The following is a 288,358-nucleotide window of genomic DNA, read 5'->3' as shown; positions in this document are numbered from 1 at the left end:
ATCAAGTTCTTGGGTCAACTTACCTGTTAAGTGATTAGAACATAGATGCCAAAATCTGGTAGATCGCTCACTCTGGTGCGAACACTTTAGCATGCACTATGTTGAGTGATAGTAGGTGACTAGCATTATCCAAAGTAATAAAACTGACCTTTTAGTAATAAGCTGTTAGTAGTTTTTTGGGCAACCCTTCAATTTACAGGTCCAAAACAACGTATGAACTATTTAAGACATGAACACCAAAGATATTACACAGTAATTGCAGCAATAGTTATACAATAACATTTTTGCGTTCATATGTAGTTACATGTACCGGACCTGTAAAATGAAGTGATCTCTATTCAAATGTAGTTGATATGTATTTACATGGTAACCTGTAATGAAGTGAGTATATTCAACTGTAGTTCATATGCATTTACATTCTACCGGACCTGACGAAGCCGCGGCCTGGGACAGAGATTGCTAAAACCCAGAGGTGGAATTGAACCACAAAACCTCTGATTGTGAAGCACACAGCTTTAACCACTCTGCCTCCAGGGCTGACTGAGTTTCATAGTTGGGTTTGATGTAGTTGTTGTCACTTCGTAGCTATAAAGCTTTGTTATTACACACAGAGACTTGGGAAACATATTGATACTTGTTGTAGCTTGAAAGACAGGCAATATTGATTCATGTGAAGGCATTTCTGCAGTGTGACGGTGCCACAGTGGAACGTTGCGTTCAAAACCACTGGAGGTACTGTTGTTATGTTCAAGACCGATGGAGGTACTGTCGTTATGTTCAAGACCGCTGGAGGTACTGTCATTACGTTCAAGACCGCTGGAGGTAATGTCATTACGTTCAAGACTACTGGAGGTACTGTTGTTATGTTCAAGACTACTGGAGGTACTGTCATTACGTTCAAGACCGCTGGAGGTAATGTCATTTCAAACTTTTTTTTCCCCAGATGTTCAGGTGAACCTGCTCTACAAGGTTGCCATAAGGACCCTCAATGTCCATCTGGATTTTTTTTTAGATATTTGGAAAAGTTTGGAAAACACATTTTTGACATCTCCTCCTAGACCGTTGAACCGATTTGCACCAAAATCTACTTTCGTTTCGGAGATATTGATCGTTGAAGTTGTAAGAGGGCGTGGCCTATCAGCTAAATTGTCATAACTTCCTTACCGATGAAGGAATCTTCACAAAACTTGCAGGAGGTCTTCGGAGACCATTTTGTGCAATTCGACCAAAAGGGGGCGCTATAGCAGCATTCAGTACCTGTACCTTCTAAATTGTTTGATTTTGAAGGGCGGCAGGAAGTGCTGATTCATTGGAATTATGGCCAGCCTGACGTCTTGTATTGACACTTGACACTTCGCACGCTATTATGTAGGCATCAGACACACATCAGACACACCATCAAAGAAAGACATGTATGTTAGGGTTAATACTCCTGTCAGTGCCCCTGACCAAGGTACTGGCAAAATAACTGGAGTTGGTCCCCGGGCGCTGCACAGTGGCTGCCCACTGCTCCTAGTTCTAGGAAGGTTCCTAGTAGAGGATGGGTCAAATGCAGAGGATGAATTTCCCCAAGGGGATAAATAAAGGATAACTTAACTTAACTTAACTTAACACCTATACTTGTATCACAGTGGGTATATCACTCATGGTCTCGCTCTAATTTGCATACCGTATGTTTTGAGCAGCTCCAGCTCTTCTCTGTTAAAAACCAAATGCTAAAAGTGTACTGGAAACAGGAATCCGGTGAGATTTGACCAGATAAATAGAGCTTAAGAGCAACTCTGAGCAGGAGTGTTGCATGTTGCGTAGAGAGAATGATGTAGACAAAAAAAGTATGAAATCACTTACTACAGTCATTCCTCCATCTGTAAAAGTATGAAATCACTTACTACAGTCATTCCTCTCCCTCCCTGCCACAAGTGGGAGCCCCAGGAGAGGGCAAATCAGAGTGAATCAGAGTTCGTTGGATTTTCTACGTCACTTGTCGCCAACCAATAAAAAAATTCACAGGGCCACCCAGAGCCCGCCCCCTCACAGCCCTGACAGCTGCCCGCAGGAAACCTGTTGTGTTCATGTACAATGGCGGTCAGCATGGGAGGCCTGTCTGTTCTGTTAGCTGCTGTGTTACTGTAGCATGGAAACATGTCCAGAAAACAATGAACTGAACCCATGGGTAAGTGTCACCACTTTGTGGTTGTTCAGTTATATACAGCCAGCTGGGTTTGAAAACATAATGGAAGAGATAGCCTAGTGTGAATAGCCTAGTGTGAATGGAGGCTGTTAGCCACAACAACTGTGACTTATAGGCTAACCTCAGCCAGCCAAAACAAACACCTTGTCCCGGTGGCGTTAGGAGACACGTAACGTTCATCAATGTTAGGGACTAGTTGCAACAAGCTAATTGAGCTAATGCTAGCGTTAGGCGTTAGTTAGCATGCTACCCAAGCAGCTTCTCTGGCTGACTGGACACATGACAACCGATCAGCAACTCTGTAACAAAACTAAAAGGGTAACATTACTTTGGTGACCAGGGACTATTATCAGTACATTTGACTTCTAACACTAACATAATGGAAGATAGCCTACATTAGTTACTGGCTGATTAGATGCAGCCATTGATAGCTTTTCACTTGTGTGTTTGCAGCTCTGGTAAGCCTGCTAGTTTTGTAAACAGTTGTTGTCGCAACCATAAACATGAAGGACACTACAAGGAATACTACTTTGTACGTTTGTAACTCCCAGGCTGTTTCTCCAATTTTCAAGCAACTTTTTTCCACATGTTCACCTGAACGTGCTCCTCAAATTTGCCTCAATGACTATTAGGTGTTCAATTTGTGCAAGGCTTGAACCCCTGCCATTGCCGCTTGTGGCTATATTTTATATATATATATTTTTTATTAAGTTTCCAAAGATTCAAGCATTTTTACAATGTGAAAAAAGGTGGAGCTACTTGGAGTTTTAAGGCAATATTTAATACTGTAGCGATGTGGGTTTTGTAAGTAAACATGGGTTTGTCTAGTTGTCACGTTAGTCTGGGGTTGACATGTCTGTGGGGATTTACGGGGTTACGTAAAGGCAGCATACCAGCCAGTGGGTGTGGTGGGAGAGAGGGGTTCTCCTGTGATTGGCTGGGGGAAGGGGGGATGTGAACGGGAGAGCGACACAGCTCGGGGTTGTTGATGTGGGAAGCCTGAGTGAGAAGGCTGTGTGTGTTGGGAGCTGCGAAGCTAGAGGAAGCTAGCGGGGTTTGGGAGTGTGTTTGTGGGGTGTTGGTGGCGTGGACTACGGCTGACAGTAGTCCCCGGAATAGCGTTCCACAATAAAGTGCGGTAACAAGATCCTGACTCTTCGACTGCTTTGTGGGAACGTTACAATACGAAGTAATATATCTGTGTACAAGCAGTTACAAAACAGAAGATATCTTCAATATACTACGGGCAGAGAAAACGCAACGCATTTCAACCACGCAGGTCTTCCTCAGGCAGTGTTAGCTGGGCGTCGGCCGCCGCACCTGTGTATATAAGGCAAATGCGTGGCACAAGTCAGTTGGGATGACGTATGGTGGGCAGTGCTATGACATCACAATATAGGATGGGCCTTATTAAAGCAACGGGGATAGCAACATCATACACAAGTAATAATAAATAGACAATAATGGTTGCAGCAGATAGATGTAGAAACAGTCTATAGGCTATAGGCTATAAGTTATAGGCTAGGGAGGAAAACAGAGGGGGGACACAGCAGAACACAACATACGGACCCGGGCAACAATATCATAATTAAATACAACACAATTAAATAAAGCACGCCAGGTCAAGGTCCTCGTTAAGTCCATGCGGGCTGACTGTGTTGATGGTATGAATCCAGCGCGCTTCACGCTGTAATAGATTTCTGTCCAGATCCCCGCCCCTTGGGTGCGGTTTGACCAAGTCCAGTGCCCAGAAACGGAGATCAGAATCAGCGTGATTATGCTGTACAAAGTGTTCCACCAACGGGGCTTTAGTGTCTCGGCGACGAATTGCGCTCTTGTGTTCCGTTACGCGTGTGTACTGTCATTACGTTCAAGACCGCTGGAGGTACTGTTGTTATGTTCAAGACCGCTGGAGGTACTGTCATTACGTTCAAGACCGCTGGAGGTACTGTCATTACGTTCAAGGCTACTGGAGGTACTGTTGTTACGTTCAAGACCGCTGGAGGTACTGTCATTACGTTCAAGACCGCTGGAGGTACTGTCATTACGTTCAAGACCGCTGGAGGTACTGTCATTACGTTCAAGGCTACTGGAGGTACTGTCATTACGTTCAAGACCGCTGGAGGTACTGTTGTTATGTTCAAGACTACTGGAGGTACTGTCATTACGTTCAAGACCGCTGGAGGTACTGTCATTACGTTCAAGACCGCTGGAGGTACTGTCGTTACGTTCAAGACCGCTGGAGGTACTGTCATTACGTTCAAGACCGCTGGAGGTACTGTTGTTATGTTCAAGACCGCTGGGGGTACTGTTATGTTCAAGACCGCAGGAGGTACTGTTGTTATGTTCAAGACCGCTGGAGGTACTGTCATTACGTTCAAGACCGCTGGAGGTACTGTCGTTACGTTCAAGACTACTGGAGGTACTGTCGTTACGTTCAAGACTACTGGAGGTACTGTCATTACGTTCAAGACCGCTGGAGGTACTGTTGTTATGTTCAAGACCGCTGGGGGTACTGTTATGTTCAAGACCGCAGGAGGTCGCCTTCCGGTTGCCTTGCCCGCCATGTCGATGTCTAGTGAGTCGTCAAGTGACTAGCGGTCACGTGACTCGTGACTAGCGGTCGCCTTGCTCACACCGTAGATTTCTGGATAAGGCTACCTTTCTTGTCGGCAAGGCAAGGGTTCCTTTTTTATATATATATATATATTTATTACGTTTCCAAAGATTCAAGCATTTTTAAAATACAATTGAACACATTTGTTTCATTCCAAGGGTCCATATTGATTGTGCCTAAAAGACACAAGCAAGACGATTTTGCAATGTGAATATTTAAACATAGTGCTATCGTGTCAATTACAGAGTCCCAAAATGTTAACAACAAATTACATGACCAAAACATATGGTAAAACTCCCCTTTCTGTTTTTTGCAGCGCCAGCACAAAAAGGACATTTAATTATTCATTTTATAAAGTTTTACCGGTGTATAAGTTCTATGCAAAATTTTAAAAAGAAGGAGTTTGTGCCTCATATTGTAAGAACACTTATGAACTTTAAAACAAGAGAAAGACCAGTCCTCTTTACTTATATCCATGTCTAAATCCTTTTCCCATTTACACCTTGTTTGATCAAACAAAAAGGTGAAATGTTGAGATTGTGGAACCGTCTATCTAATATGCCAGAGAGTAGAGTTGCAAAACAAGTGTTTAACTGGGATAAAGCACATAAGTATCCATGGTGTAATGATATCAATGATGTGTTCAGGGAAGCTGATCAGCAATTTATTTTCAGAAACAGTTTACGTTGTAGTGTTCGCTATATTAAACATAGGCTATTTCTTGATTATAAAGAAAAATGGGCCAATGACATCTGGCTCAAACCAAAACTTAGAACATATGTTCAAATTAAAAATATGTTCACTCCAGAACCCTATGTTACTTTACCCCTGGATAGATCCAGAAGATCTTTATGTGCCCAGTTGAGAACGGGTACCCTCCCTTTGGCTATTGAGGTTGGCAGGTTCAATTCTATTGCTGAGGAGGAGAGACTTTGTACTGTATGTGAATTAGGTGTTGTGGAAGATGAATTTCATTTTTTGTTTCATTGTACGCTATATGAGGAACCAAGATTATCTCTATTTCAGTTAATGCAAAATAAGAAACCGGAACTATTTTGGTCAGGAGATGATGCGAAGTTGGAATGGTTGTTCAGAGATGAAGTCTTCAGTTTGGCCAGGTTTATTGGAAGGGCTTGGAAACTCAGAATGGAGAAGCTGTTCATCTGAATATATAACTCTGTCTTGTTTATGTTTGAGCGTTTTGTAGATTGTTTGTTGATTTGTTTGTATTGTTGAACTTGAATGATTTGTGTCTTGTAAGCCCAGACGGGCTGGGCACCTTGAATATGGTGCATGACACAGAAATAAAAATGTATCTATCTATCTATCTATCTACACCTTGATAGAGAATGAAATTCCACAGCCAAAAGGTAAACAGTGAACCACTTGAAGGAAACCAGTTGAAATGAAATGATGGAGCCAGGAGAAGTCGTTTGATATGATGTATTGAACATAGATCTTGGCCAAGAGATGCACTCTTGTATATTCACGGATGGATACACAGGCTTACATACATTGAACAGAAACTCAAAGATACTTATAGGACACACATCAGATTACATGTCTTGACGCACACTGGAAGGCCATTCTGTAGACTCAACCTATCTGTTATTCTGACCCTGTAGAGAGCACCGTGGCATGGTGACAGGGCACAGTGTGCGATAGAGAGGAGCTGCAAATGTATGGTACAAGTTATCTAAATACGTCTGTCTGTGTATGTACACAGGTTATCCAAATATGATGTCTATCTGTGTATGTACACAGGTCATCTGAAGTATGTCTGTGTCATAACTATATGTAACTAAAATGGAAATGTATATGAATATATTAATAACTAGTGATTGTCCAAGTAAAGGCTAATGTGATGTAAATTTTCTCTATCAGTCCCTCCTATTGTTACTGTTTCAATTGTAACAACAACATTGAAAATTTAAATACAATTATAGTTATCTAAAATCATGGCCTTCCATAGCAATGTGACTGATTTCTATATAAAAATTCTGTGGATAAAACACATTAAAAATGGGGGGGTTTGGGAGAGACAGAAAGGGGAACATATCAAAATCAAATGCACAATTTCAAAATCACACAAATCACACAAATCAACGGTAGTAGTCTATATTAAGAGAACAAATCAACTGTAATATTCTATATTAAGAGAACAAATCAACTGTAATATTTGCTGAATGGAAACATCCTGGAGCCCCAGAATGCACGTGGCTGTGCACGCAATCAGATGTCGGTGCTTTGAAGATCCTCCTCGGAGTCGGTGTCTTCCATGAAGAATGGGGACCAGGCCAGGTCATAGGGCGTGGCTGAGGCTGAGTCGGATAGGGGCTGTACATATTGAACCGTGCATTGGCGTACCGGTTTTCGCATTAAATACAGAATAAGAGAGATGGCACAGCGAACGACAACGATCATACTGACGAGAACGACAAAAGTAACCAATACTGGTTGTAAAATAGCCCACAGCTTGGCACCTAACGTGCGTTTGAGCCAATCAAATATGTCCCACCCCTTGGAGGCGGCCGAATCATGTGACCGCATGTCTTTGAGTAGGTTGTTCAAGTGCTGCCCCACGTGCGTAACATTATCGGATGCGTCCGGAATGTAGGTGCAACATTCCTGACCAATAAGATGGCACACGCCACCTGTCGAGGCCAGGACATAATCTAGTCAGGGTGCCCACACTTTTTCAGCTTGGGAGCTACTTTTAAAATGACCAAGTCAAAGTGATCTACCAAACATATTTATTTATATATATATACACTGAGTATACAGTGGAAAACAGTGGAACAGTGGAAAAACAGTGGAAAAACAGTGGAAAAACAGTGGAAACAGTGGAAAAACAGTGGAAAAACAGTGGAAACAGTGGAAAAACAGTAAAAAAAGATTTTTTTTTTTTTTTTTTTCTTCCCCAATGCCACGCGATCGACCACACTACTTTCGCGATCGACCGGTCGATCGCGATCGACGTATTGGGCACCCCTTTCTAGTGCCACTCTATTCTGCATGGTTACCAAACGGTTTGCTTTCTGTTCCTCATTGAGGGCCGCAAATCCGGCCTCTGCCAATGCGGTCAGATTATCGAGGTCCGCGGCCAGGCGATCAATTTCATGCGCATTTTGTACAGTCCCATACCAAGGCAGAAGGCCTGAAATGAATTTGGTGCTCGCGCTTATTCTTTTGTTGCGTTTCACTCGGTGGGGATAGTAAGCATGCTTGTGGATTAGTGTATCGTTAATGTACATGTGGGGGATGGGCGCACAAACATAACAATCAGAGCGGTTCAGGGAAGCTGCAAAATCGTGTATTAACCTCATGTAGAGGTTGTCATGGGGAACTCCGTTGGCATCTAGTTGTGAAGGGTTAATATCTAGAGCAGAGCGGCAAAACCTATCTTGTTTCTCCGCCTCTTGGGCAGAGCGTGGGGCCGTGGTGGGTTTAGTGGAGTTGGTAGGTGATGGTTTGGGAGTGGTTAGTTGATGCAGGTCCTCTAGGAAGATAGGGAGGACCAGCCCTGCACATATGAGGGCAGTGATAATGCCATAAGTGCAGGTACTGCATTCCCTGCACCTGGGAGGTGCCCTGAGAGCACCGTGGCACGGTGACAGGGCACAGTGTGCGATAGAGAGGAGCTGCAAATGTATGGTACAAGTTATCTAAATACGTCTGTCTGTGTATGTACACAGGTTATCCAAATATGATGTCTATCTGTGTATGTACACAGGTCATCTGAAGTATGTCTGTGTCATAACTATATGTAACTAAAATGGAAATGTATATGAATATATTAATAACTAGTGATTGTCCAAGTAAAGGCTAATGTGATGTAAATTTTCTCTATCACACCTCGTAGCATCTGTACATGTAGACAAACATTCAAGCAGAGATAAATAAACTTGAGAAATACATTTAGAAATTTGAACCTCCTTATTGATAAGGCATTCTATTTTGGAGGGCTTGGGTTCCTCAAGAGTGCCTTGAGTTGTCTGTATCATATGGCGGATTTGAAAAAATTGAAATAAATGTGTGGAAGGTAAATTATATTTTGACTTTAACTGAAGAAAGGAAACAAATGTACCACTGTCGTAAAGATGTGTTATTTCCCTTATACCCTTGTCGTACCAAGACTTGAAGGTGTCATCATTAAAACAAGATGTAAAATTGGGGTTTCTCCAGATAGCAGTATAGGGCGAAAGGTGTTCCTTGTGACCCATAAGTTTATGGGAGTTCTTCCATATCAGTAAACTGTTAATAATAATAGGATTATTTGTGATTTGTTTAACCTGTTGTAAACCAATATAAGGCAGGTATCTCAGTTTATATGGAAGAATGTCATAGGATTCCAGTCTTGACCATGCGCTAGATGAGCTAGAGAACCACTGCCTAATCTGGGTAAATTGGGCAGCCAGAAAGTAAATGTTAAGGTTTGGTAGGTTTAAGCTGCCAGCATTATATGGAAGTTGTAAGACCTGTTGGATAATCCTTGGTGACTTACTCTCCCAAATGAAAGAGGAGAAGATGCTCTGCATCTTTTTGAAAAAAGTAGCGGAGGGGAAAATGGGAGGTTTTGAAACAAAAAAGAAACTTGGGTAAAATAGACATCTTAATAATGTTGGTTCTGCCCATAAGAGATATAGGAAGTAGATTCATTATTTTCAGATAATTTGTAACTTTCTCAATTAATGGAGAATAATTAAGGCGATAAGTGTCATCTATTTTGCTAGGAATGTATATGCCCAAATACTTCATATAATCTGGAGACCATTTCAAATTAAATTTGTCTTTTAAAGAATCAAAATTAAATTTGGAAATTGGCATGATTTCGGTTTTGGGCTGGTTGAATTTGTAGCCCGATAGATCGCCGAACTTATCCAGTATTGTAAACAGTATTGGAATTGAGTACAAAGGGTCACGTAAATAAAGTAAAATATCATCTGCATATAATGAAATAACATGATTTTCGCTTCCAATTTTAATGCGCTGTAGGTGATTATGTGATCTTATTATTGCAGCCAGAGCTTCAATAGTAAGAGCAAATAATGATGGAGACATCGGACAGCCTTGTCTTGTCCCTCGTGATAGCTTAAAGGGGGATGAGTGCTGAATGTTTGTCTTAATGATTGCCATAGGGAGACTATAAATAATGCGAATCCAAGAAATAAAAATGGGTCCAAAATTAAATCTCGATAAAATGGCTATTAAGTATTCCCATTCTAGTCTATCAAATGCTTTTTCAGCATCGATAGAAAGGCCGGGTTGGAACAGGTAAGTTGACCCAAAAACCTGGGGTTTTGCCTGTCCTTCACGAAGGTGCAGAGTGTTCTCTCATTGAAGTGTGTGTGTGTGTGTGTGTGTGTGTGTGTGTGTGTGTGTGTGTGTGTGTGTGTGTGTGTGTGTGTGTGTGTGTGTTAAACTGCATCCACACTGCTGATCTAAGCTCCTTTTCATGCCCCTCTCTGTTATTCTTTCTCTCCAACGCTCCCTGTCCAAACACACTTTTCACTAATAAGCCTGACACAGCCCCTTTAATTGGTCTTCATTTCCTACCGAGGGTATCCACGGACACACACACGCACGCATGGACACACGCGCACACACACACACACACACACACACACACACACACACACACATGCATGCACGCACACACAGACACAAATATACACACACACACACATACACAGTTACACACAGGTTCAGGGGTTATGTATTTGGCCCAGTTTGTAATGCGTGCAGCAGACTTTGGTGTTTAAAGGGCCCTGCGGTTGCACATGGTGAAGGAGTTACAGCAGCCTCTGCTTTCCCCCTGGCCTGCTCCCAGGGAAGCTAACACACACATGCACGCACACACACGCACCCATGCACGCGCACGCATGCACGCACAGACACACACACACACATTCGCGCACACACACCCTCACACCAGAGATGGGGACTTGGACTTGAGTCGCACTTAAGTCACTCACACAGTGATTTGAGATTTGACTTGAGACTTGTCCTCAAAGACTTGAGACTTGACTTGGACTTGAGATTTGTGAACAATCTTTATTTTTATTTTATTTTTTGTGTGCATTAACATTAAGGAAATGTCTACTAATGTCAACTCATCATTACTGATACTGTGTGCTAATAAAGGAGTGAGGACATGCTGTGAAGTCCTTAGTTTTAGGTATGCAGTGTTCTAAGCAGACTGGATGGCATGCAGCAGATGATAGAACGCTCATCCATAAGAGACTTGAGACTTGACTTGGACTTGCAAAAAATGACTTGTGAGCATCTATGACCCATGCACACACACACAAAATGAACCGCTATCTTACTGAATTAATTAACTCAATTCATTAGCCCCTAACCCTAACCCTCACAATGAATGCCTAACTATAACCCTTAGCCAACTGTAACATAACCTTGAAAACCAAGTCCTAACCTTCAAACAGCCCTTTCAGAATCAGAATCAGAATCAGAATCTGCGGCGAAGTATACACATACAAGGAAACTGGCTCCGGTTCGCTTAACTCTCAGTGTACTCTCACACAAAAGAAAAGAAAAAGTAGGCTCAGGCTAAAACAAAGACATAACATAGGATAATTAAACATTAGCATTAACTGCTATATACAATGCAATAATAATAATAATAATAATAAGTGTATGAAAGAGCGTCTATATTGAAAGTGTGTGTATGAAGGGAATATATGTACAGTATATATGGATATACAGTTATAAGCAGTTATTGATATAGGCAGTATTAATATAGTTATTTACTTGTTTAAATAAGCTACATATATAACAAATCGGTCAGGTATTGCACAGTTATTTACGTCCCCCCCCCCCCCCCCCCTAAAATGTCCTCACGTTTTCCCCCCTAAAATGTCCTCACTTCCCAGGTATAAAACTCAAATTGGTCCTCATTCCAGATTCCCTGGTAGGCAGATTCCAGTTGGTAGGCAGATTCCCTGCCTACCAACATGAGGGTCACAGGTTTGTATCCACGTGTTACCTCCAGCTTGGTCGAGCGTCCATACAGGCACGATTGGCTGTGCCTGAGGGAAGCCGGATTGGGGGTATGGTCGGTCGGGGCGCCTGGTCGGGGTGGAAGGGAACTGGTGGGAATAGCATGATCCTCCCATGTGCTACGTCCTACCGGTGAAGCGGAAAATAAGCGGCTGGCAACTGCCCATGTGTCAGAGGAAGCATGGTGCTAGTCTCGGCTCTCCCCATATCTGCAGAGGGTGGAGCAGCTACCAGGGCAGCCAATAGGGCAGCATGGGGATAAATTGGCCGAGTATAATTGGGGTGAAAATGGGAGGAAATAGGGAAAAAAAAAACACACGTACGTACACACACGCATGCACGCACACACACACACACACACACACACACACACACACACACACACACACACACACACACACACCAACAGCCAACACCACAATGACTTTCTCCTTTTTTCAACTCCCAATTCTTTTTTCCATCCATTTCTTCCAGTTCAATCTGCTGGTATGTGTTCTCCACTCACCCCCCCCCCCCCCCCCCCCCCCCCCCATGTCTCTGTTCTTTCCCAGAAGCATTTGGGATGGGGGAGGGGAAGGGGCTCTCACAGATGTTCCAGCACCCCTGGGTGTCACGTGCCCCAGTGAGCGGGTGGGTGTGTCCACTCCAAATAAAACCAGACCACAGACCCTGCAAGCTTTTCGCTTTCTACCAGTGGCCAAGTAATGAAAACAGTGTTAAACAATTCGGCCAGATAAAGTAAATATGTACTATTATTTATGCAGCTGTTCAATTCAACCGCTTCTAAAAGTGAATGTTTCTCTTAAAAAAAAAGACCAATCCAGTTGTTTTGGGCAAACAGTACTATACAGTAGGTCCAAGTTACTGTGAAGCAAAAATAGTATCTTATTTTGGGGAAAGAACTCATATAAACCCAGTTACACTGACTTATATTATATTATATTACATTTTGATTTGTCTACTTTAAAAAATATATATGTTTAATTCTGTGACAAACAGGGTCTGTTGGGCCCTTGTGATATTAATTTAAGGCATTTTATTCTATTTCTTCGGTTTTTATTAAGCAATTTGCAAACTCTATGGATAGATGATGTTTGTTACATCATCATGCTTGAGTTGCAGCTAATCTCCATTGTCTCAAAGCTGAAAAAAACCTTTGAAGTTAAATGGGAAATCAATAAGAGATAATGCTGGATTCACCTCATCACCGGACTTCATGAGAAGAAAGTGTTATTATTATTATAAACTGAGAAACACCTTTTTTGGGAGTTTCTAGTTTTCTCTTTCGAAATAGTTTTCTCTGACCGACATCCTGAGCTGGGGTTGGTTTACTGCAGTGTGTGTGTGTGTGTGTGTGTGTGTGTGTGTGTGTGTGTGCGTGCGTGCGTGCGTGCGTGCGTGCGTGCGTGCGTGCGTGCGTGCGTGCGTGCGTACGTGTGTGTCTGCTTGCGGGCGTGTGTGTGTTTTGGGGTCAGGAGTGCAGCAGACAGAGCTCCTGAGAGCTCAAGGTGAAGGTGGAGTTGTGTTTTATGAGCCCACTTCAGGGGAAACCTCACGGCTGCACTTCAGGGGAAACCTCGCGGCTGCAGAGACACAAGAGCCAGAGAGAAAAATCTGAAATATATAAATACACAGAACGGCTCACACTCACATTCCATGTCTGTATCTGCTGCCACACACATAAACACGCACAATATATATTATAGTTGTGAGGACCTTAATTCCCAAAACCCTGAACCGAACCTAAACAACTCGAGCCTGGTAAAAACCATCCTGATCACGTGACCTCACATTTGGTTTTGCTCCACGGAACAGTCTGGACTTCCAGCCGCCCACAGCGATTTCCTGAAATTACAACGTAACCGGCCAATCAGGGACCTCGTCATAGCTGATGACCAGGTGTAGGTGATGTAGGTGATGTAGATGTAGGTGATGCAGATGTAGGTGATAGTGAAAAGCCTCCTTTGTCTGGGAGCTGCAGACCTCGTCCAGCTTAATGTTTCTAATGGCTCCTACTGGAAGTCAGTGTGAGGCTGATGTAACAGATGAAATCAAATGTCTCGCCAAAGCAGATGTTAGACAGAGGCTGGCCGAGGGGAAGAGTGTGTGTGTGTGTGTGTGTGTGTGTGTGTGTGTGTGTGTGTGTGTGTGTGTGTGTGTGTGTGCGTGCGTGCGTGTGCGTGCGTGCGTGCTTGTGTGTAGGGGGGGGGGGGGGGGGGGGGGTTTGTGAAAACTTCAAATGGAGAAAAGGACAGAAAAGTAAGTGTCAGACAATGTGTTTGCACATTGCACAGTTCTCACTAATTGAGAGCCGTTAGCCGTGATTGCCCAAATGACGTTCTGGTGTCAGGTAGGGTCTAACCTCGCGTCACCAGGCTCTTCTCGGCGAGAAAGAGCCTGGCCTCCGTTTACAAGGGATTTTGTCACTCGGCCTGTTTCCGGCCTAGAGCCCACCCTAGACAGGAAACAAGCTGCGGAAACAGCTCGTTCACTTGAGAATCAGACACAACGAATAAGAAAATAAAACGGCAAATAAGAAAATAATAAGTAATAAGAAAAGATGGACGTACCGAACAACGTTTTTTAAGAAGTTTTAAGAACATCGCGGATTCACAATATCACATATTTTAAGCCAATACAGAAGCTTTACTTTTCAGTTGATGGAATAGTTATAGTTGTCTGTCCGCTGTTATCGAAAATGGAGGATCAAGTACAACAGTTGAAGCATCTCTGGTGCCAGCTGTGCTGGGAAAGACATGGACATTGATCATAAGATTTCACATGGCGAGTACTCCATTGTCGTTGTTCTTTTTATCAGGCTCTAGCTAACGTAACGTCGCCGCGTCAAGCTAGCGGCAACAAAGAAGTTTTTTGGCGCACTTGTTTCCGGTATTGTTTCCTGTTTCCTTGGTTTATGCGCCCATGGCCAAAAGTGGAGTAAAGCGTGCCCAGACTAGGTAGGGTCACTTCTCCCACTCCTTTTCATCTCTTTGGTTTAAATGACGTTCTGGTGTCAGGTAGGGTCACTTTCCCCACTCCTTTTCGTCTCTTTGGTTTCCTTTGGCATAAAGCAGTGGTTCTCAACATGGGGTCCGGGGACCACTGGGGGTCCTGTTTTGATCACAGTTTCACTCTTATCTCTCTTCGTACATTAAAGTCATCGAATTCTGAACAAAATCATATCTGAGAATAAAAAACATACTCACATTGAGGTCCCTTCTTTCCCCCGTCCCACTCTGTCCATAGGTTCAGATGGAAAATAGCTGCCCGCCTGCCCGCTTCGCCTCAGGGTTTCCCGCCCGCTCTGCCTCTGGGTTTCCTGGCAGCCCGTTGGTTTTGGAAGACTCCCCGGGTCTGAGCCGCAACTCAACTCAAACCCCCCACGCCTAAACCTAACCTCCCCCAGACCCTAACCCTAAACCTAACCTCTCCCACCCCCCACGCCTAAACCTAACCTCCCCCAGAGCCTAACCATAAACCTAACCTCTCCCACCCCCCACGCCTAAACCTAAGGTCGGCATTGCAGGTGGTCGGCATAGGGGGTGGACACCCCTGCATCAGCGACATTTAACATTGACAGATGGCTGAAAAGTTAAGCCAATGTGGAAAGCCTTAAACCTGCATTCATTCTAGTGGCCACCAGGTGGTGACTCCACTGACTGCAAAAAGAAGTCAATGAGAAAATGACCCTACTTCTCACTTGATTTATGACCTCAGTAAACACTTTCCTAATGAGTTTATGGTCTCAAACACTTGTTTCAAGTCTTCTTCAATACAGTATGATGTTCATTTTGTAAATTATGGTCCAATTTACAGTTTTGAAGAATTTTCTGAAAATCGCGATTTAAAAAAATCAGCTTGAGGCTTTGAAAATCATCAACATTATCCTCATTTGTGAAGATTATCCTGCTGGTTGAAAAGAGTGGATATCCACACACTGGAGCAGCTCCCAATATTTATTGATGACTTCAAGATGCCACGTTTCAACTCAAACAGTGGGTTTCATCCTGGCAACAAAAAAAAGAAATCCCAATGAGTTGAAACGTTGCATCTGTCTGCATCCCTTTAAAAAATATTATTATTATTATTATTATTATTATTATTATTATTATTATTATTACCTGTATAGGTTTTTGGGTCACGAAGCCCATAGGCCTTTGTCCGGTGAACACGCAAATTTCCGGGCCCTACTGTGCGGCACGTGGGGGCGTGAAAAATCAGGGGGTGGACTTTACATGTCTTCTGGGCCCCCCTCTGCGAGTGGACACCACTTGTTTGCCCATCAGTCCTACAGATAACCCACAATGATTTTTTGTCATTTTCATGCCATTTTCTTGCAGTTCAAGCATGTTCCACAGTGTGGCACAGTCCCACATTACCCAATGGAAAATATGGTCCGTGCACACCGTGTGCACGTGTAGCACTTATGCTGGAATAAGTGTAAATAGGAGACATATATAATCAAGTATACAGTAGAGTATGGACTAGTTCCAGGTTTGACTATGGAGCTGGTGGAAGAGTAATGAACACACCGACACAGAACTGCAAGAACCGGTTTGTATTAGATCAACAAAATGAAAATGCATATGTAACCATGCAAAGAAGCCAGTTACATAAATTGACAACGCCACCTTGGGAATTTCACCCAAAGAGTTAAACCAAAGTTCAGTTTTACCCTTAAATGAAAAGCAGAGGCAAGATGTTCCAAGTATAACAAGGGTACATGTTTATTTAATGCACAAAGTCCAAGTTAAAAGGTTAACATGCTAAAAGGCTGGTTGTTTATAAATTAAAAACACATTTAGATAGTTCTAAATGGGAGCTGCTCAACGACCAGGAGGAGGGGTTAAGAGTCCCCAGAGAGGGAGCTAAAAGCTAAAATGCGATCCCAAATTAAGACTAGGTGGGGATACACTACAAACAGCACGGCAAACCAAAAACACAAACCCACAGATAACTAGGAACACGGGGATTCACACACTCAGCCCCTCTCAATGGGACAATTTCTCCACTCCTGGCCGGGACAACCTGCAGTCAGAACGTAACAATTAAAAACAGGCAGTGGTATAACAGAAAGTGAAATAGTACAACAAAATAAATAAAACAATAAAGAAAGGGCAAAACAGCAGCTGGCCGCTACTGTAAAGAGACAGGCGAAACACAAGTATTAATACATATATCTATATGTTCTGTGACAAATACCTCTATGAACATTTTACCTTCACAGAGAATAAAGCTCTTGGGATTCTCAAGCTGTGATGAATGTTCTAGGCCGCATGTTCACTTCTGCCTACAAACAGTCATGGTTAGACAGTAACAGTGGAAATAACCAGGAAGTACCTGCATACAAGTCACCCAACATACAACCTTACTCACATAGTGTCAGCAACCAAGCTCCAAGCAACCATTTCCAGGGAAAACCAAAGAGTGTGGGATAAGGACAGCTCAGCCCCACAAGACACAGTATTTATTGAGGTGCACCTAATTATCTAAGCAGCAGCACCTGGGCCTGGATGGGTGTAAATCACTAGGGAGGGAACCTGACTACAACATGGGCCAGCCCTCTAAGTTAGCCTGGCTACACATAACAAAAAACACTTGAAAATAAATCAAGAAAAACAACAAATAAAGTAAATATAAAGAGGCCTTTTAGATAAAAAGAGTGGGTTTACACCTTCTGTAAAGTAGCACTACTAGTGGTGATTTCCGTTCAGTCCATTAATGTTCAAATCAATTCATTGAGTCAAATAATCACATTTCTATTCATTTCATTCCCATCTTCTTCCCCGTCATAAATACTATGCAATTGCACAATCCCATAAAGCCTTCAATTCAGTTCACACTATAAAGTGAAGTGACTATTGTGACTAAAGTGCTTCAAGTTTGACAATTGTTATGACAATAATTGCACAACCCATATGACCTGTGTGCAATGAGGGAGAAGGGGAGAGAAAAAATGAGTAAAGACTAGTGTGTAAAGTTCTACCACCCAAGGGGAATGGGGCCTATGGTAGGAGTGAGTTAGGCTTGAGGCCTGCCCAGAGTTCAAGGTTCTTCTGGTTTAGCTCGCCATCCATTTAGCTCCAGCTATGAAGCCCATCCAGTATTCGCATGCACGGTTTCCTCCACAACAGCAGCAGTTCCTCAGATCAGACACTGTTGAGTGATGGCTTGATTACAATTTGCATATATAGTGAAGGCTGTAGTTGGCATGGTAGCTTAGCATTTATCTTGGCATGTAGCTTAGCATTTATCATTGCTGGTTTTAGCAATGATGGCAGAAGATTTCCATGCTTTCTGTAATGAGGATGCACTCACCCATGTGGTGTAAAAAGCAGTGTTGCATCCAGTTTCCAATATTCAGGTTCCAAATGTCCAATGTCAGTCAACGTGAACATGAGTCAAGGTTTGTGGCCTGCTTGCATCAAGGTGTGGGGTCTGCTCTCAGCAGGTGTGAGTGAGAGAGTGAGGCAGTGATTTCCTCTTCCCAGACCAAGAAAAGGGGGCGGGTGCAGGACTGAAGAGCCTGCAGCCGATTGGCTCAGGTGTTTGAGTTGACAGTTTTGCTTGTCCAATCATTATACAGGACTGTGGATAGGTGAGTGTGTATATGGCAGAATGTTCAATTCACCTGTGTTACACACGTCCCACATTACCCAATGGAAAATATGGTCCCTGCACACCGGAAGGAAACCATGTGATTGATGTGGCTGAAGATTACCCTCAATAGACTAGATGCACAAAATGAGTTCAGCTGCAGTACTTAATTGAAGCTGCACGTGGGGTTCCGTCTCGCTACTTGGGGGCGGGGCAGTGTAGGCTACTCAGAACAATCAAGGTGTAACTAGAGAACCCATAGTACATTGTCAAAGAGTTGTTTTCGTGCTATTTTCAATTACTGATTTTTACAGAATTGTGGTAAATGACACAAAGGTGACTTTGACAGAAGCGGACACAGCTTTAAGGCCATAACATTGCAGTGGATGCATAGAATGACTAAAGTTTTTGCACGTGTGTTCAGCCGGAGGTCCTGAACTAGTGTAGCGAATATCGCCTCATTCCGTTAAGCCATGCCAAAATGAGAGCCAATCAGGGTCGCTCAGAAGGCCGGGGTACAGCTAATTTGTCATAACATTGCAGCGGATGGATAGAATGACAAAAAAATTTGCACGTGTGTTCAGCCGGAGGTCCTGAACTAGTGTAGCGAATATCGCCTCATTCTGTTAAGCCATGCCAAGATGAGAGCCAATCAGGGTCGCTCAGAAGGCCGGGGAACAGCTAATTTGCCATAACATTGATGCGGATGGAGAGAATGACTAAATTCTTTGCACGTGTGTTCAGCCGGAGGTCCTGAACTACAATGATAACCTTAAATGGAAGTGGGCGAGGCCAAGGGGCGTCACCCCCCACCCTTCTGAGATCAATTTAGATAGTAAGTAGCCCTGGTGGCATGTGGGGACCTCAGGACGACATCCTGAGGGACTGTTTTGACCAAGTAGCATGGGAGGAGTTCAGAGCGGCAGGAGACCTGGGCGCGTACGCAGAGACGGTGTCATGCTTCATTAAGAAGTGTACCAACGACATAGTCCCCACAAAGAAAGTAAAAATAATGCCAAACCAAAAGCCCTGGATCAACAGCGAGGTCAGGGCTGCCCTACACGCCAGGACCACCACCTTCAGTTCAGGCACACCAGAACAATACAAGCAGGCACAATATGCCCTCCGGACCGCTATTAAAAAAGCACAGAGAGACTATGGAAGGCAGCTGGAGTCAAAACTGGACACCAACAACCCCAGACACCTGTGGAAAGGCCTCCATGCTGCTACAGACTTCAAAGAGGTGAAACGACAGAACCCCAGCACATCACCCACCCTACCGGACGAACTCAACGCGTTCTACGCTAGGTTCGACCCCTCTGGCAGAGCGCCTCCCATCCCCCCTCTCCCAGCCCTCTCCCACTCCCTCCCCCCCATCACCTCCCACCCTCTCCTCCCCCCCACCCTCCCCTCCCCCCCACCAACACCCCCCCTCTCCGCCCCCCCCTGCCACCTCCCTCCCCCCATCACCCCCCCCTCCTCCCCTGCCACCCCTCCCCCCTCATCACGAGTTTGGTGTCATTTGGAATAACTTTGGTTTTTTGGAAAAAAAAAAAAAAAGACGGATGTCGGATGCAACAATTCAGTAAAAATCAGTAATTGAAGCTAGCCCTTTCAAAGTTGCTGGACACGTAGGAGACAGTCTAAAGCCTACTCTCAGCAAAGGGTAGGCTAATCGGAGCTACGCTGAGCGAGCTGTGGTCCCGCAGAGTTGAAAAAAATAAGAAAACGCACGAAATTACGAAATCCTGCAAAATTTACATCTCTTTTTGGGCCAGGGACACAGTTCCACTCAACCTTGAGCCGAAATTTTGGCTACAGTGTATGTTGACAACCCCTAGTACATGCTCAAACCGTCATTTTGGTTGTAGCTTCAATTACTGAATTTTAGTGAATATAAAGATACGACATTTTTTTTGTAAAGAAAAAAAGTTCCGTTTTGACCTCCCATTTTTTGTGGGCTGAAAGAGGAGTGTGAGAGGAGTTCCCACAAAAAAAATTACACCTTGAAGTTACTTCCCCTAGGAGTTATTCAGGTTTGATTTTTTTTTTTTTTTTTTTTTTTTTTTTCAAAATTTTTTTTTTTTTTTTTTATAGCCATGTAGGTACTCTAAGGACTCCATTTTTGGCGAGGAGCCCGAAAACCGACTTCATTTTGGCCAAAAAGCAAGGGAAATGGCCGAAACGCGACTTCCGATTTTTAGGGGGCGTTTTGACCTCCCATTTTTTGTCGGCGGGAAGAGGGGTGTGAGAGGAGTTCCCCCAAGAAAGGACAGCCTTCTAGTCCTTTTACTTTAGGAGTTATTAGCACCCCTATTTTCAACATTTTTAAACGATTGGACCGCCCCCCTGCCTAGGGGGAGGGGACTTTGGCTAATCTTTTCTCAGGATCTACTCTCCTATAGGAGGGCTACATGCTCCAATTGAAATTATAGCTCCAGGTGGTCCAGGGGAGTTAATTGACAACCCTAGCTGAAATTTGCACTAGGTTGTTAGGGTTGTAGACCGTTCACCCATGTTGAAGGGCTAAGTTGGAACTAGGGTTAGGAAGTTAGACATGTAGTCTTATGTAGTTTTATGCGCTGGTCCCGAATATGGGCGGGGCTTCCGCCGGAAGTGACCGGAAGTGGGTGTAAATAGGCTTTGAACATGGCATTTTGGCCAACCCTAGGCTGTTTTGCATATGGGTTGTTGGGGGGGTGTCATATGAGCATGAATTGGGTTGATTGGAGTCGTTTGGTGAAACGGCTAAGAGACTTTTTTTTTTTTTTTGTATGGGAAAAGTACTTGGTGTTTTTTTTTTTTTTTTTTTTTTTTTTTTTGCTAATGCTAAGCTAACTTTTTTTATCTTTTTTTTTATGCTAAGGTAATGCTAAGCTAACATGCTAGCAACTTCCCGCACACTCCCGCCGGACCACGACCCGCTACAATTTGCATACCGCCCCAACAGGAGCACAGCGGATGCAGTAGCACACGTGCTCCACACCATTCTTACACCTATGTAAGAATGCTGTTCGTGGACTACAGCTCAGCATTCAACACCATAGTACCCTCCAGGCTGGTAAGCAAACTCAGGGATCTGGGACTAAACACGGCAATGTGCGACTGGATCCTGGATTTCCTAACAGACCGCCGCCAGGTGGTGAGGGTGGGCAACCTCACCTCCTCCCCACTGACCATCAGCATAGGAGCGCCCCAGGGGTGCGTCTCCAGCCCCTTCTGGTACGACCTCTACACCCACGACTGCGTGGCGACTCAAACTTCAAACTCCATTGTGAAGTTTGCAGACGACACAGCAGTCGTGGGGCTGATCTCAGGGGACGACGAGACGGCCTACAGAGAGGAGGTGAGGGTCCTGGAACAATGGTGCCAGGACAACCACCTCTCTCTGAACGTCTCCAAGACCAAGGAGATAATTGTGGACTACAGGAGAGGGGGGGGCGCACACCCCCCAATCACCATCAACGGCGCAGTGGTGGAAAGGGTGGACAGCTTCAAGTACCTGGGAGTCAACATCCACCAGGACCTGACCTGGGCCGGCCACACCGCCACTGTTGTCAAAAAGGCCCAACAGCGAATACACGGACTCAGGCGCCTGAAGAAATTTGGGCTAAGGAAAGAAATCCTCAGGGACTTCTACAGAGGCACCATTGCAAGCCTGCTGACTGGCTGCTTCACCGCCTGGTACGGGAACTGTACCGCCATGGACCGCAGGGCGCTACGGAGGGTGAGGCACGCGGCCCAGCACGTAACAGGAGATGAGTTGCCAGATCTGCATGAACTGTATAACCAGCGGTGCCTCAGGAGGTCCCTGAAGATCATCAAAGACACAAACCATCCCCACAACAGCCTGTTCTCCCTGCTACCCTCAGGGAGGAGATACAGGGTTCCAAAAGCACGCACAAATCGCTTGAGGAACAGTTTCTTCCCGCAGGCCACGAGACTCCTTAACATACACAAATAGTGTAGTAGTCGTACCGTACCGTACTGCAGCTGCTACCATTATGTATGCCTAATGTTTAATTGTATGTTTAATAAGGTACATGCTATTTGCACCTGTATGTCAAATACGTCGAATTTAAAATGTCTGAACACGTCCAACGTATGCACAATGCCTAATGTTAATTGTATGTTTAAACATGCTATTTGCACCTGCATGTCAAATACGTCGAATTTAAAATGTCTGAACACGTCTAACGTATGCACATGACATGTGCACCTATGTGCAATGAATAAGCCACTGACTTGTCTTATCGCTATTCTGCCTTATTGCCTATTGCTGCTTAGTATTGCTTATTGATGCCTATTTCTTATTGCCTATTGCTCATTGCTTGTTGCCTATTTGTACTATGTCATAAACGGAGTCCACAGCACAAGAATTTCACACGTGATACTTGTACCATGGAGTGACAATAAAAATCTAGAATCTTGAATGTGGGCGGGGCCAAGGGCCACATGTGTGGGCTAGAAGGCTGACACTTGGTGGTCGTAGAGTAGCAGGGGGTGCCACAAACATACCAAAAGATCAGCCTTCTAGCCCTCACCTCTCTTGAGAAACAGACGTGTTCACCCTGCATATGTTGGTGTACACCGCGCATGCTTTATCATGTAATATGTAAAAGCTTATATCTCAAAAACGACTCAGGCTAGGAGGCTGAGATTTCAACTGCAGCCTCTCCTTATTATACAGGACCAGCCCTGTGAGTAGCAGGAGGATTGGAAGAAGTTGGATTTTTTGCCTTCGGCAGCTGAGAGCTGGTTTCTAGATTTTGGTCCAAAATTCAAATTGCTCCTATTGACTGGAAACTCAGCACACTAATAGAGCACCGTGGTGGTATTAACATACTTTGGTATCAGCCTCCTAACCTGAGTCGTTTTTGAGATATAAGCTTTTACATATTACATGATAAAGCATGCGCGGTGTACACCAACATAGGCCGGGTGCACACGGCTGTTTCTCAAGAAATGTGTGGGCTAGAAGGCTGACACTTGGTGGTCATAGAGTAGCAGGGGGTGCCACAAACATACCAAAAGATCAGCCTTCTAGCCCTCACCTCTCTTGAGAAACAGCCGTGTTCACCCTGCATATGTTGGTGTACACCGCGCATGCTTTACCATGTAATATGTAAAAGCTTATATCTCAAAAACGACTCAGGCTAGGAGGCTGAGATTTCAACTGCAGTCTCTCCTTATTATACAGGACCAGCCCTGTGAGTAGCAGGACGATTGGAAGAAGTTGGATTTTTTGCCTTCGGCAGCTGAGAGCTGGTTTCCAGATTTTGGTCCAAAATTCAAATTGCTCCTATTGACTGGAAACTCAGCACACTAATAGAGCACCGTGGTGGTATTAACATACTTTGGTATCAGCCTCCTAACCTGAGTCGTTTTTGAGATATAAGCTTTTACATATTACATGATAAAGCATGCGCGGTGTACACCAACATAGGCCGGGTGCACACGGCTGTTTCTCAAGAAATGTGTGGGCTAGAAGGCTGACACTTGGTGGTCATAGAGTAGCAGGGGGTGCCACAAACATACCAAAAGATCAGCCTTCTAGCCCTCACCTCTCTTGAGAAACAGCCGTGTTCACCCTGCATATGTTGGTGTACACCGCGCATGCTTTACCATGTAATATGTAAAAGCTTATATCTCAAAAACGACTCAGGCTAGGAGGCTGAGATTTCAACTGCAGCCTCTCCTTATTATACAGGACCAGCCCTGTGAGTAGCAGGAGGATTGGAAGAAGTTGGATTTTTTGCCTTCGGCAGCTGAGAGCTGGTTTCCAGATTTTGGTCCAAAATTCAAATTGCCCCTATTGACTGGAAACTCAGCACACTAATAGAGCACCGTGGTGGTATTAACATACTTTGGTATCAGCCTCCTAACCTGAGTCGTTTTTGAGATATAAGCTTTTACATATTACATGATAAAGCATGCGCGGTGTACACCAACATAGGCCGGGTGCACACGGCTGTTTCTCAAGAAATGTGTGGGCTAGAAGGCTGACACTTGGTGGTCATAGAGTAGCAGGGGGTGCCACAAACATACCAAAAGATCAGCCTTCTAGCCCTCACCTCTCTTGAGAAACAGCCGTGTTCACCCTGCATATGTTGGTGTACACCGCGCATGCTTTACCATGTAATATGTAAAAGCTTATATCTAAAAAACGACTCAGGCTAGGAGGCTGAGATTTCAACTGCAGCCTCTCCTTATTATACAGGACCAGCCCTGTGAGTAGCAGGACGATTGGAAGAAGTTGGATTTTTTGCCTTCGGCAGCTGAGAGCTGGTTTCCAGATTTTGGTCCAAAATTCAAATTGCTCCTATTGACTGGAAACTCAGCACACTAATAGAGCACCGTGGTGGTATTAACATACTTTGGTATCAGCCTCCTAACCTGAGTCGTTTTTGAGATATAAGCTTTTACATATTACATGATAAAGCATGCGCGGTGTACACCAACATAGGCCGGGTGCACACGGCTGTTTCTCAAGAAATGTGTGGGCTAGAAGGCTGACACTTGGTGGTCATAGAGTAGCAGGGGGTGCCACAAACATACCAAAAGATCAGCCTTCTAGCCCTCACCTCTCTTGAGAAACAGCCGTGTTCACCCTGCATATGTTGGTGTACACCGCGCATGCTTTACCATGTAATATGTAAAAGCTTATATCTCAAAAACGACTCAGGCTAGGAGGCTGAGATTTCAACTGCAGCCTCTCCTTATTATACAGGACCAGCCCTGTGAGTAGCAGGAGGATTGGAAGAAGTTGGATTTTTTGCCTTCGGCAGCTGAGAGCTGGTTTCCAGATTTTGGTCCAAAATTCAAATTGCTCCTATTGACTGGAAACTCAGCACACTAATAGAGCACCGTGGTGGTATTAACATACTTTGGTATCAGCCTCCTAACCTGAGTCGTTTTTGAGATATAAGCTTTTACATATTACATGATAAAGCATGCGCGGTGTACACCAACATAGGCCGGGTGCACACGGCTGTTTCTCAAGAAATGTGTGGGCTAGAAGGCTGACACTTGGTGGTCATAGAGTAGCAGGGGGTGCCACAAACATACCAAAAGATCAGCCTTCTAGCCCTCACCTCTCTTGAGAAACAGCCGTGTTCACCCTGCATATGTTGGTGTACACCGCGCATGCTTTACCATGTAATATGTAAAAGCTTATATCTAAAAAACGACTCAGGCTAGGAGGCTGAGATTTCAACTGCAGCCTCTCCTTATTATACAGGACCAGCCCTGTGAGTAGCAGGACGATTGGAAGAAGTTGGATTTTTTGCCTTCGGCAGCTGAGAGCTGGTTTCCAGATTTTGGTCCAAAATTCAAATTGCTCCTATTGACTGGAAACTCAGCACACTAATAGAGCACCGTGGTGGTATTAACATACTTTGGTATCAGCCTCCTAACCTGAGTCGTTTTTGAGATATAAGCTTTTACATATTACATGATAAAGCATGCGCGGTGTACACCAACATAGGCCGGGTGCACACGGCTGTTTCTCAAGAAATGTGTGGGCTAGAAGGCTGACACTTGGTGGTCATAGAGTAGCAGGGGGTGCCACAAACATACCAAAAGATCAGCCTTCTAGCCCTCACCTCTCTTGAGAAACAGCCGTGTTCACCCTGCATATGTTGGTGTACACCGCGCATGCTTTACCATGTAATATGTAAAAGCTTATATCTCAAAAACGACTCAGGCTAGGAGGCTGAGATTTCAACTGCAGCCTCTCCTTATTATACAGGACCAGCCCTGTGAGTAGCAGGAGGATTGGAAGAAGTTGGATTTTTTGCCTTCGGCAGCTGAGAGCTGGTTTCCAGATTTTGGTCCAAAATTCAAATTGCTCCTATTGACTGGAAACTCAGCACACTAATAGAGCACCGTGGTGGTATTAACATACTTTGGTATCAGCCTCCTAACCTGAGTCGTTTTTGAGATATAAGCTTTTACATATTACATGATAAAGCATGCGCGGTGTACACCAACATAGGCCGGGTGCACACGGCTGTTTCTCAAGAAATGTGTGGGCTAGAAGGCTGACACTTGGTGGTCATAGAGTAGCAGGGGGTGCCACAAACATACCAAAAGATCAGCCTTCTAGCCCTCACCTCTCTTGAGAAACAGCCGTGTTCACCCTGCATATGTTGGTGTACACCGCGCATGCTTTACCATGTAATATGTAAAAGCTTATATCTAAAAAACGACTCAGGCTAGGAGGCTGATATTTCAACTGCAGCCACCCCTTTTATAGAGGACCAGCCCTGTGAGTAGCAGGAGGATTGGAAGAAGTTGGATTTTTTGCCTTCGGCAGCTGAGAGCTGGTTTCCAGATTTTGGTCCAAAATTCAAATTGCTCCTATTGACTGGAAACTCAGCACACTAATAGAGCACCGTGGTGGTATTAACATACTTTGGTATCAGCCTCCTAACCTGAGTCGTTTTTGAGTTATAAGCTTTTACATATTACATGATAAAGCATGCGCGGTGTACACCAACATATGCCGGGTGCACACGGCTGTTTCTCAAGAAATGTGTGGGCTAGAAGGCTGACACTTGGTGGTCGTAGAGTAGCAGGGGGTGCCACAAACATACCAAAAGATCAGCCTTCTAGCCCTCACCTCTCTTGAGAAACAGCCGTGTTCACCCTGCATATGTTGGTGTACACCGCGCATGCTTGGCTAGGCTTGGCTAATGTGTACTAGGCTCTATTAGGCTGTGCTAGGCTGGACTAGGCTGGGGTGTACTAGGATATATTCAGCGGTACTATGCTATACTAGAATGTATTAGGCTGTGCTAAGCTACACTGTAATGTACTTGGCTTTACTGAACTATACTATAATGTACAAGGCTCTATTTGGGTGTACTGGGCTGGACTAGGCTGTACTAGCCTGGGCTAGGCTAGACTAGGGTGAACTAGGATATACTCAACTGTACTAGGCTATACTATAAATTACTAGGCTCTATTAGGATGTAGTAGGTTGTAATGGGATGTACTATGCTGGGCTAGGCTGGAGTAGGCTGTACTATGCTGTAGTACAATGTACTAGGCTATACTACAATGTAATAGGCTCTATTAAGGTGTACTAGCTTGTACTAGGATGAGCTAGGCTGTACTAGGCTCCATTAGGCTGTGCTAGGCTGGACTAGACTGGGCTAGGCTAGACTAGGGTGTACTAGGCTATATTCAGCTGTACTAGGCTATACTAGAATGTACTAGACTGTACTAGAATGTACTAGGCTGTGCTAAGCTACACTATAATGCACTTGGCTTTACTGAACTATACTATGATGTACAAGGCTCTATTTGGGTGTACTGGGCTGGACTAGGCTGTACTAGCCTGGGCTAGGCTAGACTAGGGTGAACTAGGATATACTCAACTGTACTAGGCTATACTATAAATTACTAGGCTCTATTAGGATGTAGTAGGTTGTAATAGGATGTACTATGCTGGGCTAGGCTGGAGTAGGCTGTACTAGGCTGTACTATGCTGTAGTACGATGTACTAAGCTATACTACAATGGGCTATACAGGGCTGGTCCTCTATAATAAGGAGAAGCTGCAGTTGAAATATCAGCCTCCTAGCCTGAGTCGTTTTTGAGATACAAGCTTTTACATATTACATCCCCTGTATAAATAAAGGTAAAAAAAAAAAAAAAAAGATAAAGCATGCACGGTGTACACCAACATATGCAGGGTGAACACGGCTCAAAATGGCTCAAATGGCTCTCTGCTCCCCTCTATTGACAAAATATAGTCAGTACAGACATGTTCACGAAAGAAAGTAGCAAGTGTTCAGTAACCTAAGTTACTGAGGTTCGTGAACACGAAATGTCTTCCGGCACGAGTTGTTCATTTGCCTTAGTTTTTTGTATTGAGCACTGCCTGCTGTGCACACACTTTTATTATTATTATTATTATTATTATTATTATTATTATTATTATATATTATTATTAATATATTATATATTATTATTATTATGAGGACCAAACAGAGAGCAAAGGTCTCTCTGCAACCACGATACACCTCACCTCAGTTATTTAAGGTCAACTGCAAGCCCAACAAAACGTTGAAGTTAAAAGCTACACATATATTATGGCAGTCGTATTACCAGGAGTTATCATAGCAGGAGTTTTGACAACCTCCAGAGAACAAAGCCTGGCTTTGGTGCATTTAGGTCTGGATTTTATGTATGAGATCTGGAAACATCTCAACATGTCCACGGCAGGCATAAGACAAAGAAAAAGTCTATTCAAGTGTTTTAGGGTGGATTTTTCCATCAACATTCATGTGATATCCTCTATCCAGTGATTCCCAACCAGGGGTACGTGTACCCCTAGGGGTACTTGAGCAGCTTGCAGGGGGTACTTAGAAAGATTGGGGATTACAATTTACTTCCAAAATGCACCACAACTAGTTCCCCCCAGCAAGTATCAACTGTTACACTGTTATGTTACTGAAATGGCTCAAAAACGTCCAGTTGCTATCGCTCCAGATTCAGGTTTAGGCCAGCCTGGTGGCAAAAGGAAAAAAGAGGCCAAGCCCATTTTGTATGGATTGACTTGTATGTAATCATCAACACGTATAAGTGAGGGGGTACTATTGGCATGGAAAAACAGCTCAAGGGGTACATAAGACAAAAAAGGTTGGGAACCACTGCTCTAATCCATTGGTTCCCTAGTCTTGCTTGCTCTCCTGCGCTGTACCAAAGGGGTAAAGGGGGGTACTCAGAAATCAGGGAAAGGGGGTACTGAAGCCAAATCAGTTGGAAACCTCTGCATAATCCAATTAAGCAAGCAGCGGATGGCAGCAGCGCTAAGTTTGCCACTTTCTGACAGCAGTCAAACCCCCACCACTGACCTGCCATTTGACTTTTGCCCTTCTTGTTGCAGGGTCCAAGAAGCCTGAAGCCAGAGGACAGCACACCTGCCGCCTGCCCCCAACACACACACACACACACACACACACACACACACACACACACACACACACACACACACACACACCTCCATTCAGGAGACATACACACACACACACACACATACACACACACACCTCCATTTAGGACACACACACACACACACACACACACACACACACACACACACACACACACACACCTGCAAATTCATTTAGGACACACACACCTCCATTGAGGAGACACACACACACACACACACACACACACACAGTCTCCAAAAGATCTCTGTCAACGGGTTGTTCACCGCTGATCTGGTCAAAGGATCTTTCTTTCTTTCTTTCTTTCTTTCTTTCTTTCTTTCTTTCTTTCTTTCTTTCTTTCTTTCTTTCTTTCTTTCTCACTCTGTCTCTAGCGCTTTCTCACTGTCTCTCACTTTCAGACCAATGACCAGGGTCAGGCCAGGGTTACTTGACCCATGTTCAACCCATAGACAATATGGACAATATGGACAACCAGTGACATCACTGGTTTTGGACTCCCATTTAGTGTGGCCGTCGCCATCTTGGGGTTCTTGTGCAGCTCTGTGCAAGACGGCACGAAACCAGGGGTTTCGCAGAGCTGCAGCTCCGCCTGCTAGTGGTCCGTGATGGGCAAGCTGCGTGATCTCTAGACAGGCAACCTGTCAATCACTCTGAAAACATAGTATTTTCTATCATTTATTTTACTCTAAATAGGTGAGTTATATAGAAATTCACCTGCCGTATAGTTGTTATGAAAGGTGAAATTAGCTGTAGGGCCTATAGATCAAAACTGTGTTTTGAACCAGGCTGTAAACATGCTTAATCCTGTTGTAAAGACAGGCATGTTAACATGGTGTAAACGGGGAATGCAGCCAGCCTCAAGTGGCCATTCGAGGAACTACAGCTTTCAGTTTCACTTCCGCTGCTTCCTCTGTAAAAGCGTGAGCTTTTCGCCTGGTTCAACCCTTCTTTTGTCAAGTCAAACCAAGTCAGTCAACACTGTTCATCCCTGGTCATGACAATTCAGATAGGCCCTGGGTCACAACGCAGGAGAGATGCAGTAGCAATCAACTCAGGCTAATGGGCGGGGCGCACAACACGTCACGTTCCACATTCCACATTGTAGTTGAACTGCCAACAACAAACTACCGTGAAGCCACTGATCCATGGTCCATGGCACAGACTAGCCATTGTTTGTGGTGGTTTGCAGCAACCGGGGAGTACAGCAGCATTGCCTGTTTGTTTGGGGATTGGTGTGTCGACTGTATGTGTGTTGGTGCCATAAGTGGCAAAGGGTGCTAGTTGAAACGCTAAACCAGCGGTTCATTTCACTTCCAACCGGATAGCGCCTTGATGACACAATTAGAGGCCTTTTGAACCATGGCTCCCCTCAGTGCACTGGAGCCATAGATGGCACACATCGACCCATAACCCGACAGACTATTGAAGTCTTGAGCCCATTCCACACCAATCAAACAGTCTCCAATAAACATGGAGAAACAGACAAACACAGATGTTTGTTTGGTGTGCCATGGCTGTCTGTCCTTGTTTGGAGATGTTTAGTCAGATTCGACATGTTGTCCGTGTTTGCCAATGGCACACGAATCATCAACATCATCAAACTGCCAACAAGAATGTTGGCAGTTGTAGGATAATTTTGATCGGTGTGCCATGGGCTTAAGGGTGTCCATGTGGCATCTTTTCCTGGCAGTTAAACGCTGGAAGTACGATGGGGAGCGGTGATCCCAGCACACAATATGCAAGGAAGCAGATTGAAAATAACATTAGCTCAGCAGTGGCTAGCTTGATAGCTGACAGCTAACAACAACAAGCTAGCTAGTTTCTCCATATGATTAGTTGCCTGAAAAGGAGTGCTTGACACCAGCGCATTTCTGAAAAGTTCAGATATTTTCAGCTGGAAGTGCTGGGAGCCGGCGCTCAAAAATGGCAGAGCGCTCTGAAAAAAGACATTGGGCGCAACGCACTTTCACTAAACGGCCACATACGCTCTCTCCTCATTGGAAACCACTGAAACTAGAACGACTGCACCGCGGATATATGCCTCCGTCAACAAGTGAGCAGTCGACATGCATGTCTGTCCAGACTTTGACGTTTGAGCCAAATGAGAAGAAATTTCGTCAAGGTGTTACTGAGATATGGCGTTACCGAGCTGAAAATGGTGTTTGTGAGGTCACAATGACCTTGACCTTTGACCACCAAAATGTAATCAGTTTATCCTTTTTTTATATATATATAATATTTTTTCCCCGATTTTTTATCCCATTTTTATCCCCCATTAGTGCCAATTAGTGCTCCACCCTCTGCCGATCTGGGGAGAGCTGAAACTGGCTCCATGCTTCCTCCGAGACATGACCAGTAGCCAGCTGCTTCTTTTCACCTGACAGGGGAAGCTTCACCGGTAGGACATAGCACGTGGAAGGATCATGCTATTCCAACGAGTTCCCCTCCCTCCGAACAGGCGTCCCGAATGACCAGAGGAGGCACCACTTCAGCGACCATGATATTGCATGTTTAGGTGAGGGGTTCCTATAAGAAGGAGACTCCCAGGGGGAACATGCAAACTCCACACAGAAAGGCCCTTTTGACGACCCCACCCGGGTGGTGGGCACTCGAGGACATGCGGACGGGCACACACTCCTTCAGCGCTCACAGCGTCCCAGGTGGGAATCAAACCCAGGACCTTCTAGCTGTGAGGCGACAGCGCTTACCACTGCGCCACCGTGCCCCCTATCAGTTCATCCCTGAGTCCAAGTGGACGTTTGAGGCAAATTAGATGACATTCCGTCAAGGCGTTCCTGAGATATCACGTTAATGAGCATGAAACGAGCAATCATGATGTCACAGCAACCTTTAACTTCTAATCAGTTCATCCTTGAGTCCAAGTGGACGTTTGAAGCAAATTGGAAGAAATTCCGTCAAGGCGTTCTTGAGATATCGCGTTAACAAGCTTGAAAATTGCATTAGTGAGGTCACAGTGACCTTAACCTTTGACCACCAAAATCTAATTAGTTCATTCTTGAGTTCAAGTCGAAGTTTGAGCCAAATTGGTAGAAATTCCGTCAAGGCGTTCCTGAGATATCACGTTAAAGAGCTTGGAAATGGGGTTTGTGAGGTCACCGTGACCTTGAACTTTGACCTTTAACCACCAAAATCTAATCACTTGAGTCCAAGTGGACGTTTGAGGAAAATTGGATGAAATTCTGTCAAGGCGTTCCTGAGATATCGTGTTGACAAGCATGAAACCAGCAGTCACAGTGACCTTGAACTTTGACCTTTGACCACAAAAATCTTATCAGTTCATCCTTGAGTCCAAGTGGACGTTTGAGGCAGATTCGAATAAATTCCATCAAGGCATTCCTGAGATATCGTGTTGATGAGCTTGAAAATGGCATTCGTGAGGTCACAGTGACCTTGAACTTTGACCTATGACCACCAAAGTCTAATCAGTTCATCCTTGAGTCCAAGTCGACATTTGAGGCAAATTTCATGAAATTGCTTCAAGGCGTTCCTCAGATATCGCATTAACTAACATCGGATGGATGTACAGACATACGGACAACCGGAATCCATAATGCCTCTGGCCTGGCTATTGCCAGCGGAGGCATGAAAAGACGCTGGAGCTTAGCAAAAGAAGCTACAGACACAGACCCTAAGACAAAGAGGAAGACTACTTAAGCCCACGGCCTGTCCATTTACATTTCTCCCTATTCATTCAGTTATCCACACCCAGTTTCATTCATACTCCTTCCTATCCAATCACAGTTATCCACACTCTCCCACTCTATCAATAGCCAATCAGTCCAAGCCATCTCCTTCCCTCGCATTGCCACTGAACCAATAATCTAAAGCGGTTGAGAGTATTTCAAGTTCTCGTCTCTTACTATGTGGTTGGCTACTCACTGACATGTCACTCAGTGCTGCAGTGCTGCAGTTGCTGTCATTCCTGTGTAGAGGTCGTTTTCTCCTTGCCTGCCACCACCAACGTCATGGCTCCAGAGGGATTCCGAATGGGGGGGGGATTTCTATTCTACGCATTCCTGACGCCCTCCCCTCATCATCGCAGGAGGAGCGTAATCATGGAGCCATATACCAAACCTTGTTTTATTGTATCATTAAAGTTGATTTTGAACCAAATACTAGTCTCTCATGATTGAACTATAACAGGAAAGGATGTCATTCAGTTATCCCAATTCGTAGCCAATGAGATTTGTTTGTCCCGCCTGGTTGTTGGCAACCCGGATGGTGCATTCACACTGAAATCAACCCTTGTCTGAGGTGGGTCGCCAAGCCGAGTCAGGCAACGCGGACTGACACTTCCAAACACAGAATCGACCTGGGAATAACCTGGGTTGGACCTCGGGGTATATCTGTCTCTATCACTCTTTCTCTGTCTCCTTCTGTCTTTCTCTCTCTCTTCCTCTATCTCTCTTTCTCTCTTCCCCTAATTGTGTCTTTCTCTCTCTGACTCTTGCTGTCTCTCATTGACACACACAGAGACACACACACACACACACACACACACACACACACACACACACACACTCCATCTCTCATTTCACTCGTCTGGCTTCAAACTCTCTCTGCAGACATCGGCATGTTACCTCCGATGGAAAACTCCGCTCCGTCCACATTATGGCGCGGCGGTCCCGATGTCTTTCACCGCCGCGACAATGGCCTTTCCAGGCGGCCCGGGCCCGAGCTGCTGCTCCTGTATGTTTGTTTTTTCAATTCCCGCAATGTAAGGAATCCAGACATTACCCAATATCCTGAGAGTCCAGGGGAATACACACTGCCAATATTGTGAAGACGAACACGAGTGAAACGTCCCAAAGATCTGAGTCAAACTGCAGGGAAGACTTGAAGGAAAAATCCACCCGTAAATATGGAGGCCTACATGGTTTTTACATCATCAATCTGTGATTAAGATGTAGAAGCACGTCTAAAGTATGCACATGACATGTGCACCTATGTGCACCTAAGCGCACTGTCTCTGACCTGTCTTATGTTGTAAACGGAGTCCACAGCACAAGAATTTCACACGTGATACTTGTACCATGGAGTGACAATAAAAATCTTGAATCTTGAATCTTGAATGTTCAATACATTCCAGGCAACGTTAGGGTTGTGCTACAACCCAGGTTTTACGAGTGAGAATGAGAGCTCTCACTCTAGTGTCATTTCAGGTGGCATGGTGAGCTTGGGAAATGAGACGGCCACCCACATACCTTCCCCCGTGACACGTCACGTCCGCTCAGTTTCCCAAGACGTCACTCCATCTTCCAGCCCACCTGCGCAACGACGCATCGACACACCAAGGCTGGGTAGTGAGAGCACTCGTTCTCACTCCTAAAACCTGGGTTGTAGCACAACCCTAATGTTTTACTTCGTTTCGAACTCAAGCTCTCACTCTAGTGCCAATTTCAACCGCCCTTGCTGCCGGGAGCACTCTTCAGAGCGACCTGAGAGGCATCGGTGAACAACAGACGCATGGCGAATTGCTCATGCCTTACCGTGTGTCATCGGAGAGACAACGACACTACTTTCTTGCCATTGACAGTACCGCATGTGCGAAGAGCAAGCCGGACACGTCAAGACTGTAGTACCAACAAACGTGTGATGAGAGGACCATGAGGCCGCAGCGCACATGTCCTCCACCGATACACCGCGCAATAATGCGCAAGATGTCGCGACACCTCCCGTAGAATGTGCCTTGATACCCTCCGGGGGTACCTTACCCGTGGCAGAGTATGCCAAAGCAATCGCCTCCACTATCCAGTGCGATAAGCGATCCTTGGAAAGAGGTCTGCCCTGGGCTCTCTGCCCGAAACAGACCAACTGGTTCGAAGTGCGTAACGAGCGCATTCTCGCCACACTAATAATTGCATACGCATAATTGATGCTATGAGTTAGCATAATTGATGCTATGACATGACATTTCACACATATAGATTCACCCATGGCAGAGGACTTCTCCTTTTGCTGAGACCTTGGTCAGTGCGTCGTGACTCAACGCTGACGAAGGCTAACGCTGAAACGCGTACGTTGTGGTGCAACAGGAATAAAAAACCCTCAAAAGGACTTTTTGAGTGCTGGCTCCTTCTCTACTCCTCAGTGCGTCGTGACTCGTGTACCATAACAATTGATAACAGTCTCTCAGTCAGACTGGAGCAGCGCACACACATTTATGGTGTCAGAAGTGGGATAAACATATTGAGCTTTACCAGATACAATCGGCTAACTTGGTTCTGCTCCAATTTGGTCTGTTACAATGTGCCTAACATGGACCTTACTTTTGAACATAATGAGCTTTACCAGTTACAATCGGCTAACTTGGTCCTGCTGCAAAAGTGGTATAGCTTTACCAGTTACAATCGGCTAAACTTGGTTCTGGCTACAATTTTACCACTGATTATCCACAATGTCATTTTTGACACACCCAAAACATGCAAACATTTCAGATTCTTTTAAATATCAGCCCGTGAAAAGTCGCAATGAAACGCTATTATGTGCAGTACTGAGTGCGCTTTCACTCTCAAACGACCGTACATCAGCACATGAATGAATCACCAAACTTGCTTTTACTGAAAGCTGTTTCACTTATCAGCCCTGATAGCCTACTCTGTGCTGCTTTTAATCTCTCTCAATCATGCTGTGAGAGAGCTGAGCAGGTGGTGACATGAAAGTTATTGAGGAAAGGAGAAGATACTGAATAATGACATCACAACAGTATAATCCTAATGTTGATTTAAAATGAGATATTCCTCTAAATATGGCTGAAAAAGGTTAAAAGAAACCCTCAAAACACCGCCTCCCCTCATGCCGTCCTCGACCCTATCAACTTTGAGACCAAAACGACGTCCTTGACCGTGACCAAGTCCCATTTGGGAAAGACGCACCGCGATGGCGGGCGCAACCTATGCGCTCCCTTCATGAAGCGCGAGATTAGAGGGAGCCCCCCCACGGGCCTACCCTCAATTCCCATGTGGCAAGCGGAAATCGCGGCTACGTACACTTTAAGAGATTGCGGGGACTGGCCCGCGTCAAGAAGGCTCTGAAGGAAACAGAGAACGGGCCGCACACCACAGTTCACTGGATCCACACCTTTGTCCCCGCACCAACGTGAAAAGACCCGCCACTTGTGCGTGTACTGAGAGCGGGTCGAAGTAGCCCTAGCACTCTGAATAGTGCACACTTTCGTGCAAGCCCTGCGCTAGCAAATGGTCCCGTTCAGAAACCAGGCTGCTAGTTTCTACCCGCTGGGGGAGGGGTGGAGTACCTCCCACTCCGCCTGGGATAGGAGATCGGCCCGTAACGGCAATGCCCAGGGCGGTCCCTGTGCCAAGGGGATCAGATCCGCAAACTATATCTGCTTGGGCCAAAAGGAAGCCACCAAAATGAGCCGCAGGCGCTGTTCCCTCACCCTGTCCAACACCTGTCGAATCAGGGGGATCGGGGGGAACGCATAGAGCCCGTCCCGGGGCCACGCGTGCGCCAGCGCTTCGTGGCCTACAGGTGGAAACCCGTAGTTACACATCTGGAATAACAGCACTGCAATTGCCTGTGTGTATGTACTCATACTTGTACACGTGCATGCACGCTAAAATTCTGATCGGGCGACAAAAATTGGCGGCGACCTAAGGTCTGGATATCTGCAATGATTCAATCAATCTGCCCAGATAAAGTGTGCTGAATCCACTCATGATTGATTGATTTATCTATCAATCGGTCCTTTTTAGCCATTTCTAAAATGTTGGCCATTTGAAGCCAGCTTTAGAGGAATATCTCATTTTAAATTAACATTAGACTGTTGTGATGTCATTATTCAGTTTTAACCATCAATATTGTTTGGTCAATTATTTGTGCTTTTATGGTTATTAGCTTAGTCACTCACTTATTAGCAGTGTTGGGCAAGTTACTTTAAAAATGTAATATACTACATATTACTAGTTACTTTCATTTGAAAGTAATAAGTTACTTTACAACATTACTTTCTGTGTAAAGTAACTTGTTACTTATTACACTACTTTTGCATTACTTTTACCAAAACAACAGCAGCAGCAGAATGACATCGCTGCCCCAGAACCATCCCGAAAAAATTATTTCAACCGCCTTGAAGTCAGTGTAAACAATCCAAAATTCTACATTTTGTTCTTTTCCTTTGTTATTGTCATCTGTAGTGGTTATTTGCATAAAAACACACAATTTGATTAGGAAATTATTGTATCTTTTTTTAAATATGTGCTTTGATTTAATCAAATGTAACTCAATTTGTAACTTGAGTTACTTGACAAAGTAACTGGTATAATATTACTGAAATCCTATAAATAATAAGTTATATTACTGAGTTACTGCTAAAAGTAATATATTACATGTAATATGTTACTTTTGTAATGAGTTACCCCCAACACTGCTTATTAGCTTCTACACTGCTGCCACTTTTCTTGAAATATAGCTAAATCTTGCTTCACCCAAAATGTTATTCACATTAAGACTATATCCACACAATGCTAATTATTTTAAAGAGCTGCATCTTGACCTGGAGACATCAAATGGAATTCAGTGTTTTGCTAACTACAGTATAACATGTGATAGTGGTGGTAAAAACTAACAGCTCACTGCGATAACAGCTCTGGCTAACATTACAATGCTAACTTTAGCTACATGGTACAAGTAGCCAACTAACTTGCTATGCAAACTATGCCTATAATAACTAACAGCATTTCATTTTAACATGTTTGAAAACGGGATTGATGCTCTACTACTAATGACTGCCATGAATTTTGCATGTTTTTCTTCATGGGCATGACGCTTCTGCGTGCATGCATGTGTGTGTGTGTGTGTGTGTGTGTGTGTGTGTGTGTGTGTGTGTGTGTGTGTGTGTGTGTGTGTGTGTGGGTGTCAGTGGAGGCTGGTGAGCTTGGTCGCCAGCGGATTTTTTTTTCTTCCCTTTTGCAGTTTGAAGACGGATTTAGAGGAATATCTCATTGGAATTTAGCATTAGGATTAGACTGTTGTGATGTCATTATTCAGTTTTAACCATCAATAATTGTTCCTTTTCTCATTATTTCATTTCTCAGAGTAAATACTGTATATTTATTTCAAGATTTTTGTCAATTATTTGTGCTGTTATGGTTATTATTAACCTAGTTACTCACTTCTACACTAGCTTAGATTGTGTTACTTATGGATGGCATGGAATTATAGTGAAAATAGATTATCCCCCCTTTTTGATGAAAACCACTGTTGCGAGAACATTTCAGGATTTATCTCTATGCATTAGGCTGTGATTACTATTTATATAAATCTATTTATTCACATAGATTCATGATATATTATGGTATACAGCAGCCTACCTGTGACATCAATGTTTTGATTAATCTACTGTCTAAATGTAGCCTATTACTGCATGACTGATCCTATGATGTCAATGTAATCACACTCAGGTGTGCTTTCACAGGACAGGTCAATCAGCCCACTTGTCTTTATAATGGCTGTCTTGCACTGTGTTTGTATGAGACTTTACAAAGGCTACGGCCAAAACTGTGGTCAAATAAATTACACTTTCTTGCATCTGGAACCAGAGTGTGCATACTAATACTCGTTTAGTTACATTCCAATTCATCAACTTTGGAGCGTTATTTACCCCCCCCCCCCCCCCCTTCCCGACATGCTAGGTTGACATGCTTGGTCCCAATCAATTCCTTATTTCTTCTACTTTCATATGGTATAAAAATCACCACTCAAGGCCACAACAGACTCGTCCGTCCGCCTCGAATTGGAGCCGTCTCGCCGTCTGCCGGTGCCAGCGAGCCCTACATGCTAGGACGTCAGTCAGCACGTTGGTTGCAGTAAACCTCCGACACACTAGGTGGCTTCGGGTGCACTAGGCGGGTTGTGGCGCACTACTATGACGTAATCTCGCTGTTTACCCAGAACTTTCAATCATGGCGGCGGCGTTGGATGCTCTTGGTTTATTGGCAGCGCTGGACATGATCTTACAATATAATGAGGAAATTGACGTGGAGCACGCAATGTTGCTGAGACGGGAGAGGAGGAGAAGAAGGTCTCGCAGTATGCACGTCACCGGATATACGTATGCGGCCCAAGGCAATGGCCAATCACAACTCTTGTGCAGCTGACGTCACGCACGTATCGTCGCCGCTGAGTTACATTTTGGAGGAGCCCCCGTCAGCCGACGGCATCCCCTCCCCGCATGACGGCGTCCACCCGCCGTCATACGGGGAGGGCGGGGCGAGGCTCTGACGGACGAGTCTGTAAACGCCTTCACGCTTTAAAAATGAGCTCGTTGTCAGCCATGGATTTACGGGCCAAATTCAGTAAAATAATGTAGGAGTTTAAGGTTGCGGTTTTTATTATGCTGCTATGCAGCATGAAACATTTTTTTTTATTTTTTTATTCCCCCCCCCCATTTTTTTATCCCATTTTTATCCCCCTTAGTGCTAATTTACTTTTATTTATCCTGGTTACTACTCTACCCTCTGCCGATCTGGGGAGAGCCGAAACTGGCTCCATGCTTCCTCCGAGACATGGGCAGTTAGCCAGCCGCTTCTTTCACCTGACAGGGGAAGCTTCACTGGTAGGACATAGCACGTGGGAGGTTCACGCTATTCCAACCGGTTCCCCTCCCTCCGAACAGGCGCCCTTAACGACCAGAGGAGGAACCACATTAGCAACCAGGATATTGCATGTTTTGGTGAAGGATGTTTTGGTGAAGGGGGTTCCTATATGAAGGAAACCCCCGGGAGGCACGGGGAGAACATGCAAACTCCACACAGAAAGGCCCTTTTGATGACCCCACCCAGGCAGCGGGCACTCGAGGACATGCGGACGGGCACGCATTCCTTCAGCGTTCACAGCGTCCCAGGTGAGAATCGAACCCAGGACCTTCGAGCTGTGAGGCGACAGCGCTTACCACTGCACCACCATACCCCCCAGCATGAAACATATTAATACGAAAAAAATAGCACTGCTTGGTGGACCATTTTCATGCCGAATTTACTAGAAGGCCCGGATAACTTGAAATTAATTGACTTACTTGCACATCCTGTAGTCCTGTAATCCTGTAGTCTGTAGTGTAACCGCATGCAGCCGAGACGTTGCAAATATCTCAGTTTTCTCGGTCTCCACTCCGTACCGCGGCCCGCCCGCTGTAAACTGGCTCGTTGGCTCGTAATGCAATGCAACAACTGTCTGGCTTATGAAATAACTTACTGCTTGATAAAAAGTAAATAAAAATAAGGGGGAAATATAATATGCTGCTACTGTCGTCAGTGTCGTGTAAATCATTCCTGTCAGGTCATCACAGCAAAGTGGATTTCACTTCCTAGTAGTGAACTTGATTCAGCGTTGAGAGACTCATTCATCAGTGGACAATACAATGTCAATCTTACCGATCTATCCAATCAACAACCAATTAGGTTGAATAAATTAATTGATTGGTATTGATTGGTAAGGGCGGTTTAGGCTTCAGCTAAATATGATTGGTTGAAAAACACATCATTTCACTGTTCCCTGTGAATTGCAAGTGTTTTTCAACCAATAATATATTTGCATTAGATAAATTACCAAAGAAATAAACGCCCTCAGGGGTAATGTTTTTGTACCGTACCCCTCGAGGGCCGGGCCAGACTGCATGGAGTCTGCATGTAGTGCAGTTTGCATGGAGCGCTCCTTTCCATCAGTGCCCTACAGGTGTCACTGTTGTTGAAGCATTTTAAGAATATAATGAATGAAAAAAAAGGAGCACCCACACATCAGAAAAAACACATTTGATTGATATTTTATTAAAAAAATATTATTATATAAATTATTGAGGAGGACCAGCCTCCTCTGCCTCACTAGAAAAACCTAATCTGGGTGTGTGCAGGAATGAAAGACACACAGCAGATGTCCCTCAGGAGTGTCCTGAACTCTGCTGATGTCTGGGGCACCTGGCCGACCCACTCACTCCTTCCACCTCACACCCCTAACCTGTCACCTCACACACACACACACACACACACACACACACACACACACACACACACACACACACACACACACACACACACACACACACACACACACACACACACACACACACACACACACATGTTTGCACACACACACACACACACACACACACACACACAGGTGCTTGCCTTGCACACACACACGCACACACACACACGTGCATGCACACACATACACACGCACGTGCACACAAACACACGTGCATGCACACACGCGTGCAAGCACACACATGTGCGCTTGTACTGTACACACACACGTGCATGCATACGCGCACGTGTGTGTGTGTGTGTGTGTCACACAAATCAAGGTTTGTGTAGTTAAGTAAGGGTACATTAATTAATGGTAATAGTTCATGCATAATAATGCTTAAATCTTGCCCCTGACAAATACCGCCTATAATAAAAAGAAAAGAAAAGAAAAAACTCAACTAATAAGAAAAAACGAAACTAAAACTAAACATTTTTAAGCAATAAAAACAAAACTGAAACGAGCAAACCGACCTTGGAAACTAACAGAAAGCAAACTGAATTGAAAGCAAAAAATAAAAAAATAAAAACTAGTGCAAAATAGAAAACTGTAATAACTGATTCACACCTCCTCTGGGGAGTCCCATAGCAGCAGAAGTGGGTTAGAGCTCGTGTGGCGGCGGTGTGGACCGTTTCCAGGAATAACGCTCTTTTTCCCTCTCATCCTTCACTGATTTTCCCGTTTTTCCAGTTGGAAAGCATGAGTAAGCTTTTCCTACAGAAAATACAATTTTCAACAGAGTCAATAGTTTTGGCTGGGCAGCAGCGTTCCTGTTAACAGACAGATGGGACGCAGTGGGACAGTGGAGATGTGAAGGGGAAACAAATGTGTCTGTAAAGTCTGTCAGCCGGAGACACATCTGACTTACTTCATAGAAAGTGTTCATAGAGAGAGACAGAGATAGATAGATGGGGAGGGGGGCAGTGGGAGGGTAGAGGGCTTGCTCCAGCTAGGGTCAAAGGTCGGAGCTCTGAGGATGCAGCACAAGGCCCACGCTAAAATAAAAGAGATATTTATGGAGCCATTAGCCCAAAGGAGGTATTAGTTTACAACAGATAGACACTTAAACTTAGGACACAACATGTATCTGCACTCAGATATAGACACTTAAACTTAGGACACAACATGTATCTGCACTCAGAGATGGGCAGTATTTTAAATACATGTATTTAAAATACGTATTTCAAATACATTTGTGAATTTTGTAATTTGTATTTGGCTGGACCGAGAAAAATAAGATGTAATTTGTATCAAGATACTTTCAGACCTTGTATTTTGTGTATTTTAAATACATAAAATACTTTTTTCTTTAATTTTATCTTATTTTATTCTCAAAATGACATTCTTACCATTGACACAGGTTTAAACTGTGGAGAAAAAAAGTGACATGTTACTTCTACTCTACCTCTGATTGGCTTACCCTCAGAACAAACACAACCACAAATCAGAGGCAGAGTAGGGTGGGTCTTGAGTCAGACTTCACATCACTTCTTCATCTAGTATGAAGCCTTGTATTGGTGGAAATTCCCCCAGAGATAAATTAGTAAAATTACTAATATAAATTGATCATTAGATATTGCATGCACTGGCCTATCTGCAAATGAAACGGTTTACAGCATATTCAAACCAGTGTATCATATTAGAGAGACACAAGTAATTATATTGGCAAAGTGGGTGGCAGTGTGTGTGGCGGCAGTGTGGGTCATGATTGTGATGTCATCAGTGATGTCATCAGTGATGTCACTCGATCAATTGTGATGTCATCAGTGATGTCACTCGAGCCACTGATTGCCCAACTGTGATGTCACTCAGGCAGTTGTGATGTCATCAGTGATGTCACTCGAGCAACTCTGATGTAGTATGAGCTGATGGCGCACATTTGCACGATGGCACCAAGGTGGGTGGGCGGTGTCTGTCTGTCTGTCTGTCAGTCATGATTTTTTTTGGGAGCCCGTAGAGCCGGCGATTTCCATAACTGCAGCCATGGCACATCATCTCCAGGGATACTGTTATGATGTCAGATATCTAGGGCTAACATGGTCAAAGTTCCAAAACTTGAGGTTAACATGTAGAAGTGCTGCCTGTAGGAGGAGGGGCGTGACCTACAGACGCAATGGTCGGAGATCTCTGAAGCTCTCACAAACTGTCCCTCATTTTTGCAAATTAGTCAGGTTATCCACACAGCATTTTATACTCGCAAAGCAAAAAAGGAGCAACAGCCATGGGAGACACTAAAAATCAACAGAACTCGCCAATGCCACCGTCCAAACGCAAAGACATGGAGTTTTCTGAGGACGACGAGGAAGCTAATGCTAGCAACATCAACGTGGTCATTGAACTAGCACTAGCAAAACAACAGGCTAGCCTCGAGATGGCAGTCACACGGGCAGTTCACGCAGCTATCGACGGGATGAAGCTCTCTGTTGACAAGTTACAGAATAATATGGACACCCACATGGAAACAGTCAAGGGTCTGGTCGACAAAGTAGACCGCATACAGGGCGATACTAGGGCCTTGAAACGTGATGTGACTAACAACGCCTCCGAATTGGATAAGATGCGAGTGAAGGTGGCCTCACTGGAAGACCAAGACCGGAGAAACAACGTGAGGATTACAGGAATTGGTGCGGGCAGAGAGGGCAGCGATGCAATCGCTTTTTTGCAAAGCATGCTACCCAAATGGATCCCATCACTTGGGAAGGAAAAGGTCCAGATGGAACGGGCTCACAGGATTTACAGCCCTAAGAACGATGGTCAGACCACCATGATCTTCAAAGTACTCCGGTACCAAGACCGCAACGCTATCTTGCAGGGGGCCCGCGAGGCAAGGAAGAATACACCCATACAGGACGCGGGGAGGACCATCCGATTCTACGCAGATTACAGCGCCTTCACAAACGAAAGGAGAAAAGCCTATGCAGATGTGATGAAGGAGCTGTATGAGAGAGGCATCCCAGGTTTCCTGATCTACCCGGCCACTTTGAAGATGACGTTTAAAGGTGAGCAGCGTACCTTCACTTCGGCACGAGAGGCAGCGCAGTTCCTGAACAACGAGACCGGAGGCGGGGGGATCCCAGCGGGAGCAGCGCGCAGAAACCGGTTCCAAATTCCAGAGGAGAGGAATCAACAGGGTGAAAAGGACATGGATCAGACCACGGGCCCAGACAAGAATTAAGGAGCATTAAGACTTGACGAGTTTGCGTTTATTCGGCCATCTTGAAGGAGGACATTATTCTCTATTTTCTTTTCTTTTCGTTATTGCTGTCACGGACTGGAGATAATCGCACTGAGAACTAAAAGTTTAAGTTATGATGGCAATCTGGTCAAGCAGCGTTACACACGGAGTTTTGATAGTGCATTGCTATACTTAACAATTTATATGTCACTTGACATTGGAATGTACGGCATATTAGGATAATGTTTCGTTATTATTATCAGAGTAATAAGTAGAATGCTTATAGGGTTGCGAAATACCTATCACTGGAACATTTCACTTTTATTTTTATTTTGGGATAACCTGAAGGGAAACTGACTTATATACGGGAGGGATAGATGTGAGCTTGGGAGATCTTGCAGAACTGCGTTTATGTGGATGTCACGTGTCATAGAAACACTGTCCGGGGGGGAGGGGGGGGGGCGGCGGGGGGAGAGGGGAGGGCTACGATCTCGGTGGTGCACACGTCAGGGACAGATCTTTTTCACTTACAGTTAGGAGGGTCAGGACCAGTTTTGATAATGGTTAAACTGTCAATTTTGAGTTATAATGTCCGGGGTCTGAATGCTAAAGTCAAAAGAGTGAAATGCCTAGATTTATTACGTCGTAAAAAGGTGGATATAGCGTTCATTCAGGAGTCTCATTTAAAAATAGAGGATGTCCCCCGCTTTCAAGATAGGCTGTACAAAGTTGCTGTGTCAACTAGTGGGAGCTCAAATTCTAGAGGAGTGGTTATTCTGATTAGAAGGAACTCGCCTTTAACGGTGGTGAAGACGAGCAATAACACCTGTGGTCGCATAGCATATATATGTACATCTTTATATGGTAAGAAAGTAGCTTTTGTGACAATATATGCACCAGCAGTCTTTGATCCTAACTTTTTTCCGGAGCTCACCAAGGAATTGTTATCAATATCTGAATATGAGCTGGTCATAGGAGGTGACATGAACGCAGTCTGCGATATCACACTAGATAGATCCACCCAATCAATCTCACATGCTCAGCAGTTAGCATCAACGGCTTTAAACACCATGATAGAAAATCTAAATTTAATTGACATATGGCGAATTCAGAACCCGGGCATTAAAGATTATACATGTTTTTCTGCCTACCATAAATCTTATTCCAGAATCGACTATCTTTTGATCTCTCGTAGCTTGAAGGGGTGTACAGAACCTATTCAGACACTAACAGCAACATTGTCAGATCATAATCCACTGACAATGACGATAGACTTGAGCCACAAGCTCAACAAAACCCCTAGATGGCGCTTTAACACAACACTTCTACAAGACCAGATATTTGTAGCACAGTTTAGAGAAAAGCTTGTGGAATTCATAGCCAACAATACAGGCTCAGTGGAAGATGCCATGTTTACATGGAGAGCCACCAAGGGATTTATCAGAGACTTTACATCCTCTTATGCATCTCACCTTAAGAAGTCGAGGGATCAAAGGATTGTTGAACTGGAAGGAGAATGTTACTCGCTTGAGAAACTACTAAAAAATAAATATTTAGAATCAGTGAGCAGGGAGTTAAGAGAGGCTAAGAGGGAGCTCAATGATCTGTTAAGGAGGCGGGCGGAATTCATCATGCATAGAGTTAGACAGAATTACTATTTTAATGGGAGCAAACCAAGCAGGTTATTAGCTCTGAAACTAAAACAGAGTGAAGCCAGAGCCTCAATAGATACAATACGATCACCCACTAAAGGACTTATATCTGACCCAAAGGAGATAAATGCCACGTTTCACTCTTTTTACAGCGATCTGTACAAATCAACACTTAACTATGATCCGGATAAATGCAATAATTTCTTACATAAACTGGACTTACCCATTCTAGAAGAACAGGAGGCAGAAGAGTTAGGCCGACCCATATCCTTAGGGGAGCTGGAAGAGGCATTGAAACTAACTAATAAGGGTAAATCGCCGGGCCCAGATGGTATACCTCCAGAGTTCCTGCTACATTTCTGGGACCTTCTGGGACCTGTTTTACTCGCTTCAACCTTGTCTGCTATTGAGAGGGGCTCTTTTCATGAACACACCAACGCCGCGTTAATATCACTGATCCCCAAAAAAGGGAAAGATCATAACGACTGTGCCAATTATAGACCGGTGTCCTTGATTGACGCAGATAAAAAGCTGTATTCTAAAGTGTTAGCGCTACGCTTGGAAAGACACATGGGGAAATTAATACATAAAGATCAGACGGGCTTCATGAAGGGACGTCTTGCTGCAGACAACATTCGGCGATTATTACATGTGATAAATGAAGTACAACAATCGGACACCCCATGCGCTATACTGTCACTCGATGCCGAGAAGGCTTTCGACAGGCTCGAATGGCAGTATCTGTGGGCAGTATTAGAGAGATTTGGACTGGGGAAAGGATATATTGATATGATACAGGTTCTATACGCAAACCCCACAGCCATGGTCTCTACTAATGGTCTACACTCCAGTCCGTTCCCCATCTTCAGAGGTTCTCGGCAGGGGTGCGGCCTCTCGCCGAGCCTCTTCATTCTCTCGCTGGAGCCCCTAGCACAGCATCTAAGGCAAAATCAGATTATTGCTCCCATCCAGATTAACTCTTCGTCGCATACTATATCGGCCTTTGCGGATGATGTGCTGATTTATCTAACAGATATCAATAGATCAATGACATCCTTGCTGTCTACCTTTGAGGAATTTAAATTGTTATCCGGCTACAAGATAAATTGGACAAAGTCAGCACTGATGCTATTGAACGGAGCTGCGAAAAAGGTGGCATTATCTCATGACATCCCTATCAAGAATGAGATCACATATTTGGGTATCCGGATCCAACCCTCTTTATACAACATAGTAAAGTCTAATTACGAAAATATTTTCAAAGAGGTGGAACGTGACATAGCCATATGGACAAAATTACCGGCTTCTTTGCAGACTAGGATTGCTTCCATTAAAATGAACGTACTGCCACGTATAAACTTTGTGAGCATGATGATTCCGCTGCCTCCTCCAGAGGGATATTGGAAAAAGGTGGACACATTACTGCGAAAATATATATGGGGCGGCAAACACCCAAAAATTAAATTCTCTACGCTACAGAGATCAAAAAGGGAGGGGGGCTTAGCCTTACCAAATTTTTTGTTATATCATCAGTCTTTCCAGTTACGTCCACTCAGGACATGGTTTGAGGACTCTCCCCAAGTTGCTTGGAGAGACACTGAGGACACATTAGTATCACCATTCAAACTTGAAGATGTTTTATTTTCTGGTATAACAGCTAATCAATGTATGCTACGTTTTGGTCCTATTATCTCGAACACAATAAGAAACTTCAGGATGGTTGAAAAGTACCTGGGAGGTAACTGGAAATGGCACATGAATACCCCCTTGTGGCGGAATAGAAATATCAGGTCAGGGAATAAGCCTTTTGAGTCAATGGCATGGTCGTCAAAAGGGGTGGCTCATTTGGGAGATATATGTAATTCAAGTGGCCTTATTAGTTTTGAAGAATTGTGCACCATGTTTGATCTACCAAGGACATCCTTTTTCCTGTATCTTCAATTACGGAGCGCACTCCGTGCTTGTAGAATCCCATGGAGTACAGGACTACAAATCCACCCAATTGAGAGTTGGGTGACCACACTGCCCACCAGAGGACTTGTGTCGGCCATATACTCACAACTTCAACATCGAACACAGAAGGATCTGTCATTGACTAAAACTTGGACCAGGGACTTGGCTGTGGAGGAAGGGGACATAAGTTGGGAAAACATCTGGGAGAACATTTTTCATTCATCAAAGAACCCCAACCATCAATTAATCCACTTTAAAATCTGTCAGAGAGCCTACTATACACCACTCACAAGATTTCATATGAAAATGACAGCCAGCCCTAACTGCGATTTGTGTTCTCTCAATACACCTGGTACGTTTAAACACATGGTATGGGATTGCCCAGAGGTCTATGACTTTTGGAAGAAAGTGACATCAATTCTATCTGATATGATTGACACGCCTATACCGCTCGAACCAATCCTTCTTTTACTCAATGATGATTCACACATGGTATTGAGTGAGAGACAACGCAAGTTATGGCTCGCGGGGTTAACTGCTGCTAAGAAGTTGATAGTACAGCGTTGGTTACCGCCACATAAACTGTACATTAAGAAATGGTTGGGTTACTTTCAGGATGTGGTTATGCTGGAGCTGTCCACGGCCCGGGTGAACAGGGCCAAGGACACCACCTTGCAAATGTGGAAGGGAGCCGCCTCTTTAATAACGGATCTATTGAGGAAATAGAATATATCTGTACTGCTGATGTGAATACCTGCCGAGATCGGGGGGGGGGGAGCCGCCGGGGAGGGGGGGGGGGGGGGGGAGCCGCCGGGGAGGGGGGGGGGGGGGTGATAAGAATGTATATGTAAACTGTATGATGGAAGTTGTTGAACTGCAATAAAAAATAATTGATCACAAAAAAGAAGTGCTGCCTGTAATGCTGCCTACACACTAGAGGATTTTCAAATCTTAACCGATTTTAAAAACATGAGAGACCACAGACATAAGGACAATTTCATCAGATTTTAACATTAAAATCGCCTGAACGCACACACTAGACGATTCGGCCAGACTGCGAGACCACACACCAGCCGTTTGAAGTACCGACTCACAGCGATTCCAGCAACTAGACTGTAGGCTGTTTATATCCCACAAAACCGCAATTTTTTCACACAGACAACAGCAGATGGCTCTCCAAACATGCACCGAGCGGCGGGTCCACTTCAAGCAGCGCGGACACGCTTGCAAAATGAGCTAAAACAACGTCCTGTCTGAGAGCTCATATTACAGCATATCCACTCCCTTGAAGCAAACAAACCGCTCCGCTCGGCACATGTTTGGAGAGCCATCCGCCGCTGTCCACCCTGTTTTAAGCTGTGAGGATGCTGGGGAGAGAGGATAAGCCAAAAGCCCTCACAGAAGGTGATTAACAGCTGAAGTGAGGGAAAAATTAGCTGTGCTGAAAAACAGCTAAAACTGAAATGAAAGAACTGTAATGTGTTGGAGGGTACACAAAGGAGAATACTGTCACAGAGGACTAAGAGATGATTTACCATCTAAGGAAACCAGAAAATGTCACATTTGAGAAGCTGGAATCAGAGAATTAGGACATTTTCCTTATAGAAATGGCTCAAAATGATGAATAGATTATCAAAATAGGCAATGAATGTAATATTTGGCAATGAATTGATGGATTGACTAATTGTTGCAGCTCTTTATCTGTTTTTATCAAATGTATTTTCATGTATTTTCAAAATACAAAATACGTATTTGTATCTCAAATACATTTTTCAGACCAGTATTTTGTATTTGTATTGTGATACATTTTTTGAGCAAGTATTTGTAATTTGTCTCAAAATACTTTATGATGTATTTTCGCCCATCTCTGTCTGCACTCAGATATAGACACTTAAACTTAGTTAAAACACAACATGTAGCCTACAGTATCTGCACTCAGATATAGACACTTAAACTTAGTTAGGACACAACATGTAGCATATCTGCACTCAGATATAGACACTTAAACTTAGTTAGGACACAACATGTGTCTGCACTCAGATATAGACACTTAAACTTAGTTAGGACACAACATGTATCTGCACTCAGATATAGACACTTAAACTTAGTTAGGACACAGCATGTGTCTGCACTCAGATATAGACACGTAAACTTAGTTAGGACACAACATGTGTCTGCACTCAGATATAGACACTTAAACTTAGTTAGGACACAACATGTGTCTGCACTCAGATATAGACACTTATAGGACACAACATGTGTCTGCACTTAGATACAGTATAGACACTTAGGGCCCTATCTTCGCAACGGCGGTGATTTTGCGTTAGCGCCCGTTTTGCGCTGGAATAGCGCCACGCAAAGCCCTAACTGTGGACGTGTCGGCCCGCTGTGCTTGACGTCATCTCGGCGCAAACCTCCATAGGCGGTTTGCGCCTCTCTCTCTCTCTCTCTCTCTCTCTCTCTCTCTCTCGTTAACAAGAGAGGGAAGAGAGAGGGAGAGAATTGGAGGATGAACCAGTTCGGATTCGTAACGAAAATTGATGCTGACGGAGCGATCCATTTGAAACCATTGAGATATAATATGAATGGAGAGAGCGTGCCTATCTCCTCCCTGTATGGTCTATTGAAGCCAAAATCTTCTCAGATCAGAGAACCAGAGTCTGCGCAGTAGCTCTTTTGGGTTGAAACCTCAGTCTGAGCCCCCCCCCCCTCTAAACTTTCTTATGTAGAGCTGCTCTTTCTAGATTTGCGCGTGTTGTGTAGTCAATCCTCTCTAGCTCTGTAAATATGGCACTCATTGAGTGCCATTGACGTCTAAAGACGTCAATTCAAATAGTAACGTAGAGTGCCATTGACATCTAAAGACGTCAATGGATTTTGAAGGTGTATAAGCTATTTTACGGACCCATTAGGTGGCGACAGTGCTCTCCAGATTAGAGAAAGGTGAGGAAAAAACAGTGAAGAAGCCGTGGGGAAACCGAAACCGATGCATGCTGGAGCTAACGTTAGCTGTGCCTGTGAACAGCAGCCAATCTGCTCCCACAATTGAGCCTTTCTGTCTCTGTTGCGATAGTTTCTCCATATGATTAGGTGCCAGAAAAGGAGCACCCGACACCAGTGTCTTTCTGAAAAGTTAAATTATTCTCAGCTGGGAGCGCTGGGAGCCGGCGTACAAAAACGGCGGAGCGCTGTGAAAATAGACGCTGGGTGCAGCGCACTTTGAAACGTGCAGCAGAAAATTCAGAGCAAACGTGCAGCAGAGAGCCACCAGAGACACTCCCACGGAGGAGGAGTTTGCAGTTGAGGGAGGTGGGGCACACAGGGCACCATACAACACCGACCCAGACAGCAGGCTCGATGGACAGATTGGCAAACACAAGCTGGAATACCTGATGCCCACCAGCAGTAAATCAAGACCAGCAAGAAGGTGTAGGGCAGGGGTGCCCACACTTTTTCAGCTTGGGAGCTACTTTTAAAATGACCAAGTCAAAGTGATCTACCAAACATATTTATTTATATATATATACACTGAGTATACAGTGGAAAACAGTGGAAACAGTGGAAAAACAGTGGAAAAACAGTGGAAACAGTGGAAAAACAGTAAAAAAATAATAAAAAAAATAAAAAAATAAAAATTTCTTCCCTCAATGCCATGCGATCGACCACACTACCTTCGCGATCGACCGGTCGATCGCGATCGACGTATTGGGCACCCCTGGTGTAGGGTCTGCGCACGCAGGGGCCAGCGCTGCTGGTTGCAGCTAAAAAATATTATTTTGCCATCAAAATTCCTTTGTTTTTGCTGTTTTATTGAAGGAAATTACTGTTCACATATTTGAGGTGTCACTACATCAGAAAATATTAGCTTCAGAGTCAGTGATGTGCTTGAAATGCTTCATTTCACAAAAGGCTCATTATCTCAGGTTCTAGTTTGAAACATCTGTTTTTGGTGAAACCAACCTATCTTCTACTGCTGATAACTAAAGAACGGAAAATGATATAAATAAACTTTTTTTTGCTGATGATACAAGAGAGTCTCATCGTTCTTTGGGCGTGTTTGGTGTTTACATAGTAATATCACACAATATTCTGTGGGTCTTGAGAAATCACTGAAAACGCTCTGAAAGGGCTGGCACTGGGAGCGTCCGTTTTCCAGAAATGGCTGGCAGCCAATGAGTTAAGTTCTAATAATTTTTGTCTCGCCAAAATTAACCATGTAGATTCCCACTACAAGGTCAGTTTATCAAAATGACGCCTGTACGGAAATCTGAATTTCGTTGTCGGAGATTGCTCCTAGCAGCCAGGTGCTCTGGGTAACAAACCGTCATACAGGGCGAAATTATTATCCGATGAACTGATCTTTGCAGCTCTGTTGATTAGCTAATGTTTCCGTAGCATTTGATTAACGTTATGATTTAATTCATTTTGTAACAAATGTTGGTTTAACAGGTGAAATCGAACTGAACCTTTGGCTACGTTGTAACTTACTGGGCAGCCCAGTGCTGCTGTCTCTCAGTCGGGTCGTTTTTCTAACTAACGTTGTCCAACTGCCTGTCTCTTCTGTATCCTTATACAACAGCTACGAGGAGAGGAGCTTGCGAACATCCCCATAGTAAAAGCACTTCCCAGAGATATCCATATAGGCTAAATACTCTCCTCGTGCTTCACCCCAAATAAAACCTCTAGTGTTAGTTTGCGACAGGCTAACCCGTTAGCTATTAGCTAATGGCTGGTATTGTGTAGGCCTCATTTTATACTCGGGAGTTGTGACATTAAAACACATTTCCTGGCATACGCAGGCAGTTGTAACCTGACGCTGCCAGATGGACGGTTTAGCTTCACATTACGTTTCACTAAACCAGTCCATCTGGGAATGTAGTAATCCAACCCGCTGATGGAGGCGGGCACTTTTTCCAAGCTACTTGGCAGGTGATTGGATGACCCATCTGTCTATCACCGCTGGTGCGTGTTAACTTCAACCAATCAGATCGCCATGCCTCTGACGTAACGTTTGCGACCGGAGGACCTGTTGAAATGTTTGTTGTTAATTAGCGGCTAACAGCAGCCAGGAGTGTTTGGCTACGCGCAGCGAATTGACGAGTGGCCGTCCCTTGCGCTATTAATAGTTCATTGATGAAAATGGAGTGCAGTACCACGTGTGTTTATTTACTATGCTGCCTCGCTATCTTGGTATAAGAATGTAAAGCGCTTTTGCGCATCTTTATGTGTGTGTTTTGTGGAAGCTAATGTAGGCTAACATGTGCTCCGGCTAGAGTGATGTGGGCTGGGGCAAGAGTTATGATTATTGCACGGGAATTTCCACAAACTAACGCATGAGCGATTAATAATTGGATTGGATTAATAAACATTTTGATATTTTGGAAATGCTGTCCAGTTGAGAAATAACTGAAGTTATTGCTGCATCTACGATAGCCTCGCTAGCTTTCACTTCCGTGGCGGCAGCCATGTTGACGAGTGAAAATAACTACAAAGACCATGTACCCACTACTTGCCCAGACGCTTCTCAGTAGCGTCACACAGAAAGCCCGCCTAAGGCTGCCGCTGATTCGACGAGCCGGCCATGGTTCGGGTTTCTAAGCTAATCATGTTAACTGCCTGTGCATATCAAGATGGATTATGTCGAGAGAATCTCTTTTGATCTCGCGAGGTTATCCATCTTGCAAGCAAGGTTAAGGCAGTTGGACAACCTGGTAAGTTCTGAAAATATGTGTCTGTTATTCCAGCTGTCTTTATCGGTTGTTAGATTGTTGGTAATGTTATGCCGACATTAAAGTCCCTGGAAACCAAAATCCACAAAAACCTTCTAACTATTAAATTTAGGGTCTTATGTGAGTAATTGTGTGCCTCAGAAAGTAGTTGACATTACTTTCAACCCTAACCCCAAAAATCGACACTTTTCTACAAGGTCTGGATTTCCATTATAGTAACATTATTACTAGTTTGAAAAGTAATAAAGGCACACTTCAATATTATTATATATACATACATATACATTTGTTGCAATATGTACAGATTCCAAAAGACCATCTACTCCCTTCTGCCAGGTCGCAGCGTGCGCTGCGCCCCGTTGCAAACTAGCTCATCAACAAAACGCAAGAGGTTTGCTGTAAACATACAGCGCCAGTTGGATCTATCAGAGGAAAAGAGGGGTGGGGTGGAGGGAGGGAGGATGCAAGAGCTATATGTGAAGGCGGGGGGTGAGGTTTTAGGGAGGGAGGGAGTTTTTTTTGGGGGGGAGTGCGTGCGTGACCATGTGTGAAGGCCTGTTGGTCCTTTAGGTTCCATGTGTGTATGTGTGTTTGTAAGTCTGAGCTCCCTCCTGGTTGATTACACAGCGGTTGCTATGGAGATAGCCTCGATCATTCCCAGACCAAAAGTCAAGCATCAGATGTGAGGGCGGGGAGGGGGGGGGGGGGGTGGATGTTGAAAGCACAAGTTGCATTCGACGCTTCTGGAGAGTTTGCTGCAGTGGCCTTGACGGCCTGATAGCAGGTGGGGGGAGTCCAGATTAAATCAGATGTTTGGGTTTCAAGTCTCTGGATTCTCAACTTAGTCCATTTCTGTTTTGCAGAGCAGTGAAAATTTCCATGATATAATCCAAGATATAATCCATTTTGCACAGTTCAAACTCACTGACCGCCCATCTCAATTTTCATGACGTCACAGCCTAGGGTCAATCGCTGTTGTCTTCCCGTACCCCGCGGGCCACGGCGAAAGTTCCGTCTGGGCAGAGAAGGGGGGGGGGGGGGGGTGTGTTCCCCAGACCCCGCATTCCTCATGGAAAAAGTTTAGTTGATTTGCGTTGAGAGACCAGCTTAGTAAATCCATATAATCCATATTTGTAGTTTCGAAGAGACGAGTGCAAGATTTGCTCCGGGTAGCAAGCAGAGGTATGGAGAGATAGGGAGGGAGAGGGAGAGAGAGAAAAAGCGTCCGCCTTTCTTGAGAGCTGAAGCAAGAGATGCTATTTCTCCATCTCACTGTTTTACTTTGTATGCATTGTCCTATTTTTGTGTTTATTTTGTGTGTTTCTTAACCTGTGAAGCACTTTCAGTGGAACCCAGGGGGTTCCTCCGTACATAACCCCCCACTAAAAACATGCAGAAGATCGTCATCCGACCAGTGACGACAACATCTGAAGTTGGTCCAATGATGGTCCCCGGGCGCTGGAAAGAAATAGCGACCACTGCTCCTGGCCTGCCCCCCGGAGGAAAGGACAAGCCTGGATGGGTCAAATGCAGAGGACATATTTCACCGGCCATCGTCAGCATGAGTGTGTGTAGTGGCCGCATTGATGTGTTGTAGTGTGTTCGTGTGACAATAAAGACGGGCTGCCGTCTGAAATCGTGTTTTTACTTTGTGAGTCCTCTCTGTGATAAGTGCTATATAAATAATATTTACTTACTTACTTACTCTTTTATCCAAAGCGATTAGTGGATGACCCGCTCTACCTCCTGAGCTACAGCCGCCCCCGTAGGCTACTACAATATGACAGATTTGATCCCCATTTCTCCTGTTTCCGGTTTGTAGTTTTGACTGAATTGAGGTGTCTCTCTCTCCAAATCAAGTCCGCTATTTGAAGCAGTGGGAGGTGTATTGTGTGTCCAGGTAACCACAGCCTCCTAGGTTCAAATCCAGGCTAGGACATGTTCAGCTACAGTGTGAACGCAGCCTAATTGGTTGTTACACAACCCATGTGTCTCTCCTTTAACTATTGCATGAATAATTTGGGTTTGATCCACCGCAGAAGCTGCACACTGGAACATTGGGTATAAGCAGACAGATTATGCAGTTTATTCAGATGCCATCTAATTCATATTGTGTGTGTGTGTGTGTGCGTGTGTGTGTGTGTGTGTGTGTGTGTGCGCGTGTGTGTGTGTGTGTGTGTGTGTGTGTGTGTGTGTGTGCGTGCGCGTGTTGGTTGACTGTGTGTGCATAAATTGAGAGCCTGGGGTATCAAATCCTCACATGGCTGACAGAAGGAACAGCCAGCAAAAAGTCTAAATAAAAGAGCATGTTCCCAACTGCAGCTTCCTCATAACTTGACGCTGCATCTACCCAGGATAATGAGCCAGTTGACGTTTTGACCTTTGGCTTTATTCATCCAGGGACGGCTTTTGCTGTTTCTCCATGCAGCACATCACATCCATATATATGCACACATTCCCACGTGGAAGCTGTCCAGTACAACCACAGTTACAGCTTGGGAGTTAAAGGAGAACACCAACCTATCATTAGAGTTATAGTTCTAGTTTAGATTCCCCCCAATCCTTTTGCAATGCATGTGATTCTAGGGTCTATTGGGGCTCCAAGCAAGAATCCCCAGGGGGCCCCTCCAACACCGGGGGGGACGTTTGACCCCTTTTTTTGTGTGTGTGCCAATTTTGGCGAAAACATTGGCCACTTGAAGCCAGATTAGAGGAATATAACAGTATTTAACAGTATTAACATTTTATCAGGCTTAAATATTGGGGGGGATTTGCCCTTCTCAATGTATATTGCCGTTACGGCCTTGGGCCCCTCCAACCATCACCAATATGTTGTAAATAATCTGACACCAACAAAAATATATAATTGTCATAATTGTGGGAAGCCGAAATTGAGATTAAAATTCGATTAATTGCAAAGACCTACATAAGGAGAAATCATAAAGTTTGACCAATACAATTGAATGTTCTATGATGCATGTGGACGCTGTTTTTCATGCTGGACAAGAATGAATGAGCAGATGTCTTAATTCTTCTGAAGGAAGAACACAAGCACTGCTGATTTCTCCAACTATGCTGACTATATGCAGACAAACGACGAAGAATGGAAAAGAGTGGCGACATAAGACAAAAACACCATTTATAAGTGCCTTGCTCAATGGCACATAGACCAGCAGGAGAGACAGTTCATTCAGTTTCCGGTCATTCAGTTTCCACAGACATTTTCCCAGCAGTTCCAGGCTTTCCCTCTGGTTAAGAGTGTAGATTGATGGGAAATTCATTACTCTTTCATTACAACTTAAAAGCTATCAAAAAACAATTAGAAAGAACTTAACGAGAGAGAGAGAGAGAGAGAGAGAGAGAGAGACAGAGAGAGGGGGACAGAGAGAGAGAACTCCTCTGATGTCGTGAGAGCCTTTATGCTGATGGTATGTCTTTCAAAATAAAAGCCAGACGGGCCTCAGTTTTTTTTTATTCCCCCGGGCTACAAAAGAGAGACGGCTGGCCAGTCCGGGCCAGCCAAGTACTGCTGAGCGGGCGGGTGAGACAGACAGAGTGTGTGTGTGTGTGTGTGGGGGTGGGGGGTGGTGGGAAAGTGTCCCAGGGAAAGTGTCTGGGAAGGAAATTCTGCTGACTTCATTCACACTGGAGCGCTATGTTTGAGATTAGGAAACTCTGGGACGAGGGACTCCCCTCACAAAGTACAACCAGATGGCTTGGTCATCTGCTTTTGAGATGTCCGTCTGCGTGTGTGTGTGTGTGTGTGTGTGTGTGTGTGTGTGTGTGTGTGTGTGTGTGTGTGTGTGTGTGTGTGTGTGTGTGTGTGTGTGTGTGTGTGTGTGTGTGTGTGTGTGTGTGTGTGTGTGTGTGTGTGTGTGTGTGTGTGTAATCCTGGGCGGTGTCATCCAGACACACAGGGATATTATTTTCTCAGACCAGACCAAAGCAGTCTGTTTTACTGTAAGTCTGGACTGCCTTTGTCTGACTGAGAAACCCTTGACTTCTGCTGAGGACTGTTAATGCCCAGTCCAGAGACACCACAACCAACGTCAAACAACTAGTGGTCGGCAACAAAGGCTGAATGATGCGTCCGCGCTCGTCACCACGCAGACGGTCAACTAGCATGCGTTCAATTAGATATTGTTCATATCTAAGTTTATATGAAGATATGTGCCTGCGTGAGACCTAGGACTGTGGATACATGAAAAGTTGTAAATGGCGTTGTCAGCCCTTGCTTTGTGTTTTGCTTGTGGAAGAAGAAAGGAAGAGGTGGAGGTGCACTAAATGGGTGATATCATACAGCAACATGCTCAAGGGGCTTTGTGGAAATATTCCTATATTGGATGATCAGATGAGATGGACGTTTTGTGCGTGCCCTCTCTTCTCGTGCACTGATTCGCTTAAACACCTGACCAGCCAATCAGAGTGATTTCTCTCACTGACTGCCCGACGCCGATTCAACGTGTTGAATCGTCCAGAAGGGCCGCCAACAAGCTGGACTAATCCAAAAAGGTTCATAGTGTCTATACTTTACTTAGATTGTTAGGTTTTCTTTTATATCAGACACAGGTTTTTGTTCCTACCTGACATGTTTCGACGGTAATACTTCCGTCTTCTCACGCCTCTGTAAACAACATCAGCTGTTAAAGACACGTCACACACCATCTAGTGACACCTCTGAAGAAGACAGAAGTATTACCGTCGAAACATGTCAGGTAGGAACAAAAACCTGTGTCTGATATAAAAGAAAACCTAACAAATCTAAACAAGGTGGACTAGTTAAGTTAAGTTAAGTTTGTCTGGGCCTGGCAATGACTGACAGCTGTCCATCTGCCCGGTTTGTCTGGGCCTTTAAGGAATAAACTTTGAGTTAGTCTTTTCTTTTTAAATCGTTAAATAGTGATAAAGGGGTCATGCTCAATATATATATTTTGCCCACGTTTGGCTCATTGCTATGGTGTTTCTGCACTGAATCACCTGTCAATCAAACTGTTAGGAGCATGGATTCATGAACTGAATCACCAGAGTAGCAAAATTAACAGTTATTTAGGCTATATGAAGATATCGTGGATTATTGCCCTAAGTGTTATTCAAAGCAATGTAACAATATAGGCTACTGCTGTGAGCGATGATTTATTGGTTCGTTTTTGGTCGCAGGTGTGTGTTTATTGGCTACGTTACAACAGCTTTGAACACGACTCAGCCAATCAGAAACAGAGAACCCCAAAATGTGTGTTTTATAAAATAGGTGGGCAATATATTTAACACTTTTATAGCATCTCAGATGGACTAAAACATCTGTTTTAACACTGAAGTGAATTAGAGGAGTGCTTCTACAAAAAAACGAAGTAATGCACACATGGTGAGCTTTGACACCAAATGAAGATTTTATTTCCCCTTTGGAGCGTTTTTACTTTAGTATAAGAAGCCCAGAGGCTGCAGAAATCCCCCCCGACCCCAGGTTGTGAAGCACTGAGCTAGTGAAACTGTTTTCTCTCCATATGGTTTGAGTTGTGTCAGGACTTTGACAGACGGACAGCAGCTGTTCCGTCAGATACTTCCGCTCAGAGGCCAAGCAGCACTTCTTCAAAGTGATCTTCCATTCAGAGGGGTTTCATCTAATCCCACCAGTCGGATGTTGCACAATCTGCTCAAAATAATGGACGACACGACATCCCCCCCTACACAACACTGGCTGGACAACAGAGTGTTTTCAGTCAGAGGCCCCGTCAGCTCCCCTGCAGTAAGGACCATTACAGGAGGTCTTTTGTGCCCACCACAATAACCATAATAACTCTCCTACATGCAGAGAGAGGAGACTCCTCTTCTCCCTCTCTCCTCCCCTCCCCTTCTATAAAGTCACTATTAAACTCACATTGCTAATGCACTCTGTACACTTTTGTCCACATAGCACATTTTGGGCCGTATCGTCGCAAAAGCGGTAATTAAGCATCTGCGTTGGGTTTGCGCTCACATGCCTGTTATAATTGTACTGGACATACTTTAGGGTAGGCGTGCCACATGCCAAACCAGGCGTTTTGGCCGGTTTTCGTCACTGATGATGTCATCAACGACATCATCAGTAATGTCACCCCTTGCATGATGTCATCAGTGATGTCATCAGCGACGATGTCATCAGTGATGTCATAGAGCAGGCAAGGCTGCCTATGCGTACAGTGGGCGAGCTGCAGCGCAAGAGCGCTGTAGTAAAATATATATATATATATTGTGTAGAAGTATGTATATTGTTTTTTTCTAAGTTATCTCCGACACCTACCCCTTTGTGTGTTTTTGATATAAGTTATGTTGTGTTACTGCCACTGATGTTACTGCTGCTGTTAATGCCAGAATGTCCTTCTGGGGGATAAAGTACTCTCTTTCTTTCTCTCTCTCTATCCATCTATCTATCTATCTACTATCTATCTATCTATCTATCTATCTATCTATCTATCTATCTATCCATCCATCCATCTATCTATCTATCTATCTATCTATCTAAATCCACTGGACTTAAAATAAAGAGTTGAAGACATTCACCACTCATCTGAAAGGCTTCATGAGTGGTGCAAACACTTTCCTAGTTACTGTTGGCTTTCACGGTGTGTGTTCTCTCAGTCTCCATGTTCGTTTATAAAGTGTTATGTATACAGATATAATAATGACCCCTATAGCTTTACTGTAACAGCAACAAAAAGGACACAGAACATCTTGTGTCGTGTTGCACTGGCTGATGGTAAACGTTGGCTCACTCAGGCCTCCTACAGGTTCAATTCCAAAATCCCCAAATCTTCCCAAGACTTTTAATATTTTTCATCTTTTTTCATCATACTTTTCATATATTTCCAAGCTTTCTAGTCTAGCTTTCTAAGCTAGACTAGAGAGAGAGGAAGACGGATGCTTTTGAATCTGTCTCTAAACCAGTTGCTCTTGTGGACTGGGCACCAGCAGCCAGTGTCTCACATCTGCAGCTCATTTCAGGGTGAGGGTGGTGATTTTCAGGCTGCAGTGTGGGCAGCAGGTTCAGGGTGGTGATTTTCAGGCTGCGGTGTGGGCAGCAGGTTCAGGGTGGTGATTTTCAGGCTGCGGTGTGAGCAGCAGGTTCAGGGTGGTGATTTTCAGGCTGCGGTGTGGGCAGCAGGTTCAGGGTGGTGATTTTCAGACTGCAGTGTGGGCAGGAGGTTCAGGGTGGTGATTTTCAGACTGCAGTGTGGGCAGGAGGTTCAGGGTGGTGATTTTCAGGCTGCAGTGCGGGCAGCAGGTTCAGATGTGAGCTAGAGACCATCTTGCAATGGGATCACACCAGCAGCTGCGACACCCGTGACTTAACAAATGTGGGCCAGGGGTGTAAAGTGGGGCGAGGGGGGGTCCCCCTTACTCAGATCACACCCATTTTAGAAGTCAACATTAATTTATATGTCAACTACACACCTGTAAAGTTTCATGATTGCATCTTGTAAGGTTTTGATGCTATCACGCTGACAAAATCTGTCCACACACACACACACAGGAGGTGAAAACAATACCAGCCGATACTGTTGTGGCTGGTAATTAATTCACAGTGGCTGATCAATTAGCCACGAGCTGAAGAATGACCAGTCACAGAAGCTTGCTGTTTTTCCTTCATGGTCAAGCCTGACCGCATACTGACAGGGAAACACATGTTGTGCTGCTGGCTCACCCACACTGAAAGCATTTGGTTGGGATTGGGAAATGATTTCCTTATCTATGACGCAGCCTAGTGGACAGAGAGTGCAACTGAACTGACACAACATTCCTCCAGTGACAGGGGCTGGTGTTTTGGTAACAAGTAGGCAACTAGGTCATTTTTCAGATTATGTAGACTTTCATGTGTCATACATTGAAATCTGAAAATAGTTGAAGAAGATATGCTTATTTGAATGTTCATACTGAAAGTTGGTGAATAAGCTTTGTTTGCTAACAAATTACGAGTATTTAGTGGCCCTAAAACGTCTGTTTGTTATATTGAGTGCATTCTTCAACATCTACTGTAAACTTGCATAATATGGGGGAAACCTCAAAAAACAAACTTTTATCTTGATTTGTGCGTTTTGGGCTATTTCAAAATTAAATTCCCCTGACGGAATAAGCACTCGATCTGAGGCTGAGCATTCGATTTTGGCAAACCTCAACGTGACCTAATAGAGCACTGCAGGAATGAGTCCAGAAGGCAGAAGTCGCGGACTTCCTGGATCTTACAGGGGAAAGTCAATGGGGTTTTAGAATGAGGATTTTAATGCATAAAATAAGGTCTGTGGTTAACAAAAGTTTATGAAACTGCGGTCTTTGTGTCCACACGAACGTGAATCATTTTTATGCCTTTTGAAGCGTTTTTTCTAAAAACAGCGTTAAAAGAAACCGCATTTACATTTAAAAAGTCATAAAAGTGATCCTTATTTGTGAAGATTATCATGCTGACACAAATGCCGCAGTTTTATAGTTTTGTTATTATTTTATGCATTTAAGTGAAACCCCCATTCTAAAACCCCATTGACTTTCCCCCGTAAGATCCAGGAAGTCCGGGACGTCCGTCTTACGACTACAAAAATACGTCATCCCTGCGGTACTCTATAAACCAAGATCAAGTCTTTCCCACTGGAATTCTTCAAGGTAAAAACACAAAGCAGGTGCCTAATTTTAAGAGGTGGCACTTCAGCTGCCAAACGCCCTGCCATAATCAGGATATTAAACATATACCGGTACAGTACGATAGGGTGAACCTGTGGTGTAAGTATGTTTATATGATGTATTGTTCACAAAAATGGGTCTGGAGACAGACTTAAACATGTCTTAATCATCCTTTATGAAGCTGTTAAATCCTTTCCATTATGATCCAGTCTTATACAAACACAAACAAAGTCAGTACAATACAATTTATTCAAAGAAATCAACGTATTGGTCATATTCAGAGCGACATTTCCTTACCATTTAAATACAACTATTCACATTGAAACATGGTTTTGTGGGATCAATTCATCAGCTCGTCAATGTATAGCACCTGACAGAGGTAAATAAACCGGACTTTGTTCATTACAATAAGACGTTACTTTCATGAGAGAACTGCCGGTGTGGCTTTACTGTATCTGCCCAGCTGAGCCGGAACTTTGAAAACAAGCCCATCACTTTGTCTGTCGGGCAGAACGTCCACGGTTCCTATTTTGGATCCAGCATATTTTTTTTCTTTGATAACTGGACATTCCCCGCATGCCTGTCCTCCTCTCCTCTGATTTTTCCACTCTCCTCCGCCGACTAACAGTGCTTTCAATCCAACCCTCTCGGTTATTTAGTGGCTATTTTAAGCCTTAAGTAGAAGGCCCATCTGAACTGGGGTCAGATATTTTAACAAGCCTTTTTAAGGAAGATGGGCCGTCCTCCCCTCTTCATGTCGCAGTCCAGAAATCTGCTTCAGCGTTATATTTATAGGCAGCTCCCAGTGTCCAAGACTGTACCGGATAAAACTGCATCTTCCACCGTGAGCGCCAGTCCAGAAAGCTTGTAATGATGGGAGATTATTTTCACTGAAATTATATACTGATTTAACAAACTGCAATAGCTTGACATATTCATGGAGTGGAAGAAGAGAAACACTCCACAGGCAGGCCAGCATCGTGCAGACGAGGCACGTTCTGAGAAGAGAGGGCCACAATGATGAAGGGAGGGAGGAAACAGATTTGCTTTGGATGAGGGAACACAAGTATGACATAAAGTTGGCAAAAGTATCAATAGTATCGATAAGTATCAATACTAAATATTTTAAAGCGATAGCTCATTTGCAACAGCTATGTTACTGTTACGGCCTTAGGCAATACATGCTCAGCTGTTGCATTTTTACCTGTTCTCAATGTCACTTTTTATGTTGCGGCCTGACCCTACTGGTTTGGTAACAAAAACTGGGTGCTTGTCCGTTCTTTTCTTCCAGCACGCACCTGCGCTGGGAGGATTGGCTGGGTGCTATTGTTAGTTAGCAGTTTTCTTTGTGTTGTGTGGACATTTAACATTGAGATGTGGTTAACAATGGTTAACATTAGGAGAGGTGGCTCGACAGTGGTTGACATTTAGGAAAGATGGTTAACAGTGGTTAAACATTAGGATGGGTTAAAATGGACAAGTTTGCACACTACCTGTTTGTTGTTAGTTGTGCTAATTTCTGTGATATGTCAGTCTGGTGGAAGCAGTGCTTTCTCTTAATGAAAAATCAAACATACAGTACTACTTGATTTTTCCCTCCCTATCATTGGTGGGTATCTGTTGCTTCAACAAGCTAAAAGTGTTCTGATAGGCTGATGACTAGAGCAGTGATAATCTGCTGTGTACGGGCAAAATATTTAATGAGTTTTATCAGGCCTAGATTATGGAGAAGCGTGCATCTGTCCATCCATCTGCCTTAGCTTATTTTATGCATCTTAATGTGTTGTCTCCCAACCCCCCCACCCCCCACCCCCCAACACACACACACACACACACACACACAAATGTGACGTTCGTGGATTCGTTCGTGGAACTGTGGATTCGTCATGGAGAAGCATTCAAACCCGTTGTCATAATGTAATTTGGGCAAATGGATTGCCTACTCAGAGTAGGGAGTGAATCCTTACCCCAAGTGAGGGAGTTCAAGTATGTCAGGGTCCTATCCTTGAGTGAGGGGACGATGGAGAGGGAGGGGCCGGACAGTTGGCGCTGCGAGAGCGGGAACATATTGTGTTCGCTTTACCACACTGTTGTGACGAAAAGAGAGCTGAGCCAGAAGGCAAAGCTCTCGGTCTACCGGTCGATCTTCATCCTAACCCTCACCTATGGTCATGAAGGTTGGGTTATGACCAAAAGGATGACATCACGGATACAAGCGGCCGAAATGGGTTTCCTCAGCAGGGTGGCTGGTATCTCCGTAAGGGATAAGGTGAGAAGCTCAGTCACCTGTGAGAAGCTCAGAGTAGAGCCACTACTCCTTCACATAATGGCTTATTTCCACCACATATAACAGCACAGCACAGTACGGCTCTACTTTTACTTGGCCTTACTCGTCTCAACCTGATAGACTTTTGTCGTCATGGCGACCGCATATCTGCCCTCCATCGGCTAGGAGAATGGATATCAATTTGTTGTTATGCATGCATGCGCTCTGCGGGGGATGGTGGTTACGCTACGGGGAGAAGGGAAGCCACCAGCCCGGTGGCCACTCACCAGGAAAAGCCACGGCTAAACCCTCGCCTCCAGCCTAGCAGAGCCGACATAACACACAACTACAAGGGCTTCCCGAGCAGTGGATTTTTCTCTCTCAAAACAATTGAAAACCACCGTCATGTTAAGGCTGAGCAAGGAGATCGATTTTATTTCACCAGAGCAGAAGGCAGCAACACAAAAGACTGATGGAAATAACAGAAGAGAATGTAAGTCCCACTAAACTGGTATCCAGCATTGATAGACAATATCCAGACACAGTAAACACGATTCTGCCTGACCAATCAGTCGTCTGCAGTGTTTTCACGTCACCGTATGGTATCAGGTCCACAGCCCTGGAACCTCAACAAAGCAGGGACTAAAACTAGCATTACTCAACCCCGACTCAAACTCGGCTGTCCAGGTTTTTGACGGGTGGAATGAGACAAAAAAGCGAGTCGAGCTGGGCGGGGCCACGCTAATGCCAGCGGTGGAAATGGGCCAATAGAAAGGAGCCAGTTGAGGTGGTTTGGGCATCTAGTAAGGATGCCTCCTGGTCGCCTCTTCAGGTGGCTCACAATTCAACTGTGCAAGCTCAGAACTGTGCGCTGTGCGCAGCGCCACAACAGCGCGTGCGATGCTAGATATGACCGTGTGACACGCGCAATATTTCTAGTTATAAATATGTGGCCCCAATATCGCCAAACTTATCCTTTAAAGACGGAATGTGCAATAGTGTAAAGAGACATCCTCCATCTACACTGGCAACAGCGGTGGCTAAAGATCAAGTTTGAATCCCTGGAGAATATGGAGAGTAGAGTCGACGTGCCCTTCAGCAAGGCACTTAACCCCTAACTGCTGCAGTGGAGCTGCTCATTGGCCACAAAGACTGTGGTTTTCCTGGGAAGCTCCCAGGTGGGAATGTGTGTAAGAGGATGTTCAATCAAACTCCCTGGATAAATAAAGGTTTAAAACGCACACATAACTCCCAACGCACTTACACAACCGGAGACGGCTCATGCCAAGCTAGAACAGAGCCAGCGCAGAGATCACAAGCACTTGGAGGAATTCACAAACAAACTTCTTGCACCTGTTAAAAACACTGAGACCACAGTGAACACCGGGTGGCGTCTGTAAGCAGATTCACCGGAGCATCAGACGCCGGCTACTAATAGACAGGCAGGGATCTCAGCCTCCTTGAAGCTTCGATGTGTCTCGATCAATCAAAGCTGTCGCCAGGTGATGGTTGGAACCAGAGGAACCTCAGTGGCATCTGGAGAGTGTCGCTCTGCCACAGCAACACGGCCTGGTATTTTGGAGGATGTTGATGAGGATATGTTTTTAACCTTTATCCGGGGAAGGTTGACTGAGCAACGGCACACTTCACACTCACACTTAGGCCTGACTGAGTATGTAATAGGCCCAGAGCACACTCACACATATGAGCTGCTCACTTTGTTTTTGACTGTTGGCCACTTGGGGAGTTGAGCGCCTTGCTCAGGGGCAACTCCACAGTAGTTGCTGAGGAAGTGGAGAGCATTGATCATTCACTTTCCCCGTGCATTATCACATTTTCCTGGCCAGTCCAAGATTCAAACCAGCAACTTTCAAGTCACACACTGACCTTTCACAAGCTCAAAAACACTGCCGTCACAATATCACAAACACAATGTGGCTTGTGTTTGTGCGCCAACGTGTACCATGTAGCTCAGTGGTTCTCAAAGTGGGGTCCAGGGGCCCTTGAGGGAGTTCCAGCAAAAAGGGGGACACTTTATTTTCACTAGAATACCATCCATAGTAACACAATGACAGAATGTAATAAAACATCTAAAAGCCAAAATCGGATCAGATGGGGGACCCTGGGACAAAATCGTATCAAATGGGGGTCCGTGAGTCTAATTTGCATCAGTTTAGGGGTCCTTGACCTGAAGAAGTTTGAGAACCACTGGTGTAGCTCAACTGCTGCTGGGAGCTCAGCTGCCAAATTCTCTCTCTCTCCCAAGCCGTCTCTCATCTCCATTTTCCTCTCCCTGAGCTCATGTGTTCTAGTTACGTCTGTTTACAAGACACTGAAGCTGTTCAAATAAACACCCACTTGAAATGATCCAGAATCATTTGCTTTCTCCTTCATATCTTTTTCAATTAATATTTACTACTGTACTTTTTAATCCAGCACCCAGTTGTTACAATATATTGGGAGTGGAGCACATTGTATCAGATTTTCATACTGTATTTACATTTAAAAACAATTGTGGCAAATGTTGCTTTAAAGACAAATGTAATGCATTTGGCCAACTGAAGATGTGCATGTTTCTATACTGTGAGTCTAGTACTATGGTGTGTAATGCTGTAGCACCTTTGCTGTGTTTCTCTGGTAATTGTGCAGTAGGTCTGTGAGCTTCCAGTCTCTCGTCCTCTCTTCCCATCAGAGAGGCCACATCACTCATAGCAGAGGTAGCTGATGATGAGCTTGGGTATGTCCAGCTGACCTATGACCTCCACAGCTCTGGTGCCCAGCTTCTTCCTCATAGCCACTCTGCTGAGCTGCTGCAGACTCAAGGGATTGCCTGAAACCCCACAAGGTTCTCTCTCTCACACACACACACACACACACACACACACACACACACACACACACACACACACACACACACACACACACACACACACACACACACACACAAAACAACATAAACAAACAAACGTATAAGTATTCCTCCTTTAACTCTGTGCTCCACATTCCACAGAGAACTCTGTCAGTGGAGTTAAGCTTTGGAAAATCATCACCTCCTCATATTCACAGCAACACCATGGGAAACAAGCAGCTTCATGTTTCTTGTGTCTTCCTGGAACTGAAAACCAATCCTTTCTCGCCATCTACTGGCAGCTATATCAACACTGCACCTATGCTGCCCTGCAAAGCTAAAAGGGGGTAACTCAATTTTTGTCAAAAATGAGTTTTTGTCATTTTTGGAACATTGAAGATCTGCTTTATCATGTGGAAAAATATTTTGAGTCAATTGTGTTGTTTTTTGGAGAAAATAGGCGGTCATATTTACAGTAACTTCCAAAAGCCCTAGAAAAGCCAAGCAAGACTAAGGTAACATCAGTTACGGTTGTTTGGTTTGGTTTGACTGCACTCTGAATCCTTTGCCCTGCAACGCAAAAAGGGGGTAACTCACCAGAATGCACAGGTTGAGTTGAGGTATGAGTTACATTACTGGGCAGGCCTAATGTCATGATTGTGACATTGGACCAATACCACCCCCACCCACACAGACACCCACATTAACTCCCAAGGTTGCCAGCTCATACGGCATTAACCCCCTAACCCTTATAGACGCTTTTAATTTGACAACATAAACATTAAAAATTGCCCCTAGCTTACTTCCTGTTGCAATGTTTGCTAATGCAATAGGTGACTGGAAATAAGATAGGGTTCAAACTGTTTCCATAGCAACCCAATTCCGTGAAAACCGTCTATAGACGGTTTTCACGGAATTCGGTTGCTACCCTATCTTATTTCCAGTCACCTATTGCATTAGCAAACATTGCAACAGGAAGTAAGCTAGAGGCAATTTTGAATGTTTATGTTGTAAAATTAAAAGCGTCTATACATTAACCCGTGAGGCACCTCATATGACATTAACCCCCGAGGCACCAGCTCATACCACATTTACCCCCGAGGCTCCAGCTCGTACAACATTAACCCCCGACGCGCCAGCTCATACCACGTTTCTGAGGCACCGCGCATATGAAATTAACCCCGGAGGTGCCAGCTTATACCACATTAACCTCAGAGGCACCACTCATATGAAATTAACCCCGGAGGTGCCAGCTCATACAACATTAACCACCGAGGCGCCAGCTCATATGACATTAACCCCTGAGGTACCAATTCATACAACATTAACCCCCAAGGTGCCGCTGATATAAAATTAACCCCAGAGGTGCCAGCTCATACGGCATTATCCCCAGAGGTGCCAGCTCATACAACATTAACCCTCCAGGTACCAGCTCATACAACATTAACCTCAGAGGCACCACTCATATGAAATTAACCCCGGAGGTGCCAGCTCATACAACATTAACCACCGAGGCGCCAGCTCATATGACATTAACCCCTGAGGTACCAATTCATACAACATTAACCCCCGAGGTGCCGCTCATATAAAATTAACCCCAGAGGTGCCAGCTCACACAACATTAACCCTCCAGGTACCAGCTCATACAACATTAACCCCAGAGGCGCCGCACATATGAAATTAACCCCAGAGGTGCCAGCTCATACAACATTAACCCCAGAGGCGCCGCACATATGAAATTAACCCCCAAGGTGCCAGCTCATATGACATTAACCCCTGAGGTACCAGTTCATACAACATTAACCCCTGAGGTGCCGCTCATATAAAATTAACCCCAGAGGTGCCAGCTCACACAACATTAACCCCAGAGGCGCCGCACATATGAAATTAACCCCAGAGGTGCCAGCTCATATGACATTAACCCCCGAGGCGCCAGCTCATATGACATTAACCACTGAGCTACCAGGTCATACAACATTAACCCCCGAGGCGCCAGCTCATATGACATTAACCCCTGAGGTACCAGCTCATACAACATTAACCCCGAGGTGCCGCTCATATAAAATTAACCCCAGATGTGCCAGCTCATACGACATCAACCCCCAAGGAGCGAGCTCATATGACATTAACCCCACAGCGAGCCACTTGCGTTGTTTGAGGAGCTAATGCAACGGTGGCGCTGCGCACGTGGCGACCCGGCTGAGGGCAGTAGATGGTCCTTTGGAATCTGTACATAATGCAACAAATGTTTATGTATTGTATAATATTGAAGTGCGCCTTTATTACTTTAAAACTAGTAATAATGTATCTCAATTCTGAAGTGTGCCTTTATTACTAATCTCAAACTAGTAATGATGTTGTAATTATCCACTACTGTCTGATGTGAACCAAAGTGCCCTTCTGGGACATGAATTAAACTCTGATTCTGATTCTGATTCTGATTCTGAGGCGCCAACACACAGACACACAACGGGCCAACAAGAGTCCCACCAAACTAGGCTTGAAGGATGTGTAGCGGCCTGATAATCTAGTTATATTATATGTATACGTATATTATATTAAGCGTAATTGTGCCATGAAAATGAGACTTCATGTCTATGTTATCATTATTATCATATATAGTGGTTTTATATAGTGATAAGCAACCAAGTGAAGGATCAAATTGAAGTTACTGTCTTTTTGCTTGGTATCACCCCTTATTATTTTGCAGACAATGCAAAGCCAGAGTAAGGTAACTTCCAAATAAGGGTCAAAGGTCAAGTTTGAGCTAAAAAAATTATGTAGATAAATAACAACATTAAATAAACAAATAATTAACACATTTCCAGTTTTCTTCCTACAATACATTTGGCTGGACAACAACAAAACTTTAAAGTCATTTTTCTCAGTTCTACACTCTGGCGAGTTACCCCCTTTTAGCTTTGCAGGGCAGTATGGTGTTCAAGCTGCAGAGGGCAAGAGATAACTACCGTAAATTTCGGACTATAAGCCGCGGCTTTTCCCCCGTTTTTTGGCCCTGCGGCTTATATAACGGTGCGGCTTATCTATGGATTTTTTCGAAGAAAAAAAAACTGAATTCTCTCTTCTTTAGCACTCTTTCTAACTATAAATCCACTTCTGTTTTAATTTCCTCTCTTGCCCTCTTTTCACCACACCGCGGACACTGTGTGCACTGTAAAAAAAAACACAGGTGGTGTTGTGTTATGTTGTTTTGTTGAAATGTTAATAAATGGGAGCTTCCTCAAACAGCCATCTCTTTCCCGACAATCCCCTCTGTGCACGAACCCTTACATATGGTAATTAAACATTAAAACACAATAAAAAAAAAAAAAAAAAAAAAAAAAAAAACATTAAAACACCTGCGGCTTATAGTCCGGTGCGGCTTATATATGTAACAAACAGGCAATTTTGCTGCTGCGGCTTATACTCCGGTGCGGCTTATAGTGCGGAAATTATGGTATTTGAAAAATTCAGCACCCAGAAATCCTGTGCAGTGAGGTCAGTAAACATCACACAGTTCACTGAGGTTTAGCAACCCGGCTGGTCTGCGGTAACCTGACGCTGCCAGATGGTTTCTTTTCACAGTGTTTTCACATTTGTTGCGTGATCATGATCTCATGATCTTGCACCAATCCAGCTGCCTCGCAAGGTCAGGTCTGCGCTGCTTTAGAGCCCGACCGATATATCGGTCGACCAAGAGACTATTTTTTTTTTAATATATTCCCCCCCCCCCCCCCCCCCCCCCCCGATTTTTTATCCCATTTTATCCCCCATTAGTGCTCATTTGATTTCTCAATCCTGGTTGCTACTCCATCCTCTGCCGATCTGGGGAGAGCCGAGACTGGCTCCATGCTTCCTCCGAGACATGGGCAGTCAGTCAGCCGCTTCTTTTCACCTGACAGAGGAAGCTTCACCGGTAGGACATAGCACGTGGGAGGTTCACGCTATTCCAACCAGTTCCCCTCCCTCTGAACAGGCGCCCTTAACGACCAGAGGAGGAACCACACTAGCAACCAGGATATTGCATGTTTTTGTGAAGGGGGTTCCTATATGAAGGAAACCCCCGGGAGGCACGGGGAGAACATGCAAACTCCACACAGAAAGGCCCTTTTTGCCGACCCCACCCGGGCGGTGGGCACTCGAGGACATGCGGACGGGCACGCATTCCTTTTAGCGTTCACCTCGTCCCCAGGTGGGAATCGAACCCACGACCTTCGAGCTCTGAGGCGATAGTGCTTACCACTGCACCACCGTACCTCCCCAAGAGACTCATTCTAAAGGAGTGGAAGTCTCCCTCTCCTCCTTCCTTTCAGTTGTGGCTGATGGGCATGGTCTCAGTTGTGCGCATGGAGAGACTCAGGTTCCTGAGGACCAACTCACTTGGGAAGTTTTCCACTATTTGGGACCCGTTTCTGGCCTACTTTGACGTAGTCAGGGGTGACGAGTGACTCGCCCAGCTGACCTCTCATGGACCCCTTACATGTGATCCTATGCAAAACATCTCTCATAAGCACATGAGCACACTACGCTGCTGGTAGCCGAGTCGTTACTTTGACAATGTATGTTTTTCCTTTTTCCTGTGTATGAGCCTGTTTTTGTTTTTATGTTTATGTTCAGTTTTCATGTTCTGAAAACTGTCAAATTAAATATATAAAAAAAAATCCTGAAAAAAAAAGATCCCATTGAGACTGGAGTCTCTTTTACAAGAGAGAACTGGCCAAGAAGGCGGAGAGTTATACCTCAGGAGTACATAGTTGCATGTAAAAAACAAAAGAGATCACAAAAGAGATACAGATTTAACAGGGACACAGACTACCAACTACTCACAATAGGAGAGAATACAAAACGTGTGCAGCAGCACACCATATGAAATAAAATAAAAAGTTTACAGATCAAAATAGAAGGTCCTCAGGATACAGAGAACATGCTATCCACCTTATTTTTGAATGCCCCACTGTAAAAAAATAATTGTGGGTACAAGGTCCGGTTTAACGTGACATTATTGTTGCAGCTTGCCATTTCCTTTGTTATAATCGGCTGCAGACCCGAATTATAAACCGGAAACTGGAGTACGTTATAAAAGTTATAAATATAGTCACGGTATAAACAACTAACCAACGCTGGGGGTCCGTATGGAAACAGTGTTACTCTAAATGGTTAAAAGTTAAATCAATGTGGTCATTCAGTGGCGTTTTAGAATTATTTCTAGAAATAAGGTGGATAGAACATGACTAAAACAGCAAAATCAAAACAATATGTAATCAGAAAAGGAAAATAATACTAACATTTAATTATTAAGCATCAAAGCAGGAGCAGATAGTTGTAGGCCTTACAACTACCTAATTTTTTGCAATTCTCTGGCGGACCACCAGGCGGAGCCCCGGACCACAGTTTGGGAACCATTGTTGTAAGGAATTCGGCTAGTTTTTGTTTGAAAACCGGAACAGAAATGAAAGAGGTCAGTTTAAGACTGGACTGAAGGTCGTTCCAAGACCAAGGACCAAAGTAAGATAGACTTATTTTACCTGCCTCAGTCCGCACTGGAGGTACTCTGAGACGCAACCAGGTGTTGGATCTGAGATTGACAGTATTTACAATCAATTCCAACTCAGAACAAATGTACAAGGGAAGCTTGCCAAGCATAGCCTTGTAAATTAAGACATACCAAATGCCGCAACCTGCGTGTAGCAAGTGAGGACCAACCGACTAATGTGTAGAGTGTGCAGTGATGGGTCCTAAAGACTGAGTTAGTGATCTCAGGGCAGCATGATAAAGCAGGTCAAGTCTAGCCAGGGCTGTGGTGGGACAAGCAAATCTATATACAGTATCACCGTAATTGAGCTGTGACAAGAAAAGTCTTGCCACCAGCCGTTTGCGAGAAGAAGGAGAGAAACAAGCTTTTAGTCTATAAAAGAAACTCACCGTATACTTGAGTGTCTTGGTAAGCAGTTCAATATGATGCTTAAAATTAAGATTCTTGTCCAGTGAGATGCCAAGGTATTTATAAGTATCAACAAATTCAATTACAGTACCATCAAGGGTGCTGATAGCCGGGGAAGAGACCACAGACTTGTTTGGGGCAAACAGCATTGCTTGAGTCTTTTTAGCATTAAGAAGCAATTTTGAGTCAATAAGAGCATGCTGCAGAGAGATAAAATCGGACTGTAGATTTGTAGCTGCAGCCTCAACAGAAGGAGCACAGGAATACAAAAAAGTATCGTCCGCATACATGTGATACATAGAATGCTTCGACTGATCACAAATATTATTTACATAAATTAAAAAGAGCAAAGGCCCCAAAATGGAACCATGCAGGACCCCTTTTCTATAGTAATAGGATCAGACACAATACCAAACCTGACACACTGTGTACGATCAGAGAGATAGCTTCGAAACCAGGCAACTACATTATGGCAGAGACCAGCTTTTAACAGAATGTTGATTAAGATGTGGTGATCCACTGTATCGAAAGCCTTAGTTAGATCAATGAAGAGAGAAAGACAAAATAATTTCCTATCGATAGCCTTTTTTATGTCATCTAAGATCAGTATCTAATATCAGTATCGGTGTGTTGTCCGATATGCGCAGATACTTTATAGTTAGCTGTAATCTTTAAATTAGGTTTCACCACTGCCGTATCATTGCTAAACTAAATATTTTCAGTTTTGATTATTTTATTAGATTCACTAATATAAAACTCATCTATAAACGTATCCATAATCAGGCTCCTTGTGTTCTCTATGATATGGTGAAACGTCTGGGGGCTTCGGGCACAACCACCAGAGGGGCTGTTGCAGGGAGCGGCAAAGTGCTGTTAGGACAAACAGCCTTCTCTGTACATGGAGTTAAAATGTGGAAATCACTGCCCACACATCTTAAACAGGATCGTAGTTGGGATAATTTTAAATACAAACTAAAGCAGTTCCTGAAGACTAATCACCAATACTCACAAGTGGCTGTCCGTGGGTGTGTGTGTTAACTTGATGACCTATGCTGAAAATATACTTGGTGTGTGATGTTTTACGATTGATTGTTTTATGATTTTTTGTTTGTTTGATTGATTTTATGCTATCCTTGTTTATGTTTATTGTATATTTTACTGTGTTTTGCTTTTTGATATGTGCTTTTAATAACATCTAGGGACGGGCATTGCAAATTAGCTTCGGCTATAAATGTGATGCATGACATCAGACGTTTCTTGCTAAATGTTCTATGTATGTGTATCTGTCCCGACACAAATAAATGTGTAAAAAAATATATAAATAAATTCCCAGTGAGGTTTACTGTTTCTGTGCACTGATGTCATTTTAAGTTTATTGTTAAACTGTACAAATATCCTGCTTTCATTACATATCTTTGTCACAACTGTTTGGTATTTGAGGGATCATTCCCAAAAAATGTGGGGCATATGTAACCTGACTCCGCCAGATGTTCCACAAATTCACAGTCAGGTTGTGAAACAAATGTGAACCAACCTACATCCATCTGGCAGCGTCAGGTTAGGGCATATCGGCATTGTTCCCAAAAATCCAGTATCGGTCAGGCCCTACTTCTTATATAAAATTGAGTGAGTGGGTTCTTTCTATCGGTCTGTTTCTCTGCAATTTTTGTTCCACATTGTGATGTCACTGATGATGTCACAATGTCTATGACATGCGAAGTTGAGCAATTGTGTGCCGAGTGATGTCACTCGAGCAATTGTGATGTCACTGATGATGTTTTCCCCCCAATATTTTATTTTCAACTTTTTTGAACAACACACGAACAAGTCAAACAAACAGGCTCAGACACAGGAAAACAAAAGAAAAGAAAAGAAAGAAAGAAAAAAACATACATATATTATTGACATTCAGTATTATGTTGTGCTACCAGTCGCATAAAGTGCTTATGCTTGTAAGAGATATTGTGCCCGGGATCCCACGCAGTGGGTCCATGAGAAACCATGAAAAAGGAGGGAGACACGCACATCCAAAACCCAAAGTTTGGGCAGGTGCTGAGCTGAACTAGAACAGTGAGACAAAAAGGATAAAAACTACCGGTACTCGCACACCGCAGAGCTCCTTTTCTCCAGATTTATTTGTAACGCGTTTCGAGCTACAGTACAGTACAGGACGCCATCATAGATATAGTGGTCAAGTGTCACATGATACAGTCACATGATGAAATCAGGTTGGATGACAGACACCTGTGTAATTGGCGGTGTGAGAGAAGGAAAATACATATGCACACCAGGTGTCGAGAAAACGGCAAAAAATCCCATCTGCCATTAACAATGGAAATATAGAAAAGTTCATAATTTGTCTGTATCATGTGACACTTGACCACTATATCTATGATGGCGTCCTGTACTGTCTTGTCTGATGAAGAGCATGTACAGTAGCTCGAAACGCATTACAAATAAATCTGGAGAAGAGGAGCTCTGCGGTGTGCGAGTAGTTTTTATTCTTTTTGTCCATGAGAAACCAGCCAGGCGAGTCACCCGGCACCCCCAACCTCAATGAGGTAGGCTAGAAACGGGTCCCAAATGGCCGAAGATTTCTTAACACGTTCACTGCCACTGACGTATTAATACGTTAAAAAAAATCCAGCGATTCACTGCCATTGACGTATTAATACGTCAAAAAAAAAATCGATTTTTTTTTTTTGACGGTGGGATGTGCATCTAACCCTTTTACATCTCTTATATAAGTATTGGACGTGTACAACCCATTCCACCGACCCACTAAGTGGCGACAAGGAAGGAGGAAGGCAAGCAAAAAGCAGTGTGACGAAGCCATTCTCATGAAAATGGATTGGCGAAAACGCTTTCGTTTTCGCGCTGATTGCTGGCAGTGCGGGATTGCAAATTTGCATAATAGATCACGGATGGAACACACTTTGAAACACGCAGCATAAATATGACCAGAATCGCAAAAGCTTCTCTCAACCAAAACTCCAAGAAGCGAGCGAGTCCATCCAGACTTCCTCAAACAGCGGCCGCGCAGACAGGCACAGGACAGCAGCAAAGCAGTGAGACTGGTGACAAGCTTGTGACGGCCGCTGCAGCCAAGAAGAACGCCCACGGAGGGAGGAGTTGGAAGCAACTCTCCCTCTCGCTCTCTCCCTCTCTCTCTCTCGCTCTCTCTCTCTCTCCCTCCCTCCCTCCCTCTCTCTCTCTCTCTCTCTCTCTCTCCCTCTCCCCCTCTCACTAGGATTAAACCTAGTGCGTCTCCGGGAGAGAGAGAGAGAGGGAGGGAGAGCGAGAGGGAGGGAGAGAGAGAGAGAGAGAGAGAGAGAGAGAGAGAGAGGGAGGGAGAGCGAGAGGGAGGGAGAGAGAGAGAGAGAGCGAGAGGGGGAGGGAGAGAGAGAGAGAGAGAGCCAAAAATGAATGGTTAAAGTGACTGTTCTATCGAATTTCACAAAAAGCCGTTTATCTCTGAATCATTTTTCTGACGCTGAAACCATGCTGTATTCAACTGCTAATGCTTACATAACTACTAACTCTACAAACTAACTCTTTTAGACAGAGAAAGCACACATTCTATTAGTTCTTTTGAGATATTGTGTGTTCACAAAATCTTAGCAGAAAAGAATCCTCGGGTCTTGAAAGATGAGCCAGAATCCTCAAAAAACCCCTCTGGCAGAAGCTAACTACAGTAAAAAAAAAACGTCTGGCAGTGAATGTGTTAAGTGAGTTGGTCCTCAGGAATCTAAGTCTCTCCATCCGTATAACAGAGGTAATATCAGTCAGCCACAATTGAAAAGAGGGTGAAGACGGGGACTTCCATTCCTTCAGGATGAGTTCCTTGGCAACAGTTGTCCCCTGTGTCAGAGACTGTTGTCGAACAATTGTGCGCTGAGTGATGTCCTCGAGCACTCCATGATGTGATCAGTGATGATCACTCGAGCAATTGTGATGTCATCAGTGAGTGATGTCATCAGTGATGCGAAGTTGCGAAATTTAGTGCTGCGCATGCCAATTAGGCGAGGCCACGCAGCAGTTGAGCTGCGGGTGAGGCCGTATAGTGGCCGAGCTGCGTATGCGAGCCAGCTCGGCGAGTTGCAGGGCAGGCGAGCCTAGTAATCGAGCGCGCGGAGCGCACGAGATGCCTAGTTATATAGTATAAAGCCATAAAGTTGAAAGGAAACCAAAGACATGCAAGAGGAGAAGATCTAACATCGGTAAGTCCAGCTTTCTCTTGACAGAGTGCTGCTCACTGGCTGATAAGTCAAGTGTGTTTTTATATAAAATCATTCCTAGTGCAGCTTTGAGAGCCTGGTAAAAGCCATCCTGATCACGTGACCTCACATCCTGTTGTGCTCTACATATCAGTCTGGACTTCCAGCCGCCCACATCGATTTCAGTGGACGGGAGTACTTGCCTTGACAGACAACTCCTTCATCCAATCAGCATCGCCCAATCCAATCCAAATCCATCTGGAAGAACGGCGAAAACCTCTTTTCCGCCGAGAAACTCTGCTGGTGCATACTCTTGTTCTTTAATTGTTAGTCGTTATTGACTCTATTTCTTCAAAAACTGCACTTCGGCTGTGTTTACTAACGTTAACGTTAGCGTTCGTTGCTCCGGGAGATGCCATCACTGTTTTGCCAGCGGCAGCTCTGATTAGCCCGCTTACATCATCAACTACGACGCAGTCTCTGATTGGCCCGGTTACATTGTAATTCCAGGAAATCGCTGTGGGCGGCTGGAAGTACTGGCTTACAGGGCACTCCACCGGTCAGCCCCTATATATCTACAGTCCATGGTTAAGCTCCAACCATTGCATAGCTCTCTCCGTACCTCCACCCGTCCTGTCCGTCTAGCCCCTCCATCAATCTGCGGACCTGGGGGTCGCTCATCTAGATCACGACTCTTTTCATCTTTGGCGCCACAATGGTGGAATGAGCTCCCCCTTTCGGTCAGTGCAGCTGAAACACTGCCTATTTTCCGTCGGAGACTAAAGACTCACCTATTTGGATTATATTTTGGCCCTTCCGGATCAGACCTTTCTTAATTGTTCATCGTGCTTATTGTTTGCTATGTCTTTATAAGTGATACTTTTTATAAGTGTTTGTTGTTTTTTACCTTGTTCATTGCTTGATATATTTTTCTGTATTGTTGCTGATAATGTGTATTCTTTGATTTTATATTGTACTGCACTGTATTGTATTGCATTGTAAGTGTCGCTTTGGACAAAAGCGTCTGCTAAATGACATAAAGTAAATAAAGTAAAGTAAAGTCGAGACTGATCCGTAGAGCGAAAAACAATGTGAGGTCACATGATCAGGATGTTGTTGTTTTTTTTTACCAGGCTACAGCTTTGACTCTCTGACGAATACTCACTCTCATAAAAGTGCAGGCACACTGCAGAGGGAGAGCCCGCTGCCGTGTAGTCGAAGGGCTTCTTTTCACGCTGATCTCTGGCGTACACGTTGGCGCCGAACTCCACCAGCATCTCGATCATGTCCGCTTGCATGTTTTTCGCAGCGTGGTGCAGTGGTGTCTCGTGCAGCCGGGTGGCGTTCACTTTAGCCCCTGAAAGGAAAAGACTATATCCAGCACCACCAGGGCAGCTGAGGTAGACTATATCCAGCACCACCAGGGCAGCTGAGTGAGCAGTAGTTAATGTTACAGCCCAGTCTATCTGTCCTTAATGGACTTTAAGCTTCAATCACCAAATGTATAATGAGCCAACTCCTGTAATATTCCCTGTATTAGCTATTTTAATTATTTATATTTATATATAGATATTTATTATATATATATATTTATTTTAATTATTATTTTAATAGCTATTTTCACTTGTTTATTCTTCTCTCATGCACACTTTTTTGGATGATAAACCACCTGGGGCCAATTGCACAACTGGCCTTTTGACTGGTCTTAAGCTAAGCCGGTCGTAACTTTACGACCTAACAGCTACGCCGGTTGCACCAAGGGCATAAGCCTTTTTCTCACTAAGACCGGTCATAAATATTACGCCTGGTCAGGAGGAGGCGCAGTGCCTGTGCCTGTAAGAGATCTCCGTGGTAGTCTATCAGCGGAGACCTGCTGTGATTGAGTCCTCACCGTCCTCATCGTCGTAAAGTCGCCTTCGAAGCATGACGTTCAATTATAACGAACTAGTTGTGTGGCTTAGCCTTCCCAAATGTTGAGGGTCGTTTTTTAGAATTTAATACATAGAATTGGGAACGTTACATTAAATTTCATTCAGACTGCCTGGCTGTCACTCAATCGCCGCCATTTTCCCCCGGAGCTTCCACAGGAGGTGGGAGGAGGGAGGGTGTAGTGACGCACATACAGTAGTGGCCATAGACTGTATATTAGAGCGTAGTGGCACAGTGACGGCGCGAGGCACATTTTTGGGCCAATAAGGGGGCATTCCCCGGCAATTCACATGGACGCGCATTGCTACGACCGGCGTAGTTAAGACCAGACGTAAGCCCTGTTGGTGCAACAGGCGTAAATCCACTCTAAAGACTGGTCTTAACTAAGACCGACGTAGGAGTTACGACCAGGCATAGTTAAGACCAGTTGGTGCAACTGGCCCCTGAACTGCTGACTGGACACTGATGTGCGACTCTTGTGTATCGTAGGACCCCTCGAACATTAGATGCAACATAATTCATGACATGCAACATCTTATTCTATTTTAATACCTTATTACTTCTTTATTACTGTTCTTATTTTACTGTTTGCCCCAACTGCCTTACATACACTGTTTATATTGTTTGCCCTATTTAACTATATTGCCCTATTGTTGTTGTGATTGTGTGCTTTATTTGCCGTTTGCTGTGATTTTGTACTTATTTACTGTACCTACTCCACCTCGTCTGTAAAGGAGCCCACCACAGCATAAGAATTTCACACGTGCGTACTTGTACTACGGAGTGACAATAACAATCTTGAACCTTGAAATCTTGAACATACTAATAAATACTACTAAATGCATACAAAATAATAATAATAATAATAATAATAATAATAATAATAATAATAATAATAATAATAATAATAATAATAATAATAATAATAATAATAGATTGGATTTATATAGCGCCTTTCTAGACACTCAAAACGCTTCACATATCAGGGGAGGGAGGGGGAGGGAACTCAATTCATCCACCATCGACTCAATAAATAAATGTATACATACTGGACTAGTCAAATAGATTCAGAATATGGCATGGCTGACACAAGGGACAAACCTAAGCCAAAGCTAAAATTGTTGGTGGTAATTTCCGCCTCTGCTTTACAGCGCTGCTCACACTCACCTGCATTAAGCAGTGGTTTAACACAGTCTAAGTATTCATTGGTGCAGGCTGCATGCAGCGGAGTCCCGCAGTAAAGGTCATACGCCTCCAGAGAAGCACCTGTGGCAATAAGGAGCTTCACACAGTCCGGGTTCCCTGGAATTTAACAACAGTATTGTTCTTCTGGTTATTCTTATTGGCTGAGAGCTGCACAATAAACCGTTAAAAAAATAGACTACTGTGCTTCACAGATCACAAAATGCTGCCATTATGTCTGAAAGGAAATAATATTTAACATAGTCTAGCATTTATTATTAATAATATATTATTAGTTAATATTTAACATAGTGGAACATAAGATATTCAGGTACTGTGCAGAAACCCGGGATGATAAACCAAGCTCTCTTTCATTTTAGTACTGAGCAAATCGTTCCCTCACACCATCTACAATTGCAAGATTCAGCAAAAATATCAATATTTTGTCATTACATTGGCGACAATTACATCAGTTTGATACTATTAGAGATGGAATGATCTACTTATCTGATGATAAGATTCGATAAACAATATGGGGTTCACAATTCAATGCAACCACGATACAATGTCATGAATTAAAGTTCAATGACAAACTCTAACTGTGCAGAATTATGTTTATGTTTGAGCCACAGATGTATCTAGTGTTGGCATTGTCTTGCTCGAATGTAAAAAACTTTTTAAAATTTAGCAGTCTAAATAAAAGACTGTAAACTCTATTACCAACATTTAAAAAAGCGTGTGAGCTGAGTTGCAGTCTGACCTCCCATGCAGGCCTCATGGAGGGGCGACGCTGTGTGCGAGGTGAGAGCCGGGTTGGCCTTGGCTCCGTAATCCAGCAGGAGGCGCACACACTCAAAACTCCCGGCTGAACAGGCGTCACACAGCGGCGTGCTGCCATCCACATTCCTCGCATCCACCTGAAACGCATTATCAGACAGCGCTACTAACACGCTCATTGACATCCATTTGAGATTTGTAGGGCTGTGTCGATATGTAAATTTCACAGTACAATTATCTTGACCAAATTGATCTCGATATGCAATATCTCAACAATGACTAAAACAGTGAAGATGAAAGATGAAAACTATTACTGTGGTCACGGTATGTATTAGCACAGTATTAGTAGTGACGCGTGCTTTTACCGCAATAAATACTATAAAACCAGTTATTGCTACATCCCTATTTGTGTGACACCTCTCAAACCAGCCAGGCAGCCACCCATACCCATTCTACACAGGTGTAGTGGTACAGAGGTGGGTAAACTATCCAAGGTGAGTAGTTTACCTACCTTGGATAGTTTACCCACCTTATGTTTCCCCTCATTCCCCAGAACTCTAATTGCAAAGAGGTGGGTAAACTGTTTTCACTTGTGTTTGCCCCTCCACTACGCCCGATTGACTTGTACAGCAACTCTCTCTCTCTGATTAACCTGGGCTCCAGCATCCAGGAGCAGTCGAACACACTGGACCTGTCCGCGGATGCAGGCCTCATGCAACGGGGTGATGGAGTCCACAGCCACCATGTTGACCGAAGCTCCGCTCTGGATGAGCTGCTGCAGCTGGGACGCCTGGCCCAGAGACGCCGCCTTGTGCACCTCCGTCCGCTCTGACCAGCAACCTGAGGGAAACCGGATGGGACAACAGATAGTATACTTGGCTAACGTATCGAAAAAAGAAATATGCTTCAGATATACCTATAGGCCCCTATTCTCCCACAGGCCTTCGGCACTAAAACGGGCCTTACACGCAAAAAAACGTGCCTTGCGCCTGCCTCAGGAAGATATCAACATGGCTTAACGCTGCCAAATGCGCTTTAGGCGGAATGGGCGTGGCGCACTCCCTGAATGGGCGAGAATGGGCGTTTCGGCGTTAAATACCGGCCTAATGATATCTTCCCACCTGGCGTAAATTTAGCGCTTTGCGCTTTTGAAAACCAGGCCTATTCAGTGCGCTGGTTGCGCGGAGTGCTCCTCTGGCTCTCCTCTGTCACCCTTCTCTGTGTCACTCCCTCTCTCTTGCTCATATCAGACTGACAGGCACAATACGACTCTCTCTCTCTGACTCCCGACTCTCTCTCTCTGACTCCCTCGCTCAGACAGACACAACACACGTCCCATAGGAAAAATAAGTTGTAAGTTCACTGCCTGTGAAATGTCCCAGCATGCAATGGGCTACTCCATTTCGCTACTAAATAGCAACCAAATGAGCCAAAATATATATAAAGGTAGATCTAAATAATGTGTAATGGTAACACAACCTGCAATTGTAGAACATTTCAATATTGGACCAAATAAAACATCGGAATGAAAACACCACCCTATGTGAAACATATATGTCATCCTGGGCCTATATATATCCCTCGTCGATTTAACGTGATTTAGATAAGTGACAGCTTAACGCGCTTCTACTAGGGCTGTGAATCTTCACTGGCCTCACGATTCGATTCGATTACGATTCATCTGTCAACGATTCGATTCGATTAAACGATGCATCACGATGCATCGCGATGCATCTTAAATCGATGCATCACTTTTTCCGCAATACATGATTTATTTTTTCTCACTTTCTTTTTTCTCACTGTGTGGCTACTTTTAAAATGAAAGTGCATTTGGAATTGCATTGTATTATGATCCATAATTAAAATAAACAACTGCATGTACTTAGATTCTATTTTATTTGATAAAAAAAAAATATATATATATATATTTATTAACACATTGACTGCCAGCCGTTTTTTTCTTGCTGTAGGTAGCTTCTGCCAAGCCGTTTTTTGAGGATTGTGGCTCATTTTACAAGAGCCGAGGATTATTTTCTGCTTGGAGTTTGTGAACATACAATATCTCAAAAGTACTAATAGAATGTGTACTTTCTCTGTCTAAAAGAGTTAGTTTGTAGAGTTAGTAGTTATGTAAGCATTAGCAGTTGAATACAGCATGGTTTTAGCGTCAGAAAAAATATTCAGAGATAAACGGCTTTTTGTGAAATTCGATAGAACTGTCACTTTAACCATTCATTTTTGGCATCAGTAAGACCTAAACAATAGTTTTGAACAGTAATTTCCTCCATAACAGCAGTAAACTTCCCTCTGCTCAACTCCTCCCTCCTGTGGGCGTTCTTTTTGGCTGCAGCGCCATGTCACAAGCACTTTCCTACCTTTGCAAATGCACTTTCTCATACTCTCGACCTCTCAAATAAATTTCTGAATAGAAATTAAATTACTCTAAATTATAGCGAAAAAGAAACAAAAAAGAATGGGTTGAAAATCCCATTCTAAAAGCCTTTTAGAATGGGATTTGTTTCCAATTTGGTGTCGGACTAGGGGGCAGTCCCCGCTTGTCACCAGTTTGCTTTGCTGCTGCTGTGCGGGTGTGAGCCTGTCTGTGCGGCCGCTCTTTGAGGAAGTCTGGTTAGACTCGCTCGCTTCTTGGAGTTTTGGTTGAGGGCTTTGATGAAGCTTTTGCGATTCTGGTCATATTTATGCTGCGTGTTTCAAAGTGTGTCCCACCCGCAATCCACTATGCAAATCTGCAATCCCGCACCGCCAGCAATCAGCGCGAAATGAAAGCGCCTTCGCCAATCCACCTTCATGAGAATGGCTTCAGTCACACTGCTTTTTGCTTGCCTTCCTCTAGTCAGGAAAGCACTGTCACCACTTAGTGGGTCGGTGGAATGGGTTGTACACGTTGTACACGTCCAATACTTATATAAGATATGTAAAAGGGTTAGATGCACAACCCCCCGTTAAAAAAAAAAATCGATGCCAAGAACGTGTTTACACGTTGTTGGCAGTCAACAGCTGGATTCTGAAAACGTGTTTACACGTTGTTGGCAGTGAATGTGTTAATAATCAATTTTTGACATTTGTTAATCGATGCAGAATCGTGCACGTCCGCATCGCGATGCATCTTATAATCGATTATTTTTGACACCCCTAGCTTCTACTGTCATGTGCTATACTGTGATGTCTGCTCCAATAACTTGGCCCTACTTCACATTTAGTTTTACAATAAAAACAAATTTCTGCAATGACTTTACATAATGTAGGCTATATTTATGTGCATCATCCTACCTGCAGCAGGGGAGAGAAAACGATATATTTCTGGACAAACTTTCACCAATCTAATTAATCTCATCATATAGGGATAGGCTATATCTTTGTAGCTGATGCGTTTAGAACATTCTTTTCACTTTGATCTTGCTATAGTGTAGCGTATTTACATGCTTGCAGTATTTAAACTGCAGTTAGATTGGTTTGAGAAGCATAATAATATGGAATAATAGCCTAAATATGGAGACAGACAAACGGGATGAAGGGAGGGGGGGGAGGAGAGCGCTTGGCTTTGTCTGGTTTTACTGGATTTCTCCTGGAATTGGAGCTTAAAAGGCAAGCGTGTGACTCTTTACTGCACTTATCCAATGAGCAGATGGTGCATAATTTTACGCTTAAAAGGCGTGGTTATAATGGTTGAGGCTACGTGTAGCGCTGACACCAAGATATCGAGTGCGCTGGTCCACACCCACTAATCTGGGCTGCGCCAGGCCTTAAACGCAGTTTCTACGCCGATTGCAACGATAGGGCCTATACTGTATATGTTAAGAGATAGGTTTCAAAATAGGCCTGGGTAATATTTCAAATTTACCATCTTTCAATAGAATAGTATGAAATAATGAAAGTATGAATTAACGAAATAAACTAGCTTATTCATATAGCACAGTCAAGTCTCAAAGGGCTTTACATACAGTACCATTGTATACCATACTACATCATAAAATACTGTAGTGTAGATACTACATATAGGCTAGCCTCGGAATTCCACTCCTCATTCCATATTGTCGTCTCACACCCGGCCCATGGTATTTCACTGTGGGCTCCATACGCAAAGGCCCTACTTTTTCATACATGGAGCAATTACAATAAAACAGTACTTGCCTTACACCTAAGGTTGTTGTCCGCCGAACCGGGCTATTAGTTTTCTTAAATATTGCGTAGTCTCCAATACAGAGGGTTTTTTGTCATGCCATTGAAAATGGCCGTTGTTCCTCCGCTTCCCAGTGGGGAAACAGCGCCCTCTCTGCCATGGCTACGGGTGCAAACCTGTAATTACACTCCCCGAAACTACGCAATATTTAAGAACATGAATCTCCAGATTTGCCGGACAACAACCTTGGGTTTAAGGAAAGTAGAAGTACTGATTTATTGATTGCTACATCCATAGGAGAAGTATGGCATGAGACCCTCCTCACAGCACACATTATGCAGAATTAAGGCCAGAATAATAACTAAGACATACATTCACCTGACTCTCCACAGGATTTACAGCACAGCCACCTGTAGCCTGTACTACGAAGCTAGTTTAATGCCTTATCCGAGTAAGTTTGAGTTTAAACCTGGTTTAGCCGTACTACAAAGCAAGTTAACTTTCAATCACCATGGCAACTGACGCTGCAAAGCTAACCTGGTCGCGACCAGGTTAGCTTCAGAGGATAAGATCAAAATCCATGAGAGACCCATATAATCGGCTCTCTGGAGTCACTCACCATTCATAAGATCGCCATATGAAAAATAGATTGCAGTCAACTGAGAATAGAACAAGCAAAACATTCGTGGCTCTGTAGGCTACATAATTAAATTAAGCCTACTTACCACTTTATGTCTTAACAGCTCAACGATGCGTGGAGAAATATTATCACTATTAATCACCGCGCGCATATCATGAACCAAATGGGGTGAGGGTGATATTCTCCTACATGCCAGAAAAGCCTATACATATAAATAGATATGGGATAAATATGGGATAGCCCCAATACTAAATATGCAGGCTATTCTTGCATCTTTCAGCTGGAACTGTGTCCTGTAGGCTGTATGCCAATATATGAGCAAAAATAGGCTAGTTTTTATCAATGATAACTATGCCCGCATCGTCTCAATTCAGTTCAGCAGTTTTCTCTTTTATAGTAGGCTATTAGGCTGTATACTAGGCTATTTTATATATGAATTATTCGATCAGTGCAACCACACACATGAGTGATAGAGATCATTATTCATTGAGCATGCGTTTCTAAATCTATGGTCTAAATAGGCTTACAGATTGTGGAAATGTATATAGACTGAGATTACACTTTTACATTTGTTGCTGCTGCCTGTATCAATGCAGCTGTATCAGACAGAAATCGCTGATCAAAGTAAATCAAATGACTTATGTGAATACAAGCTGCTGCTTTAGACAGCCCTTCAGCAGACTATCCAACGCGGATTTTCATTCTGACATTAAATCGCGGATACATTAAATATCCGCAAAAATCTCTGGTCACACTGTGGCTGCGCTGAATGAGGAAATGGGTGTGGAAATGGGTGTGGGCGTGGATCAACTCAGCTGTTCATAATGTGATTGGCTAGCGCACCTCTTTCGCGTGGACGCGCGCCTGTGCACGAGCGAAAAACGTGCGCGTGCACAGGCAGATCCCAGCTTCAGTTATCGACTAGAAAACCACCGTCGTAGTATCCTTAAACTAGATAGCTTTGATCCTGTTCAGTCAAACCAGATCAAAGGGACTTATCGCGGATCTGTTAAACTAGCTTCGTAGTACAGGGCTCTGAACACTCAAAGCCAACAGCACAATATCAAGAAATAAATTCACCTGTATTTCCATTCAGGCTCCAAAATTAACTTTTTTGTCCACCAGTCAAATGGCTAGTGAATGTTCACATTTTTCCAGCCACTCAATAGATTACCATTGTTTTTGTTTTTTGTTTGGAGGGGGGGGCTGGTGACAGTGAAGCAAATTTACCAGCCACTTGCATATTTTACCAGCATTTGGCTGGCAGCTGGTGCAAATTTTTTATCGAGCTTTCGACCAGAGTTGCGCTATTGAGTGCTGTGACGGCTGGGAGCTCTAACCCGGAAAAAATAATATCACCAGCACAGACTTTCGGATGAAGAGAGGCATTTATGAGCAGCATCGAGCTTTCTAACCCCGCCGTTGAGAAGCAATAAACCCTTCTTCTCAAGTAGGTGGCTTTGAAATGTTTCTGTGACACTTGTAAATACGTGCATATGGCTGATTTAGACAGCTTGGAAGCGAGAGTCACAGGCAAGTCTAAGGATACGGGACTCTTGTAAGGTAGAGGATGATGTCATACCCGGAAGAGTCATAGCGGGGCTACAGCACAGGTACACTCAATTAAAGCCAAAAGCACAATAACCCTCTAATTGTTCATAAATATAACTTATTGAACATTTTGTCAAAATAAAGGGTTGGGGCCCTAAAGGATCATTTTGTCCCGGGGTGGCCCTGCGAAGGAAAATGCCCCTACCTAAGGGCAGGCTATTCGATAAGCTGATTCTGTATCATCTTTTAAATCAATTTTAAAAACACACCTGTTCAGAAAAGCGTTTCCGTATTGTACATAGGCTAAATAAAAAGAAGAAGAAGAAGAAGAAGAAGAAGAAGAAGAAGAAGAAGAAGAAGAATAAGAAGAAGCAGCAGCAGCAACAGCAGCAACAGCAGCAGCTCTGGGTCCGTGGCCCCTGAGCCCTGTACTACGAAACTAGTTTAACAGATCCGCGATAAGTCCCTTTGATCTGGTTTGACTGAACAGGATCAAAGCTATCTAGTTAACTGATACTACGACGCTGGTTTTCTACTGTGTAAGTGGACCTGGGATCTGCCTGTGCACGCGCACGTTTTTCGCTCGTGCACAGGCGCGCGTCCACGCGAAAGAGGTGCGTTAGCCAATCACATTATGAACAGCTGAGTTGATCCACGCCCACACCCATTTCCACACCCATTTCCTCATTGAATGAAAAAGCGCAGCCACAGTGGGATCAGAGATTTTAGCGGATATTTAATGTAACCTATGGCAGAATGAAAATCCGCGTTGGATATAGTTGGGGGAAGGACTGTCTAAAGCTGCCGCTTGTATTCACATCAGTCATTTGATTTACTTTGATCAGCGATTTCTGTCTCCTACAGCTTTGTGCGAGTGTAAATGTACATTAAATGTGTAATCTCAGTCTATAAATTTCCACAATCTGTAAGCCTATTTAGACCATATTTAGAAAGCATGCTCAATGAATAATGATCTCTATCACTCATTATGTGTGTGTGGTTGCACTGATCGAATAATTCATATATAGGCTATAATAATGATATCCTAATATAAAAGAGAAAACTGCTGGACTGAATTGAGACGATGCGGGCATACTTTTCATTGATAAAAACTAGCCTATTTTTGCTCATATATTGGCATACAGCCTACAGGACACAGTTCCAGCTGAAACATGCAAGAAGCCTGCATATTTAGTATTGGGGCTATCCCATATTTATCCCATCTATATTATATGTATAGGCTTTTCTGGCATGTAGGAGAATATCACCCTCACTCCATTTGAGGCTCCGTTTAGCCTATGATATGCGCTGCGGTGATTAATAGTGATCATATTTCTCCACGCATAGTTGAGCTGTTAAGACATAAAGTGGTAAGTAGGCTTAATTTAATTATGTAGCCTACAGAGCCACAAATGTTTTTCTTGTTATATTCTCAGTTGACTGCAATCTATTTTTCATATGGCGATCTTATATGAACGGTGAGTGACTCCAGAGAGCCGATTATATGGGTCTGTCATGGATTTTGATCTTATCCTCTGAAGCTAACCTGGTCGCGACCAGGTTAGCTTTGCAGCGTCAGTTGCCATGGTGATTGAAAGTTAACTTGCTTTGTAGTACGGCTAAACCAGGTTTAAACTCAAACTTACTCGGATAAGGCATTAAACTAGCTTCGTAGTACAGGCTACTGAACTCTTGGGGCCCGCGCGTTCGGCAATAGCCTACATCCCTGACGGGTCTTTGAGAATGGAGCATACAGTGAAATAAGCGTACCGAGGGCCTGTGTGTGCAACCCGTGTTGGTGTGTGACGGCGATATGGAATGAGGGCCACAGGCCCATAGACATCATATAGGCCACTTCATATAGGCTATTTGTTTATTAGTACAACATAATACACAAACTAAATTAATAATGCAAAGTAAACTACTGATTAAAATATCTCAGAAACAAACTGGAGTAGGCTAGGCTATTATTTGAAAACTAGTGTTTTTACCACATTACCAGTTCAATGGTGAACATCAGTTTGATTATTTAACATGTAATTCTGCATAATTTAGCATTTATGTCTTTTATCAATATCACAAAATGTAGGCTATTTGTGATAAGCTATTAATATTGTGACTGGCCAAAACATAGATAAGCTTCCAGATGTTGTCAAAACTGCATGAAGATACCAGTTCGACTATCTTCTAACGTTAAACCTACATAATAACGTTACGTTAACTTACAGGTGACATTTTTTTCAAACTGGTCTTTTTAATCTCTATATACACCTCACTCAGTATGCAATTTTACGTTTTTGTATAACGTTAGGGCATGTCGTGGCATTGACAGCTTAACGTTAGCAATCTATACAGTAAAAATGCTGACAAATAGCCATTTATAAGCGTTTTAAGCCTGTCAGCTATGTTTAGTTTGCACTCACCGATGTCACCGAAGAAATACGGCCGAGCGGTTTCAACCTCCATGGTTTCCTTCGCTACAGGAGCCGAAACGTTACAGCCTGTGCTAACAGAAAAACACGAGATGTTTGTAAACAAACTCTTCCACAACGTGTTTACGTGCGGAAAGAACCACGTGTCCTATCCGACTTCCACGCTCGAATCGAATGCTGGGAGTTGTAGTCTTATACCGATTAATAAGTGACAGAAGCAGTTAGTGACGCAGCAGCGTCCCCCTTCCCTACAATACAAGTTGGGTCTCAAATTCCTTGTGTGCTCCTGTGTTGAGTTTAAAAAAACCACTCAGGTGTCAGTCTCATTAATGTGGGAGCGTAGCCTACTACTACTACTACCACCACTAGCAGTGAATTGTGGGAGTAGGGGCGGCTGTAGCTCAGGAGGTAGAGTGGGTCGTCCACCAATCGCTTTGGAAAAAAGAGGTCGGTGGTTCGATTCCCGGCTGCTCCCCATCTGCATGTCGAAGTGTCCTTGGGCAAGCCACTGAACCCCAAATTGCTCCCGTTGGTGTGCCAGCACCCTGCGTGGTAGCCTGCCATCGGTGTGAATGGGTCAATGTCAAACTGACTGTAAAGCACCATTTAGTAGTTCTTATTGCAGTAGGTCAAATTAATGTAGGCCTACTTGTATTTCTTTGGTGCTTGGTTTAGGCGTCACAAAATAAGCCAATTCTGTGTGGTAGTATATTGCAGATATTACCAAATAGAAAGCATCAAGTAATATACAGTACTACATACCCAAATGTTTTGTTAACATACCATTTCTGGGACAAATATATCACCTATTTCTCAGCAGTGCTACAGCTATGGGCCCTAATGGAAATGTCAGAAAAGTACATTGTAAACCAAATTGTGGTGTTAGAAGATAATGTGAAAACTGCAAACTTAAATCCTCAAAAATGATTTGAATTTGTGAGTCTCTATTCATTGTATGGTTGGTTGTCAGCTGATACTTTAAATCATGTCAATAAATAACCAGCAACATTGTCCAACACAGGCCAAAGTTCACAGATGCTTCAGTTAAGTTTTACCTGACGACTGACGAGCACTAATAAAAGTTGCTTTGAACAACAGGGTTACTTCTTCCCTGTTGAAGGCATTCATTTACTAAGTGCAGTACTTTTATTCTCTCCACAGGCTTTCATGAGATAATCTTTAAACTGTCTGGAATGCAAAAAGGATCACTAAAAGAAAAAAGCACACATTTTTCTTTTTCACAAGGTCATTATTTTTTTACTTTGCAGTACAGAAATCATTTGAGCCCAACATGTTTCAGAGTTGTTGAAAACAGGTGATACCACAGGGCCCGTATCAAATCAATACTGCTGCAGTAGACATTTGGTCCTTCTATATAGCAATTACAGTCAACTTTACCAAACCCCACCCCTCCACCCCAACCTGTTGCTTGAATGCTCTGGTCTTCCGTCGCTTTGCATAATACAGGAACTAATGTTTCCTCCAATATATTTATAGTTGCTCAAGCTGTTGACAACAGGTTCAGGTGGGTTTGCCTTTATGCTCGACTATACTCGCCCTACTGTAGTGGCTTGGCTGAAGTACAGTATAGTGCCATAAGTGCTGGAGATGAGACAATATATGGGATAAAAACAACAAAAAATGTCAAGTCTCACTAAGCGGGCAGCTGAGGTATTGCCTCACATGACACGTCAGGTTTGCGCTGCCTGAAAACGCTCTCGCCGTCAGGAATATACTCCGCTAAGCTCACGCTCGAATACAAACGGACGAAGCCAAGCCACTCTTCTCTCAGCCGCCCCCCCACCCCCACCCCCACCCCCACACACACACACAATATCTGTAGAGACAAAATAACTCATCTGTAGATATTACATTTCTCCCAATTTTTTTTTTTTTTACAATTTAATCCGTTGAAAAAGAATTGACTGACCCTCCCACACACTGAAAGATATTACTGATTTTATTGATCATTTGATTTGGCATTTTTGGACTATGCATTCCTCAGAGTAACATGAAGTAGAAGAAGAATGTCGGGTGTTAGGCGCAACCAGTTCTCAGTGCAACATCTGTGATTAGAAAAAGCATACAGTAGGTCCCACCCCTTCCCCTATCCAGCAACACTATATCATATCTCTCTATATCATCAAGTTCCTGAATGGGCAAACCATATATACTTGGATCATCAGCCAGCCCATCGGTGTGTGTACATTTTTTGTGTTAAATTTCAATTTTTTTCATAAGATTTGGGGTTTGTCGGCAGCGTTGTCTGATATTCAGGAGTGTGGCGTCGCGCTCTCTCTCTTGTGCGCTCGCTCTACTCGGCCGCGTCACCGAAGATGTCATTCTTCTTGCGCTCCATCTCAGCAAAGTCAAACTCGGCGCCAGTCATCCTCCTGTAGATGTCCTTGATGTCGTCGCAGGTGGTCTCAAAGTGAGTCGTGGCATCGTAGGAGCGGGAGATGAAAATCTGTAGGAGAGCGAGGGAGGAATTGACAAACATTAGTGTCCTGCTCCCATTTGGCCATCAGGTGGTGGGGTGGGGGTTTATGAATGAATGTAAATAGGATGCAAATTATACAAAATAAAAGTTAGTACTTTGGACTACTCTGGTCCTCCACCATGCCTGGACTACTCTGGTCCTCCACCATGCCTGCACAATCTGTCTGGTCCTCCAACATGCCTGGCACAATCTGATTTGCACTTCTGCACGTGACCTGAACATATTTCTGTTCATAAGTTGGTACACGTCTTTAAATATGTTACTTTAATTTACAAATATGATCATGTGAATAGGGATCAGCATTTTAAATTTTTGTAAAAAGAAAAAAGGAGAAAAAAAGTATTGTGATTGATAAAATAAATTGGTTTTTAAGTACCTAGTAATTGAAGCATATTACAATCTTCATCTTTTTAGTAATCATCAAGATAATATTGAGGCCTACCTAGGTAAAGGCCTACTGGCAAATAGCCAATGATGCACATTATCGTGCATATACTCTTGCACTGGACTGTACATTTGTAGATTGTAAAAGTATCTATAGTGAACAGAGAGATAATTAATTCAAGGCAGATGGGGGCTGTGATATTATATGTTCTATTTTTTCAAATTCATATCTACTATGTCCTGTTCTTTGCTGCCATGATCCTTAACATCTCATCTGAGCCTATAATAATAATAATCCTACCTGGCTGTCGTTGCCCATGTCAGTGGGATCGTTCAGGTCGCTGATGCTGACGAACTTCTGCTCGACGGGCTCCAGCAGGTCGAGGGCGGGCTTGATCTCTTTCTCGGGGTCGCTCGTCTCCACTGTGGTGCTGATGATGGCTACGTATTTCCCCTGGGCCGCCACGTTGTGTGCGTAGGAGATCATGCACACGTAGATGTCTGGAAGACAGAAAAACAAGATTAATATTCGTCCTCCCTTCATTCTTGTAGTCCGCTGCCTGTCCCATCTGAAGACAGCTTTCGAAATGGTTCAAGCTCTCGCAGAGCTAAAGGTGTGTAGAGCTTTTTCCAAAGTTCATTTGTGTGTGTAGTATATATGGTGTGGTATAGTATATGAAGTCTGTGTTGTGCTGGTATGAGAAAAAAAACTAAAAACTAAACATCCTTGTGCTAAAGGGCGATATACGGTAAATAAACAAAGACTAAACTACAACACAGGAACATTTGAGAGGAAAGTATATATAGCATCTTTGAAACAAAACCTTTCACATATGGCCCATTTCCACCGCAGGTAGTAGCGCGATCCCGCTCCGCTCGACTCGATAAATGGTCTCATTCCACCACTAAAAACTATCCCAGCCCGGGTTGTATTGGGTTCGAGTCGTGCTACTTTTAGTACCTGCCTCGTCGTGGTTCTATTCTGTGAACCCGGGTTCATATGGTGACGTGAAAACATTGTTGACGACTGATTGGTCAGGCAGAATCGTGTTTACTCTGTCTACTGACTGTCATATGCAATGCTGGCGGCTGCATACCAGTTTAGTGGGCTTACCTTCTCTTCTGTTATGTATATTTCCATCAGTCTTTTGTGTTGCTGCCTTCGCCTCCGGTGAAATAAAATCGTGGCGGGTGTTCAATTGTCTGAGAAAAAAGTCTGCTGCTCGCTCAGGGAGCTCTGTAGCTGAGTGGAGGCTGCAGCGCTCTGCTAGGCCGCAGCGGGTGTTTGGTGAAGCCGCGGTCTTGCCTGGTGAGAGGCCGCGGGGTAGAGGCTTCACTCTGTTGCGCCTCTCCCGTCCCCGCACAGCGCAGTGCATGCCTGTGAGTTTGACTAACTACAAAGTGATATCCATTCTCCTGGTCGATTGTCACATTCGCCCATGTACACTGTAGGTCATTTAGAGGCACCAGTATTTCATAAACAGTTTAAAAGTTCTGTGGATGGATTTAATTGTAATGTTATGTTATAGCCTACTTCGGCTATAAGCGAAGGACAGATATGCGGTCGCTATGACGACCAGCTGTGGGCGGGGGTGGGTGGGGGCAGATGATCCGCGGTGGAAGCAAAACGTCCATCGAGCCGAAACGATTAGAGCCGAGTGGTGACGAGCTGTGCAGGGCAGTAAAATGTGGTGGAAGTGAGCCAATAATGAATTATAGGCTTCCAGTTCATGAGCAGTCTTCTGTCTATGGGGGGGGGGCTCATGGGTCGGCCACAGTGCAGTGTACTGGGCGCACTATACCTGATAGCCTAAATGAATTGTAAATAAACATAAAAAGCTATTTGCAGCATATTACATTTTTAACATAATTGTACTAAAATGATAACAGACACAGAAGGTAAAAACGCCTAGCTTCCTGTATTCGGTCTATTTCTAGCGGGATTGATTTAGCTTTATAGGACTAAACTTTAAATGAATCCACATCATAGAGTGACACAGAAGTCAGTAATGGTGATAAAGTTAAACTGCTGCAGATTGGTTGCATTGCAGAATAAAAACCCAGTAAAGCCCTATAAAACAACCTGTTTTCTTTGCAGCACTTCACATGGCCCTTGAGGAAATCAATGCGCCTGGCCGTGAGGTGAGTGTTAGCAGGCGTTTATCGCAGATTATGTATTTTTAACAACTCATTATCAGACTATGATGTCATGATTGTTTGTTGAGTGCTATATTGATAGGCTAGTTTTCACAAGAATTGTCTTTTGCCACTTTACACAGTGACGGTAAAAGCGGTGTTATCAGATTTCCACTCTGGACCCTGGTTTCACTTCTTTTTTTTCAGGCTCCAATAACGCCGGTGTTATTGTCATGTAAATGGGAGGCCCAAACACAACAAAAGTTTGCCGGTTTATGCAGGGAGCGTTGTCGTGTAAACTACAGGTAGGCCTGTCATGTATAGGCCTAAGGCCCAGTTTCCCTGCATCAAACTTCTGTTGCATTTTGGCCTTCCGTTTACATGACAACGTCGTTAGTGTGGTCTGAAAACAGAAAAAAGTTAAACCAGGCTAATTTCACTATTATCCAGATTTTCTTTGACCATGCCAACAGATTTTCATGCAAATTGAAAATGTGCCTCGAGAGATTACCAGTAAATCTAGAAATATTGCACGCTCATTTCTAGCTCCACGTGCTCATTTGTAGCACGCTCCGTGCGCTCAACTGCACGCCGCCGCAGAACACAGGCCGCCTTATTATAGTAGTGAGATTACTATAAACGAATGTTTAATTAACTATCAATTTACCATTTATTCATAACGGTTATTCACGGGCTTCACCCTTTTAATGTTAGAATAAAACATGATCTTCCTGATTTGCATGAAGTAACTATTTTGTTTTGAGATATTCACACATCCAACTATCAGATGCAGGTGCGTTGGAAAGCATCGCATTTCTTGTAATAAGGAAATTAAAAGTTAAAAGCTTCTCTCATCACTTCCTGAATGCGCTCACCATGCTTCCTGTTGACCTGATTCTGGGGGATGATGATCTGGCAGGAGTTGGCGTCACCGGTGCTCTTGATGGGGTGACTCATGATGCAGATGACCCGGATCACCTGGCCCACCTTGGTGGCCCTATCCATAATGTAGCTGGGGTCACAGATCAGCTGCTTGCAGCGGGCAATCTGTGTGAGAGAGAGAGAGAGAGAGAGAGGGAGAGGGAGAAAGCAAGAGAGGTTAGATGGATCAGATACATTCAATCCAATACTGTGTTGGCCCTAGGGATGTTAACAATTAACCATCGTTAAGAATGTAACCGATTAAAATCAATTAACTGTTGTGACCGACAACATGTTTTGTTACTTTGTATCACTTCAATCTCCAGAGCTCAGTGTGCGTTAACTTTTATACCAGTCCAGCAGAGGGCGTACCTCACCCAGCTGATGCATGCAACAGAAGGAGTGGTCACATGAGAAGGTCCTCACATGAGGAAGTAGGAAACAAACAGATGGCAAAATGAGCGCTAGCAAGAGCAAAACACAGCCCAGTGTGGGAGCATTACACACTAAAAGATGAAAATGCTAAATGTAAATATTGCAACGCCATTCTCAAATACAACTTCAGTACCCCATTAATGATGTACCACCTTAAAACTCAGCACCCGATGGCTGCAGTGCAAGGCGAAAGTGGAACATCGTCCTCCCAGCAAACTATCGCATCTGCTTTAGCCAAGAGAAGCTGTAGTGATGTGCGTGCAGTCGCAGAGACAATAACACAGAAGCTTTGCTTTATCGTGGAAAAGGAGATGTGGTAAAGCTGGCTCAGTGATTGGCCTTCCCCCTGATTCCTTGGAGATCACTATAACCAAGAGAACAAGGACGAAGTTGAACTCTATTCCTCCTCCTTTTGAAGGCCATCCTTTGTATAATGTATTTGATGCTCTGCGACGCTCGTTTAGTGATCGGCTTTTGATGCCTCGGTGCTCTACTGAGCGATTGAGAAGGTCCTTTGTTCCTGCTGCTGTAAAATTATTTAATGAACACTGCTAGCTCTGCATTGTGAGGCTCTCTTTTTTTTGTACTGTGTTATGTAACTCGTATTGTGCTGTATGTTACTTTTCCTGTTTGTGTATCTGTACTCGCTCTGGTGGCAAACCATGTTTCCCCTCGGGATTAAGAATAAACACCATACCATACTATACCATACCATACCATCAAGGACAGGCGAACAAGAGCGGCTGTTCAAAGGAGGTGAGCCTTATTTTTTTAGGCTAATTATTGTTTTATTATTATTTTCATTTATGATTCATGCCACGAATGTCACATAAATAACATGCAGCTACTGTGGTGACTGTGAGGTTAAATAAAACTTGAACTGAGAAAAAGACGAGACATGTTTTTCGGGGTGGGGGAAACAACGTTAACTCATTGAGTGCCAGCCACTTTTGGAGAACGGACGCTCCCAGTGCCAGAGTTTCAGAGCGTTTTCAGTGATTTCTCGAGGCCCACAGAATATTGTGTGATATTACTATGTAAACACCAAACACGCACAAAGAACGAGGAGACTATTGTATCATCAGCAAAAAAAAGTTTATTGATACCATTTTCCGTTCTTTAGTTATGAGCCGGAGAATATAGGTTGTTTTAAGCAAAAACAGGCGTTTCAAATTAGAAGCTGAGATATTCAGCCTTTTGTGAAATGAAGCATTTCAAGCACATTCACTGACTGTGAAGCTAATATTTTCTGATGTAGTGATGTGGTGTAGTTGTGTGGTGCCCTGCGTGCCCCACCCCCCTCTCCCCCTCTCAGCTGCAAACTCCTCCCCACACTAACACACAGCCTCACGCACCCAGCGTCTATTTTCGGAGTGCTCCGTTTTTGTGCGCCGGCTCCCAGCGCGACACGGAAAAGCCAAACCGGACTGCTGAGAATGGTTTGGCCCTTCGGCGTCGGGTGCTGTTTTTCTGGCGGCTAATCGTGTGGAGAAACTATACAGCAGAGACAGAGGGACTCAGTTGTGGGCGCGGATTGACTGCTGTTCGCAGCCAACGTCAGCTCCAGCCAGAGCAATCTATATGGCTCTGGCTGCAGCATGAGCGGTTTCTCTTTCATCACGGGGCTTTTTCCTCCTGTTTTCCTGACCTTTCTCTAATCTGGAGAGCACTGTCGCCACCTAATGAGTCCGTAAAATAGATTATACACCTTCAATAGCTACAATATTTGTACAGGAGATGGCTGAGTCTTTGATCCACGTCCCACCGTCAAAAAACGCATTTGACGCCGATCGACGTCTTTGGCACTCAACGTTACTATTTACTTTGACGCCGATCGACGTCATTGGCACTCAATGAGTTAATGATTAATTGATCGTTAAGGAAAATGCATGAAATTCCAGTCCCTAGTAGTAAATTTGGATTGCTAGAGCACAAAATAGTGAAAGCACCAAACTGTTGCAAAAATAATAATTGTGTTCCTAAATAAATGTTATGGATGCTTTTATTCCTCTAGTAGTCTATTCTTTATAGCCTCTACAGTCGATCTTTATTCCAGTGTTAAGGGGGCTGACTTTGCAGCAGGAATATTTAATTGGTGGGTATTCAACAGGCACACCATTCTCGTGCAAGATTCGTTACTGAAGCACAAACAATGCACGCTCTTCTCTGTATTTGCTGACACTTGGCTTACTTTGAGCCAATATCTCCTCGATATTGCCTTGATGAAGAAACAACACAGCTAAAACATGGGCAATAGAGTACAGCAGGAATGAGTCCGGAAGACCTGGATGTTAGCACTTCTGGTTCCCTCGTCTAAAAGTCAATGGGATTTTCTTTTATGTGACCTCTTTTTCCTAGCCCCGCCCCCGGACGTCTCATGCTACAAACGGACCGACGGACACACATATCACATATAGAAGCAGCTGCACTGCTTAAAAAACAAGTGACCCGATCCTCCAAAACGGATATTTTTCCTGAAGCACTTCCATGCTGGCAATGGTTCTTCTTTGAGTAAGCATTGACTTGTGATGGATGATTGGTTTTGGGACTAAATGCTTCGAATACAACATGCTCACCTCTCCCTCAGACTTGACTCCCACCACCTTTCCCTTCTCGATGACGATCTCGTCGATGGGCTTGTTCAACATGTAGGTTCCTCCATAGATGGCGCTCAGCCTGAAACAGGAACACAAGAGGAAGTTCATTCAAACAGAAGATCAACTACACCCCATATTATTGATACTTTGGGCCAGTGGTGTAGCCAGAAATAAAATTGCAGGTATGCCTGAATAAAAGTGGGTGGGCCACACAATTCATTCCATATGTGATATAATTTACATTACTAAAGTCAAATACATGTGTTCAAATGATGACATTTTACATCCCTCCCTACCAGACACTTTTGTTTATTAGGGGGACGGGGCAGGGTATATTAGGGTGAGATACAGGGGCCCTTTTTGGGTGGGCTTCAGCCACCCGGAGATAGTCTCAGCCCACCCTGGTAGAGGGTCTTTTTTTATTTACAAAAATAAGAATAGCTGGCCCTCCTCTATTCATCTCTCATTCATGCTTTAAAGCCCTAAAAAAAAAAAAAAATGCTATTGGTGATCAGAAATGCATGCAACATACGGCCTTTATTTTGAAAATATGGCTAGGTCTAGAGGAAGTTACTCATCTACACTCCCGGAAAATTGATCACCCAGAAAATAACAAGGAAGTGTTGTATTTCTCCCTGGGAGCGTCAGACTGACAACAGCCAAGGTAGATGAAGTCTCTTTTCTATAGTGAGTAAGGTGTTAAACACCATGATCATTGAGTTGGTTGAAAAATGAAGTCTTTATTTTGTTATATTTTGTAAATGAACTTCTTCATTAGTCAACCAGAGTTTACTATGAAGTGAATGGGGGCAACATGCCCTGCATCTAATGTATTGGGTACCTGTGATCATCATTGTAGGGTGCTACTGAGCTGAGGTGTAAACTACTCCTGCTAAGCTGTTTGTTAATGTGTCTGTTGATATGCAAATGCCCACTAGCATAATGCTAAGTGGCCAGCCATTTTGGTCATGTGTTAAATCGTAGCCTATGTTTAGAATAACACTGATATGCCTGTTGCAGGGTTACTTGCTATGTGTGAAGGTTAGCTTTATTCATGGTTGCCATACAGTTTATAGAGTTAATTCCTTTAACTTCTTTGGTACCTCATTAACCTCAAGTCACTCTTAGATTATTGTTTTATTGATTTTGTGTGGAGGTGGAGAACAGAGGAACTGTGAGAAGAAGCTGTATCTGCTAAAAAGTACACACACAGAAGAAGAAGAAGAAGAAGAAGAAGAAGAAGAAGAAGAAGAAGAAGAAGAAGAAGAAGAAGAAGAAGAAGAAGAAGAAGAAGAAATCTGATAAATTGATTAAGCTTTAATCAGTTCAACCCTCAGTATTTAATTATAATTTAGATGAGTTTGTGTGTAGTGTATAGTCCGGGTTGTGTTTGTAAGCATCATTTTGGCCTGAATTTTTGGTCTGAAAATCGCTTCGTGCCGCGGCATGTCTGGGCCTGACTGAATTAGTCGCTGAGACAAATATTTCAATACATAGCAAAGCTTACAGATAATGTTAATTTTATTGAGTGCATGTCTGCCCTTTTATTTTTTTATCTGAAGAGTCTTTACAAAAGCGGTAAACAAAACCTGCTCTTCCGTAAAACAACAAGAGTTACAATGTCAGGATTTACAGTAAATTATGAAACAGGGGAAAAAAATGCAATGCAGCGGTGAATTTATTTCTTCCACCCAACCCCACCACTGTGTGACTAGAATCACCCATTGATATCTGAGCTTATGATGCACTGCCGTTTTTCCTACCTGGCGAAGCCTTGAGGCAGCTCTCCCAGGCCGTACAGGGGGTAGAGGTACGGACTCTTGCCGTATCTGGCCAGAGACTCACTGTAAAGCTTTATCCTGTTTATTGCGTCTATGCAAGGGTGATCCAGGTATCTGGGCGGAGGGGGATGGAAAGCATTTAAAAATCCAATGCAACTGCAACTTAGTACAATTTACAACACAGCTGGAGGAACGATATGTATTGTAGTATTATAAAGACATTTTTGAAACAAGCAGAAAGACGACTCACTCGTCTGTGCGGTAGAGTGCGAGGGAGTGCCCGGTGAAGTCTATGACGTCCTGGCCCAGGTCAAACTTTTTGAAGACGTCCCTCATCGGCGTCTTTTTGGGGTCGACATCCTCCATGGTTTTGGGGTCGTTCTCATCGAAGTTGGCGATAAACAGCAGGAACTTTCTGAAGCGCCGTTTCTCAAACACCCCCATCAACCCTTTGGAGGGAGGGAGGCAGTTTGCTTGTTAAAATAATGGTATTATTGACTTAGCTTGATTGATTGATTGACCTTCAGCGGGCTCCTTTCCAGACCTTTCCAGAGAGGCAAGCAATGAGTTCCAGCAGCGGAATAAGCTTCACTCACTTCCTAGAACAACATTATCCACCTTATTTCTAGTAGCGTAGTAGTGTTTTTATCATTTTTAAAATTTATTTTAGATTTAGAAAGTAAATTGTCTGTAAAATAGATTACTAATACATTATAATGTAATATCATTTCACGTAAGATTTTTCGGCCCACGGCCCTCCATCGAGTTTAAAGGAGAACTTACCTCCAAAACACTTTTTTTCAGCTTTTAACCAATATACTGTATATGACTTTGGGGGTGTTGTGTGAAGAATTCTGGTCAAAATTTCCACATTTGACACCAAACTGTTGCCATTTGACCATTTGTATCATTTTTCAGCAGCATATCTGGCATAAGCGCCCTCTAAGGGTCGAACACTGCTTTTTTTTTTTTCTCAAATGAATGGGAGATTTGGTACAACCTGACGTCAGGTTGTCCCCAAAGACTATGGGATTTCAAGATAGTTACTCCACTACTCCCCCTGTACCCTTTCGGCTCCTCAGAACTCCAAGCCTATTCCTATTGAAGTTTGCTCTTAAAATACTGAACCAAACGTCGTCAAAGTTGGCACATGTCTTAATTATAGTTAGTTTCCCGCTGAATGTGTCACTACTTTATTAATATCTTACCTGGATAAGCTCGAATGATGATGTTTATATTATCAGTCCGAGTTGGAAGCACTGTCTCCAGCCTAGGCAGGCGGGAGCGGGCGGGAGAGTCGTACTGTAACCTCATGCACTAGCCCCAAGCTCCGGGGGCGCGCGCAGCAGCAGCTGGGCTCTCTCGGACTCGGCCAGAGCAGAGAGAGCACAGTCTGACATTTCCGCGGCTATCAGTCCGACTTGGAAGCACTTTCTCTCGGCCAGTCAAACGGGAAAGTCTGCTCTCTCATGCACCCGCGGGGGCGCGCGCAGCAGCAGCACACAGCAGCAGTGAGAGGCGGGGGCTTTCAACAGTCTGACATTTCAGCAAACAAATCTCATCGCAGTTTAGCGGACATGTAAAATATAACGCTATACTACGACGTGACAACGTGACAAAGCTTCTCTAAACATATCGGCTAATATAATATCATCACTGTGTACAAGCAACGCCAACTTTTCACAAAATCAAGTCAGCAGAGCAGAGCGACTGGCTCTGTCTGTGTGTGTGTGCTCCTCGGGGGGATTTGAGGAGGAGAAGAGCTCTGTGCTGCCTCCTGCGCCCTGAGAGGAAAAATCAGAGGTGCTGTAACTTTCAACAAGAATCACGAAAAGCCCCAAAACGCAAATTAAAAACGGATTTCATTGCGCGGTTTATCTCTAGTTAGACGAGGGAATTACGTGGAGAAATCTCGCATTGTGTTACCCCAGAGCGAGAGGTTTGTCCTCACTGTGCTGTGTGCTGCGAGCAGCGAGGCTCTTTTAACGTAAGTTTAGACAAGCCACGCACACACACATGGGACAAAATGGGACAAAAATAATTAAATTTCTAGTTCGCCACTGAATGGCCAAATTGATATCACTTTCAACCATTTTGAGCAACACTCTTTCCATACAGACCACCAGCGTTGGCTAGTTGTTGATATTTATAAAAGATATTGCCCCTCTCAAATAAATTATTTTTGAGGCGGTAGGCAAACTGTAATGGCGTCGATTTCAGAAAAAAAATCTTGACTTGAACACAGCCAAAGAGTTTAGTATAGACAAGAGTATATATGTCATTTCTTGGTTTTTTCCATAGGTATTTTCAAATCACTGTTCTGATACATATCTAGGGGGTAAGTCCTCCTTTAATGTTTGGCCCTTCATAGGAAAGACTTTGGGCACCTCTGCCCTAGAGCGACGATGTAAGACAAAATCACACTCAGGTGTTGAAGTAAGCGGTGCAGGTTTGCAGGTCTGACCCTTGTCCACCACGCCCCTCTCTCTGACACTGTGTCCGCGTGTTTCGAGCTGCTCTCTCCATAGACCTTATTCACAGCGCGGCCATCTTGGATTACGTCATCGCACAGGGTGGCAACGCGTCTGAGCCTGCGTTACAACCCATGTAAACAATGGAGCGGTGGTCCCAAAACCTGAGTTGTGTTCCACCAATTTCTTTTGACAAAATTGATAAATGGGCAGATGACCACGTCAACATCCCCAAAAGGATTCAAAAGAAGGACTACAGTAACTGGATTGAAGGGTACATCCACGATATTCAATGTAAATTAGGGTGCAACGTTACTGTGTACAAAGACTTGCTATCTGTGCAGTGCTTGCTCCGCCGTCATATTAACTTCACTTATCGTGATTTTTGCATGTTAATCATGAATCAATCTAACACGATTAATTTGTAATCTGACAACTTTAGTAGCGCTAACATTGCTGACATCGTCAGTTAGCTGTAAGTAGATATTTTACATAGTAGATAAATTACATAGCCTGGAAGCAAGCTTCCAGGCTATGTAATTTGAAGCAAGCTATATGTAATTTGAAGCAAGCTTCCAGGCTATGTAATTTGATATGAACGTATCCTTCAACGTTAAACCTATCTGAAAAGTAGGATACTAATGATAGAATAACGCTCATTCATCCATTTAATAAAACAATGTTAGCATGGAAACGTCAAGTGGCCAATATCTACTTACAGCTAACTGACGATGTCAGCAATGTTAGCGCTACTAAAGTTGTCAGATTACAAATTAATCGTGTTAGATTGATTCATGATTAACATGCAAAAATCACGATAAGTGAAGTTAATATGACGGCGGAGCAAGCACTGCACAGATAGCAAGTCTTTGTACACAGTAACGTTGCACCCTAATTTACATTGAATATCGTGGATGTACCCTTCAATCCAGTTACTGTAGCCCTTCTTTTTAATCCTTTTGGGGATGTTGACGTTGTCATCTGCCCATTTATCAATTTTGTCAAAAGAAATTGGTGGAACAGAACTCAGGTTTTGGGACCACCGCTCCATTGTTTACATGGGTTGTAACGCAGGCTCAGACGCGTTGCCACCCTGTGCGATGACGTAATCCAAGATGGCCGCACTGTGAATAAGGTCTATAGCGTGCCAATGAGGAAATTAATTCTCCATTCATTTCCAGATGTGTGAGAGAGTGTGTGGTTTGAAAAGCTATAGTCCTCAAGACGAGACGCTCTTCTCTCTCTCTCTACATGTGTCTCTGTCTGTGCCAACCGGCGAGCTGGGGGAGTGGCCTAGGCTAAATCTCATTCCCACATCTCTCCCATGCACATCTCACCCACAAACACACATTGTCACTTATAGAAGCGGCGTCACCGCTTAAAAATCAACAAATATAAGAGCTAAGGAGAGAAGTACTACATCCGTATTTGGTTACTTTTTACAGGATCCCCACTGTGGGGACAGAAATCCACCGACTGCAACACGATTCACAAATGTCAATAACGCTAGAAACGATTTTCTTTTCCCTTGTCGAGAAGTCTAGGCAGAGCAAAATTTGACGGAGGCGATCACCTCGTAATTCTCTATGCAGGCAAAACCCTAAATCCCAGCACTTTCAATGACCCATGTCTATTTTCAAACACTTTTGATGTCTTGACGCCCCCCCCCCCCTCCAATTCACAAACTTTCAAGGATTTCAAGAACCCTGCCCACATGACTTACCAGATCTCAGGGCCTCAGTTTCAGTGGAGGGGACTTTGTGGATGGTGCCCTTCTTGTACACAAAGCTGCCCTCAATCACTTTGAAATCCAGGTAGCGAGTCACCTGTGTGATCAGCAGCATGCGGACCAGCTGACCTGAGCAGGGAAGACAGAAAGGTCAGCTTCATCCTCAAACCCCCAAACCAGCAGTTGTGCTCGCTCTTGTGCCAAAAGGTGAATTAACTTGTGACAGTAAAAAGCATGTTAAGCGCTAGGGGTCGACCGATATGGCTTTTTCATGGCCGATACCGATACCGATTATCGCGAGTCAAGCAGACCGATAACCGATATTTTGGAACCGATATATATTTGCAGTAAAATAGAAAATCTTGGTGTCAAAATTTTGAATAACACGACCGATTGTTAAAATGCATTTTCTTCAGTTTATCCAACTGCAATATTAATTGAAAATAGTCACACTATTAACATTAAGCAAAGTGGTGTGTGTGTGTGTGTGTGTGTGTGTGTGTGTGTGTGTGTGTGTGTGCGTGTGTGCTCAATCTAGTGGAGACTTGGGCATATTATCAAGATAAATCTGTGGACTTATACTTTTAACAAACTAACACCGACTCACTACAGTAACAAGATAATAGAGGGTTTCCCTCCGCTTACACCTGATAACCTCACCCCCAGGCTCTCAAAGGAGAATACTGAAACAAACATGTTCATCCGTGCATCCTCCAAACAAACAGAGTCTGCTGACGAAATGTCTCATCCTCGTTTATTCGGTTCCTTGTTTCATTCCAAACAAACAGAGTCCGCTCCGCTGACGAAATGTCTCATCCTCGTTTATTCGGTTCCTTGTTTCATTCCAAACAGAGTCCGCTCCGCTGACGAAATGTCTCATCCTAGTTTATTCGGTTCCTTGTTCCAGGCAGAGAAGAGAAAAAAAGTCTGCTCTGCAGCTTGCCCAGACATGCCTGGCTGCCAATGTATTTTTCGGACACGCAGCGCGACAGCACTGCAGGCACCAAAGTTACTCAAAGATATATTATGCTATCAGTACACAAATAATCTCTGTTATCTTGTTATCGTTATCACTGCAACAAAGTGCATGCGCGCATTTTCAATTAAACTGCTTCATCTCTCTCAATGATAGACAGACCTCTCCACACTCCACACTTTGCACTGTGCGAGGCAGCGCTTCATACGAATCGCTCATAAGATCGTGGTGTTTTTGCAATGTCAGCGTAGGTAATTATTATGTATATTAACTTTATTACAACTTTGGCATGGCAATATCTGCTGCTTTTCCTTAACACAGTGTGACTGTTACAGTCACAACAGCCAACTAGTCCGCTGCTCTCGCTTCAGGCAGCCTCGCACTGTCCCCCTGTCTAGTGCAGGCTGCGCTGAACAGAGAGCACTGAGGTGAGGTGTCAAGATTTCATCTCTGAGCCCTCTGATAGGCTATTGCTTGATGTGTAACCAATCAGATAGCGCTGTGGGCGGGACATTGCTCCAGATCACACACAGAGGGAATTACTGTAGGAGAGGATTCTTCCAGGTGCAGCAGCCGCAAATTAGCGCACTTTTTTATTAAATTATGATATCGGCAAACAGCCAATGAAAATGCCGATACAGATAATCGGCAAAATGATGAATATCGGCCATTATAATCGGCCAAACCGATAATCGGTCGACCCCTATTAAGCGCTCAGCTATGCCAGTATTGTAAACATGCAAGAGTACAACATTTGCATTTAAAATACAGTGCACTCCTCTTATAGTGATCACCTTGGGACGGATCAAATTGATCACTATAAGCGGATGATCATTATAACAGATTTTTTTCTTTTTATTTATTTCTCATGCAAATTACCATCTGTATTACATGAATACATTGCTTTTTGGACTTTTGTAAGAACCACCCTCTAAAAAACATGGGGGGGAGGGGGGGGCATTTTTTTAGTGGGTACTGGAGGGAACCCCAGGGGAGCACGGGGAGAACATGCAAATTACACTCAAGCTGCATTCCGTTCAGCAAGTTGTTCCCACCGAAGTGGACTGCACAGGGTATTCTGCCATGTCAACCAAGATTCCAAACTGCAGGGAGCCAAAATGGTCGGTTCAAAGGGAACTGTGCACGGTGTAGGGAAGAAGTGAACAACGCTACTTCACTTGGGCTGAAGTTGACACGCAAGATTTCCCATCAGTCATTGCACCTCACTGCCGAGCAGCTCGTTTCCCGCGGTGACAACAGGTGCGTGAGACCCATCGGGCACCATTCATAATTAAGAATTAATCTCATCTAAGTTCACGATATTAATATTACATAATATTATTCGGTAAATAATCAACATAATATTACATAGCAATCTGCATAAAACAAAAATAAACACAATCTGCAAACAATCTCTTTTAGGAATGACACCATGCATCTTGTAAATAATCAAATCACTTTTATTCACAGGTGCCATACAGTTCAATAGAACAACATGGGTTTTTGTTTTATATTAATATTACATACATGATCGGCTATCAATGTAGCAGCAGTCACCACAGGGCGACGCACAGTTGACAGGGTGTTCAGAATAGAGGAATTTTGTCGAGGGAAGTTCCCTTAACCGACATTCCCTGAGCACAGAGCCGGGAGTAGGGAATACAGTGTGAAGTCCCCTGTGGAACGGAATGCAGCCACAGAAAGGCTCTTTTGACGAGCCCACCTGGACCGTAGGCACTGAGGACATGGGAATGGGGACACACCCTCAGCGTCCCAGGGGGAAATCGAACCCAGGACCTTTCTTGCTGTGAGGCGACAGCGCTACCACTGCGCCACCGTGGACTTCTGTTTTGAAGTCCAGAGTATGGGCATGTGGCCATCATCACCATCTTGGGGTTCTGCATAGCTCGTGCGAGACCAGGGGTTTCCCACAGAGCCACAGCTCCGCCTGCTATTGGTCCGTGATCAGCAAGCTGCGCAATCACTGGACAGGCGATCTGTCAATCACGCCCAAAACAGTCTTTTCTATCGTCTATTTTACTCTAAATGGCTGAATTATATTTAAAAAAGTCACCCCCCCGTTGGGCTGTACAGTTGTCATGAAAGGTGAAATTAGCTATAGACACGAAAACCATTTTTTGAACCAGGCTGTAAACATGTTTAATCCTGTTCTAAAGTCTGGCATTTTAACATGGGGTGAACTGACTTGGGGACTGACTTGCTTTTGGAGACAACGTTAAGTGGAGGAACTACAGATTTTATCACTTCCCCATAGGCTTCATCTGTCCAACCCTGAGCTTGCCGCCTGGGAGAAACATGACAGAAACTGATTTTGGGTTTGCAGCCACAAGATGCACATAAAGCAAGGAGTTGGGTGATTGTTGTTTACCATTGGCCATGAGGAACTTGGGGACGAGGTCCACGTTCCAATCCCGGCCCTTCCCCATGGTCTCAGGAGGGCTGCCGGGGAGGTTGAAGCGCTTGTACAGCTGTAGGGAGAGACAGAACGTTAGACACGACTCACAGGCTACAGCCAAGATGCTAACTTACACCAGGCAGCCATCAGCTCAACGCTGCTGCTACGTTTAGGGTGGGGACTGAAATGTTTGTTCACTCTGCCGGCCATTTTGTCAGGAAATTAATGAGAATTTCTATCCCTGAAGGAGTGAACGTGTCCAACCACTGTGGCTGGTCAACACAAGTCAGGTTCATTTATTATTTATGGAGCACTTTAACAACGTGTCACGAAGTGCTTTACAGAAAACAGGATGCATAAACAACCCTATGTGGACAGTGTGGTTGCGTGGGTATGACAGCATGGGGCCAGGGTGATACCTGTGATCCACACTGTGTGTGTGTGTGTGTGTGTGTGTGGTTGGGTGTGTATGACAGCATGGGGCCGGGGTGTTACCTGTGGTCCACTAGGGCTGCCCCCTCCAGGTCGATTGGCCGATTGTTTGGTCGACGTGCTCTTGGTCGACGAGATTCACGTTGGTCGAGCAATCGCTGTTGTTAATAATTTCATAGGACAAATTCAATTTCATAAAAATAAAAGCGATCCGGAACGAAGTAGCGTGCCGCGGAATAGGGGTGGGAATCACCAGATGCCCACGATACGATACTGAAACGATACTTGAGTCACGATACGATAGTATTGCGATACTGCGATATTTTCGATATTGCGATATATCGATATTGCGATATATTGAATATTGCGATATTTCGATATATTTCGATTTCTTACTTTTTCAACTGCAAATGATGTCCCCAAAGGAAAACTTTGTCAACATCTGGTTTATATAAGAACCATTTTTCAGTCTGTACATCTGACTTCAACCATTTTATTGCAGCAACATTGTCAAGTAGACAGACCAACAACTTTCATAAAGTCATGTCATAGTTGCATGCACCTGACAAACTGAACTGTTTGTTACAGTCTACTTACAGTCCACCTTAACTGGATGTGTGTGTGGACTACTGTACTTATGTAGTTTTTGCAACTTCACTTCACTTACACAAAACATCTTGTGCAGCCCATTCAGTAACTGGGGAATTTGTAAATTACTGTTATGACAAAACTGTTACTGTTAAAACAAAATGAAAATATGCTACCGTTTGTTTACTGCTGGCCTTGGAACTAAAGTTTATAGTAGCCCGGTGGCCTGGCATGCAATATCGATACTTGGCGTCCAAATATCGATACAATATCGTCAGGCAAAATATCGCGATACTGTGGTGTATCGATTTTTCCCCCCACCCCTACCACGGAAGCAAGTTGCAACACGGACCTTTTCTAGAAGCACACAGGGAGTGATCCAGGCTAGAGACGGTCAACGACAGTTTTAGCAGAAAGGTGAGGAACCAGCAGAGTGATGGAATTAACAATTAAATGGCTCAGCTATCAGCGCAAACAATGGACACGTTTCAGCCATCAGCTCTTAACAAGCTGCCTGTTAACGAGCGCAGTACGCACCTTATGAGATGAGACTGAGTCATCAGTGAGACTGGACATCCAGCCGCTTTCACTCACAGTTCACAGTTGATACATACACTCCAACTCAGGTAATGTTAGACAGACTGTTGTAAGCTGTTACTGGAATAAATCGCAAAAGCTATCTAGCTATTCTTTCTACCAACTAATTAACCATGCCCCGTGTACTAAGTGCTAACGTTACATAACCATCGCGCAGGCTTTCTCTGAACTGAGCAGGTGGCCAGGTGTTGCATGTCACGCTCAGTCTGTCCATTCCGGTAATGTTACAACACTGCAAATAGCTTTTATTTATAATGATCAGCTATCGGGTATAGTGCGGGTTTTTTTTAGACCCCTTTTCGACCAATCGATTGGTTGGAGCTGTGGTCGATTTCTGGTCGACCAGGATAATCTTTGGTCGAGGGCAGCCCTATGGTCCACACAGCATGTGTGTGGTTGGATGGGTATGCCAGCATGGGGCTGGGGTGATACCTGTGGTCCACACAGCATGTGTGTGGTTGGATGGGTATGACAGCATGGGGTTGGGGTGATACCAGTGGTCCACACAGCAACAACAGTGTTCTGGAGTTTCATTGATCATGTGGTTTTATTTTAGGAAGAGCTTCCTAATGGCTACAGCATATTATTATTTATTACGCTACCGATAATCGATAATTGATCGTTAATTTTCCAGAATTTCGATTATGGATTGATTCAAAATGCCCATCCCTAATGTGGATGGATTATTAATTTCCCTTATGTCCAAGTCCGCATGCTCTGTTAATGAAGTAAAAAATATATAATATAAAAAACATATAGGGAAATACATCATCTGAAGGTCCTTGCACATAGAGTCCGTTTTTTCGTCCGAAATTGACGCACGAAAAAAATAAAAATACGACCTCATTTGTGTCAATCATCATTGACACACCGAGTCCGACAATTACGTCCGTCATTTAAGTTTTCGGACGAGGTTCGATTTTCTGCGTTTTTCCGCATCCATGAAATCGTTTTGACAGGTGTTTGACCACCCAGAGCTGCCGTAGTGTTGCTATTCACAATGAAAAATGGCATCTGAGAAGTTAATTCAGTTCGTCTCCCAGCACAAAGCATTTTATGGCAAAGCAGGAATACAGAGATTCGGAATTAAAAGACAGAATGTGCCGGGTGATTGCAGACCAGCTTGGAATGCGGGACGCGGTGTGTGTGTGTGTGTGTGTGTGTGTGTGTATGGGGAAGGGGGGGGGAGGGAGGAGAGAGACAGAGAGCCACACAGACACACTGCCAGTTGTGGATCAATAGGATCGCGGTAGTTTTCTTTTCGTTGCGAATCTTCGCAACGAATATTGGATAATTAACGCATCGGACTCAGTGTGCAAGGTATCTGTGCGTGACGTGTTTTTTTCGGATGACGGATTAAAAAAACGCAGCGAACAATTCGGACTCTGTGTGCAAGAACCTTTAGTCTCGTGTGTTAATCATAGTTGTGATTAAAGGGTTGGGTGGGTCCCAGAAGATTTTCAGATTTCAAAGTGGGCCATGGCATTCTTAAAGGGGAACTGACCCCCCCCAGATTTCTTGCAAAACGGTATTCTACTTGATTTGAAAACTCTGCAGGCAAGATGGCCGCCTATACTCCCTTCTTTAGCTGGCAGAATTCCTAGCCCATAAACTAACATATCTTGGCCAATAAGTATGTAACATACAAAATAAAACAACCCGTAATGTCTTCATTTGATGTAGAATGCAGAGGACATGTAACTGTTTAGTTAAACTTGCATTCCAGGAATATTGCTCTAAAGATAACGTAAATGGCTCGAGACTGTTTCGTCCTGAAACCCACTCGCTTTGCGCCAGAACACAATCGATTTGGGGGTGGAACACGCCAGGATTGGCCAACGCCAATGCCAGTGCCCAGAACTGTCAAATCAAATCGACAGACATGCTATGGCCCGCCTCCCAGTATTCTCAGTGTATCCGAGATAGACATCATAGAAAACGTTATGAATATAGCCACGTTATAAACGAAAAAAAGGGCTCGCAACACAATTTTTTAGATAGCTCCCGTGGCGGACATTTATTAAGACAAACAGTTTCGGCCTGGTTCGGGCCTTCGTCAGTGTCAAGTGAAAAATACATTTACAAGGAAGTGCTTAAATAGCATTTTCATGGGTCTTTGTCTCCACCTAGTGGTGTGGAGGCAGACCCAGGTACAATCTTCAGAGCAGTTTCACAAAGCATAAACATTCTAAGGAAAAGGAAAATGGTGGCAGAACCTATTCAGCTCTCCAAATGAACATACAATAGCTCTACACAGCAATCACTGCACAGTATATTTGCACAACATATTTTAGAACATTTTTTTTTAACATTTCTTTTTAGAAATGGACGCCGTCAATCAGCTCGGCCCTCTAAGTATCTCACAGAGAACATTCATCCATATAGTCTTGTATCAAAAGGAAATAAAAGGCAAAAAACAACTGGAATATGAGTACAGCACAGAGGTCTCACAAGTAAGGCCTGACATCAAAGTCCTCATTGAGTCCAATAGGTGTCATGGTGCCCAAAAAGTCAATCCACCATAATTATCTCTTTAGAAGGAGATTGTCCATGTTTCCCCCGCGTCTAGGGGCAGATATAGCCACGTTATAAACAACAAACTAACGCTGGTGATCCGTATGGAAACAGTGTTACTCGAAATGGTTAAAAGTTCTATCAATTTGGTCATCCAGTGGCGTTTTACTGCCATGTAACATAACTAACTAGCGGCTAATGTTAGCCACAGTAGGCGATTACCCATGGATGCATTGCTCTTAACACGTTGAGTGCCAAGGACGAGATATCTCGTCTTACATAATCCAACCGTTGAGTGCCAAAGACGAGATATCTCGTCTTACAGCTTTTTCAGTGGTTTCCACTAGCTGGCGCCCTTGGGCAATATGTGAATGTGGATCCGACCTCTCCCGCTGCCCCGGAAGTACTCTAACAAAGATTTCTATATAAGGAAGGCGGGCTCCTTTGATCAGCGTGGGTAGTAGGTAAGTTTGAGATACAGAGCGAGACAGCATTACATAGCGATTTATACATAGAGAATTTCAGCAATTTAGCGTCAGATTTAGAGCGAGTTGGTTAGCGTAGTTGATTTAGTTTGTTAGTTGTTAGTACAGTAGTAGTGTTTAGTATAGTCTTTATAGTAGACTTAGTTTAGATACTTAGTTAGCGGGTAGTTACAGTTAGTGTTCATTGTAGTTAGCTTAGCACATTTAGCGTTAGCGTCAGTTCATTTTAGTATTTAGCCTTTATTCTAGTTCAGTTTATTCTAGTTCAGTTTGATCGAGTTGGTAGCCGGTAGATTAGCCTTATTTCAGTTCAGTTTGATCTAGTCGTAGCAGTAGTTGTTTTATTTCAGTTTAGTTGGGAGCGGGTGGCGTGTTTGTGCCATGCCGGCCAAACGCAAGCGGTCTTCGGCGGCCACACGCAAGCGATCGGCCGATCAGAGATCACTGCTGGATTTCTTTTCCGTCCGAAACGAGCTTGTGCCGGAGACCGATTCCGAGGTCTCGGATGATGAACGGGGTGAGCCTCTGCATGTCGCGGCTGCGGCTGCAGGGCTGACTGAGTCCGAGTCGAGTGACCTCACGTCTTCTCCAGACGCGGAGGATTCTGAGGAGGAGTGGGCCCCGTCGAGGAGCGAAGCTCCAGAGAGCAGTGGTAAGACGATGTTTGAGATGACTTGTGTAACTTGTGGAAATGTAATTACTATGACTATACAAAAGCCAGCAGTCAGTCAATTCATTTTACTTTATTTCAGACTCTGAACAGTCTGAAGATGAGCCTGTAGCAGCCAGCTGTAGCGGTACTGGTGCCACAGCCTCTGGTGCCAGGAAAATGGGTAAGAGCACACTTCAGAATCAGGTTTATTTTCACATCACAGGTTCCAGCCAGCATTCAGTACCACACATATAAAAAACACTATTTTATGGTAATTATGTATTTCTATAATTTGCAGATTGTGGCAGTGGAGCTGGAAGTGGGAAACGGCCTGCAGGTCCAGGCTGGAGTGACGTTGACTGGGAGCCAACCCACATCCCCTTCACAGCAGAACCGGGTCCTCATAGTGGTGGTGCTGCTGCTAAACCAGTTGACTTCTTTCAGCTCTTCCTGGACGATGAGCTGCTCCAGGCCATTGTAGTCCAAACTAACTTGTATGCACACCAGTGCATCAGTCAGGTCAGTGAGGCTCTGCCACATTCAAGGCTTGGGAGGTGGAAGGACACTACAGTGGCAGAACTCAAGAGCTTCTTGGGACTATACTTCCTCACTGGGATCGTCCAGAAGCCTAAACTGGCCATGTACTGGTCCACAAATGAACTGACTGCTACCCCCCACTTCAACAAAACCATGTCTCGCAACCGCTTTCAACTGCTAACACGATTCCTCCATTTCAGTAACAATTTTGATGTTGATGGTGCAGACAAGTTGTTCAAGGTCCGGCCAGTTTTGAACGACCTGTTAGAAAAGTTCAGAGCCATGTTCACACCGAGTCAAAACATCAGTATTGATGAGGGGATGCTCCTGTGGCGTGGGCGGTTGGCCTTCAAAGTGTACAACCCACAGAAACCCATAAAGTATGGGATAAAGTCCTACATCCTCTGTGACTCCCAGACAGGTTACTGCTACAGCATGAAGCCGTACTGTGGTGAGCGGTCCACCCTAGGCGAGACGGTGGAGTTCCTCCTCGGGGACTTGGCAGGGCAGGGTTACCACCTATACATGGACAACTACTACAACTCTGTTTCAATGTGTGCACAGCTGCTGGAGTGTCAGACACATGTCTGTGGCACTCTGAGGAGGAACAGGGGCGAGCCACCTGCTACCATGGTCACCAACCACACCGTGAAGCTGGGGGAAACGGTCATGCGCCACAATGGTGGCACCATGGTTCTGGCCTGGCGAGATAAAAGAATCGTGAAAATGGTTTCCACTCTGCACGACGACACGATGGAGACGGTGCAGGTCAGGCAGAAAGGCAGCAGAGAGGGTCCCACACACAAAACCCAAGTGTGTTGTAGACTACAACAAGTACATGAATGGGGTCGACAGATTGGACCAGAACATCGCGTACTATCCGTTTGCCAGGAAGACATCCAGGTGGCCCTTCAAATTTGTCATGTACATGTTTCAGATCTCTTTTTATAACGCCTTTGTTCTGTACAAAGCTAAACACCCAGCTAAACGCCAGAGAAAGTGTGAAACATTGCTGGATTTCATCCTGAGTGTTGTCGGTGCATGGACCAGACCTGTGGTGGGGGGTGGCGGGGAGGAGGTGGGGGCTGGCGGGGAGGAGGTGGGGGCTGGCGGGGAGGAGGTGGGGGGTGGCGGGGAGGAGGTGGGGGCGGGGGGCAGTGACCAACCTGCAACCATGCCCCGGCGACCATACCTGGACCCTCAATGCAGGCTGGAGGTCAATCTAGCGGGCCATGTAATGGTCCTCATACCAGCCACACCCAAAAAAGATGCCCCAACGAGGAGGTGTAGCATTTGTGCAAAGAAAGATCTTAGAAGAGAGACACGCTACATGTGTGTCAAATGTAGGGTCTCATTACACAGGGGTAGCTGCTATGAGGAGTACCACTCAGACAAGAACCTTGCTCAGCGGCGCTGAGTAGGCATGGGTCGTAAAAAAAAAAAACCTGCCAGGGATTGTTTTTGCTCTTTGTTTGATTGTTTGCTAGCTAGCAGGAATACATAAAAAGTACCTGCCGATTTTCATGTACCGTAAATTCCGGACTATAAGCCGCACCTTTTTTCCCGTTTTTTGGGCTTTTTTGGCCCCTGCGGCTTATATAACGGTGCGGCTTATCTATGGATTTTTTCAAAAAAATAAAAAAAAATAAAAAAAAAATCTCTTTTTTAGCACTCTTTCTAACTATAAATCATATATAACTATAATAAGTTTTAATTTCCTCTCTTGCCCTCTTTTCACCACACTGTATGACACTGTATGACACTGTGTGCACTGTAAAAAACAACACAGGTGGTGTTGTGTTATGTTGTTTTGTTGAAATGTTAATAAATGGGAGCTTCCTCAAACAGCCATCTCTTTCCTGACAATCCCCTCTGTGCATGAACCCTAATTAAACATTAAAACACAATAAAAAAAAATAAAAAAATACCATTAAAACACCCGCGGCTTATAGTCCGGTGCGGCTTATATAAGAAAAAAATAGTCAACTTTGCAGGTGCGGCTTATACACCGGTGCGGCTTATAGTCCGGAATTTACGGTAACTTTGTGGATGGGTGTAACATGGGCCAAGGAAGTACCCATTACATTTTGGAGCAGTTCTGGATTCGGTGTACGAGCCCAAACCGGTTTGATCACTAACCGAAAAAACCTATAAAAAAAAAAAAACTATAAAAAAAAAAAAAAGCTGAGTGACCTGTGGTCTGCTCTTGTTTTGTATTTATTTTGACATTTATTTATTTTATTATTGTATTATTCCTCCATTATTGAAAACAACTATTGTTCAGATGTCTGATGTCTCACTGGTGCCAAAAATAAATGGTTAAAGTGACTGTTCTGCCTGTTTGATTGAATTTCACAAAACTGCATTTTTCTCAGCTTTCCTTCTCAGACGCTGAAACCATGCTGTATTCAACGGCTAATATCTACATAACTACTAACTCTACAAACTAACTCTTTTAGACAGAGAAAGCACACATTCTATTAGTTCTTTTTAGATGATTGGTGTTCACGAAGTCTTAACAGAAAAGAATCCTCGGCTCTTGTAAAATGAGCCAGAATCCTCAAAAACCCCCCTGGCACAACTTACCTACAGCATTGAAAAAACGGCTGGCACTCAATGTGTTAAAGGGCTCGCGCCGCGTGAACTACTAATCACATGGGGGAAAAAAACAATTTTTCACGTGAGTGGGGCATGCGCAAATACCACCGTGACGTCACGATGGACCAAGTCTCCCATTCATTTGAGGGCACAAAAAAAAGCAGGTTTTAACCCATAGAGGGAACTTATGCTGCTGAAAATGATACAAATGGTACAATGGTAACAGTTTGGTCTCAAATGTGGAAATTCTGAAGACCCCGTGGATATTCTGCATACTGGGCAGTTTTGGTAACCTGTCATCCTGCTAGGTTGGAGATTTATTTTGGAGTCAGAACTAGGGCTGCACGATATTGGAAAAAACTGACATTGCGATATTCCCCGCCCCTGCGATATATATTGCGATATGAAAAAATAGAGATTTTCACCAGATTACCAGAATAGCTCTATTTTAAAGAAAATAATACTTCTAGATTGATTTGGGTGATTTTGTAGAGGAGTCCATCTGATATTGGAGGGGAAATTATGTATTTTAATGTTTCTCAACCACTGGGCTGTGGCCTACTGGTAGGCCTCAGAGCACCATCTATCAGGGTTCATACACATTTTGACCAATGGATTTCCATGACTTACATACATGAAAAAGTGAGTGAGTTATGACATTCTACTTTAAAAATGTCACTAGCCTACATTTCACTTAGTGTACTGCAGCTTTTAAAGCCAGGGAAAGACAACATGTATGCCGTATCATCACCATATTTTACCATATCCAACATCTAAGACCATATAGTCTCATATCACAATATTGATATACAATTGATATATTGCCCACCCCTAATATTGAGTGCCAGAATCTACCGTTTCAATAAATCAACAATGAAACACCCCTGCCACTTTACACACTTGGTCTGACCCCCCGGAAACCCCCTCCAGAAACTACCAAGTGGTACACTCCGCATCTCTGGAGTTCCGGTTTTGGAGCGCACCGCAGTACAGACAGAGACGACGATTCACATGTAGCAGCACTGGTGACAAACAATTCATTCGTGAAAAGTAATAAATATACATTTAATTGCCAAGATATGTCTCTTGTCTTTTTATTTTCACTGAAATGTTTTGTGTAAATGAGTCGCTATGTATGATTAACTCAACCCAGGTCCTTACACATCAAGAGCGAATATACGGCACGAAATTGCGATGCGAGTTTTGACCCACCTGTCAATCACAGCCACAGATGTGTACACGTCGGAAGCGAACTACTGAAAAATCGACCGTGGTTCGAAAAAATAAACACCGCAAAAACGCTCGGCGAAACTTCGCCGTTGGTATGCACGGTTGCATTGACTGATATAGGTTCGGAAAATATTATTGACGTGCGAATTAATCGCACGAAAAAAACGCTCCAGTGTAGGACCTGGCATCATCAGAGCCTGAGGGGGAGAGAGAGCTGCGGTGATACACGGACAACTTCTCAGTAATAATCACTTTAGCCTTCTTGTCATTATATTATGTTGCTGTCTTGCTTGTTGGTGTTTCAAGAGTAAATATCTCCACTCCACAGACATGTAGAGTTACAGCAGCCAGCCTGCTAGTGCGCTGCAACCTGTGGACACATCCGCCTACGCAATCACATCGTTTACATCCGACGGGCTACTGTCAGCAACGCAACATAAGCAAAAATAATTCAATTTAGCTCTCTGTCCATTTTGTTGTGTTGAAGCTAAGCACTAAATGAGTGAGTACAGTAGTAGGGCATCTCTCACCTTTGAGAGAGACTGCATTTCACTCAGTAGGCTACCCCTAAAGTGAGAGTTTATCAAGCAAAATGACGAGTTCATTTACTTTTAACATCGCACGCCCTGCGATGTGACTATTGCGCATGCGCACATCGCGATGACGATGTGTAAACGATATATCGTGCAGCCCTAGTCAGAACAAATCTCATTCCACTTCCTGATGCATGATGAGAGGTAGAATGCACACGTTGTACCAGCACATTCACTTCCCCACGCGAGGCAGTAACACACTGGACAAAATGTTACTCAAATATCCGCCATGGCTACAAAGCCGTCCCTCGCCCCCCTTTCGGCAAATCGGACCACGCCTCCATTCTACTAGTACCCAGGTACCAACAAAAACTAAAAAAACAACCCCCAGCATTCCGAACCGCCCACTGCTGGTCAGACCAATCAGACGACATCCTGAGGGACTGCTTTGACCAAGTGGTGTGGGAGGAGTTCAAAGCTGCAGGAGACCTGGGCGAGTATGCAGATACGGTGTCATGCTTCATAAAGAAGTGTACCGACGACATAGTCCCCACAAAAAGAGTCAAAATAATGCCGAACCAAAAGCCCTGGGTCAACAGCGACGTCAGGGCTGCCCTTCACGCCAGGACCACCGCCTTCAGCTCTGGCACAACAGACCAATACAAGCAGGCACAATATGCCCTCCGGACCGCTATAAAAATAGCACGGAGAGATTATGGAAGGCAGCTGGAGTCAAAATTGGACACTAACAACCCCAGACACCTGTGGAGAGGGCTCCATGCTGCCACAGACTTCAAAGAGGTGAAACGACAGAACCCCAGCACATCACCCACCCTACCGGACGAACTCAACGCGTTCTACGCTAGGTTCGACCCCTCTGCCAGAGCGCCTCCCCTCCCCCCCACCACCCCTCCTCCTCTCCCGCCCCCGACCACCTCCCCTCCCCCCTTCCTCCCCCCCACCCCCCCCCCCCCATTCCCACCTAACCACCCACCCTCCACAGACCGCCCCCTCACCATCACTGAGGATGAAGTGTGCCGGTCGTTCCTGCGTATCAACCATAGACTGTAAAAATATGGACGTCGTTACCCCATTGAATTTCTTCTTCTGAATTGAGTTCAAGTCATAAACGAACTGGACGTTGCCATTTTGGTTTTAGTGCGAAGGTGGGGGTTGAGAGGGTGGAGCGTGAGATGAGCACCGATTAGCATAACCTATGGGGGTGATCTTACGCGGTGACAAACACGCCCACGCCAGTGCAAACACGCCCACGCCGTGGGCGTGTTTGTCACACGCCAGTTCTCTTCAAGCTAACTGAAGCTAGGTCAGACTGCTAGCAAGCTAGCTAACAGGCTACATCCACTTCTGTTCTCCTTGCTCCGGTCGGGCCCGTGAGGAGGTGAAGAGTCGTCGTTCCACATTCACGTTACGTTGAGGTAGGCTAAATTAACACTAAACTACAATAAAAGTTTAACCAAAGATTGATCTGATATTATCGCTATTATAATGTACTAAGCATATAGTGGGCAATTGCAGAATTATGGCCAGATATTAGCTAGTGAAACAATATTAACGTGATTGTGAATCAATGTATAACCACCCCATTATGTCACTTTTTCACATCATTCCCTGAAGCATACATCTTTTTTTTTTTTTTACCCCTACAGCAGCGTTTATCTTGGGTGAGTGTGGCATTGTGGCGTGCTGCAAGGTCTTGTGGATCTCCTTCAAGTGGACTGGTTTTCTGTCTCTCGTCCAGCAACTGCAGATGTCATCATTATCCACGTTATTGATGATTATTTATAAAAAATCTCATTGTGTAAATATTTTGTGAACACACCAATAGTTAGAGAAGGAAACCTCTCTTTGCATTTTATTTAGTTTTGTGTTTTAATAAAAGTACTTGTGATATCTCACGTGGCTTTGATAAATCATTGCAAATTTAGCCCAATTTGTAGAAAATGCAGATGTGAACAGCTAGGTTTAATGACAAATATGGAATATCACCCAAGGAAATACCACGGTTTAATGCCAACAGATAAACCATACAGATTTGTTGTAATTGTGAACACAAATAAGGGAGCAGAGACATGGTTTTCAAGTATAACACAATATACAACTTTTATTCAAAGACAGGATTTAAAAATATAGGTCACTTGTATTCACTTCAGACAAGACAGGACACTACGTTAAAGTCTGAAATTTACCTAGATTTGCTATAAGAATTGACATTTCAGCTTGTCACCTGATGTCACTATTAATGGACAGTACAGTAGTAAAGATTTTGAAAATTTTGATTAATCAATCCAAGTCAGAAACAACATGTGCTGTGAGCCTTTTATAATTCAAAAACCTTACTTCCAACAATTAACTAGCCTGCACTAACTACTGCACAGTAACGTGTACAAATATTGAATGCAACAGTCTCGTTCTGGAGCGAACCCCTCAGCTGAATTCACGTTGGAATATGATATCAAGGCTTGATACTCATACAGCAGTGTGGATCTTAACATCTAGCTAGGTTGCATCTGGAATATGATCTGGATTATGTATAATATACAGTATAACACTACGCTCACTAGGTCATGACATTCACGTTAACGCTATAGCCTCCAAAAATCTACTGTAGCTAGCTAGGGTCAGCTACATCTGTAACCACGCTGAAATGCGAGTGCATTAACGTTAATATTTCTAGCTAGGTCAAACACACCTTAACGTTATGAGTGTGGCCGTTTTTGATTAACATTAAGTCCACGATCAAGTCTAGCATTTCGGTATATTCCTACCTCTTAACATCTAGGTAGCTAGGTTGGATCTGGAATATGATATCAAGGCTTGATACATTTGATTGTGCAGTGTGGAGCTTATCTAGCTAGGTTGCATCTGGAATATGATATCAAGCCAGTAATGTCAGTTCTCAGTCGCATTCACGCTAACCTCTTAACGTCTAGCTATAGCTAGGTTACATCTGGATTATGTATAATATACAGTATAATACTACGCTCACTAGGTCATGACATTCACATGTAGCTAGCTAGCGTTAAATAGGTTTATCTGTAACCACGCTGAAATGTGAGGGCATTAACGTTAATATTTCAATTAGGTCAAACACACCTTACCGTTATGAGTGCGGCCGTTTTTGATTAACATTAGCGTTAAGTCCATGATCAAATCTAGCATTTCGGTATATTCAGTGTGTGTGTGAAAAGGATGTTAGCATGCTAGCATTATTAGCACAGAATGTATACAGTCCATGGTACAACGTTAGCAGTGACCACCGACTTCATTCACTCACCGAAAAAAGTGGAAACCACCTTTCTTTGAGGTACGGTTAATACAACCAACTGCATCGCAAGAAAACATATTTACTGTATAATATTGACAAAAAGACAGCAACACCACAAAATTAGCCTTTAGCCACAGTAGCCTACCCTTCCTTAAAAACCTCCAAATAGACATCGGCCATCTGGTACAGATTGATGTCACGACCAGTTGTGCCCAGAACGCTTTGTTTCAAATCCCTCGGACCCGTACTGTAATTATCAACGGTTGGTGGTTCGGGTCAGCAGTCCACATAACTTGCGGTGCAGCTCTGTGGTGCCCGTGGACCGTGATGGCCGTGTAGCAAACAGGCTGGGCTGTGCTGTGGCAGCAGAGCTAACCTCGCGTCACCAGGCTCTTCTCCAGCAGAGCAGCGCTCACTCACTCGGCACGCCTTCAATTATGCATAACTTTAAACCCTTATCAAATGTAAACGGGCAAGTTCCCAAATATATCACCCCCCCACACATGTTATGAAAAGGTGAAATCAGCTATATAGACCAAAACCGTGTTGAGGACCGGGCTGTAATATGTTTAATTACAGTTAGAAGTGGGGCATTTAAACAGGAACAACGGGACTACTGAGCCCTGCCTCAAGTGGCCATTTGAGGAATTACACCTTAAATAAAGACTTCCGCGTCTTCAGGAGAAAGGGGGCGGGTTTGCCCCTTGGTATCAACCCACGCAAGGCGGCCGGCCCGGACGGCATCCCCGGGCGGGTCCTCAAGGCCTGCGCCCACTAGGGCTGTGAATCTTCACTGGCCTCCCGATTCGATTCGATTACGATTCATCTGTCAACGATTCGATTCGATTCGATTAAACGATGCATCACGATGCATCTTAAATCGATGCATCACTTTTTCCGCAATACATGATTTATTTTTTCTCACTTTCTTTTTTCTCACTGTGTGGCTACTTTTAAAATAAAAGTGCATTTGGAATTGCATTGTATTATGATCCATAATTAAAATAAACAACTGCATGTACCGTACTTACATTCTATTTTATTTGATTATAAAAAAAAAAATTTTTTTTTTTTAATAATCGATTTTTGATATTTGTTAATCGATGCAGAATCGTGCACGTCCGCATCGCGATGCATCGTATAATCGATTATTTTTGACACCCCTAGCGCCCACCAGCTGGCAGCCGTATACACAGACATCTTCAACCAGTCTCTCTCCCTCCGACGAGTTCCCTCCTGCTTCAAGGCAGCAACAATCATCCCCATTCCCAAACAGCAAAAAGTGACCAGCCTCAACGACTGGCGCCCAATAGCCCTCACGCCAATAGCCAGCAAGTGCCTTGAAAAGCTGGTCATATCAAAGATCCGCCCCACACTCCCCCCGGACCACGACCCGCTACAGTTTGCATACCGCCCCAACAGGAGCACAGCAGATGCAGTAGCACACGTGCTCCACACCGCCCTGTCCCACCTGGAGGGGAAGGACACCTATGTAAGAATGCTGTTCGTGGACTACAGCTCAGCATTCAACACCATAGTACCCTCCAGGCTGGTACGCAAGCTCAAGGATCTGGGACTAAACACAGCAATGTGCGACTGGATCCTGGACTTCCTGACAGACCGCCGCCAGGTGGTGAGGGTGGGCAACCTCACCTCCTCCCCACTGACCATCAGCATAGGAGCGCCCCAGGGGTGCGTCTCCAGCCCCTTCTGGTACGACCTCTACACCCACGACTGCGTGGCGACTCAAACTTCAAACACCATCGTGAAGTTTGCAGACGACACAGCAGTCGTGGGGCTGATCTCGGGGGGCGACGAGATGGCCTACAGAGAGGAGGTGGGGGTCCTGGAACAATGGTGCCAGGACAACCACCTCTCTCTGAACGTCTCCAAGACCAAGGAGATCATTGTGGACTACAGGAGAGGGGGGGGCGCACACCCCCCAATCACCATCAACGGCACAGTGGTGGAAAGGGTGGACAGCTTTAAGTACCTGGGAGTCAACATCCACCAGGACCTGACCTGGGCCGGCCACACCGCCACTGTGGTCAAAAAGGCCCAACAGCGAATACACGGACTCAGGCGCCTGAAGAAATTTGGGCTAAGGAAAGAAATCCTCAGGGACTTCTACAGAGGCACCATTGAAAGCCTGCTGACTGGCTGCTTCACCGCCTGGTACGGGAACTGTACCACCATGGACCGCAGGGCGCTACGGAGGGTGAGGCGCGCGGCCCAGCACGTAACAGGAGACGAGTTGCCAGAACTGCATGAACTGTATAACCAGCGGTGCCTCAGGAAGTCCCTGAAGATCATCAAAGACACAAACCATCCCCACAACAGCCTGTTCTCCCTGCTACCCTCAGGGAGGAGATACAGGGTTCCAAAAGCACGCACAAATCGCTTGAGGAACAGTTTCTTCCCGCAGGCCACGAGACTCCTTAACATACACAAATAGTGTAGTAGTCGTACCGTACCGTACTGCAGCTGCTACCATTATGTATGCCTAATGTTTAATTGTATGTTTAACAAGGTACATGCTATTTGCACCTGTATGTCAAATACGTCGAATTTAAAATGTCTGAACACGTCTTAACGTATGCACAATGCCTAATGTTTAATTGTATGTTTAATAAGGTACATGCTATTTGCACTGTATGTCAAATACGTCGAATTTAAAATGTCTGAACACGTCTAACGTATGCACATGACATGTGCACCTATGTGCAATGAATAAGCCACTGACTTGTCTTATCGCTATTCTGCCTTATTGCCTATTGCTGCTTAGTATTGCTTATTGATGCCTATTTCTTATTGCCTATTGCTCATTGCTTGTTGCCTATTTGTACTATGTCGTAAACGGAGTCCACAGCACAAGAATTTCACACGTGATACTTGTACCATGGAGTGACAATAAAAATCTTGAATCTTGAATCTTGATGCCTTGTCTGCACTCATTTGACTTCAGTTCATTCTGTTAGGTTAGACTTTCCAAACATGATCTGTCTCCTTATACCCATAAAACACTTAATTTTGTTGTTATTTTTTAACCTACTTATCCACTGTGGCATGTAACCAACTGTCACTTGGAGGTTCTATTCCACTTCATGGCTGGTAAAACTGCCAAAGTAGCCCAGTGGATGTTAAAGTTAACTCCCCACCCGACACCAACCTACCTATCCAATCAAGCACTCGCCAAGGTAGGCAGAAAGCGTCAACACTTTTCACCGTACAGCAAACAGATGTTATTATGTTGTTATAAAGGTCCCAATTCCAATACTCATCCGTACTCCACCATCTCGTGTCGCAACTTACATCTTCAAGAGGCGTGATGGAGGCGCTCTCGGCTCCATAGTAGGAGTTCCGGTCCATGTGCAGAACCTTCTTCCCCTTCACTGACATGATGCCTGACAGGATGCATTCCTGTTGGAGAAAAGAAAACACAACAGCAATTAGGTTAAGGTCATTTAGAGACTAGGCTTGGAGTGGGATTTGTATATAACCATTAGGTTAAGGTCAGTTAGAGACCAGGCTTGTTGTGGGATTTGTATATAAACATGGCACAGATATTTACAGATATTAATCAATCTGTATCAAAATCCACACATGACAAAAGCCATGATCATCTTCATCATGCGGCAGATGCTCTGGACAGTGTAGGTTTTGTTCCCGTGGTTAAATGCGTTAAACCCATCACATCTGTCAACACCGTTCGGTTTCAACTCACAAGAGGAAACACTCCATCTTTGTTGACCTAAGCCCTAAGCCCCCCCACACACACACGATCCGCAGAACACAGCTCTGTGCCCACTGTGCTGTTGTTTCCTGTGGGGAGAGCACTGCCCAGGGCTCGACATTAACGGCTGCCCGGTTGCCCCGGGCAACCAAAAAAAAATAGGGCAACCATTTCTTGGCCTTTGGTTGCCCCAGGGGCAACCACAATTTAACATGCAAAAAAATATGTACAGCAGCAAACAGCAAAATATACACCAAATAAATATGTTTTAATACTTGTTGTGAGTGACATATATGTGACATTTTATTTAGAGATGCTCCGCAATCGATTTGGCCTCTATCGACTTTGATCACGTTCTCAAAATAGCCGATCAAAGCAGGCCGATCAGATGCATTCCAGACAATTAACTATGCATTCCAGACAATTAACTGTGCGCACCTAAAATGACTAAACTCCTCTCTGTCTCTCGGAGAGACAGACTTCACTTTGAACGAAGCAGGTGTGTGTATGAGGGAGCCGGGAGGGAGGGACAGAGTGAAGGAGGGAGGGAGGGAGAGGGAGGGAGAGACAGAAGACTACGTAGCCGGTTTCACAGACTTCACTCTTTCTCCCTCCCCCCCGGCTCCCGACACACACACCTGCTCAGTCTCTCTCTCTCTCTCTCTCTCTCTCGTTGTGCCATGGATCTTGAAGTTGCAGTATGCAGTGTGCATGAGGGCTGAGGCCCAGCTCATTCTGAAATTCCCGAAATAAGAAATAAGAACTGTCCAAGAAGAGTCCGAGTTGTAAACTCCATGCTGTCCGGCTTCTACGACTCCCCAGGGTCCTAAAAGCATCCCTGTTACATAGGTTGTGTCCTCTGTCTGAATGGTTGCTCCTTCAATTCAGATTAATATTGAAATGGTCTTTAAGAGAGAGTGTAATAAAAAATAATAATAATAAAATAATAATAATAATAATGCTACATGATAAAAAGAAGGCTTCAATCGACGCGGTGATCGGTTATATCGGTGATCGGCAGATACTAGGGGTGTCACGATACACTCAGTTCACGATACGATACGTATCACGATACTGGGTTCACGATAACGATACGATACGATTTTAACAATATTTTTTTAAACTTGAATAATGACAATATATGACTGGAAAAGTAGTATTTTATTTGAAATGCACAAATACAAAACATGCTGTTGTGGGAAATTGTTATTACAATAACAACTAGAAAAAACATGAGATTGGAGATAAGGCTTATCTTGAAATAGAATGAGTTACACCGTCACTTAGATTTACTTTGAACTAAAAGGTTTCTCAGCAGTATAAATTCTCATTATGCATCTTCAGTTTTTCTTCAAACTCAAACAACAAGACTTTTCTTAGTCTATTTTTTATGCATCTTCAGTTTTTCCTGTCAAGTAAACAGTTTTGCCAGAAACTCAATTGAATGGTTTCTCTCCTGTATAACTTATCATGTGTCTCTTCAGAGACTTGTTCAACTGAACTACTTTCCACACATTGAACTTCAACAAACAAAGACGTTTCTTAGTCTATTTTTGAGAAGAAAAAAAAAGAAAAAAAAATATTATAAAAAAAATATTTATAAAAAAAAAAAAAATCGCGATATGAGATTTCATCTCAACGATACATATCGTGACGTTTTACTATCGCGAAATTTCGTGGGATGATATATTGTGACACCCCTAGCAGATACTGATTCCAGCTACTTCATTATCAATAACGCTTTTAATTAATAAATTAAGCACAATATGAACAATAACTGTTAAAAAAAATATATGAAAATTAAAGTTCACAAATATTAGTTAAACAAATCCTTTCAGTGCAAATGCATTATAAAAACAAAAAATAAGATTTGTTTAGAAAACGAAATTACACAAATTTATTATTATTATCATTATTACTACTACTACACCCGGTGCGCACACTGAATAGGCCTATTATACTATACTATAGACTATTATACTTACTTTTCTGTCACATCGTCATTATTAACACGTTCACTGCCATTGACGAGATATCTCGTCTTACAAAATCCAACGGTTGACTGCCAATGACGAGATATCTCGTCTTAAAAAAAAAAAAAAAAAATTGACGGTGGGACGTGGATCAACGCCCCCCACGTCTCCTATAAAAATTTTGGAGCCACCGAACGTGTACAACCCATTCCACCGACCCACTAAGTGGCAACAGTGCTCTCCACACTAGAAAAAGCAGAGCCAAAACTGCAGGGGAACGCGCGAGGAAACCATTCTCTCATACTGTAAAATGGATTGGCGAAAACGCTTTCGCTTTCGCGCATTATCGCGCTGGGAGCTGGCGGTGGGGGATTGCAAATTTGCATAATAGATTATGGGTGAAACACACTTTGAAACACCAGCAGAAAGCGCAGAATCGCACGCAGCTTCATTGCAGCTGAGCTCAACCGAAAACCCAGAAACGAACGAGCCTCATTCTCATACTGTAGGCGAAAACGCTTTCACGCTGGTGCACACGGGCGCACAACGGTGGGGGGTTCCAAAAATAGACTGGGTGGAAAACACACTTTGAAACACGCAGCATAAAGCCTAGAATCGCACAAAGCTTCATCAAAGCTCTCAAACCCAAGAAACGAGTGAGTCCCATCCACACTCGCCGACGAGGGGGCCGCCAGGGAGGGAGGCTGCTCACTGCTCAGACAGGCAGTAGAAACTCGCTTGTGACAAACGCTGCTGAAAGCCACCAGACACGCCCACGGAGGGAGGAGTTTGAAGGAGAGGGCGTTCAGAACTATATTGTTTAGATGTCTGATCTCTCACTGATGCCAAAAATAAATGGTTAAAGTGACTGTTCTGCCTGTTTGATTGAATTTCACAAAACTGCGATTATCTCAGCTTTCAGTCTCAGACGCTGAAACCATGCTGTACTCAACGGCTAATATCTACATAACTACTAACTCTACAAACTAACTCTTTTAGACAGAGAAAGCACACATTCTATTAGTACTTTTGTGAACTTTGTGTTCACAAAGTCCAAGCAGAAAATAATCCTCGGCTCTTGTAAAATGAGCCAGAATCCTCAAAAAAAACCTCTGGCAGAAGCTACCTACAGTAAAAAAAAAAACGGCTGGCAGTGAATGTGTTAAGCCGGCTTATGACTGCATAGTATCTTAATTACTCAAAATATAAGGCGACTAAAATTGGGCAACCATATTTTTATTCGGGCAACCAAAAACTCTTGCCAGGTTGCCCCTCCGGCAACCACTTTTAAAAGTTAACGTCGAGCCCTGCTGCCTCCCAACTAATTTGCCACCTTTGACTAGGGATGGGGCCGATCCGATCCAATATCAGTATCGGGTGCCGATATTGCACTAATTCACGGATCGGATCTGGATTTTTTTTTTTTTTTTTTGCAATTCCAGCGCGGGCCGCTGGCCGTAATTTGCCCATGTATAATAGTATCCTTCTTTGCCTTGTATATTTTCTTAATTTTGTCTGCTTTTTGCAAGGTATAATTAAAAAAAAATCTTTAATTGCCCAAATCTTTGCCTATACTGTATATTCGAATTGGATCGGAAGTGAAAAAAGTGGATTGTGTATCCCTACCTTTGACCTACTTAGCGCTGATCTTTCTCCGCACTACCTCGCAGTGAGAGAAGAGAAGATTTATCATGTGAACTGAAGGCAGCTTTAGTGCAGAAATACATGAATGTGGATTGTGCCTGGCGTGGCTCTGTCTTTTCATTAAGGGTGCTAAAAAATCGATTCTTGAAAGGATCGCGATTCTTAATGCCACGATTCCTGGATCGAACTCCCAAGAATCGATTCTTCTTGTATTGCAGGCGGCAATGTCTCTGTATATTTTAATGCTGTTTGTCTTTTTTGAGTTGCACATGAAGGCAGGACTGCACCGTGGAACCAATGGTCTCCGATGAAAAAATCACGTGATACACTCGTCATAGAAAGATCTGTGTTTCTGTAAACACAGAGCCAGCCACAAGCCAATCTAGCTGGCTGTTACGAAGAGTCACATAAACAGATGGAATTAAAATGTGTCAGACGATGGTTTTGTATACGTGAGATAAAGCTACAGTTGCAGCAGACAATTAGTGCTAGCTAGCGTTAGCTGGCTGGCATGAATGAGATCGCTAGTTAGCATTTTACTCTCGATGGCTAGTGGTAGCGATGTTAGCATTAGCAGCAACGTTAACGTTACAGCGTATGACAACAAAAGTTGTGAAAGCAGCTAGCCACTCGCAATCTTCAAAAAGACCGTTGACTATCTGGCTATCGTTATGCATGCTGTATGGTAAACCATTTATAAGTTAGCAGCTATCTGAATATGGTTTCAACAATCTTTGCTTTATTTATCAAACTAATAGCAGCTAATGTTAGCTGCTCAACAACATCCAGTGTCTAATGTTAGTAGTAGCCTGGTCAGTGATTTTGACTGGATGCATGCAGAGCACTTTTGTCTAGCTAAGCATAACCTGATGCAGGTGTTTATTCAGAACACTGTCAGTGTCTGCCCACTGTCATCAGCCTGCCTTAGGATGTTACACTGTGGGATATGTCCACCACATCAGCATTATGATAATATAATAAAATAAACTATTTGTATAGCACCTTTCTTAACTTTCTTAAGAAAATAAGGGGGAATTCCCCCCTAGTTTGCTAAATGAATTTTAGGCCCCGACTAATACTTCAGAATTTGTAGTTCAGCATGAATAAATTTGACCTTTTCTGTCTTAGATTTGCCTTTGTGTGTTATTGCAATATAAAACGACATAAATTGAGAATCGATTCTAGATTCTGGAATTGAGCATCGTTGGAATCGAGAATCGATTCTGGAATCGGATTGTGACCCCAGGACTCGGAATCGGATCGGATCGTGGCTTAGCCGGATTGGAGCACCCCTATTTTTCATCCTCTGATCTGTGCGGCGATACATGTTTTGGCCGTGGTAGATTGATCTGTGGCGATACATGTTTTGGCCGTGGTGGGTTGATCCAGCTGGCAAAGGGCTGTGGAATGACTGTGCAAAGTCCTCTGGACACACTGTGTGGCATTCATGAAAGTGACAATGTAATAAATACTTCTGTTATGGCTACATTCTAGCCTTTTCAGGGTAATGCAATGAATTTATGCAAGGCAACCTAGTAGTACGTCCTCTGTGATTATTTAATAGTATACTATTGAAAGAGCACTACGGCCCTGACCTGCACTCTCTTATATTGCTATATTATATTGCTCACTTGCTTGTAATGTTGGTTGTGTAGGAGTTAGGGCCAGGAGATATCGTTGAAATCAATGTCACAAATTATGAGGGTATCGATATCACGATATGGCTCACATATGCTAAATTATATGAAATAATCAAATTAGTTTGGATTAGTTGTTTTCAAATAATATTGCTTGAATGTTTCACACTTACTGAGTTTTTAATCAAATTTAGAGACGGCAGAATAGTCATGATATCCCAATATCAACACATTGTTACGAAATTATAACAGTGAAATACGGTAAATGATCATATTGAATTATCACCCAGCCCTACAAGGAGTTGAAGCTAATTTCAAACAAAAGTTTGAAATGTGAATGTATTGGTCTCCTCAGTTCTGTAGAGGAATGGGCCTCTACAGAGGAGGTTTAGCATCACTTTAGACCTTCACGGCTCATATTTCTGCTGTTGAAGACAGCAAACAAGAGAAAACAACACAGGACATATTAGCATTCTCTTCTACAAAGAGAAACACTCTCTTCTGTGAATTAGCACTGCACAATTGTGACTAAAGAAAATCCCAATATGGTTTCTATGTTTTGATCTTGATTATTTATTAGGGGTGGGGGGAAAAATCGATTCACTGAAGTATCGCGATTTTTAATGTCACGATTTTTTGAATCGATCTTTTATTCCAGAATCGATAATCACAAAAAAAAAACTCACTGAACAGCAGGCCAGGCGCCTCCTACTGGTTTACTAGTGGTTTCATTACTTTATTAGTTAGTCTGAAGTAATAATTACATTAAAGTGGGTGCATCTCATTGTAAAATTGGACTTCAAACGGCCCAAATCTGGCTTCAAACGGCCCAAATTTCACGCGCGTCGGCCCATATCGGCCTGGCCTGCTTGGTATCTAATGCCCGGCCTGAATTATGATCCCAGTCCGCCCCTGTTTTTAACTATATCGCTCAGCCCCACTCATGATATATAATATACAGTCTCTAGTGTATGATTCAACTTTTCCCATGTTCTAATCTAGTGTAAAAAAGCAAACAAACTGAAAAAAGAAAAGAAAAAAATAAACAAAAATCGCAATAAATCGTAATATCGAATCGCAATAATCGTAGAATCGCAATACTTAAGAATCGCAATATAAATCGAATCGGCACCCAAGAATCGTGATAGTATCGAATCGGGAGATAAGTGAATCGCCACAGCCCTATTATTTATTAAAGCATAGTTTTAATAATTTGAAGATACATTTTATTTCGCTGCCCTTTTTGCATCTTAGATTAACATACATCAAATTATATGAATTCTAAATGTTTCAATATTGCCAAATTATACTACAATTAATTAAGCAGCCCTTAGTTGAATACATGTGTTAAAGAGGGCTTTGCCTGACGGTACAAGTTATGAAACAAGATGGGAGTCTTGAAAGAACCTCCGGTGCGACTGAGCTTTTAACTCATTGAGTGCCAAGGACGTCGATCGACGTCAAAGTAAATAGTGACGTAGAGTGCCAAGGACGTCGATCGACGTCAAATGCGTTTTTTGACGGTGGGACGTGGATCAAAGCCTCAGGCATCTCCTGTACCAATATGGGAGCTATTGAAGGTGTATAACCTATTTTACGGACTCATTAGGTGGCGACAGTGCTCTCCAGATTAGAGAAAGGTCCGGAAAACAGCTGGAAAAACCCCCGTGATCAAAGAGAAACCGCTCATGCTGCAGCCAGAGCCATATAGATTGCTCTGTCTGCAGCTGACGGCTGCGAACAGCAGTCAATCCGCGCACACAACTGAGCCCCCCCTCTGCCTCTGTCTGTCTGTCTGCATAGTTTATCCACACGATTAGCCGCCAGAAAGGCAGCACCCGACGCCAAAGGGCCAAACCTTCCCCTGCAGTCCGGTTTGGCATTTCCGTATCGCGCTGGGAACAAAAACGGAGCGGTCCGAAAATAGAGTGGGTGCGTGTTGGCTATGTGTTAGTGTGGGGAGGAGTTTGCAGCTGAGGGGGGGAGGGGGGGAGAGGGGGGTGGGGCACGTAGGGCATCACACAACTACACCACGTCACTACATCAGAAAATATTATCTTCAGACTCAGTGAATGTGCTTGAAATGCTTCATTTCACAAAAGGCGGAATATCTCAGCTAATAATTTGAAACGCCTGTATTTGCTCAAAACGACCTATCTTCTCCGGCTCATAACTAAAGAACGGAAAATGGTATCAATAAACTTTTTTGCTGATGATACAATAGAGCCAGCTCGTTCTTTGTGCGTGTTCGGTGTTTACATAGTAATATCACACAATATTCTGTGGGCCTCGAGAAATCACTGAAAACACTCTGAAAACTCTGGCACTGGGAGCATCCGTTCTCCAAAAGTGGCTGGCCCTCAATGAGTTAATATTGAATCCATATCACCAAAGGCCATGGCCCATGACCAGATCTGACATGTTTCTATGGAGCTGGGAGAAGGATAAGCATGTGTTTCAGAGAGACCTGCTACTGCCAAAGGAAAACGTCTGGGAGAAGGATGAGAGTGTTTTTCAGTGAGACCTGTTACTGCCAAAGAAAACGTCTGGGAGAAGGATGAGAGTGTGTTTCAGTGAGACCTGCTACTGCCAAAGAAAACATCTGGGAGAAGGATGAGAGTGTGTTTCAGAGAGACCTGCTACTGCCAAAGAAAACGTCTGGGAGAAGGATGAGAGTGTGTTTCAGTGAGACCTGCTACTGACAAAGAAAACGTCTGGGAGAAGGATGAGAGTGTGTTTCAGTGAGACCTGCTACTGACAAAGAAAATGTCTGGGAGAAGGATGAGAGTGTGTTTCAGAGAGACCTGCTACTGACAAAGGAAAACTTCTCGGAGAAGGATGAGAGAGTGTGTTTCAGAGAGACCTGCTACTGCCAAAGAAAACATCTGGGAGAAGGATGAGAGTGTGTTTCAGAGAGACCTGCTAATGACAAAGAAAACGTCTGGGAGAAGGATGAGAGTGTGTTTCAGTGAGACCTGCTACTGACAAAGAAAACGTCTGGGAGAAGGATGAGAGTGTGTTTCAGAGAGACCTGCTACTGACAAAGGAAAACTTCTGGGAGAAGGATGAGAGTGTGTTTCAGAGAGACCTGCTACTGACAAAGAAAATGTCTGGGAGAAGGATGAGTGTGTTTCAGAGAGACCTGCTACTGCCAAAGAAAACGTCTGGGAGAAGGATGAGTGTGTTTCAGAGAGACCTGCTACTGACAAAGGAAAACTTCTGGGAGAAGGATGAGAGTGTGTGTTTCAGAGAGACCTGCTACTGCCAAAGAAAACGTCTGGGAGAAGGATGAGAGTGTGTTTCAGAAAGACCTGCTACTGCAGAAGAAAAACGTGCAGATCTGAATTCCTGCTGACCAAAGACCTTAATACGATTACAGCAGCTGGTCTGTAGCAGCAGCAAAACACTGCATCATGTGATTGTGTGGACTTTATTTTGAAGCAAGTCTCACTACTGAACAACGGTTCACTCTCATAGGGCCATAAAAAAATTGTTTTATTTTTATCCAAATTGCGCCTGGCAAAACTTCCTGTAATTGGCCTGAAAGTCTGAACTATCCAAAAAATGCTTTCATACTGCAAATGAACCGCACCAAGGTGCAGTTTGATCCGGACCGAAACCAAACCACCTCTTTTCCTTGGACCAAACAGCATCGTTTGGGCCGCTGTTGGTCCGGGGGATGATTCACACCTGTCACTCTGGTTTGGACCAAACTGAAAAGTCCTAAAGTCCGGACCAAATGAGGCTGATGTGAAAGCCCCCTTAACTCATTCACCGCCAAAGACGTCTTTGACGTGTTATCAGAAATAGCCCTCCCCGCCAATGACGTGTTTGACGTGTTTTTGTTTTTATTACTGCAGCGCATAGTTCAAACACTTCCCCAGCCTGTGACATAGTATCAGGTCCCTAGCATCTAAGACAACACGTGAACAAACACATACCGCAGCTGTTGTTTTGAAATTGAGCAGGAGGAAAATCAGAAAACTGATAAACGCTTCCTTGTTGCAGACAGGAGAAACGCCATTGAAACGCCCCTCGGCGCGCTGCACGAGCTGGTCGCCTTCCTCTGTGCCAGCCGGGAGAAAACGGGAGAAAGTAATCCAGAGAGATGTGTTTGATCATCGGAGGAATGAGGAAATGATCGATCAGTTTGACGGGTAATCCAGACTCCAGAGGGCGGTGAGGACGTGTTGAATAGCCGAGGGGAAAACGGGAACGATCAAAAAGCAGGGAGGATAGGACAGGGAGACATGGACGAGGATGGGTGGACCAGAACAAAACAAAATAAACACACGCAGAAGCGGCAGTCACAGCAGCCCGCTGTCCGTTCTCAAGAGCTATTCAGTTGGTTCATGAAATCGCTGGGCTGCGTGCCCTCCAGTGTTGCTCCTGGCCAATCCCGGCGCCACAGGGCGTGGTTATTGCTTATCCTATGTGGGGTTAGAAATCACGCAACGAAGATAAAAGGGCGATCATGTGTGTGTGTGTGTGTGTGTGTGTGTTTGTGTGTGTGTGTGTGTGTGTCTGTCTGTCTGTCGGTGTGTCTGTCTGTCTGTCTGTCTGTCTGTCTGTCTGTCTGTCTGTGTGTCTGTCTGCACACTCACTCACACCGAGTAAACTGTATTGTTGAATGTAAAAAAAAAGCACTTCATGTGTATATTAGGGGTGGGGGAAAAAAATCGATTCACCTAAGTATCGCGATTTTTAATGTCACGATTTTTTGGATCGATCTTTTATTCCAGAATCGATAATCGCAAATTAAAAAAAAAAAAAAAAAAAAAAAAAAAAAAATTGGGTGCTTGCAGTCAGGCCACTCACTGAACAGCAGGCCAGGCGCCGCCTACTGGTTTACTAGTGGTTTTATTACTTTATTAGTTAGTCTGAAGTAATAATTACACTTCAGGGTTAAAGTGGGTGCATCTCATTGTAAAATTGGACTTCAAACGGCCCAAATCTGGCTTCAAACGGCCCAAATTTCACGCGCGTTGGCCCATATCGGCCTGGCCTGCTTGGTATCTAATGCCCGGCCTGAATTATGATCCCAGTCCGCCCCTGTTTTTAACTATATCGCCCAGCCCTACTCATGATATATAATATACAGTCTCTAGTGTATGATTCAACTTTTCCCATGTTCTAATCTAGTGTAAAAAAGCAAACAAACTGAAAAAAGAAAAGAAAAAAATAAACAAAAATCGCAATAAATCGTAATATCGAATCGCAATAATCGTAGAATCGCAATACTTAAGAATCGCAATATAAATCGAATCGGCACCCAAGAATCGTGATAGTATCGAATCGGGAGATAAGTGAATCGCCACAGCCCTAGTGTATATATATATATATATATATATATATATATATTTTGTCATTTGTCTCATAACGAATAATATTTACATGTCTGATGTCAATACAGTTCAAAATAATTATTTCAGTTCAAAAATAATTGAGAGCGAGTTCTGCCTGAGATTGGGCCCTTTACAAAAATTGCCTTTTCTCCTGTTTATTTTCTCAGGGAGACCTTTTGGGTGAAAACAGGGTGTATATAAATGGCTATAAGTAGAGTACAGAACATGCTAAAAGCTCACTTTTTTTTTCCTGGTGAACCCAGAGACGTACATCTTCATTTTGAGGTATTGCAAATCACTTTGGTGCTAATAGATAATTTACTGTGGGTCTTGAAAGATGACCAACAATTATGAAAATCTTTGGCCTGTGCTAAATATTGGCAGTCCTAAACTGGCCATGAATGAGTTAAAGACCCCTTGATGACCTTTCAATTATGAACATATAAACCATGCACGACGTCTATGCTTCATCACCTTGGATTTACAAGGCGTATCTTAAAGCTGATGCAAAGTGAAAATATCAATATATATTTTCACTTTGCATCGATGCGATATCAATCAATAGATAGTCCCACCCCTAAGTTAACTTGTACTAGGGCTGACCTAGGGCTCTCCTGTCCTCTCCTCTCTCTCTCCATAATACCTAACGTGGGGTGTAGCTTCGTGAGACAGTTTCTAGTTTTCCTGGCTGGGCGGGGTCCTTCGGGCCAACACTGTTTTTGACACGGGGAACTCATACCGGCATGTGCCGTGATTCCCTAGTGAGCACAAACAAATGCACCCAACAGCCAGTAGCCACACAGACGGTGAGCTGTGGTCTGTGGAGCTCGTGTTGTAAACATGAAACTTCTACACTTCTTTCCAACCCAGTGTGAGTAACGTTACAAGTGTTCAAGTGAATTCAAGTCATTTAATTTGTTTATATATATCGGTTGGAGACCGATATGTTTTTTTCAGGGCCGATATCGATATCGATTATCGGTAACCAAAATTACCGACAACCGATATTTGGAACCGATATACATTTGCAGTAAAAATAAAAATCTTGGTGTCAAAATTTTGAATAACATGACCCGTTGTTGAAATGCATTTTCCTTTGTTTATCCAACTGCAATATTAATTGAAAATATTCACATTATTAACATTAAGCAGTGTTGTTGATCTGTGTGTGTGTGTGTGTGTGTGTGTGTTTGTGTGTTTACATATGTAGGCACGATAGAATAGTGTATTTGATATCAAAAGATATCACCTCTATTTTCAGATCTTCTATTTCACTCTACAAACATTCCACCGTGAAGCCGAGCACATTTGATGCTAGAAAACACCTGTATTCACTGATCCAACTCACCCCTAGGTTTTAATCTTTGTTGTTGCTGTCTTCGTTTTGATGAATGAATGAATGTCTGTAAATGTAATTGTTTTTGTTAGGTCTGTAATATTGTATGTAGTGAAATTGAACATGTTCTTGTATAATTATTTTTTGTTTAATGTACTGCAGAACAGGAACCTGCTGAAAACCAGTTTGTAACTGAGTCAGGCCAGTTAAATGGACATGTGAAATGTCATTTTTATCCCTTCCTGTATAAATAAAGTGAACTGAACTGAGCATGTTCAGTCTGTGTAGTGACAACTCTGATGTGTTCTCTAATATTCCAGCTAACACTCCTGATGTTGTCGCGAATGAAAATCTCAGAGAGGTGTTTGTTCTTGAGGTTGGCTGTACCTTTGACCATAGCCTAGAGGAGGCCTTTATAACCAAGATGCTAAAATATCAACAGCTGGAGCAGACCATTTCACAGCTGGGCTACAGGTGTAAACTTATAGTTTTCATATTTGGTAGCCTGGGTCATGTCCATAAGCTGGTTGTGAGTGGCCTCCAGATGGCTGGTCTACCTAAGAGAAGGGCCAAACAGTTAGCAAGGTATTGTTCAGTATCTGCTATTATTGGCAGTCACTCAATATGGAGGAGGCGCTGCTTTTTGTACCCATGAAATTGGATACTGTCCCTTATCTTTTATTACAGTATAACTGTATGTCAATCTGCCTTTGTCATCACCCTGTGTGGTATTATATATATCTTCTTTGTATGCATTATTGTGGTCGCCAGTTAGGCACTCTTGTATCTGACCAACTCCCAACATCTGATTGCATTACTAGTGTTTATGTCCTTTGTACTCTGTATCTATGTGGACATAAATAAATAATTTAAATGTGTGTGTGCGTGTGTGTGTGTCACTGGTTTCCATTTCCATGTGTATGCTCAATCTAGTGGAGACTTGGGAACATTATCAAGACACAGCTGTGGAGACAAGGGTGTATTTCACACCTCTAGGTAATTTGCTTTGTTCCGATTCAGGGGCATAATTGATACATAACTTGACTGCTAACAAAGACGGTGTGCTAACGCGTTCATCATGGCTGCAGAACGGGCAGGTACTACATTTTCGAAATGGATATACTCCCTTGAGTTTATTAAAGATTGCTGTATATTGGTTGGCATTATTGGTCGGCATTCCAACCCGCATTCGGCAAGTTCATTTTCCAGAACATGCAGTGAGTGGGGTGGGTGCAAGTGGTTAACACTTTGAGTGCCACGGCCCTTGGGCAAAAGGTTGCTTGCTGTGCCACATAGGCCGCAATGCATTTTAAAACAGTCATATAATTTCTTTAATAATTACTATGTAAACACTGAACACGCACAAATAACGATGAGACTCTCTTCTATCACCTGCAAAAAAAAGTTTATTGATCCCATTTTCCGTTCTTTAGTTATGAGCCGGAGAAGATAGCTTGATTGAAGCAAAAACATCCCTTTTTTTCTACGAGCTGAGATAATGAGCCTTTTGTGAAATTAAACATTTCAAGCACATCACTGACTCTGAAGCTAATTTTCTGATGTCTGGGTCTGTCTGGGTGAAGTGTATGCTGCTCTGCGTGCTCTGCGTGCCCCCCCCCCCCCCCCCTCAACTGCACATGCCTCCTGGGTGTGTCTGTTGGCTCTCAGTCTCTGCTGAGTTTGCTGCGCACACACAGTGAATGGTGCGCGACACCCAGCTTTTTGGTTCCGCGTGTGTTTGTCACGGGCTCGCATGCTTCCAGTTCGGAATAATAAGGCTGATTATGCGAATGTGCTGTTGCAGCGTACATGGAGGTGCTCAGTTGTGACAGCGGATGCTGCTGCTCTGGGCACAGCTGGCGTTGTGCTCGTTGTGCTTCTGCACGTCGATGCATACGGACGGATGCGATGCGATTTCCTCCTTTTCCCCAGTGACTATTTCTGTGTGTTTGGCTCCTTTTTCTCTGATCAGGAGAGTGCTGTCGCCACCTAATGGGTTTGTAAAATAGGTTATCGACCTCCAATAGCTACAATATTGTTAGAGGCGACGTAAGAAGCTTAGATCGACACCCCCCCGTCAAAAAAACAATTTGGAGTTACTGACGCCATTTGGCGTCGCTGGCACTCTACGGTAAATTTCTAATGACGCCATATGGCGTCGCTGGCACTCAATGTGTTAAATGGCACTTTTACAAACCATTAATGTCCCCGTGCTATTTAATAATTTCATGAATGGACGTAGTTAAGTGGCTGTATTATTTGGAAGAGAGCCAAATTGGTGAGTAAACAAGTAAAAGTTGAATTGTTTATTTTCCCCTCATCTGCCAGTTTGAAAATGCAACAAGGAGATGATACTGCATTCTATTGGGTGATAAGTGCCCGCTATTAACATTCACTTATATTAATTAATCGTTCATGCATATCAATGAATTAAACGAGCAAACTCACAAACACCAAATGCGTTTGTGCTGCAAAGGGCTTGAATGGTTTATTTTCCTCCCGACCGGTCTGTCTTGTATCATGTTGCACTGTGGAGTGAGGTAGGCGCGACTGAGTGAAATTCGTTCACCAGCAACACAATTTAGTTCTGAGCTTTTTATATTAGTTTCTGCTGATTATTTTACACTAAATACAACATATGCAGTACAGTAATTGAGTAATTGAGAATTGTGAGTATTAGGGTTGTGCGATGTCACCAAAATATCCATCGTGATTGTTTTACAGTGAAACATCGTTTTGAACGATGGCATCGTCATTTATGCCATCCGCCGCTGCAATGCACGTTAAAAGCAGGACAGCTGAGCTCTTCATGAGAACGACAGGCAGGCTACTAGCTACTGCACAGAGCCAGGCGACTCAAGCAGTGAGCGGCAGCTACTGATCTAACAGCTAGCAGTAGCCTAGCTGCTGCTGCTACTGCTGTATTTCTCTCTCAACTCGCTCCAGTCTCCTCAACTCTCTCTCTCATTAGGTTCAAAAGCCCACGCGAATCTAACGTTATATCCGCCAGTAATTCTGTCAGTTTTCTGCCAGCTAGTTAAATTCAACACACACACACACACGTTGTTGGTCAGGATATGTAACGTTAACGTTAGCCTATTTGTTTTGTGCTGTTCAATATTGCTAGTGCTGTATCAACTTTCACTTTGGAATAGGGATGTTCATCAATTATCGAAAATCGATAATTGATCGTTAAGGATTGGAATCGATCCTGTGGCATTTGGATCGATTTTGTTATTATTAAAAAAAAAAAAAAAAAAAAAAAAAAAAAAAAATTATTTTTTTGACTAGGTTTGGGTGGAATTCGTTCCTCCTCGCCCCACTCCATTGCACAGCCGACTAAAGTGAGGTGGAGCTTCATATACGGTAGTCTCTAGTTTTCTGGCTGGGCACGGGCCTTTGTGCCAACAAAACTGTTTTAAACATGGGGAATTCACACCGGCATGCGCCGGGGACAGCAGTGTTGGAGAGGAGACACATTGAAATAAAGAGTTAATTGAGGAGAACACGTTGTCTTTCGTATTTTCTGCCATAGGCATTAATTTTGTAAAAAAGAAATTGAAAATTGAAAATTGAAAATTGAAAATTTTCTAAGTATTAACATGTTCACTGCCAATGACGTATTCATCCGTCAAAAAAAATCCAACGGTTGACTGCCAATGACGTATTAATACGTCAAAAAAATGATTTTTTTTTTTTTGACCGTGGGATGTGCATCTAACCCTTTTACATCTCTTATATAATTATTGGAGCCACCGAACATGTACAACCCATTCCACCGACCCACTAAGTGGCGACAGTGCTCTCCCAGACTAGAGGAAGGCAAGCAAAAAGCAGTGTGAGGAAGCCATTCTCTTGAAAATGGATTGGCGAAAACGCTTTCGTTTTCGCGCTGATTGCTGGCGGTGCGGGATTGCAAATTTGCATAATAGATTACGGGTGGAACACACTTTGAAACACGCAGCATAAATAAGACCAGAATCGCAAAAGCTTCATCAAAGCTCTCAACACAAACCCCAAGAAACGAGCGAGCCCATATCCAGACTTGCACAGCGGCCGCCAGCAGACAGGCAGCAGCAACTCGTTTGTCACAGACCCGCTGCAGAGCCAAGGAGGGCGGAGGAGAACGCCCACGGAGGGAGGAGTTGGAAGCAGAGGGGTGTTTCCTGCTGTTATGGAGGAAATTACTGTTCAAAACTATTGTTTAGATGTCTGACGTCTTACTGATGCCAAAAATGAATGGTTAAAGTGACTGTTCTATCGAATTTCACAAAAAGCCGTTTATCTCAAAATAATTTTTCAGACGCTGAAACCATGCTGTATTCAACTGCTAATGCTTACATAACTACTAACTCTACAAACTAACTCTTTTAGACAGAGAAAGCACACATTCTATTACCGTAAATTCCGGACTATAAGACGCACCGGTCTATAAGCCGCACCTTCAAAGGTGACTATTTTTTTCTTCTATAAGCCGCACCGGACTATAAGCCGCGGGTGTTTTGATGTTTAATTACCATATGTAAGGCTTCGTGCACAGAGGGGATTGTCGGGATCGATGGCTGTTTGGGGAAGCTCCCATTTATTAACATTTCAACAAAACAAAAGTCAGGTCACTAATCCCCAGACAAAATCACACATTGTGGTATTTTTTGTTTTTTTTACAGTGCACACAGTGTCCGCGGTGTGGTGAAAAGAGGGCAAGAGAGGAAATTAAAACAGAAGTGGATTTATAGTTAGAAAGAGTGCTAAAGAAGAGAGAATTCCGTTTTTTATTTTTTTATTTTAGTTACTCACAGTACTATTGACCAGTCCAACTCAAAAGATATTCGGCAGTTTCACTTTGAGCTCTTGTTCCGCCGCTGGGCACACAGTGTCCGCGGTGTGGTGAAAAGCGAAAAAGCTGCTTCTTCCCCGCAGCCTGGAGGATGAGTTGACGGTCGGGCCAGCGGAGTAGGCAGATGAAGATGGCCCTCGGTGGCAGGCCGGGGTCTGGACGTGGCCGAGGCGCCCGGTGTGCGGGAGAAAGGAGGAGGAGGAGAAACCGCCACCTCCACAGCCAGCCACCTCACACACCCCAACTGTTTAATAGTGCCCGGCTCGCATGCCTCTCGGTCGGCTGGCCGGACAATATGCACCCCGCTCCAGCAGCAGCTTCGGGAGGTTTTCTCACTGTGTTCGGGACTTCGGCTCTAACTCGGCCAGATGGCTGGACACGAGTGAAACTCTTCACGGTTGCATTATTTTCTTTAGTGAGTGAGTGGATGGACTTCTGCACGTTTTCAAACTTGTTTTCAAGCTGCTCAAAACCTCTGAGCGATGTCGGACTTAATCGATAGTGTTTCACGGAGTAAAAGTTTAGCCCAAGCGGTGTCTCCAGCCTCCAGCAGGTGAGTCATTTCCTCATTCATGGCGTGATTGCTTCGTCTTTTTCTTTCTGCTTACCTGTGTTGTGTTATGTTATGTTATGTTATGTTGTTAAAAGAGGGCAAGAGAGGAAATTAAAACAGAAGTGGATTTATAGTTAGAAAGAGTGCTAAAAAAGAGAGATTTTTTTTTTTTTTTGGAAAAAATCCATAGATAAGACGCACCGTTATATAAGCCGCAGGGGGCAAAAAAGGCCAAAAAACGGGAAAAAAGCCGCGGCTTATAGTCCGGAATTTACGGTAGTTCTTTTGAGATATTGTGTGTTCACAAAATCTTAGCAGAAAAGAATCCTCAGGTCTTGAAAGATGAGCCAGAATCCTCAAAAAAACCCTCTGGCAGAACCTACCTACAGTAAAAAAAAAACGGCTGGCAGTGAATGTGTTAATATGATCGATAATCGATAATTGATCGTTAATTTTCACCGATTATCGATTTTGGAAAATTTTCAAAATGAACATCCCTACTTTGGAAACAGGCGAGTTAAATTCACAGTTGAAGACTTGTACTCACTTTGGGTTGAAAACAGGAAAGTCTTGTCTTGTCTTAAAACTGTTCACAACAAAAGAACTGACTTCTCATGTGCGGGGGACACCCCGGCGACATTAAACATGCGCACCCATTGCAGAGAAGCACTAGAGCGGGGGGGGGGTGAGGGGAGGTTTCTCTGAGTGAGAATAGGGTGGGTGCGCTCGTTTAATGCCGCCGGCGCGTCCCCCACGGTCACGGTAAGTGGACTTGGTATTTTTTATTATTAAAACGGCAACAATTTAATTCGAACAGATAATTAATCATGATGATTCGATGTAGAAGGCTCAGAGGTCGATGGGGGGGTCGGCCAATCACGATGGTCGATGCCATCGTCCATCGTGCCAACCCTAGTGAGTATCGATAATTTTTTTCTGCCAGCAAAGAAAACTGCCAATTGGTGAGTGGAAATTTCCATCACATGACGTGAAAAAAAAATATGTCACACAATTATAATTATTTAAAAACTAATATTGCATTTATTTCAGATCACATAACTTTCACAAGCAAAAAAAGCGATTATGCGATAATCAGCTTGACCCTGTGGTGGGCGTGACGTTTTGTATAACCGCAGTAATGCGATAATCGTGGCAGCCCTATCCACATTATCCATTTACTGGCAATATGGCAAATAGGCGAATCTCCTCAAAAGTTGGTCTATCCCTTTAAGGCTGCCGAAGAAAAGACACAATTCTGATGTGTCATGGTTAAGCCCTCCGGGTGACATGTGACTCAACAAGCTGGCCTGCTGATGCTTATATAAATATAGGCTTGAACATAGAGCCGGAGGCAGCTTTGTCATCACAACCTCAGCCATATAGTAGCCGACAGAGGGAAACAGAATGATCCAGCGTACAGTTAGGCAGAACCAATCAAATGCAGTGGTGGGTGCAGAGAGGAAAAGTCTCAGTTCAATCTTTAACACCTAAGCCCTATAAAAGGCAGGTGGGTGTACAGTATGGTGACTGAGAAGCAACGTGTTCAACAGGAAAACAAGAGTTGGGCGGCTTTTTGTAATTCAAAAAGCTATGATGACATGAAAAGTATCCCGGCTGGGACGGACTTTGATTTTACAATACTGACAATTTCCAACTCACTTCTGAAGTCGTCTTCTTGTCCGTTTTTTTTCCTCATCCAAAGCCCTGATGTAGACCTTAAAGCAGAATTCGGTTGGTTTACAACCTATTTCCAGCTTTAAAATATGATTTTTAAGTCATCCTTATGAGTCCGGTTTGATTCCCATGCACTAAATGATCATTAGTTTTGAACTGCGACCTGAAAACAAGGAAAATGGGGCATGTGAAATGCTTCTATTTACGTCCTGTAAATAGCTTATTTTCTGACACGCAGCAGCACATATCATCATAATTATATCATAGAGACAATGAGAAAATGAATGATCTAGCATTACTTACTTTGGTTCGAACTGGCTCTGCAAGCTCTTGATAGCAGCTCCTGTCCACCACGCTCAAATAAATATGCGCGGCCATCGAATTCAAATGAATCGTCTATATTCTCAAAAACAGATAAATATCAGCAGTTAGCATGCTAGGCTAACGACAGATCAAACGGACCATGCAAGTCCCCCAGAAGTGCTTTGACACAACCCTTTGACATGACCCGGATGTGGGACTTACAGGGCAGTGCTCAGAGCAGTCGATCTGTAGCTAATATAGCATGCTAAAAACCGCTGACATCATCTGATTTCGAGATTATGAACGATGCATTTGAATTCGATGGCCAGGCATACTTATTTGAGCCAGTCTGGAGTAACGTTATATGGATTAGAAGGAGCGGGAGGAAGGGGGGGGGGGGGGGGGTTGGGGTGGACAGGAGCTGCTATCAATGTGACGGACAGCAGAGCCAGGGTGAACCAACGTTAGAATGTTCATTTTCTTATTGTCTGTATATGATATAATTAGGGATGGGTACCGAACTCGGTACTTTTACAGGCACCGACCGAAAGTGGGCGGTACTACCGAGTATCAGTTCACATGACATGAAACGGTACCTCATTTCGGTACTTTTTTTTTTCTATTATAATTTAAAAATGTCGGTACTTGAACGCATCTCAGTGATACAAAGACAGCGAGCGAGATAGAAATTCCGACGCAAACTTGAAGGCAACACACACGAGGGTGGGTTACGTCATCACGTCACTGCCAAAACAAGCTGAAGAGAAGAAGATGGCCTCTCGCTTGCGGTCCAAAGTGTGGCACTGGCTACACTTCACAAAGATAGACTCAGACAACGCTCGCTGTAACATTTGCGATGCGAAGTGCAAAGCTGGCCAGGGGAACACCTCTAACTTGAGGAAACACTTGGTCAAGCATAAAATCTTTTTAAATGCGGAAGACTGTAAAGTGTTCGATAGCCTGAGGGTGGACGCTGCAGCCCCACCAGCAGCAAAGCACCTACAGCCAGCAGCTCCTCTGCTTCGTTAGCTGAAACGGACAGCGACGACGACGAAACTTCAAGTGTCGCAAGTGAGGCGTCGACTTCTTCAACATCAGGTAACGTCATTTAATTAGCTAACGTTAGCTGGATAGTTGTAGCTTATAGCTTAGCATGTTTAGTAGCGTAACTAGCGTTGCTAACGTTATTATTATCCTCAGTTCGTGTCACCGTGAGACGTGTTATTCAACGTTACACTCTTGCTTTCTTTGCTAGGCCACCGTGTGAGAGTCGCACAGGAGACACCCTTCACCCTGGCGAAGAAAGCAGCTTTACCCCAGCAGAAAGTAAATGAGTGCCACAGGGCCAGTGACTGCCTTCATTGTAAAAGGCATGTTGCCCTTCGCAACGGTGGAGTCTCCATGGTTCAGGTAAATTATTTATTTATGTATAAATGGGTGATAATGTGTGTGTGTGTGTGTGTGTGTGAGATATTCATAGAGTAAGCTAAGTTACTAACAATAGTTATTTTTATTGTCTATATATAGGGAGATGACAGGGACCCTGAACCCAAAATACTCCCCTCCCTCCAGAGACCTTCTCACAAACACACTTATTCCAGCTTGGTGTCGTGTTGAGAAGAAGAATGTGAAGGAGGAACTCAGGGCAGTTGACCATATTGCAGTGACCGCTGATGGATGGAGCAGACCATTACCTTGCACAAGTAAACTCTTGGTTTGGGAGGGAAGAGGGAGGGAGGGAGGGAGGGAGGGGTTTTATTTTGTTGGGTGCTGCTGCTAAACAAAAAAAAATCTAAATAAAGAACAATGTTGAAATTGAGAAGTTTGGACTTATTTGTTTTAGAAACTGTACATTTTTGTTGTAGCAAATTTTTTTTTTTTTTTTTTTACTCAAAAAAGTATCGAAAAAGGTACCGTTTTTGGTACCGTACCGAATTCCAGGTACCGGTACCGTACCGGTATCGATTCAAATGTGAACGGTACCCAACCCTAGATATAATAACGATATGCACTGCTGTCAGAAAATGAGCTATTTACAGGATGTAAATACAAGCATTTGACATGCCCCGTTTTCAGGTCGCAGTTCAAAACAAATGATCATTTAACCCTTGTGTGGTGTTCATGTTTTTGTTACTCAGCCAATGTTTGCGGGTCTGGTGGACCCGCCGCATTATTGGGTTTTTAAATCAATACAGCCATAACAATTTATGTAAAGATACTTACCAGATGTTTAATTTATCCCAATTACTAGCAATGAAGAGAGCATATGGTTAATATTGATCATTTACCTCTGTTAGATCACATTTATCAAAGTGCTATCCGTTTCTTATGATAAAATGGGAAAAAAGGAAAAAAGCTTCTCTCTCTTCAAAAATGATCTCTAAGGCCCTCTGAGCAGAGAATCTTTCCGCCATCTTGAGATGCAGAGCCACACAAAGCAATGAAGGCAGCGCAAGAAAATACAGAATGGTTAATTCATACATATAAGATGTCCGGGTCCAGTGGACCCGGACATCTTATATGTAATAGAAATGTGTAGGGGGGGGTGTATGGTGTGTGGTCATTAAATATGTATTCTGATATATGTTCTTCACAGAAAATGAGCCAAAGTCAGTGAGTCTCAGTTTGAAAAATTAATTAATTGTATCATTTTTCTTTTAATAAAAAATGAAAACGGGTCCCACAGACCCGAACACCACACAAGGGTTAATTGTGTGGGAATCAAACCGGACTCATCAGGGTGACTTAAAAATCATATTTAAAGCTGGAAATGAGGTCCAGGTTGTAAAAAAAACTGTTGTTTTTTATTGTTCATCATAACCAAACCATGTTAGAATAAAGGCTTATTAACTCAAATTCAAATTTCGACCTGACGGAGTGCAGTGCCCTGTTTTCGTGCGATTCGGATGTGAAACATGTTCGATATTAATTATTAAATTAAATAATTAATACATTTGTCTTCAGTTCTGCGCTCCTTCAAGCCCTAAGCAACAGCTTTAAGTAGGGTCGTTGACACTAACTGAGAAAGTAAACACAGGGTCGTCCCTGTCAACGACTCTGTGTTTACTTTGATGCGAGTAAATTAAGGGGGGCAGCATCCCTCCTCAGGTTCCAATTAAACCAGGTCGAAACCTGGCATACGGCCGGTGCATGTGATCGTCACCCATATACTATACCCATACACATTTTAAGAATCAACAGAACACATATAAGCCGTCATCTGATTTTCCACCTTTTTTCCCTGTTTCTGTTTAGGGATGCAGGATAAAGATTTTTTTTTTTAATAAATGCTGCAGCTGCACACTTACTGTTTAAACTTGAATTATAATTGTAGTTTTTCTTTGTTCTTTGATGTGAATTTATGGCTTTTTGGCACCTATATGTAAGCTTTTAAGGTTGAGATAATTGTATTATCATTATATGGTCCAAATATTTCAATAAAACACTTGAAATATTCTTGCTTGGGTGGTATCATTCTACTTGAAATGATGGTAAAATGTATTATTTTTAGTAAAATAACATGTCATGTGTGCAATGCAATATTTGTAATGGAATCATTATGGGACACGGCTAACAGCCGAACTTAGCCATAGTTCCATAATGATTCCATTTGCATTGCACACGTGCTACACTATGGTAGCTAACGTTGTGCCAGGTATTAGCCGTGTCCCATAAAGATTCCATTACAAAACACGTTAACGTTAATGTTAGCCAAACGTTTTTTGGTTACACAATGCATTGCCAGCTAATGTGACAGGATAAGGTCAGTTTGATATGTTGTTAAACGTGTTATTTTACACCGTTTGAAAGAATGAACCCACCTTGAATTCTTTGAACAGGTCTGCCATACAAAGTTGAATGTAGGCTAAGTAAGTAGCAGAAGCACTATTGTTTTTGTTTTAAATACTTGAGGGCTACATGCCACTGGTGTTGCACTGTCTGCACTCACTGCCATACAGAGTTGAATGTAAGAAGTAAGCAGAAGCACATTGTTTTGTTTTAAAGTTGAAGGCTACATGCCATTTGTTCATTGGAAATGGTTGCATACTTTAATAAAGGAGATCTCACCGCTGTTTACATGCTTTTCCGATCGGCTAACACGCTAGTTATAGCCTACTTAGCTCAGCTGTTAGCTACTTATCTTAGCTCTCTGCCTCGCGGTAATGTTCCTTACGCATAACATTCATGTATATTTGCTGGAAGGGGAGACGTCTCCCGCTACTGTTGATGTCCAGAGACACTGGGAAATGTGTGTTTGTTTATTTGTTGCGTCGCGTGTAACGTTAACATGGACCCTCTGCGGCCGTGAGCGACTCTGTCAAGCTGAACGATCAGATCAGGGCAGACAGGAAGTCCGAAACCGGACATTCGTCAAATAAAACAAATTTCAAAGTAAAAGCCCATCTTGATGAAAGGGTGCCAGGAGTCGTGCCAGGAGTCGTGCCAGGAGTTGTGTATGCAGCGATTGGGACACACATGCTCCTATAGGCCAGTGCAAGCACCGGCCTAAAAATGTCTTGCAAAGAGGGCAGCATGAAATGAGCAGAGAATGGTAGAACATGTATTTGTAAGCTGAATAAGCAGTAGGGCTGTCACTTTTCCCCAAAATAAAGTTCGAACGAACTTTAATTGCCCGAAATTCATTAGAATATATTCGAAGTTTTTTGGTTAACACATTCACTGCCAGCCGTTTTTTCAATACTGTAGTTAGCTTCTGCCAAGGTTTTTTTTTGAGGATTCTGGCTCATCTTTCAAGAGCCGAGGATTCTTTTCTGTTAGGATTTTGTGAACACAAAATATCTCAAAATAACTAATAGAATGTGTGCTTTCTCTGTCTAAAAGAGTTAGTTTGTAGAGTTAGTAGTTATGTAAGCATTAGCAGTTGAATACAGCATGGTTTCAGCGTCTGAAAATTTAAGCTGAGATAAACGGCTTTTTGTGAAATTCGATAGAACAGTCACTTTAACCATTCATTTTTGGCATCAGTAAGACGTCAGACATCTAAACAATAGTTTTGAACAGTAATTTCCTCCATAACAGCAGGAAACCCCCCTCTCCTTCAAACTCCTCCCTCCGTGTGTGTTCTTCTTGGCTGCAGCGGGCGTGTCACAAGCTCGTTTCTGCTGCTGCTGCTGCTGCTCCTGTCTGCTGGCGGCCGCTGGGCGAGTCTGGATGGGGCTCGCTCGTTTCTTGGGGTTTCGGTTGAGAGCTTTGATGAATCTTTTGCGATTCTGGGCTTTATGCTGCGTGTTTCAAAGTGTGTTCCACCCAGTCTATTTTTGGAACCCCCCACCGTTGTGCGCCACCAGTTGTGCTCCAGCGCGAAAGCGTTTTCGCCTACAGTATGAGAATGGCTTCCTCAAGCTTTTCCCTGCAGTTTTGGCTCGGATTTCAATAGTCTGGAGAGCACTGTCGCCACTTAGTGGGTCGGTGGAATGGGTTGTACACGTTCGGTGGCTCCAATATTTATATAGGAGCTGTAAAAGGGTTAGATCCACGTCCCACCGTCAAAATTTTTTTTTTTTTTTAAGACGAGATATCTCGTCAACGGCAGTCAACCGTTGGATTTTTTAAGACGAGATATCTCGTCAACGGCAGTGAACGTGTTAATAAAAAAAATAAAAAAAATAAAAAAAAATCAGTCCAGGTCACCGGGCATCAGCCCGACGTGTTAGCTTGGACGCTCACAGTCACAACACTGCCTCACAAACTTGGCTGCATCCAACTCGAGAGAACTTTTCAGACCCTGGAGACAATCTTTCTCAGAAGAGACTAACGTGACAAATCTGGAGACTTTTTCTGACATGGGATTAACATTACCAGCAAGCAGCAGTTGGTTAATTTTGGTTCATAAAAAAAAAAAAAAAAAAAAAAAAAAAAAAAAAATCGAACAGTCAATTTACATATCGAACATGAACCCCTCCCCCACATTCGAAGTTGCATTCGAATTTCGAATGAAAAGTGACAGCCCTAATAAGCAGCATTAATCTTCATGTGTCATCAAGTCTGTCATGAATAAAATCCAAGGGGAAATAATCAGTAGAGCTCAGTGATCTTAGTTAAGTGAGATTTCTAAGATTTGTATGTGGCTATAATGGTAGGCTATAATGAGTCACGCATTCAGAAATAATATCCTCTAGGGCAGGGGTGTCAGACTCATATTAGGTAGAGGGCCGGATTTGTTCAACTGAGACCTCATGGGGGCCGGATTTTTTTTTTACTAAAATCAATTCGACTCATTTACCCATTCACTTCACAAAAGAAATACTGCTCTTTCCATTTCTCTTGAAACTGCCTGCATTCCGTGTCAACCTTTCTCTTTTTCGACAGCATCTTGTTCAGGGGCGGACTGGGATCATAATTCAGGCCGGGCATTAGATACCAAGCAGGCCAGGCCAATACGGGCCGACGCGCATGCCGGCGTCCGAAAAATTTGGGCCGTTTAAAGCTCAATTTGGGCCGTTTGAAGCCAGATTTGGGCCGTTTGAAGCCCAATTTGGGTCGTTTAAAGCCAGATTTGGGCCGTTTGAAGCCCGATTTGGGCCGTTTGAAGCCCAATTTGGGCCAAGTCCAATTTTACAATGAGATGCACCCACTTTAACCCTGAATAAAGTAATAAAACCACTAGTAAACCAGTAGGCGGCGCCTGGCCTGCTGTTCAGTGAGTGGCCTGACTGCGGGCACAATTTTTTTTTTTTTTTGCAGGCCATTTGCCCGACGTGCCCGATTATGCAGTCCGCGCCTGATCTTGTTGATTCTTTTGTTTTTTGGTAGGTAGCTGAATGCGCGATTCAATTCCAGCCATTCAATTCCAGACTTGGCCCAATTTGTTTACACCTGATGACCTACTGACATACTTCCTTGTAGTGCAGGTTAATTAACTTATGAATGAACTCTTAGCTTGCTTATTAGCCACACGTAGTTCATGATAATGGGGTGCGAATTTAATAATAATAATAATAATAAAAAAAAAATATATATATTAGGGATGCACGATATATCGGCAATCATATCGGTATCGGCCGATGTTAGTCATTTTTTAACATATCGGTCATATCGGTATCGGTCAGATGTTGCAATGTTAATATCGGTTATCATTATCAGCCAAATTCTTCACATTGATATGAAATAATGCAGTAAATCTATGATTTATGGGCTTTTCCAAAGGCTTTGCAAATAAAGAAATGCATAACTTTTTCAAATTCAGTGTTAACATGTGTTTTTCAGTATGTACAAAATGTGATGATCATAAAAATGTGGTTTTATACAGATCATATCGACATCGGTAAATATCGGTTATCGGCCATAACAGCAATGTTAATATCGGTTATCGGCATCGGCCAAAATTTTCATATCGGTGCATCCCTAATATATATATATTCCAAACATCCGGCCCGCGGGCCGTATCTCTGACATCCCTGCTCTAGGGCCACGCCACTTCCGGGAACCCCCATCCTGTGTAAGTAGGGTTCCTAGAGTAAAACCTGGCCATTGCCACCACTGCTTATGGATGAGCATCATCTACTGCATGCCATCGAGAACCGTTGGTCGGATAGACTTCAAACTTTGGGAGTGTGCCCTATTGTGCAGTGAAGTGCCCTGTTTTCGTGCAATTCGGCACAGCGCCACCTATTGGCCACACAAAAAGTGGTTTATCTCGAGAACCGTTCTTCCGATCGACTACAAACTCGAGGAGTGCGCTTAGGGGGACTCAAGGAAGTGCAGGGAGCTGAATTCTGTCCAATTTGGCATAGCGTCACCTACTGGCAGACAATTGTCCAAGTCCCTCTGATCCGAGTCCCAAGCGAGTCTCAAGTCAATTGGTCCCGAGTCTCAAGCAAGTCCCAAGTCTTTCCTTTTGTCGGCAAGTCAAGTCAAGTCACAGGTTATGTCAAGTCGAGTCTCGAGTCGAGTCACAGGTTATGTCAAGTCGAGTCACAGGTTAGAAAAAATGACAAGGCAGAGATTATTTAGGCTGCGGACGTGCGCGTTCAGGTTAATACGTGCTTGTTGCCAAGCAACACACTTCTCTCAGACGAGCTCAAGACAGCTGACAGACAGCTCCAACTCAGCTCAAACTTATAGAGTTGTAACTTGTATTCAAAGCATAGAAACGTTCTCACAGCTCAATTTAACAGCGCCAACACAAGCAGTTTGATCACAAGTGCAATCAGTACTGAATGCGATGGCAGACTGCGCACTGCGGGCAGTTGACGAAGTCAGGAAGAAATTGAAAGATCTTCCGACGCACCAGCTTTTAAAAACCCGCCGACGAGCGGAGGTCCTGCGCCCAAAACGTCTATATTTACAGCACATATCGATCGATATTTTTGGAGAAGATTCCGGCCGCATCACGCGCAGATCAAGATGAGACAGCTGTCAGTGAGTAGCTACGCATTTGGGTGTAACTTTTACGCCTGCTCCATAGCCATACACAGACGCAGCGCATACAGGGTGCACTAGTCATAAAATTAAGTTAGTCGTAACTTTGAGTTCTACATCGGACGTAGCGTGTAAACCTAGGCGTACGCCCAGCTGGTGCACTCGGCTGATCTTGTCACAAGTCCGAGTCGAGTTTCGAGTCATTTTCTTCCAAGTCCGAGTCGAGTTTCAAGTATTTACCTTCCAAGTCCGAGTCGAGTCGGAAGTCGTCAAATTTGCGACTCGAGTCGACTCGAGTCCGAGTCCCTATGACTCGAGTCCAATTGTCTGCCTACTGGCAATACAAAAAGCGCTTTATCTCCATAGCCATTCATCTGATCGACTTCAAACTTGGGGAGTGCGCTGCTGGGAACCTGACATAGAACAGTGTCGAATTTTGCGCAATTCGGCACAGCACCACCTACTGGCAACAAAAAAAGTGGTTTATCTTGAGAACCATTCATCCGAGTGACTTCAAACTTGGGGAGTGTGCTCCTGGGAACTCAAAGTAGTGCAGCGCTGCAAACAGTTTCAGGGGAGGCTCATCGAATGGAAGTGTTTTTTTTTATTCTACATTAGTTATTACATTAGCTATCAAAAGTTAATCACATAGAATATTCTAAGTGTGCGTAATTTGGTTAAAGAGATGGTTCAGAGATACAGTAGTTTGGGATATTTTTTTGTATAGGCATTAGGTATCCAAGAATTTAGTGAAACTAAGGAAGTAAACAAGCTCACTCTGTTGGTCTCAGACTTTGAAAACCCCTGACTTAAAAGGACTTACATTTTACATCATTATGTGTTAGTTTAAAGGACTTTTACTTTGCACTTTATAATAATTTGTGATTGTTTTTTTGTTTGCTCCATTTTCTGCTATTGATGTGAATGATGCGCTGCATACTACGTCAAATTCCTCATTTGTAATCTATTACTCACTATGGCTATTAAAATTAAATCTTGAATATTTCTTTTTTTCCCCTTGCCACAAGGGTGTAATCCACTGGGCCAAGTGCAGAGAAACTGTCTGAATGAAGGCTGCTGGAGCACAGGAGAAACTGAATGAAGGCTGCTGAAGCACAGGAGCAGAGAAACTGTCTGAATGAAGGCTGCTGGAGCACAGGAGCAGAGAAACTGAATGAAGGCTGCTGGAGCACAGGAGCAGAGAAACTGAATGAAGGCTGCTGAAGCACAGGAGCAGAGAAACTGTCTGAATGAAGGCTGCTGGAGCACAGGAGCAGAGAAACTGAATGAAGGCTGCTGAAGCACAGGAGCAGAGAAACTGTCTGAATGAAGGCTGCTGGAGCACAGGAGCAGAGAAACTGTCTGAATGAAGGCTGCTGAAGCACAGGAGCAGAGAAACTGTCTGAATGAAGGCTGCTGGAGCAGAGGAGCAGAGAAACTGTCTGAATGAAGGCTGCTGAAGCACAGGAGCAGAGAAACTGTCTGAATGAAGGCTGCTGACGCACAGGAGCAGAGAAACTGAATGAATGAAGGCTGCTGGAGCAGAGGAGCAGAGAAACTGCCTGAATGAAGGCTGCTGGAGCACAGGAGCAGAAAAACTGAATGAATGAACTGAAGGCTGCTGGAGCACAGGAGCAGATAAACTGTCTGAATGAAGGCTGCTGACGCACAGGAGCAGAGAAACTGTCTGAATGAAGGCTGCTGAAGCACAGGAGCAGAGAAACTGTCTGAATGAAGGCTGCTGGAGCGCAGGAGCAGAGAAACTGAATGAATGAAGGCTGCTGGAGCACAGGAGCAGAGAAACTGAATGAAGGCTGCTGATGCACAGGAGCAGATAAACTGTCTGAATGAAGGCTGCTGAAGCACAGGAGCAGAGAAACTGTCTGAATGAAGGCTGCTGGAGCACAGGAGCAGAGAAACTGAATGAAGGCTGCGGGAGCACAGGAGCAGAGAAACTGAATGAAGGCTGCTGGAGCACAGGAGCAGATAAACTGTCTGAATGAAGGCTGCTGAAGCACAGGAGCAGATAAACTGTCTGAATGAAGGCTGCTGAAGCACAGGAGCAGAGAAACTGAATGAAGGCTGCTGACGCACAGGAGCAGAGAAACTGAATGAAGGCTGCTGACGCACAGGAGCAGAGAAACTGTCTGAATGAAGGCTGCTGAAGCACAGGAGCAGAGAAACTGTCTGAATGAAGGCTGCTGAAGCACAGGAGCAGAGAAACTGAATGAAGGCTGATGACGCACAGGATCAGAGAAACTGAATGAAGGCTGCTGAAGCACAGGAGCAGAGAAACTGTCTGAATGAAGGCTGCTGAAGCACAGGAGCAGAGAAACTGAATGAAGGCTGATGACGCACAGGAGCAGAGAAACTGAATGAAGGCTGCTGACGCACAGGAGCAGAGAAACTGTCTGAATGAAGGCTGCTGAAGTACAGGAGCAGAGAAACTGAATGAAGGCTGCTGACGCACAGGAGCAGAGAAACTGTCTGAATGAAGGCTGCTGAAGCACAGGAGCAGAGAAACTGTCTGAATGAAGGCTGCTGAAGCACAGGAGCAGAGAAACTGAATGAATGAAGGCTGCTGAAGCACAGGAGCAGAGAAACTGAATGAATGAAGGCTGCTGAAGCACAGGAGCAGAGAAACTGAATGAAGGCTGCTGAAGCACAGGAGCAGAGAAACTGAATGAATGAAAAGCAGTGATGATCTACGGGGCATCTAAAAAGAGGAGCGACAATCTGCCACTCTGGGGGTTTTGCGCAAATTGCTGTTGAGAGCATATGTCATCACAGCCTCTCTGTATATTCCTAGATTCTCAACCTCTTTGTTGAATAAACTACAGCCCCAATCACTTTCCACATCTTCAATTTAAAAACTACTCACTTAGAATGGCCAGCATAATGCGAACCAGACTGTATAATTAAGGTTGAGGTATCTTATTATAAGCCACTCCTCCATGTGTCAGGGGACAGATGGGAAACCCCATCCCTAGCCATTTAACTCCTCAAAAATGCTCTAGGAGAGAAGGATGTGAGCAAGACCACAGCTGCTGAGGACCACAAAACAATCTACCTCTGTTTCCAGAAGTCGTTTTAGTAGTAGTCATAGGCTACTAGTAGTGCAAGTTAGGGCTGCACGATATTGGAAAAAACTGACATTGCGATATTCCCCACCCCTGCGATATATATTGCGATATGAAAAAATACAGATTTTCACCAGATTACCAGAATAGCTCTATTTTAAAGAAAATAATACTTCCATCTTCCATCTGGTAGGCCTCAGAGCGTCATCTATCAGGGTGCATACACATTTTGACCAATGGATTTCCATGACTTAGGCTACATACATGAAAAAGTGAGTGAGTTATGACATTCTACTTTAAAATGTCACTAGCCTACACTTCACTTAGGGTGTATTCACACCTATCTCATTTGGAGCAGTTGTTCCGAAACGGAGAGCATTTTCCCCCTTGGTGCGGTTCGTTTGGGGGAGTGTGAACACAGCAATCGCACTCGGATGCGGGACAAAACAAGCGGACCGAGATCGCCAAGAAAGGGTGGTCTCGGTCCGCTTCCAAACGAACTCTGGTGCGGTTCGTTTGTGGTGAGAACGTGAGCCGACCTCGATCCGCCACAACAGCAGTAAACGGTGCGCATTTTTGGATAAACCAGCTGCCGTAGTCAGCTGCGCTGTGCGTAATGGCCTGAAGAACGAACATTTTTATCGTTTAAAAACAAGGGGTCATCCCAACATCTTTCAGATCCTGTTTTGGCGACTTGTGACTTGCATCGATAAACTTTGGGGGATTTTTGGATCATCACATCAGCAGTTTGAACTCAATCAACTTACCTCGGACCATGGGAAGCAACGTTAATGTGTTGAATCTCTACGGATTTTGCCTGTTTGTGTGCGGTGTGCTGCGCAGCACACCGCCCTCTCTCTCCCTCTCTCTCGCTCTCTCTGGTCTCCATTCAATAAATGAAAACAAATCGTGGTAATCAGAGCCAGCCTTCTTTGTGATAAGATTGTCTGGTTCAATCAGACTGATTGCATGTCTTCCTCGAAATGTCCGTTATTATTAAATTATTCCTGACAGGACAGGTGTTCATATAGCCTATGTCTCGGCTAATCCTCATCTCCGTGATAGTAGCCTAATAGCAGAATTTGCAAGGGTCTTTGATCTTCTATCTCCAAATTCCCAATAGCCTAAATAGGCTAAATAAATACATAGGCTTACATAGGCTACATAGCCTACATTAATAAATAAATAAAGAACTTTCTCCCTCTCTCTCTCTCCCGATCCCTCCCTCTTTCTTTCTTTCTTTCTTTCTTTCTCTCTCTCTCCTCGCACGGCGGACGCCCGACATAGCCTAAAATGTAGGTCTAACAAAACGCATTTTTATAATCATATAGGAAAATCTCTGGGAATTATTTTGTTCATCCCGAGAGGTTATTAGCCTATCAGAGTCTCTGCTGGCCAATCCAGGAAGTTTGACAATACTATTTGGACCGTTTCATTTGTGGCTGTGTGAACACAAACGAACCAAGGCACAAATGCAACAATTGTATCAATTAAGTACCTGAATCGGAACAAAGCAAACGACCTACAGGTGTGAATACACCCTTAGTGTAATGCAGCCTTTAAAACCAGGGAAAGACAACATGTATGCTGTATCACCATATTACCATATCCAACATCTAAGACCATATAGTCTCATATCACAATATTGATATACAATTGTTATATTGCCCACCCCTAATATTGAGTGCCAGAATCTACCTCCCAATGATGCTATTTGCAGAAAAACATTAGATTTAATTGATTATAATCACTGCTTTCAACTTCTTTCGTTCTTCTAACGTTTCAATAAATCAACAATGAAACACCCCTGCCACTTTATACACTTGGTCTGACCCCCCGGAAACCCCCTCCAGAAACTACCAAGTGGTACACTCCGCATTTGGGGAGTTCCGGTTTTTGAGCGCAAGGCTGGCAGTACAGAGAGACGAGGATTCACATGCAGCCGACCGGTGACAAACAATTCATTGTGAAAAGTAATAAATATACATTTAATTGCCCAGCTATGTCTCTTCTCTTTTTATTTTCACTGACATGTTTTGTGTAAATGAGTCGCTATGTATGATTAACTCTACCGTAACGTTACTGCTATCATGTGATGCAACATCAGAGACTGAAGGGGAGAGACAGCCGCAGTGATAACACGGACAACTTCTCAGTAATCACTTTAGCCCTCGTGTCATTATAAGTTGCGGTCTTGCTTTTTGGTGTTTCAAGAGTAAATATCTCCACTCCACGGACATGTTGAGTTACAGCAGCCAGCCTGCTGTATGCTAGTGCGCTGCAAGCTGTGGACAAGTCCGCCTCCGCAATCACATCGGCTACTGTCAGCAACGCAACAAAAGCAAAAATAATTCAATTGAGCTCTGTGCATGTTTGTTGTGTTGAAGCTAAGCACTAAATGAGTGAGTACAGTAGTGGGGCGTCTCTCTCCTTTGAGAGAGACTGCATTTCACTCAGTAGGCTACCCATAAAGTGAGAGTTTATCAAGCAACATGACAAGTTAATTTGCTTTTGACATCGCACGTCCTGCGATGTGACTATCGCGCATGCGCACATTGCGATGACGATGTGTAAACGATATATCGTGCAGCCCTAGTGCAAGTGCTAGTGTGACATTTGTAGAGTACTCAATCTTGAAAGGGGAAACGGTGAGTTGTCAGAGAAGTGACAATTGACATTAGCCACTTTCACACACAGATCGCGCAATATTGCCTTTGAGAAGGCCCGCAACGCCGGCAGCCTTGCCACAGAAATTGCTTTCACACAGGACCAAGCAGCACCGCCATATTGCATAAAATGCATAAGGATTATCTCAGGAAAACTGGGAACTATTTTTTTTGCTAGATCGAGCAAAAGGTATCGAAGTACTCTATTGATATCTGCATCAATTTAAGGGTACTGCTGGTATTGGTACTGGTATCATATTTTTTGCTGATACCCAGCACAGCCCTAAAACAAACTATATTGTGATAGTTCAGCCTCAGTCTACGACAGGAATCACGACTCTTCCTTCTGGTTCTTGCTTGCACTGTACTTCCAGTTCCTCAGTGTGGCAGAACCACACCCAACTGTGAGCTAAGTCAACACCCTTCCCACCAAACCTTTAAACCAACCCCTTTCTGTTGGGCTGCCTGCAGCCTCTGACCAGGCTTCTGACCGCCATATCCTGTTGGAGCAGCTAAAGCAAAACACTCCATAGATACCGGTCGGACACAAATTGCATTAAGACGTATGGGCTCAGCACTGACAATTAGTCAAATGAGCATGGAAACTGTACTGTAGTAAAGTTCTTAAAAGTCGACAAACCAGAAACTGCAGTTAATTTAATTTGACAGGAAATATACACCATCCTCCAGGAAAGCCCTAAATTCATCACGAGTTTTCCCAGGTCATGCCTCAACCATGCAACATGGGAAATGTACAGCGAGTCAGGAGGCCATGGGTGTTCATTCTTGCATGCTTGAGACTTCAGCGGCATACAGTTAAAAGGTTGGCCACGTTAATTTCCGGGAAAACAAACAAGCACATACAGCTCATAATTGCACATTTTATCCAGCCAATATTGTGAACGTAGCTTTTTGCTAACGTTATGCAGCAGTCAGCTAATGTTACGAGCGATATCATGCACGTAAACTTCCTCCGTTTGCGTTCTCGTTCAAGTCACTTGACAAGGGCACAGGCTTCTTTTTGCGACGGGCGGCGTCATCAGCAGATTGCCGTTAGTTAGCGCTAGTTATCTCGTACACGGCCAGCCCAGCTCTAGCCTGTTGAATCAGCGGCACGGACAGGCGCTAGGCGGAAAGTTGGGTTACCGTTGCTACATACTAGTAGAGATTTACCTTCATCAGTTACGTGGCCACGTCTCCTAACAACGTGAACCAAGGATTAGATATACACACTCAATTTCACTAGGTCGTAGTATATCAACTATGCAAATTATGCACAAGATTAGCTAATGAATAATCGGTCAAACGGTGACACGTCGTTACACTACCGCCAGCGAGCTATTTAGCTAATTAATCATCCATGTAACTAGCTAAGCGTCGCTTAGCTGGACACAACTCCCCTTGCTAGCGCCCAACTTCCACACAAATAGAATTAGCATCTGTAACGTTAGCTGCCATGGGGCTGGCAGAACATTATTTGTATAAACCACAGTGACTGAGTTTTGACATGTGTAAGCTAACGTTAGTCTGTAGCTACTTTGCTCAGTTAGCGTTAGCCACTTACTCTTGGCTAGCTACTAAGCTAATACCGATTAGGCCCAGTTAGCGCAGTGCCAAACTGTCAAGTGCTAGCGTTACGTCGCGAACAGGCAGCAAATCACTTCCAAACACTGCGGGATTGCTCCGTTAGATTCGCCCTCACCGTCAGTCCGGTGCCCAGAACGATAACGTCGTATTCTTCATTCATTTTTCCAAGTCTTTGCTGTTGTACTCCTGAATATCGGCTCCGAAGAAAATGGAGATCTGCAAAGCTGGAAATGAAAGGGCTGCGGTTCAACGTCAAGCGCCTCAGATGGGCGGAGCTTATCATCTGTCAGACAGACTGGAGAAGTGTCAACCTGTCTGGTCTGATTCACTCAGGAGTGAGGACCGAGGTTCATATACTGTATGAACTGTGTTTTAAATACACGTTCAAAATTTTACGTTTAAGTTGTCCACATGGAATTAACCATGGTCAACACATCACATTAGCCTCCTTGGCCTCTGTATCAGTAAGTAAAGAACACACTGCAAAATACCACTACTACTCATACTGTAGGCAAGTAAAGATTTATAATTCCACCATATCATTTGGTCCAGTTGAAACAATTTTAATTGAAATGTGAAATGTTTACCTGCAACCAACCTTATTGTGCAGTCCGGTAAAAAAAAAACAAAAAAACACACACAGTGTTTAGTGAGTGAGTGAGTGAGTGTGTGTGTGTGTGTGTGTGTGTCATACATACACATACTGCAATCATAATGTTTTAGGAACCTTTTTTAAATTAAACTAGGAATCATGCGCGAGATTCCTAGGGTGGAGACTCTGGAGATAAAGCGCCATGGCTGCAGTTATGGAAATCGCCCACTCCTTCCAAAAGCATGACTGACTGACAGACACCACCCAGTCACCCACCCACCTAGGCACCATCATACAACTGTGCGCCATCGGCTCATATTACATCACAGTTGCTCGAGTGACATCACTGATTACCACAATTGATCAAGTGACATCACTGATGACATCACTTCCGTCACAAATCGTGACAGACACCTAGCCCAGAGCTGTATACCGTATATAGAAGAGTCACGACATCTCCATTCACTCCAATGGACCAGTTTCTTATTCGGCAGCACTGTCGAGTTGCAGCAAAATGGACAGTTTATGATGTACTATGAAAGTTTTTTTCTTAGAATCAAATTGTACATTATCGGCTTTATTTTAGCATTCAAAAGTAGCGCGAGACCCCTTCTTGGCTATTCATTGGCTAATGTGAGTCATGCATTTTGGACCTCCGCTGACGCCACTCTCTCTCTGCTCTGACCTAGCCCACAGACACCACCCACTTAGCCAAGAAGAAGCTAAGAAGATATAGGCTATTTACAGTGGTTTTCAAAGTGGGGGCCGGCAGGGGGCACTAGGGGGGCCTAAGCAAATGAATGGAAATACAAAAACATCTTTATGGGGAAGGACAGATTCAGTTATTCAGTTAGTCAGTATAATAAATAAAGAATATATTTTCTATATATTTTATAATTATATTTAGTGTAGTATTAACAAGTATAATTGAATCCTTTCCTTCCACATAAAAATAATACTTGCCATGCCCATCTGTCTAATTGCCTGCCAGGCAAAACATCATCACATTCACTGTCATTTCCTGCTGGTGTGGGTAATAGTCTGGAACAATGTTTATAATGGAAAACAGAAATATTGAATATGAAGTATGAAGAAATTAGAACAGATTTTAGATTTTTTACATTTTCAATAGTATTGTCACTGGGTTTTTAAAGACATCTTGCAATAGGGGGGCCATGGCCAAAGGCTAATGCTATTTGGGGGGGCTTGGCATGGAAAGGTTTGGGAACTCCTGGGCTATAATACAGAATCAGATATCTATACTGATATTCTCTATTATCCCTGAATGACTATCAAGTTTCTGGTAAGCCAGACTGAAACACTCGCAAGACGTCTGGTTTCTTGGCGAACTGCTGGGCCGTGGAGCCGGATGTGTCCTCTGCGTCTTCTAGTCCCAGCTGCAGAAGAGTCCTGGCTGTGTTGGCATGCTGCCCGATGCAAGCCATGTGAAGTGCTGGCAGACAGACACAAAACAAGAGCTAGTCTTTATTGTGCATTCAAATGTTAATTTTAATGATAAAAAAAAGTTAACAAAATATAAGCTCTCCCAGTCCCAGTCATTTGGATGGGCCAGTTGCACAAGTGGGTGGGCCCGGGCCCATTAGGCCCACCCAGAAGGCTGCCATGCCGCGGTAGCAGGTAATGTGGAGCCTGATGCGTTGCTTACCAGTTCTTCCTTTTTTGTCCCTAACATAAAGATCTGCTCCCAGCTCCAGCAGTGTTTTTAGAGTGGCAGTGTGGCCTTCCTGAAAAACACAAACAATGACAGTGTTAGCATGGACGGATTTTGACTTTTATACTTGGGAGGGAAGGGGGCGGCTGGGACAATGACAGTGTTAGCATGGGTGGTTAAGTGGTCTCTGTATGTCTGCACCACATACTGGGGGGGGGGGGGCACCAGGCAGGGCTGCGGGGAAGGGCTTGAAAATACAGGGGGAAAATACAGGGACTACAGATGCAAAAGGGACTACAGATGCAAATGAGCTCTTAGCTATTTCTGGTGCAATATATTTATTGTGTACTGTCCCTGCTCAAATAAACAATAAAGATAAAGATAAAAGATAAAATTTTGGCTGCTGTTTTGTTTTTTTGCCATTTGAAGCCAGATTTAGAGGAATTATTATTGTACAATAATTACAACAATTAGTCTCTAAATAATAATAATAATAATAAATATAGCCGCAAGCGGCGATGCGGGGTCCAAGCATCCGGTGGCTCGTGGTTCAGAAGTTATGGACCAAAAAATGTGAAATTGGCTGTTATAGCGCCACCATCTGGTGGATTGGTGTAATTTTTTTCATCTGAGTAGTGGGTGATGTCTTAAACCTGTGTGGAAAGTTTGGGTGATGGGGGGCGTATTGTTTCTGAGATCCACACACTTTTAGGGCAGGAAAGGAACAAAAGCAAGTACACAAAGGTTTAGACATTTATCATTTCAAAACGGATTCAAGTATCCAAAATCCTTTAATAACTTTAGGTCGGATTACTCCATAGATGACCCCGAAAAGTTTTCATGTGATTTGGCCAAACGGTCTAGGAGGAGTTCGCAAATGTAGGTTTTTGATCGAATTCAAAATGGCGGAAAATCTAGGCACACGCAAATGGGCGTGGCCTATATGGATAGATGCGTCTTGATCCAAGGAATCCCTGAGAAGTGACATTTTTAGTATAGCCCTCACGGTTCAGAAGATATGGACCATAACGCGAAATGGTCTGTTATAGTGCCACCATCTGGCCGGTATGGGTCATTTTTTGTTTCTGAGTAGTGAGGCACATTTCCAATCTATGTGCCCAGTCTGGCTACGCTGAGCATTACAGTTTCTGCTGTACATACAGTTTTACCGGAGAAGAATAAAAAAATAAAAATAAAAATCGGAACAGATACAATAGGGATCCACGTGCTTCGTGCTTGGACCCCTAATAATAATAGTAATAATAATGATAATACCAATAATACTACTACTAGTGAGGATGTAGCCTAAAACCCATGAGCTCAAGCGTAGAAACAGCTAGCTTTTACTCTTGTACTTTCACTGGTGAGATGTGTGCCATTGCCAGTTGACAAATGACCCACAAAGTCATGAGGTGATGCAGATAGTTGGAAAAAATGTATCCTAAGAAGCAGATGTGTGAGCAAACAAAGACTAGTTCACTTGGATTAAATGAAAAATGTTACTACAGTACTGTTTACGTTGACCAGTTTCTGTCATTGATTATAGCTGCAATTTAGGATGTGATGTTTTGAAGTCTAATGATGATGTACTAATTTGGCTTATTTCAACAAACTAAAAGCAAGCCCTTTTGGATGGCTTTGGGAGAAGCAAGGTGGACACAGATCATTGTTCTGACCTTGGCAGCGTAGTGCAGTGCAGTGAGCTGGATGTCGGTGGCCATCTGGTTCACGTCTACACCGAGCTCCCGCACCAAGAAACGCAGCGCCTCCTGCTGGCCAGTGACTGCAGCCTGGTGCACCGCCTGAGTCCCCAGTATGTCAGCTGCTGTCGGAGAGGCCTATGATACACACGCAAGCACGCATGCGCGCACGCGCACACACACACACACACACACACACACACACACACACACACACACAAACAAAGTAAACGTTATCAATTCAAATTCAAATGAGAAATTGATTCCAATTGAATTGGATTTTTGGGGGATTTTTACTAAATGGTTGCAATCAATGTCAAATAAATCACGTATTTCTCAGTCTGGTGTATAAAATCATAAAATAAATAATTAACAAACTGTTTATATGTGGGAGATGAATTGCGGGGAATCCTGCATTGTCTCACTTGCATATCTTGTTGCCAGATTGTTTTGAGCACACACACAAAAAACACTGGGTGGCGTAAACTACATTTATGAGTTGGAAGTTGGAATGTAGCATTTTGGGTGGGGTTAATGTGTTTCGGGGTTCTGCTTACACACATTGTTATAATGGTCACTCACTGTGATGTCTGATCCGCAAAGACTTGACGCCCACGTTTTAAATAACAAGGCTAGGTTGGAACCTAGCATATGGCCGGCATGGGAAAGCGTTGATGGGCCTGTTGTCAGCCAACGTGGCTGGTCGGTTTGAATTGTACCAGCCATGCACATTTGTTTACCAGGCAGGCATATTTTGTTACCCCACATTTGTGTGTCTGTCTTAACAACTAATTAATGGCCAATGGGGGGGGGGGAATGTGAAAATGGAAAAGACTGAAACTCAATTGCTCTAAAAATGGCCTACTTCCACCAATAAATTGTGATGACAAAAAATGATCCAGCAGTGCAGTTTTCTTCAGATTTGTGTGGAAATCAAACCCACGTCATCACAGAAGCTTCCTAGGTGACTTAGCAGTTAATTTATCAGTGAACATCAAACACACAAACTTCAGTAGTAACTCCAAATAGGTTGAGAGCAAGAGTGGGTAAGCATCATCCCATCAGCTGAGCACCGAATCCCTCTCCCTTATAAGGCAATTGTCCAGCAAACACCAACAAGTGCCACCCACGTAGTCCAAAGAAAACACCATAAATTGTCAAATTCAGACACTTTTCAGTGAAAGGCGAATGGGCACTGCAAAATAAGCATTGACGAGCAGGTGAATGGCAGACGAGTCCACCGCATTTAATTAGGCCGAATTCAGACCCCGGCCCCTCGGAGATTCCAGGCCGGCAGGCTGCCGCTGCACTCTCCCCTAAGGCAGCTGGCTTATCTCCTTGAAATGGAGAAAATGGCTGCCTATTTAATGCATGTAACTTGGCAGAATTTCTAGCCCATAACTTGGGCAATTGTATGTAACATACAAAATAACGGTAATGTCAAAGAATGCAAAGAAATGCAACTGGCTCATTAAAATCGCATTCCAGGATAATGTTAGTTAACGTAGTTAAGGGCTGCCTGCGGCTGTCACTCGCGTAGCGTCACAACATGCTGAATCCCACTCGATTTGGGGGCGGAACACACCAGGATTGGCCAAAGCCAAATCGGCTTGTAAATCCATGACATAATCCATGACAGAATCCGTGACAGAATGAGCGGACAAACCCTAATAAAGAGGCCGTCGCCGGCCTAAAAAACACGTTTATGCCATGATCCTACGGTATAGGCTAGATTTGCGTCTCATATAGCCTGTGTGTGCAGGAGCACTGGGTAAACAACGTAATAGGCTGGTGGAGACACTTGTAAAAATGATTGTTTGAGATTAAGGTTTGAATGAAATTACCTTTCGTCTTTTAAACTGTCCCGACTCCACGGATGTGATACCACTGTAAAAAGTACAAGGGTGTCTATGTTTTGAAACGGTAGGCTATATTAGTTCAATTAGACTGATTACTTCAGCGAACAGATAGAGTAGTGGTAGAGTAAAGTAGTAGTAAAGTAGTGGTAGTGGTCTTGCAAGCTGGGGATCCTGGGTTCAAAGCCCACTTGGGGCAGTATTTAATTTGGTTTAAATGTAGCATAAATTGTTAATCTGGACATAATTGTATGTATAAAGCTGCTGAATATACACTGTGTACATAGCAGAATAACTGAATATGCCCATTCATGGTAACGTCATATTTCGACGTCAGCTCGACGTTCCCGCGTAGACGTCTAAATCATCCCCAAATTGGCTGTGATTTGGCCACATCCTGGATGTCACTGAAAAACGTTATCACAAGATCATCATGACGTAATTTTGCTTGCTGGGCACTTATCATGCACTTATCATCCCTCATCTCTCCTCCTCTGTTCTCTCCTCCTCCACATTTCCTATTTTCTCCCCACCTCCCCCCTCTCCTCCCTCACATCCCCCCGCTCTCCCTCCCTCCTCCACTCTCCTGCTTTCTCCTCTTCCCGGTGTTTCTTCCTCTCCCCCCCTTCCCCCACTACTCTAAAGCATAGTACACATTCTACTCCAAAGCATGGCACCCACTCTATCCCCTCCAATATTTCGCCACTATTTAAAGCATGGCACCCATGCTCTTAGTATTTCGCCACTATTCAAAGCATGGCACCCACTCTTCCCTAAAGCAAGGCACCCATAAGCTCTATATGTGAACATGTGCTTATTTGGCAAAAGGACTCACTACTAAAGGCTTGCAGCCAATTAAATTAGGCATAGTTTGGTTGCTAAGAAATTGACATATGTCCGTTTGCAAGATGTGCGTCTATATTTCTCATTCTCTCCCCACCTCCTCCCTCCCCCTGCTCTCTTCTCCCCCACACCCCCCACCTCTCCTGCTCTCTCCTCTTGCTCCTTCCCCACCTCCTATACCCTCCAACATCTCCCATTCCCTCCCCACCCCATCACTCTCTCACATTCCCTCTGCTCTTCCCCCTTCTCCTGCTCTCTCCTCTGCTCTCTCTTCATTTCTATATTTTCTATATTATCAATTGTTCAAATGTTATCTTTATTCTGTATACTCTTGTTACTGCTGTGTCAGCTAGAATCAGCTAGACATACTTTCTGTGAAGCCCTCTGAGACATGCTTGTGAATTAGGGCTATATAAATAAACTTGACTTGACTTGACATTGCAAACTGTATTTTTCGCCAAAAACTAGTTTGCATGATAACATTTATTTGAACACATCTAACGTTATTTACCTTCGCCAATGCTCTTTTTTAATCAATAGACATTGAACCCATCATGCATACATGTACAGTATGTTGATGCTGAGGATGTCCTAATATATGGACACCGTCATGTCTCAGATCGAGAGCAGGACGCACAATGACACAACAAGCAACTTAGCGTTACAGCACTGAGATCACATTTGATTACCGGTATTAGCAATTGGATTATTATTGTCAACGAACGGGACTTATGCTACGAAGTTTTGGTGCATGCACCATGCATAGCCTACCTTCGGGGGAGGATGACTGAACCGCAACAGCAGGCATATTTGACGGTGTTCCCACTTGACGAAGACAGTCGAAGGTACTGCATTGTGGTTTTATCTGATGGCCAACGCTGATGTTTTATCATTGATGTTGTGTTACAAGAAATCACTTATTATATGGCATTTCGCTGCAGGCTTAGCTTTGGCTATGTGAAATGTAGCCAAGCCTTTGACCACGAGGGGGGTGTGCCGTGTGACACAAATGTTCATATCGCGATGATGAAAATATGATTTATTGTGCAGTCCTAGAGATGTACATACCTGGTGCTTCTCTAAGAGTAGTCTGGCCACAGTGATGTGTCCGTTCCTGACTGCATCCATGAAGGCAGTGACTCCGCAGCTGTCTTGTCCGTCCGGAGCGAAGCCGCATCTGGAGTTTGGAGGGAGGCAGGTGAAGCTCAGTCAAACACCGCTGAGTTTATGAAAGAGCGAAGTTTGTGTTCAGCAAGATAATCCACTTTAATTACTTTTTAAGCGTAAATGCATTTTTTTATGTGATTTTCAGAAAACGCTTCAAAAGTTATAAAAGTGGTCCTCATTTGTGAAGATTATCTTGTTGAACACAAACTTCGCTGTTTCATAAGCTTTTGTTAACCACAGACCTTATTTCATGCATTTAACGGAAATCCCCATACAAAAATACCATTCACTTTTCCACCTACAAACCGGAAGTGCGGACTCATTCCTGTGGTACTCTATTCCCGGTTTCATGTATTTTGACCATGGGACCTGTTGTAGTACTGTAATAAACATAAACAATAAAAATAAATGGCGCAGGCCAATTGATAATATTGGGTAACTAAGAAACTTTGTAACTGCATTGGATTAGCATAAATGTACATGTCTGTAAAGGGGAGACTCGTGGGTACCCATATAACCCATTCTCATTCAGATATCTTGAGGTGAGAGAACAAGGGACCCCTTTGAACATGGCCATGATGCGAGTTTTCCCCTCGCCACAATTTAGCCTAACTTTGGAGCGTTAGCCCCCTTCCCCACAAGCTAGCATAACATGGCTGGTACCAATGGATGTGTTTTTCCTCAGAGGGGCAGCCCAACCAAAGATGGCAAATAGGCTGCTGCTCAGCATGGGCGTCGTCAGCCCTGGGCTTCCGGGTCTAGAGCCCCGGATGTTGTTGTTTTTGTTTTTTTTCAATAAACAAAGTCTGGCATTAATAATCAGTACATTATACAAAAAAATCAGACTAAACATTTACAAAATTGGAACAGACAATCAAATAAACAACAAAATAAAATAAATAAAGCAAAATCATTAAGTCAGAGTTCTAAACAGTTTTCTAAAAAAAAAAAACAGAAAATATCAGTAGGCTATGCAGGAACAAATTATCAGTTACTATTGTCATAGTGTGTCATTACATAATGTTTCTGCTTCACTCCTCACCACCTCTCCACACGAGCTCATCATCTCACTATGAAATTATTCAAACAAATGACATGCGCCAACATGCACAGCATCACAGTAGCTACAACTATGAAATTATCTTATGTTATTTAGTTGTTTAGTTGTGAAGATATTTTCTAAGATAAATGGGCCTTGATGCTCAAGGCCCATTTATCTCAGAAAATATCTTCACACAGAATAACCATACAACCTACAACCTACAACGCTAGCATCAGCATGAAGCCACAGCCATCCACTCCAATGTCTATAGAAGCTAACGTTAGCATGACTGTCACAATAACAATGCCTTCACTTCACAGTTACATTAAACACAACCACACATCACTGCTTCATTAAACCATTACAACAAACAATACCTTGTTCCCAATTCCAGCTAGGCGCTTTTGATTAGATAGAACCGTAGGTTGAAGAGCGACATGTGTTTTGCGACCGGCCGGTGAGCACACCTTACGTCAAGTAGCGTAGATATAACATCACTACGTCCGCTCTAAGTTTCAAAATAAAAGTACCATATGATACAAAAACGGCACCATCAGAATTTAGGTTTACAGGAAGCGTGTACCTTAATAAAATACCTTCACAGGAGTTACTGGGGGGGTTCGTACCATTGAGATATAATATTTAATAAAATAAAATATGTAAATTTGCTAAGTGGACTCCCGCCAGAACCCTATCAAGGACCTCTGGTGGTCCCTGGACCTCACTTTGAGACCCACTAATCTTGTTCTTCTGTATTCATCTCAAATTACTCACAACATGGGTATTTACGGATTGGAAAAACCAAAAAATGTTGAGTGGGGGGGAGGGGAGCCCCCTCCCGCCTTACCCCCCCTCCCCGTCGGGGTACCTGGCTAAAGCCCCCAATGTCTTCAGGACCTAGAAACGCCCCTGCTGCTCAGTCAACAATAGGCCGTGCTTGTGCACATCCTTGCAATACAGTACTGTATGTACCTACGTAATACATACATACATACATGCAATACATACTGTACATACATACATACATACATACATACAGTACATACATGCAATACATACTGTACATACATACATACATACATACATACATACATACATACATACTGTACATACATGGCACATAGATATATGGCACATACATGCATGCATGCATGCATATATACATACATACATACATACATACATAAATACATACTGTAAATACATACATACAGAAAAAACAGTCAGACATGGACCAACCTCTCTAGTAAGATCCTGACAACGTCTTCACAGCCCTGCAGAGCTGGAGGAGGAACAGAGAGCAGTTTGAAGATGAGGTTGGTAGAGAATATCTACACTATAATGCCAGCAGCCAGCACTGTCTGTCTCTTTCTCTGTCCGCGTATGTGATGTCAACTCATTAGTGATGTTATCAGTGATGTCACACATAGACATTGTGACATCACTGATGATGTCATCAGTGACACACACACACACACACACACACACAAGAGACTGAGGGGAGAGAGGTAGAGAGGGAGAGGGAGGAGAGACACAGAGAGAGGGAGAGAGATACATTGCCCCAATAGGGCAGGTGAGGCCACGCAGCAGGCGAGCTGCATAAGCGAGCTGCAGGGCCAGTTCGGTGAGCTGCAGGGCGGGCGAGGCCTGCTAAATATGTATGTTTAAGTTCTATCCTGAGGGACGTTTAGTGAATCCCAGAGGTGGAGACTCGAGTCACTATTTTAACTGCTTGCAACTTGAGTTGACTGGTGACTTGTTACTTCACTTTGACTTGTACTTGGACAACTTGAAACGGTTTCTAAAGTCTTGACTTGAGATCTTTGAAAGTTACGAGATTTGTCCCACCAGATGACATCGAAGTTCTGTTTTCTGAATTTGTATGGAATGATTGAATTTATTGAAGTTGAAACTAATTATAGAAAATAAAATCATGATGCTCTCCCCACGTTTTTTATGCTATTAAAACCATATTGCATTGAAAGGTCCTAAGATATTGATACTGGACTTGTGATTTGTTCTGACTTGACCTGATGGTCTTCATTTAGACTGTGGACCGGCATCACCTGCAGTGTGTAGGGGTGTCCTGAGGATCTTGCTCTGGGTCCTCCAGATGTCCGGGGCAGTTTGGAGCAGGTGCGTGATGAGTGTAGGATCCCCCTCCCTGCAGGCGATGTGGAACGAGTTCCAGCCGTCCTTGTTCTTCAGTGCGGGGTCTGCACCGTGCAGCAGTAGCTCCTCCACCACGCCCAGGTTTCTGCGTGTGCAGGCCATCATCAGAGGAGTCCTGACAGAGAGGAGCAGAGGAGTGGCTTACCTGCACCATTATCTTCACAGTGTATAAAGGATGAAATACTGCATTATCTAATTCTGATGATCTGTTTTTTTATGGCATGGCCACTAAGGGCCAAGACATCTAGAACAGGGGTCCTCAACCCTTTGTAATTTTTAAGGCCCACTTCTGAGTGTTAAAAAAATCCCGAGGACCTTCCCAAATAAATGAGAGGGAAAAAAACACAACATACTAGAAATAGCCACCTCGCGGTTGTATGCCGCGGCCAATGAGTCAAGTAGCAAACTACGTCTGTCAAGAACTCATACAAGCACAAATACCTTGAAGGCCACGTAGCGTGGTGTGGTCATTCAGCCTCATGGCACTTTAGGCAGTTTGGGGGTACCTCAACAACACGGCTAATCATTTTCAACCTGGAAAATGGTCCTACCAATAAGCCTAACGCTATGCTCCAACCACCCAAATACCCCTAGCCCAGTGGTTCCCAACCTTGGGGTTGTGACCCCAAGTGGGGTCGTATGGAATTCCAATGGGGTCACGTGAATTTTGTTTTTGCTGCGGCCACGCCGGCCAGCATAGCTGGGCAGCAACTCCATAACTGTGGCTTCCCATGCAGGGATATCCCAAACGGTAGCTGGATGTCAGCACTGATGATGTCACAATGTGTCAGTGATCCTCACTATTTTTTTCCATGAGAGCCGCACTGGCAGGACAAAGTCAATAGGAGAGCCACTTTTACCGCAAAACACCTGAATTCTGTATTTTACTGTTTACACTATTTTTAATCATCAGAGTGTCTAATAATGTGATGAATAAATAAATAAATAAACAAACAATGCGATATACCAGTATATTTATAATAGTTTGTAATAATAGTATATAATTTTCAATACTGTCAAAACAAATAAAAACAATACAGCCACAAAGTCCTGAATACATTCTTCAGGTCTTGAATCTGTTGATGAGCTGCACTAATGGTTGTGTAGCCTCAGCTATTGTTATGAAATTCATTGACTTGCCTCCTATCTGAAGGCTCTGACTTATTTAGTTTACATTACATTACATTACATTATGTCATTTGGCAGACGCTTTTATCCAAAGCGACTTACAATAACACATTTTTGTCAGCAATAGAGCAATCAACTATGCAACACAGTCTATGACAACTACAACTTCTGAATAGTGGTACAAGTTTAGGTTAGTTTAGATTTTAGGTTAGTTTTCTTTTCTTTTTTTAGAGAGAGAAATAAGTTACCGTAAATTCCGGACTATAAGGCGCACCGGTGTATAAGCCGCACCTTCAAAGTTGACTATTTTTTTCTTATATAAGCCGCACCGGACTATAAGCCGCGGGTGTTTTAATGGGTTTTTTTTTTTTTTTTTGTGTGTTTTAATGTTTAATTACCATATGTAAGGGTTCATGCACAGAGGGGATTGTAGAGGAAGCTCCCATTTATTAACATTTCAACAAAACAACATAACACAACACCACCTGTGTTGTTTTTTACAGTGCACACAGTGTCATACAGTGTCATACAGTGTGGTGAAAAGAGGGCAAGAGAGGAAATTAAAACTTATTATAGTTATATAGGATTTATAGTTAGAAAGAGTGCTAAAAAAGAGAGATTTTTTTTTTTTTTTTTTTTTTTTGAAAAAATCCATAGATAAGCCGCACCGTTATATAAGCCGCAGGGGCCAAAAAAGGCCAAAAAACGGGAAAAAAGGTGCGGCTTATAGTCCGGAATTTACGGTAGTTCAAGAAGGGCCCAGATGCAGCCTGAAAAGGTGAGCCTTTAGCCTTTTCCGAAAGATCGGCAGTGATTCGGCCGTCGTGACCGAAGGTGGAAGCTCGTTCCACCATTGAGGTGCCAGGGACGAGAAGAGTCGACGGGATGAGCGACTTTTGAGCCCCCGTAGCGTAGGAGGGGCGAGGCGTCCTGCGCTGGTGGAGGAGCGCAGGAGCGCACCCGTTCCCGCACCTGTATTGGTGGTGGACAGTGGAGAGACAGACGATGATGAAGATGATGCAGCCGAAACAATGATGTTAACAGCGGGGGATGCAGCCAAAAACACACCGGTGGTTTGTGCAGCAGCAGAGCCAGAGGACACTAACGCTACAGATCTCTCTGCAGTAGACAAACCTGCATGCCAACCAAACGTGCGTTCTTTCCCGACTAGAACAGTATTTGGAAAAAGTAGCAGGTGAGACTATTGATGGTTATGGTCATATGGTCCTATCTTAATATTCCTCTAAATCTGGCTTGGCCCCCAAAAAGAATTCTGGCGGCCTGTTGGCCGCCACTAAATGGTTCACCTCCTGTCTTTCTGTGGCACTCCCAAAGTGCCAAGTCTGGCTACGCCAGTGCTTTGAATGTCATCTGGATGTGGCTCAAATATGCCACAACAGTAGCAATGGCAAACTCTACAGTCCCCGTTCGCAGGCCGGAGGGGCTGCATTGTGTGCTCAGACCTCTGGAGAAAAGTAGAGAAAACAGCCATCAGCCAATTTATTGCAAAATGCTTTGTGATTCAACGGTGAGAAAGTCGCCAGATCACTTTTGAGAAATAAAGTTGCTAGGACGGCAAGATGATGCAATATTCCACATTGAATGAAGTGTGCTGCGAGCCGCCAATTAAAGCTTAGCGAGCCACGCAATAAGTAACACTTGTAACATATGAGCTCATTAGCACGTGGAGCAATTGTGACAACATTGGTGATGTCATAAATCACTGATGATGTCACATAAGATTAGATTAGATTAGTCTTTATTGTCTCCCTAGGAGAAATTTGTCTTGGCCATTCGAGAGAACATACAGTAGGTGGCGTCATAGCCCACATATACTGTACATACAGTGCATGCATGTACAATCAAACTACAATTAACATTTAATACCGATATCCCTATACATCAAAAACATACAGACCAAGAATATTACCTAATATTGCACAAATGCCCTGTACAAAGACAATGTTGCCCCTCCCCCCAATAAATAGGTTTGATGATCAAATTAAAAGTTAAATATTGCACCGATGCCCTACAAAAAATATTGCATAACTGGAATGTTAGATATTGCACAGATACTCTACATCATCTCTTACTGTTAAGTAGTTTGATTGACAGGGGATCAAAAGAAAATGTATACCTGGCTGTTGAGCTTACAGTTTGGTACCCTGTACCTTCTTCCTGACAGCAACAGTTCATACTCTGGGGGCTGCATGCCAATAATTTCACCAGCCCTCCTGATTAGGTTTTGGAGTTGTGATTTGAATTTAACGGACAGGTTAAACCATGTAGTGATGCCGTAGCGAATAATGGATTCAATGGCTGACCTGTAGAACAACAATATCATGTTTTTATCCACTCCATGGACCCTGAGCCTTCTCAAAAAAAAAACGCTGGTTAATACGAGAACATACAAAATCAACTTGGTGAACCCAGTTTAACTGGATATCATGGATATCAAACAGAACTTATCAGGGTGAGTTAAAAATCTCATAAATACGAGTTCACGACTTTCATTTGAAGGCAGCAATAGTTTCACTGTTATCTCATGGAATTCTGGACAAAATCATATCAAACAAAAATATTCTTAGATTTGGGCCTTAAGCCCCAAACGCACAGGGAGCGTCAGACGCTCGCGTTTGGAAGCCCACCCATTGTTTTAAATGGCCGAACACGCACCAAGAGTGTTCTGACGTGCATCAAACTGCCTTGACGCTCGTACTCCCAACCTGTTTCGATTTTGGAGCGTCAAATGAGGTTCCAGCGGCCGCAACAAAAGCGCTCTGAGCTCCCCCCCTCCCTCTCTGCCCACTTTCATCCCCGTCTGTCTTGGTATGCTCCTCAAACAAATCTCACAGCAGTTTAAATACAGCAAGCATGTAAATACGCTACACTATATCTGATCAAAGTGAGAATAATGTTCTAAACGCATCGGCTAGCAAAATATAGCCTATCCCTGGATGTCATGATGAGATTAGATTGGTGAAAGTTTGGACAGAATGATTGGATTGTTTTCTCTCGCAGCGCTGCCTTTTCTTCTCCCCCTCTGCACGGCAGACAGGTAGGATGATCCAACAGCCTCTGAATGACAGGGGCTCAAAACTACGGTATAACAACTTTTTTTTCATCTGTCATTGTGCCTGCCTACATATAAATTAGTGGCCTTTCCCCCTAAATACTGATGGTTTTGTCATTCTGTGGTGTATACCTTTCAGATCTGATGCTTGCAGTGCGCTATAGGGGCAGAAATTGACAAGTTTCACTCCCTGTGCGTTTCGGGCTTTAGACACTAAATCGAATCAAAGGCTACGTTTATACAGCAAACCTTAGTGCTCAATTCTGTTTTTTTTTTTGTTTTTTTTGTGTGCTCAGATCTGAGTTTCTGTGGGGCTGTTCACACAGACTTTTTAAAAGTGGCCATATCAGATTCCAGTGTGAACAGGTCACGTCCCTGAAGTGACCCCCAGAGGCAGAGCTATCAAGCAGCTCTAACGGCTGACAGCTGGGCTTATCTTTTCTCTGACACTGCTGCCACCTTCTTCTATGGCCCCGTTCGGTAATTTTTGTTTTCATACACATATCAGTTACAATACGACCCCTCAAGTTTTGCTTGCACAGAAGTGTCACCTCAAATACTTGGTCTAAAACCACTGTCCCTCCACTGACTACCTCCGTCTCCATGTCTGTAATCAGTGACTGCCCGCCTGGCCCTTCCGCCAGCGCAGAACAGTGACGAATGTCGCTCTGGAGTAGGGATGCAGCGGTTTCCGGTTTGAAGGTATACCGCGGTTTGAAAAAGTCACGGTATCAAAACCACTAAGATTTGCCGGTAACACTTTACAATACTGGTGCACACGTGTGCATGTAATGATGGTTAACTCATGATGAATTAAGCCATTAATTGATGCTTACCGCATCATCAACTAATGAAAGGTATGTTTGATGAACACACTTAGTCATATATGAATTACTATTAACTAAGTAGGCTATGCCTATATCATCATGGATTAATTCATCATCAACACATATTATAGTATTATTATTAATTAATACCGTAATTCATGTGTTAATTACCACTATCGACATCCAGCTCCCTGCAACCGGAACTTTAGCATTACCAGACCGCAGTCCGCCAGACAAGCAGAACCAGCTGAGCGAGGCGGTGTGCAGCGTGTCGGGGACCGGCTAACCTCTCCCAGCCCCCACGCATCTGCTTACTAGCCGCCATTACCTCGTTCATCATGGGCATTCCTTCCTCTTCGAGGCTTGGTCCACTGCAGGGACACAGAACATGTGGCCGGTGTTTTGTGCCTATCTTACCGGGTGTCTAAATGCACGACCCAGCAGGCCAGCCACCCCCTACCACTACCCAGGCTAAGAGCCTCTCTCCCGGCCCCAGACACCCAGGACAGCCCCCCTACCACTACCCTGCCCAGGTGCCTCTCTCCCGGCCACCAGACACCCAGGACAGCCCCCTTACCACCACCCAACCCCTACCCGCCCTGCCCCTCACCTTGCCTGGGTCCCACACCTCCGGCCGAGACCCCCTCCAGAACCTCTTAGCTGTAGCTATCATTCCGATGTTGCTGCTCTGATGCTCTTTTATTCTCCTGTCAACCATTTTATGTGAAGCACTTTGAATTGCCTCTGTGTATGAAATGTGCTATACAAATAAACTTGACTTGATATAGGCTATGCGTGTAGTAGCCCACCTTGGTAGCTCCTACTAGCCCCGAACCAGACCAACTCAAACCCATTCTCTGACGTTGTATTCACTGCATCTCAACAGACCTCAAACACTGGATGTATGGCTTGTATGCCAAGAACCACATATGTATGAGTTAATAGTGTTGTGCCTCACAAAGTGACTATATCATTATGTATGAATTAATAGTAAAGTCACGACATACTTATGTATTAATTAATAGTTTTGTGCCACATATAGTAAAGTGACGACATACTTATGTATTAATAGTTTTGTGCCACATATTGTAAAGTCACGACATAATGATATCCTCAAAATCATTAGCTAATGCAGATGCTGATCATGAAATCACTTTTAGACAATATAGCAACACAAATGCATGCATTCCAGTCATGACAACAATTCAAAATATATAGGTAATCAGTGAAGACCATCATTGGAGTTATAAAAGCACATTTATTTATCAAGTTTGTGAACATGTCCCCAAATTCTGCCCTGGAGCAAGGACTCACTCTCCGGTGCCCCTTTTGTCTGTGCCAGCTGGGGGGAAACAGTCTCCCCTAAGGGTGAAGGAGGCCTCTCCCCTCTCCTCCCCACGGCCCCCGTTGCTCGATCTCTCCAGCGGGTCCACCTCCAACTTCCAGCTCTCGTCCTTTTTCACTTGTGTTGCTCTTCACTTCCCGAACCAACGTGACTGTAGCGACAGGTCTCCACCATGGTCTCCACGCACACACAACAAACAAGCTAGCTAAACCACAAGCTAGCTAAGTTGCTAAAGCTAAATTGCTACGGCTAGCTACCTGAAACTCTAACAAACCCGCTCGTTCCTCTTGCGATTGGTATCCATTCGACACTGCCACCACCACTGTGACCGACTCTTTAGGCTTTGCAGTTTGTACTCTTCAGGGGAATAAGAACTGCTGCTGTTGATGTTGGGGCAAAACAAGACCACCACGTTCTGCAAGCCAGCTAGTTGCTAGACCACGAGAATAAGTGTCAAGAAAGACATGGCACACAAACAATTACTTCCATTGCCTGCCAAAAATAAAAGCATGCAGAGCTCAGTAGTGCGTAGCTGGTTACAACATGAATTTCGACTTTTATTCTGAAAGTCTTGGCCGGAAACCATATGTTTTCTCGTGGCTACCTTGACAGTGGCCTAGGCATCTGGTAATCCAAAATAGACCAGAGAGGGTAATAGCACACTCACTCAGTGCGCTTTTAGACTCTCTGGTCTATTTCGGATTACCAGGGGCACAAAGTCCCAAAGATACATGCAGCGGATGCCAGACTGGATAAACCCATGGGCAAGCCTCTTTACTGTCAGTTTGAGTTTACCCGGTGAGCAGCAAGCATCAATCACTCGATCAGCCTGAGCCATGAGAGGAACCTCCATAAAATAGTGTAGCTACTGATAACAAGTAATCAGTACTGATAGACTACAGTACAGCACAGCTGCTGAAACCGCCTTAGCCGGCCGGGGCGCGCACTGAACCCAGTTAGCGAGGCGCCCATACACACACATCTTCCCAGTCATACATAGTGCCAGTGTCCCCGCCAGGCCACCACCACTGACAAACTACCGTAAACAGCAGAGGCGACTCCGCTGCACCCCGAACACCTCTCTTTACAGCCAGCTAGGCACCGGTCTAACAAAGAGAGCTCTCTTTCCCCAAAGTCGTAGTCGAGTATGTTTCCCCCGTAGCGCATCCCGTCTTTGTTATGCAACGGGGGAAACTCACTCGATTTCCTGGTTGCAGGCGACTGGAAGTTGATAGTGGTAATTAAGACATGAATTACAGTATATAGGTGCTGATGATGAATTCATCCATGATGATATAGGCATAGCCTACTTAACACATTCACTGCCAGCCGTTTTTTTTTTACTGTAGGTAGCTTCTGCCAGAGGGTTTTTTTGAGGATTCTGGCTCATCTTTCAAGAGCCGAGGATTCTTTTCTGCTAAGATTTTGTGAACACAAAATATCTCAAAAGAACTAATAGAATGTGTGCTTTCTCTGTCTAAAAGAGTTAGTTTGTAGAGTTAGTAGTTATGTAGATATTAGCCGTTGAGTACAGCATGGTTTCAGCGTCTGAGACTGAAAGCTGAGCTAATCGCAGTTTTGTGAAATTCAATCAAACAGGCAGAACAGTCACTTTAACCATTTATTTTTGGCATCAGTGAGACATCAGACATCTAAACAATATAGTTCTGAACCCCCTCTCCTTCAAACTCCTCCCTCCGTGGGCGTGTCTCTGGTGGCTTTCAGCAGCGTTTGTCTCAAGCGAGTTTTCTGCTGCTGCTGCTGCTGCTGCGAGTTTGAGCAGCCTCCCTCCCTGGCGGCCCCCTCGTCGGCGAGTCTGGATGGGGCTGCTCGTTTCTTGGGTTTTCGGTTGAGAGCTTTGATGAAGCTTTGTGCGATTCTAGGCTTTATGTTGCGTGTTTCAAAGTGTGTTTTGCACCCAGTCTATTTTTGGAACCCCCCACCGTTGTGCGCCCGTGTGCACCAGCGCGAAAGCGTTTTCGCCTACAGTATGAGAATGAGGCTCGTTCGTTTTCGGTTGTGAGCTCAGCTAGAATGAAGCTGCTTGCGATTCCTTTCTGCTGGTGTTTCAAAGGTGTTTCAAAGTGTGTTGCACCCATAATCTATTATGCAAATTTGCAATCCCCCACCGCCAGCTCCCAAGCGCGAAAGCGAAAGCGTTTTCGCCAATCCATTTTCATGAGAATGGCTTCCTCACACTGCTTTTTGCTTGGCTTCCTCTAGTCTGGAGAGCACTGTCGCCACTTAGTGGGTCGGTGGAATGGGTTGTACACGTTCGGTGGCTCCAATATTTATATAAGAGATGTAAAAGGGTTAGATCAACGTCCCACCGTCAAATTTTTTTTTTTTTTTTTTGACGTATCAACACGTCATTGGCAGTCAACCGTTGGATTTTTTTTGACGTATCAACACGTCAATGGCAGTGAACGTGTTAATTAATAGTAATTCATATATGACTCAGTGTGTTCATCAAACATACCTTTCATTATAGTCCATGGGCCAGACCAGATATCGGTATCACTCAAGGTGGCAAAATCTAGTCACATTTTTTGAAAAGGTACATGTCCATAGATGATATTTTGGTATGATAACCTTTGCTAAGTGGTAGCTTTGTCACAGTTATCAGCACATGAAGTTAACCACCCTCTACAATAAATTGGTATCTAGGCGCTGGTGCATATCCTACTTTAGGCTCATTTTCAGGACCTTTACTCATGTTTTATGAAGGCATGTTTGGTCTAATTTTAAAGGGTAGATTCATAGGTTAATTTAAGCACAGTTGTGAGTCTGTCTAATAAACATAGAGGTCACATGGGCTCTTCAAATTGTCAACAACATTCATTTTTCCACCATTTCCGCCTAAACTATAGTCTTTATTTGAGCATTGTGACATGTAGGAACATCACTGACACAAATAACAAAACCTGAAATACTCACAGGACTGTAACAATTCAGGAAATGTATAATCTTCCGATATTATCCCACCATGAAGGCTGATTGTGGGCCTTAAAGTCCCTGGAAACCAGAAATATTTTATTATTATTTAGCATTTTGAGTTCATCACATCACAGGAACCTATGTTAATAAGCCACCAGCCAAATTTGAACGATGATGAACGTCGCAAAGTATATAAATTTAGGTTTGACAGTCATGGCAAAAGTAATGAGAATCAATTAGATTTTAGAGTGTATTTTATCCCGCGGACTGTGTGGGCGTGTCCCGTCTGCAGCAGGGAAATTTCCCTCTCTCTCTCTCTCTCTCTCTCTCGGAGGAGACCTCTCTCCGTTAACGGAGAGAGAGGGAGAGAAGGAGAGAGAGAGAAGGAAAGAGAGATGGTGTGTGTGTGTGTGTGTGTGTGTGTGTTCGCGCATTGCTCCGCGCATAGCGTACAGAGAGGAAGAGATCTCTGCTCTGCCGCTGCGAGTGCACAGCGCTACTGTGTGTGTGTCAGTGTGTGTGTGCGCATGTGCAGACAGATAGACAGATAGACAGATAGATAGATAGATAGTAGGGCTGTGGCGATTCACTTATCTCCCGATTCGATACTATCACGATTCTTGGGTGCCGATTCGATTTATATTGCGATTCTTAAGTATTGCGATTCTACGATTATTGCGATTCGATATTACGATTTATTGCGATTTTTGTTTATTTTTTTCTTTTATTTTTTCAGTTTGTTTGCTTTTTTACACTAGATTAGAACATGGGAAAAGTTGAATCATACACTAGAGACTGTATATTATATATCATGAGTAGGGCTGGGCGATATAGTTAAAAACAGGGGCGGACTGGGATCATAATTCAGGCCGGGCATTAGATACCAAGCAGGCCAGGCCGATATGGGCCAACACGCGTGAAATTTGGGCCGTTTGAAGCCAGATTTGGGCCGTTTGAAGTCCAATTTTACAATGAGATGCACCCACTTTAACCCTGAAGTGTAATTATTACTTCAGACTAACTAATAAAGTAATAAAACCACTAGTAAACCAGTAGGCGGCGCCTGGCCTGCTGTTCAGTGAGTGGCCTGACTGCAAGCACCAAAAAAAAAAAAAAAAAAAAATTATTTGCGATTATCGATTCTGGAATAAAAGATCGATCCAAAAAATCGTGACATTAAAAATCACGATACTTAGGTGAATCGATTTTTTCCCCCACCCCTAATAGATAGATAGATAGATAGATAGATAGATAGATAGATAGATAGATAGATAGATAGATAGATGTTGGTTCTTAAAAGAGCCTTTGTGTTGACGCAATGCGTAGTTAGCTAGCTGCAAAAAGGTGTGGGACCACTAGAACTCTGAAGAGAGATGGAGGCAGAATGTGCGGGACTGCGGGTTGCGCGTGTACAAAGGTTATATAGAGCTTATGACGTCATAAGATTTTGCATTTGGGCACCTCGCGCACTGCTCTCGTCAATGAGGAAGTGGAAATCCAGACCTTGTAGAAAAGTGTCGATTTTAAGGCTTTGGGTTGAAAGTAATGTATTGTGGTGGACACTAAATGGACACTAGATGGTAGTATCTCACACCAGAAGGGACAGGATGGTGGGGGGAATGGGGAAGAGAAGGAGGTGTGTCTTACATAGGAGTTGCCTTGAAAGGTGTGTCTTACCTGTGAAATGTTTGTTGGAAGTCACGAGTAAAGACAAGAGCTTTTACCTGCAACCAGCTGTCCGTCTCTTTTTATCGACTTCCACATTGGTGACCCTGAACGTTTGAACATGGCTGATGAGGAGAACGGTCCCGCTCCCCGCGCTGTTTATGCGGCTACAGTGAAATTGCCAGAGTTTTGGCAACATGATCCAGAGCCGTGGTTCCAGCATATCGAGGCACAATTTCACCTCCGCGGGATCACGGTGGATGCCACCAAATATTTCCATGTAGTCGCGGCGTTGGATTCCTCCACCACCCGCCGTGTGATGGGGTTTTTGAGGGATCCCCCAGCAGATGGAAAGTACGACTCGTTGAAAGCACAGCTCCTCCGGCTGTTCCAGCTGTCCGACACGGAACGGGCCGAACGCCTGTTGTCCCTCAACGGATTGGGTGACGGTAAGCCCACCGAGCTGATGGAGAACATGCTGGCACTGCTCGGTTCGGGAGATTGTTCCTTTCTTTTTGTACAACTTTTTTTGCGCCAGCTTCCGCCTCCAGTGCGCACGGCTTTGGCCAGCTCGCCGCTCGTGCGCACCAAGGATTATCGGGGGATGGCAGAGGAACCGGACAGAATACTGCTGGCCTCCCGCCAATACAGTGTGCATGCCCTGCTTCCAACACAGTTCCAGCTCCCGCTGGAGGAGGAGGCGGCCGCTGTATCGGCTGTGACGGATCGTCGGAGGGGCGATGATGGACTGTGTTACTTCCATCGCCGTTTTGGAACCAAGGCGAGGCGCTGCACGCCGCCGTGTTCTTTTCTGGTCCAGCAGGGCCAGGGAAACGGGAGAGCCGGCGCTCAGCAGCGGCAGTGAGCGCTGGCGGTGCCGATAAGCTGCTGTTTATTGAAGACACATTGTCCGGTAGGCGCCTACTGGTGGACTCGGGCGCCCAGCGAAGCATCCTGCCTGCGTCTGCCGCGGACGTTTTGGGAGATGGACATGGGCCACCGCTGGATGCGGCTAATGGCACTCCCATTCGCACTTTCTGCACCAGGTTTGTGACATTGTGTTTAAACGGACGTCAGTTTAGTTGGGACTTTGTTGTAGCCTCTGTTTCGGTGCCTATACTGGGCGCGGATTTTTTGTGTGCGCACAGGCTGTTGGTGGACGTCGCGAACCGTCGTCTGATGGATGCAGTTGCTTTCTCTTCATATCCATGCACACTGGGGGGGCCGCTGGGGTCGTTGTCCCTGGCCAACATGCTCGCCGCAGGGGACGAGTACCAGCGTCTCCTGGCTGGGTTCCCGGCCCTGACTGTTCCCACCTTCTCTGCTGTGGTCGCGAAACATGGAGTGGAACATTTCATCACCACAGTGGGCCCGCCAGTTTTTGCACGCGCACGCCGCCTCGATGCAGCTAAACTGGCCATTGCAAGGGGGGAGTTTGCTACGATGGAGCGGCTTGGTATCGTACGGCGCTCCGACAGCCCGTGGGCCTCCGCTCTTCACATGGTGCCCAAGGCCGATGGGAGTTGGCGGCCCTGTGGTGATTTCCGTCGCCTTAACAATGCCACCACTCATGACCGGTATCCTGTCCCGCACATCCAGGATTTCTCCGTCCACCTGGCGGGGACCACCATTTTTTCTAAAGTGGATTTGGTGCGGGGCTACCATCAGGTCTCGGTCCAGCAGCACGACATACCCAAAACAGCCGTTATAACACCGTTCGGGCTGTTTGAGTTCCTCAGGATGCCGTTCGGCCTTAAAGGGGCGGCGCAAACATTCCAGCGACTGATGGACTCTGTGCTGCGAGGTATGCCTTTTCTTTTTGTTTACCTAGATGACATTCTGGTGGCCAGCGCCTCTCCCGAGGAGCACCTGGCACACCTCCGTCAGGTTTTCGGGCGACTAGACGAGCACGGGCTAATTGTGAATCCAGCCAAGTGTCAGTTTGGCCTGCCAGCCATTGATTTCCTGGGCCACCGAGTCTCTCCGCAGGGGGCTCTGCCTCTGCCTGCCAAGGTGGAGGCGATCACTGCGTTTCCACGTCCCCGCATCATCAAGACGCTGCAGGAGTTCCTCGGCATGGTAAACTTTTACAATCGCTTCATTGCGCACGCAGCTCATCTGATGCGGCCCCTGTATGATGCGCTGAAGGGCAGGAAGGACAGCCAGGACGTGGCGTGGTCCCCGGAGAGGGTCCAAGCCTTTGAGGAGGCCAAGACTGCTCTCGCTAACGCTGCCATGCTGGCGCACCCCTCCCCGGCTGCCCCGGTGGCCCTGACGACCGATGCCTCGGATTACGCAGTCGGTGCGGTGTGCGAGCAGTGGGTGGCTGGCGCCTGGCAGCCTCTCGCCTTTTTCAGCAGGAAGCTTCATGACAACGAGAGGAGGTACAGCACGTTTGACAGGGAGCTCCTGGCCCTTTTTCTCGCCACGCGTCATTTCAGGTTCCTGCTGGAGGGCCGGGAATTTACCGCCTTTGTGGACCACAAGCCCCTTACCTTTGCCATGGCCAAGACCACCGAACCGTGGTCAGCGCGGCAGCAGCGCCAGCTCTCAGCCATCTCGGAGTACACCACGGACATTAAGCATGTGGCCGGGAAGAACAATCTGGTGGCTGACTGCCTCTCCCGGGCACACGTCAGCACCGTGCACCTGGGAGTGGATTATGCTGCCATGGCTGCTGACCAGCTCACAGACTCCGGTATCCAGGCCTTTAGAACGGCCGCAACAGGGCTGCGGCTGGAGGATGTGGCGTTTCAGGAAAGGGGGGGACACGCTCCTCTGCGATGTGTCCACTGGCCAGCCCCGCCCCATGGTCCCCACCAGTTGGCGCCGTCGCGTGTTTGACGCTATGCATGCCCTTTCTCACCCGGGGGTGAAGGCGTCGGTCAAGCTGGTTGGGGCCAAATTCGTCTGGCCGGGCCTCAGGAAGGACGTGAAAGGCTGGGCAGCCTCGTGTTTGGCGTGCCAGCGAGCCAAAGTCACTGCTCCACCGTCACACTAAAGCCCCCCTGGAGCCGTTTCTTGTCCCAGAGAGGCGTTTTGACCACGTCAACGTGGACCTGGTGGGTCCGCTGCCCCCATCCCAGGGGTTCACTCACCTCCTCACCATGGTGGACAGGACCACCAGGTGGCCGGAGGTGGTACCCCTGACATCAACAACATCTGCAGAGGTGGCCCGGGCGTTCATCTCTGCCTGGGTGGCCCGTTTCGGCACACCGTCTGACTTGACCTCCGATCGGGGCGCCCAGTTCACCTCTGGGCTGTGGAGCGCTGTGGCTGAGGGCCTGGGGGTGAAACTCCATCGCACCACAGCGTACAATCCACAGGCCAACGGACTATGTGAGCGATTTCACCGCTCCATGAAAGCTGCTCTCCGGGCCTCTCTGACAGACAACAACTGGATCGACCGTCTGCCATGGGTCATGTTGGGCCTGCGGGCTGCCCCGAAAGAAGACCTGCAGTCCTCGTCTGCCGAGCTGGTGCTGGGTCAGCCGCTGAGGGTCCCGGGGGAGTTCCTGCTGGATGCTTCAGTCCCCTGGTCTGCTGCGACTCATCGCTCCGTTGCCCGGGACACCGCCAGCGCTTTCGCCCCTGTTCCTGTGCATCACTGCCTCCCCAAGTCCTATGTTCCCAAGGATCTGATGTCGGCCAGATACGTGTTCATCCGCCACGACGCCCATCGTTCTCCACTCCAGTCTCCATATGACGGGCCTTTCTGCGTTTTGGAGGCGGGGCCTAAGAACTTTGTCGTGGACATGGGGGGGAATAAGGAGCGGATTTCAGTGGACCGCTTAAAGCCTGCTCACGTGGCCCCAGATGGGCCGGTAGAGCTGGCTCAGCCCCCACGACGTGGCCGTCCTCCCAAGTCGGCACAGGGCACCTGTCCTATTCCGGTTTCCCTCCCGGCCTGGAAAGCTACCCCTGCTTTTCCGCCAGGTCGGCCTCGTCACCGGCGTGGGCGGCCTCCTGCCCCGCCCCCAAACCCTGTGACTGTTACGCGTAGTCGGTATGGCCGTGCGGTCAGGCCTCCCAAACGGGACTGAGGTGTTTGCACTGGTTTATGGACTTATGAAGTGTTTTCTTGTAAATGTCTCTTCTGAGTGTTCGGGGGGGGGGCTGTGTGGTGGACACTAAATGGACACTAGATGGTAGTATCTCACACCAGAAGGGACAGGATGGTGGGGGGAATGGGGAAGAGAAGGAGGTGTGTCTTACATAGGAGTTGCCTTGAAAGGTGTGTCTTACCTGTGAAATGTTTGTTGGAAGTCACGAGTAAAGACAAGAGCTTTTACCTGCAACCAGCTGTCCGTCTCTTTTTATCGACTTCCACAGTATCATAATTTCTGAGGGACACAATTACTAACATAAGACCCTAAATAACATAGTTAGAACGTTTTTGTGGATTTTGGTTTCCAGGGACTTTAAATTAGAAGATGAGCCCGGGCCAGAATTTTCACTAATTGGTACCACCCAAGTTGGTAAATTCTAGTTTTGTATTTTGAAAAGGTCTGTACCTTTTAGATGATATTTCAACTTGATAAACCTTCCCAAGTGGTATCACAAATATAATATTAAACAGTATTCATAATCTGTTTTATTCACCATCATCATTATCATCATAGTCATCCAGGGTCACGGCAACTTCTACATCCAGGGGGAGCATATGGGTATCCGCCTCCTCATGGGAAGACTTTAGCTCTTCAACAACATTACAATCTTTTTTGTTGAGACAATAGCATGTCTCTCCACAGGTTGCAAATAGCTGCTTGTCCTCTAGCTTTACCCAGTTCTGTGGCAGCTTTCACTGGTCCACGATGAATGTTATCAAGGCAGTTTTGCTGTCTGGATTACTTAAAAGCTTTCTCCACTGCACGACATTGTGTCCTGGGGCAATGTTCTTCCATTGAGTGCTACTACTTGCCGAACCACAACTGCATCTCTCGGCATTCTTGATTGATGTTTTCCAGTACACATCAAACACCACATCTATTCAGTTACTGAGTAACTGAAAGAGAGAGAAAGAGTAACTGTTACTCTTTCTCCTTCATGCAACGCTAGGTTCAACACAGAACCAGCAATCTCTCCAAAAGTCTTGCCATCATCTTTCAGCATGAGTGGTCTCCAATATCTTCAACTGCTAATGTTGATTTCTCTAACTCGCTAGTGAGTAGGGCTGGGTTCAAAAAATCGATTCTCCGATTTTTAATCGATTTTCATTTTAATCCTCGATTATCGATTCATATGTCCAGAGATCGATTTAAAAAATTTTTTTTTTTTTTTTTTTTTTTTTTTTAAATAAACAGGCTAAAATATTATGCTGTGTGTGGTAGTTGAAACATAGTTTCAAGTTGACGTTTAATTATGTTTGTAGTTGAAACAAAAACATAAATACTGTAGGCTACATGAATGGAAATGTTTGATCATTATTAATATCTACTTTTAGAAATTATATAGGCTGAAATCAAATCACTGTGCATAATTGTGAAAGTGTCTTTATTGACAGATGAAAAGGCTGTTATTTACCCTTTGTCACCACCTGGTGAGTAAATATATGTGTAACTAAAACTAAACTAAAAATTGACAACAGGTCTGCAACTTTTTTTCCCCATGTATCTACTTGGCTGGTTGGAAACCCCTGTGTTACATAACTGGACAGTCATGTAATTCAGGGTACAGCTCAAAAACCACGTTTTGGTATCACTAACCAAATCAATATTGAAAATTGATCGAATTGGAATCGAATCGAATCGAATCGAAATCAATCGATTCGCAACCTTGTGAATCGGAATCGAATCGATTCTTGAAATTTGAACCAATACCCAGCTCTACTAGCGAGTGCAGCGGCTTTGTTAGTTTTCCGCAATGAGACATCTGGATTGAAAGTGACCAAGGCAGTGGACCATGAGCCAGGACATCTTCAATGTGCAGATCTTTACTTTGCGAAGCAATGATCATATGCCCAAAATATTTCTATCTGCTTTCAAGACCAGCTCCTTGTTTTGTGTTTGGTTTCCTCTATCTCTTTTTGTGATGCCTGAGAATGTCTTCAGATTCTTCCCCCCCCCCCACTTTGTCATGGAACTCGGTTGCTGGTTACTCTTTCTCTATCATATGATTGTTCAATGTGTTATTATTACTACTGTAATTGCTACTGTTGTGTCAGCTAGAATTAGCTAGACATATTTTATGTGAAGTCCTCTGAGACATGCTTGTGAATTAGGGCTATACAAATAAACTTGACTTGACTGACTTGACTTGGTGACACAGCAATTCCTGTGGAAAGACTGATGATATTAGACTGATCTGGACCTAGAGGGTTTACCCAGCTTTTCTCTACAAAGGCATTCACATCTGCCCTATCCTTCTCTATTCTGGGCTTCTGTAGATCGTGATGACTGAAACTGTGGACTTGTTGCCTCTCATGTTCCTGAGCTGCCTCAGATACTGACTTCTGTCTGAAGTGACTGCACCAGTTTTCAAGCTGAAACCCTTGGTTCCTCCAGCAGTCTGATTGTCCTTGTTTATGGTCTCCTCAATTGTCTGCTCTACCATAATCTTTCCAATATGGAATCATTTGTCTGCAGGACGTATGCACCGTCATCCAGTGTATGTGATGCCAACAATCTTAGCTACCTGCTGTTCTGCACCATTCTCGCCACCCTCACTGACTGTCTCACTGAAATAAAAACCTGGATGACCAACAACTTCCTCAAACTCAACTGCAATAAATCAGAAATCATGATCTTCGGCACGAAATCCCTCCTCCCCTCCTCCCAGAACTTCTCACTCTGCATTGATGGGCATACAGTCCCCTCTGGTCAGAAATCTCGGCGTCATCTTGGATCCCACCCTCTCCTTCAAGTCACACATCAACAACATCACCAAAACATCCTTCTTTCACCTCCGAAACATTGCACGACTCCGCCCCACTCTCTCCCCCTCAGCCGCCGAAATACTCATCCACGCCTTCATCACCTCCAGACTAGATTACTGCAACAGCATCCTCTATGGCCTCCCTTCCACTGTTCTCCGTAAACTGCAATATGTCCAAAATTCAGCTACCCGATTACTCACCCACTCCCGCTCCAGAGAACACATCACACCCATCCTCCAACATCTCCACTGGCTCCCCATTCAGCACCGCATCCACTTCAAAATCCTCCTCATCACCTACAAAGCCCTCAATAATCTGGCCCCCTCTTACCTAACAGATCTCCTCCAGCGCCACTCCCCCACCCGCCGTCTCCGCTCTGCTGATGCCAACCTCCTCACCCCCATCACCAAAAACAAGCACCGCACCATGGGGGACAGAGCCTTTGCCATCGCTGCCCCAACCCTCTGGAACTCTCTGCCCCTCAACATTAGAAACTCCGACTCACTCACCTCCTTCAAAACCCAACTCAAATCCCACCTCTTCAGAACAGCCTACAATATCTGACTTCTACCTCTAACCACCATTCCATCTCTGCAATCTATTGATTTGTATTTGTTTTGTATCTGTATTTGTTCTTGTTATTTAGTTTGTTTACTGTATTACTGTTTCTATGTATTGTAAAGCGTCTTTGAGTTCCCCAGAAAAGCGCTATATAAAACTTGTGAAGTATTATTATTATTATTATTAAATGTCCTCGAGTGCCCACCGCCCGGGTGGGGTCGTCAAAAGGGCCTTTCTGTGTGGAGTTTGCATGTTCTCCCCATGCCCCCTGGGGGTTTCCTTCATATAGGAACCCCTCACCAAAACATGCAATATCCTGGTCACTGAAGTGGTGCCTCCTCTGGTCGTTAGGGGCGCCTGTTCAGAGGGAGGGGAACTCATTGGAATAGCGTGATCATCCCACGTGCTATGTCCTACCGGTGAAGCTTCCCCTGTCAGGTGAAAAGAAGCGGCTGGCTAACTGCCCATGTCTCGGAGGAAGCATGGAGCCAGTTTCAGCTCTCCCCAGATCGGCAGAGGGTGGAGCAGCAACCAGGATAAATAAATTAAAAATTAGCACTAATGGGGGATAAAAAAAAATGAAAAAAAAAGAAGAAAAAAAATAGACTGTTTAATATTATATTTGTGATAGTGGTGTTCTGTTCAAATAAAGTGACAAGATGGTCTCTTTCTTTGGATCAACGTTTGGTGTCATTGAGGCTTAACTGTGACTAAGATACCACTTGGGAAGGTTTATCAAGTTGAAATATCATCTAAAGGTACAGACCTTTTCAAAATACAAAACTAGAATTTACCAACTTGGGTGGTACCAATTTGTGAAAATTCTGGCCTGGGCCCATCTTCTGCTTTAAGGCCCACAATCAGCCTTCATGGTGGGATAATATGGGAAGATTATACATTTCCTGAATTGTTACAGTCCTGTGAGTATTTCAGGTTTTGTTATTTGTGTCAGTGATGTTCCTACATGTCATAATGCTCAAATAAAGACTATAGTTTAGGCAGAAATGGTGGAAAAACGAATGTTGTTGACACTTTGAAGAGCCCATGTGACCTCTATGTTTATTAGACAGACTCACAACTGGGCTTAAATGAACCTATGAGTCTACCCTTTAAAATTAGACCAAACATGCCTTCATAAAACATGAGTAAAGGTCCTGAAAATGAGCCTAATTAGGATATGCACCAGCGCCTAGATACCAATTTATTGTAGGGGGTGGTTAACTTCATGTGCTGATAACTGTGACAAAGCTACCACTTAGCAAAGGTTATCATACCAAAATATCATCTATGGACATGTACCTTTTCAAAAAATGTGACTAGATTTTGCCACCTTGAGTGATACCGATAAGTGAAATTTTGGGCTTTGGCCCATGGACTATTAGTTGATGATGCGGTAAGCATCAATTAATGGCTTAATTCATCATGAGTTAAGCATCAATTCATGCACATGTGTGCACCAGTATTGTAAAGCGTTACCGATTTGCCGTCATACCTTCTCCACGGTATCAGCTGTTTCCCCAAAACAACGTGCCCAGGTCGCTTTGCAGAGTGCAGCTTACGCGGCCCCTCCCCCTTGCTGCATGTTTACAACCGTGTGTGATAAAACAGGAGAATGCAAGGACCCCCCTGAACTTTCCCCCCATCTAAAAAGACGACGTCGGTTGTATGGGAATATTTTGGCTATTGTAAAAATACAGATGGCCTCAACGCGAGACTCATCCGAATGACTGATGAGTCTCACGTTGAGGCTAGGATGGCCAGGGCTTAGATCTGCGTGAGCACCACCCGTCGTAATTTGTCAAATTCAAGGTACATTAAAACGTTGTCTTGCTTCAACACACATCGCATCCCCCAGTGATACTCAACTGGCGGCCCGCGGGCCGCATGCGCCCCCTGTGTGGCCCGCGATGGAATTGGAAAAAAAATAATAATAATAATAATTTTTACAGTGCACCTGAACGCAACATGCAAGATACCCGCTGAATAAGTGTCCAAATGTTCAAGTCATTCTGGCCAATACTCACACTTCTGTTATAGCATTTCAGTCTGGAATATGGAATATCTTTCAATAATCTATGATTTAGCTGCTAAATTGTCAAATACCGCCGTCTGCTCGATACCCAGGCACTTATGTATGTACTTAACCTAACTAACTATCCGGTGTGCACAACATTGTCAGACTAAACTCCGGCTGACACCCCAAAAACCTACAATCCGCTACAGAAAAATGTATATTGATTGTTTATTAACTGGCCCCTGGCCTTCTATCATTTCACGAAAGTGGCCCCCGGGCAAAGCAAGTTGAGTATCCCTGCCATAAACCATTTCCACCCGCAGGTTTGAGGAGTAGCTAACATAAACGTCAGATAAATACTCTCTCTAGGCTAACGTTACCGACTGAGGCAGCTAACATGGCTAATTAGCTAGTCAAGTCAAGTCAAGTCAAGTATATTTGTATAGCACATTTCATACACAGAGGCAATTCAAAGTGCTTCACATAAAATGGTTGACAGGAAAAGAAAAGAAAAGAAGAGAGTAAAATGGACATTTAAAAGCATCACAACAAAACTTTAAAAAAAAAAAGAGTATAAAAAGTGCATTAAGCAACTTCATTAAGCACATAAAATGGTTGACAGGAAAATAAACGAAAAGAAGAAATAAAATGGACATTTAAAAGCATCACAACAAAACTAAAAAAAAAGAGTATAAAAAGTGCAATAAGCAACAGGCGCAGCTAGCTAACACCAGCTATCTTTCTCCTCTATCTAACGTTAACGACACGTTAGTTGACTGAGCGAACGTCGCTGTACAGCAGGTCGTTATCAAAACGTATTGCACTGAAGAGAAGTAACATTAGAAAATGACGAAAGATTCCTCCAATCTGTCAGTGGAAACTTATGCACAAACTGTGTGTGTGTGTGTGTGTGTGTGTGTGTGTGTGTGTGTGTGTGTGTGTGTGTGTGTGTGTGACAGAGAAGCCACTTCTTAACATGCAGTGGAATCCGTTTTATAACCTGCACCTAGCCGGTTGGCCTGCATGTTAAACAACAATTAGCCGGCCTACGCGCAATCCCGCGAGTCCGTATCTTATCTACCTCGACCGCCGGTATAAGATCCGCTTCCACGCAATCGCAGCTCATGTTTAACAGTGGCAGGTCATTATCCACATATCCGTAGTGGGCAGGTGTGGCTCTTCGTGACTCACTTCACGTTCGCTAGTTTATTAATTAATGAATCGTTCGGGCAATCGCGTATATCAACGAGCAAACTCACGGTTTCCTCAAGTGCAAAAACGGCTTGAATTGTTAAGTGGGGGCTAGAATGACCGTGCTTTCCGAGGTGAGGGCTGGCTTGACTGCTGTTGCAGGCAGCCAGGTCCAGTGCATCAGGAGGGACGCTGCTGCGCTGCTTGCTTGCTCCCATGTCAGAAAAAGCCTAACTTTTGTGGGGAGAAATACATTGAAAACTAGTCAGATATGACTTGAAATGCCACTTGTAAAATAAATCACCCACAGTGATTGACGACAGTCCGACCACTATTTTGACTGGGCGGCTTTATGTAGCCTAACAACGGCGAAGCGCTCATTTTTGGCACATTGCCACCCCTCGTTGGAATGGACTCCGTTAAAACGGCATGCTTTTTGAAGTCTCCAGATTTGTCGCTAACGTGATGCAGCCAATTCTATTGTGTGAGGCAGCCATTTGAGGCAGCAGGCAGTGTTGTGTGACTGTGCCTCTCCACTGCGTAGAGGATAGGAGCTGACTGACTGATAGGCTATCAAACTTTTGTGGGGAGAAATACATTTAAAACTAGTCAGATATGACTAGTTGCCACTTGTAAAATAAATCACCCACAGTGATTGACGACGGTGCGACCACTATTTTGACTGCCTAAAGCTGTTTCCTATCACATTTCTTGTTTTCGATACATGCTACCGCGCCCCCCCCCCCCCCCCGCCGCCCACTGGCAGAAAAAACGGCTCATATCCAGTTGTTTCTTAACTCATTCATGGCCAAAGACGTCTTTGACGTGTTATCAGGAATAGCCCTCCCAGCCAATGACGTGTTTGACGTGTTTTTGTTTTTATTAGTGCAGCGCGTAGTTCAAACACTTCCCCAGCCTGTGACATGTTATCAGATCCCTAGCCTCAAAGAGAAACCGACAACACGCGATCAAACACATACCGCAGCTGTTGTTTTGAAATGAGCAGGAGGAAAAACAGAGAAACGCGCTCCCTTGTAGAGAGGAGAAACGCCATTGAAACGCCCCTCGGCGCGCTGCACTGCTCGCCTTGCTGCAGGGCGAACCTGGATTGAGTTGTTCGCAGTAGTCAAACCCGTGACGAACATGATCGATCCGGTTCCAGCGCCTGGTCCCAAAGCCAAGCCAGACCCGTTCCTGTGTCGCAGCATTCGTCCCAGCCAGAACGAGAGGAGGAAAACGATGCGAGGCAGAGGAGGCTAGACGCTGATCTCAAACCAGTTTGGTGTTCCCCTCCTATGCTAATTTGCGGGGGAAGGAGGTGCGATCCAGCAGCAGCTGTGGACAGAACTCTCTCTCTCTGTGTGTGTGTGTGTGTGTGTGTGTGTGTGTGTGTGTGTCTGTGTCTGTGTGTCTGTCTGTGTGTCTGTCTGTCTGTCTGTCTGTCTGTCTGTCTGTCTGTCTGCACACTCACTCACACTGAGTAAACTGTATTGTTGAATGTAAAAAAAGCACTTCATGTATATATATATATATATATATATATATATATATATATATATATATATATATATATATATATATATATTTTTTTTTTTTTTTTTTTTTTTTTTTGTCATTTGTGTCATAATGAATAATATTTACATGTCTGATGTCAATACAGTTCAAAATAAAAGAATTGAGAGCGAGTTCTGCCTGAGATTGTGTCTTTTACAAAAATTGCCTTTTCTGCTGTTTCTCTTCTCCGAGAGACCTTTTTGGTGAAAACAGGGTGTATATAAATGGCTATAAGTAGAGTACAGAACATGCTAAAAGCTCACTTTTTTTTTCCTGGTGAACCCAGAGACGTACATCTTCATTTTGAGGTATTGCAAATCACTTTGGTGCTAATAGATAATTTACTGTGGGTCTTGAAAGATGACCAACAATTATGAAAATCTTTGGCCTGTGCTAAATATTGGCAGTCCTAAACTGGCCATGAATGAGTTAACAAAGACCCCTCATGTTTAGAAAGGCAAAACCTGAAATATCCTGTTCTCTCTAGCCCGACATGATCCAGAGTTCATGTTTAAAAGGCACTAGAGAGAGACAGAAACAGAAACAGGGACAGGGCTGTGTGTGTGTGTGTGTGTGTGTGTGTGTGTGTGTGTGTGTGTGTGTGTGTGTGTGTGTGTGTGTGTGTGTGTGTGTGTGTGTGTGTGTGTGTGTGTGTGTGTGTGTGTGTGTGTGTGTGTGTGTGTGTGTCCTGTGTGAGACAGAGTGGGGGTGTATGTGTGAGGAAACAATCATTATTTGTGTCCAGTGTTCACCCATTACAAAAGAGAAGCATGTATTTGATTGTTATGTTTTAGTTTTACATCAAATTAATTAGATGAACTAAATCGTTTACATTTATAAGTAAGAACAGTACTATATTACCAAAGCACACACATACTTGCCAGTTAACTGTCATTACAGTTGGAGGTTACATTAACATTTTTTCTCAGTCCACAATTCAGCAAACTGTTAGAAAATAAAATTAATTTTGTTCATTGGCATTTTTTATGCCACATAAAGGTCCGCAATACCGCGATACCGTGAAACCGTGGTATTTTTGTCCAAGGTTATCATACCGTCAAAAAATCATACCGTTGCATCCCTACTCTGGAGTGACGTAAAAGTCACATTGAAGTCTGATACAGGCCACATGTCTGTTCATACCGAGGTCACATTCCCAAAAAATCTGATTTTAATCAGATTTTTTCACACATTTGAAAGTGGCCCAGGTCAGATTTAAAAAAAGTCACATTCCATGTGACTTGTAGGCTACTGCTCATGGAAGTTCAGTCATGGGGGGAAAACTGACCTGAGTCACACACATTTAGGGAAGAAAAAATCAGATTCAGGCCACTTGTGCCTGCTGTGTGAACGTAGCCAAAAAGGTTGAGAATCAATGCTTAACAGTAGAGCAGCACCAATGAATCGAGGTAAAAATGACCTGATTCTAGCTCTTTAAATGTGAATATTTCTGGTTTCCTTGATCTTCTATGAGATATATTAAATATCTGGTTCCTCGGACAAAAAACATTCCTCTCCTTTGAGCCAGCGACCTAAGGATTTCAGCATGAAGGCACTACAGTCCTCCGCTCCGAAGGGAGCTATACATAAATATTGTAGCGGGTTGGATTTGTGTGCTACTGTATGTGTGTTATACTGTTCTGTGCATGGGGGTTAACTGTGGGATCTGACATGTCTGTGGGGATTTAGGGGGTCTGTGAAGGCGGCATATAGCCAGTGGGTGGGGTGAGAGAGGGGTTCACCTGTGATTGGCTGGGGGAAGGGGAGCTGTGAGGGAGAGGGGAACAGCTAGAGGAGTCGGTGTGTGGAACCTGAGAGGGACGGCTGTGTGGGTGTGGAGAGCGAAGAAGCTAGGAGAGCTAGCGGGGTTTTGGGTGTGTGTTGTGGGGTTTGTTTTGGCGTGGACTACGGCTGACCAGTAGTCCTCTGACCTGTGATACCCAATAAAGTGCGGTAACAAGATCCTGACTCAGACTGGTTTGTGACAACGTTACACTGGTGTCAGAAGTTAAAATTAACGACTGGAAGACTCGAGCGCGACCTGGCATTAGCGGTTAGCTGTCTGTGTGCTAGCTGCTACAAGGACCACGTGGGATGGTGCGCGAGGAAGGGCGCCTGTCGGTGGACGAGGGGGAAAAGGAGCTACCGACCCCAGAGTTTAGCTCGGTGCTTGTTGGAATGGAGGGCCGTCTGAAGCAGGAGTTCAGCGCGGTACTGGCCGGCGTGGAGGCCCGCTTGATGCAGGAGATCAGACGGCTGTTGGAGGCGACGCCTGCCTGGGCAGAGGAGCTTATGAAGCTGCTGCGGGGGGTCACGCAGCACGGAGAGAAGCGGACGGAGGAGCCGCAAAGAGAGTGTTGGATTTGCGGGGAACATGGGCACCTAGCAAGGTCGTGTCGCAGCGGTCCCGGGGGACAGACCAGGTACGCGGAGCAACGGTACTGGGGACGGCCGGGTGTCTGCTGGTCGTGCGGAGCCTTGGGGCATCTGGCCAGGGAGTGTCGTGAGGCTGTCGGGGAGCAGAGGACAGCGGGAGAGGAGAGACGTGCAGGCGGCTGGCAGGTGAGGGTCTGCTGGTCTTGTAAGAGGCCTGGACATTTGGCCAGAGACTGCACTGAGACAGTAGAGGTCAGGGGAGAGACACAGGCTGGGGAGAATGTGAACAGCCGGGGGGAAGAGGACGTTGTTAGAATCGGGAGAGCGACGCTCATATTTCCAGGTGAGCGGGTGTCGCTACTAACGCCGGAGGAGCCGGCACAGCCGAGCTGCTCTACCCTCCCCACGGTTGCTGTGCAGGAAGCCGAAGTGGTGATCGCGGCCGGGTGTGTTATTCCCACTGACCTGAACACGCCGCCCCCTGGGGGAGGGGGACAGGAGGATGGGCGAGTGCAAGAGGCGGAGGAAGAGGAGTACTGTTCAGATGAAGAGGAGTTCTGTTCAGATGTGGACCTGGAGGACGACAACATGACCATCATGGATGTCGACGCGGATGAGTGGCAATACAGGCAGACGGAGGACGCGGAAATCGGTCCGGTGTACTCGTGGGTAGTGGCCGGACGTCGGCCCCCTGTGGAGGAGATTCACAGGTGTTCCGGTGTCACAAAGGAACTGTGGGAGATGTTTACCGACCTGCGTCTGGATGAAGATGGGCTTTTGGGGAGGGGGGGGCACGGGAAAAGAGGGTTCCAGGCGGTGGTACCCAGCTACCTGCAGGAGTTGGTGTTACGGTGGGCACACAGGGGCCCGGGACCCGGTCATCAGGGGGCTGAGGAGGCGCTCCGCGGTGTTCGGGCGCTGTTCTATTGGAACCAGTACGAGGGGGATGTGCGGAGCTACTGCAGTGTGTGTGATGACTGTGGGACACAGGGGGGGGGGCTGAGGAGAGTCACCCGGCGGAGGAGTGACCCCACTGGGGGGGGGAGGGACTAGTGTGCTTCTGGTGGGCCAGAAGCTTTGATGTGAGGGGGAAGTGTAGCGGGTTGGATTTGTGTGCTACTGTATGTGTTAGGGCTGCACGATATTGGAAAAAACTGACATTGCGATATTCCCCGCCCCTGCGATATATATTGCGATATGAAAAAATAGAGATTTTCACCAGATTACCAGAATAGCTCTATTTTAAAGAAAATAATACTTCTAGATTGATTTGGGTGATTTTGTAGAGGAGTCCATCTGATATTGGAGGGGAAATTATGTATTTTAATGTTTCTCAACCACTGGGCTGTGGCCTACTGGTAGGCCTCAGAGCACCATCTATCAGGGTTCATACACATTTTGACCAATGGATTTCCATGACTTACATACATGAAAAAGTGAGTGAGTTATGACATTCTACTTTAAAAATGTCACTAGCCTACATTTCACTTAGTGTACTGCAGCTTTTAAAGCCAGGGAAAGACAACATGTATGCCGTATCATCACCATATTTTACCATATCCAACATCTAAGACCATATAGTCTCATATCACAATATTGATATACAATTGATATATTGCCCACCCCTAATATTGAGTGCCAGAATCTACCGTTTCAATAAATCAACAATGAAACACCCCTGCCACTTTACACACTTGGTCTGACCCCCCGGAAACCCCCTCCAGAAACTACCAAGTGGTACACTCCGCATCTCTGGAGTTCCGGTTTTGGAGCGCACCGCAGTACAGACAGAGACGACGATTCACATGTAGCAGCACTGGTGACAAACAATTCATTCGTGAAAAGTAATAAATATACATTTAATTGCCAAGATATGTCTCTTGTCTTTTTATTTTCACTGAAATGTTTTGTGTAAATGAGTCGCTATGTATGATTAACTCAACCCAGGTCCTTACACATCAAGAGCGAATATACGGCACGAAATTGCGATGCGAGTTTTGACCCACCTGTCAATCACAGCCACAGATGTGTACACGTCGGAAGCGAACTACTGAAAAATCGACCGTGGTTCGAAAAAATAAACACCGCAAAAACGCTCGGCGAAACTTCGCCGTTGGTATGCACGGTTGCATTGACTGATATAGGTTCGGAAAATATTATTGACGTGCGAATTAATCGCACGAAAAAAACGCTCCAGTGTAGGACCTGGCATCATCAGAGCCTGAGGGGGAGAGAGAGCTGCGGTGATACACGGACAACTTCTCAGTAATAATCACTTTAGCCTTCTTGTCATTATATTATGTTGCTGTCTTGCTTGTTGGTGTTTCAAGAGTAAATATCTCCACTCCACAGACATGTAGAGTTACAGCAGCCAGCCTGCTAGTGCGCTGCAACCTGTGGACACATCCGCCTACGCAATCACATCGTTTACATCCGACGGGCTACTGTCAGCAACGCAACATAAGCAAAAATAATTCAATTTAGCTCTCTGTCCATTTTGTTGTGTTGAAGCTAAGCACTAAATGAGTGAGTACAGTAGTAGGGCATCTCTCACCTTTGAGAGAGACTGCATTTCACTCAGTAGGCTACCCCTAAAGTGAGAGTTTATCAAGCAAAATGACGAGTTCATTTACTTTTAACATCGCACGCCCTGCGATGTGACTATTGCGCATGCGCACATCGCGATGACGATGTGTAAACGATATATCGTGCAGCCCTAGTATGTGTGTTATACTGTTCTGTGCATGGGGGTTAACTGTGGGATCTGACATGTCTGTGGGGATTTACGGGGGTCTGTGAAGGCGGCATATAGCCAGTGGGTGGGGTGAGAGAGGGGTTCACCTGTGATTGGCTGGGGGGAGGGGAGCTGTGAGGGACGGCTGTGTGGGTGTGGAGAGCGGAGAAGCTAGGAGAGCTAGCGGGGTTTTGGGTGTGTGTTGTGGGGTTTGTTTTGGCATGGACTACGGCTGACCAGTAGTCCTCTGACCTGTGATACCCAATAAAGTGCGGTAACAAGATCCTGACTCACAGACTGGTTTGTGACAACGTTACAATATCTTGAACGACAGAGAGAGGCAAAGTGACCACCTACTTCCTGCTTCAGTACTGTACCAGATTTTCATCCGCCATTTATTTTCCCATACACATTTCGTAAAATGCTATAAAAATAGTTTTACTGGTTCAAACGAAACGGTGCAGATATTTAGAAACAGGAGAGATCGCATAACATTTCACTGGGACCAAAAAGTTAAAGAAAATGCGTGTTTAAAGAAAAAAAAATCAATGTTTTTTTAAGTTTTGGTCGGAGTGAAATGTTCTATGGTCTCTATTGATTATAGCCTTAGCTGAACCATTTGAATTGACGAAGTACAACTATTTTATAAGCATTTTACGAAATGTCTATGGGGAAATAAATGGCGGATGAAAATCTTTGGTACAGTGCTGAAACAGGAAGTGACGTTCCACTTTGCCTCTATATTCAACCTGCCTACCAATCCCCCAAACAACAACAACAACAACAACAACAACAACAACAACAACAACAACAACAACAACAACAATAATAATAATAATAATAATAATAATAATAATAATAATACCAGTCGGCCTTCTTCAAGCAGTCCACCCTGGCTCCTTCTCGGATCAAGCAGCTCACACAGGCTTCGTGCCCCATGGACGCAGCTTCGTGCAGCGGTCTCTTGTAGTCGTTGTTGTACACCTCCACGTCCATGCCCACCTCCTTGATTAAAAACGTCAGTGTGTCCAGGTGTCCGTGTCGGGCAGCGTAGTGAAGCAGCGTGTCTCCGGATCTGCCGAAGTGTTTCTGGCGGACCGTTTCTACGCCAGCTAGTGTCAGCTTCTCCAGCGAGCATAGCTGTCCCTCCTGGGTAAGTTTTACTAAGTGTTTCAATGCGTTTTGGTCCATGCTAAAGGCAATTAAAGGGGGTTCATCGTTCATGACATAGCAAAAAGGGTTATCAGCCAAAAATATTACAAGACTACTACAAACTCAGAGTCAGAGCTGACTGGACGACTGTGTTGCATTTTTTTCACGCTCTCTCTCAAAATATTTGTTGGCCAACCATGACCTTACACATAGTTTTCGTGTTGTGAATGTGGGCACGTTAAATGCATTATATTATAATGCACATTGTTTTATCTTATTTCCACGTGTTCTTTGTAATATTGTGATGCTTAGTTTTGTCAGTCTAATTCAAATAGGCTACCAATAAATATATCGTTTAAACACATTCAGATACCCAGCTTGGCTTGAGCTCAGTTAAACCGCTGCTGCAATACAAAAAAACGACACATATTGGCCCACAGGGGGGCGCTATAACAGCATCCGAAAGTATTTTAGTCGGAGACACTGGCCGGAGATGTGAATGGTACCTACAATGTACAAGTCAAATACTTGCCAAATTTCCAATCTTTTTTCTGCCTTTTCAGAGTCTCTCTTGAACCTGTTTTAACGATGAAGACGACACCATGTTTCTCTTGTCCCACTGAAGTTGAGCAGCCAGCGAGCCTGATTCATGGAGGTTGATTACAGGGAAATGTGACATTTCAGAGGGCGGTTCATTCCTAAATTAAAATAGCATATCTTCTGTGTCAGCTGCCTTCGATGAGTTGCTGGTAGAGCAGAGGATTATTAGTGGCATCATGCTGAAATAGGTCGCTGGTTCAAATCCGGCTTGAAGAAGAGGGATGTTTTTGTCAGTCCGAGGAGCCAAATCTTCCAAATATGTTAATCTCTTTTGGAGCTTACTGAAGTCATTCAAAATAGAAAAAATAGACATAAAAACATTGTCTCCTACATTTTAATGTATTTGCATATACACATTACATGATACTGACAACATAAATGACTTCTGACCATGAACTACATTGCTTTAGCTCCAAGTATTCAAACTCTAAATATAGCTATTTGAACTTTTTCGAGCCTAATTCATAGGCTACTGTTTTCAAACAATTCTTCTTCTTCTTTTTTTAAGAAAATCATCTACACACCTATGAGCATGATTGCATCGTTCATCTCATAGATAGCAGAAAGAGGCTAAACTCTTGCAGAATAGGCTATTTGAAATCCCAGGGATAAACATTGGTTGTCCTGGTCAGTCAGCAGCAGCAAAGCCACCCCACGGGAGTTATGGGAGTTGTAGTTTTGCAAATTAAGCTTGCAAAAGAACCAGATAATATTTAAATGCATTTCTGATGACTTGCAACACATTTATCAGGTATTGGCATAAAAATGCTACTTGGCACAGGCTTAAATTTAGGCTTAAGGACAGTTTAAAGTCAGTTACATTTCAAACATTCTTTCTACAGCATCTCTCCTAGCCTATTATGAATAAACAATCAGATAAGATTGTTTTCATAGGATAAATTAATCTTAAACGTCACTGCTGCTAGCATAAACTGTGACAAACTAATTCAATCTGGTGAGTCAACAGAAGAGTCAGAGCAGCTGGAGAAAAAGATGGGTCACATCTGGAGGTAAACCAATGAGGGAGAGCTAGGGGCCAAAAACAAGAGGGAGGGAGAGAGAGAGGGGGAGTGGGCTTGTTGGTGAGGGAGAGTCTCACTCTGCAGTGCTTACTGGACCAGGGACATCAGAAATGAGATGAGACTGAAAATAACTATCACCTTCTCTGGTAAGTCAATTCTTTCGCGCTTTTTGCACTTTAAATACATTTCTCAACATGGCAATACATCTCGTTGCACCTCCTTTTGCTCATGCTTTCTGTGTCTTCCAATGTTTTCCCAGACAATGTTTGAATATAATATCACTGTTTTTCTCACTTTCCTCATGAACATCAATGTTGGCTTATTTTGTTGAATTTGCAGCGTTGTTGCCTAGTTATGACTGCAGTAGTACTTTATGTCCTGCCACACTGCAAAAAATATCCATCTTAACAACATGTAATATAGTTTGGAGACTTGAAATCGCATATTTCGAGGGAAAATGTGCCAGTTGGAAGATAACTTCACTCGTTTCCAATGCAAATGGAGACTTTTGTTGAATTGAAATGTAATTTTCTTGACCCAGTAGAGATTGATCTGCCTTGTTCCGCCCCGTTTTAAATGATTGAACAGTGCCTATTTCTAAAAAGAAAAAGAAAAATGTGAAACTGTTGTGGGAACCAACCAGTGAAATGATGTCACTCCACTGGTAGAACTTTATTCTTTATTTAAGAAGGTTTCCTGACTGAATGAGTGCTGCATGGCTTGTTATTTTTTGCAGTGGGCTGAACGCCCCTGTGTGGTTTGGTCTGCACAATCCCCTCCTCCATGATGTGCAGTAGTATGGTGTAGTGATCTACTCAACTAAGAAATAAAAACTTGCTCATAAGTTACTGTGCTTGTTACAAAAGATAACAGATTTTCTCTTCTCTCTGTTATTTATCTCGGTCCAGTTTCTGTGGATGTGATTTAAAATGTAGCCAACTGCAGTACTTCAGTAAAAACACAATGTAAAAGTAAAGAAACTGACTTTAAAAAATACTCCACATAAAAATACTCTACTTTAAAAAACACAAAAAGGGACTCTGTTACAGTAACGTAATGAGTTACTTCCACCATTGATATTTAGTATTATTTCAACTGCTCCAACTCAATGCTAGAGGCATTTTAAAAAGATCATAAGAAGTCATATTCTATCACATTTGACTGTCAGTGGAAAAATCCTGTAAATACATCTTAAGTGAGATGGAAGAACAAAACAAATGTAAGCTAAACACACCGTCATTTAAAAAACACCCTGAGAAGTTAAACCACAAGTTCCATCCTGGCCAGAGACTTCATGTTGGTCAGCTCTGCTTTCTGGAAGGAGTGTGTCCATTAGCCTATAACTAATCAATCACAGATGCACCAGGGCTCCTCTAAACATCAACAAACAAAGCAGAAACAATACAGGTCCTGACTCCTGTTTTAATGTGGTAATCTGACGTTACCAGTTCAGTTTGAATTGCTGATACAAAAAGACAGAGATACGATAGTATTGCTCAGCAGATAAGGAAACAAAAGTGTCGTTTTCCTAAAGTTTCACTGAATTTCAGTGTTGGGCAGTAACTAACAAAATTGTATTACTTTGCCCTGCATTAACTACTAATGTAAGGGATTACAATTTCCAAAAAGTAATTATATTACAGTTACTAATCCAAGTAACAGTTCAAGTTACTGTATTACGTTCTCCAGCGCTGGCACAGTGCTACAACAAAGTGTGGAGATAGCTCTGGCTATGCAGGAGTACTGCGTTGCCAGAACGCAATTAGTTTTTGTCCTAGGTAGGCAAATACTGTATATAAAAAAGTGGCCTATGCCGTTTGGCTGATTGTTGACTCCTGTAAGTTTAATGATTGTTCCAATAAAGTGGATTCAGTTCTGTGGGTTCGATTCCCACCTGGGCCGATGTGAACACTGAAGGAATGCGTGCCCGTCCGCATGTCCTCGAGTGCCCACCACCCGGGTGGGGGTCGGCAAAATGGCCTTTCTGTGTGGAGTTTGCATGTTCTCCCCGTGCCTCCCGGGGGTCTCCTTCATATAGGAACCCCCTTCACAAAAACATGCAACATCCTGGTTGCTTATATGGTTCCTCCTCTGATCGTTAAGGGCGCCCGTTCAGAGGGAGGGGAACTGGTTGGAATAGCGTGAACCTCCCACGTGCTATGTCCTACCGGTGAAGCTTCCTCGGGCAGGTGAAAAGAAGCGGCTGACTTGACTGCCCATGTCTCGGAGGATGCATGGAATCAGTCTCGGCTCTCCCTAGATCGGCAGAGGATGGAGTAGCAACCAGGATTGAGTAATTCAAATGAGCACTAAACGGGGGATAAAAATGGGATAAAAAATCGGGAAAAAAACATAAAAAAAAAAAAGTGGATTCAGTTCTAAAAGGAGCTGGCTAAACAGGTTCTACGTCACAGGGGGGGTAGCAAAAGTAGCCTAGTAATGTAACGAGTAACTAATTACTTTTGATACCAAGTAAAGTATTTGTATTACCTTTTATCTTTCTTATTGATTTCCCTTATTACATCCATAGCAATCACAAAGGAGGAGATGCAGATAAGGAGAAGCAGACGAGTAACAGAAGGATTTTGAAGCTTTGAGGCAAATGAGATGTGAATTGTGCAAAACTCAATATCAGGATGTCCCTAATATTTTGTCCAATAAGTTAAAAAAGTTAAAATGCTAGGATACACATTCCTTGACAGTCAGAAAGGAGGGTTTTATTAGACAAATAAGTAAGAAAACAAAAACTTATTGCAGTTAGACAAAAGCATAATGAAAATGCCATCAGAAAGGAAGAGCCGCAGGGTTTCTGCAAAACTAGAACCACATGTGGAGCGATAGCCTCAGAATTCGACTAGCCTACTCACCCAGTGAACACTCAATCATAGTCTCAAAGGAGCCCAATGGCCCTACTTGTTCATACATGTTACATGTAGCAATCACAATAAAACAGTACTTGCCTTACACAAGGTTGTTGTCCGTCGAACCAGGCAATTTGTGTTCTTAAATACAGAGGTGGAAAGTAACGAATTACATTTACTCTAGTTACTGTAATTGAGTAGCTTTTTGTGTACATGTACTTTTTTGAGTAGTTTTTAAAATCAGTAATTTTGTTTGAAGTAATGTACTTTGTTACATGTTAAATAGCTTCAGAGTACAGAGTAAAATACATCCAAAGTTTCCCCAGGTTTTCTATTAAGTGTGCACCAAAAACTGTCCAATCTACCCAGTGACGCGGTTTGTTTATCAAAATGCTGCTGATCCCTCGTATTGACCTTCGCTAACTGCCAGTGTTGCCAATTTGTTTCCGAGGTAAGTAACTATTCATTGGCTGCTGAAAATGTCGCTATAAAGTCGCCAGATGACAATGGAGGGAGGGGACAGGGTGCTGTGTGTGGGAAGCACTGTGTGATCATCATCAAGCAAGTAGAGCAAACGGGCATCTGCCGTACCAGATGCTTTGGGATTCAACACTTCACCAGAAGGTGAATGACGGTCGGTCAGACAGACAGACAGATAGACAGTCAGACAGACGGTCAGACAGACAGATGGTCGGACAGACAGACAGACAGACGGTCAGTCAGAAAGCAACAAGAATATGTTGGTGCTTATAGTCACAAAGGAGATGGAGACTGATGAGTTCATTAGAAAACACCTCTGTGCATCAGATTTGATTGAAGTTGAGGATGAACTTGAAGAAAATGAGAAAACAACCTAGTTTGAGTTTTATATACAGTATGTTTTTGTACTTTTTATTGCATAGGAGAAATGATATAGCCTACCACCCCCCCCAAAAAAGTAACTAAGTAACTTTTACTCCGAGTACATTTTAACTGAGCTACTTTTTACTTTTACTCATCTACTTTTACTATCACTGCCCATGTGCTTATATTACAGAGATTATTAATGATACAAAGTGGGTTGATTACCGGCAAAGCCATCCTTTAATATTGCGTAGTTTCCAATATCGAGCCGTTGTAATCATGCCAGACAGAGCCTGTCTTTTCCATTATAAATGGCCGTTGTTGTTCTTCCACTTCCCAGCGTGGAAACAGCGCCATCTCTGCTGTGTCTACGGGTGCAAACCCATAATTACATCATCCAGAAGATGACAAAAACGGCTCGGAATTGGAAACTACAGAATATTTAAAGGATGGCTTTACCGATAATTAACCCACTTTGTATCATTGATAATCTCGGTAATATAAGCACATGGGCAGCTACAAAAATTGAATCTATACTTTTGTGTCCTGTACATGGACACCGTTTTGCCTTTTTTTTCATCCAACGAATACGACTTAAAAAAAACTTTAACTTCTGTTACGGCTGTGTTTAGGCACCAAAAACAACTAAACATCGAACAAAAAGTTCTGAAATTTGTGTTTGGTAGATTATTTCTCTTTTGTAACAATGCTTCTTGGCAATACCTTTTATACCGTTGGAAAGCCTGTTTATTTCTCTTTTAAGTGCTGCCCCATTTGTAAGGAACATGCATTTGTTGGAATGAGCAGCACAGCTGAGTATGTGGGTTGCGCTCATGAAAAATGTGACAAAATCTTCTCTGCCAATGCCAAACAGCTTATTCTGCTGTTGCTATTGACTCTTGTTTGGTGTTGTTTGGTCGATTGGATGATTGAAGTCTATGAGTAACAAGGAAGAAACAAGACATATTGGCAATTTTACAATTTATTCATTAACAAACAGTCAGGAGCCTCAGTAGTGTGTGGAAGAACCATAAGCAGCCACAACAGCCTGGCACCAGGCTTGTCATCATTGGAGGCAATCTCAAAGCAGAGAGATATCGAGATGAGATTCTGCAACCAGTGGAGATCCCATATCTCCACAGTCTGGGAGTGAACTCCATCCTCCAAGATGAGAACGCTCGCCCCCACAGAGCGGGGTTTATCAGAGACTACCTCCAGAATTTGGGAGTAGAGAGAATGGAATGGCTGTCCTGACCTCAACCCAATTGAACATTTGTGGGATCAGCTTGGGCGTGCTATTCGTGCTAGAGTGACCAACACAACCACGTTGGCTGACTTGCGACAAATCCTGTTTGAGGAGTGGAATGCCATCCCACAGCAGTGTGTGACCAGACTGGTGACCAGCATGAGGAGGACCAGAAGGATGCAGCAGGTTTATCTACGCAGATGACCTAGCCATGACAACGCAGCAGCATACCTTCCCAGAAGTCGAGTCAACCCTGGAACAAGGACTGACAGATATGTCCTCATACTATCTGGAAAACCACCTACGTCCAAACCCTGGGAAGACCCAAATCTGTAGCTTCCACCTCAAAAACAAGGAGGCTAAACGGGAGCTCAACGTAACCTGGGACGGAATAAGGCTTGAAAACCACCAGCACCCAGTCTACCTGGGAGTAACCTTAGACCGTACCCTCAGCTACAAGGAACACATCCAGAAGACGAGAGCTAAGGTGTCCACCAGGAACAGCCTTCTGCGTCAACTTACCAACTCAAAGTGGGGAGCTCACCCAAGTACGCTGCGCACAACGGCATTAGCCCTGTGCTTTTCCACCGCCGAATATGCCTGCCCAGCATGGTATAAATCAAGCCATGCACGCAAAATAGACCCTATCCTCAACGAGACCTGCAGGATAGTGACTGGGTGCATTAAAACAACCCCCGTACCCTGCCTTTACGCTTTCTCTGGCATCGCCCCCCCTGACATCCGCAGAGCAGTCACCGCCAAAGCCGAGCGCAAAAAGCAGGCCCATGACAACCGACACTCACTCCACCAACACTCTGCCCCCCAGAAACGGCTCAGGTCCAGAAGCAGCTTCCTGGATGCCACTGTAGAACTGGAGACCACACCATCTGCTGCCAGGACTACAGAGTGGCATAACCAGTGGAACAGCCTGGGCAGCCAGACAACCCAATGGACAGAGAGAGGCATCACCCCAGACGAATGCCTAGCGACCGGCCATGACCAACCTTGGGCCGTCTGGAAAACACTGAACCGTCTGCGGGTCGGCGAAGGACGCTGCAAGGCAGCCATGAAAAAATGGACACTAACATGTTCTGATGCATGTGTGTGCGGCGAACCACAAACAATGGAACACATCATGAGATGTAGCTATGCTCCAAAATGCACTGGAGATGACCTGGCCAAGCCAAATGCCGCTGCACTCGCCTGCGCCAACCACTGGAAAGACTTGATATAGAGGACGGCCGGACACGAGGAAGAAGAAGAAATGAGGAGGAGGGTGAGGAGTGGAATGCCATCCCACAGCAGTGTGTGACCAGGCTGGTGACCAGCATGAGGAGGAGGTGCCAGGCTGTTGTGGCTGCTTATGGTTCTTCCACACACTACTGAGGCTCCTGACTGCTTGTTAAATTATTAAATTGTAAAATTTGCCAGCCAATATGTCTTGTTTCTTCCTTGTTACTGATAGACCTCAATCATCCAATCCACCAAACAACACCAAAGAAGAGTCAATAGCAACAGCAGAATAAGCTGTTTGGCATTGGCAGAGAAGATTTTGTCACATTTTTCATGAGCGCAACCCACATACTCAGCTGTGCTGCTCATTCCACAAATGCATGTTCCATGTTGGGGCACCATTTAAAAGAGAAATAAACAGGCTTTCCAACAGTATAAAATGTATTGCCAAGAAGCATTGTTACAACAGAGAAATAATCACACAAATTTCAGAATTTTTTGTTCGATGTTTAGATTAAAGCCGCCTCCAAGTCAGTTTTCCTACCCTTTATTAACCGTTTGTGTCCTATACAAACATTCTAATATATGTTTAGTCGCACGTCATCTGATTCTGCGCCAAAGAACTTACATTGATAAGAACCAAAGACTAATAGGTTGCTCCACTGCAACATCATGGCGGCCACGCTGTTATCAAAAAAGCACAAGAGCTTTGTCTCCAATACTCTTTGGGCTCTATTTTCCCCCTGGCCTTATTTGCGTTTATGGCTGGGCGCAGTGCTATTAGTGGGCGTGGTCACGTGCATTCCCTAATTTTAACCTGGCGCTAAAAGCCAATGTGTGTGGCGGAAACCATTTAACAACGCCTTTTTAAGCCTAGAATTATTCACAAGTGTGGCCATTGGTGATCTCCAGTAAACCAATCACATTCTTCCCTTCCAAGCTCCCGATCCACGGAGCCACTCCAGTCCGGTTGCGGCTGCATGCTGTCATCTCTCCATGCCAATTTGGACATCTCAGCGCATCACAGATCATAGCCTAAAGACCTCTCCCGCACACACGCTGAAGAAGGGCTGCTGCCCAAACGTCTGTGTGGCAATAAAAGTATTCAACTTGGAGTGCTGTCCTCCTTTCTTGATGGCAGTCATGTAGAGTTCTCAACGGTCCTAAAAAATCAAATCCGACCCAACCCAACCTGCTTGAGACGCGGACCGAGCTCAACTCACCCGCCGTTGTCACATACACTCGCTCAGCCCGAGACCAAAACAAACAAACAAACAGGTATTAGGCCTAGGACATTATAAAAAGTGTGCAATTAATGCTGCCGCGGCTCAAATAGGGATGTAACGATAACCGGTTTTAATGATAACCATGATAAAATTCCTTACGATAACCGTACCATTTAAAATTTTCATTATCGTTAAAACCGTGGTACCGTGATTACCGTGGTACCGTGATTACAGTGCATTGAAAAACATGGTAAATACTGTCCATCATCAACAAAAGTTGGCAACAGTCTCCCAGATGCAAACGTGCAGCCTTTGAGAAATGATTTCAGTGAGTGTATCAATCCTTTTTGTGTCCGAGTTTTCAATATAAAACGTCGTAAAATGATTTCAGTGAGTCTCTCATTACTTTTTGAACATTTTCAGCAATTTTTTACTAATACCGTGATAATACGATAACCGTGATAATTTTGGTCACGATAATCGTGATGTGAAATTTTCATACCGTTACATCTCTAGGCTCAAATAATGGGAACGGTATGTATGTGTGTTACTGCCAAAAAATGTTTTTCAGCTTTCATGCTGTTATGGACGTATGCTTATCCCTTTTCGGGCTCTCTCTGCTCCATCTCCGCTGCGGGGCTACTGTGTGCGTAATTACGCAGCGTAGCTACTGAGCCGCGCTGAGTGATGCTGCTCTATTTGAAGTTGAATTTTGTTCCACCAGCACCCATTTTATTAATCAGCTATTTTTTAATCGTTTCTATTAATATATATACATTGAATCTCACCAATTTAGTCCGTCATTTTCCCCTTGGCGCACATAAAGACACATGCTTCTGTCACTGTCTGCTTAATGGCGAGAGGGACTTCAGCTGTAGGCTACTCGTAACAAAACCAGACATTGAATTTTCAACAGTTAACTTTTGCAGTAGATAGGCCTATGTTACTGGCTATATCCCCAGCGCACTGAATAAGGCCTGGTTTTGAGAAGCGTTAACCGCAAAATTAACGCCCGTTGGGAAGATCGCTTTAGGCTGGTATTTAAGGCCGAAATGCCCATTATGGCCTATTCTGGCACTGCGCCATGCCTCTTCAGTGTAAAGCACATTTCGGGGCGTAAAAACATGACGGTGTGTTTTTTGCGTTTAAGGCCAGTTTAGCGCCTAAGGCCACTTTAAGGCCAGTGGCAAAATAGAGCCCAGCGTCTGCGCAGTGCTACAGCGGAAGTAGCCTCGTCAGCTGTAGATAGATATCTACGTCTGGTGCACAACTCTTGAAAAGTGGTTAAGGACCGCCCCCTAAGACCAAAACAAAATGCATGACAGACATATGAATTGACCAACCACGGACGGCGAGCTGGACTTCCATAACAGCCCAGGCAATCAGAGTTCGGCGCAGGGTTTCTGATGGCGAAACCAGGAAATGCTGACTTGTGATTCAGACCCTCCACCACTGGAAGTGTGCTGACGTAAGATGTGTCTGACCACGTGAGACTACAGCGGAAGTCATGCCGGAAACAGCATTTTCTCTGTAACGTTAGCTTAGCTGCAAGCCGTATTATTGCTTTATTACAGGGGTGGCCGACCATTCAGCCTTAGAGCCAAAAAATAAAGGCTGTGGTACTGCAAAGAGCTTTCATGACCACTATAAGCTAACAATGGTCGTCTCCCATTGACTTTGTATTGGATGCGACCAAATCGCTGGAAAAGCATGCTGGGATACCTGGCGTTACAGACATTGTGAACGACAAGACGAGAAGAGGGGCAAAATTAAATAGACCAGTGATTTGCAAACTGTGGGCCACGGCCCACTGGGCCCCACTGGGTCGTGGTGGTACTGCAGGTGGGCTGCGAGTGGTCTGCCAACACTCCCGATTTTTGCGGGCACTCAAATGGCTGTAGCAGGGTCATTTTTCAAGCTACAGTGGATATCCTGTTATCAGAAGAAACTAGAAGACCTAAGGCATCCATTGGTACTACCAAGCATATTATGCTAAATAACGCTCCAAACATAGGTTACATTTGGGCAAGGGGAAACTATTTCAAAGGGGTCCCTTGACCTCTCAGCTCAATCTATCTGAATGAAAATTGGTTCCCTTTACAGACCACGTAGCATTTTTCACAGCCTAGCATTAATAGCTTGTGGATTGCTTTCTTCTGTTGTTGCTCATCACATTTTGCCTCAACAAATGTGTTCTGCATGCAAATACTTCTGATATGTAAGAGGGGAGAAAATGTTGGCAATCTGCTTTTGGGTATTTTGCCGAAATGTTTTTGTATCTGGATGGATTATTAATTTCCCTTATGCCCAAGTGCACATTAACCTGACGCTGCCAGATGGACGGTTTAGCTCCACATACGTTTCACTAAACCATTCGATCTGGGAATGCAGTAACCCGACCCGCTGACGGAGGCGGGCACTTTTTCCAAGCTACTTGGCAGGTGATTGGATGACCCATCTGTCTATCACCACTGGTGCGTGTTAACTTCAATCAATCAGATCGCCATGCCTCTGACGTCACGTTTGCGACCGGAGGAAGGTGCCTGATCTCCGTGGTATTCATTGATTGAGTCCTCACCGTCGTAAAGTCGCCTTGGAAGGATGACGTTAGATTATAACAAACTAGTTGTGTGGCTTAGCCTTCCCAAATGTTGAGGGTCGTTTTTTAGAATTTAATACATAGAATTGGGAACGTTACATTAAATTTCATTCAGACTACCTGACACTTCCGCGGCGGCAGCCATGTTGACGAGTGAAAAGAACTACAAAGACCATGTACCCACTACTTGCCCAGACGAGCCTAAGCCCGCCTATGGCTGCCGCTGATTCGTCGGGCCGGCATGGTTCGGCCAATCATCTTAACTGCCTGTGCATGACAAGATGGATTACGTCAAGAGAATCTCTTTTGATCTCGCAAGGTTATCCATCTTGCAAGCAAGGTTAAGTGCACATGCCCTGTTAATGAAATAAAAGATATATCATATAAAAAAACATATAGGGAAATACATCATCTTAGCATGTATTGATCAGAGTTGGGATTAAAGGGTTGGCTGGGCCCCGGAAGATTTTCAGATTTCAAAGTGGGCCGCGGCATTCTTAAATTTGGGAACCCCTGAAATAGACCAATGCAAAACGGAAAGACGAGTCCCCGTGATCAGCACTTGTGGACAATCTGCGCTGATTAACAAACTGTTTATTCGTGGAGGTGGGACTACGAGGAGATGAATTGCGGGGAATCCTGCAATTGTCTGCAATGTGTTTCGGGGTTCTTCTTACACAGATTGTAAACGGTTACACTGTGATGTCCGATCCAAGACTTGACGCCAACGTTTTAAATATAAAACAAGTTTCTGCCATAATCCTACATAGGCTATATTCGTGTCTCGTATAGCCTAACAGGAGCACTGGGTAAACAAACGCGTTATAGGGTGACACTTGTAAATTTTGAGGGAATTGCTCAATGATTCTTCGAGATTAAGGTTTGAATTAAATTAGCTTTCGTTTGTATTAAAACTGTCCCGACTCCATGGATGTATACATGGATGTATAGCGGTATAAAAAGAACAAGGGGTCCATGTTTTGAAACGGTAGGCTATATTACTCCAACATACAGCAGATAATTTCAGCGAACAGTTAGCGTAGTGGTAGAATAGCCAATAGCCGTTCCATAAGTTGTAGATCCCGAGTTCAAATCCTGCACGGGGTGGTATTTTATTTTTTGAAAATGTAGCATAAATTGTTAATCTGGACATAATTATAGCTTTATGTATAAAGTTGCTGAATATACACTGTGTACATAGCAGAATAACTGAACATGCCCATTCATGGTAACGGTCATATTTCGACGTCAGCTTGACGTTCCCGCGTAGACGTCTAAATCATCCCCAAATCACCCTGTGATCTGGCCTAGTCCTGAACGTCACTGAAACACGTCATCACAACGTTATCATGACGTAATGTAATTTTGCTTGCTGGGAGGAGACAGTCCACTTCTCATGTTCCAAATCTTTAACCTTATGCCACACTTTTGCCATTAGGGACCTAAAAGGATAATAATCTTAACCGCTAACAAATTAATTGGTTTATGCGGTAGGACCGAAAAGGAGAGCAATGTTGAACTTTGCCGTTACAAACATGCAATCTTTTACAGTTTAAAACAATATGCCCAACTAATATTTTACAGTCATAAGCAAATAAATATCACAACATACTGAAGAAAGACAAGAATAAGTGTTCCAAGTGTAAGAATATCACCACAACTTTGTTTCATTGTTTAGTGCACAGAGAGAATATCCGCGCTTCAGCTGACAAATCACGCCAGACCGGTGCCTCTCACACTGAGTTAACACAAGTGAAAAAGGAGATCTGGAGCACAAGGTCAAAGCTAGGCAATTTAATAGGTGCACTGCAAACAAAGTAAGACTGGCGTTTCAACAGAAAGGTGTCTTCTTTTTGGTTTTGAGACTGAAGAAGACACCTTTGTGTCGAAACGTCAGTCTTTCTTTGTTTGCACCTATTAAATTGCCTAACTAGATCTCCTTTTTCACTTGTGCTATATTTAGTGTTTTTACCAGTTCTAATTACCAAGAGCGAGTGTTATGAGAGGAGGAAGCCTCGAATATAATTCGGCTGTCTGTAGAAAACTCGTGAAGTATGAAAACTGATGGAATCCAAGCTTAAAACAAGCTGCTCATCTGTAAACAGTCTTGGGCTAAAGTTAGCGCCAATGTGGCTGTCGGCCCCTCCTACAGAAGTGTGTTGGGGAACCAGTGGTTTTTATCGTGCGTTCCTTTATCGCAAAATAACTGGGATGTGTAGAGCGCTAAATGATGTCACATCCGTTTTGTTAGCATTCCATTTGCAGAAAACCTGAGCTGGGAAGTTCACTGTTCATTGGTCAGATCCAGTCGCTAGCCATTGTTAGCAATAACAGTTGATAACATGGCATTTTGCGCATACAAACACTGCAGCCTCATGTCCACACAGATAGATGTTAGGCAGTGCTGTGTGTACAGCTGATTTAATGAGACACAAACAAAACAGAAGTGCTAAACAACATTACTACCATTATAACTACTGTTGTTGCGCGGCGCAGCCATCTTGGATTTTTGAGGTCGGGGCTGCTGAGGCTCCTACGAGTTTGGAATGGGAAATACCAGCTCTGGTGATGTCACCGTCCCAGCTCATGACCTTTGAAGTCGTAAGCTTACCAGTTCCCAGTTGTAAAGAAATGTTTGACTATTTTTCATAAGAATGGTGGTTGTTGTATGTCCCTGCACTACACCACTTCAACAAAGCTTTGCACTACGACCGAAAAATATGGCAATTCACGCATTTTCTAGCCTTCTCAATGTTGAAAGCCTGGGCTTCCACAACCACGGATTGACGCCCCGCCCCTAAATGCAGCCAAATACCAGTATGTGTGTCTGCCATAAGATCATGGATCACAATGAAAATAAGTCTGAGACTTTATTGTGCCATCCTTGTCCATTTTTAAAGATATGATGCGTTTTGTATTATTGCTTTTTCTATTTCCTATATTCAAATTAAAGAATATTCATATTCCCTGTTTAAACCCTGTTTAACTCAGTTTCTCCAAATTGTCTTGACTGACTGTATCTCTCCCTCTCTCTCTCCCTCTGTGTTTGCAGATGTTGCTGGACAGAAAACATGAAATATGGCTCTTCTGAGGAAAAGTAAGTGAAAACAAATTGTGACAAATTGACAATGATATATGAATTGATTATTTTCTGCAATTTTCTGCTCCTGTGGATGAACGGATTGAATTCGAGTGAACTTTCTAATAGACTATAAGCCGCGGCTTTTCCCCCGTTTTTTGGCCCTGCGGCTTATATAACGGTGCGGCTTATCTATGGATTTTTTCAGAAAAAAATAAAAAATAAAAATAAAAATCTCTCTTCTTTAGCACTCTTTCTAACTATAAATCCACTTCTGTTTTAATTTCCTCTCTTGCCTCTTTTCACCACACCGCGGACACTGTGTGCACTGTAAAAAAAAACAAAGGTGGTGTTGTGTTATGTTGTTTTGTTGAAATGTTAATACGGTAAATGGGAGCTTCCTCAAACAGCCATCTCTTTCCCGACAATCCCCTCTGTGCATGAACCCTTACATATGGTAATTACGGTAAGCAAACGGCCACTCGGTGACCTCCAAAATCGATGGATTTTACAGGTTACACAGCTTCATCTGCACATTTTATGTGCATTGCTTTGCTGCTTGTTTTTTCGATTATTTTTTTGTAAAGCACCTTGAATTGCCTTTGTGTATGAAAGGTGCTATATAAATAAAATTTGACTTGACTTGACTTGACATCATTTGGCGGAAATCAACCGGTTACTCCTACCGGTTCAAAGTTCATTACAGTAGCAGACCGGAATCACAACAACAGGAGCAGCAGCAGCAAAGGGTCGTGCACTAACTCTCTCTCACTCACCATGGGGAAGAAACGCAGAAATGCACACGATGCAGCTTTCAAGTTGAAGGCAGTCAATCTCGCATTAAAAGACGGAAATCGAGCAGCAGCACGTAACCTTGGCATCAACGAGTCAATGGTGAGACGTTGGAAGGGGCAGCAGGAAGAACTGTCTCAATGCAAAAAGACCAAAAAGTCCTTCAGAGGTAATAAAAGCAGATGGCCCGAACTTGAAGATTCCCTTGAAGATTGGGTGTTGACACAGAGAGCAGACGGCCGAGGTGTTTCCACCGTGCAGATCCGACTGAAGGCCAAAACAGTCGCCACCGAAATGAAAATTGAACATTTCAGAGGTGGGCCATCTTGGTGCTTCCGATTCATGAGACGAAAGGGACTGCCCGGCCGGGGCGAGGACTACTGTGTGCCAACAACTCCCTCCCGACTACCAGGAGAAAATCACAAACTTCGGCGAATTCACACAAAGGAAGATCAAGGAATATTCCATCGAACCGGAGCAGATCATAAATATGGATGAAGTGCCTTTGACGTTCGACCTGCCACTCACTCGGACTGTTAACAAGAAAGGTGAATCGTCGATCACATTGAGAACCACTGGGCACGAGAGAACGAATTTCACTTGTGTTCTCGGCTGCTCTGCATCTGGAGTAAAGCTGCCGCCAATGGTGATTTTTAAGCGGATCACAATGCCGAAAGAAAAAATTCCCAGCGGGATATGCCTCAAAGTCAACAAGAAAGGATGGATGATGGAGAGTGTGATGAAGGAGTGGCTGGCTGAGTGCTACGTCAAGCGCCCTGGAGGATTCTTTCGCCAAAAAAAAGCTCTGCTCGTTCTCGACAGCATGAGGGCTCATATAACAGATTCCGTGAAAGCAGCCATCAAGAGCATAAACTCAATTCCAGCTGTGATTCCTGGGGGCACAACGAAGCATCTGCAGCCACTTGACATCAGTGTCAATCGTGCGTTCAAAGTGGCACTACGCGTTCAGTGGGAGGCGTGGATGACGAGCGGCGATAAATCATTCACCAAAACTGGTCGCATGCGAAAAGCAACTTTCGCTCAAGTTTGCCAGTGGATCCTGACAGCGTGGAGGAGTGTGAAAACATCCACGATCACCAACGGGTTCCGAAAGGCTGGACTGCTGCGTGATGAAGAGGATGACGCCGCCACAGCTGAGGGCCTTCAGAGGCTGTTCGATTCCGACACCGACAGTGACGAAGAGGAGTTCGTTGGTTTTGAGAGTGACAACGAAGGAGAGAGGAGAGTGGTTGACGAAGCCACCCTGAACCTGTTCGTTTCCGACACTGAAGTTGAGGACTTTGGTGGTTTCAGTACGCAGGAAGAAGAGGAAGACGAGGATTAGTGACTTGACTTCTCTGGTTACAGCCGTTTGCTGCACCTTCACCTAAAAGATGAAGACAAGGATTAATGACTTTTCTGGTAGGCTCAGTACTGTTCACTGATTGTTTTATTATTGTTTTACAGTTATTTTGTTTACAGCCGTGACTGCACCTTATCCTTTTGAGGATTGTTTTATTATTGTTTTACAGTTATTTTGTTTACAGCCGTGACTGCACCTTATCCTTTTGAGGATTGTTTTATTATTGTTTTACAGTTATTGGTCCCTATCGTTGCATCGGCGCTGTTTCTAGGCCGAACGCCTGGCGCAGCTCAAATCAGTGGGCGTGGACCAACGCACTTGATATCGTCGTGCTGGCGCTAGACGCAGCCTCAACCATTACAACCACGCCTTTTAAGCGTAAAATTATGCACCGTCATGCTCATTGGATAACTGCAATAAACGAATCGCACGCTTGCCTTTTTAGCTCCAATTCCAGTGATCCCGCAAAACCAGACGAAAGCCAAACGCTCTGCCCCCCCCCCTCCCTTCATCCAGTCTGTCTGTCTGACTGCATTATAGGCTATTATTCCATATTATTATGCTTCTCAAACCAATCTAACTGCAGTTTCAATACTGCAAGCATGTAAATACGCTACACTATAGCAAGATCAAAGTGAAAATAATGTACTAAACGCATCAGCTAGAAAAATATAGCCTATTAGATTGGTGAAAGTTTGTCCAGAAAGATATCGTTTTCTCTCCCCTGCTGCAGGTAGAATGATCGATGCACATAAATATACCCTACATTATGTAAAGTCATTGCATAAATGTGTTTTTATTGTAAAACTAAATGTCAAGTAGGGCCAAGTTATTGGAGCGGATATCACAGTATAGCACATCACAGAAGCGCGTTCCGCTGTCACTTATCTAAATCACGTTAAACCCACAAGGGGTATATATAGGCTCAAGAGGACATATATGTTTCACATAGGGTGGTGTTTCATTTCGATGTTTTATTTGGTCCAATATTGAAATGTTCGACAATTGCAGGTTGTCTTACCATTACACATTATTTTAGATCTACCTTTTATATCTATTTCGGCTCATTTGGTTGCTATTTAGTAGCGAAATGGAGGACCCAATTGCATGCTGGGAGTGGACATTCACAGGCAGTAAACTTACAACTGCTATTTCCTATGGGAAGCTGGGTGCTGCTATGTGTTGTGTCTGTTTGAGCGAGGGAGTCAGAGAGAGAGAGAGAAGGGTGACTCAGAGGCAGAAGAGCACTGGCGCACTGAATAGGCCTGGTTTCAGAGAGAGACAGAGAAGGGTGACAGGGGAGAGGCACAAGTGCACTGGCGCACTGAATAGGCCTGGTTTTCAAAGGCGCAAAGCGCTAAATGTAGGCCAGGTGCGAAGATAGCACTACGCCGGTAGTTAGCGCCGACACGCCCACTTTGGCCCATTCTGGGACTGCGCCACGCCCATTCGGCCTAAAGCGCATTTGGCAGCCTAAAGCCATATTGATATCGTCCCAAAACAGGCGCAAGGCACGTTTTGTTGCGTTTAAGGCCCGTTTTAGCGCCGAAGGCTTGTGGGAGAATAGGGCCCATTTTGTTTACAGCCGTGACTGCACCTTATCCTTTTGAGGATTGTTTTATTATTATTATTATTGTTTTATTTTTTATATTTATTTTGTTGAAATGTTAATAAATGGGAGCTTCCCCAAACAGCCATCTCTTTCCCGACAATCCCCTCTGTGCACGAACCCTTACATATGGTAATTAAACATTAAAACACAATAAAAAAAAACATTAAAACACCCGCGGCTTATAGTCCGGTGCGGCTTATATATGTAACAAACAGGCAATTTTGCTGCTGCGGCTTATACTCCGGTGCGCCTTATAGTGCGGAATTTACGGTAATTTGTTTCCCTGTGGTTTTCCCACTCACACTGACTGGCTTTTTGTTGATAGCGAGGTTTGAACTGTAGCCTGTACTACGAAGCTAGTTTAATGCCTTATCCGAGTAAGTTTGAGTTTAAACCTGGTTTAGCCGTACTACAAAAGCAAGTTAACTTTCAATCACCATGGCAACTGACGCTGCAAAGCTAACCTGGTCGCGACCAGGTTAGCTTCAGAGGATAAGATCAAAATCCATGAGAGACCCATATAATATCGGCTCTCTGGAGTCACTCACCATTCATAAGATCGCCATATGAAAAATAGATTGCAGTCAACTGAGAACAGAACAAGCAAAACATTTGTGGCTCTGTAGGCTACATAATTAAATTAAGCCACTTACCACTTTATGTCTTAACAGCTCAACGATGCGTGGAGAAATATGATCACTATTAATCACCGCGGCGCATATCATGAACGGACCCTCAAATGGAATGAGGGTGATATTCTCCTACATGCCAGAAAAGCCATACATATAATATAGATATTAGTTTAAATATGGGATAGCCCCAATACTAAATATGCAGGCTATTCTTGCATCTTTCAGCTGGAACTGTGTCCTGTAGGCTGTATGCCAATATATGAGCAAAAATAGGCTAGTTTTTATCAATGATAACTATGCCCGCATCGTCTCAATTCAGTTCAGCAGTTTTCTCTTTTATAGTAGGCTATTAGGCTTTATACTAGGCTATTTTATATATGAATTATTCGATCAGTGCAACCACACACATGAGTGATAGAGATCATTATTCATTGAGCATGCGTTTCTAAATCTATGGTCTAAATAGGCTTACAGATTGTGGAAATGTATAGACTGAGATTACACTTTTACATTTGTTGCTGCTGCCTGTATCAATGCAGCTGTATCAGACAGAAATCGCTGATCAAAGTAAATCAAATGACTGATGTGAATACAAGCTGCTGCTTTAGACAGCCCTTCAGCAGACTATCCAACGCGGATTTTCATTCTGACATTAAATCGCGGATACATTAAATATCCGCAAAAATCTCTGATCACACTGTGTGGCTGCGCTGAATGAGGAAATGGGTGTGGAAATGGGTGTGGGCGTGGATCAACTCAGCTGTTCATAATGTGATTGGCTAGCGCACCTCTTTCGCGTGGACGCGCGCCTGTGCACGAGCGAAAAACGTGCGCGTGCACAGGCAGATCCCAGCTTCAGTTATCGACTAGAAAACCACCGTCGTAGTATCCTTAAACTAGATAGCTTTGATCCTGTTCAGTCAAACCAGATCAAAGGGACTTATCGCGGATCTGTTAAACTAGCTTCGTAGTACAGAGCTCAGCAGAAAGACTTTTGAGTGCACACAGGCGTTGTAAATACACCCCCCCCCCTCCTCCCTACACCCTCTCCAGAGAGTTTCAACAGAGCTGGAATGCACCCAACTCCTCCCTCAACATGTGCGTATGTGACTCTCCATGGACATGCACCAAGTGTGTGTGTGTGTGTGTGTGTGTGTGTGTGTGTGTGTGTGTGTGTGTGTGTGTGTGTGTGTGTGTGTGTGTGTGCGTGCGTGCGTGCGTGCGTGCATGCATGTCTGTGTGTGTGTTAGGGGTGGGGGTTTGATGAGGTAACCATTTGATGAGGTAACCAGAGGAAAGCCTGTAAAGGAGTTAAATGTCATGATCCCGTTCTGAATGCCAACCTGCATTCCACACGATATGAAGCAATTAGGAAAATACTTTAAAACTGTAATTAGACTATACACTAAAATGACAGTATTGTCCTGTGTGAATACAGAATACAAAACAATTTAATTCCAAAATGAGATACTGTATCCATGATTTATAAAAAAAATCGCTTACTGTTACTGTTGACATTAAAACCTCTAAATCCAATTTTATTTATTTTCATGCTTTAACTGAAGGATTATATAGATTTTTATGGGTTATACAATGATTTAAAAAAAAACTTTCAAAAACTATTGAATAAACGGAAAAATGCTTGGTGGTCAAGCAAAAAAATGGATAGTAGTAAGTTAGATCCTATATTAATAAACTGGATCTTCTATAATTGAGATATTGAATGTTTTTTTTTTATTATAAGCTCTTCACCAAGTATTTCGCATCAGAAAATCTGAACGCTGAAGAAGGCCTGTTGGCTGAAACGTCCGTTGTGTATGGTCTCGATGACGGAATAAAACCTTGAAAGGACATTCATTGCGTGCTGGCGTTCCTTGTTGATTTGACTGTTACTTTTGTGCCGTGCACCTGAAGCTTTATTATTATTGGTGAGTGTGCTCACTACCTTTGCGAGCTCTGCTAGCAAGGAGTGTGTTTGGACGCATCAGAAAATCTACCTGTTCAATGTTTATAGTCAGAAGCTCTGACACTTGGCAAAGCCTTGGTCTGGGTCAGTAAAGGGTGAGTGATGTTTCGGAGCTTGTATCTATAGAATGAGTTCTGTCACCTGGAGCTTGTATCTATAGAATAAGTTCTGGCACCTTGAGCTTGTATCTATAGAATGAATTCTGGCACAAGGAGCTTGTATCTATAGAATGAGTTCTTGCACCTGGAGCTTGTATATATAGAATGAGTTCTGGCACAAGGAGCTTGTATCTATAGAATGAGTTATGGCACCTGGAGCTTGTATCTATAGAATGAGTTCTGGCACCTGGAGCTTGTATCTATAGAATGAGTTCTGGCACCTGGAGCTTGTATCTATAGAACGAGTTCTGGCACCTGGAGCTTGTATCTATAGAATGAGTTCTGGCACCTGGAGCTTGTATCTATAGAACGAGTTCTGGCACCTGGAGCTTGTATCTATAGAATGAGTTCTGGCACCTGGAGCTTGTATCTATAGAACGAGTTCTGGCACCTGGAGCTTGTATCTATAGAATGAGTTCTGGCACCCTGAGCTTATATCTATAGAATTAGTTCTGGTACCTGGAGCTTGTATCTAATGAGTTCTGGCACCTTGCTTGAACTTGTATCTATAGAATGAGTTCTGGCACCTGGAGCTTGTATCTATAGAATGAGTTCTGCCACCTGGAGCTTGTATCTATATAATGAGTTCTGGCACCTTGAGGTTTTATCTATAGAATGAGTTCTGGCACCTTGAGCTTTTATCTATAGAATGAGTTCTGCCACCTGGAGCTTGTATCTATAGAATAAGTTCTGCCACCTGGAGCTTTTATCTATAGAACGAGTTCTGGCACCTTGAGCTTTTATCTATAGAATGAGTTCTGGCACCTGGAGCTTGTATCTATAGAACGAGTTCTGGCACCTGGAGCTGATATCTAATGAGTTCTGGCACCTTGAGCTTATATCTATAGAATTAGTTCTGGTACCTGTTGCTTGTATCTAATGAGTTCTGGCACCTTGCTTGAACTTGTATCTATAGAATGAGTTCTGGCACCTGGAGCTTGTATCTATAGAATGAGTTCTGGCACCTGGAGCTTGTATCTATAGAATGAGTTCTGGCACCTGGAGCTTGTATCTATAGAATGAGTTCTGCCACCTGGAGCTTGTATCTATAGAATGAGTTCTGCCACCTGGAGCTTGTAGAATGAGTTCTGGCACCTTGAGCTTGTATCTATAGAATGAGTTCTGGCACCTTGAGGTTTTATCTATAGAATTAGTTCTGGCACCTTGAGCTTTTATCTATAGAATGAGTTCTGCCACCTGGAGCTTGTATCTATAGAATGAGTTCTGCCACCTGGAGCTTTTATCTATAGAATGAGTTCTGGCACCTGGAGCTTGTATCTATAGAATGGGTTCTGCCACCTGGAGCTTGTATCTATAGAATGAGTTCTGCCACCTGGAGCTTGTATCTATAGAATAAGTTCTGCCACCTGGATGAGCGGCCAAGAAACATTAGAGTGTGTTGTAACTGGTTGCAGATGGAGAACGGTCTACGTTCCCAGAAGTGTGGAAACAATCCAAGCTTCAAACATTATTTCTGCTGCAGGGTGAAAATATATATCCATTTAGACAGTAGGCTATTGTTTTCAGATTGATGACCACACTGCTTTTTCTTTTCTTTTTTTCTTTTAGCAGTAACTTAGCAGGAAGTAGAGGAACAGTAGCATGTATCAAACACAAGAAATGTGATAGGAAACAGCTTTAGCTATGAGGCAGTCAAAATAGTGGTCGCACAGTCGTCAATCACTGTGGGTGATTTATTTTACAAGTGGCAACTAGTCATATCTGACTAGTTTTAAATGTATTTCTCCCCACAAAAGTTTGATAGCCTATGTTTCCTAAATAAACGTTTTGAATCCATTTATTTCTCTATAGTCCATTCTTTATAGCCTCTATAGTCGTAGTCGATCTTATTTATTCCAGTGTTGTCATTAAGAGGCCGATTTCGCAGCAAGAATATTTAATTGGTCGGCACGTCGTTCTCGGTAAAGGACGCTTTCGTTATTGAAACAGACAACATGCATGCATGCTCCTACTGTAGCCTATCTATCTGCATTTGCAGAAACTCATGAACCCATATCTTCTGGACATTGCCTTGATGAAAAAACAACGTAGCGTTAGCTAAAAGTAATAAGTGCGACAACTTGAATCTCCCACAAACGTTAGGCTTTTTCTGAGATGGGAGCAAGCAAGCAACGCAGCAGCGTCCCTCCTGATGCACTGGACCTGGCTGCCTGCAACTGCAGTCAAGCCAGCCCTCACCTTGGAAAGCACGGTCATTCTAGCCCCCACTTAACAATTCAAGCCGTTTTTGCAACACTTGAGGAAACCGTGAGTTTGCTCGTTGATATAAGCGATTGCCCGAACGATTCATTAATTAATAAACTAGCGAACGTGAAGTGAGTCACGAAGAGCCACACCCGCCCACTACGGACATATGCGGATCATATCGTTCCACTGTTTAACATGACCAGCGATTGCGTGGAAGCGGATCTTATACCGGTGGTTGAGGTAGATAAGGTACGGAGTCGCTGGAGTGCGCGTAGGCCGGCTAATTGTTGTTTAACATGCAGGCCAACCGGCTAGGTGCAGGTTATAATACGGATTCCACTGCATGTTAAGAAGTGGCTTATGACTTTGCCCGGATCATAGCGCACCACCATGCAAAATTTCAGCCCAATGCGACCTGGGGTGTGGGCGCGAGGTCGTTTCCAGGTGGGTTCGAGGACTTTCCAACCTGTCCATGACCTCCCTGGATTATAATAAGACACCGCAATGCAAATTTTCACCCCAATCCGACTTGGCATGTGGGCAGGCATTAAAAATGTAGACAGACAGATTGTTTGAATGTTTTTGTTTTGGAATAATGTTGACTTCAGTGATTTTGGAGAAGGCTGCTATGTGGAGTTGCTGGCAGATGTTGTTGTGTTGCAATGTGTTATACGGACCAACAAATGTCCCTAGTGTTTCATTTGGTGTGAGGGAGTAGATGATGACAGAATCTGCTGTTTTTGGTGTTTGGTGGTGGATTTCCCTCCTTTTTATTTAACACTGGTCACCTGAAAAAGACAAATGTAAAATCTATGTGCAGTGTTTTGGGCAAGTTACTGAAAATTATTCATTAGTTACAGTTACTAGATACTTGTCTCAAAAAGTAATTACTTTACAAATTACTACATCATAAAAGTAATTAAATCATGAGAGGCCAGTTGGTAGGATTTAACAAACTTTATTTAGCAATCGGCATGCATGGCAAATGCTTTGGGGCATGACTCCATTGGACAGTGACGCTGCTCTTGAGGCAAGAGGAGGGCATCTGCATAGGCTAGGAGACCCCCCCCCCCCCCCCCCCCCGTGGGGGATCAGGAGTCACGACTCGTTGGTGGCAGACTGGGGAGGTGGGTGGGGCAAAACAACGCTTCGGAGGACGGCTTCAGGGGAGATGGACTGCCGTGAAGCTAGCTGCTGTTATGATCGGCCAGAGAGAGAGAGGTGACGTAGAACCCTTGCTATATATATGAGAATTAACTGACGTCATATCTGACGTCATTACGGACGTCATACTAGGACTTTGACTGACCACGTCATACTAGGGCTTGACTGACGTCAGGGGGTGATCGGATTATGCATGTGTGGCCTTCTGCTTGAAATATGGTCTGGAGACCTCACTTCAATCATGAGAGGCCAGTTGGTAGGATTTAACAAACTTTATTTAGCAATCGGCATGCATGGCAAATGCTTTGGCGCATGACTCCATTGGCCAGTGACGCTGCTCTTGAGGCAAGAGGAGGGCATCTGCATAGGCTAGGAGATCCCCCAAAAGGAAGATCTGATTACCGGAGGTTAATTGAGATCCGCGGGCACCGGTGGTTGATTGCACTTTTCTGGCCTTCGACCTTTTAGCGACTTACAGCTATTTGCGGCTGGCGCTCCCAACTTGGTCGGGCCTTCAATCTTGGTACGTTAGTAGTTGATTGTACTTTTCTGGCCTTCAACCTTTTTTAACGACTTATAGCTATTTGCGGCTGGCGCTTCCCAACTCGGTCGGGCCTTCGATCTTGATACGTTAGTAGTTGATCCTTATCTGGCCTTCGACCTTTTAACGACTTACAGCTATTTGCGGCTGGCGCTCCCAACTCGGTCGGGCCTTCGATCTTGGTACGTTAGTAGTTGATTGTACTTTTCTGGCCTTCGACCTTTAGCGACTTACGGCTATTTGCGGCTGGCGCTACCCAACTCGGTCGGGCCTTCGATCTTGGTACCTTAACGTTTAACTTGGCGCTTCCCAGCTTGGCCGCCTTGGCACCTCGCGATTTAGCCTGGCGCTTCCCAGCTTGGCCTGACTCTCTCTGACTCTCTCTCTTTCCTCTCTTTCCCCCCAAAAATTAACCGGGAGATTTATTGCGCCTTACTGGGCGCCGTGTTTTTCGGGGAGCCACCACCAACGAGACATTATTTGGCACGGAAGTCCGGGACACTGTTCGTTGCCATGCTTGCCGATAAGGGAGGAGGGTTCTTTGGGCCGCCGGTATGGCCGCCTGCTCCGGGCGGATGTAGCTGGAGTAGTTCTTCGTCGGGAGGTTGCATTTCTGGAGCGTCCGCTTGAGGCGCAGGATGAACCAGGATCTTGTCATGTGGTGACGAGGTGCGATGAGGAACGGGGAGCCGGGGGGCCGGTCCGGGGCGGTGACGGCCGGTGATGATGTCATCAGATAGCGACCATCTTTTCCCCCCGAGCAAACGCCCGTTTGCTACGGACTGCTCATAGCCCTGCTGGCGCAGCTGGGGCCAGACGCGCTGAGCTGGAGTGCCGTAGCATCTCGGGCACTCTGGGCAGACCGAAAGGTCCATGGGGCGAACGGTTCATTCTGGCGGGAACAGCTGAAATGTAAAGCTTAATGCATGAGATATACAGGAACTGGGCTCCATCATGAGCAATGACTCGCACCCACTCCACGGCGTGCTTGACTCGCACCCACTCCACGGCGTGCTAGTCAAACACGGGAGTACATTCAGTGAGAGACTGATTCCACCTAGATGCAACACGGAGAGGCACAGGAAATCATTCCTGCCTGTGGCCATTGGTCTATTTAATGCCTCTCTGCAAGCATTATTAGTAGCTATTTGAATGAAAAGATACGGTGCCGGCCGGTGATGATGTCCTCAGATGCCGACCATCTTTTCCCCCCATGGGGAAGTCTGGGCAGATTCACGGTGATTGACGGGACCCGGCCTGGAGAAGCACTGATGCTGAAGTGCCATAGCATCTCGGGCACTCTGGACAGACCGGAAGATCCATGGGGCAAACGGTTCATTCTGGCGGCAACCCTATAGAGCTGAAATGTAATGCTTAATGCATGGGATATAAAGAAACTGGTTAATAAACAAGTAAAAGAAAACAGTGGTTTCACCGCCTTGCAAGTGCACCATAGACTGCTAGTTGCAACCATGGACCCATCATGAGATGGAATGGGCATCACACTGGTTCAGTGAAGCCGCTGCATGTTAGATCGCCGCTCTGGCGGTTGAATCCAGTATTGGGTCACGAGGCCCGCCTCCTCATGTTACTGGATGGGAAAATCAAAACCGAAATAATCACAGTATACGTCGGATAATTTATTATTATTTTATTTTTTTCAAAGGTGGTTTGTATCATTTTTAGATAGTCATTATCATGCTAATGCCTGTGCAAGTGGTCTTTTTTTTTTTTTTTTAAGTAGTTATTTGACATATAAAAAGGGATAAAAATGGATGATTGGCAGCTGTGGCAGCCAGTCTCGAGCCGTCATTGGCTGGACAGGCTCTTCACATTATAGATCTATCGTCATAGACAAGACACGCGGCTTCATTCTTATGTAATGCTGCCTGGAGGTCGGGTGGCTCTGCTGGGTGTGTGGGGCCGGGAGATGGGCTCTTAGCCTGGGTAGTGCAGGCCTGGAGGTCGGGGTGGCTCATGGGATGAGGCCTAGTAGTACACACGCACCGTTAGCTCATCGCTAGCGGATTAGCATCACGTACGAACAGACGTTTTATTTTTGTAGGCTATTAAAGCAACAAACGTTTTTTTTATATGCATATCTGGGGGAAATGCTTTGACTGTGGGGATGTTCGTTCTTCACAAGCTCCTCTCTTAGTAACGATATACCAGGCGATGGACCGGGCAGCCTGGCTCGCGCACTCACTGGGCTAACGTTAGGTTGGGCTGAGGGTGAGTGAGGCCTGCCTCCACTTCCGGCCCGCGCTGAGAGCGCTGAGAGCACTCAGCAGTCAGCAGCAGCCCGGAGATCTGAAATCTCCGACAACCAAAATCAGATTTTCGTACAGGCGTCATTTTGATAAACTGATCTCGTAGTGGGAATCTTCCTGGTTACTTTCGGCGAGACAAAAAATATTACAACTTAAAGTGTAATATTTACGGAGCTAGACTGTATATAAATACGCAACGCACTGTGCGCATTCTAGAAACAGCAGCTCAGAGGGACGTGGAGCTCTGAGGTTCTCAATCAAGTGCGCTACTGCGCAGACTCTGGTTCACTGATCTGGCCGGATTTTGGCTTCAAAAACATACAGGGAGGAGATAGGGACACTCCCTCCATTCATATTATAACTCAATGGCTGCAATATGTTATGGTTGGCCAACATATAACAATGGGATTCGCTGCCTCTTGTTACATGACTAGCGTGACGCTGTATTAATTATTTTAGCTTTGGTATTATTTATGGTTGAAAGAAACGCCAAAGGCATTTCACTTTGAAATTCGTTAAGAACAGGAAGTGGTGTATTAAGACTGGGTAGCTTGACACGGAAAAAGACGTCAGCATCCCCTGGGCCGTCTGACTTCGGTCTGAAAGTTATAACACTCATTCTAACTGATGCTCGGACATGCTCCATGGGCCAAGGGTGTTTTGAATAACCCGTTGCGTGATTTATTATTTTTTTTACCGGCATATCACGTGATCTCAACAACGTGCTGTCAAGAAGAATTGTGAATGAAATATACGATGTATATTCATGTTTATAGCGACATGACGTCTTTCAACTCACACAAACTCCCGTTTATTTACGGTTAAAGACTTAACTGCCCGGTGATAGCAGAGGGATCAGCGCCTGCTGTACAATTGACCACGGGCGAGGTGGAGGGGACTGCCTGGGGACGCGATGATCGCGGTGCGGAAGCCTGAATGCTTGGACGCCTGGACACCCGTCCGATGAAGAATAGTGGGGCTGCATGCATGCTGCTTGCTGAACGAAAATGTTAGTCACTGATTGTCAGTCTGAAGTCTGTTGTTGACTTGGGGCGGACTCCTGGCTGGAGGGAAATGGCCGCTTTGCTTGAGCCGATTTACTCCGTGAATGGAGATAGCAAGGAAAAGATTGACGACGTGCAAGACAACGTAGAACATGGCGTCTCACGGCGGCCCCATGGCCTGCATTATACCCCGACGACTCCCAGCTCTCGGGGCAGCTTCCTCTTCTGGTCTTCGTCCGCGGCCTCTCCCTCCGGCTCGCTCGCGCGCTTCTGCTCTCCTCCCACGGGCCGTCGCAGTGGAGCGCCCCGCGTTGGCAGCCTGCGGCCCGGCCGTCTCAGAAGGCCAATGCGCTCCGTGCCGATCCGGAACAGGGTGTCGTTGTTTGAGCTCTCGTCGCTGCCCATGGACTGTTCTGGCTCGGGATCCGACATACCAGGAGTGGGGAGCGTTGAGAGATCCGCGGGGATTATCCATGGGTAAAGAGGACTTGGGGGTGCTGATTCGGTCTGCAGATATGGTGCAAAACAACGCTTTCGAGGACGGCTTCAGGGGAGATGGACTGCCGTGAAGCTAGCTGCTGCTATGATCGGCCAGAGAGAGAGAGGTGACGTAGAACCCTTGCTATATATATGAGAATTAACTGACGTCATATCTGACGTCATTACGGACGTCATACTAGGACTTTGACTGACCACGTCATACTAGGGCTTGACTGACGTCAGGGGGTGATCGGATTATGCATGTGTGGCCTTCTGCTTGAAATATGGTCTGGAGACCTCACTTAGTTACTACAGCATTTGTAAATGCTTTGGGAGGGTTTACATATCAGGGGCCGGTTGCACCAACTGGTCTTAACTATGCCTGGTCGTAACTCCTACGTTGGTCTTAGTTAAGACCATGGACTTACGCCTGTTGCACCAACACGCCTTACGTCTGGTCTTAACTATGCTGGTCGTAGCAATGCGCGTCCATGTGAATTGCCAGGGAATGCACCCTGATTGGATGATGTTGCAAAAAATGTGCCTCGCGACCTGCTTGGAGCGCACTGTGCCACTACGCTCTCTCAGCCACTACTGTAAAACACCCTCGCTCCGGGGGAAAAATGGCGGCTATTGAGCCAGACAGACAGTCTGAATGAAATTGAATGTAACGTTCCCAATTCTATGTATTACATTCTAAAAAATTAACGGCAACATTTTGGAAGGCTAAGCCACACAACTAGTTAGTTATAATCTAACGTCGTGCTTTCAAAGACGGCGAACTGGCGGTGTTACGACGATGACGGTCAAAAAGGTCTCCGCGGAGATCTCTGTTACAGGCAGGCTCTACGCCTCCTCCTGACCAGGCGTAGGAGTTACGCCTGGTCGTAGTGAAAACTAGAACGACCGCAACGCGGACTTATGCCTCCGCCATTAGTTAATTCTTGAGTCAAAATCGCCATTTGAGGCAAATTGGAAGAAATTCCGTCAAGGCGCTCCTGTGGTGTTGCGTTACAGAGCTTGGAAATTGGGTGTGTGAGAGGTCACAGTGACCTTGACCTTTGACCACCAAAATGTAATCAGTTCATCCTTGAGTCCAAGTCGATGTTTGAGACAAGTTTGATTAAATTGCATCAAGGCATTCCTGAGATATCGCGTTAACAAGCTTGAAAATGGCGTTTGAGAGCTCACCTTGACCTTTGACCTTTGACCACCAAAATCTAATCAGATCATCCTTGAGTCTAAGGCAATGTTTGAGGCAAATTTGATGAAATTCCGTCAAGGCATTCGTGAGATATCGCGTTAACAAGCTGGAAAATGGCGTTTGAGAGGTCACAGTGACCTTGACCTTTGACCACCAAAATGTAATCAGTTCATCCTTGAGTCCAAGTCGATGTTTGAGACAAGTTTGATTAAATTGCGTCAAGGCATTCCTGAGATATCGCGTTAACAAGCTTGAAAATGGCGTTTGAGAGCTCACCTTGACCTTTGACCTTTGACCACCAAAATCTAATCAGATCATCCTTGAGTCTAAGGCGATGTTTGAGGCAAATTTGATGAAATTCCGTCAAGGCATTCGTGAGATATCGCGTTAACAAGCTGGAAAATGGCGTTTGAGAGGTCACAGTGACCTTGACCTTTGACCACCAAAATGTAATCAGTTCATCCTTGAGTCCAAGTCAATGTTTGAGACAAGTTTGATTAAATTCCGTAAAGGCATTCCTGAGATATCGCGTTAACAAGCTTGAAAATGGCGTTTGAGAGGTCACAGTGACCTTGACCTTTGACCTTTGACCACCAAAATCTAATCAGATCATCCTTGAGTCTAAGTCGATGTTTGAGGCAAATTTTATGAAATTCCGTCCAGGCGTTCCTCAGATATCGCGTTAACAAGCTGGAAAATGGCGTTTGAGAGGTCACAGTGACCTTGACCTTTGACCTTTGACCACCAAAATGTAATCAGTTCATCCTTGAGTCCAAGTCAATGTTTGAGACAAGTTTGATTAAATTCCGTAAAGGCATTCCTGAGATATCGCGTTAACAAGCTTGAAAATGGCGTTTGAGAGGTCACAGTGACCTTGACCTTTGACCTTTGACCACCAAAATCTAATCAGATCATCCTTGAGTCTAAGTCGATGTTTGAGGCAAATTTGATGAAATTCCGTCCAGGCGTTCCTCAGATATCGCGTTAACAAACATCGTACGGACGGACAACCCGGATCCATAATGCCTTCGGCCTGGCTATCGCCGGCGGAGGCATAATAAGGCTTAAGCCGTCTTGGTGCAACCGGCGTAGCTGTTAGGTCGTAAAGTTACGACCAACTTAGCTTAAGACCAGTGTAAGACCAGTTGGTGCAACCGGCCCCTGGGTATTAAAATAACGCCTGAGATAATAACACTTAGTCCAGCTAATTATGAACCCATGTTTACTAGAGTCTCGGAAGATGTTTCAAGATGGGCAACATTGCCTTTGTCTTTAATTGGAAGAATAAATGTAATTAAAATGAATATAGTACCAAAATTCTTATATATATTTCAGTCTATTCCTTTGGCACCGCCACCATTTTTTTTCACAAGGGTCAGAACATTGCTCTCAAATTTTATTTGGAATAATAGGAAGCCAAGACTCAGACTGTCTCTTTTATTTCTGCCTTACGATAGGGGAGGGCTGCAGTTACCAAACTTACAGTGGTACTATTGGGCTGCCCAGTTGAGGGCTGCAATGTTTTGGTTTTCTGAGGTTGATCTGCCCTGGTTGCAAATTGAATTAATGTCTGCAAGCGGTTTGAGGTTGGATAATTTTCTATACTCTGCTCCCCTTAAGAAATTAAGGAAAAACACTCTTAACCCCTTTGTGGAAAACACTATTGTTGTCTGGCATGAAGTTCATAAATATATGGGAGACACCCCTGTGCTATCTTGTTTCTCACCAATTTGGGGAAATGAATACTTCAGCGCGGCCAAGAAAGACATGGGATTTAAAAATTGGTTATGTAAAGGCATAGTTAAGTTACTGGATCTTTATAAAGATAATAATCTAATGTCATTTGATGAGCTGAAAGTGAAGCTTGATTTACCAGAAAGGCACCTTTTCAAGTATTTTCAACTTAGAAGTTTTACTTTGACACGACTTAACAATTCTGTACAACAACCTCCTATGTCCACACTAGAAATATTCTCAACAGGAAATTGTTATGGTAAAGGACAGATCACGTACTTATATAATATGTTTGTGGGTAATCACAAGGACAGCACGGAAAGTAAGAGACAGGAGTGGATGCATGATTTACAAGAGGACATTTTAGATTGTGAATGGGGTTTAATATGCTCAAAAGCACAAATGCAAACAATCAATACTCGATTGAGATTGATACAATATAATTGGATAATGAGAACCTACATCACCCCAGTAAAGTTAAGTAAATTTGATTCGAATATTCCGGATACTTGTTATAAATGTAATCATCAAGGTACTTTATTTCATTGCTTGTCGGAGTGTAGTGGGATTCAACGATTTTGGAGTTCGGTGACAACTTATGTCTCCAGGATTACCTCCACACCACTGCCACTGTGTCCTAAATTGTGTATATTAGGCATCTACCCTGTCAATTGCTCTTTAAATAATAGAGAAAGGAAAATGGTTGATTTGTGCTTATTACAGGCCAGACGTTCAATTGCTTTGTGTTGGAAGAATGTTGGGTGCCCCTCTCTAGGTCAGTGGTTGAAAAATCTAACATCTAGTCTAGCTCTGGAGAAACTTACTTATATGATTAGGAAGAAAATGACAGAATTTTATGGCATTTGGGAAATGTTTGTGGAATTTGTTAAAAATGGTGACATTGAAGAGGCATTGGAAGGGTGACTTATGTGGGCGGGGGCCGGGTCGGGGGGCATCGGTGCTCTTCATCACTGGTCGAGGGCTGCCGGTTGGTTTAGAACAGCTTAGGTAGGCGATAGATTAGCTACAGCCTAAGGCTGACCTGTTAGTGTTCAGGCTAAAATCAGACTAGAGCAGGGTAGGATAGGCCAGATTAGGCTGTAGATTAGCTAGATACTATGTCCCAGTTAGCTCTGGTTAATGCTTAGAGTAGTCAGTTGTCTGATCTTCTCCCCCCCCCCTCTCTTTCCCCCTTCCCCCGCTTCTTCCCTTCTTCCCCCTTCTTGTTCTCCTCTCTTTCCATGCTCCTTCCTCCCCCACATCCCACCGCCCCCCCCTCCCTTCTCCTGCTCTCTCCTCATTCTCCCCCCCTCTGCTCCTTCTCCTCTTCTCCCCTATTTTCCTGAATCCCTGCCACTTCCTGCTCTCCCTTCTCTCACATTCCCCCTGCTCTCCTTCCCCTGCACCCTCCCACCTCTCCTTCTCTGCCTCTCTGTCCTCCCCCCTCTCTCACATTCCCCCTGCTCTCCTTCCCCTGCACCCTCCCACCTCTCCTTCTCTGTTCTCTCCTCCTCCACATTTCCCATTTTCCCCCCACCCTCGCCCTAATCCGGGCCCGTATCCTACTCCCTCCCTCCACCCTAGACCCTACCTCTACTCTCTGTCCTCCCCCCTCTCTCACATTCCCCCTGCTCTCCTTCCCCTGCACCCTCCCACCTCTCCTTCTCTGTTCTCCCCTCCTCCACATTTCCCATTTTCTCCCCACCCTCGCCCTAATCCGGGCCCGTATCCTACTCCCTCCACCCTAGACCCTACCTCTACTCTACCTCCCCTGTACCCTTCCACCTCTCCTTCTCTGTTCTCTCCTCCTCTCTGTCCTCTCCCCTCTCTCACATTCCCACTGCTCTCCTTCCCCTGCGCCCTCCCACCTCTCCTTCTCTGTTCTCTCCTCCTCTCTGCCCTCTCCTCCCTCTCACATTCCCCTTGCTCTCCCTCCCCTGCACCCTCTCCTTCTCTGTTCTCTCCTCCTCCACATTTCCCATTTCTCCCCACCCTCGCCCTAATCCGGGCCCGTATCCTACTCCCTCCCCTCCCCCAACCCTAGACCCTACCCCTACCCTGGCTCTCCCTCCCCTGCACCCTCATCTCTCCTCCTCTGTTCTCTCCTCCTCCACATTTCCTATTTTCTCCCCACCTCCCCCCTCCCCTCCCTCCTCCCTCTCCCTCCCTCCTCCACTCTTCTGCTTTCTTCAAATGTTCAAATGTTATCTTTATTCTGTATATTCTTGTTACTGTGTGTTAGCTAGAATCAGCTAGACATACTTTCTGTGAAGCCCTCTGAGACATGCTTGTGAATTAGGGCTATATAAATAAACTTGACTTGACTTGACTTGACGTGACTTGAATGGGAAATAGGCTATTGTAAATGATATGCCTGAAGACCTGATATGATGATGTATATATAATTGTGATGGTACCTACAGTTGATTCAACTTATTTATTTGTGTTACTTTTATTTAATTCTTGCATTGTCCTTTTTATTTTTTATTTTTATACTGCCACAGGGTTGGGGGGGTGTTATAAAAGATGTATGTTAGATGTATGATGAGAATACATGTACAGTAATTACATGCAAAACCAATAAATATATGGTTATAAAAAATAAAAGAAAATTAGTTACTACAGAAAGTAACTTTTGTGTTACTTTTAAAAGTTTGCTTTGATTATCTTATTAATGCATACACCAGTATATAAATGGGAGCTGGGGCTCTGTTTGTTTCTCTGTCCCACTGTGATTGTCCCACTGTGATGTCCTAAATCCCACTGTGACATCATCCGTGATGTCATAAATCCCACTGTGACATCATCAGTGATGTCATAAATCCCAGTGATGTCATAAATCCCACTGTGACATCATCAGTGATGCCATAAATCCCACTGATGACATCATCAGTGATGTCATAAATCTGACATCATCAGTGATGCTGGTCTCATTGGCCACACAGCAGCCGAGTTGCGGGCTTGCGAATGCGAGCGAATGCAAGCTGCAGGGCCAGCTTGGCGAGCTGCAGGCAGTGGCGTGCCGTCCATTAGGCGAACTAGGCAAATGCTAAGGGCGTTTGAGCCGTTAGGGGCGCCAGAGAGGGTAATTTTTTTTTTTTTTTTTTTTACAAATACTTTTTCATGATAATAGGCCTACTATTATTTTACAATAGTAGACAAAAATAAGAAGAACAACGTCTTAAGTCTTTAAATAATAGTGAAATCATTTTTCTAATTCTGGCTTTCTGGCTGCCCGGGCTGCAGCACTTTCACCATGGTCCCTAATCCATACCACCCCACCCACTGCGCGGCCACACCCACTCCTACCTGCTCGGAGCTTTTTCCCAGAGTGGGGGAAGGGAGCTGGAAGGTGGGTGCTGAGGGTGCTGCAGCACCCCCTGGTGGCAAGAAATGGATTTTCGAAATTGTTGGATTTGGCTGTCTTGTGTTTATACCACCAACAAGATGCATTAAAAAACAGTTTGTGCTTCCCAGCTCTAATCTTATTTCATACGCTCTCTCTTCAAAAGTGTTTGATTTTCATCATAATCTGGTTTTCCATAATAATAATAATAATAATAAGTTCAGTGTTTATGCCTGTGTTTCTGTCTGTTGTAGTGTAAAACGACTAAAGGGAGAGCAGGTGCTTACATGAAAGTGAGTGAGAAAAGGAGAAGATACTGAATAATGACATCACAACAGTATAATCCTAATGTTAATTTAAAATTAAATATTCTTCTAAATATGGATGAAAGTCCAAAAAACTTAAAATTTTCTTCGGCGCTGCCCTCGCGGGCAGCACCGAGAGACCCTTCCTACAGCACCCCCTACCTAAAAGTACTTCCAGCGCCACTGGGGAAGGGCGATTCTGAGCCTGCACTGCAGTGCTGGATTAGCTGCGATATAATTTTTATTATATTTTCTTTGGGGGAGGGGGGAGGGGGGGGCACCAGCAAAAATCTTGCCTAGGGCACCAACTTGGTCAGGCACGCCACTGGCTGCAGGGGCAGCTCTCGGGCAAGCCCGCATAGCGGGCAAGCCTAGGAATCGATATGCACGCGATCCCTAGTTATTCTAGTGTTGCTGTGGCTCAGTGTGGGACAAGACATACTGTCAAATGTTATCTATCGTTGTACCTGCATGAGATACTTGAACATTCTGTTATTGGGGAGGCTTATAGTCTATATAGCTCTGGCTGCAGCTGTGGAGTGTTTTTGCCGGGCAGGAAGGTGGCTTCTCTCCACGGACTAGGTCTGATGATCATAAACCGGATAATCCTCTGATGTTGACTGCTATTTTCACGTCCTAAAGTAACTAGTAACTAGCCCATTTAAATTTCAGTAATTCTAATTGAGTTTCTACATTTCAAAAAGTAATTAGGTTACTAGTTACTGCAAGAAGTAGCTTAGTAACTAGTTACTCCCAGCACACACCTGCTATGCTGACAGACTGCTGTGTTTTCTGTGTTTCAGTTAATCGGATCCTGGTGATGCTGTTGCTCCTCCTCCTGTGTCTCCTCCTGCACAGTAAGCTGTTCAGGGCTCCCACTAAGCCCAGACTCTCAGGTAAATTTAAATTAACCCCTCCCTGCCTGAACAGAGGACACCAGGCCTACTTTGACCTGATGGCTGCTGCCATGTCTAATAAGATCGATGTTCTCCTTTTCTATTTTAGTAAGATTAATTTGGCACAATCAGGACCAAAAACGAGGGCTGGTGTTTTTCTGGAAAAATATTCCTATAACACGAGAATAACTCAAACAGCAAGGACATAGTTGTCGTTCACACATAAAGATTGTGTGTGGGGGGGGGGGCTCAATAGTCTAACAATGACATAGCCATTAGTGCTGAAAATAAATAAATGAATAGAAAATCGTGACACCCCTACACACCCAGCAGCAGGCAAGGCCGCGCAGCGGCCGAGCTGCGAATGCGAGCTGCAGGGCCAGCTTGGCGAGCTGCAGGGTCAGCTCGCCGAGCCCATGTAGCGGGCGAGCCTAGGAATCGAGTGCACGAGATCCCTAGTACAAATTTGGCAATGTGGGCTCTGTTCTCTGTTCTGTCCCACTGACAGACACACACACAGTGTCAAGTCAAGTCAAGTCAAGTTTATTTGTATAGCACATTTCATACACAGAGGCAATTCACATCAAATGGTTGACAGGAAAAGAAAAGAAAAGAAGAGAATAAAATGGACATTTAAAAGCATCACAACAAAACTTTAAAAAAGTATAAAAAGTGCATTAAGCAACAGGCGCAGCAGTTGCAGAAAGAGCTAAAAACTTATAGAGGACTCATTGGGTTTGCATAGTAGCTGTCAGCAGTTAAAAGCGACGGTAAACATAAAAGTCTTTAGTCTATTTTTAAAAGTAAGTAAGGTTGGGGCAGATCTGAGGTCTTCAGGCAATTTGTTCCAGCTAGCAGAAGCATAGTGGGTAAATGCAGCCTTCCCATGATTTGATTTGATCCTAGGGACCCTGTTGACCTAAGAGTTCTAGACGGTTCGTAGCGTGGGAGCAATTCAGCTATGTATTTTGGGCCTAGGCCATTAAGTGATTTATAGACTAATAACAGTATTTTAAAATCTATTCTATGACACACTGGCAACCAGTGTAAGGACTTAAGCCGGGGCGGCTTTAGCTCAGGAGGTATAGCGGGTCAGCTAATGACGCAAGGGTTGGCGGCTCGATCCCCGCTCCCTCCCAGCTGCCGTCGCCGTGTCCCTGGGCAAGACACCCAACCCTCCTTGCCTCGTATGATTGGTATGAATGTAGACATGAATGATGGTGGTCGGAGGGGCCGTTGAGCGCTGATGTGTGGCTGCCACGCCTTCGAACCACCGGTACGAATGGTGTGAACAAATAATGATTCTGTGAAGCGCTTTGAGCACTTGGAAAGGCGCTATATAAATCCAATCATTATTATTATTATTATTATTAAGAACTGGAGTGATATGATCAGCTTTCTTAGTCTTCGTTAGAACTCTAGCAGCAGCATTCTGAATGAGTTGAAGTTGCCCAAGTTCTTTTTTGGAGAGACCAGAAAAAAGGCTATTGCAATAGTCTAACCTACTATAATGTAAATGAAGGCGTGAATTAGTTTTTCTAGATCCTGTCTGGACATGTATCCCCTAATTCTTGCTATATTTTATTAAGATGATAAAAAGCTGATTTTCTAATTGACTTAATGTGGGAGTTAAAGTTGAGATCGGAATCAATAATAACTCCAAGATTTTTGACTTGATCCTTAGGCTTCAGGGATAGAGACTCAAGGCGTACAGTGATTTTAAGCCTTTGTTCTTTGGGGCCAAAGACGATCACCTCTGTTTTGTCTTTGTTTAGCTGTAGGAAATTCTGGCACATCCAGTTATTTATTTGATCAATGCACTGGCACAATGATTCTATGGGGGCATAGTCAGCTGAGGAAAGAGTTATATACAACTGAGTGTCGTCTGCATAGTTATGATAGGCTACTTTGTTTTTTTGCATAATTAGGCCTAGAGGGAGCAAAGGTTGAAGAGAACGGGCCCATGTATAATAGGTATAATAGGTATATAATAGGTCAGATGTGTAATTGCCAATGGAGACGAAGTACTTCCTGTCTTGAAGATAGGACTTGAACCACTGGAGGACCGTACCCGATAGCCCAACCCAGTTTTCCAGTCGGCTGGATAAAATTGAGTGGTCAACAGTGTCAAATGCAGCGCTAAGATCCAGTAGCACTAGAATCGAATTTTTGCCTGAGTCTGTGTTCATTCTGATGTCATTTATGATTTTAGTAAGCACGGTTTCTGTGCTGTGATGGGGGCGAAAGCCTGATTGGAGTTTATCTAGGAGATCATTTGAGGTTAGGAATCTATTAAGTTGTAGGTAAACAACCTTTTCAATTATTTTGGCTATAAAGGGGAGATTAGATATTCGTCTGTAGTTACTGATTACCGATGCATCAAGGCTACGCTTTTTTAGTAGGGGTTTAATAACTGCAGTTTTCAGGGACCGGTCAAAAGGGATCTATTAACTATTTGCAATAGGTCCGACGACAGACAGTTATAAACGCTTTTAAAAAAGCTTGTTGGAAGGGTATCGAGACAGCACGAAGATGATTTAAGGCCTTGCACAGTTTCCTCTAAGATGTCGTGGTCGATAACGCTGAACTGGGACAAATTTATCGAACTAGGGATCTGCGGGTAGGATGATGTCACAGCATTTCTTGGTGTGAAGCCACTAATAGCCTGCCTGATATTAATAATTTTATCCGTAAAAAAGGCAGCAAACTCATTACATTTGACAGTAGAGAGGAACTCAGGTGCTACACAGAGAGGCGGGTTAGTCAGTCTATCAACTGTGGCAAATAGAGTGCGTGCATTGTTCACATTTTTGTTAATTATCTCGGAAAAGAACGATTGTCTCGACCTTTTCAGTTTGAGGTTGTAGGAGTGAAGGCTTTCTTTGTAAATATCAAAGTGAATGTGAAGATTAGTTTTCTGCCATTTATGCTCAGCTTTCCTGCAATCTTTCTTTTTGCATCTAACGGATGCAGAATTTCGCCAGGGTGCTTTAATCTTGCCAGACAGCAATTTTAACCTAACAGGCGCCACACTATCAATAGCATTCAGAATTGTTGAATTGAAGTTATCGAGAATGTCATTGACAGAAGCTGATGTGGGAGGAGATAAAGAAAATGTCTCGATAAACAGCGCGCTGGTGCCTACATTAATGTCTCGTCTTTTAAAGGAGAATTTCGGTTTTTTTGAAACCTGGACCCATCTCCTGGCATTAATTAAGATCTGACGACTCACCCAGTGAACTCCGCGGCGTTTCTGGCCGTCCTAGCGTTGTTTTGAGATCAATAGCGTCCAAGTCAGTTGTAAAATGGAGCTGATTTGGGGCCAAGTGTGAGCCTGTCTTTACTGCATCTAAATAGCTATTTTTACTCCCGTTTTCGCCAAATATCGTCAGAATCTGATCCCTCAAAAAGCACCACAGTGATATTTCGCCAAAGGCTGTTTCCTGGAGTCCCACAGGGATCAAATTACCTCAAACGTGATCTCAGTCACCAAGTCTCGTGAAGTCCCGCGATACTTTCCTGCTGACTGGCCAAGTACAGGCAGGACGCTTTGCGGTGGTGGTTTTAGCGTAACCTATGTGGGGTTTGGCATAACCTTCGTTATTTCGAATCCCACATAGGTTACGCCAAACCCCACATAGGTTACGCTAAAACCACCACCGCAAAGCGTCCTGCCTGTACTTGGCCAGTCAGCAGGAAAGTATCGCGGGACTTCACGAGACTTGGTGACTGAGATCACGTTTGAGGTAATTTGATCCCTGTGGGACTCCAGGAAACAGCCTTTGGCGAAATATCACTGTGGTGCTTCTTGAGGGATCAGATTCTGACGATATTTGGCGAAAACGGGAGTAAAAATAGCTATTTAGATGCAGTAAAGACAGGCTCACACTTGGCCCCAAATCAGCTCCATTTTACAACTGACTTGGACGCTATTGATCTCAAAACAACGCTAGGACGGCCAGAAACGCCGCGGAGATCACTGGGTGAGTCGTCAGATCTTAATTAATGCCAGGAGATGGGTCCAGGTTAAAAAAAACCGAAATTCTCCTTTAACGGTTTGTGACCTATTAATGATCTCAGGGGAGATTTCCATTTCAAAAAAGATACAAAGATGGTCAGACACAACGCAACATCAATAGTCGACACAGAAGAGGACTTGAAGCCCCTAGTAATAACTAAATCCAGGGTATGGCCTCGGTTGTGAGTAGGCCCTGAAACATGTTGAGACAGATCAAAAGTATCAAGTAAGATATTCAGTTCTTTGGCAAAATTATCTGTCGGGTTATCAATATGAATATTGAAATCCCCAGCAATAGATATACAGTCATGTTCCATGAAAATTAAGGAGAGTAGATCAGCAAATTCAACGAGAAAGCTGCCTGAGTATTTTGGTGGTCTATAGATATTCAGCAGTAACACAGTGGTTGAGCATTTCAGAATAGCAGCAAGGTATTCGAACGATGAGAAGTCTCCAAATGTTACCTGCTTACATTGAAACATATCAGAAAAGACAATCGCTACTCCCCCCCCCCCCTCTTATCAGCTCTGGGAGAGTCAATGAAGCTATAGACGGTTTTCACCAGAGCGCAACCCCACAGCACTTCCTTTTTCTCAGCATTCGGCAAACTGCAGAAATATTCACTCGACATTGTTACTTTTGTTTTCGGCGCTCAGCTGTATAGACGGTTTTCACGGAATGGTCAGTCCTGCACTTGAATGTTTTTTTTACTTTTATGTCCATAGCAAACACTGCAACAGGAAGTGAGCGGGGGTTCAATTTAGAATGTTTTTGTTGTCAAGTTAAAACCGTCTATAATTAGGCGGTGCTGATTCGGACAGAACAGCCACTCTGTTGTTCATATCGAGGCAGGTTTCGGTGAGGAACATTAAATCCAGATTATGACTGGTAATCAGATCACTGATGAGGAGAGATTTATTTGACAGCAACCTAACATTAAGGAGTGCGGCTTTAATATTTTTAGAGCCTGGAACTTGTATCGTTTGCTTCACAAGGGGAATGGAGATTAAGTCTGATTTAGAGACAGATCGTGTTGGGGGGAAAGTATTATGTCTGTATGAAATCAAGACTGGTATCGAAGCATTGGATCGATAGACCAATAGTGGTTTATCGCAGCCAGTTCCACTTCTAGTGTGTGCTGGTGCAGTTCCTTTACAAGACTGCTGTGGGACCTTGTTTCTATCGGGACAGGCCGGGATGGAGGGGTCTGGCGTCGGGCTGGTCGACGCTTGGGGACTTGGACCACGGAGGGGGGGGTGTCTTGGACGGGCGGGGGTGGGGCGTGTCGACTCTTGGGGGACTGCAACCACTCGGGGTCGGCAGTGGTGGGTCGGGGGTGGGTCGAGGGGGCTTGGGGCAGGGTTCGAGTTAACTATGGGGTCTTGGACCCCATAGATAGAGTCTGGGACCCCATAGTCCAGAACACCTGTGGGACCCCCACAAATATAACTTTTTTATTTATTTTTTTATTTTTTCCAAATAACAAATTTTTTGATGTAAGAATTAGTATTATTTATGTTAACTAGATAAATAGGCTAAATAAGAAACATGTTTTCAGTTTTCCCAAAACAACCGTTTGAATTGTTGTGTGAAATAGGCTGCATTTTACCTCCAAGCCACCATGCGCCGCCCATGAGCGCGTGTTCTAATACTACAACCAAGTTGCAGGGAGAAGAAGTCACAACCATCACGTGATGTAAACAGCTGCCTGAGCCAACAAGATATTTAGTCCATGGGCCAAAGCCCAAAATTTCACTTATCGGTATCACTCAAGGTGGCAAAATCTAGTCACATTTTTTGAAAAGGTACATGTCCATAGATGATATTTTGGTATGATAACCTTTGCTAAGTGGTAGCTTTGTCACAGTTATCAGCACATGAAGTTAACCACCCCCTACAATAAATTGGTATCTAGGCGCTGGTGCATATCCTAATTAGGCTCATTTTCAGGACCTTTACTCATGTTTTATGAAGGCATGTTTGGTCTAATTTTAAAGGGTAGACTCATAGGTTCATTTAAGCCCAGTTGTGAGTCTGTCTAATAAACATAGAGGTCACATGGGCTCTTCAAAGTGTCAACAACATTCGTTTTTCCACCATTTCTGCCTAAACTATAGTCTTTATTTGAGCATTATGACATGTAGGAACATCACTGACACAAATAACAAAACCTGAAATACTCACAGGACTGTAACAATTCAGGAAATGTATAATCTTCCCATATTATCCCACCATGAAGGCTGATTGTGGGCCTTAAAGCAGAAGATGGGCCCAGGCCAGAATTTTCACAAATTGGTACCACCCAAGTTGGTAAATTCTAGTTTTGTATTTTGAAAAGGTCTGTACCTTTAGATGATATTTCAACTTGATAAACCTTCCCAAGTGGTATCTTAGTCACAGTTAAGCCTCAATGACACCAAACGTTGATCCAAAGAAAGAGACCATCTTGTCACTTTATTTGAACAGAACACCACTATCACAAATATAATATTAAACAGTCTATTTTTTTTCTTCTTCTTTTTTCATTTTTTTTATCCCCCATTAGTGCTAATTTTTAATTTATTTATCCTGGTTGGTGCTCCACCCTCTGCCGATCTGGGGAGAGCTGAAACTGGCTCCATGCTTCCTCCGAGACATGGGCAGTTAGCCAGCCGCTTCTTTTCACCTGACAGGGGAAGCTTCACCGGTAGGACATAGCACGTGGGATGATCACGCTATTCCAATGAGTTCCCCTCCCTCCGAACAGGCGCCCCTAACGACCAGAGGAGGCACCACTTCAGTGACCAGGATATTGCATGTTTTGGTGAGGGGTTCCTATATGAAGGAAACCCCCAGGGGGCATGGGGAGAACATGCAAACTCCACACAGAAAGGCCCTTTTGACGACCCCACCCGGGCGGTGGGCACTCGAGGACATTTAATAATAATAATAATACTTCACAAGTTTTATATAGCGCTTTTCTGGGGAACTCAAAGACGCTTTACAATACATAGAAACAGTAATACAGTAAACAAACTAAATAACAAGAACAAATACAGATACAAAACAAATACAAATCAATAGATTGCAGAGATGGAATGGTGGTTAGAGGTAGAAGTCAGATATTGTAGGCTGTTCTGAAGAGGTGGGATTTGAGTTGGGTTTTGAAGGAGGTGAGTGAGTCGGAGTTTCTAATGTTGAGGGGCAGAGAGTTCCAGAGGGTTGGGGCAGCGATGGCAAAGGCTCTGTCCCCCATGGTGCGGTGCTTGTTTTTGGTGATGGGGGTGAGGAGGTTGGCATCAGCAGAGCGGAGACGGCGGGTGGGGGAGTGGCGCTGGAGGAGATCTGTTAGGTAAGAGGGGGCCAGATTATTGAGGGCTTTGTAGGTGATGAGGAGGATTTTGAAGTGGATGCGGTGCTGAATGGGGAGCCAGTGGAGATGTTGGAGGATGGGTGTGATGTGTTCTCTGGAGCGGGAGTGGGTGAGTAATCGGGTAGCTGAATTTTGGACATATTGCAGTTTATGGAGAACAGTGGAAGGGAGGCCATAGAGGATGCTGTTGCAGTAATCTAGTCTGGAGGTGATGAAGGCGTGGATGAGTATTTCGGCGGCTGAGGGGGAGAGAGTGGGGCGGAGTCGTGCAATGTTTCGGAGGTGAAAGAAGGATGTTTTGGTGATGTTGTTGATGTGTGACTTGAAGGAGAGGGTGGGATCCAAGATGACGCCGAGATTTCTGACCAGAGGGGACTGTATGCCCATCAATGCAGAGTGAGAAGTTCTGGGAGGAGGGGAGAAGGGATTTCGGGCCGAAGATCATGATTTCTGATTTATTGCAGTTGAGTTTGAGGAAGTTGTTGGTCATCCAGGTTTTTATTTCAGTGAGACAGTCAGTGAGGGTGGCGAGAATGGTGCAGAACAGCAGGTAGCTAAGATTGTTGGCATCACATACACTGGATGACGGTGCATACGTCCTGCAGACAAATTATTCCATATTGGAAAGATTATGGTAGAGCAGACAATTGAGGAGACCATAAACAAGGACAATCAGACTGCTGGAGGAACCAAGGGTTTCAGCTTGAAAACTGGTGCAGTCACTTCAGACAGAAGTCAGTATCTGAGGCAGCTCAGGAACATGAGAGGCAACAAGTCCACAGTTTCAGTCATCACGATCTACAGAAGCCCAGAATAGAGAAGGATAGGGCAGATGTGAATGCCTTTGTAGAGAAAAGCTGGGTAAACCCTCTAGGTCCAGATCAGTCTAATATCATCAGTCTTTCCACAGGAATTGCTGTGTCACCAAGTCAAGTCAGTCAAGTCAAGTTTATTTGTATAGCCCTAATTCACAAGCATGTCTCAGAGGACTTCACATAAAATATGTCTAGCTAATTCTAGCTGACATAACAGTAGCAATTACAGTAGTAATAATAACACATTGAACAATCATATGATAGAGAAAGAGTAACCAGCAACCGAGTTCCATGACAAAGTGGGGGGGGGGGGAAGAATCTGAAGACATTCTCAGGCATCACAAAAAGAGATAGAGGAAACCAAACACAAAACAAGGAGCTGGTCTTGAAAGCAGATAGAAATATTTTGGGCATATGATCATTGCTTCGCAAAGTAAAGATCTGCACATTGAAGATGTCCTGGCCCATGGTCCACTGCCTTGGTCACTTTCAATCCAGATGTCTCATTGCGGAAAACTAACAAAGCCGCTGCACTCGCTAGTAGAGCTGGGTATTGGTTCAAATTTCAAGAATCGATTCGATTCCGATTCACAAGGTTGCGAATCGATTGATTTCGATTCGATTCAATTCGATTCGATTCGATTCGATTCCAATTCGATCAATTTTCAATATTGATTTGGTTAGTGATACCAAAACGTGGTTTTTGAGCTGTACCCTGAATTACATGACTGTCCAGTTATGTAACACAGGGGTTTCCAACGAGCCAAGTAGATACATGGGGAAAAAAAGTTGCAGACCTGTTGTCAATTTTTAGTTTAGTTTTAGTTACACATATATTTACTCACCAGGTGGTGACAAAGGGTAAATAACAGCCTTTTCATCTGTCAATAAAGACACTTTCACAATTATGCACAGTGATTTGATTTCAGCCTATATAATTTCTAAAAGTAGATATTAATAATGATCAAACATTTCCATTCATGTAGCCTACAGTATTTATGTTTTTGTTTCAACTACAAACATAATTAAACGTCAACTTGAAACTATGTTTCAACTACCACACACAGCATAATATTTTAGCCTGTTTATTTAAAAAAAAAAAAAAAAAAAAAAATTAAAAATTAAAAATCGATCTCTGGACATATGAATCGATAATCGAGGATTAAAATGAAAATCGATTAAAAATCGGAGAATCGATTTTTTGAACCCAGCCCTACTCACTAGCGAGTTAGAGAAATCAACATTAGCAGTTGAAGATATTGGAGACCACTCATGCTGAAAGATGATGGCAAGACTTTTGGAGAGATTGCTGGTTCTGTGTTGAACCTAGCGTTGCATGAAGGAGAAAGAGTAACAGTTACTCTTTCTCTCTCTTTCAGTTACTCAGTAACTGAATAGATGTGGTGTTTGATGTGTACTGGAAAACATCAATCAAGAATGCCGAGAGATGCAGTTGTGGTTCGGCAAGTAGTAGCACTCAATGGAAGAACATTGCCCCAGGACACAATGTCGTGCAGTGGAGAAAGCTTTTAAGTAATCCAGACAGCAAAACTGCCTTGATAACATTCATCGTGGACCAGTGAAAGCTGCCACAGAACTGGGTAAAGCTAGAGGACAAGCAGCTATTTGCAACCTGTGGAGAGACATGCTATTGTCTCAACAAAAAAGATTGTAATGTTGTTGAAGAGCTAAAGTCTTCCCATGAGGAGGCGGATACCCATATGCTCCCCCTGGATGTAGAAGTTGCCGTGACCCTGGATGACTATGATGATAATGATGATGGTGAATAAAACAGATTATGAATACTGTTTAATATTATATTTGTGATACCACTTGGGAAGGTTTATCAAGTTGAAATATCATCTAAAAGGTACAGACCTTTTCAAAATACAAAACTAGAATTTACCAACTTGGGTGGTACCAATTAGTGAAAATTCTGGCCCGGGCTCATCTTCTAATTTAAAGTCCCTGGAAACCAAAATCCACAAAAACGTTCTAACTATGTTATTTAGGGTCTTATGTTAGTAATTGTGTCCCTCAGAAATTATGATACATTACTTTCAACCCAAAGCCTTAAAATCGACACTTTTCTACAAGGTCTGGATTTCCACTTCCTCATTGACGAGAGCAGTGCGCGAGGTGCCCAAATGCAAAATCTTATGACGTCATAAGCTCTATATAACCTTTGTACACGCGCAACCCGCAGTCCCGCACATTCTGCCTCCATCTCTCTTCAGAGTTCTAGTGGTCCCACACCTTTTTGCAGCTAGCTAACTACGCATTGCGTCAACACAAAGGCTCTTTTAAGAACCAACATCTATCTATCTATCTATCTATCTATCTATCTATCTATCTATCTATCTATCTATCTATCTATCTATCTATCTATCTATCTGTCTATCTGTCTATCTGTCTGCACATGCGCACACACACACTGACACACACACAGTAGCGCTAGCGGAAGATTATACATTTCCTGAATTGTTACAGTCCTGTGAGTATTTCAGGTTTTGTTATTTGTGTCAGTGATGTTCCTACATGTCACAATGCTCAAATAAAGACTATAGTTTAGGCGGAAATGGTGGAAAAATGAATGTTGTTGACAATTTGAAGAGCCCATGTGACCTCTATGTTTATTAGACAGACTCACAACTGTGCTTAAATGAACCTATGAGTCTACCCTTTAAAATTAGACCAAACATGCCTTCATAAAACATGAGTAAAGGTCCTGAAAATGAGCCTAAAGTAGGATATGCACCAGCGCCTAGATACCAATTTATTGTAGGGGGTGGTTAACTTCATGTGCTGATAACTGTGACAAAGCTACCACTTAGCAAAGGTTATCATACCAAAATATCATCTATGGACATGTACCTTTTCAAAAAATGTGACTAGATTTTGCCACCTTGAGTGATACCGATATCTGGTCTGGCCCATGGACTAATTGTAGCGATCCAGAGTTACATATAATGTGGTGAGCAATAGAAGTGTCTCGATTGCAGCTAGGAACTGATGTGTGGGAGTGTGACTGGGGGGGAACACGATGCTTGGGGGAGACTTCCGGTCAGACAGAGCATGCGTGAGTCAGTCTCCAGATACCGCCAAAGGGAGAAGCAGCTAGCTAGCTATGTGCGTGACAACCGCCAAGAGTTGTAAGATAACTAACTGTGAATAAAGAACCCTGTACCAACAAGAAGCCTCATGATTCCATAAAATACCAGGAACGCTACAATATTATTAATCATTAGTATAGCGTTAACTTACCATGCCACCAAAGAAAAGGCTGAAGCTGAGTGGATAGCTTCGGTTTCAGAAAGAAACAAAGAACGGCTTCAGACAACGGACAACGACCTGTTAGCGCAACAGCTAGGTTGCTATAGCTAGTAGGTAAGCTAACGTTATGGTCTGATGATGTCGTGGACACAGCTGAGAGGAGAGGAGTCTGAGATTTTTCATTTTGTAAGTATTAAGCCTACAGTTGTTTTTGTTCTAACAAGATGCTGCTACTGTATCTGCTGAAATACTGTATGCTGCTGTTTGTTAGGTGCAATTTGTTTTTCATTCACAAGTTCTTGATTACTTGTGCACATAATTAGTTTGTTCGTAAGGTTAGCCTACTCTGGTTACTTCCGGTCTGTTGTTGCTATGCAACGGTAGCGTCAACGGTAGCGTAGGGGATGGCTGCCCCATTCATCTGTTTTCTTCTTGTTGTTGTTTTAGATAGCGTTTCTTGCGGAGTGCAGAGAACTGCTCGGAAAGCAAATTGTATTTGTATTATGTATATGTATGTATAATAGGGCTGTCAATCTCCCTCTATAATCAAATTCGAATTTCAGTGCTTTATACATTTTAATATTCGAATTATATTCGAATATTTTAATTAATTTTTAATTGAATTAAAAAAAAAAAAAAAAAAAAATTTTGGTCTGAGTGAATTGTTGTCTTCTCTTATGTTATGTTCTGATTCTAAATATAGCTGAATCTTTGGGTTTGACCAAGTAAAACTTTTTCTAAGCATTTTACCAAATGTAGATGGAAAAGTGAATGGTGGATGAATATTCAAAATAATATTAGGCTTATCACAAATAGTCCAGCAATGATGTTTATTTAAGAAAACATGTTCCTTGTACAATGTACATACATTCATTGCATTAGAAAATAGGTCAGATAACCAGAGCTTAGTTAATATTCATCAGTGATGTATTGGTGCTGTCTGAAATGCTAAAATGAAATAATTGATAATAAAAAAAGACACAGCCTTTGTTTGAGCTCCTTATCAATAAACAAATAAGTAAACTTTGCCAAAACAACAATGAGCCATGAACAAAAAAAAATCAGTCACGTATTGCACTTAAGAGCTACAGGTTTACATTCAGTATAGCAGCTTCAACAGTCAACTTCAGTTAACAATGAATGAACATACATTTTAAGAGCTACAGGTAGGTTTACATCAGTATAGCAGCTTCAACAGTCAACTTCAGTTAACACTCTTTTCTTCAAGTATGTTGTCAGAACTTGTCACTGTTCTAGTGTTCTAAAAAAAAAAAAAAAAAAAAAAATTTTTTTTTTAAATAAATAAAAATTAAAATATTCGTTTTAAAAAAATAATAATAATCGAATTTCGTTCATAATTATTAAATTCGAATAATATTCGAATATCAAAATTCGTTTCAACAGCCCTAATGTATAAGCATTATGTATTTATTTTTGTAGTTTTTGATTTATAAGTGCAGAGACAGAGTTAAATAAATGTCCATTAAGTTCATCAATTTTGTCTCATTTGTAAAATTAAATTGTATTTTATCAGATGCAAATAAGTGAATATCATGGCATTATATAGGCCTAGCTATCGGAGCGGAGGTGATTGAGAAAAGGAACAAATTGATGGTTAAGAGTAAGACTGAATAATAACATCACACAACAGTCTAAACCGAATGTTAATTTAAAATGAGATATTCCTCTAAATCTGGCTTCAAACGGCCACAATTTGAGGAAAAAAACGTCCCAATTTTTCTAAATTGGGTCCCAAATAGAGAGGTCCAGTAACGAGTCTGGAAATCATCGATGCTAACGCCCCTGGTTCCATACAGTTTTCGCCTATGGGAGTTTTGAATGGGTTTTTGGCGCGATGCTTCTAATAATCTCTCTGGGCAACGCTGGCTTAATCAAACGCGAACCAGTGTTTAGTAACATCATCTTCACACATGAAGACCACTTTTATGAGTTTTGAAGCTTTTACATGCCGTTAAACGGGCGGCTAGCTAGCAAACGGCTAAATGAGACTACACTGCTGAGTCGATGTGGATATATACGTCAATAACGTCACCACTTCAAAGGGCGAACACGGAAATTCTCTTTCCCTCACCTGGTTCAGCCCCGTTCACCCCGATGTAATCAGTGCACACATCCAACAACAGTCCAGGTTGACTGCTGACGTGACGTGAAGCCTATGCGACAGTGTGTAGTTCAGGATTAGCTTAGCTCGAGCATTTTACTTCTAGGGCTCGCATTTACGCTACAAAACTCATGAAAGTGGTCCTCATGTGTGAAGATTATCCCGCTGAACCTTGGTTCGCGTTTGATTAAACTTGCGTTGCCCACAGACATTATTTGAAGCATATCGCCAAAAACCCATTCAAAAATCCCATAGACAGAAACAGTGTAGAACCAGGAAGTTCGGGACTTCCGCATTCAGCCTACAAAAATACGTCATCCCTGGACCTCTCTATTGGGTCCCAATTTGAGGAAAAAAACGTCCCAATTTTTAAAAATTGGGTCCCAATTTTTTTAAATCGGGGGCCACCGATTTAAGGGGACCCCATAGCTATCTGACTATAACTCGAACCCTGGCTTGGGGGATGGCAGAGAGAGGGTGGGTGGGGGGGGGGGGCGGGGAGCAGGTAGGTTGAGGGGGATGTAAGGGAGGGGACTGTGGGGGGGTCAGGTTCAGGGTCGGGAGTGTTGGGTCGGGGGGGCGTGGGGCATGGCAGTATGGGAGAGGGCTGGGGGGCATGTGAGGGAGGGGACGGTCGGGGGGCGAGGTTCGGGGTCGGGAGTGGTGGGTTGGCGGGGGGGCGTGGGGCATGGCAGTATGGGAGAGGGCTGGAGGGCATGTGAGGGAGGGGACGGTCGGGGGGCCAGGTTCGGGGTCGGGAGTGGTGGGTCGGGGGGGCGTGGAGTCAGGAGTCATCAGTGATGTCATATGACTGATGATGTCATCAGTGATGTCATAAGGGGCCACCCCCCCCCCCACTGATGATGTCATCAGTCATATCATAAGGCGGCACACACACAAGGAGGCATTGTGATATCACTGATGATGTCATTAGTGATGTCATAAGACTGATGATTAGTAGACATTTCCTTAATGTTAATACACACAAAAATAAAGATTGTTCACAAGTCCCAAATCTCTCAAGTCCAAGTCAAGTCTCAAGTCTTTGAGGACAAGTCTCAAGTCAAGTCTCAAGTCACTGTGTGTGCGACTCAAGTCCAAGTCTCCAGTCCAAGTCCCCATCTCTGGGCACTAATGACATCATCAGTGATGTCACAACACTGATTACATCATCAGTGATGTCACAATGCACAATTGCTCAAGTGACATCACTGATGTCATAAGTGTGTGTGTTTTCCCAGGATGGCGAGGGCATGTCCCACCATTCCCCAGGATGGCGAAGATATCAATGCTTTTTAGGCTATACATGAGGGCAGAATTCAAAATATTGTATCAATATTGTATCAAAAATACATCAAAGATACAATTCTGAGATTTTACACACTTCAACTACTGTTTCGAGCTTTATTTAGCGAGAATTTGCAGTAGTTGTTTACAGTAGGCCTACTGTTTACAGTAAAACATTTTTATGCACTGTGGGCTCAATTTTTGATAAATCGAAAATCTGTCTGAAAATGTTGTGTAGGACAAGGTCAAGGTCAAGGTTTTCTTTATTTGTCTCCCTTGGGAGAAATTTGTCTTGGAGACAGGGCCACAGCTGCATACATAGAAACATTTTACAGAAAACACCAAAACCAAAAACATTGCATTGATACATTGCATACATTGCATAATACATCATTGCACATACCCCCGTGAAAAAGTGCCTCTAGTCATTTCTAGTTGTCATTAATCATTTTGATTGACAGAGGAATGAATGAGTGTTTATATCTATTATATTTGCACCGCGGGATCCTATATCTCCTGCCAGATTGCAGTAGTTCGTACTCTGGGTTCAGTACATGCGAGGGGTCGGATAAGATATTCCGAGCTTGTCTTATCACTGATTGCTCAAAAATGGCTTGGGGGGTGATCGGGGGGGTGGACATCCCCATGATCTTCCCAGCCATTTGTGCTAGCCTAGCAATTTAAGATTTGTATTTAACAGTCAGGTTGCCAAACCAGCTGGAAATACCATATCTCAGGATGGATTTTATACTAGCCCTGTAGAAAATCAACATAATATTCACACTGACTCCAAAAAGCCTGAGTCTTCGAAGAAAGTGTAGACGCTGATGTATCTTTGCGCAGAAAGTTGTAACATGCGTGTGCCAGCTCAAATCCTGATCAATCTGCACTCCTAGATATTTATAGGAGGAGACCTGTTTGATGTTATGGTTGTGAACCCTGATCATAATGTGGTCTCCTATGGACCTGGGGTCTACGATGACCTCCTCTGTTTTGTTTACATTTATTTTTAAATGATGCTGATCACACCATTCTATGAACCTGTCCACTCCAGATGTATGGCTGAGGATGTTAGAATCGCTCGTGAGCAGACTAAGTATCACGGTGTCGTCTGAGAACTTAATTACGAACTGATTGGGATGTGAGCTGACACAGTCGTCTGTATACAAGGTAAACAGAAAGGAGGAACTGACTGTTCCTTGGGGCACACCTGTACTACATAGTGTCTCCTCAGAGAGCACAGAGTTGAATCTCACCCTCTGTGGTCTCCTGGAAAGAAAGGAAAAATACAATTTAATTATAAAGGGGTTCACATTTAACTGAGGACAGTCTTAACGATGCAGATGCTGAAGCTTGGTGTCATTTGAAGAAAAAATGTGGGAGGAGTAGGGTTTAATTAGTTTTACAGTTTTTGCAGTTTTGTGGGCTTTGGACTTCATCATTGGCCATAGGTTGCAGTGTACAAGTGTCTTTGTTTGTTATGAATTTTCAAAGTTTGAAACTTTAGACCAGGGGTTCCCAAACATTTCCGTCCAAGTACGACTACGTACCAAATATGGTTTAATCCCGAGGAACGAGATAACCGGGAAATCCCGACTGGACCATTTCCAGTTTCCCGGAAAATACAATAGCGGGAAACAGGTAAAAATTTATTTAAGAAAATAGCTGTACAGCCTATTGTAGCCCAAATAAAATTGCGTAATGACCATTACTGCAGTTAATACGGTAATTCGTCCACACTAGGGTTTAATCCCGGGAAACGGGATTCCCGGGAAATCCCGACTGGACCATTTCCAGTTTCCCAGTTAATACGGTAATTCGTCCACACAGCCCACACCAACCTGTTGAGTGAGTCACACACTGAGAGCACTGAATGCACCATGCTCATGGATGTATTAAAGAAGGGACCACGCTCACCACGCTGGTGGATTCCACCACGATGTCTTCTGCTGCCACGCCTGCCAGTAGTTTTGCGTGGAGATACTTTACAAACAACCAAAACAACGAGGACGCCACATGTAACCTCTGTGAGCGAGTGATAAGATGTGGAGGACGATCAACAAGCGGGTTGCTGCGACATTTGGAGTCGCAGAAACCCCGCAAGCGAAGCATACTAAAAAGCAGTAGCGGCTGGTGCATATTTGTCCAGGGAGGGCTATATATAGGCCTGGACGATGGGGTTGAAATCAATATGATAATCATAAGCATAGGTAGCGGAACGCATCTGAACTTGGGGGGGCCCCAAGTTCACACACACACACACACACACACACACACACACACACACACACACGTCTGTGAACCACCATCATTGATTATTATTATTATCATCATATAAAGATTTTGGTCGTTTGAAGCCAGATTCATATAGGAATATCTCATTTTAAATTAACATTAGGATTAGACGGTTGTGATGTCAGTATTCAGTCTTATGAAAGTAGAGAAGGTAACCACTGCGCTCAGACAGGTGCGTAGTCCAATGTAGAAATGTCACAGGTAAATGAGAAGATGGGGACCGCACTCAAGGATATCGTTTTAATTTTCTTTAGCAACAGCAACAAAACGTTTTCGGCCGTCCGGCCTTCATCAGTGTGCAATGCAGAATGGTTGAAACAGACAGGTCTTAACTAGGCTGTGGCTGACAACATGACAGGTGGGCACAATCAGTAATTAGCACAGTTAATAGGTAGACTTTATGTCACACATCACCATGAATGCGTAATGCTAATGGTGTTGATACGATTATATCCTGGATAAATACATTATGCAAACATATAATGTATATATATTACAAAACAACATTTAAACATTTAAAAATCTGTATGGGAATCAACTGTAGCACATTGGGAGTATCAGGTTGTGTAGAACCGTTCATAAATCATTGTACTAGTCATTATTGATAGACGAGTGTTTACAGATATAGGCTATGTCTCCAGCTACAGGAATGGAGTCAAATTAAGCTCTTCGTTCATACCAGCAGGAAACATGGATTGGAGTCGATGAATCCATATACATTCCCGCTGTAAAAGGATTTGTTCATGGTTACCACCCCTTCTATTAAGGTATACCATCTCCAAACCTATACACTTGAGGTCATTCTACTCTCGCCCTTGGACCGAGCGGACGCAATCTCCTCCCTCTCCAGCTTTCCTGACTTCCCACAGCCTGCTCCCTGCAAAGAATCTTCTCCTTTCCGCTGTCTCTTCATAACCCCTGAGGAAACCCTGAGGAATTATGGAATTAATTAGCTGGTCTCTCAACGCAATTGATAAAATTATCTCTGGTCATAATGCTGGTCCAGGGGAGCCAAAGTGCCCAGACGGAACGTTTTCGGCCGGGTACGTGATGGATGGATGGAAGAAATGGCAGACTGTATGCCTTGCCATTTTGACCGTTGAGGACGTCGAAGATGTTTACCTATTCGGATTCATGATAGCTGGACTTTTGCTGACCGGTGTTGGCATCGCAGTCGTCTATCGCAAAATTTGCATGACAATGGGGAAAAATGAAAGCCCAAAGATAGCCATTCTCATGAACATGATAAACGAGATGGCCCGTGTTGTGAACTCTCAGTCTAATGCGATCACAGACCGCATGAACTATCAGACTAATGCAATCACTGAACGCATATCAAAGGTGGATGGTGTGCTGTCAGACGTGATTAAAAAACTGGATGAGATCTTGGAGAAGGTGCAAGACCGGGACTGAAGAGTTTTAAGTTGAAGAGACGAGCTCCGAGGGAAAGATTTGGATTATACTTTCCTCTCGGGTAATTAAATTATCCATCATTTATCTTTCGGACCCCCAGACTGCCTGATGGTGTATGAGAAATTCTCCCCGTTGAAGGGGCTGGTGGAAACGAGGAGCTCCCCCATCACCCTTCACCTAAACAGCTGCAAGATATTGACATTGGACAAGGCCGTATGCTCGCTTACCACCCGGGAAGGAGGCTCCCTCTATCTGGTTGTTTAGGCTTACAGCTCACAAGGACAATCTTTGGACATTCCTGGCCACACTCAAACTGACACACACACTCGCCCCGTGCCCCCCCCCCCCCCCCCCCCCCCATGCCACCCGGTCCGGCCTGACAGCCCTTGCAAACTCTCCCTGGACGCTCCGCTCACCCCCAACCCCCCCCCCCTTTTCCTCAAACAACCTCCCCCCTGGAGCTGCAATAGTCAGCATAACCTCGTGCGTGCGACGGTGATGAGCTTCTCACTCCCCTACCCCCTGCAACACCCCCCCCCCCCCCGCAATCCCCCTCCTCCCCCCCCCCCCCTTGTTTTCTATGTCTGTAAAATTCCTTACATAGAACAACAAATGTTCATGTATTGTAAAATATCCAAGTGTGCCTCTATTACTCTTCAAAATTGTAATAGTGTTATAATCCTTAATTTGAGTATTAATGGTGATATCCATATGTTCCATGTCTGTCCCCTTTATGTTAGATGTTCATGAGGACCGCAATGGAAATAAGCCTGAGGCTTTCTTGTGTTTTTATCCTCGGTGATTGTCTGTCCTTGTATCTGTACCCTGTGTATGTTGACATTCACCAAATAAAATAAAATAAAATAAAATCAAGTCACTGATTTTATGATCCATTTCGTTAAAGTGCTGTGCCACGGGAGAATTGATGTCGGCCCGCTTTATATTGCTTCTGTGTTCGTTTAGCCTAACTTTTAATTTGCGGGATGTCTGTCCAACATAATATTTTTTACACTGGCAGAATAATAAGTATACTATATGTGTAGAATTGCACGTTATTAAAGATCTGATCTTGTAATTCTTTCCAGTATGGAAATTGTGGAATATATTTGTTTTAACCATGTGGCTACAAGATAAACAGGTTCTACATGGGAAGCTTCCATAAATAAAAGGCTCTGGCCTTGAATATGAGTCCGCTTTAACGAAGCGGTCTCTCAAAGCGGTCTCTTCAGTCTTAACAATCATATACAGTATTTGCTCCTTTTCTCACTCACTCCTATGTCACCACCTGCAGGGTTTGAGATTAAACTTTTTTTTATCACCAGCCAATATGGCTGCTAGATTTTAAAGTTACGAGCCAATTAATTTCAACTAGCCAAAATGTTTTTCTTGAAATAAACCAGAATATGAGTGCCACTGGGTTTTACAGCAAGGCTATTCAACTAAATTGTTCAGGGGGCCACATTGTCAGAAACCTAAGGGACCGGGGGCCGGACCGTTCCCCGAGCCAGTACACTTGACACAATGCGCCACCACATTTTCGCAGCCGCACTGGAACTATTATTAAGTAGGGGGTGCTGTAAGGAATGGAATCTCGGCAGCGTTGAAGAAAATTTTATGTTTTTTGGACTTTTATCCATATTTAGAAGAATATTTCATTTTAAATTAACATTAGGATTATACTGTTGTGATGTCATTATTCAGTATCTTCTCCTTTTCTATTATTAGTATTAGTATTAGTATTAGTATTAAATACTGAGTATCTCATGAAAAACTATTAATATTGCATCTTTTGTGTTTAGCTCCGTCTCACAGCATTGTAACATTGTAGTGCAGCAAGAAAGGAAAACTACTGTAAACATTTGAACCATATTTCTTGTTTAGAACCTATAGCTAGCAACATCGCCATCTCCTGAAAAACATTAATATTGCACCTTTCTTGTGGCTACATCACAGCATCTACTGAAAAACATTTATAGGGGATCTGACTTGTTTAGTTCACTTTAGATTCACATCACATCTGAAAAACAACTAGTCGAGTGTAATACTGTAAGTAAATGAGGTTTAATTGTAAAAAAAAAAAAAAAAAAAAAAAAACTGAAAGACTGAAATGTACCCGGGCCCGTGCGGCCCGGGCGATTCCGCGACCTATGATCATAAGGATTCTTCTCAATATCAATATCATATGTTTCACATATGCAAAAGCAGTGTTCATCTCATTGAACTGAATGGTGATGTCAAACAAACCTTATATTTTCAAAAAATATTCCTGCCATACCTCATTTGATCAGTTTTTAAGTAACATTTGCATGTCATCATCAATTTAGACAGCAAAAATGTCACTATTAAAATAACTTCATATCATCACGATGATTCCACTGAAAGACAACAATAATATGCTATTGAATTATCGTCCACTCCAGCCCTAAATCAAGCAAGTAGTAACGGACGTTACTAGCTACTAGAAACGTCTGAAAAAGACCCGAGTGTATTTTCTTCCTCTGTCTGTAACCTGTTGTCTGTAGGAGTTTGTTGCGTGAGTTACTGTCCAGATTGCCGTACCAGATGGTTATGGATGAGGTGAGGATGCTTTCTAGGATGGCTGTATAGAACTGGAGGAGCAGATTGCATTTTACTTTGAATTTTTTGAGCTGCCGGAGGTGAAAAAGTCTTTGATTGGCCTTTTTGATTATGTGACCGGTGTTATTGTCCCATTTGAGTGTGTTGCTGATGTGGGTGCCCAGGAATTTGTAAGTGACTGTGGTGGTTATGGGTTGTCCGGAGATGTGGAGGGGTGTCTTGGGGGGTGGATTCCGTCGGAAGTCTGTGATGAGTTCTTTGGTTTTGGAAGTGTTGAGTTGTAGGTTATTGAGGGCGGTTAAAAAGGGCGATTTCCCGGGATTTTTCTTCATTTCCCGTTTCCCGCTATGCCTCATTTTCGGGAAAAATATTAAACCCTAGTACCAAACCAAATTTCCCAGGGACCACTTCCATTGCGTATACCAACCCCCACCCCCCATAAAATAAAATGTGCTGATGTAACCATGCAATAGCAGCAGAAAGGCTAAATGACAATAAGGCTACTAGCTGGTTCAAAACGGACACACACACCATACGGACTAATGGCCCATTTCCACCGCTGGTATCAGTGCGGCCCCGCCCAGCTCATCTCACTTTTTTGTCTCATTCCACCGATCAAAAACGTGGACACCGCGGGTTGAGTCGGGGTTGAGCTAGTTTTGGTCCCTGCTTTGTTGAGGTTCCAGCGCTGTGAACCCGGTACCATACCGTGACGTGAAAACACTGCAGACGACTGATTGGTCAGGCAGAATCGTGTTTACTGTATCTACTGACTGTCAATGCTGGATACCAGTTTAGTGGGGCTTACCTTCTCTTCTGTTAATGTTATTTCCATCAGTCTTTTGTGTTGCTGCCTTCGGCTCTGGTGAAATAAAATCAATCTCCTTGCTCAGCTTTAACATGACGGTGGTTTTCAATTGTTTTGAGAGAGTCCGCTCCTCGGGAAGCCCTTGTAGTTGTGTGCTGTGTTGGCTCCGCTAGGCCGGAGGCGGGGGTTTAGTGAAGCCGCGGTCTTGCCTGGTGAGAGGCCGCCGGGGTAGTGGCTCCCCTTCTCCCTGTAGCGCAACTCCCATCCCCCGCGCAGTGCATCCATGTGAGTTTGAGTAACAACAAAGTGATATCCATTCTCCTAGCCGATTGTCACATTTGCCCATGTACACTGTAGGTCATTTAGAGGCACCAGTATTTCATAAACAGTTTAAACGTTCTGTGTATGGATTTAATTTTAACGTTATACGTTATAGCCTACTTCGGCTATGGGCGGAGGCAGATATGCAGTCGCTATGACGACCAGGTGTGGGCGGAGACGAGTAAACTTGCTATGGAAACAGAGTCTATATCAAGTAGAGACGAGTAAGACCAGGTCGAGTAGCAGTGGTTCTCAATTGGGGGTCCGTGGCACTTTGCCAGGGGGTCTGCGAAAAGTTTTCAGGAAAATAAAAATAAAAACTTTTTTTTTGTTGCAAAAGCTTCATAGTTCAATGAAAATATTTTATGCTTTAAATCTAAAATGGCTCATGGATTACATTATAATCTAACAAACCTATCAATTTAAAAGTCAAGCACACATTAGAGTGGAAACAATTAAGCTTAGCCCAAAATCACAAATCAGAATGAGGGGGTCCCTGGTATATTTTCTATGTTGTAAGGGGTCCTTGGCTGAAAAACATTTGAGAACCTCTGGAGTAGAGCTGTACTGTGCTGTTATATGTGGTGGAAATGAGCCAATACACACACACACACACACACACACACACACACCTGCTAACATTAAGCTGTGAAAAAGAGGACCCCCTTTGAAAATCTAACTAACTTTGGAGCGTTATTTAGCTACCTTCCTGACAAACTATCATGACATGGTTGGTACAAATCGATTCCTTAGATCTAGTTTCTGATGCCAGAAACTTCACTCTGGGTTTAAAACTGAGCCTACTGCAGCCTCTGAAAGTAAATGTTCAAAATTGTGATATTTATGTGATATAATATCGGGATATTTCCAAAAATCTGTCAAATCTGGCTACTCCTCAGGGTTAAACTCGGGCTGAACCCAAAAATGAATTTTATTTCATTTTAGTTCAAACACCTGGGTATTCAGTGCACCTATTTATTAATGTATGCAAATAAAATCACAAAAATATAATTTCTTTAGTTTTTCACACTTTTTCACATCAAAAGTTCATTTTTCAAGATTTGATTCATAAGAGTAATTTACAGTTTGCTGATGTCACATAGTACTATAAAATTTCTACCCCATTTCAACCAATCATATCACGAGCTGTCAATCTCTTTATTTCAGGAGAATTTTCTCCTCCAAATGAAGGAGAAAATGGCGCCTAGTGTCTGTAATCTGGCAGAATTTCTAACCCATAAACTAACTACTAACTTGGCCAATTGTATGTAACATTCAAAATAAATCAAACGGCAATGCCTAAGAATGCAAAGAAATGTAACTGGCTCGTTAAAATCGCATTCCAGGATAACGTTAGTTAATGTAGTTAAGGCCGAATTCAGACCCCGGCCCCTCGGAGATTCCAGGCCGACAGGCTTCACACAAAGGCAGCTGGCTGCCTGCTGCTCTAACTCACGTAGCACCACAACACGCTGAATCCCACTGAATTTTGGGGCGGCACACGCGAGGATTGGCCAAAGCCAAATCCAGTCCCCAAAATTGTCAAATCAAATCATCGACATGCTACTATGGCCCGCCTTTCAACCTCAAGTTTTGTTTTTCTGTCTGAAACGTGACTCCGACCCACGCGCCACTTGGGCTCTATATATATATATATATATATATAATTCTCTGGCGGACCACCAGGCAGAGCCCCGGACCACAGTTTGGGAACCAATGCTTTAGACCAGTGATACTCAACTGGCGGCCTGCGGGCCACATGCGGCCCGCGGGCGCCCCCTGTGTGGCCCGCGATGGAATTGCAATTTTTTTTTTTTTTTTTTTTTTTTACAGTGCACCTGAATGCAACATGCAAGATACCCGCTGAATAAGTGTCCAAATGTTCATGTAATTCTGGCCAATACTCACACTTCTGTTATAGCATTTCAGTCTGGAATATGGAATATCTTTCAATAATCTATGATTTAGCTGCTAAATTGTCAAATACCGCCGTCTGCTCGCTACCCAGGCACTTATGTATGTACATAACCTAAGTAACTATCCAGTGTGCACAACATTGTCAGACTAAACTCCGTCTGACACCTACAATCCGCTACAGAAAAATGTATATTGATTGTTTATTAACTCTCTCGTAACGGACAAGCCGTCTTTTATTGTCACACGAACACCACAATACATGCATGCGGCCACAACACACTCATGCTGACGGTGGCCGGTGAAAAGTGTCCTCTGCATTTAACCCATCCAGGCATGTCCTTTCCTCCGAGGGGCAGGCCAGGAGCAGTGGTCGCTTTCTCGTACAGCGCCCGGGGACCAACTTCGGATGTTGTCGTCACTGGTCGGATGACGATGACGATCTGATCTTCTGCATGTTTTTAGTGGGGGGGTTATATACGGAGGAACCCCCTCGGGGGTAACTGGCCCCTGGCCTTCTATCATTTCCTTCTGGCCTTCTATCATTTCACGAAAGTGGCCCCCGGGCAAAGCAAGTTGAGTATCCCTGCTTTAGACGGTCGCTATAGCACCACCATCAGGACTATTGGTGCCAAATTTGCATTGAAGAAGTTTGGCATGGGACTAGACCTTTGTGCAAAGTTTGGTTTATTCTCATGCATGGGAAGTTCAACTTCCTGGGAGAAGAAGAAGAATATTGGCAAATACAAACAGTGGCCACTTCGCTGGCCCGGCCACTAATAACATTTTGTGAGCAACACACACGTGCGCGAGCGGCAATAGGGCAGGCGAGGCCACACAGCAGCTGAGCTGCGGGCCAGGCTGCACAGCGGCCGAGCTGCGTATGCGAGTGACAGGACCAGCTCGGCGAGCTGCAGGGCTGTTGAGCGAGCCCACATAGCGGGCGAGCCTAGGAATCGAGCACACTGTGTAACTCGAGATGCCTAGTTTTACAAAATTACACAGAATTCCGACTTCCGTTCACGGCTTCTGTTGGTTTCCTCTCAGATCACAGGAAGCGCCTTGGTGGAGTTGCCATGGAGACAGTCTCAGAGGCGGATGGCGTTATCCCCGTAATCATCTGTGCATCAGAAGAGCGCATGGGTGCGACCATGGCAACCATCAACAGTATCTATAGCAACACAGACGCCAGCGTGTTCTTCTACATCGTTACGCTTCGTGATGCCGTCAAACTGACCAGGTTTGCCCTTACTTTGTTGACACAATAAAGCATTATTTATTAAAGGCAATTGATGCTTATATTAATGCCTATATTTATCTAAGAGAAATTGACCGAATGCACATGTGATATTTTGTTGATCCATCCACCACCACCTGCTCTTTTTCTGATACATTCTACCACAGTCAAAAAGTTAGAGACACCCCATAATAGGTGCACACAGTTCCCATTTTCCTTGAAAACCCCTGAAAGTTTGTAGATCAATTTAAAGAAACCAAAATAAGTCCTTCAAAGTTTTTGAAAATGTATGGATGACCTTGGAAGGACGTGATATTTAAATTTAAAATATAGCATCCAAATTCATCAATAGGCCTCTCCATCGTAGCATCAACACTTCACATCCCGAGGAAAACCCTGTGATAATGATTTCACCAGCTTGTCCCCATTTGACAAGATTGGGAGTGAACAATGAAGCCTCTGTCTCACTTGGACCAGTATCATGTTTTACACCTAAACATGCCAATTTGGAGTTAATAGTTTGCTCAACCATTGGTAGAGCCATTGGAAATTGGAAAAAGAAAATTACTCCTGACATGTGGACTAATTTTGGTTGAATTTTCAAATGTAAGCTTAGTTTTTTCGACACATTATATCATCCAGGCGCGGACTGCATAATCGGGCACGTCGGGCCGATGCCCGGTGGCCTGGCCTGGCCTGGCCTGCAAAAAAAAAAAAAAATGTTGCAGGCCAGGCCGCTCACTGAACAGCAGGCCAGTATGTATAAGTGTTCCTAGTTGCGCAGATAGCAGTTAGGCAGGCTGCAGGTAGCCAGGCAGGAAGGAATGAGTTAACTTTTCAGTCAGAAGCTGCTGGTACCCCAGCACGGGTGGGCAGGGCTTGCTGTTCAATGGTGCCAAAATGGAGAAGAAAAGAGGTGCAGAGAGGTGGAAAGCAAGGAGCCTGTATTTGTTTTTGTTTTTTGTTTTATATTAGGCTATATTAAAAAATCCTATTGGTCAAATGTAAACAGTAGTGGCTAATCTGAAGGTATGGGTTGGATTGCTTTTGGGGTTTTCTTCACAAAAGTGGAGAAGGAGGCAGAAGCAGCACTAGCACTGCAGCAGGTGCTCCTGCAGAGCTGGAGGTGGTGTTGAACTTATCAGAATCAGGAACCTTCAGGTAGGCTACAATTTCAGAGAATAAAGTGAAACATGTAGGCTATATGCTTATTGCTTTCACATTAATGTGCTATGGGATTATCAGTAGGACTGCACAATACAGTTTAAAGTGGAGATTAAGCAGTTTGATTTTATTATTTTTGTATTTTCATTTAACCTCAGACGAGACAAGACAGGACACTGCACTCTTCCTTAAATTAAGTTTGCTGTGAAGCTTTTGTACAGAGGCATGTTTTTGTTTTTACGTCTTCATATTATACTTGCAGTTATCTAGGCAATGTTGAATTATATTAGTGAACAAATAGGTAACCTAACATGTAACATCACGTTAGCATTATATTCACCAAATCTTGCTTCAAACGGCCCAAATTTCTGGCCTGGTCTGCATGGTATCAGGTGGCGCTGTGCCGAATTGCACAGAATTCGGCACTGCTCTATGTCAGGTTCCCAGCAGCACACTTACCAAGTTTGTTGTCGATCAGATGAATGGCTATCGAGATAAACCACTTTTTGTGTTGCCAGTAGGTGGCGCTATGCCAAATTACACGGAATTCAGCTCCCTGCACTCCATTGAGTCCCCCTAAGCGCACTCCCAGAGTTTTAAGTTTTCGATCAGATGAATGGCTATGGAGATAAAGTGCTTTTTCTCTTGCCAGTAGGTGGCGCTATGCCAAATTGCACATAATTCAGCTCCCTGCACCTCCTTGAGTCCCCCTAAGCGCACTCCTCGAGTTTGAAGTCGATCTGACGGATGGTTCTTGAGATAAACCACATTTTCTATGTTGCCAGTAGGTGGCACTATGCCGAATTGCACAAAAACAGGGCACTGCACTGCACAATAGGGCACACTCCCAAAGTTTGAAGTCGATCCGACCAACGGTTCTCGATGGCATGCAGCAGATGATGCTCATCCATAAGCAGTGGTGGAAATGGCCAGGTTTTACTCTGGCAACCCTTACTTACACAGGATGCGGGTTCCCGGAAGTGGTGTTGCCCTAGAGCAGACGTTCTCAAATGTTTTTCAGCCAAGGACCCCTTATAAGATAACACACACACACACACCCCCCCCCCCCCCCCCATTCAATCTCAAGGACTCGATGTTGACTTAGTTAACGACCCTGTTTACTCAACGACTGTGCTCACAGCAGTGTTGACACTTCAGCCAGGGCTTGAAGGAGCACACGCTTGATTGAACACAAATGTATTAATATCGAACGTGTTTCCAAATGTATTAATATCGAACGTGTTTCGCGTCCGAATCGCACAGCTTCTGTTATAGCATTTCAGTCTGGAATATGGAATATCTTTCAATAATCTATGATTTAGCTGCTAAATTCTCAAATCCCGCCGTCTGCTTGCTACCCAGGCATTTATGTATGTACTTAACCTAACTAACTTAACCTAATGAACTATCCGGTGTGCACAACATTGTCAGACTAAACTCCAGCTGACACCCCAAAAACCTACAATCCGCTGCAGAAAAATGTATATTGTTTGTTTATTAACTGGCCCCTGGCCTTCTATCATTTCACGAAAGTGGCCCCCGGGCAAAGCAAGTTGAGTATCCCTGCCTTATAAGATAACAGCCCCCCCCCCCCCCCCCCCCCCCCCCCCATTCAATCTCAAGGACTCGATGTTGACTTAGTTAACGACCCTGTTTACTCAACGACTGTACTCACAGCAGTAGATAGATAGATAGATGTGTGAGGGGGGTGAAGCACCTGTCCTGGGCTCAGACACCCAGCCATGGGGCTAAGGGGCGGGGGGAGGCAGGCCTGGGGCTGTGAAGTGATTGAGTGCTGAATTTCTTGCAATTTGACATAGCGCCACCTACTGGCAACACAAAAAGCAGTTCATCTTGAGAAACATTTGTACGATTGACTTCAAACTTGGGGAGTACGCTGCTCGGACCCCGATGGAGTGCGGTGCCGCATTTCATGCAATTTGGACTTATTCCAGGACTCTCTGTTTGTCTGTCCTTCACGTATCTCAAGAACCGTTTGTCGGATCGACTTCAAACTTGGGGAGTGTGCTTCGGGGGACCTGACAGAGTGCAGTGTGTGTGCGGGGGGGAAGTGCCCACAGGGTGGTGCAAGGGGGAATGGGCACTGCACTAGTAATAATAATAATAATAATTTATATAGCACCTTTCATAACATAAAATGCAACTCAAAGTGCTTTACAGAAGAAATGTTTGAATTGAATTGTGATTATTTCTTTGTGTCATCCCAGGCAGTACATCGATAAGACGAAGTTGAAAGGCATCAAGTATAAGATTTTGGAGTTTAACCCCATGGTTCTCAAAGGAAAGGTGAAGCCGGACTCATCCCGACCCGAGCTGCTCCATCCAGTGAGTTCTGGGTTTGTTTCTGCAGTGATAAACAGTCACTATGTGTGCACAAATGTATTTGTTTCCATTTAAAGTAAACTCAGAATTCCTAAGAGGTGAACTAACTCTTTTAACTGTTTTGCAGCTCAACTTTGTGCGCTTTTACTTAGCTCTGCTTGACATCAAACATAAGCGGGTGATATACTTAGACGATGATGTCATTGTGCAAGGTATGTATGTCAGCGAGACCAGAGAGAATCCAATAAAGTAAGTAGAAGAGGTATATCTGAAAATATTGTAAAATATATGTATAATATTGTAAAATATGTGTATATCTTTCCAATTTAATGGTATCAGGTTTGCTGACATTGATAACAGATGTACGTTTTGCAGTCATGAACCTGAAACCCTCGCTCTCTCATTTTGTAGTTGTAAAACAATAACATTTGATTTGGACATTTTCATTAAAAATAAAAACAGGTCACCCTATGTTACCTGTATGGTGTTGTAATTGATTATGAAAACTTTATGATTCATCTCATGGTTTTGATACACAACTCACCATTTTCAAAATCCTCCCCTATTTTCAAACTGACGTTAATTGAGCCCTGAAACTAGTGAATGACAAGAACATCTGTCCAATATTTCAATTAGATATTGAGTGAGTCTCTTTTATTATAAGGCTATTACTAAATGTTATGTTTGCTTTGCTGTCACTGTCATTAGTTGATGATGATGATTTAAAAAATATAAAAAATTTATTTTTACACTGTATTTGGAATTGATGGAGCTGCAGATGCAGAAATTGTTTAAGCTTGTAATGAAAACAGAAAGTTGGCCTAACACCAGAAAAGACAGGAGAGATGGAGAGATCATACAGGGATCTGTCATCAACAGCCTTCTGTCGTACTTTCTAGGTGACATCAAGGATCTGTTCAGTATAAAGCTTAAGCCCGGCCACGCTGCCGCCTTCGCCACCGACTGCGACCTGCCGTCCACGCACGAGATGGTGCGCAGCATCGGGATGCAGGTGCATTTTTTTCCTCAATAGCAGACTCTATGACGTGTATCACGTTGATATACATGTATATACAAATGTTGTTATGCAACATATTTTGGTTGACAAATGTTGACATTCAAGGTATCTGTGGTTTGGAGAAACGTAAACTGCCAACATTCTATTCAGGCAACGAGGATGGATTGACTGATTTTTTTCATGGCAGTTTACCAGGATTATCTGGTCATACTGTACATATACATAAACACAAAATGAACTCTTAAAGTCGAGCTGAACCCAAGAATGACTTTTCTTTTCTTTTAGTTCAAATACCTGGGTATGCAGTGCACCTATTTAATAATGTATGCAAAACAAATCACAACAATCTAATTTCTTTAGTTTTTCACACTTTTTCACATCAAAGGTTCGTTTTTCAAGATTTCATTGATAACAGTAATTTACAGTTTGCTGACGTCACCTTGTAGGCCTACTATCATATTTCTACCCCATTTCAACCAATCATATCACGAAATGCAGCTGTCACTCAAATCTTCATTTCTGGATAATTTTCTCTTCCAAATCAAGTCGAAAATGGCGCCTATAGTGCCTGTCATCTGCCAGAATTCCTATCCCATAAACTAACTACTAACTTGGCCAATTGTTAGAAACATGAACAAAAAACAAAAAGTATAATCTCTAAGAATCCAAAGAAATGTAACTGGCTCGTTAAAACGCGCATTCCAGGGATATTGTATCGTTACAGCAGCGATAATGGCGCGTGCATCTGAGAGCTTGGATGTCACTTCGGAGATTCCAGGCCCGACGTGCTGCACTCTCCGCTCGGCAACACGAAGGCAGCTGGTTGCCTGCGGCTCGCTGAGCTCCGCTCCTCTCGTCAAAAGGCTCTTCCCCAAGGGGAGCGCCGCAACACACTGAATCCCACTCGATTTGGAGGCGGGACACACCAGGATTTAACCTTGCGTCACCAGGCTCTTCTCGGCGAGAAAGAGCCTGGCCTCCCTTTACAAGTGATTTTGTCACCATTTCTGGTTCCAGCCTAGAGCCCGCCCTAGACAGGAAGTAACAGCGGCAACTTTTACGTTAACTTGACAATTATACACAACGGATCGGAACGGCAAACAACAAAACAAAAGATGGACGTACCGAACAAGGTTTTTGAAGAAGTTCTTGTAGAAACATTGCGGATTCACAATCTCACATCTTTTAAGCCAATACAGAAGCTTTGCATCAGACAATTAATCGAGGAAAGAGACGTCAAGCTAACGGCAACAAAGACGTTATTATTATTCTGTATTTGCAAAGCGTGACTCGAAAACAGCCAGCTAGGCATCCGTACAACCCACGCCCCTCCTCCTACTAGCGTTATTTACCTCAATGACAGGCAGCACAAGCTAGCTGGCCAGCTAGTTCACTCATGTTTTTGCCAAGTACATTAATAACATGCCAAACAATCAACTGTTTATGAACTTTTAGAAATAACATATGCTTAGATAAGAGTCATTGATTGGTCTATCATGCTACATAGGTGCAACTAAGGTATTTCCCAACATTTGATAAAATTTCCCTGGAAATTATCCAAAATGCCCCCGAAATATACATTTCACAGGGGCAAAAATAGCCCTTATTTAAAAAAGTTACTTTCCTACCCTGGTGTGTGTGTGTGTGTGTGTGTGTGTGTGTGTGTGTGTGTGTGTGTGTGTGTGTGTGTGTGTGTGTGTGTGTGTGTGTGTGTGTGTGTGTGTGTGTGTGTGTGTGTGTGTGTGTGTTGTTCGTGTGTGTGTGTGTGTGTGTGTGTGTGTGTGTGTGTGTGTGTGTGTATATATACTGTATATATATATATATATATATATATATAATATAACATACACACACACATCTCTATATATATATATATATATATATATATATATATCATTTATTTATTTTAAAGAATCAACCTCAGTAACGGTAACATGATGCTTTCCCCTCTGAGCCTGTCTCCCAGACAACCTACATGGGCTTCCTGGACTACAGGAAGCAGGAGGTGAGGGACCTGGGAATCAACCCCAGTGACTGCTCCTTCAACCCCGGGGTGTTTGTGGCCGACATTACCGAGTGGAAGAAACAGAAGATCACCAAGCAGCTGGAGAAGTGGATGGAGGAGAACTTCAGGTGAGCAGCACAAGGCATAAACCCTGTGAATGTCTTTAAACATTCTCTCAAGACTGATCTGAAAAACGAGATGATGGCTAGCTAGAGAGTAATTTAATTGTGTTTGTGTTTCATGTGTCATCCCCCTCCACCAGGCAGAACATATACAGCAGTGCCTTGGCGGGCGGCGTGGCCACTCCACCCATGCTGATTGTGTTTCATGAGAAATACACCACGATCGACCCGGTGTGGCACGTCAGACACCTGGGTAAGATCGTCCCTCTTAATATTTACAAGAAATTCCTGAATCATGCTGTATTCTGTATGGAAAGGTGATTTATCATGAGCCAAAACCAAACAGAAGTCTAACTCGATGTAAAATAAATAAATAAAAAAAAATGTTGGAATCTGAAATAGAAATAAAAACCCATCTTTTCTTCGTCACAGACAACACACCACGCACTAGGGGTGTCACGGTATGGTTCGGTGCGTGTAGCTATATGACGAATACGTCAATACACACATTCGTTCGTTATAATCGTCAATATCCAAATAATCTTGCGCTCTTTATGAACATTGCACATCAGGAAACATCGACAACTCACCCTAGCACCATGCAGGCTAAATATAGTCCATTTAACTTTCGGAAGCCTTTGCCCTCAATAAAGTTGAATGGAAGCGTCTTGTCATTCATTGCCATGTTATCTTGTGTGGGCTAAACGTGTTAGCTTGTGTGGCTAACATGTTCAATGCTATAGGATCAGATCCTGCTGTCCTTCCTTGCGTCCACATGCCTGTGCTGAATGTCTGTCAAGTGGTTAACGTTATATGCCAGTTTTATCTGCACAGACAGCCTACATAACCATGTTGTCATTGACTGGATCAAAATACTGCCAAACTGCGCTGGTTTTATGAGATGATGTCACCACCCTTCCGCTCCTTTGACTATGCCTGGTTTCTTTACTTTACATCCAGGCATTAGAGGAGGGGGGCTGGTAAAGATGCAACATTCCGGCCCGCGTTGTTTATTACTATGATAATTTAATTATTAGTTTAACCGACTAGTATTTTGGTGCCGACTAGCGAGGGTAGTGGATGTTTAAACATTTAACCGACTAGTTGCCTGCATCCCCATATGCAGTCGTAGAGCCAGCCCTACATAAAAATATAATGTAAGAGAGTCTAATACTGTTAGTGTTTACTGGTTTAATACACGACAGGGCCATGCTGTACCAATTTATGACACTGGGTGGAGCACTAGTACTGTCTGTTCAAAAGAAATGCCACAAAGGCATTTTTAACCAAAAGGTTAAAAATAAATGAAAACAAACCTAACCTTATGCATTTGGGATTCTTTTGTTGCTTTCCCCCCCATTGTACCGAACTCGTACCGAACTGTGACCCCGAAACCGAGGTACGTACCGAACCGTGACTTCCGTGTACCGTGACACCCCTAGCATACACACACGTGCACGGAAACGTGACATTTTTCCTCCGTGTTTGAACTATCCTGACTCGTCCTCCGTGGTCAGGCCAGGAGCGGTGGGCAACTTCAGTGAAGTGCCCGGGGACCATTCTGCATGTTTTCAGTGGGGGTCCATATTGATGTTATATGGAGGAAACCCCAGAGGAGCATGGGGAGAACATGCAAACTCCACACAGAAAGTCCCTTTCGACAAGATAGCCCACCTGGGCACCATGCAGCCACCGAAGGCATGGGGAGACATACCCCCAGTGTCAACAGCATCCCAGGCAGGAATCGAACCCAGGACCTTCTTACTGTGAGGCGAGAATGCGAGGCAAGAACGCTACCACTGCGCCACCGTGCCCTAGACCTGTCCCCTTCCTTGACCTGAATCCGATCAGATCTGCACCAAAATGTAATGGGTTCTTCCTTGGCCCATGCTACACACTTCCACCAAGTTTCATGAAAATCGGCCCAGTAGTTTTTTCAATAATCCTGCTAACAGACAAACGGCACGGAAAACATAACCTCCTTGGCGGACGTAAATAAACTGGGCTAAAACAATCTTGTCTTGTACAACTAACAAGCGAATAGTAAACCTGTTGTCCCCCATCAGTGATGTAGATCCACCCTTGGGTCAGTCCCATTCATTGTCAGTGCTGCCCCCTAGCAGCACAAAGTCAACACTATGCTACATTTTAAGTGGAGATTTCTGTTTTCTTCCTGTAGGCTGGAGTCCAGACGCCCGTTATTCCGAGAGTTTCCTCCAGAAGGCACGGCTGCTGCATTGGAACGGCCGATTCAAACCCTGGAATTACCCCGGTGTCCACCTGGACCTGTGGGAGAAGTGGTTTGTCCCGGACCCCTCCGGGAGGTTCTTGTTGGACCGACCTGAGGGCAACGGCTAAAGCCTGAGAACCGCACGTGTCCGAGCCAGAGGGACACGAGGCACAAGGCCTTCAGGACACTGGACCATGATGGAAGGATTCATACAGAACTCTGATGTGATTTTATTGTGGCATGTTCTTGAAAACAAAGTCTTGTTGTGCTGTTTGAATATTGAGGAGCATACAATGGCGTTACAAAAAAGTATTCAAAAAATATTATGTATTTGGATTACAGATAGCTGTGAAAAAATAAGGAGGACTACTTCTAGGAATACTTTTAGAATGAAAAGCAAGAGACTTTTATGTGTGAATGCAAACCTTCAATCAACTTCCTGGACTTTGTAATTTCCCACTTCTTCCCATCTGAACCTTTATCTCAAATATGGAAAAGTAATCCCTTGGTTCACGTTACCGATAACATGTTTGATGATGTAACTAATAACTGTAATGGAATAAGCTCAAGATCAGTGTTTTCTAGTTGACATACAAAGGTGAACATTTTGTTGACTTGACAATGTGAATTCCAGGCCATTTCTGTGAATAAATAGGTAGACTTTGCCAACTGACCAAAACAGTTAATTACTGTATGTGACAGATAATCACAGACCAAGTGTTTTTTCCTCTTTGAAGACATTTAAAGGGATAGTTCAAATTTTTTGATGTGGGGTTATTAATGTATGAGGTACTTTGCTGACAGTCAGTGTACTACAGTACATACATGCAGTAGAATGCAGCCGGCGCGGTGCAAGTTGAGACTGGAGGCGTCAGAGAAGTGCAGGTGACTGCTGTGGTCAGGGTGCGTGCAGGGTCACGAGACAAAACCGTCCATACTGCTCACCTGGCATAATCCAAGTCTTTACAAGAGCTAAGCCAAGTTGACTTGAAAAGATGTAATTTACACCCTGTTTTTAGTTGAAATCTACATACTGTAGTCATGTGGACGAATAACTTGAGGGGAGCAGTTACTGTAGCCTGTTACAGTGCAGATTTCAGCTAAAACAGGGTGTTTGGCACAAATTTGGCACACATGGTCAGTGATGGTATCTGAACATGTCCTCCAAGTTTTGTGGCGATTCGTAAATTGGCCAAGAAGTTATGACAATTTTGCTGAGAGGCCACGCCCTCTCACAACTTTAAGGGGTAATATCCTAAACTAAAGTAGATTTCAAAAAGCCAACTTGTAGAGCTTGCATTATAGATACTACCCAGCAATTTAGGTGGAAATCGGTCAAACGGTCTAGGAGGAGATGTCAAAAATGTGTTTTCCAAACTTTTCAAAGTATCTCAACATTTTTCCAGATGGACCTTGAGGGTCCTTGAGGCAAATTTGTAGCGCTAATGACATCACAGTCGATAATTGCGTGACATCACTTCCAGCTCAGTGACATCATTCGCACGAGATGGATTCGCCCAGGTCAACTGCTGACCTACAGGTGAATACAACAGGCAGTTGTGATGTCATCAGTGATGTCTTCTTCTCTCATCACAGTTAAGCAATTGTAAATGCATTCAAACCCCCCCCCCCCCACAGACACACACACACACACACACACACACAAACAACTGCCAGACTGACATCACTTCCGTGACATATTGTGACTAAGATAAGATCACAGTTGCAAGAGTGGTATCACAGTTGGGTGGAGCCTTGGTAAACCCAGCCTCCACGTGACCTCCATGTACTATCAGTCACTACAGACATAGGGGCCCTTTACACAAGGACAGTTTCTGGAAGAAACGACACAATAGCGTTTCCTTCACACCTTTTCCTTCACACCTTCTCCCTGTTTACATGAGCGCTGTTGAATTTTTAAAACGCCATAATGTACATGCCAGGTCGCTAGGTGGCAGTGTGATCACTGTATTCTTTGCCCATACAAGGACGCTTCTGCATGACGTAATTTCGTAATCGTCTTTCCGGTTTTAAACGCGGAAGTAGAGTACGCTTTCCGCAGTCATTTAGACTTGCCAAAATGCTTTTTTCAAGCTAAAAAAAACCCCAAACTGTTTTAAAGTTTTAATATTTGTCGGATGAGAATGTAACATGTGACCAGTTTATCAGAATAACGCCTATTGGAAATCTTTAACGAGCAGCGAGGACCGGGAGCGCTGAGTGTGCTATCTGTCAAACCCTACTGTAGGCTACTGGCAGTGAGAAAACACTGTTGACGTGCTTTTGTAACTAACGTTAAATGCCGACCGGGTACAGCCATCGGCTCCTCGCAGCAGTAACGTTCTGAACATGTAACTGAAGCTGGCCGCAGTGTAGCTTAATTCTGATGGGAGGCACTAACGATAAAATAATTTCCCGTTTCCATAGGAAACCGTCCTCGTGTAAAGTGCCCCATAGTCTGTGACTATGGCTGGGTTCACCCAGTCTAAGTTGAGTGCAGTCAATGCAATACGTGGATGCAGTTTTAAACACCTGTGACAGTCATCATGGGGCATTGTCTAAATGAGAAAGCGCTGAAGCGGGTGTGTGTGTGTGTGTGTGTGTGTGTGTGTGTGTGTGTGTGTGTGTGTGTGTGTGTGTGTGTCATTCAGGTTTTACACAAGTTGTGTTAATTGATGAGCACATCCAGACAGGAAGAAGAGAGGAAGTGCTCTCTGAACAGCAGCCTGCTGACAGGACATTTCTGAGGATCAGGTTATATTTTATAGAGGGCTTTCAGCTGATGGATGCTGCCCTCTGGTGGCCATATTGGAGGTCCACAGCTCATGGCAACAATGGCTGAGAAGAGCTGATTGCATTTCTAATCTTATGACTTGACTGTTTAATCAGTGTGGCAGCAAGTTAAGTTAAGTTGTGGACCAGTGATGTCAATGTACAAATGACAAGCACTGGGCCACAACTTAACTCAAATCAACTCTCAATAACTGTCAAACTAAATGAATGTCTGCAAAACTGTTGACAGTTTTTGGACATGTGTGAGATCATGTGCAAAATAAATCAGCATTGTTTTCCGGTGGAGTGTCCCTTTCAGTGAAGTTTCAAGCAATTCAAATTGTGACTTGAGTCTGATCATCAACCTCCTATTCATTATCAGTATATAGTTCCAGAAATTTTCTCAGGCTGGGATCTTGGTGTTTTGTTTTGAGGCAGAAATTCATATTCACAAATTAAATGAATGGCACAGATTCTGTTGGAGGTTTATATATTATCCACTATGCAGTTGAGTGCTGTTATAACCTGACTCTGCCAGATGGGGGCGGTAGTGTTTTCACAACACGACATGCGTGTCTTGTTGTGAAAACAATACCGCCCCCTTCTGGCGGTGTCAGGTTACTGTTACAGTATTAATAGGAAATAATATTCTTTTGTGTGGAGAAAGTCCAAGCAAACACTCTGGAGCCCTGTTCGGAATCGGTCCCTATGACAGAAATAGTGGTGTGGTGACTGCGCACACTAAGGAGATTGACAGTCTAATTCACTACACTACCCAGACGGCCCGTGCGCCGACGCGGTGACGTCAGGGGGGACGTTGTTACCGGTATTTAAACCGGGAAGTTGGAATGAATGTTGTGTTGTCAGAGTGAGTGCAGAGTGTGCAATAAAGCACTCGGTTTTTACTTGCATCCAAACCAAGCGCTTCCCTCTTTATTCCTGCTGCTGGATTCTACTTTATATTCCCTGGATTACTACAGTGGACTATTTAGTGTGTCAAATTTTTGGGGCCGGTGTGCAGCATGCACAGCAGGGCCCTTACAAACGAGTCAGTCACCGACACTTTATGCACGACTCCACACACACGGTAATGCACCTCTAAACTGGTCTTTCCACTTTCCATTCCGGTAGGTGGCAGTAATGCACCTCTAAGCTGGTCTTTCCACACTCCACTCCGGTAGGTGGCGGTAATTCACCTTTAAGCTGGTTGCCACTTTTTCCTCCAGTCCGGTAGGTGGCGGTAATGCACCTCTAAGCTGGTTGCCACTTTTTACCTGGAAACCATCAGCTGTATCTGGCAACACTAGCTCATTGCAAACCAGGGCATGCTCCAGGTGGCTAATACTGTGGCTAGCTCGTTACAAGGAGGACGCTGCAGCTTATTATTTGTGCCGACATCCACCACAACTTTTTTGCATGCCACAGTAAGGGTAAGTGCACTTTCATTTCCCCTGTTTGCTGCGTAGCATGGCATTATCAAGCTAGGTTCCTAACTCCACGCTTCTCAACTCTATGCACTCGCGGAGTGGAGACATACTTTGCTCATAATAAGCAATTGCCCGAACGATTAATTAATTAATATGCTACGTGAACGTTAGCGGGTACTTTTAAGTGCACTTTCATTTCCCCTGTTTGCTGCGTAGCAAGGCATTATCAAGCTAGGTTCCTAACTCCACACTTCTCAACTCTATGCACTCGCGGAGTGGAGACATATGGCTCATTTCCACCACATTTTACAGCCCTGCACAGCTCGTCACCACTCGGCTCTATTTGTTTCGACCCGATGGATGTTTTGTTTCCACTGCTGCTGATCTGCCCCCGCCCACAACTGGTCGTCATAGCGACCGCATATCTGTCCTCCGCCTATAGCCGAAGTAGGCTATAAAATAACGTTAAAATTAAATCCATACACAGAACTTTTAAACTGTTTATGAAATACTGGTGCCTCTACATGACCTACAGTGTACATGGGCAAATGTGACAATCGGCCAGGAGAATGGATATCACTTTATTGTTAGTTTGTTGTTAGTCAAACTCACATGCATGCGCTGCGCGAGGGACGGGGGTTGCGCTACAGAGTGAAGCCTCTACCCCGGCGGCCTCTCACCAGGCAAGACCGCGGCTTCACCAAAGCCCCGCCTGCGGCCTAGCGGAGCCGACGCTGCACTCAACTACAAGGGCTTCCTGAGCAGCGGACTTTTTCTCTCTCAAAACAATTGAAACCCACCGCCATGTTAAAGCTGAGTAAGGAGATCGATTTTATTTCACCAGAGGCGAAGGCAGCAACACAAAAGACTGATGGAAAAACATAACAGAAGAGAAGGTAAGCCCCACTAAACTGGTATGCAGCATTGCATTGACAGTCATTAGATAGAGTAAACACGATTCTGCCTGACCAATCAGTCGTCTACAGTGTTTTCACGTCACCGTATGAACCCGGGTTCACAGCGCTAGAACCTCAACAGAGCAGGGACCAAAAGCAGCACGACTCAACCCCGACTCAACCCGGGCTGTCCACGTTTCACACGTGCGTACTTGTACCACAAAGTGACAATAACAATCTTGAATCTTGAAAGACATTGAAAAAATTAGAGAGACAGTTAATAAAAACAGCTTACATTGTTCGCCAATGTGTTTTATTATTATATTCCAATAACATGATTGTCTTGATTAAAAAAATAAGATCTGCCCTTCAAAAACGATTTTTCATTTTATTTTCCCAAAATGTGTCTTGGAAAAGGGGTCGTCATCTTATAATCGGAGCACACACTATGTTGTATGTGTTCTGTTGATTGTTAAAATGTGTTTCTACTTTTTTCCCAAATCAAGACAACCATTACACACATGTTAGTTATACACAAAAGTGGGATTACAAAATATGCCTGATCAGGAAACAAATGTGTATGACTGGTACAATTTCAAATCGGCCAGCCTATTTGGCTGGTGGACGCACAAGTTAATTTCCAACATGGACAGGAATGCCCCACCACAACTAAAGCTGGAGATTGGCAAGGACCTCATGGGTATACATGGGTGACGATACCATGCATCGCCCCTATGCCAGGTTTCAACCTGGCCTTGTTTTTAATAGTGTCCGAATTCTCAACTGTTAATTTGATTCATTATTTAGTCCACTATAAAATACCCAGAATGCACAGCGATTTCTAGTGAACAGCTACCCTACAACAGCTACAACAGCTACCTTACAATTTCGCCGGTATACCACAATGCAATGCTGTTGTCTTTACCGAAGGAGAAGAAAGTCGTTAGCTCGTGAGCTAACAAGCTTGTGAGCTACTTGACCAGCAAAGCTTCCTGTTAGGAGACAGCACCTAGGTTGACAAAACCACACATGCACGTAATTAGAATTTCAACAATTTATTTAGGATTTAGCAATCAAAACATGCAACATCAATATTATATACCTGAGGACATCTCAATCTGCTCGTGAGCTCAGTTGTTTATGTGATACTGGGCGCAGATTGCTTGTGTCACATGAATACCCGGCGCATCTGGTGACGCAATGATCTCCAGGAAAAAAATCTGTGTAGTGTCCAAAACTCATTTTGATCATTCCCCATATAGTTCACTATATGATAAACACTATCTGGGGAATAGTGAGTGAGTGAATGAGTGAACGATTCCGAACGCGGCTTGGGAGTCATTAAACTTTTCTGTCCACTCCAGAAATTATCTCTTGCTGACGTCACAGATCACATGATCACAGATCACATGGTCTCAAATGGATTTATTTTTGTCTTTAGGGTTCCAGTTTTGGCAGTGCATGTTCCCAAATTTAGCAAGGGCCCAGATCATTCGATTAAGATGAATTCCTTTTAAAAAGATCGATTTTTATCTGTGACTGCCAGGGTGGGAATTTGTCATTTTAGGGGCAAGGTAAGGTGACCAGATTTTGACCAGAGATTTTCATCCGCCATTTATTTTCCCATAGACATTTCGTAAAATGCTTATACAAATAGTTTTACTTGGTCAAACCAAGCGATTCAGCTATATTTATAATCAGGAGAGACCATACAACATTTCATCGGACCAAAACTAAAAATATATATACCGTATATGTTTTTCTTTAAATGCGCAATTGTTTATGTTTCGGTCAGAGTGAAATTTATATGGTCTCTCCTGTTTGTAAATATAGCTGAACCGTTTGGTCTGAACAAGTAAAACTATTTTTATAAGCATTTTACGAAATATCTATGGGAAAATAAATGGCAGATGAAAATCTCTGGTACTATGGTGCCAGGGCACCAAGGCAAATTGCTCTATTGACATCGTGAAGAGCAATTTTTGTTAAAACTCAGTCTCTCTCGTGTGTGTCACTGATGACTCACAATACCTACATGTATGACATCATTGATGACATCATCACTGAAGACATCATCACTGATGTCATCAGTGGGACAGACAGAGAAACAGACAGACAGAGCCCTAGCTCCCATTATATACTGATGATAGATAGATAGATAGATAGATAAATAGATAGATAGATAGATAGATAGATAGATAGATAGATAGATAGATAGATAGATAGATAGATAGATAGATAGATAGAGCAGCGCTGACACTTTTAAAGCAACTGACAGTAGCAGGTTGGTAGCAGGGCACTGCCAAGGTGGCCATAGAGATCTCAGGGCATCACGGCCAGAGGGAGGGGTAACGGAGACCATGGCCTCCATGTAATTCCCACCCTGCTGTGCAGTACTTTGACTGGCAAGTGCATCTACACAAATTAGATGTAGCCTACATTTTGTTCACTTCTGTTATTCTGTCCTGCAGCCTTTATTATTGCAGGAGCACTGTTATTTAAGAGCTGTGAGCTCTGTGTCACACTAAGCCGCTTTGAGCTACCATGTGTCCTAATCTAGGGTTAAGGTCACAGGTTCTCAGCTGTGTGTGTGTGTGTGTGTGTGTGTGTGTGTGTGTGTGTGTGTGTGTGTGTGTGTGTGTGTGTGTGTGTGTGTGTGTGTGTGTGCGTGCGTGCGTGCGTGCGTGCGTGCGTGCGTGCGTGCGTGTGACGTGTTCACCCCACTTGGAATTGGGTGAAGCTGCTGTTTTGAGTGCTACATCAAAGTTCAAGTTCAAGTCCACTTCCTGTCACGTCACTTTGGCAGAATGCCAAAACCAGTGGAATGAAAGTCATGTAGCATGTCTTTGGAAAACTGCTGGGACACCACACCAGACAGATTTCACTGCCCCCATAGCACACTAATGTCCATGACCATGATGGTGTCGACCGCATTACGGACACGTCTCCTCCACTCCTGCCTGTTGCTCGCCGCCCTGATCAGCTCCTCCATTCTCACGCCAGACCACGCCTTGACATCAATCCAGCGTCTTCGAGGGCGGGCCCTTCTTCTTCCTCCATGCAGTCATGCTAAATGTTGCTGTCTTTATGAGTCGATGCTCGTCCACGCGACAAATCCTCCTCATTGAGATTTGCCACAGTCTACTTCACTGTTTATCACTTCTGTGTTTGTCACCCTGTGGTGCCACCTGATTTTTAACATACTCCGGTATAGCATCTCATATTCTAAGATTCCTGTAGGCCTACTTACTTATACTATTCATCTTGTTGTAGTATCTTGTTGAAGCCAGTGAGGGTGCCCGAAGCAGTGCAATTCTCCGTCAAATCTCCTTGCTACAATTGTCTGATGTAATCAGACTGCCCAGATAGATTAATTCTTCCACGGTCTCAATCTCGTCTGAACCCACTCTCAGATTTGTATGCGATTCAGGTGTTCCAAATACCAGAGCTTTTGTCTTCCCAACGTTAATCTTCAGCCCTGCAGTCGTCGCCCCCCGCACAGTCGCGTCCAGACTCTCCTGCAAGCTCACCCAGTTCTCTTCCATTAAGTCAATGTCATCTGCAAAATGCAAGTTGTTTACAGCAGAGGTTCTCAAATGTTTTTCAGCCAAGGACCCCTTACAAGATAGAAAATATACCGGGGACCCCCTCATTCTGATTTGTGATTTTGGGCTAAGCTTAATTGTTTCCACGGTAACGTGCTTGACTTTTAATTTGATAGGTTTGTTATTAGAATGTAATCCATGAACCATTTTAGATTTAAAGCATAAACTATTTTCGTTGAACTATGAAGATTTTGCAAAAAAAAATATATATTTTTTTTTTTATTACATTACATTTACATTACATCATTTAGCAGACACTTTTGTTTTGTCCAAAGCGACTTACAATATCACAATTTGTCAACAGTACAGAAAACCACTATGCAACACAATCAATGACAGCCAAGATATTTTGATAGACTAGCACCATGTAGGAAGTAGTTTGAGAAGGAATAAGTAACATGTAGCATTTTATTTTTTAATAAAAAAAAAAAAGAAAAAAAAAATTACTTGCAAACTTTTCGCGGACCCCCTGGCAAAGTGCCACGGACCCCTCGGGGTCCGCGGACCCCCATTTGAGAACCACTGGTTTACAGAATGTCCATGTACTGATATTGGTTCCTGCATGGTTTGCCGTGCATGTTCCAGATAAATTATTAATATGGTTGGTGAGAGTGGGTCCCCCTGCCTGCTCCCGACTTCCAGCTGGAACCAGTCTCCCAGATCACTGCCAACTCTGACTGCAGCTTGTGCCGTGCTGTACATCATTCTCAACATGTTTATGATCTGCTCAATGCCATATGACTCCAATATTCCCAAATAGTCTGGTGTTTGATGATATCGAATGCTTTCTGGAAATCGCTTATCGCTTATTGCTTAATCGATTGATTAAGCAATTAATTATCCAGTCTTACCCTGCCTAGTCAATGTGTTTTCTGCTATGAGCCTCAGTGTTAGGGTTTGCTGCACCACATCTAACAATGACCATAGCATATTTGATATATTGTGTCCCACCCCCCCCCCCCCCCACACACACACACACACACACACACACACACACACACACACACAATATTATTGTGCTATTATCACCTTTATTGTGGAGAGAAACAAATAGATGGCATGCAGGTGCTTCGACCAGCAAGAGTCAGGACACCTCAGGTCCTTAGACCAGCAGGACACATCAGGTGCTTAGACCAGCAAGAGTCAGGACACCTCAGGTACTTAGACCAGCAGGACACATCAGATGCTTAGACCAGCAGGAGTTAGGACACCTCAGGTGCTTCGACCAGCAGGAGTCAGGACACCTCAGGTGCTTCGACCAGCAAGAGTCAGGACACCTCAGGTACTTAGACCAGCAGGACACCTCAGGTGCTTAGACCAGCAGGAGTTAGGACACCTCAGGTGCTTCGACCAGCAGGAGTCAGGACACCTCAGGTGCTTCGACCAGCAGGAGTCAGGACACCTCAGGTGCTTAGACCAGCAGGAGTTAGGACACCTCAGGTGCTTAGACCAGCAGGAGTCAGGACACCTCAGGTGCTTAGACCAGCAGGACACCTCAGGTGCTTAGACCAGCAGGAGTCAGGACACCTCAGGTGCTTAGAACAGCAGGACACCTCAGGTGCTTAGACCAGCAGGAGTCAGGACACCTCAGGTGCTTAGAACAGCAGGACACCTCAGCTGCTTAGACCAGCAGGACACCTCAGGTGGATTTCACACTCTCAAAACTCACTCACTAGCCTGTACTCTGTTTTGGATCAATCACATTTCCAACTGCTCAATAATGGAGGACGGTGATACAAGCTATGCAGGCTAAAAAGCCTTGTTCTCAAGCCAAACAAACAAATGGCAAACCCTCTTCACTGGACATTTCTGTTGAATCTCTGATCTGATCAGCTAGCTTACTTCTTTCTATCTATTGTAAAACGTCTTTGTATATAGTGATAGAGATTGATAAAGCTCATAGATTAGATCAGTGATTCTCAAACTGTGGGCCGCGGCCCACTAGCAGGCCGTGGAGATACTGCAAGTGGGCCGCGAGTGGTCTGCCATCACTCCCAATTTTCGCGGGTGTAACGGGCATGCCTGGCCTGCCACTTCAGTCTGGCTGGCTGCACATCCGTTAACGTTAGTATGATCTGCGTTGTGTTCTGTGGCTGTGCAGATGGATGAAGGAAGGACTCTGACACAAGCTGTGACTGGAAGACGTTTAGTGGGAACGGGGATCTCTGTATGAAATAATAAGACAATACAAACAAAGGCTGAAACATGCAGTCTCCACACGGATTCACCGGCCCCTACTCTCAGAACGTTTAGCGCGGACTGCATTAATTTACACATCACTCTAAACATGCTAAACATTAGCAGTAACAATAAACTTTTGAAAACAACCAAAGTGCACATACCTGTATGAAATAATATGACAATAGATTCAAGATTCAAGATTCAAGATTCAAGATTTTTATTGTCACTCCATGGTACAAGTATCACGTGTGAAATTCTTGTGCTGTGGACTCCGTTTACGACATAGTACAAATAGGCAACAAGCAATGAGCAATAGGCAATAAGAAATAGGCATCAATAAGCAATACTAAGCAGCAATAGGCAATGAGGCAGAATAGCGATAAGACAAGTCAGTGGCATATTCATTGCACATAGGTGCACATGTCTGCACAATACAAACAAAGGCTGAAACATGCAGTCTCCACACGGATTCACCGGCCCCTGTTAGCAATAAAACACATGGGAAACCCTGTAGCACTTGGAAACACATGTCACTATAAACTTGCAAAATGCATTTACAAAGTTCAGATTCTAATGACACAGAGCTCTACATGTTCACAACCTTAAGGTTATCATTGACAAGTGCATACTGATATGTTTGTTTTGTCTAAAAACCAAAATAAATGCTTAATCATGACACAGAAAATAATACATACCTCCTCTCAGAACGTTTAGCGCGGACTGAGGGAGTTGCAGGAGTGACGTCAAAAACAACGGACTTCTTAAAGTGACAGTACAGGTTTGAGCACACAATCGGATAAAACTATGAAATACAACTTGAACATAACAAAACAGATGTTATTCAACATTGATCAGGATTTGGTGATGTTTCAAACACAAAAATAAAGATATCATTTTAAACTGGTTACATTCACCCCTCCTGAAATTCACCAACATCCTGATTATAGGATACATTCTCAAGACTGCAAGCACAATGTCTACTACTGACCCAATCTGGCACAAGTGAAAAGAAAGACCTAGTCTTTTCAGTCAACTCAGAAGTTACCTCACTTACAAGGTTCAAGGGAGAAAAAGGTTGATCAGATCTCTGAATCCCCTTAGCTAAATGCGACGCCTGGTACGCCACACAACACTTGGCCTTAAAACTTGTTCCATAGACACTTGCACATGTATATTCTCTTCAAAACAAAAACAAAACAAAACAAAACTGTCTCTCATAAATACCTCCAACACTTATTACAGCTCAACTCTCGAAACCAGCAAGGAGAGACTGAGGACGGCTACTAAATAAGATGTTTGGACCCTTCAGAAATGATTTCTGAACCATAGACTCTATCAGTCTGTTCACTGACTTCACCAACCTCCCTGCACGCGTTCTAACCTGGCTATCAGCCTCGGTGTGTGCATGTGTGTCAGTGCAAGCTAAGGTAAGGTGTCAGTGTGAGGCGAGTGTGAAGTGTCTGTCTGTGGTGCAGATGAGATGGATGGTCAGCAAAGGCAGCGGCAGGACTGACTACTGGACTAGGCTGCACTGGCTCTTCTGACTCAGCTAAGTCGGACTCTGGCGAGTCTTCAAGTGATGAGACTACAGACTGCTCTCCATCCCCGGGATTTCACCTGGAATCAGTACTTCAGACATTGAGGCTGTGTCATCACAGTCCTCCTGATCAGACTCCTCGCTGATCAATGACTGATCAGTTGCATGGGTAAGCTCGCCCTGATCCACCCCAGGGAGTGGCAAGAAATTGACCTCCAGTAAGAGATTCCTGTGCACTACTCTTGTGTGTCCCTCGGCATCCTGTATTTTGTAGACATGAATGCTGGGATTCACACCAACAACTGTGTACACTTCATCCTCCCATTTGTCGGCCAACTTTCTTTTACCCCGTTCCCCCTTATTCGCGACCAACACACGATCCCCGACGGACAAGTACGTGCGCTTGATGCGTTTGTTGTACTGTCGGGCTTGGTGTTGCTGCTCAGTGGAAGAATGTTTCTGGGCTATTTCCATAGCATTCTTCAAGCAAGAAAGCAGGGACTTGGCATATGAGTCATAATCAGCCACTGCAGGGTCATTCAAAACCTGCTTGAACATGACATCCACGGGCAGTCGAGGGACACGCCCAAACATAAGAAAGAATGGCGCATAGCCCGTAGTCTCGTGGGCGGTGGCGTTATAAGCAAACGTGAGAGTCTGGATCTGCTGTGGCCACTGGTGTTTCTCTCTAAGGGGGACAGCACAAAGTATATTACCCAAGGTGCGATTGAATCGCTCTGTTCTGCCATTGCCCATTGGATGGTAGGCTGTGGTGTGGGATTTTGCAACGCCAGCCAACCTGAGGAGCTCTGCAATCAAGTTGCTCTCGAAATTAGTACCCTGATCAGAATGTATCCGCTCTGGGAAACCATAAACACAGAACACATTATCCCAGAGCTTCTTGGCGACCTGCTTCGCTGTCTGATTGGCACAAGGAAAAGCATGAGCGAGTTTGGTGAAGTGATCGGTGACCACTAGCACGTCCACCGACCGCTGCTTGCTGTCCTCTGCAGACCAAAGATCCATGCAGACTAACTCCATTGGAGCAGAGCTCTTGATACTTTCAAGGGGCGCACGGGCAGCTGGCTCTGGTGACTTCCCTAACACACACCTCTGACAGCATCTGACATACTGTATGCCCTTACCTCCCTCTCCATATCGGGGCCAATAAAAACGCTGCCTTGCAAGCGAGAGAGTACGGTCCTGACCCTGATGACCCGCTAGATTGTGGATGCCTGACAACGCCTTGTCTTTTAGACTCTGAGGCAGCACATATTGGCACCTTTTCTGCTTGGACACAGGGTCTCGTGTTGCCCTGTACAATATGCCATCATGCACGTCCAGCTTGTCCCATTGCTTGAACAACCTGAGGACCTTTGAGTCAGCACCATGCCTTTCTCGCCTAGACGGACGCTTCCTGGCAGCAACAAAGGGTAACACGGCAGAGATGCAGGGGTCCTGCTCTTGACTCAGCTGTAGCTCCTGGGCAGAGAACATGGGCAACACATCCTGACCAGCTGATAGCTGTTGGACATGTTGGGCCAGACAGAGTGTTGTGGTCTCCGCTGCGTCAACCCAGGCACAGTGGCCCTGACAAAGAGCCCTCATCTCAGCTGCATCACACACGACTCAAGGCATCTGCCACCACATTTTTCTTCCCAGGCAGATGTTTGAGATCAAAGGAGTAAGCTGCAAGCTTAGACACCCAGCGGATCTCATATGCGTCAAGCTTCGGCTTCGTTAGAAGGTATGTAAGCGGATTATTATCCGTCCAGATAGTGAAGCTACGGCCCTTCAGCCAGTGGCTGAACTTTTCACATACAGTACACTCCACTTTAGTGCCAAGAACTCCAGCCTATGAGCTGGATACCTTCGCTGTGACGCACTGAGAGTCTTGCTCGCAAAAGCAATAGGTCTGGCCTTGGATTCTCCTTGGGGCACTTGAGACAGTACCGCTCCAAGTCCATCCAACGACGCATCAACCGTCAAGATGAACGGCTCTTCAAAGTCTGGATGGGCAAGCACGACACATTCCAGCAGCATGGCTTTCAGCCGGTCAAAAGCACTCCCACATTCCACCGTCCAATCTGCAGAGGTAAGCTTTCGATAGGTGCCTTGAGACTTCCTATCCTTAGCTGCCTTTCCCCGCCTCTTTTGCCCAGCTGTAAGTGCGAACAAGGGCTTTGCAACAGAGGAACAGTTTGGGAGGTAGTGCTGATAATAAAACACCATGCCAAGAAATGATTTGAGTCTTCGAACAGAAGGTGTGCACCCATCATTTTCCATCAGGTCTTGTACCGTCATGTTGGTGATAACCTCCACTTTGGCAGGATCGACGGACACACCATGACCATCGATGACATGGCCAAGGAATCCGACTTGCCTTTGTAGCAGATGGCACTTTCTAGGAGCCAGTTTCAAGTTGTTTTCCCACAACCTCTGAAACACTGTCTGGAGTCTGCATAGAGCCTCTTCCTCGGTCGGCGCAAAGACAAGAAGATCGTCAAGATAACACAGAAGTTTTGTGAAGTTCATGTCCCCAAAGATTCCGATCATCATCCTCATAAAGGACACTGGACTATTACACAGACCCTGTGGCATGCGATTGTATTCATGCAGTCCAAGGGGAGTCGTGAAAGCTGTGTACCTTTTGTCGTCTTCATGCATTGAGATGTTGAAAAAGCCAGAGGTGAGGTCCATTGTGCTAAAGAGGCAGTTGCCACCAAGAGCAACCAGACAGTCGGACTGGTGAGGCAAGGGATGGGCGTCTTTCAAGGTTCGGGCATTCAGCCACCTGAAGTCGTTGCACCGTCTTTCTTCCATACCATCACCAAAGGCGAATCATATTCACTTGACGACTTCCTGATAATCCCCTTCTCCTCCATATCAGTGAGAACCTGCCTCAACTTTTGATAGTGGGCTGGGGGAACTCTCCTGTATGGTAGGCGAAAAGGGTGGTCGTCAGTGAGACGTATGCGATGCGTTTAACCTATGGCTTCACCACAGTCCAACGAGTGCTTGGAGAAGATGTCCTGATATTCAGTTAGCAGCCGTGCGAGCCGAGACTTACAGGCTTCGCTAACCTCACACGAGTCTATCTCAATGTCACTCAGGCCCAACTCTGACAGACTCTCAGCGAACTGAGCAGGACAGGCACTGGATGAGGCACCAGGCTGCAGTTGCCCTTTGTCAGGTTCCCGCCTCTCTGCATCAGACTGTTGTACCTGCGTGTCAGGTTGCGGTTTCTCTGAAGCCTGGAAGGCATCAAGATCCTCAATTGCCAAGCATGGACACACGTCAGCCAATTTGCTATTTCTTTTTAGTGTGATGGCTTTGTCAGTTGGGTTCACAACTGTCATTGGCACCCACCTATCTCCCCAGAGAGGTGTGACAAGATGACCCACTAGAACACCTCGTGGCATGGCTCTGGAGCTGGTCGGCTCCACGACAACAGTGCTGCCAGGTGACATAGGCACATTAGCCAGAAGTCTGCCCCAAACTAGGTGCTCGTGCTGGGGTAGGAGGGTCACTGCTTGGGTGAGCTTGACAGTGCCTATTTTGTCGGGAACCTCACTCCCTTTCCAGCGCTCAACATTGGTGAACATCGACAGAAAATGCTCAATGTCGGGGTCAGACTGATGTTCATGTCTGGACGCGATGTCCCAGTAGTCGCTTCCACCCTTCAGGAC

The 288,358-nt window shown here is 44.1% G+C and overlaps 4 protein-coding genes across 6 annotated transcripts; 1 reads left to right on the top strand and 3 right to left on the bottom strand.

Moving 5' to 3' along the window:
* Positions 1–67,345: 67,345 nt before the first annotated feature.
* On the bottom strand, positions 67,346–90,564 carry LOC310771891 (ankyrin repeat and SOCS box protein 13-like; the record flags this gene model as incomplete). Its single annotated transcript, XM_083631951.1, has 6 exons — positions 67,346–67,702; positions 79,044–79,235; positions 80,975–81,109; positions 81,750–81,906; positions 82,419–82,606; positions 90,522–90,564. The coding sequence occupies 6 exons, from the start codon at positions 90,562–90,564 to the stop codon at positions 67,575–67,577; spliced, it is 843 nt and encodes a 280-aa protein (XP_083488077.1). The 3' UTR covers positions 67,346–67,574.
* Positions 90,565–92,384: 1,820 nt separating this feature from the next.
* Positions 92,385–161,309, bottom strand: gdi2 (GDP dissociation inhibitor 2). The gene is made up of 10 exons (XM_083653599.1): positions 161,194–161,309; positions 125,641–125,748; positions 108,850–108,949; positions 105,479–105,613; positions 101,535–101,733; positions 101,267–101,398; positions 99,483–99,582; positions 96,426–96,597; positions 93,716–93,915; positions 92,385–92,997 (listed from the first exon to the last, which is right to left on the bottom strand). The coding sequence occupies exons 1-10, from the start codon at positions 161,236–161,238 to the stop codon at positions 92,845–92,847; spliced, it is 1,344 nt and encodes a 447-aa protein (XP_083509725.1). The 5' UTR covers positions 161,239–161,309; the 3' UTR covers positions 92,385–92,844.
* Positions 161,310–161,733: 424 nt separating this feature from the next.
* ankrd16 (ankyrin repeat domain 16) lies at positions 161,734–201,620 on the bottom strand. Its single transcript, XM_083651802.1, has 7 exons — positions 201,267–201,620; positions 172,017–172,237; positions 171,190–171,232; positions 168,810–168,918; positions 165,019–165,180; positions 163,337–163,415; positions 161,734–163,123 (listed from the first exon to the last, which is right to left on the bottom strand). The coding sequence occupies exons 1-7, from the start codon at positions 201,590–201,592 to the stop codon at positions 162,963–162,965; spliced, it is 1,101 nt and encodes a 366-aa protein (XP_083507928.1). The 5' UTR covers positions 201,593–201,620; the 3' UTR covers positions 161,734–162,962.
* Positions 201,621–237,857: 36,237 nt separating this feature from the next.
* glt8d2 (glycosyltransferase 8 domain containing 2) lies at positions 237,858–272,830 on the top strand. Of its 3 annotated transcripts, none has more exons than XM_083656122.1 (8): positions 237,858–237,937; positions 263,180–263,372; positions 266,762–266,879; positions 267,004–267,088; positions 267,776–267,888; positions 269,861–270,027; positions 270,162–270,274; positions 272,201–272,830. In XM_083656122.1, the coding sequence occupies exons 1-8, from the start codon at positions 237,862–237,864 to the stop codon at positions 272,377–272,379; spliced, it is 1,044 nt and encodes a 347-aa protein (XP_083512248.1). In that variant the 5' UTR covers positions 237,858–237,861; the 3' UTR covers positions 272,380–272,830. The 3 variants fall into 3 exon arrangements, with proteins under 3 accessions (XP_083512248.1, XP_083512247.1, XP_083512249.1); XM_083656121.1 differs by having other exon boundaries at positions 269,849–270,027; XM_083656123.1 differs by having other exon boundaries at positions 237,901–237,937; positions 263,187–263,372; positions 269,849–270,027.
* Positions 272,831–288,358: the final 15,528 nt, after the last annotated feature.

This window comes from Poromitra crassiceps, assembly GCF_964638095.1.
Source record: "Poromitra crassiceps genome assembly, chromosome: 2".
NCBI classification, from domain to species: domain Eukaryota; kingdom Metazoa; phylum Chordata; class Actinopteri; order Beryciformes; family Melamphaidae; genus Poromitra; species Poromitra crassiceps.
This window is presented reverse-complemented; position numbering and strand designations above follow the sequence as displayed.

Bases quoted from the DNA above. Each gene is read 5' to 3' on its own strand.
- gdi2 (XM_083653599.1), bottom strand. From the start codon at position 161,238: ATGAATGAAGAATACGACGTTATCGTTCTGGGCACCGGACTGACG. The intron at 96,598-99,482 runs GTGAGCATGTTG...TCTCTCACACAG, and splicing joins GAGTCAAGTCTGAGGGAGAG to ATTGCCCGCTGCAAGCAGCT. The intron at 92,998-93,715 runs GTAGGATTATTA...GCTCTCCTACAG, and splicing joins ACATGGGCAACGACAGCCAG to ATTTTCATCTCCCGCTCCTA.
- ankrd16 (XM_083651802.1), bottom strand. From the start codon at position 201,592: ATGGACCAAAACGCATTGAAACACTTAGTAAAACTTACCCAGGAGGGA. The intron at 172,238-201,266 runs GTATTATTATTA...CCTCTCTGTCAG, and splicing joins TGCTTGAAGAAGGCCGACTG to GACTCCTCTGATGATGGCCT. The intron at 165,181-168,809 runs GTATGTACATCT...TGTGTATCATAG, and splicing joins TACTCTTAGAGAAGCACCAG to GCCTCTCCGACAGCAGCTGA.
- glt8d2 (XM_083656121.1), top strand. From the start codon at position 237,862: ATGCTGTTGCTCCTCCTCCTGTGTCTCCTCCTGCACAGTAAGCTGTTC. The intron at 237,938-263,179 runs GTAAATTTAAAT...GTTTCCTCTCAG, and splicing joins CACTAAGCCCAGACTCTCAG to ATCACAGGAAGCGCCTTGGT. The intron at 267,889-269,848 runs GTGCATTTTTTT...TTCCCCTCTGAG, and splicing joins TGCGCAGCATCGGGATGCAG to CCTGTCTCCCAGACAACCTA.